Source organism: Mustela lutreola, chromosome 9 (assembly GCF_030435805.1).
Source record: "Mustela lutreola isolate mMusLut2 chromosome 9, mMusLut2.pri, whole genome shotgun sequence".
In the NCBI taxonomy this organism is placed as follows: domain Eukaryota; kingdom Metazoa; phylum Chordata; class Mammalia; order Carnivora; family Mustelidae; genus Mustela; species Mustela lutreola.
The window spans coordinates 9,869,505-10,156,425 of record NC_081298.1 but is presented as its reverse complement, the minus strand read 5'-3'; the positions used below and the strand labels follow the sequence as shown (position 1 = coordinate 10,156,425).

General features: G+C 51.2%; 1 protein-coding gene across 7 annotated transcripts; it reads right to left on the bottom strand.

Annotated features, from left to right (window-relative positions):
• Positions 1 to 105,549: 105,549 nt before the first annotated feature.
• On the bottom strand, positions 105,550 to 260,308 carry NFATC2 (nuclear factor of activated T cells 2). Of its 7 annotated transcripts, none has more exons than XM_059132749.1 (11): positions 243,664 to 244,085; positions 224,033 to 225,050; positions 219,961 to 220,132; positions 181,420 to 181,622; positions 180,242 to 180,414; positions 165,318 to 165,458; positions 148,126 to 148,181; positions 147,599 to 147,725; positions 144,963 to 145,652; positions 115,464 to 115,551; positions 105,550 to 108,547 (listed from the first exon to the last, which is right to left on the bottom strand). In XM_059132749.1, exons 1-10 carry the CDS (start codon positions 243,791 to 243,793, stop codon positions 115,508 to 115,510), a joined length of 2,754 nt encoding a protein of 917 aa, XP_058988732.1. In that variant the 5' UTR covers positions 243,794 to 244,085; the 3' UTR covers positions 105,550 to 108,547; positions 115,464 to 115,507. The 7 variants fall into 7 exon arrangements, with proteins under 7 accessions (XP_058988732.1, XP_058988733.1, XP_058988735.1 ...); XM_059132750.1 differs by having other exon boundaries at positions 105,550 to 108,087; XM_059132752.1 differs by lacking the exons at positions 115,464 to 115,551; positions 243,664 to 244,085 and adding an exon at positions 259,966 to 260,308.
• Between the last annotated feature and the right edge of the window lie 26,613 nt (positions 260,309 to 286,921).

The window sequence follows — 286,921 nt, the reverse complement described above, 5'->3', positions numbered from 1 at the left end:
CACTGAGCCCATTCCATTTTTGAGGGCTGTCCCTCCACCCACATGAAACAACACTCAATACCCAGAGTATTTGGAGAAGGTAATTTCCTCCTGCTGTGAGGGTCCCAGCCTTTCTCAAGAGTATTAAGGCTGGATTCCCTCCTTCCCTCTCCTTCCCCCGCCCCCAAACCAATAAATCACCATCACTTCCTGCATCTATTAACATTTATTAACATTTGTGAAGACATAGCCTTTTGGCAACTTAGATCCCATTTTTTTTTTTTTTAATGTACCTAAGGGAGCCTGCCATTTAAAGAACCCCCGTGGGGAGCACTTCTGCAAAGTAAATAATCACCAACTAATTCATCTATTTTACAGAATGCAAATTTGGCATATGATGATTTCAGAACAAAGCAGGTTGAACTACTGGGATTTCTAGTTCTTAATTAGCAGTATTCAGGAAAAAATATATATTTTTTTCTTTTATGAGTGACTTAGGTCTCTTTTCCCAGACTAAGTGGGTCTTTGGGATCACCTGTAGAATTTTATGCTTTCATATTTTTGAACTATATAAATTAAAATGCATGGCTTGATGATTTTACATGTGTATACACCTGTGCAGACAAGATGTGGAACAGTTTACCACCCCTGTTCCTGGTCTGGAATTTCATATGATGAAATTGAGGCAGGAGGGAAGGGGGACTAGGGAGACACATTGACCAAAGTAAAGCCACTCTAGTTTTAGGCTGACCCTTAACCTGAAAGTCAGCAGGTCATAAAAAGAGTTATAAGATCTATGGGGCACCTGAGTGGCTCAGTGGGTTAAAGCCTCTGCCTTCAGCTCAGGTCATATTCCCAGGGTCCTGGGATAGAGTCCAGCATCAGGCTCTCTGCTCGGTGGGGAGCCTGCTTCCTCCTCTCTCTCTGCCTGCCTCTCTGCCTACTTGTGATCTCATATGTCAAATAAATAAATAAAATCTTTAAGAAAAAAAAAGAGTTATAAGGTCTAATTCATGGGAAATCACAAGACCCCCTCCCTCCTACCACAAAAGTAACATAGGCTGGACATTCTTGAGAGTCGCTCCCTGTTGGTAACTCCACACCCCTAAGACAATGGAAAAGCTAAGCAGCCAATGTAAATGTTAAGCCCAAAGTTAAAGAGTAAGCCCCTCTCTTGACTGAGCTAATTAAAAAAAAAAAAATTTCTTATAAAACCCTTGGTTAGAGGCAAAGGAAAGTCCTCTTCCTCACCTAGGAGAGACCACTGCTTTGTCTATGAAGTAGCTCATTTCTTCTATACTTACTAAATCTTTGTCCTTTTCTCTAAATGGCTTTGATGAAGTCCCAGAACCTAAGTCAGGTTCGGTGGGGTGAGGTTCGGAGCTGATGACTAAAGAAAGAATTCTTAAGACATCTTTGGTGCAAAATGGTGGTTTATTAAAGCACGGGGACAGGACCCGTGGGCAGAAGAGCTGCTGCTGCCCCGGGTTGTGAGGGGTGGTTGGTTATATACACAGGAGTTGGGTAGGTGAGGACAAAGGGGTGTCCAGAAGGGCTATTGGGGCAAAGAATACTATCAGGATATTGAAGGCTTAGTTGCTATCAAGTAAAGACAATTGGAAGTCTGGTGGAATGTTACATTCCTGCTATCAAGCATCCTTGTTAATGAGATTTAGGTTTAGAAGAAATTTAACTTTATTTACTTTTCCTTCTACCTCCGCCTCCTTCCGTTTTTCATGGAGGGGAGGGTGACATTAGGGCTTGAGGAACTGAGTTCTGTGTCCCTGGAAATTGGGCTATTGATAAGGTAACTTCTTTGTTGTAATCTCAAGGACATTTGCAAACCAAGGGAGACTCCTGTCTTGTAGGATTGTGATCTCAGCAAGTTAACTATTTATCATTTTATGGCAGTCAGGGGTGCCTGAGGAATGCTACACCTATGGAGGGGAGCGGATGAAAGGGGGGGTGCAAGGCGCCAGCTCTTGCTTTGTCCTCAGCCAGCCTCCTGCTCCCTCATCAGCTTGCTCTTGAATTCTTTCTGGCTGCATATGGTAGATGTGCCTCTGATGCCGGAATTTGGATTTGTAAGGTTGGTGAGACCGGGACAGGATTTTCTTTGGTTATTCTCCTTCTCCCAAGTGGCCACCAAGAAGACAGTGGTTTCTAGATGCATCTTTGAGGTCCTAACTTCTGGTTTCCCATTAGGAATGAGGTCTGTGAATTCAAGGACACTAGCACCCTTTCCTTCAAATTCTCCTTTTTCCATAATGATGCAATTCCATCTGAACTATAAGGCATAGTGAGTCCTAATTATTATATTTATAAAAATTATATACAATTAGAGCAGAGTTTCAGGAACCAAGCCAGTTCTCTGGGGTGGGCTGGGGTGGTGGCGAGAATTGAATACATTGAAATGCACATTTTAAAAGGGCAAAAAACGTTTTGGGGCAAAGCTGTATTGTGGCATCTTCCAGGCCCATTTTGGTCATTGGTTTTTAGGGGCAGAATACAGGTTCTTCCTCAGCTCTTGACTCCAGCTTTGATGCAAACCATTCATAAGACATCAGAATTCATTTTGGAGATTATACGGGGAATGGCTGTATTTTCTGAACCAAAGGTAGAGCATGTGGTTAGTTGAAGATCTTGATGCCCTTTATACATGTGAATGGCAGAGTGATGTCAGAGACAAAGATGGATTTAGAAATCAGAGAGAGATGGGACTGATGCATAGTGGTAGGAGGTCCCGGATCCCTTCCAGGCATGGGACCAAGCCCTGCTAATGGAAGGGTCAGGTGATTTAGCCTCCAATCCTCTGATAACCAAGGCTGGAACCAGGGAGACCAAATCCACATTTTTGGCCTCCAACCAAAATCCCAGAGCTCACTAGTTTTCCATGCACAGCAGAGGCCATAGAATTTTCACACAGGCTAGAGAAGCCCAAGCTAGAAGGAACATTTCCCCTGAGCATGCTGGTCCCCCAACCCCGAGATCATGACCTGAGCTGAAACCAAGAGTCTGGTGCTCAATCAACTGGGCCACCCAGGTGCCCCCAGGCCTCTCTCTCTTACTGCTGACACTGAACAGCAAACTCCACAGTCTCTGGGGAGGGAGATACCCCTCACAGGAACTGCAAGCATTTCATGTTCTGGGTGTGGTAATATGTGTACATGCCCTTTAGAAAATATCAAGAGTCTGCAGTATTACTTAAGGGTAATCCTCAATGTGAACTAATTTTGTTTCCCATCTGATAAGAAAAATCATTCACTGCTACACACAAAGTAGGAGACTTCAATTCAACATTGGGGAAATTCCTTGAGGACTTGGCCCAAACACCTTCTGTAATGCTGTACGTCAGAGGATTTTCCATGTCAGTTCATAGAGGACGCCCCTGCGTTTTTCATGGCTGCATAGTATTCCACAATGTGTTGAGAACACATTTTATCTAAGAGGTATTGATGTGCATTTCGCTTTTCAACCAAGAGACATTAAGGGAGGTCAACTGAGAGCTTTTGGTTTCAAATCCAGGCTCCAGTACATACTAGCTGTGTGATCTTAGACAAGTCGCTCAACCTTTCTGTGCCTCCATTCCCTCATCTTTAAAGGGTGGATAGTTATCACATCTATCTCATTGGGGATTAAAAGAGGTAATTCATGCAAAGGATGGAGAACAGCATCTGGGACATAGTGCTTGGTAAGTATTAACTGCATTAGTATGGTGCATTTCTTACTGTTAACTAGAAAAAATTCACAGTGCAACAATTTGTGCATGCTTTCTTGTCTTCATGTCTCCTCTAGTAGTGTCTAAAAGCAGGTTTGGGGCGCCTGGGTGGCTCAGTGGGTTAAAGCCTCTGCTTTCGGCTCGGGTCATGGTCCCGGGGTCCTGGGATCGAGCCCCACATCGGGCTCAGCAGGAGCCTGCTTCCTCCTCTCTCTGCCTGCCTCTCTGCCTACTTGTGATCTCTGTCTGTCAAATAAATAAATAAAATCTTTAAAAAAAAAAAATAAAAATAAAAGCAGGTTTTAAGAAACAGGTTAACTAGTAAAGCTAGGAAATACCTGATAGTAATAGGCATTTTAGAAGTAGAAAGAAGAAAATTATCAGTATAATTACTGCTACTATCTTTGGACTGTTTCATTCTAATGCTGGTTCTCTTTTCCCCCCTGTTTGTTTGTTTTGCCAATATTTAGAGATGAGTTTTGTCAGCCTATTTCTATGTGTGTATAATGAGGGTCATACTAAACTGAGTTTGTATCCTGACTTTTCTTTTCCTATTTTATTTTTAGGGCTTTTCTACAGCTTTATTGAGGAATGACTGACAAATAAAACTGTACATATTTAGGATGTACAATGTGATATTTGGGTATACATATATGCTGTGAGGGGATGACCTTAATAGTTAGTTAACTTGCTTAGGTACCATGTTTTCATGTGTGTAATAAGAAGATTTGAGATTTTTCTCTCTTAGCAAATTTTAAGCATACATTATTAATAATAGAGTTTTTATGCTATACATTAGGTTTCTAGAACTTACTTATAACTAAAAGTTTGTTCCCTTTGACCAGCATCTCTTTTGTTTTGTTTTACTCCCCTCTGTTTTACATTTTTTTTTTTTTTTGGGAGAGAGAGTGCATGCAAGCTGGCGGGGAGGGGCAGAGCAAGAGGGAGAGAGAGAATCTTAAGCAGCCTCCATGCTCAGTGCAGAGCCCGACACGGAACTCGATCCCACAGCCCTATGATCATAACCTGAGCCAAAATCGAGAGTCAGATGCTTAACCAGCTGAGCCTCCCAGACGCCCCTATTCCCTTCTGGTTTAGAGCAGGCTTAGGTGAATAAGGAAAAGGGAGGGACGAGTGTGTGAACGAATGCGCTTAGCACAGAACAGAAGCTTCAGCCTTGCAGTTCACCTGAAAAGGGGCTGCTTATCTACAGGTTTCACATCACCCCCCATTCTCTCCCGAAACTCAAGACGTCCCATGATGTTCGGGGTGGCCCCTTTCCCAGCACACATGTTGTGCCTATTCGTACTGGGGTGGGGGGGTACATGCCTGCCTGTGCATTTTACTTTTCAAGCATGTGTCCGTCGAGAACTTTGTCCAACCGGTCCCTTCCAAGAGCCAGGCCCAGGAACCTCTCCAAGTTCAGAGGCGGGCTTTGATTTCTGAGAGCACATTACAGAGCTGTTTTTGATAGAAGAGTGATTCTCAGCTACTGAATAAGAAATGGTCCTCATCCATAACGCATAGCCCTTTAGAAGAAAGGGAGAAAGGGAAGTCTAAATCTAGCACAGGCTGGAAAAAGATGGTGAGTGATTGAGAATGCCATTCAGAACAGACTGGGTGCTTTTCTCAGCTAATTCATGCTTCCCTCCCGCTCGCTGAGGAGGCTCCCACGTGGGGGCTGGCCTGGCTGGGGGGCCCTGGGGTCGGCTGGGGAGGGGGGAGGCTGCACAGGAAACTCCTAGGAAGCAAGGAACAGGTAACGAGACACAGAGACCAAACGCTGAAAGGGGATGCTTTCCAACTCAAAGATGACTTTACTCGAATATTCTAGATCCTTATAAAATTCTTATTTTGGGATCCTCGTTTTGGCTGTAGTGTTCAACAACCGAAACACAACTACAGAAACCGGGGGAGGGGAACATATGGGTTCGGGGGGCCTTCGCTGAATTACATTCCCACTGGCCTAAATATACCACCCAGACACAGGAAGGAGCCTGTTTCACATTTCAAGTGACATTTCTAGAGCCTGTCACCATCCATACACTGTTGCTTCTTGTTTGTTCAATCTTGGTGACGGTGTGGGACTTCCCAGGGCCCGTAGCTTCTAGAAAGGTTAGTCTTGGAAACATTGTGGGGGATTGAATAGTATCCCCCAACTCCTAACCCCCCTGCTCCTGTGAATGTGACCTAAATGGACAGTGTCTTTGCAGATATCATGGAGTCAAGGCCCGAGATAATGTTTTTCTGGATCTATCTTCCTGGGTTAGACCCTAAATCCAAGGACTGGTATCTTTACAAGGAAAGAATAGCTCACCCAGGGAGGATGGCCATGTGAGGACAGAGCCGGGGGTGATGTGGCCACAAGCCAAGGATTGCGAGGACCCCCCAGAAACTGGAAGAGGCAGGGAATGGTCTTCCCCAAAATCCTTCAGTGGGAGAGTGGTCCTGGCAGCACACTGATTGAGGATTTCTGGCCTCCAGAACTACTGTTTTCAGTCACGCAGTCTGTGGTGACCCATGACAGCAGCCCCAGGAGACAGCTGCAATGTTCCAGGCCTGAGTCCCTCTGGGCCTCGTGCCCCACCCACCTGTCACTTAAATGCTCCAACCACACCACCTCTCCAGTACTTGCCAGTGCTGCTGATTTTCTCCCCCCAACTGCCTTCTCCCGTGCTGTCTCCCGACTACCTACTTGCTCCTAACCCTGAGGCAACCCTCACCCCTGAGTATATTCTGTCCCCCAGATGGGACCTCAGCTTCACAGGGCTGGGAACGATCATTGACTTGTGAAATCAACCCGCCTCTCTCCAGGCTATCGCACTCACTCGTTCATTCAGCAAACGTGCGGGACCCTGGCCCTGTCTGGCCGGGGGGGTGGCCGAGAAGGGAGCTGTGGGAGAGGTTTTCTTTGTGAAGAAATACTGACGTTCTATTAGATAGTCACAGCCAATCACGGAGACAGTGGCCTTAAGAATTAAACGGGAGGGGTGCCTGGGGGCTCAGTGGGTTGGGCCTCTGACTTGGTTTCCTCTCAGGTCATGATCTCAGGGTCCAGGATCGAGCCCTGCATTGGGCACTGTGTTGCGCATGGAGGCCGCCTGAGGATTGTCTCTCTCCCTTTCCTTCGGCCCTGTCTCCCACTCGCGTGCTCTCTCTTTAACAAAAAAAAAAAAGAAAAGAAAAGAAAAAAATTTTTTAAGAATTAAATGGGAAAACAGCTAGAAAGCTTAGAACAGTGCCTAGTCCACAGTTAGAAGTCAGTAGATTTTAGTTGTTGTTAGGGTTCCTATTATTAAGAAGTTATAATTGGGAAGAAACAGCATGTAGCCCAACAGAACGTGGCTGGGAGCCAGATCCTGCCTGTGGGCCCACTATTCTCTGGCAAAGCAAGGGCAGGGGCAGGGAGCCTAGATTGGGGGGTGTGGTGGGGGGGTGGACCGCACACAACTCCTTGCTGCTGCCCCTGATTCTCTGGTTCAGGCACTGAGTGTCACTCTCTGTCACACACACACACACACACACACACACACACACACGGCAGCCCCCGGTCTGCCACGTCACCCCACATAATTGGCATGGCAGCCAGCTTTCCCAGCGGCTCTGAGGCCACAGGGGAATTTCTCAGAATCTCTTTCCGTTCCAGTGAGCCGCCAGGAGCCGCGGGCCGGCCTCCTAGTGCCGCTCTGACGAGTTCCCACAAACTTGGTGACTTAACACAAATCCGTTATCTTCCAGTCCAGAAGTTCAGAACCTGAAATGGATCACCCATGGTGTGTTCCTTCCGGAGGCTCCAAGGAACAATCCATTTCCCTGCCTTTTCCAGCTTCTGGAGGCCCCCGGCGTCCTGGCTCTGTGGCCCCGCATCACTCCGACCTCGGCTTCCACCATCACACCTGCTTCTCTGACTGACCCGCCTGCCCCCTCCCTCTGACCACCCAGGCAATCCAGGGTCATCTCCCGATCTCGAGACTTAATCCCATCTACAGAGACCCTTTTGCCCAGTGAGGTGTTAACAGAGTGGCAGGTTTCGGGGATTAGGACATGGACCTTTTGTGTGGGGTTATCATTCTGCCCGCCACACCCCACAGGACTGGTCGTGGCAGCCAGCTTTCCCAGCAGATCTGGGGCTTCAGGGGAACTTCCCAGAACCTGCTTCCTTCCAGACGTGAGCCAGGCGGTCTGCACTACAGACCTCCATGAGGCAGCCACAGCCTGTTTGCTCAGATGCTGGTGGAGTTCATCCCCCTTGGACTGGGCCCCTCCCCCGACCAGGGTGAGGTCATCCTCACCTCCTAGCCCTGTGAGCGGGGCAGGGAGGGCCCCTTTGATCCCCCCTCCCTTTCCCCATTCCCTGCGGCATCCATGCCCCTCTCTAAAACCATATGTGGGAATACATTTGGGGTCCACGCAGGTAATCCAGGACAGGTGCCTTGGCTGGAGAGCCTTAATTCATTCACACTTTATGCCACAAAAGGCAGTTCTCACTCTTGTATCATATAAAGCAACATTCACAGCTTTTAAAGATTAGGATGTGGGCATGCCTTTTGGGAGCCACCATTCAGCCCACTCAAGGCAGCCCTCGGGACACAGTCGGGCTTGGAGTCCAGTCCAGGTTCTGCTGATCCCTGGCTGCGTGCGCTGGGGCAAGCTACCTCACCCTACTAAATCTTCAGCAGTCCCATGGGATTCATAATCCAGTTCACAGACCTGTGGCCGTGGTTCAGCCTGCTAATGTGTAGAAGGCACGGGGTGCCGTGCCAGGCACTTCGAGGGCATTGGGCATGCACGAACAGAAAGCACACTATGCACAGACCCCAGCTGCTGCACGTTGTAGCTGTGTCTTATGCCTCTGTATCTTATGTGAGATAAGCAAATCAGCTGCCTTCCTCGGACATGGGCATTTTCCACATTCCGGGGGAAAAGTGGGGAGAGCGAGCAGGAAATAAACACACGGGTTCCTCTTCCCCGATGTGTCACAGGGCCTGGTGCTTCTCAGATGTGATTCCGAGTTCCATCGTTGCTCTGACTTTCCGCAGCCGATGGGTAGGTTTGGCCGCACCTGTCTCCCGGAAGCAGGGAGGTCAGGTGGCTGGCCCCATCTCACCCAGCCAGTTAGTGAGGAAGCCAGGAGGAGGCGCCCCTACCCTCCATCTCTGGACTTTGCCCCCAGTGGGATGTTTGCACTCAGCAGCGTCTGGAAATTACTTCCATCTTCTCCTGTTGTTTTACAGGCAATTTGGGGAGAGTGAACGGAGTCTAAAATGTTACCCACCTCCTGCCTATAATGAAACCAGCTGGAGAGAGGCACATGTGTTGCTTGGAGCCCCCTGGGCACATTAAACCATGTTCTTACTAATAGGAACCAGCACCCCATTGAAACACCAATGGAACATTTTCTCCCCTGAGGGCACCTGAGCAGTGGAGGGTGGGGCTGTTGCTGTTGGCTTCTGGTAGCTGTGGTTCCTAATGAGCCTCGAGGCTCTTTAGGAATGGGATCTACCTAATTCTCCCAGGATAGGCCATGGAGGAGGGCATGTTGACCAAAGAACGCCAACAACATCGTCACCAGAACTTCTATATGTTTCTCACTAAGACTGTCAAGTTTCTGAACAGGGGGAAGGAGACTCGACAATCAACAGGGTCCTTTGCTATCGGCAACAGAAGGAGACTGTGCGTAAGGATAGAACATTATGGAGATGCTCAGAGGGTGGAAGGAAAGAGTAGAAAATGAGGTTTGGGGGAAAAAATCAAGTTGTGCAGATCCGGGGGAGGGGGAGGGGGGTGTCTCAGTAGCAAAACCCACCTGACAGTCTCATCTGGGAACCGGAGCTGAAATGAATTACCTCTGCCTTCCCTCAGGGCTCTTTTCATCAGATCCCGCCATTTGGAACACTTTCTCAGTTTTTGCCCAGCTAACTGTGTCGCGCTCACCTTGTCCTTTTCCTGTCCTGACCCTAGATTCGGCCATTTCTCAAGGAGCTCTGGTTGCTTTTTGTGGGGAATGGTGTTTGGACCCCAAGACGGAGAGTAAGATGCACGCTGTGCTGCCAGGCTGTCCCCGCTTCTTGGCCTCTCGGTGGACAGAGCATCCATGTGTGCCTGCGCGCATGCGTGTGTGTGTGTGTGTGTCCCCCCGTGTATAATCTAATGGGACTCTGTACCGATGTCTTCATGCCAGCCTGATGCCACAGGGCTCCCCGTTGCCATTCTGCATCCCGTGTTGGTGTCTCCCCCTTCTCCCGCAGTGGGAACCCAGGCTTTCAGCACAGCCAAATATTTACTCATTTGTTTAATCCTGCAACACACACAAAATCATTTCAGAACTGTCATCTCCAAACCACTACAACAGCCTCTCTACAAAACAGAATTCAGGATTCATCTGTGGTCCTTTCGGGTCATCGAACTGAGGGTCCCTAGTCCAGGTGCTAGGTTCAGAAGGTATGTGGTTTGGCAACCTCAGCTTGGCTGTATAATTCCTTGAAACGCAGCGTGTTTCCTTTGTTTTTTGTTTTTATTCCATTTTAGGGATTTTCCCCATTATTGTTGATATCATACTTTTTTCAACAATAAGTTATTTTATGTTAATCTTGTTAATGCTCATGCAGATTCCGAAAGACTGACTGTATGAAAACAGTATTTTCAGTAGAAGGCCCATGCTCTCCAGTCGCTTCCACCAGGACCCCCACCCCCACCCCACCAGGGCCATTAGTCTTTGGTCATCAGACCTGTACATCTTTTTTCCAAAATAAGCAGGTACGTATAAAACCATAACAACACTCATCTAGGGAGGAGGGCAGAAACTGATTGTTCTATGACTTTAAAGGAGAATGGACTAATGCGGCAGCTACCGAAATGTTAATTTTTAAAATAAATAAAGCGCCTGCCGCTGGTGGTCTTCACAGCTCAGACTAGACTAGCCCCATTCCTGCAGCTCTCAGACTGTCCTTTCCAGCCTCCAAAATCATTTTCTGGTCCCTAGGACAGATGACGCTAAAAATACCCATGAGTGTCCTCACTGACAGACCCTAGTTCCAGGAGGCCCTGGGGCCCTCTGCCTCAGTGACTCACCAGCTGATCTGGGGAAGCGGCACTGCCCGGAAGCGCCTGGCTTGCAGCAGTGTTGGCGGACTCTGAGTGGAGAGTGCCAGCAGTGGAGTCCAGACCTTCACAAGGCATCGCTTAGAGGAGAGAATATTGCTTAGAGGAGGCCTGAAGCAAAGGGAGGTTCACTATATCGCACTTGGAGCAGACAGCTGGTTGCCCAGACCCCAGCTACCGGCACCCCACCTCCCACGTGGCCCCACCTCGCCAAGAGCCAGCTGCAGAGGCCTCTGTCTGCCTGTTCCCCTCAGGCGTCTGCACCTACTGTTTCCTGCACCTAGAATAATCCTCCCAGAGGTGTCCTGAGGTTGGGTCACTCTTGTCAGTCAACTCCAATGCCATGTCTTGGGAAAGGCTCTTCCTGACTTTCTCTGCTCAGAAATTTGTCTGCTCAAGTTCCCGGGACAAGATGCCACAGACGGGGGTCTGAGCCCAGAAATTTCTTGCTTGTGGTTCTGGAGACTAGAAGTCTGAGATCAGGAGCCCCACAGGATGTGTCTCTGCCGTGTGTGTGTGTGTGTGTGTGTGTATGTGTGTGTGTCTGTCTGTCTGTCTTCATCTCCTCTTCTTAGAAGGACACCATCATTTTGAATTAGGGCCCACTCGAGTGACTCACTGGAATTCAGTATCTCTTTTAAGACTTCAAATAGGGGTGTCTGGGTGGCTCAGTCGTTAAACGCCTGTTTTCAGTTCAGGCTCTGGTCATGGATCTAGCCCCGCAATGGGCTCTCTGCTCCGTGGGAAGCGTGCTTCTACCTCTCCCTCTCCCTCGGCCTGTGTTCCCTCTCTCACTGTGTCTCACTCTGTCAAATACATAAAATCTTTAAAAATAAATAAATAAAGACCTCACATATATTCCTGACTACAAATATGGTCATATTCTAAAATAGTACAGGTCAGGACTGCAGCGGGTGGTGGGGACACAGTTCAGCCCATAACCCTGACCATCCCATTTCAATGCCCTCATTCTGCCCCACCACCCTTTATCCCATATCCTACTCTGCCTTCTTCAGAGTATTCATCATTTCCAAGATCACCTGAAACGATATTTGCTTACCTATTTATGGTTCATCAGCTACTGCCTAATGGTTCGTTACTGTCCAGTGGAAATACAATGCAGGTGCAAATGTAGCCGTACACATAATTTTAAATTTTCTAATAGCCACACTGAAAAAAACGAGATGGGTGGAATTAATCTCACTAATGTATTTGATTAAGCCAATATGTTAAAAATATTATCATTTCAATATACAAGCAATAGAAGTGTTACTAATGATCCGTTTTATGGGGTTTTTTTGTACTAAGTCTTTAACACGTGGTGTATATTTTACACTTAATAGCACATCTTAAATGGCCACATTTTAAGGGTTTCAGAGCCGTATGTGACCTGTGGCTCCACACTGGGCAACACAGCTTTAGATTGTTAGTTCCTGCAGACCAGACCCTCATTTCCTTTGTGTGACGCAGTTTCCCTCGTGCCCAGCACGTGGTAGGCGTTCAGTATTTGCTGAGCGACTGGAAGGACAGGTAATGTGCTGGGCGTGATCGGCTCCCCTTGCCATACCCGAGGCCAACTTGTTAATCAGAATCGCCTTTCCTTAGTGTTGGGAGGAGAGCCTGTCGTTTTGCAATAGATGCTTCCAGAAGAATGCATGTGTCCTGCGAGCTGACCCTGCTGGCGGCCTCCGTTCTCACCAGTACCCGAGTTGCACACCCTTGTTTTGCCTCAAGTAGTCACGGTTGTTTGCCTTGAAGCTTTGCTGCTTGTTTGGGATGTGTGTGTTACCTGCATGAAAGCCAGAGCCAGACGCTCGGGTTGCAAGAGCTCCCCTGGCCCAGAGGGGTGGTGGAGGTAGCGGGTCCAGTGCCGGTTTAGTCGGGCTGGTAGGAAGTTTGACTTGGGGTGGTTTTCTTGCCTCCTCAGTAGAAATCCTGGAGTAAGAAACAATGACAGGTGTATTTATGTATGTGCCTCGGAGGGCCCACCAGACTTCATTCTGCTTGATTTTTCTTATTCCCCTCATTGAGCACTGCTGAACTTTATGTTCTGCTGGAATCATGATTCTGCTCTAAACCACGCTTCTAGAATCCTATTCCCTGCCTAGTATGGGCAGACCCAAACCAGCATGTTATTTATTAGAATATTGTAGCTCCTGAGCAGGATGGCATTTTTGCTGGGGCTGCCAGCCAGCGTGGCTTTGACCTTGCTTGTGGTCGTTTGCCCACAGAGCTGTTCATGTGTCTAATAGCCCAGAGAGTGCCCGGAGTGCGATGGTCCCCGATGGTGCTATTTCATCTCTCCTGGGCTCTGTGGGAGCTCTTGGAAGGCCCTGGTGAGGAGCTGGGTTTTACTCCAAGTGTACTGGGAAGCCAGTGGAGGGCTTTGAGCTGAGGAGTAATGTGACCTGACTCAGGTTCTACGGGGTCCCTCTGGCTGAGAGATGGGAACAGGGGACCGGGGAGGTGGGAGGGCCCCAAAACGGTTCAGGCGGGAGAGAATACAGCCTCTCTAGCATGTAAGTTCAATGGCTTCTCTCTCCTTCATCCCCTTCCCATCCCCTTCCCCCAGAGGGGAGAGGAGCTCATCATTGCAATGTTGGGAACTTCTTGAAGAGTTTGGTGGCACTCTGAGTGATCTTCCTGCCCGGTTTTTCTTGCATAATAAGAATGAATGAGATGCCTGCTTGAAATTTGGCAGTGTGGGAAGTGGGTTCTTTTCTACTGTTCTGTAATTCAAGGGAGTATTATATTATCTAAATTTGATAGATGTCTAAAGATTGGGCCAAATCCTTCAAAGGAGCGTGCTTACTCCCCAGTCAGTTAGACTGGGAAGTAAAGGAATGTTCCAGAACACTTCGAGCTCCCAAGTCAGTGTCCCACTGCTGCCTGAAATGTCACCACTATACTCTTGGGGCCAACCATTGCCCTTGTCCTGCTCCTTATCTGCCCCGCGAGCCTGGATTCTTGGTGCAGACACTGTCCGGTGTGGTGTGTGTGCTTTCTGCTGTCTTCCAGCTGCAGTGATGGAAGCATCTCTATGTAGACAGCTGCAGAATCTTCCGGATTTTCTCTGCTTCCCTTCTTACTCTCCTGCATGTGCCTCAAATTAGCCTTATAAAGTATAAGTCTGTTCATGGAATTCTCTAGCTTGAAACCCTCCAGAATCTCAGAGCACTTAGAATAGAACCCAGACTGCTTTCTGTGCCCTGCATGGCCAAGCTTGATCCGCCCCCATAGCCTCCTGCCATCTTCCTCTGGTTCATTCTCTCCAGCCACGCTACCTTCCTTCCATTATGTTGAACATGCCAAGATGGTTCCCACCTCAGGGCCTTCGCCCTTGCTGTTCCCTCTGCCTAGAACACTGTTCCATCCTCTGTCTGCGTGCCAGGCTCATTCTGTTCTTTCAAGTCTTAATTCAAACAACCTTTCTTCAGAGACATTTGCCCCGATCATCAGATTACAAGTGACCACTCAGGTCACCCATCATTGTTTTAGTCCCTTTAGAGCAGTCCCTGCTGATGGGAAGGATTTTTGTTTATTTTTTATTTGCTCATTTATCAGCCGTCACGTCTGCGCTGCATGCTGTAGAGACAAGGATCTGGTCTGTCTTATCTGTCACCGTGAACCGGTGCTTAGATGAGTGTCTGGCACATAGTAAGTGCTCAGTAAGTATTTGCTGAGCGAATAAACAAACTTACAGCTTCAACACTCCAAACGGAGTTGAGTATCTCCTAGTATAGATCTTGGATGAGAGCAGCTGCGTAGTTCTCTCTTAGGCACGGTGTGTTCTGGTTCCTTGGCACTGATGTGGCTTCCTTAGATGGGCAGAGCCTTCTCGATGGGGTGAGAGGAACGCCTGAGGTGGGCTCTGTCACTCCCTTAGCCAGGGCCCCAAGTCACCTCCCGTCACCCACAGCGTTGAGCCTATGAAGTCTTTATCTTGATCCTGGCGGCCCCTGGAGGCCAGCCCTTTGCTGCCTGCCTACCCTCGTCTCTGCAGTTCAAGCTCATCTTTCACCTAGCCCCCCACTGTCCCCACCTGATACCCGGCACCTCTCAGCCACATTCAGTAAGCTTGGAACTCTCCACGTGTCTAAGTCTTCGAAGGACTTGTAAGAGTCAGGAATGAACTCTTCCTTAAATGTTCCATAGATTTCATTGCCAAAACATCAGGGATCTTGTTCCCCTGGCTCCTGGATGCCTTGGCAGCTCAGACCTCCAACCTGGGGTTCTCAGTTCCATGAGATTGCTGAACACAATCCCTGTCTCTATATCCTGTCTGTCTCTAGCTCTCTCTAGCTCTACCTCTGTCTCTTTGTCTCTATCTCTGTCTCTATCTCTCTCTTTCTCAGAGGCCACAGAGGTCCTAGCAAGAAGGCAGCCACCTGTAAGCCAGGAGGAGAGATCTCCCTAGAAGCTGAATTGGTGGGAACATTGATCTCAGACTCCCAGCCCCCAGAACTATGAGAAATGAGTGTCTGTCGTTTAAGACACCCGTCTGCGGCTGTCTGTTAGAGCAGCCCGAGCTGACTGAGACGAATGCCTTACTCTATACTGAACACTTTCTGTTCACTGCCTCTCATTTTCTCTAACCCGGAACTTGGCCACAGTGTCCGCATGTCACAGGAGAGGCAAGCGAGTAGAGCTTGGTCAGATGAGTCCCTCATGTCCGAGAGGCAGGTCATAGCCTTGTTCGAGAGAGGGGAGGCTGGGTGGCCCCTGAGCTATGCCATGCCAATTTTTTTTTCTTGTTAAACATTTTTTAAAAAGCTTCTAATGGTTATAAATTTTAAAAGCTTCTAATAGTTATAAAATAGACATGTTTGGCTTCTTTTGAGTTTGTGTTTCCCTGGACAATGAGTAAGAACTGTTATGTCTGATGTCGGTCTGAGGGCCTTGCTGAAAACAGTAGGAAATGGACGGACCAGCCAACCCTGCTAACGCCTCTCCTTCCCTGAGGGAGGGAGGAGGCACAGCATTTTGAGGCCATGGCCCTGGAGACTCTGGGCATCCACCCACCACAGGCCTTACGTCTTTTCCTGGATCAAGGCAGTCTGTCCGGGGAGGGTCTGCCTTGTCACAGAGAAACCCAGAAGCCCAGGGCAGGTGCTTTGTGAAAAACAGAGATACTGATTCCGGGAAGACTGTGGGAAGGGGGAAGGTAGGCTCCCACCTGCAGCCCGTGCTAAGACTTTCACTGGAGCGCCCCTCTACCTGATGACACCCCTGCACCCCTACTGCCCGGTGAGCTAAGTGGGTGGGCCCTGGAGCCGGGAGGGCTGTGTGGGAGACCTGGCTGAGGTACTTCCCAACCCCGCCACTCTGGGCGAGCTCTGAGACCTCCAGCCTCTTGCCCATGTGGTCCCCCCTCTGGAAGACAGAAGGGCACCAGGTGTGACAGGGAGAGGTAACTCCACTGGTGTCCGGGAGCAGTCACTCCAGGGCGCTTCTTCCCCTGTTGGTGATATGCTCGCCCTCATCAGCCACTCCCAGCAGCACATGAGCCCTGGGGATGAGCCCACATTTTCGCACTTTCTAGGTGGAGTTTCATATCCTGCCATAGCTGTCAAAGCCCAATGTCAAAATGTGACGGCAAAGGTTTACTGACATCGTTTCAAGCTTTGTCGTTCAGACGAGACTTGTCAATCAAGCGAGAGCCTGCTTTCTCTATCCTCCTGCAGCTGCATTTTTACAATGCGGTGGGACTCTTTTAGGGCGGAGTTGACCTGGTCCAGCTGTTCTGCAGAGTGCTTAGATGTTAAGGGTGTTGTGGGCAGACCCCGCACCCACCCGACTTTTTAAACACACGTCACTGTCCTTACCGTGCTGCTCGTCTCCAAAGCCTTCTGTGTTCGGAGTGTTTGCACACACAGTCTCTTGCTTGAGCCCCACAACAGATCTTGAAACACAGCACAGCAGTGAGCCCAGCTTTAGCTGGGGAGGAAACAGAGGCAAAGACGTTGAGACTGAGCCCCAGGACAGACCGGTCACCGCAGAACAAAGTCTTTGCTCCTGGCATTAATTTGGATGCCCCCCAAAGGGGGTCTGATTTTTCAAACCACACATTCTGGCCTGCCAAAAAAAAAGGCTTTTTTTTTAAACAGCTGTACTCAACCTCTCATTCTGCCCAATGGAGTACATTTTAATCAAGTCCAAGAAGTCATTTCCAGGTTTTTCCCCCACGGGCATTTCAGATTTATTTATTTATTTATTTAAGAATGGAAGAAAACTTATGCTAGAATTGAATGAAATTTATAAGGTCATGGATGACTTTTTATTTTTGTTTCTTTCTTTATTTTTTAAAAGATTTTATTTATTTATTTGACAGAGAGAGATCACAAGTAGGCAGAGAGGCAGGCAGAGAAAGAGAGGAGGAAGCAGGCTCCCTGCTGAGCAGGGAGCATGATGGGGGGCTCAACCCCAGGATCCTGAGATCATGACCTGAGCCGAAGGCAGAGGCGTAACCCCCTGAGCCACCCAGGCACCCTGGGGGCATTTCAGATTTAAACCCAACTGTTTGGGATGCCTTCACCTCCACGCCAGGGTGGCACCCATCTTTGGTCGCACCTGTCATTGGAAAGACAAGCCCAATGCTATCACCTGTTTTGGAAGGTACCCACTTCCATAGTCATGTCGTCTTTTCCCCAAGAGGCTGTTCTTATCCGGGTCTTCTGGGTAACTCGGAGAGACTTGACCAAGGCCCCACCTAGAGGAAGTGGACGAGTCTGGATTCAACCCAGGTCTTGGGAGCTGGGCTGGTCCCTGCCTCAGACTTGGGGCCTCCCTCCTTGAACTTCCAAGACACGTGGGCCCTGGAACTCTTTCCAGTTGTCTCTATCACAAAGGAGTGAGCGTTTTACTCCCTTGTATGGGAACTGCTGAATGTTATCACACTCTCAAGGCGAAAAAAGCATCTGAGGCCTTTAAGTGCCTCTGTTTTTTCCTTTTTTAAATTAATCTTCTTGAAAAAGTAAAGTGAGGAATGTGCAGATCTCTTACCAGCACCGGCCGCCTCACCCCTTCTTCGCAGGCGGTGGTGGGAGCAACAGGAGAGACATGGGAAGTGGAAAAGAAGGAACCAGCAGTGCAATTTCCAGGGCAGATTTTCAGGACCCCAAGAGGTTCTCGAGCCTTCGGGACACATGGAAAGTTTATGGAAGTTGCCAGTAGTCGGACCTCACCCCACAGCCCTCTGTTCTATAGCTCTGGGGTGAGTGAGAAATTTGGTTTTTTTTTTTTTTTGGTGCTTTTTGGGGACTTCATTTTATTTTTTAGAGAGGAGAGGGGCAGAGAGAGATGGAGAGAGAGCATCTTAAGTAGGCATCACACTCAGTGTGGCAAGACTCAATCTCATGACCCGAGATCATGACCTGAGCTAAAATCAAGAGCGAGTCACTTAACCAACAGAGTCCCCCAGGCGCCCCCACAGAAGTCAGGGTTTTCACATGCTGCCCACCGGCACCTTGGCACAGGAGGTCCGCAGACCCTGCTTTGTGTAATTCTATCTCAAACCTGCCATCCCTACTGAGCTTCAGGGCGACTCTAAGACTGAGCCATCTTCAAAGCAGCTTGGTATCTTGGGCTCCAGAGGCCTTTGGTCAAGTTCAAGCCTCATTCTAAGCAGTCTGTGTAACTCTGAGCCTCAGGGAGTAACCAGTATGAGCACCTGCGTGGAGGAAACTCACAGAAGAAATTTTACCTAGCTCACTGTGGCTCAGAGTGGCAAGAGATTATGCTTCCAGAGTGGGTGGGGCCTTGTCAACCTCCAGGAGTCTGAACTTCTTGCTCTTTGGCAGTGGGGATCCCCGAGAAGATCTGGAGCAAGGAATGATGGGAGCAGGGGGCAGGAAGATGGGTCAAGAGGCTGGGGTAAGAGACCAAGCAGTGATGGACAGTGGCCTGACCTAAACAGATAGCACCACAGATGGAAAGCCGCAGGCTGGTGAGGTCACAGGGAGAGGATGAAGTCCAGGTCTTAGAGACTGGTCCAGTGTAGGAGAAATCGACGCACCCCTCCGTGCTTAACATCCAAAGCGGTGTCTGGCATATGGTAGACACACAAAAATAATTACTAGATGGGTGAACAAAGGAATGAGTTATCTTAGTTCTAGACCCCATCTGGTTGTGAGGAACAGATGAAATCTTCATATGAAAACACTAGAAACAGGCATACATTCAGAAAGTAGCTCAGCTACTAAAACAAATCCCAAAATGGTAATGGTTACAACATAATAGAAGATTCTCTTTCTCTATCATGCAACAGGCTGCCTGAGCATATGGGGTTCATAGGGCAGCTTCATGATCATCTGAAACCCAGGCCCCTTCTTTCTTGTTTTTCCATTATCTTTTTTTTTTTTTAATTAATCTTCTTGAAGCTACAGTCCCAATACTGTCTTTCATGGCCCATGAAATGGGCTCTAGCTCCTGCCATCACATCCACACTCCAACGGTCCTCATTTTCCCTGTGTGTGAGTCAGTGGTAAAGGAGAAAGGGCATGGACTTCCTTTGAGGACATGACCCAAATGTTGCAAACATCACTGCTTGTCATTTACTATCAGCCAATATTCGGTTATGTGGCCACACTCAGGTGCGGGAGAGGCTGGGAACCGTAGTCTTATTCCGACAATTGTCTTCCCAGCAAGAACACGAAGGTTCAATTTCTAAAGTGAAGAGGAGTACAAATACTGGGAGGCAGGCAGTCAGCTGTAGCTTTCAGCATGTGAAGCCCCTTCAGCAGATGTTAACACTTGCTAAATCTGGATGGAGAATCCACGGGCGATCATTAGATCGTCATCTGCACTTCATGTCGCTCCATAATGACACAGAGTGCGACACTGATGGGAGCACCCCGCACTGCTTTTCTCTGTCCCAGCAAGTCACCCAGGATGATGCCGAGGCTCAGTTTCCCCACTTCCATCACTGGTTCATGGCGAGTGGTCAATGAATGCAAAGCAGTGCCTGTCCATGGGGATTTGTGGACTTGGGCTAAAATGGGGACCTCACAGTATTGGGACTGTAAATAACAGAGCCTCTGATACAGAACAACTTATAAAAAGAGGCATTCGTGTTGTTTAACCGAAGCCTGAAGAAGGGTCCTCCCGGGATTATGCTAGCAGCTCATTCATGTTGGGGCCTCTGTCAACTCTGTGACTCTCTAGAACTCTCCCCATGGTCCCAGAATAGTTGTCACAGCCCCGAATGTCATCTGTTCATATGGCTGTACCCACCTTGGCACTCTGAACACGGGGAGCAGCTAATTCTCTGCTGGGGTGGTGGGGGGCGGTGTGGTGTCCTGGTAGGATGTCTCACAGCACTACCCACTCGGGGCCACCAGCAGCCCCCACCACCAATTTGCAACCACCAAAAATGTCACCAGACATGGTCCTATGTCCCTTGTGGGACGCAATCACCCCCAGGCAAGAAGCACTGGTCCAAAGCAGGAATGAAACTATTCTCTTACTGCAGCTTACTCTGTCTTCGGTGAGGAAAGGACCCCCTCACTTTGCACTGGCCAGGGCGGGTCACCTGCCAGAGCCCTGAAACGGAGCACCTATCATCTCTGCTCTTCTCGGAAGAGGCAGCTCTGCCACTGGGGAGGCGGGAGGGCGGTCATGGTGGTCCTGGTTGTGCCCAGCAGCATCTGCATGGGGGGTTCTTTTGAGGGGGGTCCAGGTGTCTTTCCAGAGCTCTTTACCCTGGAAGTAAAAGTGTCTCCCTGGGTCGCCCTGGCTGGCAGGACCCACTGCAGACATCTGTGGGGCACTCTGCCTATGTTAGGCGCTGTATTAAGTCTTTTACACACGGGGACATGATGAATGGCCGCCTCACCTCTGTGGAGACAGGCTATTTTTGTCCCTTCTGTGGAGATGAAGACATGGTGACTGAGAAGGCTTAAGCCACTTGCTGCGGGTCCCCCAGTCCCTGATGGGCGAGGTGGGCACTGAAGGCCATGCATGTTGCTCAGTGCCCCATCAGGGACAGAAACCACAGCAGCTGCTTTCCTAGCGAGAGTGCACGAAAAGGACTGTGGCCTGGGAATGAAGGAACTGCAGGGGTAGCTGAGACTAGGAAGGCACTACGGGGGGAGCATGTTCTGGGAGCTTCCACCACGCCAGGGCTGGGGGATCCAGGGAAGGCCAGACCTGCCAAGACCTGGAAGCTTGGAGAAAGGTCCGAAGCAGGGCTCCCGCAGCTGAGAACCCTGGGGAGGCTGGCTCTGGGCCCGCTGGAGAAACAGCCCCTGCTGTGGTTGGACACGCTGGCTAGAGGCTGACAGCGTCAGGAAGCTGGCACTGGACGGACCAACGGACAGAGAGAGCCCGAGAGAGCATGCTTCCCCCATCCTTTGGCCCCTCCCAGCTGGCAGAGAGGAAAGGTGGTTTTCGGAGTCCCAGTCCAGCATCGTGAAACAGCAGAGAGGGGGCTGGTTTGGGGCTTGGGGACAGTCCCTAATAACTAGCAGGTCTCCCAGCCTCCTTCTCGCCCTGCCAGATGTCGGGAACCAGGAGGGCTTCATGGAGAGGTTAGATGATTGACTATCTGTTAGGACTGGCGTGAGAGATGGACCAGATGCCTTCGGGATCCTTCAGTGAAGGCTTCTTGCGTCCGGGATCACAGCTTTCGCTGTGTGCTCATGAAGCTGGCAGCTCTGGGGGCAGCCTCTAGCTCTTTGCTCTCCTGATGGAGGCAGATGGGCCAGCTCCCTTGGTGGGCTGGTCCTGCCGTGTTTTCCATGGAGACTCAGCCCAGGACGGCTCTGTGTGACCTCTTAATGGTTTTTGTAGGCCCCTAATGCCCCGCCGCAATTTCTCTGAAATAGACAGAATGGTTCTGCTGTTGAACACTGACTACTTCAGTCATGCCTGTAGTCTTCATGACACTGATTCCATTTTACAGATGAGAAAGCGGAGGCCCGCAGTGGTTCGGCATCCTGCTTGAGGCCACAGTCCATAGTCAGTGGCAGTGGCAGAACCACAGTGTGAAGCCTGGTCTTCTACCCCCTGACACTCTCCCTTCCCACCTAACCCCGGGAGGGTGTGACTTTTCAACTGAAGCAAGGATGTGGTCTGAAGTTACATTTAACTTACAAATCACCAAATGTGTTCCACTTTAATGCTGAATTCATCTGAGCCTTGATTCTTGTTTGTTTCAATTGTCTGATTAAGGAAAGCATCATGATTCTCCTCTCAGGTCGAGTGGCTGTGATTGACAGGGCCCCGCACACAGCCAGCAGCTCCACGGTGGCTGCGGCATGGGGGCCTGTGCTCCTGACCCTCATCGCCGACCCCTGGATATGATGCGAGGACAGGACAGTATAGAGGGGTCCAGCTTTTATCAGGCACGCACCCAGTGCCAGGTGCTCAGCCCCAGGGTGGTACCTATGGTCCTTGCGATGTCCTTCCGTAATGAGGACAGCCACGCACTTGTACAGATCAAGAAACCTTACAGGTCATGATTATTAAGTAGTTGCAGGGTGTGGCTGTGGTTCTGAATTGCTCAGCCTCCCACCCCACCCCACTGGTAACAGCGCCTCTGTTTTCCTTTGTGGGGGCGCTGGTCCCTCCCCCACCCTCATGCCAGGCAGGGTTTGGTTGGCACTGACTCTTCTCATCTCCAGCTGCAAAGGGAATTCCTGACTTCCCCCTTTCATCCTCAGATTACGAGGATTCAGCTAGCGAGGGGCTAGCTAGCGAGTCACCCAAACAAGACAAAGAGACTTGGTCCTGCCACCACTCTTGAATTATTGAGAATGAAAAACTGGTTCTTTCTGCTTCAATACGTATACATGGAGCAGCTGGGGTTTCAGGAAGACACAGGAAGACAACCTGTCAAGTATGAAACCCAGGAGGTGGGAGCAGGGAGAAAGGGAGAGCCGAAAGAGACAGGGAGAGAGGAGGCAGATTCTTGATGACATCATTTATAATGCTGGATCCAACCCTACCTGAAACCATCCCTTCATACCCTAGGTTTCTCGGTTATGCAAGACAATAAATTATTCACCTTTCTTAAGCCAATCAGGGTTGGCCTCATACTTAACTTGAACTTCAGTGTCTCCTGACTGCTAACCAGATCTTTTTTCCAAGCACATCCCATGTTCTTTCCACCAAACTAACCCCCTCTCCCCCAACTCTAGATGAGTCAAGCTTGGACTGGCCTAAACTGCAAACTACTGAACTTTTTTAGGGTTGCCAGCCTGACCTCTCATGTGACCAACACTCGAGATTCAACCAGTCCCACTTCTTTGATTCTCTGAAAATAACTTAAGATTACCTTCAGATGCCACCTCCCAAATTACCCAGAAACCCAGTGTCACCGGCTGGGCTCGCTCTCTCTCTCCCTCCTTCCCTGGATTGTCTGTGAGTGCTGGAACACAGAAGGAAAGCATCCTGCAGGAGGGGGCCGCTGAACTGAGTTTTGAAGAGTGTGTGTGTGTTATTCTATCGAAGGGGGCAGAAGGAGTGCTTGCCGGGGGAACCATCTGGCTGTGTGAAGGCAAACACTGAGAGAGAGCAGGCGAAGGGCTTGGAGCTTTATGGGACTCCGATGTTTGTAAAAAATGTTCCACTGAAACATCATGTAGAGAGAAGTGTACATACACCTGCATGCCTGGACAAATGTCACCCGGATGGACACATCCATGTCCCCTGTGTATGGATCCAGAAACAGAGCACAGTCACTACCCCTAAAGTTTTCTAGGTCTCTATGCGTCCCAAAGGTAAGTTCTCTCCTGACTTCTCCTATCCTCATCATGGCTTAGATTTTCCTACTTTCAAATGTATAAAAATAGGATCACATCTGTCTTCTGTTGTCACTGATCTCTTTAATTCGACATTGTGAGGTACATCCTTATTATTGTATGTATTTATGTGTTGTTTACTCTCAATGCTGTTGGGCAGAGCTCAGCAAACTTTCTAGAAAGGGCTAGAGATAGTAAATACATGAGGCTTCTCATGCCATTTGAGCTCTAGCACAGTGACTCAACACTACTGTCGTTGTTTGGAAGCAGCCGTAGACTGTATTTAAAACAAGGCATGTCTGTGTTCTAATAAAACTTTATTTACGAAAATGGCAGCCTGGATTACAAACACAGAGCTGTAGTTTTTCGACCCCTACTATAGAACATTCCAGTGTGTGAATATACCACAGTTCATTCATCTGTTCTGTGGATGAGCTTTTGGGTGGGTTTGAGACTATTTTATGCCTAGCACTGTGATGAACATTCTTCTAGATGTGTTTGGTGAACAGATGTTTGCATTTCTGTTAGGTATGTTCCAAGGAGTGAAATTGTGAGGTTGAAAGTATACATATGTTCAGCCCCGTAGCTTTGCGAAGTGGTTGTCCCCAATTTATTTCCCCTCCTGTCTGCAAAAAGCAATGCCTGGGCTTTCCAGTTGCCCGACCTCTCTGCCAACGCTTGGTATTCCCATGTGTACCTTTCCAGTGGGTGAGTCCTACTATTGCTATATGGTCTCCATGTGCATTTCCCTGAGAAGTAAGAAGCTCAGCCCCTTTTTGTATGTCTAGATGGGGTAGTTTTGCGAGGTGCCTGTTCCGGTAACACTTGTACTTTTTTTATTGATAAATCTGGAAGCCTCCTGTGAAGAGTTTGGTTCTCTTTTTCTCCTCTAAACTCGGGAGTCTTCAGGGGCCTGTGTTCTGCATATGTTACTAATTTGTCTTTAATTCCAGAATCTACTGTGAGATGGTAGCCCACTAGGAGTTTGTTGAAGTTTTCTTGCCTGAAGGAATTTTGCTCCTGTGTCTTGTACATGTAACTACTGTTTTGAAATGCGAAGCCAAAGGAGCCTAAACTGTCAGAGATTGGGACCTAAAAGAATTTAGATAGTGGGACCCTTTCCGGGCTCAGGCGAGGGGCTGTGATGGTGTGCACAGGGTCCATCACTGAACCAGCCCAGGTACCCGAGTGTAGGTGTGAGTGGTACTTGATGCCTCTATCCGCTCCTGTCTTTTTGCTCAGGACCCTGAAGATCCTCCATGAGAAACTATAAATTCTAAGAGTCCCAGGGGAGAAAAACTTTGAAATGGGGCAGGATGAGCAATAAATCTGTCTGAGGAGGGAAGATTAGTGGTAGTGATTATCATATTGTTGATTCCGAAATAGACTACCATGTGTGTGTAACAGAGAGAGAGATAAAGAGAATATGACTGTTGGCTATGGCTTACGTAACCCACATAAACCTAGCTGCATTGAGGTCCAGCACGGCCAATAGTCCTTATAAAAACAAAAAGTGTAGCAACCTCAAATTCACTAAGAGTCATCTGAAATCTGAATATATATTGGAGCCTTTCTAATAGCACACCAAAGAGGGGACCTGTGGATAATATGTATCAAAACTTTTTACAATCCTTCTTTCTACAGTATACAACAGCTGCCATGAAGCTATTTTCTCCTCTTTTATCTCCCACATTTAAGCAAAGTGAAACAAACCAAAAAAACTCTGTCTAATGCAACTTTCTCCGGCTTTGCGATTTTGATCCTTCCCTAATTTCCCAAGTCTGTTAGAAGTCATCAGCTGAAGTTCTCACAGTTCCCACTGGAGCCCCCACTAGGCCCTCCTCAGCTTATCTCCCTTATTATTTTATTTGAAAGTTTTCGTTTATTTATTTGTGAGAGAAGGCACACAAGCAGGGGAAGCAGCAGGCAGGGGGAGATGCAGGCTCCCCGCTGAGCAAGGAGCCTTATGTGGAACTTGATCCCAGCACCCTGGGACCATGACCTGCGCTGAAGGCACATGCTTACCTGACTAAGCCACCCAGGCATCCCTCCCTTATTGATTATCGCATTCAATTAAGAAAAGGCTCCGTAGCCAATCAGACAAGATTCCTTCCCAGAGCTGGGAGGAAGAGAGCAAAGACAAAGCTGATAGAATTTTCTTTAGGGTTTAAGATAAAAGAGGCCACGAATACCTCATGAGTTCATATTTCTGTCCTTGCGACCCTTGATTCTTGGTCCATGCAAGTATGTATCTTTTGAACCTTAAAAAAATAGAATAAAACAAACAACAGCAGAAACCCCAACCAGTTACTTTTAGGGAAAACTCTGATCTGGTTCTTGCCAGTAAGGACATTGAGCCCATGACTGTGATGGGAACTCATTATCTGAGGCTTCTACTTCTGAAGACTAATCATGGAGCAGGTATAAGTGCCTGAAGGTCTTTACTGGGGCTGGCCATCCAGTCACTCTCTGCCCGGCATGTGCCAAATCTCACAGGAGGGAAGCAGGTGTTCTGCAGAAGCCGCACTATGGGTGCCCGTTGTGGGCAATGTGAGCCCTCCTCAGCAGGGAATGATGGGGACCCTCCTGAACCCCACTTTCTCAGATGCTCTCCTTTGAAAGGCCTGCTTTCAGAGCTGCCAGGCCTCCTATGGTAACTGCCTGTGCACAGTGAGAAAGAACCCTCCCAGCATACCCTAGGAGGCTGTCCGATCCTTCTCCCCTGTTGGAGGAGAAACTGAGGCTCAGAGAGGGAGAGAACTTTTCTACTAAGATCTAATAAGTGCTAAAAGCTGGAAGGAGACTCTACTTTCACCATGCCCCACTGCCTCTCAATTATTTATTTCAATTTGTAACTATTTAAGAGCCAACATCTACTGAGTTTTTTCTGTGAGCCTGGCCCTGAGTTAACAGCTCGTTTACACCTCCCTTTATGTGCTCTTCTGGTAACCATTATCTCCATTTTACAGATAAGGAGGCTGTCTGATCCTTCTCCCCTGTTGGAGGAGAAACTGAGGCACAGAGATACAGAAAATTGGACAATGGGTCATAATAATCATGGCCATGTGTTGGGTGCTTTTTAGGGCCAGACTCTGCAGGAAGCATTTTATGTGCTCATTAAGTCTTCATAATATCTTTATAAAATGACCTATGGCAGCCCCAAGAGTCAGGGGTGGAAGGGAGTAGGGATGGCAGTCTGATTGGGAGGAAGTTTAAGGTTTTTTTTTTTTTTTTTTTAAGATTTTATTTATTTGGCAGAGAGAGATCATAAGCAGAGGGAGCCTCAGGCAGGGGAGAGGGAGAAGCAGGCTCCCCACCAACCCAAGAGGACCCTGGGATCATGACCCAAGCCAAAGGCAGACGCTTAATTGACTAAGCCACCTAGGTGCCCCAGAAGTTTGAGGTGTTCTGTCCCTTCACCTAAGGCTGAGGAGATCTGATTGTCCACATCAAGAAGGGGGGCCCCTCCAGGGGACTAGGTGTCACAGTTGTTTCCAGTTTATGGCTGAAGCGTAGGAGTATTAAGTAACAAGTGTAGGGCCACACTACTCCTGGGGGCCCCCTGGTTTGATTCCAGGGTCCCAAGGCATGTTCCTCCTGTGTGTCTCTATCAGCTTTGCCGAGTGTCTTCTCCATGGTGACCCCCGTAGAGCAGAGCTGAATTGGAGGTGACTTTTCATGGAGGAAAGCTGGCCTGAGAAGGAAATCAAAAGTTCCAGGAGCCAAGGCTGATGCAGGGCTCCAGTTCAGTGGAACTGAGTAGAATGCCTCCAGGAGAAGAGAAAGCAACCCATTTACCCCGTCAGGAAACGGAAGACCAAGTGGAAACTTCCAGTCTCTGGGCTTGGATGAGTTCTCAATGCAAAGTGTCCTGTTCTGTTAGGTGGAGACCGCCCCATATAACTTCTCCTCATTCTCTTGCCCACACATACCTTTGCCCCACCCTGGTGCCCACCCAGAGAAGGGGGCTTATGTAGGGACTGGGGGGGGGGGGGGGGTCCTTGGAATCCTTGTCCGGAGAGAAGAAGGTGTGCACCCAGCGAAGAAGAGAAGCTGAGAATTTATCCGAGCCCAGAGTGGCAAACTGGTGCCTCTAGCCGACTTGACAGGTGCAGACGGCAGAGAAGAGAGCGAGTTGTTAGAAGGCCAGGAGGCCGACCAGAGAGCTGCTGAGTCATTGCCATGGTCTGGCCCTGCTTTTCTGCCTGCCCAGCCCAGCACACACCACACCTGCCCTGAAGTGATACAATTTATGAAACACGCCCTTCCCAGCCCTCTGGAGAAAGTCAACAACTGATGTTGATTTTAAGAATTTTAAAAACTAAGGGTTACTGCTATTCTGCTAATAATACAATGTAATGTGATGTTGAGCTTGTTTTTATAGCAGAGTTCATACTGATCCAGAGCATCCTAAGATCTGAAGGGGACACTTCCGTCACATTTTCCTGCAATTTAGAGTGAAATTAAATTCGGCAGCAGGGATTGCCAACTCAGGAATTTACCAAGAACTGCTGGAGGGAACCCTTGTAAAGCACGTGGGATTGTTTCAAATGCAAAGATGATGCTCAGCCTAGAGGCTTGGCTTCGGGTGTAATGTCTACCTTGAAGCCCCACCCACCCAGCCGAGCACAAGGAGGTGACTAATACTTTGCCTACATTAGGAATCTGAGGACAACCGCTTGCCCCTTTGACTATTTTTTGTTTTGTTTTGTTGTCCCCCCCCCCCCCCCAAGATTTTATGTATTTGACAAGATCACAAGCAGGCAGAGAGGCAGTCAGAGAGAGCGGGGGAAGCAGGCTCCCTGCCAAGCAGAGAGCCCAATGTGGGACTCGATTCCACGACCCTGAGATCATGGCCTGAGCAGAAGGCAGAAGCTTTAACCGACTGAGCCACCCAGGTGCCCTCCCCTTTGACTTTTAAGTTCAGGCCAATAGCCCTGGGCAGGTCGATCCAGCTCTCCAAGCTTCAGTGTCCTATCCGCACGCAAAAAGGAAATGACCACGTTCCTAACACTGGTAAAATGAGACCGCGGACGGCAAACGCGGGGTCTGCCGCTAGGAGGTACTTCACACACGCTAGGTGCTGCGGCTACTGCTGCTGGTCAAGGTACCGCAACCAGTAAGGCACACTGAGCACAGGATGCAGGCACGAGGCAGGGCTTCTGCATTCGCTCAGCGGAGTCTGCGTGCACTCTCGTCTGTGAGAGCAGCCAGGGGCGATCTGGCCCCACCGCATCTTTCCCTTCCTCCTTCCTCAAGCTTCTAGAATTTCCTTGACGCTCGTGTGCCCCACCTCCACGCAGCCCACGCTTTGGGGAAAGAGGACTCCAGCCCCTTGCTCCAGCGGTCGCCGTGATTGGTTTATAAGGAGCCGCGTCCCTTTCCACACGGACCAGTCATTGGTTCGCAGGCGAGCATGGGACTCAGGGGGCCCAATCAGGGTGCACCTTCCTTGGCCCTGGGCGCTTGCGGACCTGGAGAACGTGTCTATGGGATCGTGGACCCGCTGGGGATGCAGACGTGTTGCTGAGAGCAGGGCTGGGCAGAGAAAACCCCTGCGGCAGTGGCGTTGTGAAGCCAGTGGATCATCTACCCGGAGGCTTGAGCTTACCCGCACTTTCTCTTGGCACGAGACAGATCCCCTCGACCGCACCAGCCAGTTCAAGCTGCCTCTCTCCGTTCCTCCCATCTAGGAACACCCACCTGCGCTGCGCGCGTATAGAGGCAACGATCTGCTTTCACGTCTGCCCTGGAGAAGCCGGTAGCGTCTCTATTATTTTCTGCGTTCACAGCTTCTCCCGGGCGTCGAGGACACCTCAGGCACTTAGTCATTGTCTGTTGAATCCATTGGACACGACTTAGCCGTGGAACTTGCAGTCTGTTTGAAAAATGAGACACATGGCTTTGAATCCGAATAAGATGTGAGACAAGCTGTGACCAAATCCCAGCGCTAGTCCTACAGGCTGTCAACGTTGTCATACTTAATCCTCCTTGAAGTGACCGTATAATGCTGTTGTGAATGAATGACAAGCCCATGCCAACTAGCGAACTAGTGGGGCTAGAGAGGAGGGTTTTTCTTTAAAAGGTAAGTTGGAATTGTTATTGAAAGTAGGAGACAGGCCCCAAACAAGGTGTCTGTTAGAATTCTTTTGGTTCAAATGGTACAGAAAATTGTTTGCAAAATGGCTTAAGCAAAAGAGACCAAGAGAGGCAGAGGGAATTTATTGATTCCTTCGAAAGAACAGCCCAGGGCCAGGTCGATCCTCAGGAATGTAAATGTGAGCAGAATCCATCCCCAAGATCTGTCTTCTTCTGTGCTGGCTTCCGTCTCCGGCTCTGCCTGGGAGCAAGATGGTGACAGCAACTGTCACCAGTACTCCTCATGGGTTCACAGGAGGCGGGAAAGAGCCGGGGGCTCCTACCTCATTGTGTCTGTCCGGAAGCTAGTGGCTGCGGCTGGGAGGTGTTATGCTTTGATAATTTGAGGCTTCAGCAGGATGCTTCGCCCCTTTGGTGCAGTCCCGTTGTCAGTCCCTGAGACACTGGGGCGCTATTGCCAGAAGGCCTGGGGTGCTGGGGACAAAAACAAGAGCTGTCTGCTGCACACAGCAATGACAGGAAGAGTGGACACAGAGAGGTGCGCACAGTCTCCCGGCTCACTCAGCGAAACGCCTCCGCCTCATCAGACCCTGGGCTGGGAATACAGGGATACGTGAAATACAGGGCCTGGCTTTGAGGAGCTCACAGCCCAGATGACAGGTGGGAGTTTTATTCTTGTGCGGCTTGGAATAAGGATGAGGCACAGAGCTGAGCAGGACCTCTGGCATCTTCCCACCCCTTATCCCTTATCTTTCCATTTGGTGTCAAATCCCCAGGTCCCATCAAGGAGATGGAGGGATCCAGAGCTCTGGAGGGACCCAGGGTAAATTCAGCTTCTGTCTTCCTGAGGAGGAAATGTAGCACCGAGGACAGGACATCAAGAAAATTAGCACTTGAGAGGAAATTGTTTCTCTAGGGAATGGCTTTTTTTTTTTTAAGGTGGAGCTTGTTTGTTAATACCTGCAGACAATCCTAGAGCCCGTATGACGCCTGGCACGTCAGGTTGAACAAGTAGTTTCTTGGAGTTCTGCCCCTACCCACCAGCTTCTTTAGACCTCTAAGACTTGGTCTCAGGGGGTGACTATTGCCTTATGATTTATTTTGGTCACTCTACAGTGTGAAGCCCAGTGCCTGGCACATAGTAGGTGGTCAGCTGTTTGGGTTCCTGACATCTCCGTGAATGTGTGGTGCAGCCCACAGAAAAGGAGGATCTGTATCCTTATAAACCTTCCTGTGGAGTCAGGGCTGATGGCTCCTTAGACATGAAGAAAAAGAGAATAATGATAATGGAGTTAATGATCACCGACTGGGCCCCTGCTGTGCGTTAGACTCTCTGCGGGAAACTTGACAGGTTGTTTCAAGTCCTCCACCAACACTTCAGTCTGGGTATTATCCCCATTTTCTACACAAGGCAGCTGAGATGTAGAGATGGCATGAGATTAGCTCATTCTTTTAGAGCAGGGATTCACACACTGGCCGGTGGCTCAAATCTGGCCCACCACCTGTTTCTGCAAATAAAGTTTTATTGGCACTGGCCTCAGCCATTCATTTACATAATGTCTTCAGCTGCTTTCGCACTACAACAGCGCAGTTGAGTAGTTGCGACAGAGACCATATGGCCCACAAAGCCTAAAATATTTACTATCTGGCCCTTTACTGAAAAGGTTTGCCTGGTTTAGAGGAAACGTTTGAATATTTCTCTTTACTGGGCTGGAAATCAGATGTGGGAAGGGATGTAAGGAAAGGAGATTTGCTGGGCTGGCAGGGATTACCACTGCAGGGGTTGGACCAGGAGAGGGACAGGACTGCATTTGTGTTCCAGGACAACCAGGCTGGTGGCTGAGTGGGGAATTGTCAGCAGCAAGCCAGAGCGCAGGCAGCGAAACCTGTTAGAAGTCTCTTGAAATAATCCAGGCAACAGGAGGCTAGGCTGGAAAGTCCCAGTGGGATGAGGGATTTAGGAGGGAGAATCAACAGGAGTTGGTAACTAATTTTCAGTGTGGGGAGGGGGAGTGCAGTAGTGGAGAGAGGGAATCAGGGAAATAACCTCCCATTCAGGGAGGGGATTAGAGGACTCATTTACTGAGGAGCACGGAGAGGGGAGCAAGAGGAGGAGCTCCTGGTGCTGGAGTCAGAAGTTGAGTCTGAGAGGGGTGGAGTTTGAGGTGCCTGTTGGATGTCCCCGCCCAGATGTCCAGCTGGAGCTTGGCCTGGTGGGTCTGGAGCTCAGAAGGGACGGACTGGCTTGCACCAACGGTGGTGACATGGAGACGTCCACAGCAGGAAGAATGAGCTGAACAGCAGGGCTCCGTTCAGACCTGGGGCTGAGTTCTTGAAAACCCCTATTCTTGTAGCCGCAGCACAGGGCTTCTCCTCACGTCCTCCCGAGACCATTTCTTGAGCCTCAGGTACAGCTTTAGCCCGTGAGGGGAGTCCAGAGCCCAGCAAAGCCCAGCCCAACCCGCACATGGCCAGATCCTACTCCAGGCCACAGAAGCAGGGAGACAACAGTCTACCTAGAGGCAGAGATCCAGAGAGAGACAGAGGCTGTCACTCTTCCTGAGAAGTTGACACCTGTCACACAGACAAGGCCTTTTCTGGTGCCTCACACCCGCAGCTGTGTTTCTGCTCCAAAGTGTAGCCCCGGGGCAGGGGCGGGGGGGGGGGGCTGTGTCCCCACATGGCCATTTTGCTGGAGTTGTTTGCTTCTGTGGGCTCAGGTGAGTACTGGCTGGTCCGGGAAGCTGGAACAGGACCCATCTGGCCCTCAGGTACCATCTTGAATGCACAGAGCGTGGAGGATGCGTGCTTCGTCCGGGCCTGGGAGCCGATGGCAAGTGGGAGGCATATTGCACGCTGGAAATGTTTTTCACCTTAAAGAAGGCTGAGGAAGTCTTTTTCCTCTCAAGATAGGACTGGTGCCTCGGATTTATTTTTTGCCTTGAAAGATTTCAAGGCTCCCTGAAACCCTGAGAGGGATGAGAAGAAGCAGGGCCCTCAAAGAGGCTGGGTGCCCGGCAGAGAGCAGCTCAGGAATCCCTCCGTCTGGGAAGATGCTAGTTTTCCTGCTCAAAGCCTCATTTGACCTCTGGTCTAGTCTGCCTTGGGGTTTTGTCTGCCTTTTCCCGTTTCTGGTGAAAAACGTTGCCCCCTGTGTGCCGCAAAGAAAGCAGTGTGGGGCAGCAGTGTGGCGGTGGGGCTGGCACCGGCTCTCGCCTCTGTAGTTTGGACAGTGGGGAAGAGGTGGCCCTCTCCCCGCAACTGGCACTTTCTGCCCCTGCCCGCTCTCACCCCCCTGCTGCCGCCTCACGTCTCTACTAACCAGCTAGGACGAGTGCTTGCTCTGCGAATCAGAGCAGTTGTAGCAGCAAGTGACAAATTCAAGTCCAGCCAGCTTAAGCACAAAAGGGAGCTCATTGGCTTGCAGCACTCGGAATTGCGGGAGTGGCCGCGCTTCAGGTGAATCCGGGTGCAGGTGCGCGCAGGGTGTCGTCTGAGTGGCCTGTCTCCGAGCTCTGCCACCCTCTGTGCTGGCTTTTTCGCAAGGCAGGCTGTTCTCACGCTGCCGCGGGAAGATGGCTGTCGGCTCCGGGCGTTCATCCACGTAGCTTGGCATCCCCGACACCGCGGCGCCTCCTTGCTAATTCCCACGTGCTGAAGGTCCCAGAATTCAGGGCCTGTGGGACTGGCTGGAGTCCCGTGACCACTCCTAGCCAATCACGGGAGAGGGTAGGACAGCGCTGTGCTCTCATTGGCCAGGCCTGAGCCACGTGTTCTGCCTTGAAGCTGGGGGTGGGCTCGGTCTGGGCCCTGGGGCCTGAGGGAGGGTGAGCCCTGGTTGGGTAGGGACAGCGTTAGGGTTGCTGCCCCAGGGGGAGCGCAGGGCGGGCAGGCGAAATAACGGAGGAGTGTTATGCTTGGTGCTTCTGAGTCCAGTGATGTGAACTGGACCGGCCCTCATGACCGGAAGGAATACTAATGACGGAATGTTCTACGGCAGGCAGCCGTCTACACGGGGTTAGACCGGGTGCTGGAGTCCAGTGGGGGTGGGGGGGTAGGTCTTGTGCGTGAGGGGGCCAGGTGGGGGTGGGGGTGGGGGCGTGAGGAGACCCGGCACCGCGGGATGCGGGGGGAATGGACACTCCAGAATGGGGGAGGGGGAGGGCCTCCAACTTCCTCCTCCTCGCCCTCTGGTCTCCCCCTCCCTCGCGGCAGCCCCAGGACCGCAGAGATGGACGAGACGGAAGCGTTCCCTATCTCTCAGTGCTTATACTCTCCCTGGGGGGGGGGAGAGTTAATAGATACACGAGATCACTTCCCAGGGATGCGTTAGAGCATCTCGGAGGAGGGGACATATGGGCAGAGGCCAAATGATGAGAAGGAGCTGAGCCTGGGAAGAATAGGGGTGGGAGAGGAAAGGCAGCGAGCGTGATGGCCTTGAGGTAGCAAAGAGCCCCAGGTCCTGGAGAAATAGGCAGCAGCCCATGTGGGTGGAGCCCGAGGATGGAGTATGTGCTAGAGGTCAGAGTAGGGCTAGGCGGGAGCAGAAGGGGCAGTCCGGGAAGGCCAGGCAAGATGTCTGGATTTCGGGGCCATTGGAAGGGAATTGAGCGTGGCTGCCTCCTGGTCTAGATGGGGGTTGGGGGGATGATGGAGCCGTGCTGTGGCTTGGGCCCAACCTTCTAGAAAAAATGAGAAGAAAGAAGGATCAGTGTCCTTCAGAGCCAGTTCTGTGCCAGCTGACAGCCATCTGTATTCCTTAACCTTCAGAAAGACCCCGTGAAAGGTATGATGCCCATTTTACAGATGATGAAAAATGAGGCTCAGCAAGACAGGCGGCCCCGGGCTTCTTGTCATATTTTGTGGAGCTAGAATTTGAACTCTGGTCTTTTCAGCTCCCAAATTCTTCCTCCTACATGAACCTGCCTCTAGCCACACGCATTCAAATGAGGCAGCGGTCCAGAGTGATTCATTGCTTCTCTTTCCTTCCCGCCGCCTCTCGTTTCCTTTCTTAATTTCCACATTTCGGCGCTGAAACAGGCTGGTATTTAAATTTGCCAGTAGCAGAGTAGCAGATGGGGGTGGGGGTGGGGCAGCATTGGCCCCTCAGAGCACGAGGAATGGGAAGCTGAGCCCCACCTGGCCACCAAGACGGGCGGGACCCTCCCTGCAAGCCAGATGCTCCCCACAGCTCTCGCCAACGCCCCCCCTTGCCCAGTTCCTGAAATGGTTTCAGAGTAAGACCGAAGATCTGCTTCTCCTAGCACGTAAATGTCACTTTACTTCATGTCTTCCTTTTTTATCAGTGCACTGGGAAAGTGCCTGCTATCTCCAAAGAAACGGCTTTGGTTTCGTCTTCCAAATGCCACCACAGTTGGTGCCTGCACAGGGCTTAATAGCGGATTATTTTTACAGCTTGTACTCTTCCCTGTCTCTGAGTCCCGATACCATCTTGGGCAGACACGTGAGAGGCTAAGTGGAAGATTGCCATCACAAACGCCCCATATGTCCTGCATTATCGGGACTTACAGAGCCCTTCCTCGGAAACCCTAATTCTGGGACTGGACACAGGGTCCCTGACAAGGGCTCAGGCTTGAGAAATTTGCTGCAGAGGAAAGAGTTGCTATTTCATGTAGACATTTTGCATGCCTGTCTGCTGATTTTTCCTGCCCAGTCATTTCTGAAAATGGGACCCTTAGTTCATATATTTGGATGGAGATGAAATTATTTTTAGGGTCAATCACATTATCCAGGCCTGGCCAGTGGACATATTTTCTCCCTGATCTACCTTGGTGATTCAGACGTGAACAGGAAACCCAAGCCAGGCCAGTGAGTTTTGCTCTGGGGACTTATAAGGGAAAAGAGTAGTTGTCCTGCTAGGAACTGGCTGAATGGGTAAGATGGAAACCAGAGGTTGCTGGCAGCCAGAGAATTCAGGGAGAGACTCTCCTTGATGATGAGGCCAACACAGGAAAGCAAAAGCTATAACTTGTATGTGAGAGAGGGAAAGATGGAGTTCTAATGACATTACTTGGACATCTGGATCCCACCATTCCTGAAGCTAATTGGTTTTGGAGTTGATAGCTATACACGCTCATAAATTCAGTTTGATGGCAGGATTACCAACTAATAGCTGTTGGTATGATCTTAGCTGCACAAGGCAGCCTTGTCTCTGAGTTCCCCACACTGACAAGTCACTGCAAGGGACAGCTCATAGCGAGAAGAATGGGTAGGAGCAAGGCATAGCTACCATAGCTCTTTCTCACCTCTGTGGACACCTTGAGGGCCCTCTCTTGAAGGTTCGCCTGTTCTCTGGGGATCCCTGAGAGGGGTGTTCAGAGTATAAAGGGCAGGGCTACCTGCTAGGACAAAGTTAGCAGTTAGGGGGAAAAGGCAGGGGTCACAGTGTGAAGAGACCTCCCATGGCCCCATCCTTGCTTTAACACGGGGGGTGAGGGGGTTTTGTCCTCCAGTTTGCACTCAGCAAGGGGCTCTTATAAGTACTTTCATTCTGCTTATTTCCTCCCAGAATTGCACTTAGACTCAGCAGGTAGTTACCAAGGACAGGCAATTGACAGACTTGGGTCTGGGTTCTTCCATCCTTGTCCCTTGGTAACTTGTGGTGTTGAACAGTGTCCCTGACCTCCTGGAGCTTTCTGTTCCTTATCTGTAGATCAGGGATAACAGCATGAATTGCTTCAGAGGGTGATCAGGAGAACTTCATATTTAGCCCTGGGTCTGGCACACAGCTAACTAGTAAGCATTCTCTAGGGTTACTGTTCTAGAGATGATAATGTCCTAGGCACTGTGTGTGTTTTGGGGGGTGGGTGGGTAAAGGTGGCTTGTTTTAGAGACTTAGATAAATGGATTATTTCTATGTTATAGTGAATGATAAGATGGACTTAATCCACTTATACAGGCAGCTCCTGGAGTCCAGAAGGAGAAGTGTCTGAACAATAGGTGGGATTCAGGGAAGGCTTCCTGGAGGAGGTGACCACTGAGCGGAGCCTTGGGAATTGAATAGGAGTTGGACCAGAGAAAAGCAGGGGCAGATACTTAGAGGCATAATGTGAGCAGGAAGTGTGCCCAGTTTGAGTAAGAAGACAGTGGAATGTGATGGAACACGAGACTCAGAGGGTAAGATTGGGGAGACCACTAGAAAGAACATAGCAAGAGTGCAGGGTAGATCCTATGGGCAGCCAGGAACCTTGGAGGGTTTACGGAGGGAGAAGAATGATCAGATTTGAGTTTTAGGTGGTTCCCCCATTTGCAGTGGGGGGATCAGAGGGAGAAGTGTCCACTGAGCAGGGAGGTGGTTGGTGGCATCCGGACCAAGTTAATGAGGCTCACCATCAAGCAGAGGTAACGGTCTGCAGGGAGGGGCAGAGCCAAGACAGATGGGAGGGTCAGAGAGCTCAGCTGGACGAAGCACCCAAGCACCCGGCGTCCCTCTGATCCGTGATTTGAAAACACGTCACGTGTGCCTTACGGAATGATGGATTGTTTACCAGGATCTCTCCATGCTGACATCATCTCTCCCCAGAAGCACGTCATTTTTTTCGGCCCATCTGCCATATCTGGACATATTTTGCCTCGATCAACAGTTGCCTGTTTTCATTTTTTCCCATCCTGAATGCCCGTGCTGACTCTCCTAGCTGTAGATCTGATTCTCTCCTTTCTCTGTACATCAGAGCCCTTGACCACTTACCAAATGCCCTTCCCTTGTGTCATCACACTTAATTTACATAGAAGCCTCACGTAGCAGCGTGCAGTGGATATTGTGTCCCTTTCAGACACAGAAGAACAGAGGAGCTGGGAATTTAACTGACTTGCCTGAGTGTCTGTTAGAGTTGCCCTGTGTGTTTGAGGATTTTCATTTCTGTTTTAAGGGCATGTGCTAGATACTTAAGCATGAAATCACATTTTAAAAGATTTTTGAAATTCAAGGATGCCCCTCTTTAGCTGGGTGGTACATGTAGCGAACTGGCATTCAGCATCCATGTTGACCTTCTGCACTTGCCCAACTACTTTTCCCAGAGTCCCTTGCAGCAGGCATTCTAGATGTTCTTTAGGTCGGGCCAGTCAGTGTCATGCCCAGGGGATATGCTCTTCCCCTGAGACCCTTTGCCGTGTCCTGTCTTTTTTTTTTTTTTTTTTTAAGAATTATTTATTTATTTGACAGAGAAATCACAAGTAGGCAGAGAGGTAGGAAAGGCAGGCTCCCTGCTGAGCAGAGAGTCCAATGCGGGGCCTCGATCCCAGGACCCTGAGATCATGACCTGAGCCGAAGGCAGAGGCTTGACCCACTGAGCCACCCAGGCGCCCTGCCGTGTCCTGTAATATGAAGCTCTGTGATCTCAGCACATGCTTGTGGCCACATGTGTTGAGCAGAGTACCAGAGATGTGTGTGGTCTCATGGCAGAAGGGTATTTGTTTCAAAAGTCGGTCTGCACATTAAATGCATATGCAGACACGTTCTCGTGGGCTGATGACCAGACACTGCCCCCAGACAAAACTTTGCTTGAGTAACCGGCTTCTACCCAGTGCAGGAGGCTGACCGCTAGCTCTGTCAGGGAGAGCTGTGTTGGCTGTGCACAGGGCAGGAACCCGACCAGCAGTGGCTCAAACAAATAGGTTGGGGGGTGGGGTGGGACTTTGTTCTTTCACCACAAGATCCCCAAGGTAGGGAACTGCTGACACTGATTCAGCTGCCCAAAAGGGACACGAGCCTGAGCTCAGTCTTTGTCCTATCCTTCTACTTTGCTCTCCTACACTTTTTTGTTTTTTAAAGATTTTATTTATTTTATTTTTAACAGACAGAGATCACAAGTAGGCAGAGAAGCAGGCAGGGAGAGAGGGAGGAAGCAGGCTTCCTGCTGAGCAGAGCCTGATGTGGAGCTCCATCCCAGGACCCTGGGATCATGACCTGAGCCGAAGGCAGAGGCTTAACCCACTGAGCCACCCAGGCGCCCCCTCCTTCACGTTTTGACTGCCCTTGCCTCATGGTCACAAAGGGGCTCCCTCAGATAAGCGGTCATTTGTCCTTCCTGCAGCTTCTCCTCATTGTCAAGAGAGGCTTTGTTCTGTTCCTCTGCTCTCGTGCGGCCAGGATGGCCTCACGCTCCCATGTCCCATGTGCACTGAGTGCTGGCAGCATCGGACCCCACGGCACTTGGCCCCTGGAGCAGCCCGGGGGGCCACAGCGGGTGCAGCTTGTGTAAGTGACCAAGGCCAGCGATTTTAATATCGTTTCCGTCGTAAAAGCTGATCCAAAGCTGCACTAAGTGATGAAAGTTCACAAGCCTCAAAATATGGCGATGAGGACTGTCGATCAGCCTGGCTGAGCTCTGGAGTCTGGATGTCAGGCCTGATACTCACCGTTTCTTCCCTCTGGCCCTGACAGAGGTGTGTAATCCAATGCCTTCTGCCCAGACCTAAGAGTCCCTGCTGAGTGCCCTGTGTGTGCCTGTCACCTCATCTGAGAAACTGGCGTACCTCGAACCACAGGATTTATTTCCTGTGGTCCAGATCTCTGGGGGCCGTGGTGAGGCTTTGGTGGGATTACGCAGGTTCATCCTTTAGCCCCGGGCTGATCCCCTTCACCTTTGCGGGGGTGCTGGATATTCAGCCAGAAGATCTCTTATGTTCAGGGGATCACTGTTTACGAGAAGCATTTACATACATCATTTATCGAAGCCAGCCCCGGGGGTGTTGTCCCCCTGTTCCACAGGTGGGTTCACCAGGGCTCAGAAAAGCCAAGCGACTTGCTCCAGGTCACATCGGCCGGCAAGTAGCAGAACCAGGACTGGAATGCTGGCCCTCCCACGGCAAGCACCAGGGCCATGAAGAAGATGAGGGAGGCGAGGCACTATTTTTAAAAACTGAAATCCATACAGAAAGAAGCCAAGGCAAATATCCACGTGGCAAACTATCACCATTGTAAACACAGACAGAATCTGTCTGATGGATTTTTTTCCTTTTGCTTAGATGCCAGCAGGGCTTGGCATGGCTGTACTGACTCTGTCCCCTTTGCTGGTGGCTGAGGTGGCCCCGGCACCCTTGGGCGTGCTTCCTTCTGCATGAGATGCACACGGAGGCTGTGGACAGTTCCGTCCTCGACTCCGGCTCGCCTCCAGCACTGGGAGGAAAACCAGCCCCACCCAACCGCACGGTGACCGTTGGGAAGGGGCAGCACTCAGAAGTGGTGCGGTGCGATTTCGATTCTGAAAAGAGGCTTGGGTGTGAAACATGCAGACATTGCAGGTTCTAGTACCAGGGGGCAGTGCCTGATCCAAAGGACCGTCACTGCCACAGTGGAAGATGGGATTGGGACAGAGCCAGTCTTGGGCCAGGGGTCCCTCCTGGTGTCCCTAGATGGGCGCAGGTCTTGGAGGCAGCTGGCACCTGGGTCCTTGTCGGGCCAGGGGTCCCTCCTGGTGTCCCTAGATGGGCGCAGGTCTTGGAGGCAGCTGGCACCTGGGTCCTTGTCCAGCCCTGACTCTCGAGTCTCATCCTTCTGCTCAAGGCTGCTTAATCTGTACTGATGTTTTCCTCTCCCTCCTCCTCTCCGTCCAACAAGGCAATCTTGCAGAATGTTTAGGGCACTTAGATATAATTCTAATCTCTTTTGATCAACCATGTCTATTTTTGCACCATTAATGACTGGGTTTGCGCCTTGGTCCTGCCCACAGTGAGGAGTTCCGGGGGAGGAGAGCAGCAGGGTGAACACATCCTCATTTCCCCGGGAAGGAGCCCAGCACGGCGGGATGAGGGGCTCAGGTAGACCTCTGGCAGTGCTCAGAGTGTCTCTGTATGCAATACAACACAAGAACAGCGGCAAGTTTGTTCTAGAATGTTCCCTTCTTGGGGGTTCACCTTTCCTGTGATGGCAGGTTGACGATGGCATCCCGCAATGGTGCTGTGGGCACTCGGGAGCCAGGGCCAAGCTGGCAGAGACGGCAGGAGTCGGTGGAGAGGTTGCACACCCATGGGCAGTCTGCCGGAGCCGAGGAGCCGCTGAGGGCAGCCCGTGCTCTCCCTTTGTCATAGTTCCCACCACTCCCTGGTGTTACACCTGTGCTGCTCTCCTCATGTCTGTTGCCTGCCTTGCTATTGCAGAATCAGAGACTCTCTTCTCCCCTCATTGAGACTAAGCCTTTTGCATCCAGTATCAGGGCATCTGCCAACAGGACGGGGGAGGGTGTCCATCAGCTCTCAGATCCGCAGGCCAACCTTTAGATGATTGTTTAGCAAACGTTCAGTCTCTTCCTACTTCCCAAAGCCTCTGTTCAAGGACTTTATTCCCTGCTCCACTGAAGTTGGGCTTGACCTTGTGATTTGTTTTGATCAGTGGAGTGAGGGTCCAAGTGACAGAGTGCCAGTTTTGAGTCTAGACCTTAAAAGGAGTCACATGGTCCACTTGCCCTTCTGGTAGGTGCAGATTTTACCCACGAGAATGAATAACAAACTCCTTGGTAGCCGCTGTCTTTCTACCCTCGACCCCAGAACAAACGCACGGAGAAAACCACTACAGCTTTCCTGCATACCTTTGAGCACGAGAGTAAATTCGTACGGTATAGTGCTGAGTTCTGGCATGGTTTGTGACGCAGCAAGAGCGGCCAGATACAGAGCCCAGGGCTTTTGGAGGTTCAAGAAAATTGCAGTAGCAGTGAGCATCGGTGGTGCTGACTTGGGGCCAACTAGGCCTTGGTTGGACGCTAGTAGGATCTTGTACTTTTCCCCTGTTGAGCTGAGGCATGTTTCCTAGCCTCTCCTTCAGGAACGTCCCCGTGTGACTAATGGGTACAGTGCCCCCTCCTTCATGGGGCTGTTGTGAGAATTAACATAGCTTGTATCTAAAGTACTGGATATATAGTGGGTCTTCCCGTGCCTTGATTTCCTTTTTTTCCCTTTGCAAGTACAGCCAAACTCTTCAGTTTTTTGTTTTTTGTTTTTTGTTTTTTTTGAAGATTGTATTTACTTATTTGACAGAGCGAGAGAGCACAAGCAGGGGGAGCAGGACAGGGAGAGGGAGAAGCAGACTCCCCGCCAAGCAGGGAGCCCAGTGTGGGACTCAATCCCAGGACCTGAAATCATGACCTGAGCCAAAGGCAGACATTTAACCAATGGAGCCACCCAGGTGCCCCCCAAACTGTTAAGTTTTCAGTAGGGCTTTGTGAATCGCCGTGTCACCGGAAGCCACTTGATCTAAGCTTTAGATGATATCTATATCCAGTCTGTGGAGTGAGGCTGTCTTGCTCTAGGTCTGCCCCCACCCTTGCTGGGTGACTCTGGGTCAGCTTCTCAGTCCCCCCACGCCTCAGCAGTCAGTGGGCGCGGTGGCATTTCCCAGCTCAGGGCTGCTGGAGGGGAAGGATGTTCTGAGACGGGGGAGTGGCAGGAAGGTAGGAGGATTATTTAGTTACTATATTTTGAATTTCATCAATAAAAAAAAATGCGTGGAGATTTTTTTATCTTGTAAATATAAACACGTACATAATTCAGTTTTGCCTCTTGACCCACAGTCTAAAATATTGGCTCTCTGGCCCTTGATAGAAAAGGTTTGGTATTTCTGGTCTGCACGCGCCCTCCCCACCCCGAGTGGTCTCACTAACCCCTTGGCCACTCGCCTCCCCCCATTGCCTGGAGGTTGGAGTTTCCCATGGCAGAAGGAACAGAGGGAGCATTATTTAGTGATGTAGCTCAAGGCAGAAAGGGGGCGGAGGATGGGCGCTGTGGGCGTCCTAAGGCGTTATCCCCACTGCTCCCAACTGCCGGACCATCCCCCTGTCAGAGAACGGGCCGCCGCCTAGACTCATCTGCCCTTGGTCGTGACCATCAGGTGGGGCTTTTCCCTCCTTCCTTTTCTCCACCTTCAGAATTGGCAGCTGCCCGTGGCCTTCCCCCATGCCAGGACAAAAAGCAGGGAGCCAGCCACCCCCAGTGCCAGCCCGGGAAAGAGGAAGTGGAAGCCAGAGCAGGGGAGAAAGGGGAGGCATTGAAAGCCCTGAGGAGGAAGAGGGACACAGGGCAGAGAGTCCACGGGGTGGCCCTGTGGGCCCCTGAGGTCCTGGAGGCCCAAGCCCCGCGCCAGCAAATCCCCCACCGCTCCCCAACCCGAGTCCCTACAGCACTGGTGGGCTCAGATTCAGAGCCTGTCATTTGACTCAGAGCTTTTTGTTGGGGCTCCAGGCCCGCCCGCTTCCAGGCGGGGGCAGATCCTGGAGGAGACCGGACAGCTGTGTATGCGTCTGACCCCACGGCGGGTCACCAGGCTGCTTTGTGTCATGATGAAGCCCTCCTCTGCGTCTCCCAGAAAGGGCGTGGAGCCCAGAGAGCAGGAACTTAAGCAACAGTTTATAAATGCGCTGAGTACAGTTTTTCATAAAAGTTAAAAGGAATCATGTCATGTTATTGTCCTAAAATTTGCTTTTCTCACCTCTCTCCAGTCTCCCGGTGAGTTTCGCCTCTTGCATTTAACTGCTATATGCTTCCCCAGTGTTCCGTTGGTGCCAGAATCTACATAACCCACTGCTCTGTTGAGCGATGTGGAGGTTGTTGCATGAACGGGCGTGTACACATCACCTCCTGTTGCACGCGATGTTCTCTGAACATTCTGGAACATAAATCTTACTCAGGCCTAGATTCCTGCTAGGAACGTTTTGGAGTAAAAGGGGGATCGTGTCTCTCACTGAAATGGATTCTGCCAAACCACACTCCAGAAAAAGCCTGGACTGCTTTGTCCACCAAGAAGCTCCAACTCGGATGTCCACTTACAGATGGGGAAACCGAGGCACAGAGCAGTTCAGGGATCCTCCGACCAGTTTCCCTGTCCCGGGGTCACGGGACTGCTGGGCCGGACCTCTCGGCCACAGGGCGGCACGGGCACGACGGCTGTCATCCGCCGCCCGCTGGTGCTTCCGGATGTGACGGCTGGCTTGAGTTTTCTCGGGAACCCTCATGAACAAACCCAGAATTCACAAAACTGTGTCAGGGGCGCTGTGATTCACATCTCCTCCGCAAACCTTCCCTTTTATAAGCACGCCCTGGGATGCATCTCAGCGTTGGTTCTGCAGAAGTCGGCTGTTGGTAGAGTTTTCCAGGAACCCTCTGCCGGAGAAGTCCAGGTTCACCTGTAAGCTCAGGGGACACCGCGGGCGGCGCCTGCCTTCATCGGTCTCGTTGATGAACATCCAAAGCAAAGATGCGGATGCGGCCCAATGCACTAGAAGGCTCTTTGCCGGGGGGCAACGTGTTAATGCCAGAAATGGCCTCGGAGCGAGCCGGGCGGGCGATGTCTCGGGCTGGGGCGTGGGGAGGGAGAGAAGGTGACCCCGTGTACCTACTCGGTGCCCCACACTACGGAAGGTCAGTGAGCCACGTGCCAAAGAGAGAGACAAGGTCCTTCAGCAGGTCTGGCTGCCGTGAGGAGACTGAGAAGTGTAGACAGGGTGGGTAGAGCGGGAGGTCCTGGGGGAAAAGCACCTCCGAGGAGGGAGTGTCTGAGCCGAGGCCCAAATGATGAGCCGGTATTGGAAATTTGGGTGAAGAGCCGTCCAGACACAGGGAATAGCAAGTGCAAATGCCCTGAGGCAGGAGTGGACTTCACTGAGTAGAGCAGCCGAGAAGAAGGCCTGTGTGTCAGGATGGCTGGAGGGGAGGGAGGGAGGGAAGGTGGGTGAGGAGAGGAGGCCCTCAGGGGTCTCGGCTTGGATTTTCTCCTCAGAGCAAAGGGCAGGGCAGCTGTGGGAGGCTCCGAAGGGGCGTGAGCGTTAGCGTGTACCCGGGAGGGAAAGGAAGTTCAGAGGTGGGCCCAGCTTGTCTTTCTGCTGTCCGTCTGTCTGTGGCTTGTCACCTCACAGTGTCACAATGGCCTCCAGAGCTGCCACCGTCCGAGACAGGAAGGCAGGGCTGGTAGGATGCCTGCTGCGTCTGTGAGGCAGACAGGAATAAGGCATCTTCTGGAAGCCCCAGGAAGCGCCCGCTTTCCAGCCGTTGGCTAGAATTGCATCTGGGGGCCCGCAGGGAGGGAGGCTGGGCGATGAAGCATCTGCCCCTGGGAGATCCGTTGGAATTCTTCCCCCAGGCTGGACCGGCCCCACAAACCGAGGTTCTCAGAGCAGGAAGGAGGTGGGGACCAGCCCTGGCATCTAGTGCAGAAGAGGAAATCTCAGGCCAAGTAAATCAGAAACTGTCAGTTAGAGGCCTGTCCAAAGTGCAGGGCCTCTGCGCACCCTACCCTGGCTGTTGCTGGGGGAAGGTGGGAGGTCAGGCTCCTCCGTGTGGGATCTTGTTCTTAGCAAAGGTCTGGCCCGAGCGAACCTGTGTTAGGAAGGGCAAGTGCTCCCTCTAGTGGCTGCACAGAGGCGAGCCGGGCAGGCTTGATCCATCACTGAGCCTGGCCCGGGGAGGGCACCAAGGTATGCTGGGACGGGCGGACACTCCCTGGGGACCTACAGTACGCCAGGGACCCTTCCATGCGACTGACACGAACTCCCATCCTCTTGACAGCTCTGCGAGCTTGGTCCCTTTCACGTTTCCATTTCAATGATGGGGTCCTTTGCCCAATATCACAGGGACAGGATTGGACCTGTGTGGGTCCCTGTAAGGACTGTGCTTCCAGCCAGTGGATTCGGGGTCTGGAGAACACACCCTTAAGTGTTACACCTGGAGGACAGTCGCCCTGATCATGATTACGAATTAATGGGCGTGCTGGGGACTAAGGGACTCATGGAAGTCTCCAGATTTGGATGCGAAGTGCCATAGGCAGCTCTGACACTTCCCCGGACAGGGTCCCAAGCAGCCATCAGATGGGCAAAGGGATTGGGACCTGAAGAAGTCGAAGAGCCTCTGTTTCTTATTATTTGGATGTCATGCTTCCTCCACAGACTTGGGAGGGGGGCAGGGATGGAACCTATTAGAGGATGTTTGTCACAAAGGCGTGACTGAGCCCAGCTGACTTGTGATGATTTAGATTTTGCATAAATTCTGCTTTTGTTTAGCTCTGGAAACCTCTTGACGTTGACATCTAATCAGGGCCCCTCGAGGGTTGAGGAAGGCCAAAGCCAACTCCCTATTTAAAATTAAAATGTTGCTTTTAAAAGTCAAAAGGGAATGTGGAAATGATGGTAGATTTTCAGTGTCGGGTCTAATAAAATAGCACTTTCCACGTAAAGTTCAATGATTACTCCTCTAAGTTTAGAGGGCCTCACGAGTCTCAGTTGGAGAATGTGTGAATGAACGGTGGGGGGGGCCGGACTGACCTCCTGTCCTTTTCCTACTCTAGAATGGGCCCCGGGGAGCTGGATTACACGGACACTGGCGCTAGATTCGAGCAGAGATAGCAAAACATCTCCCTTCCTTCCGGTTCCTGGAGAAGGCGGCAGAAACACGCCTGCCTCTACTCCAAGTAAGTAGGTTCTTCTGCCCGGAGCTGGGGCACATCCAGGGCCTGGGCAGGGGAGGGAGAAGGAGATTAAGGAAATCCCTCACCCAAGCTGAATCCTTGACCATCTGGGGTCAGGGATTGGGGTGAGGTTGATCCCGAACACCCAGCCCCTATTCAAAGGATGCAGCGAGGTCATTCCAGAAACAGAAGAAACGATTTTGAATTCCCAGCCATTGGGTAATAAAGGGAAGAGTATGGACTTTGGATTTGGTTTCAGCTCCTACCCCTTTGGGGCTGTGTGGCTGAGGGTTAACCTCTTTGAACGTCTGATTCTTCACCTCTCAGCTCAGCTTGGTAATTACCCCTTCCCCGAAGCCATAGGAGAAAGTGGGGTTCATGGGGTAGACATTGAGGGTGGGCGCCTGGGCACTGGGGGTCTGCCGGGCACTTAGGATACAGGGGACTTGAGGGCCCCCGTGCTAACCTCAGGGTCATGGTGTGGCACGTGGGAGACAAGGTGTTGGGATTTCTGGAGAGATCAGTGCAGGGGTTGGGGAGCACAGGGCAGGACTGCCTGTGGCTCAGAGAGAGCGTCTTGGGAACTAGCAGTGTGGTGATGACAGCTGCGGTAGCCAACGCCTGGGGAGCGGGTACCATTGGCCATTTCATCTTTGCAACAGCCCTGTGATAGAGGTGCTGTAGCCCCGTTCTGCAGGATGCTGAGGCACATGCTAGCTCAGATCATGCCAGGAGCCTTGTTGACAGCCAGTGGCAGAGTGGGGTCTCATGCTTGACCCCACATACCTCAGGATTGACTCTGCCAGAGCAGGAAAAAGAGCTCAAGAACAGGGGACCAGGAGAGGGAGAAGCAGACTCCCCATCGAGCGGGGAGCCTGACGTGGGGCTCAGTCCCAGGACCCTGAAATCATGACCCGAGCCAAAGGCAGACTCTCAACCCACTGAGCCACCCAGGTGTCCCAAGTTTAACTCCACTCTGAACAGCCTCTAGAAAGCCTATTTTTCTAGCCCTACTGCCCAGCTCCTGGAGATGCTCTGGGCTACCTCAACATTTTGATGACCTCCTGAGGCTCGTGCTCCTGGGGCACCGCTCAGCCTGCACCCCGGCTCCCATGGACCTCACTGCGCTGAGAGCTGTCCTCCTGCCCCGATGGCCAGTGTTCCCTGTTGGATCTGTCACATGAGGAGCACAGAGGTTTGGGGTAACTTTCACACGTGCACACAAGACCCTCTAGGAAGGCTTTTGGGCACAGAGAAGGTTTGGATCAGTGAAAGTACTTACAGCTCAGTAACTAAGCCCTGAGCACTTCGGCAGATCTCTCTGCCGGCCTGACCTTCAGTGTCCCCATTCTGCCTCCAGAGGCCGTGTGGGCCCAGGACTGCCAGGCTTTTCAATTTTTCACAAAAAAAGCTTCAAGTCTAAATTTTGGGTGAAATCGGCCCACCTGTGGGCATTAACATTCATTATTCCAATATTACGTAGACTTCTCCAGCTCTCTACCCTGACGGCTTGTAACTTTTGGAGAGAAACTCAATGATACTCTCCCCAGGTTACATTTGTGACTCTGACGCAGCCCCCAGGGAGAGCAAAATCGAATCCACACGTATCCTGTGACACACCCGTTCAGCCCTCAGATTAGGTCCCCTGGAGGAAGCCTCAGTCCCGTGTGCGAGAGCCAAGCTAAAGGGTGCTCGGCCCAGCGTCGTGTGTGCACGTGCGTAACCGGGAAGCGGGGGCAGCCGTCGGGTGTCCCTTGCCCGGCTAATGGAGCAGCACTTGTGACATACTCACCGTGAGAAGGACCCGCGGCTACATTTATTCTTATGGACGAATCTGAAAGCATCACTTTAGAATGAGGGAAATGTAGTATTTTATTGATGTAAAGCATTTGGGCAGACAAGTAATAAGGTGATGGTTTGCGTGTACGTGTCAGTGTTCTGTCACCATGAGGACCGGTCAGGGAGTGACAAGTGGCGTATTCAGGACAATGGCACCGGGGTAAGAGAGAGATATAGTTGGTTGGGGTGGGGGGTAGTTCCCCATGAGGCTTTAACTTGAACTGCTGCAAATAGATAGGCTTTGTTTCTTACAAACCATGGGCACAGAAAGGGTTTCCTGGGACACTGCTAATAGATTTCTTCATCTGGATGCTGGCTTCACTCTGTGAAAACGTATCCAGCTGATCACATCGTGCATGTGCATTTTTCTACACGTATGTGATTTTTCAATAAAAATTGAAGAACTTAAGTCACAAAGCAGATCTGATCCAAGCTGGGCTGTGGGTCCACGCCGTTCTCAGATGTTCGCCTGTGTTCTCTGTCATAGGCTTGAAATCCTTACTCATGAAATTCTGTGAGCCCGTAAATGCTTGGCAATGACCCTGCAAATTGAGATCACAAAGGTTTAGTCTTCGCAGCTGCGTGGCTGGAGGGTTGGCCTGTGTCTGTGACACACAGACATGGAAATAAGATCGATCCGCCCCCTTGGGCTCCTCCCCTGCCAATGGGGGACGTGGTAAGGCCAGCCATACAGCTCTGTGGGGCGGCCCTCCAAGGCCGGGGGACCCCTGTGGGGCCCTCAAGGACACGTAGCTCCAGGCCTTTGCACTGAGCAGGACAGGAAATGACAATGAGGGGAAGCCGGTCTGCAGGAGGCGTTCGCTGCTGAGTCAGCTCTGTTGGACATTTGCGGGGTGGCTTGTTCGGGGACAAGATTCGTCCTTCACAGGCCTAGCCCCATCTCTGGGACTTCCTTTCCTCTGATGGGAGTGGCACAGCCTGAACATAGTAAACCTAACTCACTCTCTCTCTCTCTCTCTCTCTCACACACACACACACACACACACACACACGTGCATGCACACACACGTGGCCAGTGTGTTAATTGGAAGATGATGGTTCATCAGCACGAGGATGATGTCTGTTCTCTGAGCTCATCAGGATGAAAAATAGCAAGGAGATCAAGAGAGGCCCCCTAGGTGTCACTTTGTCCCACTGGAGGTCATTTGGCAAAGTCTGGTGATACTTTGTTAAGAGGCAGGGATCTGGTGGCTGCCTGTGAGGAATGCAGGCGAACGTCCTTCCGCGCCCAGGACACCCCCACAGCGAAGGATCTGGTCCAAGTGTCTGTAGTGCCCGGGGTCCGGCTTCCCCGGGGTGTTGGGGGGGGCGTGGATAACTACGGGAAAAGCTGCCGCATCCCATACAGGCTGCGGGAATGGGCTCTCGCAGACTGGGGCACCTTCTGAAGGCTTCTCTGGCACTCCTCCTGCGGAGAGCCCTCCCGCCCCCACCGCTCTTGTTCCCGGGGCCGCCATCTGCATGAGGCTGTGTGAAGGGAGGGCCTCTCCCCCTGCCTGGACTGGCTGCCACGGGGTCGGAGCTGGTCCCTGGGCCTAATCTGGGGCCCTTTGGAGGGCACAGGTGGACACATTCCCGCATTGGCTCCCCCACTTGGTGATTGACTTGAGGGCCCCGAGAGAAATAGTGCATCTGAGAGCAGCTGAGGGAGGCAGACCCAGAGCTCGAAGGGAGAAAAGAACCAGGAGAAGATACCATCGGCTCACTTTGGTCTGGGACTCTGGAGTCACCGGCTTTGCCTCACTTAATACCCCCAGCAGCTCTACAGGGGGAGCACTACCTGCGTCCAGGCGGCAGATGAGGAGTCGGGCCCAGGGAGGCAGCGTGTGGCCGCAGATCCCACCACTAGTAACAGACGTGAACCTGGGCCTGGGACCCCAGAGCTCAGAGCCGTCTCTGCGTTCACCAGCTCTGCAGGGCTGGACTTCGGGACAGTGAGCTCTGAGCCGCCGGGCCCCTAGAGGAGGGAGCGGCAGGGTGGAGACGCTGTGGGGGTCAGCTCCCGTGAGACACTCGTCACTGCTCCGCCTCCCCGGGCCCCTTCCGCACACGGCATCACCGGGTCCTCCCAGAAGCATTTGGCAAGAGGCTGAAGGTCATTAGCTCCTTTTTCCAGAAGGACATGAAATGAAGCCTACCCAGCGTCCCCCAAACAGAGAGGCGCAGAGGCAGGATTCGAACTCCGGTCTCTGATCCTCTAACCGGTTGCTCCCCCACCACCCAAGACAGTCTTCGGGTCTACACTGCTTCTAGCCGCTGTCGCCACGAGTTCTGGCCTGTTAGGAAGCGAAAGGCCTGGCTAATTCCCCTCAGGCCCTCGGAAACGGAAGTGCCCCGCAGATCTACCCTCAGACCTCAGGCTCGGGGCCCTCGCCTTTGTGCCTCTGCGGGAAGCTCGCTGGTTTTAGACGAACTGTCTGTGTGAGTGTTTAAAGAACAGAGTCAAAACTGTTTGCTCAGAGGGGTGTGGAAATTTCTCCAGCGTTTCCTTCGTTACGTGTTTTTCTAAGGTGCTAGGGGCGACTCCAACAAGTCATTTTAGCAGTATTTTATCCACTTCTAAATCTTTAACCTCGAACCCCCTCCACTCAAAAAGCTGTGGCATGGGAAATCGATCTTTATTTTGGGCGAGCCCGTTACCAGCTAATTCCCCTCCGCAGCCACCGTATTCATCTCCGCGTGCTGCCAGGAATAGAAGCGCCCGGGGTTCGGGTGCCCATGGAGGGGGAACCTCCCACAGACACACCGGGTCCGGGTCCGGGTCCGGCCTCCCCGGGACTCGTCCCCACGTCACGTCTCGGACACCAGCCGTGGTGATGTCACCCGATGCCACGGTGCAGAACGCCCCTCCGTGGTGTCTGTGGTCAGGCCAGGGCCCAGAAGTGTCTCGCTTCCTGGGCTTCGGTGTCCTGATGAAGTCACAGTTCCTGGGCTGTGGATTCGGTTACCGATAATTGCCTTGTGAACTGGCAGATGCAAGACAAACATTTCTGGAGCCTGGAACACACGGAGGTCTGGCAGCGGCCCCCCACGATGGCTGGGGGGCCGCCCGGGCCCCTTAGATACTTGCTGGCAAGGCCCCGTGCTCTGCCCTAGAGACACGCATACTGTGAGGACCCCTGGCATGGCTGTGGAACCTGACCTTTGGCTTGAGGGGCAGGGAGAGATGAGTGTGTGTGACCGGGGCCGGGCTGAGGGCCCTTGTGGGAACGTGGGTTTCCGGACTCACACAGAAAGTAGATAGGGCAACGAGAGGGTCCTCCCTGCCAGGCCCAGCCATGAGTCACTTTTTCCACCAGCCCCTGTGTCCTCTCCAACTCTGCTGTCTCACACTGTGGTTGTTCTGTGGAAGGTAGAGCAGAGCCTGGAAAGGGCAGATCTAGGCCAGGATCGAAGGGACTCGCACCTGGCCAGGGTGCGAGTAAGGTTGTGGGATTTCCCCAAAAAAGAGCTATCACTGAGGAGGAATAGACCTCCCTTCCCAAAGAGAATAAAATCCGAATTCTGACAAGGCCCTACATAATATAGACCTTACCTTGCACCCCCCCCCCCCACACACACCTTCTGGATGATTCAGCCTCAAGATCTCCCCCTGCTGTTTCTCAGCTACTTTGGGGCACCTACCCACATCTGACCTCAGGGCATTTGCACTGGTTGTGCCCTCTGCCTATAGTGTTGATCTCAGTCTTCTACCCATTGTCACCTCCTCAAGGAAGCCCTCCATGATAACTCTATCTAAAATACTATCTCCTAACTTTATTTTCTCACTCTTATAGGCTTTTCCTCATCCTACAGCCTTTATAATTACCTGGCATGAAGTCACATATTTGGTTACTTACCAATTGTCCCCCTCACTAAAACACCCCTCAAGGGTGGGGATTTTTGCCTGTCTTGCTCACTAAGTCTGTTTCGGCATCTGGAAACTAGAGCTAATAATAATACTCACAAGAGATTTGGGGTGGGTCTAATGAGATAACACAGCCAACAAATTTAGCTCCATGCCTGGCACTTGACACCCTTGCAAGAAATGTTAGCTTTAAAAAGATTTGGTTGCTGGGGCGCCTGGGTGGCTCAGTGGGTTAAAGCCTCTGCCTTCGGCTCAGGTCGTGATCCCAGGGTCCTGGGATCGAGCCCTACATCAGGCTCTCTGCTCAGTGGGGAGCCTGCTTCCCTTTCTCTCTCTTTCTGCCCGCCTCTCTGCCTACTTGTGATCTCTGTCTGCCAAATAAATAAATTAAAAAAAAAAAGATTTGGTTGCTCAAGGGATCACCTTAGTCCATCCAGGCTGCTAAGACCCCGAGTACTATACACTGGGTGGCTCACAGCAACAGAAATTCATTCCTCATCGTTCTGGAAGCTGAGAAGTTCAAGATTAAGGCACCAGCAGATGTGGGGTCTAGTGAGAGCCCACTTTCTTGTTCGTAGAAAGCCATCTCCTCGCTGTGCCTCACGTGGCAGATGGGGCAAGGGAGCTCTCTGGGGTCTCTTTTATAAATGGTACTAATCCCAGTCTTGGGGGCTCCATGCTTGTGACCGAATCACCTCCTTAAGGCCCCACCTCCAAATACCATCACATTGGGAGTTAGGATTTCAACATGTGAATTTGGGGGTGGAGGTGGGTGGACACAAAAGTTCAGTCCGTAATACCTCCCAATGCCTGGACCCAGGGACGACAAGTGTCACTCTGCTTAGGTTTTCACAGTCTGTCCAAATACTCAACTGTTTAGGTCAGACTTTTTACTTGTCTGAAAAGTATTTTAATTTGCATGCCACTCACTGTAGGAAGACCTAGATGCCTTAAGAGGTCGATACAGTTATGATACTTAACAACTTTTCATGCTCGGTGCGTGTGTGGTCTAGAAACAGGTGTATTAGTTACTGCTGCGTAACAAATGACCCCAAGCCCAGTGGCTTGGAACAACACACTGAAAATAGTTTCTGTGGGTCTGGCGTGGCTTGGCCAGTCTGCTGCTTTGTCATCTCCCAGGGCTGCAAACGAGGTGTCTGCCAGGGCTGGGATCTCAACTGAAGGCTTGACTGCGGACGGATCTACATCCAAGCTTGCTCACATGGTTGTGTGCCAGATTTGGGGCCTTGTCAGTTGTTGGATGGAGGGCCTCCATGGCCCCTTGGCTGTTGGGGAACCCTCTCAGTTCCTCACTGCCTCGGCCCTCCCCATGGTACAGCCAAAGGTGGAGGTGGCTGTTGGCCCGTGAGGTTGACAACCGGTAGTGGGGGAGATTCTGCTGGCAAGACTGAAGTTAGAACCCATGAACACAGAAAGGTTCTCTTGGTTAGACACAGGTTACTCAAGGGGACAGGGGAGGTTATCCAGGACACAATGGGCAGGCAGTCGAGGTCATTGACGTCAGATATCTCAGATGCTGCTGATAACAGGGGAGAACCTGTAAGGTATAAGCAGAGGCTTAGCCCAGTGGGCCCAAGGGTATCGCCTCCTTTAGATTTAGTAATAAGGTCCCTGAAACTGCCCATAGTTCTGCTCAAGTCATCTCATAGTCAACCTTTGATCAGGAGGCAACTGGTCTCTCTTAGCTCATGTTACAGGGGACAGGAAGCACCATTGCTCAAAGCTGGGGGTAAAGAACTTGTGTGACCCAACAAAGGTGGGTCTCTCACCATAAAGACCTAGCTGGGGTTGGGGCAGAGGGAGATTGGATCATGGAGCCAGGATCTCTAGAGAAGGAAGGGGCTCAGACATCTGACCTCTGCTCCTTAAGATGGGAAGTCAGGAAAACCTATCAGAGTGGATCCAAAGCTCCTACCTAACACACCGGCAGAGGAGGACAAGGGAACTTGTCCGGGACCTCACCTGAGAACTCATCAGGAGGGTAGGGGCACCTGGCCAAAGATGGAGAGTCCCAAGGAGCTTTGTGGGCTGCTTCTGACAGGGCAAGCGGATGAGCTCGAACCCCTTCAGGTCCCCATGACCTCCTACTACTGGGTCTGGGATCAGTGCAGATTGTGTACTAGGCTATCTGGGAGAACTGCTTGAAGCCTGTGTTCCACAGTGACCCCTAGTGGCAACAAGACCCTGTGCATGGTCCAGACACCCAATTCTGTCTTTGGGATGCTCCTCCCTCCCCCTTGGGACCAAGGAAATGCCCTGGTTCTTGGGCAGTAGGTGTGGTGAGGAAGTCAGAGGCTCAAGAGGAGGTGTCAGACTTTTCAATGAGGCATGATTTATTTATTGAAGACATGAAAGCTATAGGGAAGTCGTTGACTACTTCACAGTAGTCGCAGAGATTAGAGAATAAACCAGAGGTCTGCAAACTTTTATCAGACGATCACATCATAAATACTTTTAGGCTTGCAGGCCATAGGTCTCTGTCCCAGCTAATGAACTCTGTCCTTGTCACATGAAAGCAGCCACAGGCAATAAGTAAAAGAATGAGCCCAGTTGTGTTCCAATAAAAGTTTATTTACAAAAACAGCCAAGCTTGCCACAGGCCCTGGTTTGCCGCCCCCTGGAATAAACAGTTAAAAAGTCAGTCTTTCCATCTTCAAAAAACAGAAGATCATTTACATTTTTGTAGAATGTCCTTCCCTCCCTTGGACAAATGAAGCCTCAGCCATGGGTTTGCTAATTGCCTTTTTCTCCTTTATACAGACAGAGGCTCACTCGTGGATTTACTTTATTTTTTCCTCCTTCGGATAAACGGAGCCTCATCAACAGACTTTCTAGTCGCTATTCCCTTCTTTCTAGAAGAGGAAAGTTACTGATAATTATCATCTTCTGCTTTAGGCTAATAGAAGCTCCATCAGAGGCTTGCTCTTACTGTTCTTTCATTGTGAGTTACGCTTGATTTGGTCATTTTAACGCACTGACATACACATACACGTACAAGCTTAAGAATGTACTACTTGTGGTTGTAAAAAGTGAAGCTGTTAATCTTCTGCTGTGAGAGTCTGGAAAAGCTTATGCATCTCGAACAGTATCTGCCGGGATTGCCCAAGGGGACACATCACTGCCTAGCATGCGGGCACTTCTGTCCTGTCTAGCCGCATGCTTGCGACATAGCTCAAGCTGGCATCAGGATTTTCCACTAGACAGTCCACATTCTCCAGCATCCAGCTTGGAGCTGTTCCTGCCCTCAAGGCCACAGCCAAGTCCAAGGCCTTGGGGGCAGGCAGGTCTGGGGAAAAAACCACCAAGTGATTTGAAAGTACCAGGGAGTCTGGGTCAAAGACTTAGGGATTTCCTCCTGCCTCAGCAACTCTCCAGACATACCATTCATCCCGAGCGTGGTTTTTCCAAACTTCAAACAGAGCTTCTAGCCATGGTGTGTGACACCTGTAGGTATTCCTTACGTGCTCCTGGGTATTTGATGTACTTATTTGAAAGCAGTGGAGCTGTGAGTGTAGTCTTGGTTTATTATATTTTAAAGTACATCAAATGAGAATTAGCCTTCAATTATTGCCTAAGGGTTTGATCGGAGAAACAACTGGAGGGATTTATCGTAGGGATTTGACATTATGCAGAAGTGGAAGGTAGCTAGACGGCCTTTGTGAGCTTATTTATCTGGAATCTGGTGCCAGAGCCTCAAGTCAGCAGGGCACGCACCAAGAAGGCAGAATGAATGAGACATGGAGGGGATGCGGACAGCCCTGCCCCAGGGATCCACTGGCAATGGTGGCATCCTTTACAACGAACTAAACAGGCACCTGTGCGGGATTCGGAGGAGCTGGTAGCTGTGGGCTATTTCCTGGCCCTGTGCCAGGCAGGTGAGACAGAAGAAGAGTCTGTGTAAGTGACCATAGCCAGGCCCCCACGCTCTACCTCCCAGCAAAGAAATGGAAGAAGCATTTGCTTCTTCGGGCTTCCCAGTCTTACCTACAGTGTCTCGAGTGGTGCATGCCAGCCAGAAGCTCTACAGGGGAAGGAATTCTGGGAATTCGAACTCAGCCTACACACCCAAACTGACCACAGTTGATACATTCAAAAGCAAATAGCACTAAGTGAATTGATTTGGGCTTTTGTTAGAAACTGCCCACTGTCAGTTTAGACATTTAAACACACATATGAAAAAGTTCTGTTGTAGAAAAGGCTCATGGGTCAGAAAACCTAGATTCCCAATACTACTTGTGTGGCCTAGGACATGTTCCTCAACCTTTCCGAGACTGCGTTGCCTCACTTGTTAAAATGGGGATTAAAAACACCAACTCATCTAGATAATATACACAAGATGCAGCTTGGTGCCTGCATACAGTAGATGCTCAATAAATAAAGAAGGAATTCATCAAGGCACCTAACAATAGCCTGTCCTATTGTGCGGTGCTGTTTTCAGACTAGATCAGTCTGTCTGAGTCTCTCACTAAACTGTGAATCCGTGGTGTCAGGGATTATGATTAAAGGACCAACATAAAGGAACAAATGAGCTCTGTCCGTGGGTGCTGGGCAGAATGCTAGGTCACTCCCATTGAAATATAACAAATGCAACTTCAGTAGTTGATCAATCAAATGGCCAAACCAGGACAAGATACCGACCTTCTGATATCTAACCTAGTGCCTTTAACCACACATCCTTACGTCTCCTCTGCATGTCAGAATGTTCCAGGAGTATGGTGAGGAGTGGCTTTGTGTTCAGAGCTGTTGCTTTTTCTTTTATGTCCCCATGATTCTGAAGCTGTCGTACATGGTTGGCTTCACAGGCTGCCCAGGAGAAAGCCTTGCTGGAGAGGCCATGCCCCATCTGTTCTCAGCTGTCATTCTGCTTTGGCTAGCTGAGTTCCACCTGTACTAGACCTTCACAAAGTCGGTCGGTTATCCCACAAAAGTGGGTTAAGAATCTGTTAGGTGCCAAGCATTGTTCTAGAAACTGAAGACAAGTATGAACAAAATGGACATGGTCCTGCTCTCATGAGATTTGTGTTCTAGTAGACTATGGTAGCCAGCCTCTAAGGTGACCTCAGGGATGACTTCTCTCTCTCTCATACACACACAGGAATGATGGAGGTGACTTCTGAGGTAAAGTTGTAAAGACATTGTGTCATCTGTCGTGCTCTCTCTTGAATCCTTCATTCCAAGGGAATCCAGCTGCCATGTTGTACACACATCAAGTAGCCTTATGACAGGGTCCACATAGTGAGGAACTAAGGCCTCCAGCCAACAGCCATGTGTGGGCGCCATCTTAGAAACACAACTTCCAGTGTCAGTCTGGCCTTCAGATGAGACTGTAGTGCCAGCTGACATTTTGACTGCAACCTCACAAGAGCCCCTGAGCCAGAACCACCCAGTTAAGCTGCCCTCAAATTTCTGACTCACAAGAAATGTAAGATAAGATTTCTTCCTGTTAGACTAATTTAGTTATTACTGTGTAACAAATCATGCCCAAAATGATGGCAGATGAAGGATAAGTGCTATGGAGACAAATAAATCAGGGAAGTGTGAGGTGGAGGGACTTGAAGTCTTAAGTAAGGTAGTCATTAAGGCCTCACTGAGAAGGTGACAGTTGGCTAAAGACCAAAAGTAGTTGAGGGAATGAACCATAGGGAGGAGTCTCTCAGGCAATGAGATCAGCAGGTGCAAAGGCCCTGAGGCAGGAGGTTGAGTGTGTCTTCAACAAAGAGCCTGATGTGGCTGGACCAGGTGAGAGGAGGAAGGTGGTAGAAGATGAGGTCAGAAAGATGAGAAGGGGCCCAACTGTGAGGCACAGAAAGCTCCATGATGAGAAAATCATTGTGGCTGATGACCCTGGGCGTGTCTCAGGGACAGGTATAGCCTTTCCCATGCATAGCTTCCTCAGTTCTCACCAAATGGGGTAGACACTGTCACTGTCCCCACCTGCCATACAAGGAAACTGAGGCCCAAAGAGGTTATCTAACTTACTTGAGGCCACACCATCAAGTAGGGGTTCGAATCCAGGTCTGAGGTCCTCAAGCCCGTGGTTTTCATAGCCAACTGGAATTTGGGTGCGGGAGGAAGAAAAAGGGGCTTCGTCTGTTTTCCTGAGGAATCACTACAGTCTGTGACACTTTGTCGGGGTTGCGATCTATTGACCCTGTGTTGTAGGAGGTAAGTAAGCAGACTTCGGGCCCTGGGTAGAGCACAGACCATAAGTGACCCAAAGGGCTGGCATTTAGGATGGGTCCAAGGTTCTGAGGACCAGCAGAGTAGCTTGGGGGAGCTCCAGCCCCAGGGCAAAGTGGGACCAGCTGAGGCCCACTTGGCAGTGGAGCGCGTCGGCTCTGGTACTGGCTCCCCACAGACGTGCATGAATCACCACGGGCAGCCCCGCGCGGTCTGCCCAGGACGCGCCGTTCTGCGGGGACCACGGCTCCCACGGGAAGCTCGGGCCAAGCAGGCAGAGTCTGTGGAAAAAGGCTGTGGTGGGGTCCACCCTGGCACTCTGCTATGTTCTCTGCTGCCCTAGATTTGCCTGTGGCCTCCTGCCAGCCCAGTGGGATACGGTGCATTGGTTTAAAAAAAAAAAAAAAAAAAGCCAGTAGAGCAGTTTTTGAGAAGCTAGAGGCCCAGATGTTAGGTTTTGCTGCTTTCCCTGTCTAAGGTTATCACAACATCCCACAGCGTCAGACGACGCTTACTTCATGGGGACTGTGTGCCAGTGACCGCACCAATATGTACATTGTTCTCTCGCGGTCTTTGGAGGCGATGCCTGTGTTATTCCCATTTCCAAGGGACGAACCTGAGGCACAGACAGGTTAGGTAACTTGACCAAGGTGAAGAGGGAGTTTTCCTACTCTAGGGACCTCTCAGGTTAGTTCAGGGTCATGCTAAGGGGCACAGAGGGTATCCCATTCTTTGGTGTGGGGCTTCAGGTTAATAAATGTTAGTTTGAAATTAAACTAGTTTTCTTTTGCTTTTTTTTTTTTTTAAAGATTTTATTTATTTATTTGGCAGAGAGAAATCACAAGTACACTGAGAGGCAGGCAGAGAGAGAGAGAAGGAAGCAGGCTCCCTGCTGAGCAGAGAGCCCGACGCGGGACTCGATCCCAGGACCCCGAGATCATGACCCGAGCCGAAGGCAGTGGCCCAACCCACTGAGCCACCCAGGCGCCCCTTCTTTTGCTTTTTGATGTTAACAGTGCAGTCTACCAGGCAGGGACTCTTGGTTGTCTTCTCAATATCTGTTCTTCCCTTCCTCACTAACTAAGCCCCGGTTTTATTTATTTTATTTTTTTATTCACTAACAAAACTCCTTGGTCTAGCTAAAAGACCCCGGTCCCACCCTTGCTTACAATAGAAGCAGCCAGGAAAATAGAGGCCAAAGTCACCAGATGAGGCTTTTAAAAAGACTCTTAATGAAGAGTTTACTCACTCACTGGAAGGTGAGTCCTTTTGGTCCTTCTCTTTGCCTCCTTTTTCCTACTCAGAACTTCAAAGTAATGGCTGGAGCCCTGGCAGCCACTTTGGGCCATGATTCATCATTGAACATGGATGTTGTGTGCTGACGATGGCTGAGCAGGAGACTGGGCTATTCCTGGCATCATGGCCCCACCATACCAGCCTCGTGCTGCCTGCAACATAAAGAGAAAAGGAGCTCTACTTTTTTTTAAACTGTATTTAGATTTCTGTTCTGTTCAGCTGGAGTTAAACTTACGCAGTCATGTTCATTGAGCATTTCCACATGCTGGGCACTGAGCTCAAATTGTACACATAATCTCATTTAACCCTTACAGTAACCCTGTGAGTTAGGTGGGTTCTGGAGCCATGCAGTCTGGACTCAAATTCTTGCTTCTTTCAACTTAGGGAAGTAATTCCATCTCCATGTGCCCTGTTCTCCTTCTTTCTAAAATGGAACCAGCAGCAGTGGTTCTCATCAGGTGGCCCAGAGGATTATTTAATAGAATCCTAGCACAAAGTGCTAATAGTAACACATGGCACGTGGTAGGCGCCCGTGAATGCCAGCCCTCGTCCCTGTGCCCCAGTGAGGACGTCTGGGTGGTTGGGAATGACACTCTGCAGCCAGGGGAGGGGGAGAGCAGGAATTTGAAGTCAGGATTCTGTCACTAAAAGCAAACAGATTAGCTGCTCGCTATTCGATGATCTGTAAGGATTATTCTTATTTTGAATTCTGTACAGTCTATTGCTGTATGTGTCTGTGATAATAAATGTGGAACTAACAAGTGTCACTCCTTTTCAACTAGTAAAGAAAAGCTCAGTTTAAACAAAAACACGGGGGACGCCTGGGTGGCTCAGTGGGTAAAAGCCTCTGTCTTCAGCTCAGGTCATGATCCCAGGATCCTGGGATCGAGCCCCGCATTGGGCTCTCTGCTCGACAGGGAGCCTGCTTCCTCCTCTCTCTCTCTCTGCCTGCCTCTCTGCCTACTTGTGATCTCTGTCTGTCAAATGAATAAATAATATCTTAAAAAAAAAAAAAAAAAAAACCACGGAGCCCAACTGTGTGCCCAGGACGGGCAGAGGCCAGAAATACAATGAAAGGTAAGCTGGTAAGTCAGAACGGGTGTCCTTCGGGAGCCCCCAGTCTGAGGAGGCGGGGCGAGGGGGCTCATCTGTGCTGCTGACACCCAGTAACGTAATAAGCATCAGAAGGCCATCTCTGGGTTGTGGAAGCTCAAAGAAGGGGCTCCTAGTCCAGGAGTCAGGGAGGGCTTCCTGGAGGAGGAGACATTAAAATTTAATGCTGGAAGAGGTGTGGTAGGTTGCTTTTGCCACAGCCCCTAGTGATCCCTGCCGGCCTCACATAGTCACATCCTTGTGTCAGCTTTCCCCTTGTGTGGGCACTGGAGCTCCACCTGCTTCCGGGGATTAAAATGTGGCGGAATGATGGGATGTCACTTCCAGGATGGCCTCCATCTCCCCCGCACCCCTTCTCGCTCACTCTGCCAGCCACCGTGTTCCCTGCGCTGTGGAGAGGCCCTGCAAGGGGAGGAACCAAGAAGGCCTTGCCCCAGCTGCCTGTGAAGATGGGGTCCTCAGGCCAACAGCTCAGGAGGAACGGAATCTGCCAACAGCCCGTGGCTGGGCCGAGGCCTTGTCGGTCAGGCTTTGGGATAACTGCCACTCTGGAGGGACCCGGAGCCAGAGGCTCCAGCTATCAGCGTCTGGATTCCTGACCCATAGGAACCACGGGATAAAAAATGCTATCTGAATTGGTTTTGAGGAAGTGTGTTATGCAACAATAGATAACCAAAACAGAAGAGTAGGAATTAGCCATATGTTGGGAGGGAAGCGGAGAGCGGGAGGCCATGGTGGGCGTGGGGACCAGCTGAGCAGGGGTCTGGAAGGAAGAGAGAACCCGGCTTTAGCAGAGCAACCTGGTTGGGGCAGAGCTCAGGCTGCAAATGTCCGGCCCATGAGGGCACGAGCTTCACCTCACTGACTGACCACCCCTGCCTAGAGAGTGAAGGGCAGCAAACAGCAGGTACTCAACATGTGTGTATGGGCACACAGCAGGTACTCAATACATGTGTATGGGAGGTGTGATCAAGGGAGGGAGATGGTCGAAGAGGATCTTGGAAGGAGAGCTCAGGGCAGGTAGCTGAAGCTTGCCGGCCTGCTTCTGGAACCTGGACAAGTCCTCAAGGCCCCTGGGGCCCTAGCTCACATTTCAGCAGGACAATAGCTGAGCCTTGAGAATGGCCCAGGGATGAAGAAGAGACCGGCACAGGCCTGCCGGTGAAAGATGGCCTGGACCAGGCTGGGCCTTGGGGAGGGGAGACCAGGGCCCGGTCTTGGGGCATTGTTGGAAGGAGAAGCCCTAGACCTGCCCGTGGACAGGATGTGTGGGCAGAGGGAAGTGGGGCATCAAGGGACACCTACTGTGATGGTCCCAGTGGCCAGGAGGGGGAGCAGTGGTGCTGTGTTTGGCGATAGAAAACACTGGAGGCGTGACCTTGGGTAGGTCGCTTGGCCTCTCGTGCCTCCGTCCGAGTCATCAGTACAGCTGAGGCCGTAAATCCACCTAGTGGGGCTGCTGCAAAAATTAAATGTAACCGATGAAGACCCTGGAACGAGGGGAAAAAAACAAGATTTAGACACACACACGCGCACGTGTGATTCATGTGTGATGTATGATTTGTATATTACCTCCGTGGTTTCTCCATCTCTGAGTCTTACATTCGAGCTCTGTAACGTGACCACACCGGAGAAGGAGTGGCCCGGGCTACTCGCAGGGGTGCCGGGAGAGATGGGCCCTCCGGGAGGTCTTTCCTCAGTTTCTGTCCCTGGGCAGAAACAAGCCACTCAAAGGAAATGAGAACCCTCTGGATGAAAGCTCACGTCTGCCAGTTGTGGCAGAGACGAATTGCATCACGCATTTTTGCTGCTCACTGCAAACAGCACCCTCCTGAGAAGTGCCCCCCCCCCCAGCCCTGGGCACCCTCCTGAGAAGGGCCCCCCCGCCCCCCCCTGCGGAACATCTGAAGTAGGGCGTGACCAGAATGATCAAGGGCAGGCCAATGGCGTCTTGACCTCACTCGGGGCCTCGGGGCTCCTGTCACCACAACAGACGCTTGGATTTCAGGGCAGCAAGTGCCGGTGAGGCGAGCTGCGGCCCGCTTCGAGGCCCGGTTGTGCCTGCCCCCACGATGGTATCACGGGGTCCTGACGAAGGGACGGACCCTTCATGTGTCAGACGTGGTGGGGGCCGGAGGCTGGTGTTTCCGACACGCCCCTGGGGTCGCGGTGTTCGAGAACGTTTTTGGTGCTTCCAGCTGCAGGGGACGGAGTGAGTTGGGGTGCTGCTGGTCTCTGGTGGGTGGAAACCAGGGATGCCGCTAAAGCCCCTGCAGTGTCCCCCTCCCCCACAGACACCAGCAGTGCTGAGGACAAGAGACTCTGCTCAGGACTGACTCACACACTGAATGACTTCCCAGTGCCTGCAGGGCCCTGTTCAGCCCCGGCGGTGAGTCTGGGAACGAGACTGCTGAGTTTCTTCCTCCCATGGAACTGCCCCCCGCTCCAGGGGAGTGGATGGGTAGGAACAGGTACACAATGAAGAGTATTTCCGAAAGTGGTGTCAGATCATGGAAAATGCTGTGAGAACAGACTTGTGTGTGTGTGTGTGTGTGTGCATATATGCACGTGCACAGCTGTGTCCCAGACAGTGTGTGTGTGTGCATATATGCACGTGCACAGCTGTGTCCCAGACAGTGTGCCCAGCACGGACGCTCACTGGGGTAGCGGCGGTTAAGAGTCCTCAGCTCTGCAGTCGGCCAGTTTTGTGCTCTTGGGCAAAGTCGTTTCTCTGTGCCTCCACTTCTTCATCTGTAAAATGGGGTTTGTCACAGGTCCCAGCTGGTAGAATTGTGGGGACCAAGGGAGGGGAGATGTACGGAGCACTTCGAACACACCTGGTCCGCCGTAAGTGCTCCATAAATGTCGGTGATGCACATTCATTCATTCCCCACCACCTTCTCGTGGACCAACAGAAGGTTTTTGCTCTGACTCCTTGGTTCCATCTCTGCCCTTGAACTTTGCCAGCCGTGATGGGTAAAAAGTGCCAAGCACAGAGTGATCGACCTTCCAGAAAGTATGAGAAGGAAGGTCACAAAAGGACATGATGGGGAATGGCCATGACGGAGAGTAGCCCACACCATGCTGAGGAGGGTACAGCATAGCTCTGTGTCCCCAGACGGCCCTTTGGGGTCACCATGAACCTGAGAGGTCAGCACATTTCTTGTGCCGTCCTTGGTGGCTCACAGAGATCCTTAGTTGGCTTCTGACCCCTGGTAAGTTCTTCCTCCTGTCTGTGGCCAATTCCCAGAGGGGCTGGTATCTAAGAACTCAGTCTTCTTGGGTGAGTTAGGAGCCTCTGGTCCCAAGTAAGAGAAGACCACCCCCTGGTGCCGTGGACAGCCCCCCTCCACCTGCTCACTTCCTTCCGGAAAGACCCTGCGGGCTTTCCATAGAGCAAAAGTTCCATTGGATCCCCTTTCTTTATGTAAAACTCCCTGAAAGTTGGAGGCAAACTCGTGAAACCAGTTGAGTTATAAAGCATACTCAGGATGAAACCCGACCCTGAACCTATTTCTTGTGTAAAGGAGAGCTTTGGATATGCCTGCAGCTGTTTCGCTGAGTTTGAAAACTTTCAATCGATTTTATTTGGTTTTTCAACTTCCAATGGCATCTGCTTGGCTTAAATAAGAACAGGAGGTGGAAATGCCGCTCTGAACGTTTTCCTTGTTTAATTTTTAATGGAATAAGTATAATAACGTACAAATTAAACATGCAGTAAAAAACAACGTGGGAGGAGTAACTTCAAATAGAAACGCCACCGTACAGCTCGCAGCAGTCGTGGTGAGAGAAGCTCATCCCTGTGACCCTTCTCCTGCGAACCCGGTGTTGCTCAAAGTGCTTTCTCAGGACGCACCAGATGCTCACACTGTCCCCACTTCATAGATGGGGACAGTGAGGCACAGAGCGGTGAAGTGAGTGGGGTAGGGTAACGTGGCTGGTGAATGATAGAGCAGGGATCTGAAGCTGTCGCACCCCGATGCAGAGTCTAGGTGCAGAGTCTGGGCCTGGGTCAGCCTGGGTCCCAGCCATTATGTCGCAGGATGACATCACTCATTCTAGATGGCTGAAAAGGGAGGCCACCCCACTTGAACCTGTTTCCAGGTTCGTTCAGCAAAGGCTGCGTTTCGTGACAGCTCAAGGTCTTTGTCGTTAAGCTGGGGAGCCATATTGGTAGATGGATTCCTTCAGAGTTTCTCCCTCCGCCAAAGTTCTCTTGGGCTGCAGTCCTCAAAGGCACTTTGCATATATGGACTTCAAAGCCAATGACATCCGGCCTGACGTGACTGGAGGGGACCTCCCAAGGCCCTGGCAGAGATGACAACTGGTGATGGAGCTGTTTTTAATGATGCTTCATTTTGATCAAGCCAGAAAAAAATGTGCAAATGCTCAAAAGATTGTTTACAAACTCCAGCTGTGGCCACTGACCCGCATCTAATTCTGCTAATCACACAGACACGAGTTTTATCCCCCCCCCCACGGAATCCATTTCCAGCTGTCCCCACCTTTCACCCTGCCCCCATTCCCATTCCCACTGCTGTCCCCACCCCGAGCCAAGAAACCACTTTTCTTTGTGACTGCAGTGGCTGTAATTAGCATTGTCTACACGGCAATACCAGGCCTGTTCCCTTTCTTTTCCCATCCTAAGTTGTGCCATTAAAACAGAGAGCTTTGAGGTTTTGTAAAATCCAAACATTCCAAATGTGTAGGGCTGCATTTGTAAAAAAATTTCAGAGGAAGAGTCCCACTTCAGATTTCCATTTATAACCAATTATATCTGTTAGGATTAGGTTTCACTAAATATAACAGGGGGGAAAAAAAAACACCCACCCCAAATATGTTATGCCTTTAAAAAAAAAAAACAATGGTTATTCTTCTTTCATAAAAAATTAAGAGACCTAGACTGTCTTCCTCCTCCATCACCCTCAGCATGTGCCCTCTGTCCTCAAGGTCATCTCGTGATTCTGAATGGCTGCTCTAGCTCCAGCCATCATGTCTACGTTCTAAGCCAGCAGCCAGGGGAAACTGAGGAGCCAAGGGTCCTCCCTCACACACTCCCATGTCCAGAGCCTTCTTGGCAACAACCCACCAGATTTCCTTTTATGCCTCCTGAGCCAAATCAAGGTCATGTGGTCATATCTAGCTTCAGTAGACGCCGAGAAATGTAGTCTTTGGACATTGGCTGACAAAGAAGTCTTTGTCACCACAGAGATGCAGCATGAGTGGATCAGCCCAGAAGAATTGAAGTTCTGACCACCCGGCACAGTGCTGGGGACCAAGGAGTCCCTTGGCACTTCTCCCACTTCACTGACCCTGAATCTTTATTTCTTGGGGCAAACTATCCTCTTCCAGAGGAGCTGTGATCTGGGGATAGACGTGACTTATCGTTTAAGGTACATTTGGCGCAGCAAAACCAAAGGAGCTATGTTTGGGATCTCTGGGGTGTACCTCCATCCCCCTCCCCAGAGGCAGCACAGCCCTCTGATAACTCAGTAGAGAATCTGTCCCCCTCATTCACAGTCTGCTGGCCTCTACCCCACCTGTCTCCGTAGAAAAGCATCCCAGTGCTGTTCCCTGGGTGTCCTTGTCTCCCTCAAGGTGGCATTGTCAACATGTCGGCCCTTCTGCCATCACTTGACTCTTACCTCATCCCTTACCTCCCATCAGCCCTTTCTGGAATGTCTGAGTTGGCTCTGGGGCAGGGGCCTCAGGAGAAGTGGGGTCTCCTTCAAGGGAGGGCACTTCGGGACTTAAAGCCCAGAGGGGAGAACTTGAGTTGAAACTGGGGCTTTCAACCAGGGAGGATTTTGGCCCCCGGGGAAGTTTGGCAATACCTGGTTTTGGTTGGCAAAGTGTTGGGAGGTTGGGAAGTGTTGCAGGCATCGAGTGGGGAGAAGCCAAGGAAGGGGGGCTAGACATCTGCCAGCAGGGAGCACAAGCCCCCACAAATAGGCATCTGGCCCCAGATGCCAAGAGTGTTAAGGCTTAAAGGGAGCAGAGATGATGTAACTTCGTAGTCGAGAGCATGTGTCTGACATTGAAAGACCTGGTCAGATTCCAGCTCTGCCACGTGGCAATGTCGTTGACTCTGGGCAGCCCCCTGGCCTCTCTGACCCATCCGTGTGTCCACAGTCTTCGTACCTCTCTCTGGGGTCGTCTGAGGGGCGAAGGAGATGATCCCATGGAGTGGTCTGGAGAACACCCGGCACGTGGCGCTCTCCCAGGTTTGCAGAGCAGGATCGAGGAAGGAAGTACAGACACCGGGACGCCTCCCAGCGTCCGCTTCCTGTCCCGCCGCTGAAAGCAAAGCAAAGGTTGATTCTGGAGTTGAGAAAAAGAACCAGAAATCTGGTGTGATGAGGCGAATACTGTTTCCTGTGGAACCGGGGAGAACGAAACGCGGGTGCACGCGGCTGAACCCGAGCCCTGCGGAGGAGGATGGTCGGAACAGCCGGACGGACGGACAGACAGACGGAGATGGTCAGCACGACCAGCCAGCTGGGTCCTCTCCTCGGATGTTCCCTTGCAGCTCACCACACTGCCCCGCTTCAGGCTGTGCCTTTCCTCATCTAGATTTCTTGCTTCTGTTGGTCTCGCTAAGAAGAGGCTGTGCAAGCAAAAACTTGAAGATGAAGAGAGAAGAAGTTCCAGAGAGAGCAAACCAGGCAGAGGGAGCAGCCAGAAGGCCCCGGAGCAGAAGCAGGTCTGATGTCCTGAGGAGCAGCGAGGGTCCCGTGCGGCTGCCGCAGGATGACAAAGGAGAGGTCGCAGGAGGAGACCCGCGCGCTGGGCCGAGCTGGGCTTTTGTTTTCTGCCTTTGAGATGAGAAGCCACTGAAAGGCCTTGAGCAGAGGAGGGGCGGGACTTGCTTGGTCTTAGCAGGACCCCGTGATGTTGTTCCAACAGCGGGCAATGGGGCACCAGGGAAGCGGCGGGGAGGAGATGGTGATGGGATCAGAGTGTGGTTGGCCGAGGAAGATACCAGCATATACTTTGAAGCTGGGACCAGTAGGATTTGCAGGTGGGCTGGAAGCGGGCTGTCAGGGAGAGTCACATCACTGTCAGGCTTGTCTCCACGGGTTCTGGCCTGAGTAACTGTGCTGGGTTAGATAATGCCCCCTCCCCACCAAAAGATACGCCCAAGGCCCAACGCCCTGGAACCAGTGAAAGTGACTTTATTTGGGAAGGGGGTCTTTGCAGATGTAATGAAGGATCTCAACGGGGGATCATCCCAGATTTCGGTGGGCCTTAAATCCAATGACAGGTGTCCTTAGAAAGGTTGGAGGGGACACGCACACACACACAGAGGAGAAGGGTTCCTGAAGACGGGGCCGGAAATTGGGTGGTGCGTCTTCAAGGAGCACGGGCAGCCAACTCTCCTGCCGGGAGCTGGCGGATGGGGAGGGTGCGGCACGGGACGGACCCCCAGCAGAGCCCCCCAGAAGGAACACAACCTGCCATCGCCTTGATACTGGTCCTCCAGCCTCCAACCTTGTGAGAGGACAGCCGTCTGTCGTTTCAGCCCGCAGGTGCACGCCGCCTTCCAGCAGCCCCAGCAAACCGGAAGGATGGCGTTGGCGCTATTTGAGGTGCAGGAAGTTAGGTGATGGGGGGCGGAGGGTGGGGTTCCTAACCCTGTGCGTGGATGCTGTGAGGGCCCACTGAGGCAGTGTAGGCGAAGTGGCCAGCACACCCGACCCTAGCTGTCTCACCTAGAACCTTGTCCCCCAACTTCCCGTGCCTGGTCTCGCGGCTCAGGTCTTTTCACCCCCCACAAGATAGGCCTTCCTCCCCCACCGTCTAAAACAGTCCTCTGTCCTCCCACTGGGCCCTACCATCCCATCTCTCTTCCCTCCCAGCACGTGGTACTTTCTGGAATAATCTCATTCTCTGTCTGCTTTTTGCCATCTGTTAGCCCCACACCCGGACACTCGCGTGCTCTAAACTGAAATGAGCCTGTGGGTGGTGCTTTTCCTCTTTCTATTTCATTTTCTGTGTTGTTCCTTTGTTTTACATTTTACGTGTCACTTTTCTATTATGCATCCCCCCGGGGCCGGGGCCGTGCCTGGCCCAGAGCAGGCCCCGGATGAGCCGGCATGAAAGATCTTAGCGGCTGCTGGGCGTCCGCGTGCAGCGTCCAGCCCCCGGCCCTGCAGGCCCTGAGCCTTGCAAAGACTCCTTGCACGACTGTGAGTCACTGGGTCTGGTTAGGACTCGGAAGTCTGCATGTGTAACCAGAGCCCCATGGGATCCCAGTGTGCGTGTCCTGGGGCAGGGGGCGCACGCTGTGTCAAACACCGTCATCCAGGCTGCTCCGGGAGTCGTATGGGCCCCGGCCTGCTGTCAAAACGCCGACTGCCTGGGAGGCTCTTGCAGTCAGGGCCTCGGCAGTTTTTTGATTGGCAGGAGCTTAAACTCACACACAGCTTCAGGCCCTTCCCCTGTGGCCTGTTCTTTGGGGCGGGGCTTCCAACACACAGGATGTTTGTGCACATATGTGTGTGTCTGACTCACACGACACTCTATCGGGCCAGGAAGGAGCCTCCCAGCAGGACACCCACTTCGATGCCAGCCCTGGGATAATGTCACTCCCGCCGCCTTGTGACTGACCCGCGGCCCCAAGGGCACCCCGGGGTGGAGAAGGGATGAGATCCGGCCTCTACAGAGTTTAAAACCAACCGTCTCAGGATGATTTCTTAAAGCATCGACTCTGTTCAGGGAAAATTCCGATAAAGGCCAGAGCTTGAGGGATGGAGGCAAGGAATGGTAGCCAAGAGGTCGACTTGCAAGCGTGACCAATTCAGGGCAGGACTTCCAGCGCCTTAGGCATAGCCGACCTTTAGAATGATCCTTGACCTTGGGAAAGCAGTGAGTCACAAGGCTCTAGCGCCTGGTTCCTGACGGCGGAGCTTCCAACTTCTGTGAGCCTCGGGGCCTTTCTGTCCTGACAGTGTCTGCTTGGCCCAGGTCAGCCGATTCTGCCAGAAGAATGAGGCCTCTTGCCCTGGAAGCTGACCTCTCTGGGGAGGCCCCTGGGCTGATCGAGACCTAGGATCTCAAGTGAGTCTCAGCTGGTCCCAGGTTTGGGGTGACCAGTAGGCCCTGGAGACACGCAGGAGGATAAATCTTGCTGACATGCGGAGAGGAGACCCAGAAAGCGGACGGCAGGCAGCAGGTGGGGTGGGCTCTGTCCTCGCTGTGTCCAGGTATACGGATCGACAGCAGAAGCCAAGGTTGACGGTGCAGCCTCGCAGGCCGGACGGAGCAGGAAAAAAATCCTGTTCTCTGTTTGTTTTCTCACGCGCTGCTTGTGGTGCTTCTGAAAGGAGGTGTGTGGGGTCCCCCCCCGCCCCAGGCGACACCACAGCACCAGCCGTGGGTCCGCGACTCACTCCGATTCTGACCCTCCCCGAATCGGCGCAGACCCCACGGGCTACGGGGTCAGTCCCACGAGACTGCGCCGATGACTTCAACACTGACCAGGAGTCCAAATGGTCACCTGTGCTCCTGGCCCACCATAGCCTCTTCCTTGGGTTGGATCATTTGCTAGTGGGCTCCGAGAGCCCGGGGAAACACTTCACTTCCTGTTGCTGATTTGCTACAAAAGCTATTTCTAAGGCTGTGAATGAACAGTCAGCCGAAAAGAGATTCATAAGGGCAAGGTCCAGGGGGGTCCTGAAGGCAGGGGTTGGGATGGGCCCCCCTCCTGGCCTGTGGGTATGTTCGCCAGGTCTGAAGCTCTCTGTATCCCATACTTGGGGATTTTTGTGGGGTCTTCATCCCATAGACACGGTCAGTTATGGACTCACCTTTTGACCCCTCTCTTTCCTCTGAAGGACGGGGGTGGGGCTGAAATTTCCCAACTTCTCATCACAGCCTGATCTCTCTAGGGACCAGCCCCCACCCAGGAGCCCACCACCATGAGAACAAAAGACACTGCTGTCACCCGGGATATCCCAAGAGATTTTGGAACTCTGTGTCAGAAAGTGTGGTCAAAGACCAAACATGAAAACAAAAGATGCCTCTCGCATCCCTATTTACAAGGGTTTGAGGAGCTCTGGGTCAGGAACCAGAGGCAGAGACCTGAGTATGTGTATTTTGTAGGATTTCACACGTGCCCACCCTAAGTGCTCTGCAAACATCTCACCTCTCTGTTCAGAGGTGGTGTGGGAGGGAAAATCACTAGGCGAAGCAGCAGGGGACCAGAGCTGAAGACAAAATGATTTCTAAATTGTTGGGAGGCCTTGGGTCACTTAGGGCAGTGGTAATGGTAACAGTGATGATGGATGGCCCTGGTCCTCGAGGGTTTCCCGTGTGCCCTGGGCTGGTCTAAGGCCTTTTCATGGAGTCGAATGGGACAGGGGCAGCGGGTGGCATGTGTGTGAGCAGAGGAGACGGGCTCAGTCCACTCGTCTGCTGCTCCATCTGGGGTTCACGATGACCCGGGAGCCAGGACACCCTCCACGCTGGAGTTGGTGAGACTCAGAGCGACTCCAAGGTGTGCATGTTACGCTTAGGACTGAGCCATCACTGGGGGGGCACTGACAGCCCCGAGAGGCCAGGCTTTCTGTCAAAACCCAAACCTGCTTTGTAAGTAGAAACAAGGCAAATCCAGAAGGCAACCAATCAAGGAGCCCTCGCTCACCCGTGGGACTTGCCCATTCTGGTTGGCCCCTGACTCTGAGAATAAGGACTCGAAAGGAGAGGAAGGAGCGCAGAACCCAGAATTCCTTCTCCTTGCTCTCTGTCCTCACCTCACCTTGCGGTGAGCAGAAGGTGGAGGGGGCTGCTAGGATGTGCACCTGCAGAAGAGAAGGTTCTGGGCAGCGTTTCCACTGCACTGGTGAGGATGGAGCGTGTGTGTGTGTGTGTGTGTGTGCGCGCGCGTGCTGCAAAATACCAGTCACGTATCTGGGTGAATCTGCAGATGGACCAAGTGCCCTTAATACTTGAATTTGGAATTGGGGTTCTGCAGTATACAGCTGGGCAGCAAAAATTCACGCTAATAATTTCAAATTTTAAATGTTTCCACACTTAGAGCAAAGAAATGCCATGAGCCGTCCAGAAAGGAAAATACTTGGTGTTTTCGTCCTTTGAGTACCTTTAGCCGCACTTTCATCCTGCTTTTTGGACAAGGGCCCAGCGTTCTCATTCTGCCCTGGGCTCCCCACTTGCGCCCCAGGCCCATGTACTGTGCAGAAAGAAGGGCAGGAGGCAGCAAGGACCCAGAGCGGTGTGTGGCGAGCAGGACTTGGCTCGGGGCCCAGCGCCAGCCTCCCCCGACCCAGATTTGCAGAGAGGAAGGAGCTGGGAGACTTGTTTGCACTCGGTTCAGTTAATCAAGAGGCCGGGCAGGCATCAGCAGTAACTTAGACTTTATCACAATATTTGCTTTGGCTCCTGGCTTCACCTTGAAGGTGAAGTTTGGTGAGGGCAGTGGCTGCTGTGAGCTCACTCCCCTGGGTCCTTCTGGAGGCGTGTGAGCACAAAGAAAGCTCATTCTTCTGCTCTTAAAAACAATCAGGCCCTTTCCCTCTTTTATTTATTTTTTCATCTTAAGTCCAATTTAGAAAGGGCCGGGGGCCGTGACTCAGTCCTACGTCGTGTCCCTTGGAGAAGCCGAGGACGAGGAAGGAGCGTGGGGCCCAGTCACCTCCGGGAGCGACATTTACGACCCGCCAGGAGGCGGAAGGCGCACGCCGGCTGGTGTTCCTGTCCTGTCGCAGGGACTGGGAGCTGTGGCATGGGGGGACCTTCCACCGGATGGCCGGCGGTGGGGGCGGCGTCCTCCTGGAGGGACAGCCTTGTCGTCACCAGCTTAGCTGCTCTGAAAGGCTCGACAGCTTCTGGGGCTAGCAGGAGTGAGGAGCCGGGGAGAGGGGAGACCCACTCCGGGGTCTGAGTTGGGGGTAGTGTCGCCTTCTGGGGTCCCCAGGCCGAGGACCACATAGACAAAGCGTGTGCCTTGGGCCCTCAGTGATCAGGAGGGGAGGAACTGAGCGAGGGGACACTGCCTGCGCAGATGGTGGGATGATGATGGCACTCTCGGGAGGGGACTGGGGGCAGGGCGGTTTGTGGAACTGACTCGCCGGGCCCTTCCAAAGCAGCTTTCTCTCGCAGGCACCCAGCAGGATACGGGAAGGGGCTTGCCGTCGCCTCACTTGGGGGTGAGTGGGACTGCCAGCTCGCGCTCTCAGACGGATGCTGTCACATGGCCAGAGCAAGGAGCGCAGAGAGGTGCTTGGTGCCTGTGAGTTCTACTTATAATAGGGATGCCGCAGAGTCTAAAATTCCCCCATTTTGAAACATCAGTGGGTTTTGTCACCCAAATTGATGTTCTCCTTTTCCTTTGATGACAGCACCTCTGAATTTCTGTCAGGCTCCTGACCATCCCAAATACAGCAGCCACACGCGGGCCGAATGACAAAGGTCAGGCCCAGGGTTGATAGCAGAAGTGATATGGGCAACTGCCAGGCCGAACCCCAAAGGAAGGGGGTGGCCTCCCCCGCCCTTCCGCCGCCGACTCGGTGCAGACTCAGACCACGTGACGGTGAGCCACCGCGGGCCTTCTGGGGGTAGCACTTGGGAAAGGAGGCAGAGTAGAGGGAGGGGGCCTGAGTCCCCAGCCCCATGGAGCCTCTGTGTCCACGTGCTTGACCTCAGATTGTTCTGGAGAGAGAGAGAAAACTGTGTCTTCCTTAAGCCACCATTATTTGAGGTCTCCAGGTCAGCCGCTGAACCTGTACCCTCACTCATTCCTTGGGCAGCCATCTCGGGTTCTGAAACCACCGTACGGTCCCAGACCCGGCGTGCCGAACAGGACACATCCCAGGCTGGGCACAACTTGTGGGACCCTGGTTTACAAGCTCGGCCTTTGATTTGGAAACCTGACCAGGGAATAAGACAGGAAAAAACCAGTTTTATTAGAATCAGTGTGTAATAGTAATCATAATTAAAATCTCAATCTTTGGGGCACCTGGTTAGCTCAGTCGGTTAGGCATTCAACTTTTGATTTCAGCTCAGGTTATGATCTCAGGGTCGTGAGACTGAGTCCTGTGTTGGACTACACATGGGCCATGAAGCTTGCTGGGGATTCTCTCTCTCTCCCTCTGCCCCTCTCCCACCTCTCATGCTCTCTCTCTCATGGATAGATGAAGGCTCCCTAAGTATCCTGAGCTGTCTATGTCCAGACTGTGCTCAGTCCTTTTCCTGCATTATCTAGTTGAATTCTCAAATGATCCTGTAAGGTAGGTCCCTTTACAGATGAGGGTGTGAGGGCTTATGACATCATACGTGGACCAAAACACGTTGTGCCTGCGGTCAGTGATAGCTTCTAGGCACCTGGGGCCAGCAGGAGGCCGCAGGGACCATGGACGTGATGCACTCTGATCACACGCTCACCATGGCAGAGATGAGACCGTGGCTAGGATGGGGCCTGGCTGGGGGGGGTTCGGGAGGGGTTGCCCCCTGCAGACCCCCAGGTGGCAGCAGCATCAGGCCTCAGGAGAGGGGTGACTGCAGTAGAGAAGCAGAAAGAACAAGGGTGTGAGGGACCGGGGATCCCCTCCCGCACGGCTGGGTGTCACAACTCCCTCAGCTCCTTCGTAAGCGGCCTGGCTGGGGGGGGCTCCTGGATGGTCCCGAGAGGGTGTTGAGATGGGGAGGGCCTCCCAGGTTTGGCTGAGGCCCTGGCCCTGTGGTTTCCTGAGCACGGCTGCTCTCGGGAGTACCCTCGCCCTAGGTCCCCAGCAGCACCCCTGACTCATGCTTCTGTCGTCACAGGAGAACTGTTCCCCCAAACAAAGGGAGGAGGCCTGTGGTGTGCTTCTGGGCAGCCGCAAATGAGGGGTCTCTGAGCCGCCAGACGGCAATAAAGCAAGGGTTCTTCTAAACCAGAAGAGAGAGGCTTGGGGGATTAGAAGCATATCCTGACAAGTTGGAAAAACTAAGGCATTACTTCCCAGGTTGATTCATAGGCCATGGGTTTCATGCCACACTCTTGCCCTTCTGAACCTTCTTAAGGTTTTTCTTTTTCTTTCTTTCTTTCCTTTCCTTTTCTTTTCTTTTTTTTTTTTTTTTTAAGCCGAAGGCAGAAGAGCGACATGTTAGGAACACAGCCTGGCTCTGCCGCTTACCAGCTGTGTGATCCCAGACAATTTACATAACCTCTCTGAGTCTCCGCTGCTTCTGTGAAGTGGGGGTGACGGGGGGAGTCCCCTGGTCGGGGTGTGAGGATTGAGGTGGAATCGTTGGGTCACAAATGGGCATTATGCATGTTGGATGAAACACTCTACAAGCAGCTACTTGTATTTTCTCGGGGACAGCATCCCTAGCTAGCGTCGTGGTTTCCTACTGCTGCTGTAACAAATTACTACGAACTTAAAAGAACACACATTTAGTGCCTCACGGTTCTGGAGTTCAGAAATCCTGAACTGTAGGTGTCAGAAAGGCGGAGCTCCTCTGACAGGTTCTGAGAGAGGATCCTTTCCCTTGCTTTGTCTAGCTTCCAGAAGCTGCATTCTTGGGTTGTGGCTCTTACCGTCGTCTTCAAAGCCAGCAGCATCTTTTTTTTTTTTTTTTTTAATATTTATTTATTTATTTTGGAGAGGGAGGGGGGAGGGGGGAGAGGCAGAGGGAGAGGAAGAGAGAGAAGCTCCAGCAGACCCCCCACCACATACACACACTGAGCGTGGAGCCAGAAGCAGGGCTTCATCTCACCACCCTGAGATCAGGGAATCAAGAGTCAGATGCCCAACTGACCAAGCCCCCCAGGCACCCCACAGCAGCATCTTTAAACCTCTGTCTCTGACCCCGACTTCTATCACCACATCTCCCCCTCTGACTCTGACCGGCGTGTTCCCGTCTTTTACAGACCCTTGTGATGATGTTTGGCTGCCCCAGGTTGCCCAGGGTGATCTTCCCATCCCTGAATCCTCGATCACATCTGTGAAGCCCCTTTTGCCACTTAAGGGAACATATTCATTGGTTCTGGGGATTGGGACGTGGCTATCTTGGGCTATTATTCTGTCTACAGCTGGTGATGGTGATTTTTTTTTTTTTTAATGGGACTGAGAGGAAATCTTTTTTTTTTTTAAAGATTTTATTTATTTGAGAGAGAGAGACAGAAATAGTGACAGAGATGGGGGAGAGAGCGCGAGCAGGGAGGAAAGGAAGAAGCAGACTCCCCACTGAGCAGGGAACCCGAAATGGGGCTCCATCCCAGGACCCCAGAATATGACCTGAGTCAAAGGCGGATGCTTAACTGACTGAGCCACCCGGGCACCTCTGAGAAGGCATCTGGAAGGTGGCTTTTTGGACTCAGCATTTGCCACAGAGACCCTGAGGAGGTGTCCATCATCTCAGGTCCTTGCTCTCTCTGCCTTGATGTTTTACCATCCCCAGGCATGTTCCAGAAAAGCCTCCATCACAACTGCAGCCTAGCCAATGGAAGGAGTGAACGGGAGAGGACACCCCCGCTCCCCTTTTATGAGCACACCCAAAAGTGGGATCCTTCCCTTGTGCCACCACTCTGTTGGCTGGGACTTGGTCACCCAGGCACACCAGATGCACAGAAGGTTGGGAGTGTGGCTCTTCTCGGTGGCCAGGTGCTCAGTAGAAATGGGAGTTCTAGTACTAAAAAGTGGGGCAAGAATCAATATTGGGGGACAAAGAGCAGTCTCCACTACTGGGCTAAGAGAGGAGAGAAAATCGAGATCTTTCTCGCAGACATGGGGCTGGTAGGGGAGGAATAAGCAGCTCCCAGGAGTGGTAGGGGAAGGATTTGGAAGCATCCATCCCACACACACTTGGTCACTTACCCAGCATCTGGTTTCCTTCTTCCTTCCTAAGAGGAACCCTGGTTTGCTCAAGATCACAAAGCATTTGGCTAAAAAGTTCTATCTCCCAATCTCCCTTGAGATCACGAGTGTGAGCGGAAATCTGTTGGGGATTTCTGGAGTGGCTTTCCGTCTCCCGATGTAAATGCCCTGCCTTCTTGCTTCCCTGGTCTTCCTTCTTACCAGAAGCTCAGGAGCGAAGCTTCAAGGTGCAGCAACCATGTAAGTGTCACACATGAGAAGTGGGCATCTCAGAGGAGCCTTGATGGACGATGGATGATGGATGGATGGATGGATGGATGGATGGTTGGACAATGGATGATGGCGATAGATGGACGATGGATGATGGATGGATGGTTGGACGATGGATGATGGATGATGGATGGTATTGCCGAGCCACCTTAACACCTGTGGATTTCCTGCCCTCTGACTTCCTTCCTCTGGAGAAAAATGAACGCCTCATTTGTTTGATCCTCTTTGGCGATTTGGAATCTCCTTGGCCTGCCAGTTTGCTCTCTGCTCTTGTACCTTAGGGAGCCTTGCTCGTGGGTATGCCCTGCCCATGGCCCATCTCATCCGTCCAAGGAGAGGTCCACTGGGGGAAGGAAACCATTTGGAGTTGCAGAGGAAGACCACGCCTCTCACAGACATTGACCAGCTTGATCCTGTGTTTGTCAGTGCAAAACAACATTCAGGGGATCTCAAGGTGCTTGGAGAAAACAAATACCACAAAAGGGAAGGACCACTGTGGATACACTGACTACTTCACTCTGGAAGAAGCACAGATAATCCAGGGAGGAGGAGAAAAGTGATTTTGTTCTAGTTTGCATCTTCAAAAGGATTTGAGAGACTTTTGCATCAACAAGAGTAGGTTGGTGTGAAAATGTAGTCATCCGAGAAGAAGAAAATGAAAGAAATATGATCGCATTCGAAGATTTCAGTGAGTGGGCTGAAAAAAAAAATGTCCAGTGAGTGGGCATCACCCAGCTGGCAATAGAGTTAGTATCTCAAGAATGGAACAGAAGAAATAGCCCCAAATGTAAAGAGCAAACCCTAGAGAATATGAGGAAGTTGAGACAGAGGAGATAAATCCAGGAGTTCTAACCCCTGGAAAATGGGAATTCCCAAGGAAGAAAGAGAATGGATGGGGGGTGGGGGCACAGGTAATTAAAGAAATGAGAAGAATATTTCATTGCACTCCAGGAGAGACTTAAGGTCTGCAGATTACATGTTCCACTGACTTTCATTCCTGATGCCTGCCTCCAGACATCAGGGGCAGTTTTTAAAACTTTGAGAATGAAGAGGCTACCCTCAGCCTTCAGAACATAATCATTTTAAAGAATCAGAACTACACAAGACAGACTCAGATCCACACCAGATTTGTCGTCTGCTTGGATGGCGGAAGATAATAAAGCTTAGTCTTCCACAGTCTGAGGGTAAATGATTCTCAATCCAGAGTTCCTTGGATGTAGCTATACAAAATAAAGATATTCCCAGACATTCCGGAACTCAAACATTTACAGTCCTCGTACTCTATATGAGAAAATGGCTCAAAGGTCTATGTCAACCTCCTGGAAAAGAATCTAAGAGCAGAGCATGCACATTTTTTTTTTAAGTGGCAGTAGACTGTTCTACCAAAGAGGCAAGTTATACCAGAAAGAAATGAAGGCAATGTATTAGACTTGATGCTTAGAAGATTCTCCTTTAAGTGGTAAAGGTCCAGTGACCCAGGATCACATCTCCTTCTCCTTGGGTCCATTCACTTGTAGCAAATACTATTATTTATTGGTCTTGGTTTTCAATGTTTAATAGGTCAGCCTATTGACAATTCAAAGAAGACTTAGTTCCAAATTCTACAGCAGAATAATGGGAAATCATTTAAGTAATAAAAACACATTAATGGTAATTTATCAAAAAATTCCACAGCAGGCACTGTTTTAAGCACTTCGCATGAATTAGCACATTTAATCTTCATGACAACTTTATGAAGCAAAAATTAGCATTATCTACATTTTTACCAATGAGGACACTGGAACACAGAGAGGTTAAGCAACTTGCCCAAAGTTACACAGCAAGAAGTGGGAGAGGTGGGATTTGAATTCAGACAGATTGACCTCAGGGTCCACAAAGTAAACTCACATAACAAACATGCATGGGAAAGAAGGGGGGCAGAGAACAAAAATCAGAGTAACTGCATTAATTCCCTCATCTCTCAATGGAAGAAATCGTTCAGTACCATTCAACATTGGTAAGTAGAAATAAACGTATCATTCAGGGTAAACATTACCATCAGAAAAACAAGAAGAGCCAAGGACTCCTGAGGACCGTGGAGGAAGAAGAATTTTCATGTTGTACTTTTTCCGTGTCCATGTTAATGTCCTCATACTAACTGTGTCTTCATGTTCACTGCTAATTCTTATTATTGAAAAGAGTGTTCTCATGTGCATATGTGATTGCTGTCATTCTAGAAACAACTTCAATTTTCAAAAAACTTGATTCTCTAAGTGCAGCAAACCATCCTGACAGTCCTGAGTGGAAGTTACATGTTTTGGAAGAACAGCAGCCTGCTCGGCCTGATCCCTCTGCTCTGTCCAGTTAGGGCTCTCTCCAACTCTGGAGAAGTCAGTCTGGCAAAGCCTTCCGAGTTCAGAACCTTGGCAAACTCAGCATTTTAAGGGGAGCCCCAAGGGTGTCTAGGTCAGTTAGGCCTCTGACTCTTGGTTTTGGCTCAGGTCATGATCTCGGGGTCATGGGATCAAGCCCCATGTTGGGCTCTGTGCTCAGTGCAGTCTGCTTGGGATTCTCTTTCCCTCTCCCTCTGCCCCTTCCCCACTCACGCTCATGCACATGTGCGCTCTCTCTCTCACTCTCAAAATAAACAAATCTTACAAATTAAGGGAGCCCCAGCATTCCTGGGAAATGGCTGCTAGTTCTTCCCCAGAGAGAGGGGTGTTGGATGGGGCAGCCCAGGGACAATCTGGAGCAAATAGAATCACCAGTCAGGGCATTATGGACATTTGTAAAACCCCATCTTGGTCTAGCAGGATCTTCCAGCTCCCCGGAAGTAGTGTAGGGTGGAGTCAGCCCAACTTTGGGGTCTCTCCATGGTCCTCCTGGGTCTGCAGTCTGTTGGCCTCCTGGCTCCGCCACGCACTGGTGTGGGCTTCCCAGGGCCTTCTCGGGAGCCGCAGCCCTTGCTGCTGGCCCCTCCGTACCCCCGTGTTTCTTGCCGTGAATTGTGCGGGTCGGCTCTGCGGTCCCCACTATCTCGGGGGGCCGGAGAGCCCCCATTAATTCCCTCCAGCTGCCTCTCTGCAGGACTGAGGTCATCCGTTCTGGCGCAGGAGGAAAGCAGAGTTTGTTGTGTCTTTGTTTCATTCAAATGGTTTGGATGATGACTCACTTAATTTCTTCTTTCTTTCTTTTTAAACCAGGGCACCGTCTGGGAGTCGTTTTTGATTAGGAGTTGACCTCAGAAATATGCTCGCATCATTTTGAAAACATCTCTCAGCACCACAGAAACCAGCTCAGAAGGAGAAAGGACACTGAGTGGACGAGAGCCAGGCCTGGGCGTATGCTTGGGACCAGGACCTTCCCGCGGCTCCCGGGGCGTGCGGGCCTGAAGGGAAGTGGGGCTGCATCCCGGTCATACCCCGGAAGCGTGCTGGCCTGGCTGCGCTGGGAGTGACAATGATGATTGCCATCGTCATCACCACGCACGACACCAGCCGTCTCACTGTGGTAGGCTTACCTACCACAGACTGTCCGTCCGGCTTCCGGGGGGTCCCACGGGTGACCTCATCGTGTGCTCACATCTCCTCTCAGGCAGGCCACTCTGGAGTCTGAGGTCCGAGTGGCATTGTCAGGTACCCCCTGCTCAGGGGCTGGCAGGGTCAGGGTGGAAGGTCAGTGCCCTTGACCCACTGGGTCAAGGCTGTCATAGGGGTCCAGTGATTAGGAGCACAGAGCCAAGAGGCAGAAAGCATGAGCCCAGGCTGGGTATGGGAGAGGGCGGTCACAGGCAGCGAGCAGGGCGTGCGTGCTGTCGGAGGTTAGTGTTGGAAGCGGAGAGCAGGTGGGCAGCTGGGTGCATAGGGTCGGGGGCAGCGGAGAGCTATGGTTGACCAAGGATGAGGCTGCTGTTTCCATCTCTTGCTGTGTATGCCTCTGGGATCTGCCAGATGGCTTCATGGAGGGAGACTGGCGAGGTGGGAGGTGTTCATTCCCCCAGGAGTCCACAGCCTGTAGGAGAACCAGGGAGAAATCCCCTCTGAGCCCGGGATTCAGAAAAGCTCCCCCTGGGAGGCGGCTTTGGATTCCGGTGTCTCCGTCTCCAGGGCAGCAGCGGGAGCCGGGAAGGAGGGCCCAGTTGGCTTTGTCTCTTGCCAGAACAGCGTCTCCGGTGCGGGTCCTGGGAGTGCTTCTGTGGGATGTTTGCGTGGTTGGGCAACGCATCAGTCTCCCAGGGCCACGCGGCAGCAAAGTGCCACAGACTGAGTGGCCTAAAACAACAATATGGGTTTGCAAAAAACATTTACTGTCTTACTGATCTGAATGCGGAAGTCCACGGTCAAGGTGTTGGCCCTCCTCCCTCCAGAGGCTTCTGGGAGGAGTCCTGCATTGCTTCCTGTGGCTTCCCCGCGGCCCCGGGTGCTCCTTGGCTTGGGGCCGTGCCCCCTCCTGCATCTCCATGGCCTGCTGCCACTTCGCACTGGGTCTTGCCCTCTTGGGTGGACACTTATCCTTGGATTCAGGGCCTACCCAGGTGGCCCAGGATGATCTTCTCTTGAGATCATGACCCTAATTACATCCCCCCAAGACCCTTTTTCCAAATAAGGTAGCACTCATGGGCTCCTGGTGGGCGTTTCGGGGTGGGGGGGCACCATTTAACTTCCTACAGTCAGTAAGATCGATTTTCCCCCATCCAGTGGGAGCTTCTTGAGAATACAAACTGTACGTCTTCACCCGTTTCTTCAGTCATTCGTTCATCCCACAAACATCAAGCGATGGCTGCCATGTTCCAGGCCCAGGCACAGGCTACTAAAGCAACCCCAGCAGATCCCAGAGCTGACCTTGCGGCGGGGGAGGCTGACCTCGCAAGACCGGAAACACGAATGCTGTTGGAGGGGGAGTCGCCCAGGGAATGAGGGAGAGGCAAGGCCGATACGGGTGGGGTGGGGTGGGCCAGCTCTAACCAGGGAGGGCAGAGGACATGACCCACAGGCTGGCCCCGGATGCTGAGAAGGACCCGGTGGTTCTTTCCCCGTCACTGTGTCCCTGTGTGATCTTGGGCAAGTCGCCTACTCTCTCTGTGCCTCAGTGTCCTCCTGCGTAAAGTGCCGATGGTGACAACACAGCCGGGGAGAGCCATCCTGCGGACCAGGTGAGGGAGCCAGGAGGAGCCTTCAGACGGCTGTAGTACTCCAAGAGCAGTAGCCAGTCCTCACGAAAGAAGACTTCAGTATTAGCGTTATTAGTGCAGAGCAAAGTGATGCACCAAACCCTTTTTGTTAACACTTTGGGGTATTTATTCTAAAAAAATGAAAAAGACTTCAACGTAGTCATCACACAACACTCGGAAACGTCTTGGACTTCCTTGTTTTACAGTCTACTGTTGGGTTTTGTTTGAGTTCGAGTAGGCGGTGTGAGACGTTATACTCTGCTCAGGGCTCGGGAATGTACAACCAATACTTGGAGCGGCCTGGCAGAGGTGCCTGTGGACGCTGGTCCCTACTCTGGGCAGAGCAAGCAGAGTCCCTGGGATTCAGCCCACGAGCCAGGGACCTGCCTGGGCTGGCAGGGCTCCGGGCCTCCTACACGTCGTGCCTCAGCAGATGGACTGAGGTCAGGCTGACATTGTCCTGGGGAGAGGACCAGAGGAGCGACAAAGCTCCCCCCCCCAGGAGCTGCTCTGGTGGGCACAGGGAGGGCCCTAGACCCCTAGGCTCTGGGCCTGCGTGTCCCCAGCGGAGCCTCCAGAATCTGTCCCTCTAGGGGGCAGTAGGGCTCCACTGAGAGACCCCCATCTCCGCTCCCAGAGGCCAGGAAATGCTTCTGGGCCTAGAATCGGCCTCCGTGTGGAGCGTTAAGGGGGATGGCTGCACGCACTTTGCCTTGTCTGGGCCCACAGCTTCGATCTTTGCACATTCGGGTGTTGGGAGGTGGGGACGCTCACGGGGAAGGCAGTCGTTCCTGTTTCTAAAGACAAGCCCGAGCTGCATCCACTTAGGGAAGGATTAGGGGCTCCAGCCAGCAGGCAGAGGTCACCTCCAATGGCTGGGGGAGGTGGGTGGGTATCTCAGGCTCCGGACATTCACGTGGAGAAGGTGTGCGTTTCCACGTGCATGTTTATGGCCAGACTCAGGTTTTTAGACTAAAAACAAGCCTCCGTGGCGCGTTCTCCTCCACCCACCCTGAGGAGCACCTTCTCCTCCTCCTCTTCCTCGGCAACCGAGGACAGCCCCAGGCACACTTTGGTGGAGCACTTCGACCCCAGACCTGAGACTTGTGAGCAGCACCTCCGATGGCCCCGTGGTTCTCCGGGGACAAGTGTGGGGGTTGTGAGCGCTCCTGCCTTGGGCGCACACAGCCCCAGGTTCGGATCCTAACTTTGCCACTTCACGCTGGGTGGTCGTCAGCAGGGATCCTCTCTGACCCTCCCACCTCACCTGGGAGACGAGGGGAGACCTGCCTTGCAAGGTGGCTGTGATTCCTGGACCCCCTTCTAAGGACAGGATTCCTGGAACGGGCTCAGCGTGGTGCCAGGCACATAGTAAATGCGACCCATGACTCTGCCGGCTACCCCTCCCTGCCGCCACCCACCCGCCTGCGAGAGCCCTCCTACCCTGACCTACATTCCTGTGTGGAAAAGTTGCTCTTCTCTGCGTCCTGATTACAGTCTGTCTCCCCTGCTGGGCACGTAGTCAGTATCCGTATCTATCAGTTGATTACGTGAATGAATAATGGGAGCTCGTAAGACAGCTCTCTGGGCCTCCGTTTCCCCAGCTGTGCAAGAGGATGATGGTATTATGACTCGTCTCCGAGAGTGCTGGGGATGGATTAACGCCAGCAAGCCTGTGTGAGCGCACCTGGCCCAGGCACTCAGTAGATGCAAATTTGCTTCCTGGTTCAGATTTCAGGTGTTGTCCGAGGCTTTATAATGCCAGCAAGAGACTCGCCAGCCCACCCCGCAGCCCCCAGGGGCAGCTCAGACCTGTAGGCCTTGGGCTCAGACAGGTGGGGCACTTGCCTGTGTAAGTGGCTGCTTTGAGCCCAGGAATGGTCTCAGCCGTTCCTCTGTGTGAAACAACCAGAGGCTGTAGTCTTCAGGGGACGGGGTGGCCCATGGTGGGGGGACAGACCTCCCGTAGTGGCCAAGAGCAAGGACTCCTGAGGCATGAGTCCCAGCAAGGCAGCGTTCCCCACCCAGGCCCTCTGGGCAGGTGGATTCACACCTGTGAGGCCCAGCTTCCTGTGAAGGTGGGGCTGATGCTGGCCCCTCCCTTCAAGAGCATAGTGAGAATATAACCAGCACCATAAATGGGAGGCGTTACTGCTGAGTTCACTGTAGAGAAAGGAGGAATAGCCTCTAAGGATGTGCCAATCCTGGTCCCCAGAACCTCCGTATTTGTACTATGTGGGGGGAGGAGGGATTAAGTTTGCTGATGCACTGGTCTTCTGGTAGGGAGGGTGGCCTGGAGTAGATCCAGTGTAACCACAGGACCCTTAGCAGTGGAAGGGGGAGGCAGGGGCGTCGGTGTCCAGGGGATATGGCAAGAAAGGCTCTACCTGGCATTGCCAGCTTTGAAGATGGGGGAGGGGGCCACGAGCCAAGGCATGCCGGTGGCCTCCAGAGACTGGAAATGGCAGGGAACTCTTAGAGCCTCCAGAGGGAACACAGCCCTGGCAACAGCTTGCTTTTAGCCCAGAGAGGCTTCCGCCCTCACAGACTGTAAGCTCATCACGATTGCTTTCAGCTACATGTTTGTGGCGGTTGGTCACAGCAGCCCCAGGGACATCACAGGGAGGACTCCCTCTCAGGAAGAGGCTCTCACACCTGCTCACAGGGGGCTGAAATGAGAATCCTGTCCTTCATACATGAACGGAGAACTTTAGGATCACGTAGCTCAGCCCTTCAGAGTGATATGCCCCCAGAATCCGTCCAGGGCAGTGGTCTGCTCCACAGGACCTCTTCGGTCGGTTAGGAAATGCCAAACACGTGATCCACCTTTTAGACAGTCATAATGTTCTGAGCTCTTCAAGGCCTTGACCGCCCCAAAGGCCCCGCGTCAAGACATGCTCACGGTGGGGGTTCCCCCACGCAGGAGTTCCCACTCCGTGCAAGGATCCGATGCAGGGGCTGGCACGAGCCTGGTAGTCAGGAAAGAGTAAATATTACCATCTGTATGTGTTTCCTATTGTTGACATAACAAATCATCACGGACTGAATGGCTTCAAACAAAAATGTGTTATCTTGCGTTTCTCGGGGTCAGCAGCCCTAAAATCAAGAGGTCGGCATAGCCGATTGCTTCTGGAGGCTCCGAGAAGAATCTTTCTTTGCCTTTTCCAGGTTCTAGAAGCTGCCCACGTTCCTTGGTGCACATGCCTATGTCCTCTGCTTCCTGTCCCTTCTTGGAGCCTGACCCTTCTGCCTCCCTCCTTTAAGGCCCCTTGTGGTTCTGTGAGGTCCACCTAGATAATCCAGGACCATCTCGGGATCTCATGGTTCCTCCGCACAGCTGCACAGTCACTTTTACCGTGGAAGGTGACATCTTCATAGGATCCAGGATGGAGGATGTGGACATCATGGGTGCCATCCTTGAGCTGACCACACGACTCCTCTGATGCCTCCTTTCCTGGGTCTCCCTCCTCCTGCTGCCGTGGGTTTGCTCTCTTCCGCGCCAGCCTGGACACCGAAGGAGTGACTGAGTTCGGATTTAGGGTTCCAGTTGGTCAAGGGGAATATATATACTCCTTCTCACCCCCAGACCATGTAGGTTGTCCTACAGGGTCTTCTCAGAAGGCTACAGCCAAGGATTCTAGAGAAAACAGCAAACATACCCGCGCCGTTGTTGGATACAGGAGCCCCTGCTGCATGCCTGGCCTGTCTTATGCCTGTGGGCACAGACAGACGGGCCTTGCTCTCAAGGACTGACTTCCTTATGGGGAAGACAGCGGAGAGATCAGATGACAGGCCCTAGACCAAAACATGGAGGACCATGGACCATGGAGATGGAGGGAGGCAGAGGGGTGGCAGGTAGCCAGTCTGGCCTGGGGAGCTGGGAGGAGCTGAAGCTGAAGCCTGGGGTTCTAGGTTCAGCAACAGGACAGATGGTGGGGTCATTTTCTGGGAGGGGTTCACAGGAGAAGCCCATCTTGCAGGCATGGCAGAGATGTTGAATTCCATTCTGGCCGTGACAAAATGACAGTGTGAAGGGCCAAAGCGATGTCCACATGGGGCATCAGTAGTAAGGGACGATTCGAGCTGGAGCAAATGGATACAGACATTGCTGGTCTCAGGATGGGACTCAAAACTGTGGGGTCCCTCTGGCGGGAAGATAAGGACCTGGGGTTGGAGCCTGGGGAGCCCCTGTTTTAGCTGTAGAGGAAGAGGGGTCGGAGGGCAGGACCCGGGGAAATGCCTGGGTGGGGCATGGGGGTCCTGAAAACCCGGGGGAAAGGGACAGGTTCACCTGGCGGAGAGAACTCAATAGTGTGAAATGCGGCAGAGAAGTCCAGGAAGAGAAGGCTCGAGAAGACTCCATTTGATTCAGCCCGAGAAGGGTGCCGGTCACCTTGGTCGCAGCAGAGTGGTGGGGGCAGCAGCTGAGGAGAGAGCAGAAGAGGAAACAGGAACAGGACACACCAAACACTTCTTAGACGCTTGGCTGGGAAGGGTGTGAGAGAGCCAGGCCCATGGCTGGAGGCAGCAGCGAGGTTAGTGGTGTTTCTGTTCTTGTTTCTGGTTTGACAGGGGACACTTCGCCTGTGTAGAGGTGGCCTGCTGGAAGCCAGAAGGGAGAGCATGAAGCTAAAGGGATGGGGTTGTGCCCAGGGGAGTGGGGGGTGGAACCGGGACCGGGGCAGCCCTCCTGGAAGGAAGGACCCAGGTGGGGACAGGGAAGCCCCCAGGGCTTGTGGGGTTGGGGGAGGGGAATCCTTGGGCTGGTCCTGTGTGCAGCAAACACAGCCCCCCTGCCCCGGACTCCAGGTGGGACAGGAGTGGGCAGGACCTCATCATGGCAGCCCCAAGAGCCCCATCAATGGGTCATGCCAGGGCTTCAATTCCCAGAGTGACTGGGTCTGATCCGAGCCTTCAAACCAGTTCCGGCCGCTGAATAATGGGTGGAGGACGCTTGAGGATCAGTCCGGAGGCACATGTGCAGGCCCAGCAGCCTCACACCCATCTGCTTTGTGGGGATGCTGGTGGAAATGCCCCTCATAACACGGAATATTCTGGGAACTGGTATGTTTCAACGATATAAAGCACAACTTCCAGAGGATAAACCGGGCTTGGACCCTGACTCCCTTCCAACAAGCTCTGTGACTTCAGGCTGGTGACTAGACCTCTCTGTGTGTGTTATTCATTGCCGTATAAGAAATTGCCTCAAAACTTAGCAGTTTAGGGCCACCTGGGGGCTCAGTCAGTTGAATGTCCACCTTTGGCTCAGGTCATGATCTCAGGGTCCTGGGATGGAGCCCCACATCAGGCTTCCTGCTTGGCGGGAGCCTGCTTCCCCCGCTCCCTCAGCCCTCCTCATACTTCCCCCTCCCCCCGTGCTGCCGCGCTCTTTCCCTCAAATAAATAAATTAATAAATAAGATAAAAACAAAAACAAAAAGCAGCTTAGAACAGCATGTTTATCATCTTAGAGTTTCTGAGAGTTGGGAACCCGGGAGCAGCTTAGCTGGGTCCCCTACTCAGGATTTGTCATGGAGCTGGGCTCCAGGTCCCATGGAGCCCAGTTCCAGGTCCCATGTCGTGGAGCTGGCCAGGGCCAGAGTCCCCTCCAGGTCCCATGGGGCACCATCAGCTGCTGTTGGCAGGGTTCGGTTCTTCATGGGGCTGTTGACTGAGGGCCTCAGTTTCTCTCTGTGGGGTTCCAAGGAGGCTTCGTCCAAGCAGGCAGGTGGGTCGTCGAACCTGGAATCCAGGCAGGTATATAAATCTGAGAGTCTTGTGCACTTAAGTAGTATTTAAAACTATGAAATTGGATGAGGTCACTAAGGAAATGAGTGCAGATGGAAAAGGGAGGTATTCAAATGTTGGGGACATGAGAAGGAACCAGCAACAGAAGGGAGGAGTGGGGGGGGGCTCAGGGGGGCACAAGGGAAACAGCAAGACAGGAGTGCTCAGCTGGCCAGCGAGGCTAGCCCATCCAGGGGGATGGTGCTGGGCAGGTGGCCACTGGGTTTAATGGTGACCTTCGAGTCGCTGGTGGCTTGGACCAGGTGGTGTCAGGGATGTCAAAGCTGGTGGGAGTGAGCAGGAGAGAGGCTGGTGGGGAGGGTGTGGGAGTAAGTGGACATGCCCTGCGTTTCAGGAGTTCGGCTGCGAAGGAAATCAGAAGGCAAGAGCTGAACGGGATTGGGAAGCCAACCATTATTTTTAAAGGAGGAGAAATGAGTGCTCGTGTGTATTTTGGTCAGACTTCTCTGGGGTGCAGGGAAGGATGGGCCCGACGACGGTGGGAGAGGGCTGGGTGGTGTCCTGGGAGGGCGGGAGGAAGGAGACTCAGACCGCGGGGGCAGGGCAGTTCCCGGGAGTGTCACTGAGCAGGGCTCCCAGCAGCTTCTGCCGGCTGCTCCTATCCCCCTCATGAGATAGGGTCCCGGGGAGACGGGGAGGGTGGGGGAGGTGCTGACGGTTGACGTGGGGGGAGGTCGGGAAGGTGCGAAGGCTCCTCCAGCAGAGCTGACAGCTTCGGATGAGGAGCAAGGGACTCGGGGGTCCCAGCCCTGGTAGAGGTCACTGGCCGGCACGCGTGGACAGTACGTTTGTGCTTTGCTGTAGCATGTTCATGGGCACAGAGCAAACAGCGCTGGGTTTAACCAGCACAGGTGAGATGATGACGCTTGGCCTTGAGATTGAAGCTGGGAAAGGGGAGGAGGAGGCAGATCAAGGGGAAGGCCACGGGGAGAGGTTGTAGGGGCAGAGGATTGCCGGGGACAGGTGGGACGTAGGGTTACTGGAGTCAGGAGCTAGAGAGGGAGGGGTCAGGGTCAGAGTGAGGGGCTGGAAACTGGAGGGCGGAGCCACCGTGACTGGTGATCTCAGGGTCAGCGTGATGGTTCTGCTTCTGCGTGACATCCCAGGACCCTGATTGAAATGCAGGTTCTCTGGCCCACCCCAGACCTGCCTCCTCAGAATCTCTGGGGATGGACCGGCCGTCTGTGTTTGAACAAGTCCCAGGGTTCTCGGATAAACACGAAAATTTGAGAACCTCAGCTCTAGGGTATGATGGCCGAAGAGGGGGACAGATCACAGGACAGAAGAATTTAAGAAACTGAGAAGTCGGGATGAGAAAAGGATCCTTCAACAGATGCTACAATTGCCCAAAAAATTAAGCCAAGAGGAGAAGCAGAAGAAAGTTCTCTGACCCCGGAGCTAAAGTCACCAGGAAATGAGGACATTGCCTGGGGGTAGAGTAAGGAAGGTGACTGCATGCCAATCCCGGTCCCGGGGATGGAAAGGCTGCCGGCCAGACAGCAGTCCCCCTGACGTCCACCTCGCAGTCCCCAGCACCTGGGGGGACGCCGTGTGCGCACCTCGCAGTCCCCAGCACCTGGGGTGACGCCGTGCGCGCTGCAGGTGTGAGTACTGCTCTCGGGCTGGGGAGAGTGGCTTCTTGCACTTTCCAGGTGAGCCCAGTGTAATCATCAGGGTCCTTAAAGAGGGAGGCTGGGGTCAGGGGTGAGGGTATGTGATCTCCGGCGTGGAAGTTGGAACGGGCCCCAGGCCAGGACGCGGATTCTCCCCTCGAGCCTCCAGAAAGAACAAGGCTCCGTGGACACCTTGGTTTTAGCCCAGGGAGACCATTTGGGATTTCTGACTCCAGAACCCTAAGTTAATTTGAGTTGTGTCAAGCCACTCTGGTTTGTGATCATTTGTCACGGGTCGCTGAGGGGAAGGGGGCCTCGGCCGTGGGGCACCTTCAGTTAGAGCAGAAACACCAGGCACGCGTGCGCCGAGAGACGGAGGATGTGGGGGTTTTGTTTGGGGCTGGCCGTGAGATGCCGAGGGCGAGGCAGCAGCAGTGTTTCGGGAGCTGGGGGCAAAAGGTGGGGTGTGCAGGGCCTCGTGGGGGCAGAGAGTGGGACACGGAGGGGGCAGGCTTGCCTCTGACGTCAACAGGGACGCAGGACCAAAGAGATGAGTGCTGAGGATGAGGCCGTGGGGGGTGGGGTGGGAGAGGGGCTCTGGGCCCCGTCGCCACAATGCTGCGAGGGGGCCTGGACCCACTCAGGGCAGTGCTGGTCCCCGTCAGGGCCCCTGGGGTTGTCCAGGACGTTGGCTTGAGAAGGACTTTCTGCAAGGCCTGTTGTGCCCAGAGGGACCCTGTCCCCTCTGCCCCCTTCGGGGGAAGGGACAAGATGTCGGACAGGGCGCGGCCCGGCGCAGGTGTTTCTGCACCACAGCCTCTCATGTTTGCACAATCTAAGGTAGCAAGCGTCTCGCCTGCCTCAGACCCTCCCGTGACTCACCTTGTCCGACAGACGCCCCGGCGAAGTTGTGTTTCACATTTGGCTGGTAAATGGCAGGGGGCCAGCCGCCCTGCTCTTACCTGTCCCTGAGGAGCTGTCGAGCCCAGCAGCAAGCCCTTTACAGGCAAGAAGGCGGCTGGTGGCTGCAGAATGCCAGAAGGCAGATCCCAGCCTGGCAGGCTCCAGGATTCTAGGGAATAATGGTCTTTATTGGCGTCCGCAGCCAGGAGAACTGGTTCTTTCTAGAAGATGGGCTGGAACACACTGGTGTGTAATTAGAAGTGAACACACCGAGCCATGTGGGACAGAAGAAAGGTCTCTCTCTTGAGTCAGAGGTTTGGCTTTTAAAAATTATTAATTAATAGGAAACAATTAATTTTTCATGCATTCCAGACAAGTCTGATGTTATCAATGTCCCCTGCATATGTGAAATTCAGACATGTTTATTCATTCAGTACGCCATTCCGGAGGGCCTGTCGAATGCAGGGTCTAGGTGTGTGGCATCACACAAAGACTGTCCTTGCGCTTGTGGAATTGATGCGTGTACAAGACAGACTGAAAGCAAACAAGGAAGTGGTTGTGCCAACAGGAGCATGCCGGGGGTGGTGGTGTGGGTCAATCCCACATTATCCGGGGGTCAGGGAAGTCCTCTGAAGAGGAGAGATTTGCTCAGAGACCTGAAGAATGAGGGAGAGCCTGGGTCCCTGAACCTCTGGGGGTCAGAACATTGGAGATCCTGGAAGAGCAGAGGAGGCTGGACAAAAGTTTTTGTGTATGCAAGCATCAGCAGAGAGTCGGAGGGTTTAGCCAGAGGGGTCTGGAGAAGTGGTTAGCAGGGAAGATCCCTGGAAGTCTTACCTGCAATCTAGATCATTCTAAATGCACAGGAGAGAGTTTGGTCCTGTGACTGGCAGGACACCAGGGCTCTTGCAGTGTCTCAGACCCAAGCGGTCGAGTTGTCTGTTTCAGGTTTGAAATTAAAATAAGGAAGTGGTGTCAGCAAAATGGCACATAGGAGCTTTTTCTTTCTTTCTTTCTTTCTTTTTTAAAGATTTTATTTATTTATTTGACAGAAATCACAAGTAGGCAGAGAGGCAAGCAGAGAGGTGGGGGCGGGGAGAGAAGCAGTCTCCCTGCTGAACAGAGAGCCCGATGTGGGGCTCAATCCCAGGACCCTGAGATCATGACCCAAGCTGAAGGCAGTGGCTTAACCCACTGAGCCACCCAGGCGCCCTGGCACATAAGAGCTTTTTACCCTACTTCTCCCACAGAGCCTTGATTCTTTCCCCCCCAGCTTTATCTAAGTGTAACTGACAAATAAAATTATAACCTAAAGTTATAAGGTATATACATTATAAAAGATACCCCCTTCTAGTTAATTAACACACCCATCACTTCACATACTGACCTTTTCCTGTGTGGGAGAACATCTGGGTTGTCCTCTTGGTACATTTCAGTTCTACAGCAGTGTTCCCAACCACCACACGGTTGTACGTTAGACCCTCCGAACGTACTCCCCTCACAGCTGAAAGTCTGTACCCTTTGACCAGCCTCTCCCTATTTTCCCAGGCCCTTGGTAACCACTTTTCTATTGTCTCTTTGAGCTGGACTCTTCTAGATTCCACATAGAAGTGAAACCATGTAGTCGTCTTTTCATGTCTTTCCATGTGTGCCTACCTTCACTTAACATCCTGCCGTCCAGGTCCACGTTGCTGCACCAGCACCATAGCTTTCCTTCTCGTGGCAGAATAATCTTCCACTATGTGTAGACCCCCCTCCCCTTTGTCCATTCATCCACGAACCGATGCTCCGGTGGTTTCTGTATCGTAGCTACTGGGGAAATTGCTGCAGTGAATGTGGGAGTGTAGGTCTTTCATTTCCTTTGGATCTATACCAGAAGGGGGTTGGCTGGATCACCTGGTAGTTCTATCTCTAAGTTATCGAGCAAACTCTGTACTGTTTTCCGCGGTGGGTGACCAGCTTCCATCAACAGGGTGTGAGGGTCCCCTCACTTCCTCACCAGGGCTTCTCTCTTGGCTCTTCCATCACTGCCATCCGAACAGGTAGGTATGAAGTGAGGTCCCCCCGTGGTTATGACTTGCATTTCCCTGATGGCGTGAGGAGTTCTTTGTGTATTTTGAATACTAACCCCTTATTAGATTTCCAAATATTTTCTCCCATTCTGGAAGTTGCCTTTTCATTTTCTTGATGGTTTCCTTTGCTGTGTGGGAGCACTTTTAGTTTGATGTAGCCCCATTTGGTGCTTCTTTTCTTTCTTCTTCTTTTTCTCCCTTTGCGTTTGTTCCTTGCACTTCTGGTGTCAAAATAAAAAAAATCCTCACCAAGACTGACATCAAGGAGCTTATATTATATCAAGGAGCTTATATTATATCAAGGAGCCTATATTTTATTCTACGAGTTCCATGTTTTCAGTTCTTATGTTAAGGCTCTAATCCATTTTTTAAATTTTTTTAAAATTAAAAAAAAAATTTAAAGATTTTATTTATCTGACAGTGCCAAGTAGGCAGAGCGGCAGGCAGAGGGAAAGGGGGAAGCAGGCTCCTGGCTGAGCAGAAAGCCCCATGCAGGGCTTAATCCCAGGACCCTGGGATCATGACCTGAGCTGAAGGCAGCCATTTAATGACTGAGCCACCCAGGCGCCCCTCTAATCCTCTTCTGAATTGATTTTTGTGTGTAAAATCGGGTCCAGTTTCATTCTTTTGCATGTGCCTGTCCAGTTTCTCCAGCACCAGTTATTAGAGGGACTATCCTTTTCCTGTTGTCTATTCTTGGCTCCTTTGTTGTAAATTAGACAGCCATGTATGCATGGCTTTTGTTCTGGACTTTCTCTCTTCTCTTTTACTGATCTTAGGTCTGTTTTACGCCAGTACCACACTGTTTTAATTACTACAGCTTTGTGATGTAAGTTAAATCAGAAAGTGTGATGCCTACAGCTTTGTTCGTCTTGCTCAAGATTGCTGGGGCTAACTGGGGTCTTTTGTGGCTCCACATAAATCTTAGGACTCTTTTTTATTTCTGTGGAAACTACCATTGGAATGTTGAGAGGGTTTAAGTCTGTAGATCGCTTTAGGTAGAATAGACTTGGGATATTGTTCTATTTATTTTTGTCCTCTTCAAATTCTTTCCCCAGTAATTTCTAGTTTTTGGTATACAGATCTTTTACCTCTTTGGTTAAATTTATTACTAGGTATTTTATTCTTTTAGGATGAATTTCTCTTTCAGACAGTTTGTTAGTGTATAGAAATGTGACTGCCTTTTGTATAATGAATTTTGTATCCTGTAACTTCACTGAATTTATTCTAACAGTTTTTTGGTGGAATCTTTAAGATGTTCTATATATGAAATATCCTCTGCAACCAGAAACATTATATCTGATAATGAAATACAAAGGATCATAAGGGACTACTGTCCACAAATATACATCAATATATTGGGTAATCTAGAAGACATGGATGAATTTCCAGAAACATACAATCTGCCAGTACTGAGTCCTGAAGAAAAAGGAAATCTGAAAAGACCAATTACTGATTCAGTCTCCTTACTAGTAATTAAAAATCTCCCAACAAAGAAAAACCCAGGACTAGATGGCATTACTGCTGAATTCTTTCAAACATTTAAAGAGGAACTAGTGTCAGTCCTTCTCAAGGTCTTCAAAAAAAATTGTAGAGTAAGGAGTATTTCCAAATTCATTTTATTTTTTTTAAAGAATTTATTTATTTATTTGACAGAGATCACAATTAGGCAGAGAGGCAGCAGAGAGAGAGAGAGAGGAGGAGGCAGGCTCCTGCTGAGCAGAGCTCAATGCCAGACTCAATCCCAGGACCCTGCGATCATGACCTGAACTGAAGGCAGAGGCTTAACCCACTGAGCCACCCAGGCACCCCCAAATTCATTTTATGAGGCCTGCATTACTCTGCCACAAAAGCCAGACCAAGGACCCTGCAAGAAAAGGCAACTATGGGCTAATATCTCTCATGGACATAGATGTAAAAATCCTCAACAAAATACTACCAAACTGAATTCAATAGCACATCCAAAGAATTCTACACCATCATCAAATGGGATTTTTCCCTGGGATGAAGGGTATTTCAGTATTCACAAATATATAAACATGATATATCCTTTAACAAAATGAAGGATAAGAATTAAATTCTCCATCTCCACAAATGCACAAAAAGCATTTGACAAAATTATCCTAATGAAACAAACTCCCAACAAATTAGGCAGAGAAGGAATGTACTTCTCATTCAGCTTGTTAAAGGCTCTATGTGACAAGCCTACAGCTAACCTCATACTCCACAATGAAAAGATGAAGGCTTTTCCTCTTAAATTAGGAAAGGGACAAGGATGTGCAATCTGATCTTCTATTTACCACAGAACTAGAATTCCTTGCCAGAGCTATTAGGCAAGGAAAAAAAAAAAAAAGAGAGAGAGATAAAAGCCATCCAAATTAGAAAGGGAGAGTAAAATTTTCTGTGTGCAGATGACTCCACCAAAAAAAAGGTGTAAGAATAAATGAATTCAGCAAAACTGCAGGATACAAAATTAACAAAAATCAGTTATGTTTCTATACATGAACAATGAACTATCCAAGAAAGAAACTAAGAGAATGATAACCTCAAAAAGAATAAAACACTTAGGAGTAAATTGAACCAGGAAGGTTAAAGAGCTGTACACTGGAAACTAGAAAACATTGAGACACTGAAGACGACCCAAATAAATGGACAGATACGCCGTGAACATGAATTAGAAGAATTGATAAATTCTCCGTACTATGTAAAGCAATCTACAGATCCAAAGTGAGCCCTAAGTGTCCACCAGTGGACAAATGTTTACGGAAGATGTGGCACATGTACACAAGAGATCATGATTCCTCCACAGAAAGGGCATCCTGCCATTTGAGACCATGTGAATGAAACTGGAGGACCTAATGCTAAGTAAAATAAGTCAGACAAAGACACATAGTGCATGATCCCACTTATATGTGGAATCTAAAAAAATTTAAACTCCAAGCAACATGATAGAATGGTGATTATCAGTGCTGGGGGCTAAGGAAAATAGGGAGACATTAGAGGGTACAGACTTTCAGTTATGAGATCAGTAAGTTCTAATAAGCCAATGTACATCATCATAACTAGAGTTAATAATTACGTTTGAAGCTTGGTAAGAGAGTAGATCTCAAGTGTCCTCACCACACACACACACACACACACACACACACAGGCAACTATGAGGTGATGTGTGTGTGTTAAATGGCTTGATTTTGGGGGAATAACTTCAGTGTTTGCCTATATCAAGATACCATGTTGTAGACCTTAAATACATAGAATTCTTATTTGTCAACCATACCTCTAGACACTTGGCAAAAACCTGAAACACAAGGGAATCCCTTAGAAGGCTTTAAGCGAGGGTGGGACACCTGAATTTTCTTTTAGCTGAGTCTGGCTGTTTTGTGGTCCCTGAGGGCAGGAGTGGGCCCAGGCAGCACTCAGGCAGGCAGAAATAATGGTGGTCCAGAGGGCGTGAAACCACGAGTAATTGCAGAGATGGACGAACCACAACTTGCTGATGTGTGAGCCTTGGGGACAGGGAGGGATTCAGGATCACTCCTGGGGTTTGGACTGCAGAATGCTTGGGTAGTTGCCGCAAATGAATGGGGAAGCCTGGGTGTACTTAGAAGGCCTAGGAGTGGGGAGAGAGGAGACTGGGAACTGGGAAGGTCCGGAGGCACTTTGAACTAGAAATGGCTCATGGCTAGCGAAGTGGAGAAGTCACAAGGGCCATTGCGGAGGAGTCTGGGGAGGGCATAGGCGAGGGCAAACTCTGGTGCCGAGGCTGTCCTGTGAATGCCTTCCCTCAAGAGCTGTCCTGAGCGTATCAACTGCAGATCAACTGCAGCTACCCTCTGACACTTTGAGCACCAGCAGCAATGGTTGTCGGGGTGTTCGCTGGGAAGTCCTAGCAGGAACTTGTGGAAGGCCACCATCTCCCAGCCCCTAGAGAATGGTCATGACCAGGTTGTCCTTGTACTTCCTGTCTGAAGCTCATCGTACTTTGTGTGCAGAGTTTCAGGGTTTGGAATTTTAGTGGACCAAGAAATCCTGGGCTAAGGCAAAGGTTTCCATGTCTTTGGTGATAACTCCACATTGGGCCATTTACCAAGTTCGACTTCTAAGTTCTACCAGGATTGGCGGGATGAAGGAAGAGACTGTGTACAATATTAGAGTGGATAGCCCTTTTTGGAGAAAGTTTGGTCCAACCTTTTTCAGCAAATGGGCCTCCTGTAGTTCAATCAGCTACCCAGTCTCCTCAAACAAAAATGACTTTGTTTTCATTTCTTTTTTTCCTTTTTAAAATTTTTAAACTTAATTCCCACAAAGTTAACACACCATGTTTATATTAGTTTCAGGTATATAATGTAGTGACTCAACAGTTCCGCACGATACTCAGTGCTCTAACCGTACTCTTAATCCCCTTCACCTGTTTCATCCATTCCTCCACCCACCTCCCCTCTAGTGACTGATTTCACTTAGCAGTACATTCTCCAGATCTATCCATGTTGTTACAAATGGCAAGATTTCATTATTTTTTTATGGCTGAGTAATCGTCCATTGTGTATGTACATGACATCTTTAGCCATTCATCTGTCGATGGACACTTGGGCTGCTTCCATAATCTGGCTATTGTAGATAATGCTACAATAAATATAGGGGTTCAAATATCTTTTTGAATAAGCGTTTTCACTGTCTTTGGGTAAATACCCAGTAGTGTGATTATTGGGTTGTAAGGTAGTTCTATTTTTTATATTTTGAGGAACCTCCATACTGTTTTCTGGAGTGACTGTACCAGTTTGCATTCCCACCAACAGGACACAAGGGTTCCTATTTCTGCACATCCACCCCGACTTTTGTTGTTTCCTGTCTTTTTTAATTTTAGCCATTCTGACAGGTGTGAGGTGATAGCTCATTGTAGTTTTGATCTGCATTTTCCTGATGATTTATTAATGATGTTGAACATCTTGTTATGTGTCTTTTGGCCATCTGTATGTCTTCGGAGAAATGGCTGTTCATATCTTCTGCCCATTTTTAATTGGATTATTTGGTTTTTTTGGTGTGGTGGTGTATAAGTTCTTCATATATTTTGGATACTAATCCTTTCTTGGCTGTGTCCTTTGCAAATATGTCCTCCCATTCAATAGGTTGTCTGTTAGTTTTATTGATAGTTTCCATTGCTGTACAGAAGCTTTTTATTTTGATGGAGTCCCAATAGTTTATTTTTGCTTTGGTTTCCCCTGCCTTGGGAGACATATCTAGAAAAACATTCCTACAGTCAATGTCAGGAAAATCACTAGCTGTGGTGGTTTCAGGTTTCACATTTAGGTCCTTGATCCCATTTTGAGTTTATTTTTGTGTATGATGTGAGAAAGTGGTCCAGTTTCAGTCTTTTGCATGGAGCTGTCCAGTTTCCCAGCACCATTTGTTGAAGAGCCTGTCTTTTCCCCATGACATATTTGTACCTCCTTTGCCAAGGATTAATTGACCATATAAACATGGGTATATTTCTGGACTCTATTCTGTTCCATTCATCTATATGTCTCTTTTTCTGCCAGTACCATACTGTTTTGGTTACTACAGCTTTGTAGCATATCTTGAAACCTAGGATTTTGATACCTAGTTTTGTTCTTTTTCAAGATTGCTTTGGCTATTTGGGGTCTTTTGTGGTTCCATACAAATTTTAGGATTACTTGTGCTAGTTCTGTGGGAAAATGGTCTTGGTATTTTGATAGGGATCTCATTAAATCTATAGACTGCTTTGGGTAGTATGGACATGTTAACAATATTTTTTCTTCCAATCCCTGAGCATGGAATCTCATTCCATTTGTGTCATCAATTTCTTTCACTCGTGTTTTATACCTGTCAGAGTACAAATATTTCACCTCTTGGTTAAATTTATTCCTAGGTATTTTATTATGTTTGGTGCAATTATAAGTGGGATTGTTCTCTGAATTTCTCTGTGTTACTTCATCATTAGTGTGTAGAAATGCAGTGGATTTATGTATATTGGTTTTGTATCCTACAGCCTTACTGGACTCATTTATCAGTTCTAGTAGTTTTTTGGTAACTTTTAGGGTTTTCTCTATAGTATCATGTCGTCTTCAAACAGTGAAAGTTTGACTTTTTTACAAGTTTGGGTGTCTTATCTCTTTCTGTTGTCCAGTTGCTGTGGCTAAGACTTCCAATATTACGTTGAATAAAAGTGGTGAGAGTGGACATCTCTTTGTCTTCTGATCTTAGAGGAAAAACTATTTTTCACCATTGAGGATGAAGTTCACTGTGGGTTTTTCATATAAGGCCTTTATTATATTGAGATATGTTCCCTTTAAACCTACTTGTTGAGGGTTTTTATCATGAATTGATGTTGTATTTTGTCAAATGCTTTTTCTGCATCTAATAAAATGATCATATGTTTTTTTATCCTTTCTCTTGCTGGTGTGATGTACCACATTGATTTACAAATATTGAACTACACTTGCATCCCAGGAATAAATACCATGTGATTATAGTGAATGCTTTTTTTTTTTTTTTTTAATGTATTGTTGGATTTGGTTTGCCAACATTTTGTTGCGGATTTTTGCATTTATGTTCATTAGAGATATTGACCTATAGTTCTCTTTTTCTGTAGTGTCTTTCTGGTTTGTGTATCTGGGTGATCCTGGTCTCAGAATGAATTTAGAAGCTTTCCTTCCTTTTCTGTTTTTTTCGGAATAGTTTGAGAATAGGAGTATTTTTGGAATAGTTGTGAGAATAAATAGTTCTTTAACTCTTGGGTAGAATTCACCTGTGAAGCCATCTGGTCCTGGGCTTTTGTTTGTTGAAAGTTTGTTGTTGTTGTTTATTTGTGGATCTTTGGGTTTGTTTTAGAGTGAGAGCGAGTGAGAACACAAGAGAGAGCAAGAACAGGGAGAGGCATAGGCAGAGGGAGAGAGAGAATCTTAAGCAGGTTCCACACTGAGCATGGAACCCCACTTGAGGCTCAATTTCATGACCTTGAGATCATGACCTGAACCAAAATCAAGAGTCTGAGCCCCCCAGGTGCCCCTTGTTGGGAATTTTTGATTACTGATTCAATTTCATTGCTGGTAACTGGTCTGTTCAAATTTTCTATTTCTTCCTGCTTTAGTTTTGGGAAGTTATATGTTTCTAGGAAGTTATTGATTTCTTCTAGGTTATCCAAGTTGTGGGCCTATAATTTCTCATCATTTTCTCATATAATTTTCTCTGTATATGTATAGTATTGGTGGTTCTTTCTCCTCATTCACTTCTGCTTTTGTTTGAGTCCTCCCTCTCTCTCTTTTAAATGAGTCTGGCTAAAGTTTCTACTTTATTAATCTTTTCAAAGAATGAGCTGGTTTCATTGATTGTTTTAGTTTCTATTTTGTTTATTTCTGCTCTAATCTTTATTATTTTCTTCTACTGGTTTTGGGTTTTGTTTTGGTTTGGTTTTTGTTTTTCTAGCTTCTTTACGTGTAAGGCTAGGTTGTGTATTTGAGATTTTTCTTCCTTCTTGAAGTAGACTTGTAGCAAGTAGACTTGCTATAAACTTCTTTCTTAGAACAGCTTTTGCTGTACTCCAAAGATATTGGCCCATTGTGTTTTCATTTTTATTTGTCTCCATGTATTCTTTGATTTCCTCTTTTGATATCTTGGTTGATCCATTCATCGTTTAATAGCCTGTTACCTAATCTCCATGTCTTTGTGTTTTTTCCCAGATTTTTTCTTATGGTTGGTTTCTAGTTTCATAGCATTGTGGTGAGAAAGGATGCTTGGTATTGCTTTGATCTTTTTGAATTTGTTGAGACTTGTTTTGTGGCCTAGTATGTGATCTATTCTGGAGAACACTTGAAAAGAACGTGTACTCTGCTGTTTTAGGATGAAACGTTCTGAATATATCTGTTAGAGCCATCTGTCCAATATGTCATTCAAAATCACTATTTCCTTACTGATTTTCTGTTTGGATGATCTATCCATTTTTGTAAGTGGGGTGTTAAAGTCCCCTACCATTATTGTATTACTATCGATTACTTCCTTTGTTTGTAATTAACTGCTTTATGTAATTGGGTGGTCCCATGTTGAGTGGATAAATATTTACAATTGTTATATCTTCTTGTTGGTTTGTCCCCTATATGATTATATAGTATCTTTCTTTATCTCTTGTTACAGTCTTTGTTTTAAAGTCATTTTGTCCAATATAAGCATTGCTTCCTTGGTTTTCCACTTCCATTTGCATGATACATACTTTTCCATTTCTTCGATTTCAATCTGCAGATGTCATTAGGTCTGCAATGAGTCTCTTGCAGGCAACATACAAATGAGTCTTGTTTTTGTTTTTGTTTTTTTAATCCATTCGGTGACCCGAAGTGTTTATATTGGAACATTTATTTCATTAGTGTTCAAAGTAATTATTGACAGATACGTATTTATTGCCATTTTGTTATATGTTTTATGATTGTTTTTAATAGTTCTTCTCTGTTCCTTCTATAGCTCTCTTGTCTCACAGTTTGCTGGTTTTCTTTACTGGTATACTTGGGTTCTTTCTCTTTGTTCTTTACATGTCTATTACTAGTTCTTGATTTATGGTCACCATTAAGTTTGTATCTACCATCTTCTGCATATAGCAGTGTCTGTTAAGTTGGTTGCTTAAATTTAAGTAATTTAAGATGGTTACTTAAATTAGAACCCATTCTTTACTCCACTCCCCTCGATATTTTAGGTTTATGGTGTCATACTTGGTGTCCTTTTCTTTTGCGAATTCCCTGGTTTTTATAGATATACTTGATTTTACTGCTTCTGTGTTTCCTACTGTTCTTCTACTAATGGTTTCTCCTTTCCACTCAAAGAGTCCCCTTTAACATTTCTTGTAGGACTGGTTTAGTGGTCATGAATTCCTTTATGTTTGTTTGTCTGGGAAACTCTTTATCTCTCCTTCTATTCTGAATGGTAGCCTTGCTGGATAGAATACTCTTGGCTGCCAATTTTTCCCTTTCAGTACTTGAATATATCCTGCCATTCCCTTCTGCCCTGCAGAGTTTCTGCTCAAAAATCAGCTGATACCCTCATGGGGTTCCCCTTGTATGTGACTGCTGTCTTTTCTCTTCCTGCTTTTAAAATTCTCTCTTTATCTCTACTTTTTGCCATTTTAATTACTGTGTGTCGTTATGTGGAAATCCTGAGGTTGATTTTGTTGGAGGATCTCTCTGCCTCCTGGTTTCCTCCCCCAGATTTGGGGAAATTTCAACTATTATTTCTTCAAATAAATTTTATGCCCCCTTTCCTCTTTTCTCCTTCTGGGATCCCTATAATGTGAATGTTATTACACTTGATGGTGTTGCCAAATTTCCCAAGTCTCTTTTCACCTATTTTTCTCTCTCCTGTTCAGCTTGATTGCTTCCCATTAATCTGTCCTCTAGGTCCCTGATTCATCCTTCTGCTTCCTCTAGTGTACTGTTTATTCCCTCTAGTGTATTTTCAGTCTAGTTATTCATCTCTGAATCCACTTCTTCATCTCTGATTGGTTCTTTGTTTTCTGCCTCCTTGTTAGGAGTCTCATTGATACCCCTAACACTGTTTGCATAAGTCTGCTTGCACAAGTCTGCCCGGAGAACTGGGGTGGAGGCTGGTAGAGGGGATGTGTCCACAGAATATGGGGGCAGGGCATGCTGTTAGCAAGGTAGGTAGGGATTGTTGTGGCCTTGCTGTTTCCCATGGGTGTGTAGGCTGGGGGGCAAGGGCAGGGAAATGACACCCACCAGCTCCTTTGTTCCTGGAGAAGTGTCTCTTGTCTCTCCAGCACCAGCTCTGAGATTAGTAAACAGATCCCCTCCCACAGACCACAGGCAATTTGCAACCTGCCGCTTCTCTGCTTTATGTCCACGGGCTGGTTTGTTGTGCTGTTCTCTTTAAGGGCAAGGACTCGGCCTCCTCTCTCCTCCCAGCTCTCCCAGAGCCTGTTGATTTTTTAAAATTCTAGGTTTTAAGCCCTGCAGATTGTAAGAACTCCTGAAATTTGGCCCCTCGAGTTTTCAAAGCCAGATGATATGGGGTTTTGTCTCTCCCATGCAGGCTTCCTAGTCTAAGAGTCTGTTTCTCTTCCCTCTATGCACCTGTGGCATCCTGTGGGCAGTGCTGTGGTCCGTTTACGTCCCAGCTGTGTCTCTGCCCTTCCTACCCTCTTTGATTTGGCCTCTTCTCTACCTTTACTGCGGAGAGTCTGTTCTGTCCTTTGTTTGATTTTCTGGGTTATTGACCCTGATGTGGCTGTTGCCTATGGGGCAAGCTTATGGTCCTTCTACTCTGCCATCTTCCCCAGAAGTCTGGTTTCTTAATGGTCCCTGTGGTTATGCATGCTTCCCAGGATTATTTCCTATTCAACCTGCTCCTGCCAAGAAATCCATTTCCTTCCAACTTGTGCACCTGAAAATGTTGTAGTTAGCATTTTGCTTGCTCTTGTAAGTCTAACTGCTTCTTAATGTTCCCACTTGTTACTAAACCAGTGTTGTGTTTTTATTCCTCAGTACAAAACTACATCCTGCTCTTGCATGTAGCAAGATCAATTCACAGATTTGCCAACCTGCCCTGATTCAGAGAACTTAGATGCCCCCATGAGCTTCCCTTTTGTTTCAGGATTTGAAAATTGGATAAGCTCAAGTTTTTGGCTTTAATAATTTCATGTGAGAAGTTCAGGATCTATTATCCGTGCTCTGAATGCTTCCTTCCTGATGCCAGAAAAGTGAGGTCCAGCTTTAGGTGAATCTCAAATTTGCCAGATGATGGGGTATTGTATCAACAGCTAATTATTGTTACATTAACAATGCCCGCGATGCAGGGACCATTCTTATCTTCATTTTACATGTAGGGAAACCGAGGCACAGGTTCACTTGTGTTTACTAAATGTGAGTCAGAAATAAACACAGAACACAGACTTATTTTTCCAAATGGCTGTATAGTTTTATCCTTGTCCTCTGCCTAAGGTGATTGAGTTTCTATTCAGGAAGAGCAGCATAAAATTTTCAGAAAGTTCATTTAAAAATAACCAGTGTACACAGCTACAGCAAAAACTGTAAGGGGGCAGAATTGCCCAGAGAGTGTGTGGACCTGGAGAAATTGTTTTTATGGGGATCCTGTCTACATAAGCAATTTGGGACTTCCTCAGATCAATGTTTCAGCACCATTTTGGTGACCCAATACTACACGATCCCACAAAAAAATTAAACTCTTTACCACAAAGCTCTTCTGGAGACCAGGTTGGACCCCCAGGTGGGTGGGTGCTAGAACTCTTCGGGGCATCTGGTTGACCTCCTGCTGCAAGTGGAAAGAGGAACCAGCAGGTCTCAGCCACCAGAGGGGACCATGGGCTCCAGTATCCAGAACCCATACAGGGCCCTGTGTGTGCTTGGAACACCCTACCCACAGGGCACTGTTGCTTCCAGGCCCTAGAAGCGGGGCTTGAAAAATCCCCAAGAAGGCATTCCCGAGGCAGGGCCATGGTGTGGGAGAGTGGTCTGCAGAAGAGGGCCCAAGGCAGGGATCCAGCTTCCCAGGGGCTTCAGGGAAGCACTGACCAGTGGATGAAGTTTGAACAATATTAGGACTTAAACAGTGATTATTTGCGAACCTCTTGATAGCTAAAGTACCCAAAGTGGGGAAAGAAAGCTGTTGTAAGGAGGAAGCCAGCTGGAAAGTTCTAGTATTTATAATATCTAATTCTGTTTGTGGGTTTGGTAAAAGAGACTTTTTTTTTTTTTTTTTTTTTTTTTTGTAATTGTGTAAAATGTTCAAGGAAAGAACTGCTTTTCCTTTCCAGTGACCAGCTCAGCCTGGCTGGCTGGGAATGTTCTGCTGGCCTCTTGAGCTGGCCCAAAGGGGACATTCAATCTTCTTTACGTAGATGCTAGTTCTAAACAGGTGTAGAGACCCATTAGCACAGAGCTGCTATGGTGGGCGCAGGGAGAGAAATGGACGAACCCAGGATGACCTCATGGCTCCGTCACTTGGGGTACGTGGCTCCCGAGCCCTACCTAGGATTAGATATAAAACGGATCGTGTCTACCACCTAGAACTGAGCCGAGGACCGGATGTAGTCAGGGTATCTGTACACACGGCAAAGTTCTTTGCAGGAACTCCAACTGGAAGGGGTAAATTTGAGCAGCCTCTCTAGCGAAGAAAAGATCCACCAATGCAGCCATTGCTTTCAACCATTTTATTGCTAAACTATCATGATACAAGCCGTATAAAAATACTTTACATATAGCAAAAATAAACTACATTAAACTGGAGATTAAAAACGTTTTGCATAGGAATGTGATGTATTCAAACTTCTTTAACAGTCGAGATTTCTAAAAAACCTAAGCCTTCCAGCACCGCCTGTTGCAGAGAATTCTGTTTGTCGGAGAACTAACAGAGCACTGTCAACATTTTCTCCCCTCTGAGGGCTGTAGAGGCAATGAGGGTAAGGAAGTTTCTTCGACAAGATGCTCTGGAGGCGAAGTTTGTCCCAACCCCAGCCTCTGTCTGCTTACACGGCCGCCGTGCTGAAAACACCTCTCTACAGGGAACGGCTTCGTATCCAGTGCACCCAACCCCCTGAGCCAGGAAGCTCGCAGGTGTTTGGTCCGCTAACAGGTGCATCAAGGCAAAATGCTCAGTGTTCCCAGCACCCCATCTCCTTTTCAGGGTGACTTGCTCAGGGACCATCTCCAAGGGAGGTTAGGATGTGCTGGATACCTGCCAGGGTTATCCCTCCAAAAGCTGAGTGCAGGAAGGTTTATCCCAGCTCGTCAAGAATGTCACAACCCCCAGACGAATGTCACAACCCCCAGGCCTCTTGTAAATGTGAGCAAAATTGTTCGCGTTTACAAAAAGCGGACCTCTGACAGCCTTTCGATTCTGAATGACAGAAAGCACTTGGAAAGTGTTTGACATGAAAATAAACACATTCAGTGACAACTAGAACACATCAGCTTCCAATCTGTCTACAAGGGACCGCTCCCACACTGGCCAAGGCTGGCTTCCTGAGAACGACGTCTTGGCTACTGGATGTAAACAAGAAAGGCCACATCAGTGCTTCCCAGCTTCTAGAAGAAATCAACCTGATTCATCTAGGGTGTGTCCCTGCTGGAAAATTCTGCAGGTCCTTTGGATAATGCATGGGGGAGGGGGGCTTATCTACCCAGATTTGGTTAGCTTTGTAAACAGGAGCCCGCACTTGGGATTCTGGGATTCTCGTTCACAGAACCCTATTACAATACAGGCAGTTTTGTTTTTAATTCAGAATCACCTACTAGGCACTGCTGTGGGGGAATCTCAACACTTTACAATTCTCCTCCATGACCAGATGAAGGCTCAGAGCTGAACTCTACATCCTCCTAAGCAAGCATCAGAGTGTTCCTTCTTCAGCAAAGCCATCCCCCGTCTTCAGGGACGCTTTCTTCTAAGACTCTGGTGACTGACAGGCTCGGAGCTGGGTTTTTGGCTTTTGTTTGCTTTGCCAGCATGAATCACACAGTTTCAAGAATACATCATTTCCCTTAGGGGGAAAAAAAAAATCAACATATGCAAAAAGAAACACCTGAAAAAGATTTCAACCATTTATAAATATTTTCTAATTCCAACAGAGGGTGTGTGTGATATTTTCAGGACAGATAAAAAGCATAAACATACAGATAAGAAAATAAAATTTAATAACCTACTAATTTGGATCGCTCTTATATATTATGAAGCAGCAGTATTTTTGTACAATACCAGAAGACTTGCAGACTTTGGAAATCTACTACATTCAGCAACACGGTAGATTTCTGTTGGTGGCGCTACCCATTTACCTTGGATGTAGCAAGTGCAAACCTCGACCTGAGATCCTTTCTATCACGTGCAACACACACATCTTTACCACTTAGACATCCTTATTTTTCTCCTTCTCTTAGAGGATCATATTGCCTCTTCCCAGACTGAAAATATTTCATGAGTGATTCCTCTTGGCAAAATTTCCTCCCGGCGCTTGTTACCGACCAAACTTTCTTGATGGCTGTCAGTTCTTAATACCCATTCTCTCGCCTGTTTAAGTCTCAAAACTAATGCTTTGGTTTCTCTGTCTTTTGTTATTTGGTATAGTTGTTTATGGACACGCTTCCGCTAATATCCAGCTAGGAGGTCTTAGAAAAAGCTGGCGTGTGCCTTAGATGCGTGCGCACTCACACACACCCCCACATATGTGTGTTAAAGACTCTCAACTAGCGGGACCCCCTTTTCACGGACAGAGTTGGAAGATCGATGGAAATACACGTTAGTCCTTCTCCGTCCTATCCAGGCACAACGAAGCAGGGAGACTTTGCTACAATAGCCGGAAGGCACTTGGGTAAAACATTCAGATAACCGAGGAAAGGCCAAATTCCCTCATGTGCAAAAAAAAAAAAAAAAAAAAAAAAGAAAGAAAAAAAGAAAAAGGTTAAGGTTCCCAGCCAGGTCAAGGGAGAACAGATCACTCAACAAACACTTTAACGCTTCCCCAGGGAAGTCAGTATTGCTGGAGAGAAACTGCTTTATGTGAAGCTGCTGGTGTAAGGAACCCTTTTATTAATTAGGAAGAATTTCACATCCCAGAAGTTCTGCAACAGCGGTTAAGCTCTTACTGGCATTTTGTATAAAAGAAGGATTTTGCCAAACTTTGGGCTTGAAGAGCGGCCCCTGCCCCGTTGTTGGGGAAGATAAATGCTAGGTCTCCACTGAAAGGTGGAATGTTCTCATCTACTGGGTGTTCTCATCCACTCTCCGCAGCACCAGACCCTCCGGGCTGTAGTCCTCAAGCCTCATGCTCCTGGCCACACCATGGGGAAGGTTTCATCTCTGCGTCACCTTGACAAGGAAGCCGGGACTCCAAAAACCCACAGCAAGCCCTTAAAGGCTGTGATTCTCCTCCTAGGCTTCTACCTAGCCCAGCTGACCGAGATCCCCGAGGAGAGCCTTTGGAAGAGTGGCAGGAATATTTATGTTCTGCGTGGATAAGTGGGGAGGAAGGAGAGTGGCTGAAAACGAAGTCCTGGCTTGTCCCAGGGTGTCCCCAGGAAGGTAAACAGGAACACATCTGTGCGATGAGAAACTCCCCTGCCGAGAACTTTGAGAGTTTTAGGTGTTTGCAAAAACTGCACCAAAGGGGGAAGACTCTAGAAGACTCAGTGTGTGTGCAGGAGAGACAACGGGGGAGAAAAATCCCCCCATACACCCCTTCGGGCACGCTCCTTCGGATTGAGGGAGGCACGCAGGTTGATTCTCGTCGGTGCAGATAAAGCGGCTAATGCAGACAGGTGTCTTGGGATGGAGGGGTGCTGGAGATGGGCTTGGGTAAAAAAAAAAACAAAAAAACAAAGCCAGTGAACTTGGGGCCAAAGCCCGTTGCTGTCCTACTCGGAGGCTAGGCCCGAGAGGAAGTTCCACCCTGGTCATGGGGGAACCCAATTCCAGAAATACTCAGGCCTGCCCGCCGCTTGCCTCGGTCCATACTTCACAAAATTCCCTGCACCATTTCCGTGGTTTTTTTGGTTTGGGTTTTTTTTTTTTTTTCCCCCTTTGGTTGCTATAGCTCTTCTGGGATTCTTTCTCACAATTCAACGCACATGCTTGAGATCTTCTTCACCAGTTCATGGAAAAGCGCTCTGGCCACCAGGGAGAAAGCAAGCGAGGCTAGCAGAAAGCCCCCGGCCTGCAGGCCTGCGGAGGCCGGTGCTCACGCCGCGGGCTGGGGTCCCTGCTCCAGGCCCGCCGCTCTCTGCAAGGTTGAGGAGCAGCGGGCCCAGAGAGCTCCCCCAATCCAGCCACCTCGGGCTGGCTCTTGGAAGCGGAGACAAAAGTAACAAACGTGGACACGTCTCATAACTTAAGGCTGAGTTTTAACCGGTCATCTGGTGTGCGCCAGACAGTCTTGCTTCAGAATGAGGAAACTGACCAATAAGGGTTCAGCCGTGGCCCGACCGTGGCCGGGACCAGGCGGTCCCTAAGGAGGACAGTCCGGCTTCTGGTTTTTTCTTCAGCCCGGAAGCCAGGCCCGCTCGGGTCACGTTCCTTGGGTGGCTCTGTTTGAAAACTCCTTTCCTTCAAAAGGTACAGGAGCTGTATCTGTGACCTGGAAAAATGAACGCAGGGCTGGGGTTTAATCACGGGGGCCCACATCTTCCATCCCCCAGCCCAGCCCACACCCCAGGCTCCGGTCACTCCGTTCTCGGGCCGGTCCGGCGTGCTGTCTTGTGTGTTTGCTCAGCAGGCACTTAAGGTTTTTGGATGGGACACCAGGAAAGTCAACCGAGATGCTCTCTGGGATTTAAACCCCAAATCAAAAGGCAGAGTGTTCTCTCTGGTGTTTTACACAGAGAGGTGGCGAGCTCCTTAATCGAGAGTCAGCTTTCTGCCAGGACCTCGTCCCGCGCATGGCCTCCGGGCCAGGAGATGTACAGTAAAGGAAACAGAAGGTGAGGGCAGTGGAAGGCTCCCAGGGGTCAGATACGGAAGGTGTCTTGCTAATGGCATCTTCTACGTCTGATTTCTGGCAGGAGGTCCTGAAAACTCCTTCCTGATAATTTCATTAACTACAAAAGAACAGAGAGAGAGAAAGAGAGAGAGAAGCGGCGAGTGAGCGGGCACCAACAACACTGATCAGCTTAGCTTTTCTAGAACCGGAACAAGGGGAAGGCTTTTTAAGACACACTTTTGTTCTGATAATGCACCTGACGGCTTTTAACCTAAGAAATGCTTTCCTCGGCTCTTTTTTCTGGAGGATGATATTTTGTGCTAGAGGGGTTTGTGAAGGTAACTTTAAACATCCTGGCAGAGATGGTGCTGGGCCGGAGGGCGGGTGCTAAGTGTGTCCCGTCTCTCTGTTGACTCCCAAACCCCTTCCGCTATTACAGCATCTAGAAAAGCCCTACGACGTGACTCAACTCTAGTTGACCCCCAGAGCATACGGTTCTCAGAAGAGGGGCCTTTCCACAGACAGCAGATGGGAATACCACAACGACCAGCCATTGTGTAGACAAAATCTCTCTCCGCACAACCAGGAATTCCTCCCCACAACACACACACGAGCGAAGGATCACACCGTGAGTCTTCCGAAGGGGAAAATGTCCTCTGAGGGGTCTGGAAAATTCGGCTACCCCCTCCCCCTCGCAGGGACCCAGGAATGGGATGCCAGCCCCTGGCATCAAGAAAGCTGGCTATCTTCTCCCATCTTGGTACCTTATCCAGGGCTGTGGTCCTGGAAGAAAGGCAGTAAGGTCTTAGACGGGGGGGCAGCTGGCAAAAAGGCTTCCTTCGACTTTCTTGGTAAAAGTTGTGGTCAGTGGCATCCCAGACCCAAGGCAGAGGTGTGTGTCCACCGCGGCTTGTGCAGTGGGATGGGCTGACTGGTCCCAGGGGCAGGACAGGAGGGAGGGAGGGAGACCCCTTTTGGGTGCCATGGAAGGTCTCTCAAGTTGTCCTGCAGCCCCTCCCCAGCCTCCTCAACCTGCAGGTTTCATCTTTGCTTTTGTCTCTAACCGTTGAGATGTGCTCAAACTCTCCCCATGTTCAAGCTGAGCCCTGAAAGGTCCAGTGTCCTTTCCCAGAAACCCCCACGTGGATGAGCCCACAGGCCCCAGGCCCCAAGGAGGAGGCATGTGCAAACGCTAGAGGCAGTGGCGCTGAGGGGCAGCAGCGCGTCTGAACCTTGGCTCCTGAGCTCTGAGGACCGTGACTTGACCTCTCTGGGCTCGTGCCTTGCACCTCCCAGGGGAGCAAACCCATGTGCGCCGTTCAGTCCCCGTGAGGCATGGAGGTCCGTGCTAGCTCCTCGCGTCCACCTGGTCAGTGGTGTTCGGCTGCTGTTGCCTACGATCGGGTTAGGCCCAGGCTCTGGGTCGGACTCTGAATGAGTACTTTGCCCCGCAGGCCTCAGCTTGTGCTAGAAACTAGTCAAGCACACGCTCTGTTGTTCAGATACAAGGTGGGAGTCTGGGCTCTGGAGCCCGCTAGCCAGGGTTCGCATCTCACCTCTACCGCCTCCTCGCTTGCTGAACCTTGCCTCAGTCTCCCCATCTGTAAACCATGTACAAAACCATCCCCCCTTCCTTCCAGGGGTGTGGAGGAGCTCGGATAAGCTAATGCAAGTGCGGAAATGATCACCGTGCCTAGTATGGCGGGTGTTCATAGTATGGTGTGCATTAGATCTGCGCCTTCGACGTGCTGTTTTTGTGTCTACAAACTGCAAACTGTGGAAGTGGATTCCTTAGTAGCAACTCCAAGGATGAATTCATAGACAGCAAACCAACATTCAGTGGGCACTTACTGTATACCAGGCAGCAGCCTAGCTGACTCCCAGGGGCCCTCAGGCAGGAACCCCACGAAGGAACCCGCCCTCGGGCGCACCCCACCAGGGCCTGGGCTGCCCAGAGGCCTTTGTGCAGCGGGGCAGGGAGGAGGTGGCAGTGAAAGCAGAAGGGGGGGGGCAGGGTGGCTTCACGCGGAGCTTTTCAAAGCCCGGATTCTGAAGGGCTTCCTGTTTTCTCAATCTAGGAAACCAGAGGAGTCAATCCCTCATGGAAACTTTCCATCGCCCTGGCTTTCTAAAAATAGCTGGGAGGCAGCCGTGTTGGCACCGCGACCCTCACTAAAGGGTCGTTTCCCTCCTCAGAAGGCAGAGGCCGGGGCCCGGGCCCAGGAGAGCACGGAAGGCAGGAGACGCGGCCAGCAGGCCCACGCGTGCCTTCTGAAAGCCACTTCCTGCCTTCTGAAAGCCACTTCCAGGTAGAAGCTCATAGCGGCGTCTGGAAAAGCTATGGACACGGTGTACTCAGACCTCCATGGGGTTGGGTGGGGGGCAGGGAGGCGGCTGTGCACTCCAGCCCCGAAGGGAGGCCTCGAACCCCACAGAAACCTCTCTGGGTAGAGGAACCTTCGCTTGCTGAAACCTCAGAGGGTGCTCCCCTGGCTGTGAACAAGGAGAGAAAGTTCCACGGCAGAAGAACCTGCTGGGCTCACCACCACGGCGGCGGCAGCGCAGCCCCTTGGGTCCCGGAACCTGAAGGGTTTCTACTCTGCCGCTTCCTCCAGAGCCTGGCGTCCCACCTGTAGGAGGTCTCCCCTTCACAGCCAAGGGTAGAGTGAGTGAGGCCACCCTGCCCTTTGAATGGATTCCCCGGTGCCCACCGTGAAACCCCTCCTTGGTCTTTCCCCAGCTTCTGGCCTTTGAAGAGGGACTCCAGGCTCAGCCCTGTAGCACATCATGCTCGGGCTTTGATCTCACTCCCTTGCTCTGTCCCCTTAAGGTCTCCCTCATGCAAAAACCCTGCACGGGGCCCCACCTGCTCTCCTAGGGGCCCTGCAACGCCAGCTCCCTGCACCCTGGCTGGCCATTGGGTTTTCACCTGCGCCCACTAGGCCTCTGCCCTGGCTGTCTCCCTTGCCACCTCTAAGGCCTTTCTCCACACTCCTTCATTCAAGGCTCTGCTCCCTCTCCTCCAGGAAGGCTGCCTGGGCACTCTGCAGTGCACACCCAGAGTCCCGCCCAGTTTCACTCTCCCTCTATCTTCTGTGTCATTGGTTCCTACAATTCACCAGCTAGTGCTTTGGCCATGGTCTTGCACTGAGTCTTCAGCTTTTAAGCAGGACGCCAGGACAGAGGAAGTGCTCATTGACACTTCATGAGAAAGAGGAAGCTCAGGGGCATTAAGTAGCCTCAGGTCCTACTGACAGCTCTGGGCTGGGCCCCAGCTCTGACTGAGGTCTGAGTGCCAGACTGTGGGTCAGCGCTCTGCATTTCTTTCCTCTGGTAAACGTTTGGAGCAACTCTTCTAGGCCAGCCTCTGTATCTTTCCTCCCAATTCTTCTCAAACTGGGCCATGTGCATTTCTGCAACTAGCGCCTATCCTTGTGCCAGCCCTGACTTCCCTCCTGCCCCTGTTCTGACGCCACCTTTTCATGGGAGCCATCTCCTGCTCCCACCCTCGGGCCCTCACTCCCTCCAAAAGCAAATACTGAATTCTCCAAATGCCTTGCTTGCAAACTCCTGGGCCAGGTTATCTGAGTTCCCTATAACTCCACGGTGCTCTGGATAGTACCATGCACACAGCAGGCACCTAATGCATGCATCTCATTTTTCCCCCCTGCCCCACCCCCAGGGATCCCACATCATCAGCCTAGGTCACTTGGTTTGGGGAAGCACATTTTCCTCTGTCACCTAATTGCCAAATGGGTTGCCTGTCTATTACTTCTCTGGAGCCTTTTCTCTACAAAAGAATATAAGCCATTCATATTTACTGGAAGCTAACCATGTGGCAAGCACTGTAATAAATGCCAAGTTTTTCTTATACCAAACCCCGTAATCCTATCCTTGTTCTACAGATGGAGAGAGGCAGTCACCAGCCATGCTAAGTGACAGCATCGGAATTTGAACTCGGGACCCATGTATTAACCGCAACGCTGTACAGCTACACAACTGATGAAGATGCTGTGCTATTAAGTTCAGGAGTCATCACCTTCGTCTTTCCTCTGTGGCCCTGGGGTCCTCTGTGTCCAGAAAAGGTAAAGGCAGCCTCTGTTAAGTTAACAGCCGCGAAGGCCAAGTGCCGGGTGGTTAAGGTGGTCACGGAGTATCACTTTCTCAGAACACGATTGAGGCCAATGGTGCTGACTCTACCACAAGCTCCCCTGACCTTTTATCATTATCTGAGTGAGGGCTGTGCTGCAAACCCTGATGCCTGTGCACCCCACCTCAGGATGATTTCTAAGCCTGACACCTGAGGCTAAAACCAGAACGGAAAAGATGGACAGATGTATAATTGTAACAATACTTATAGCTTTCTCTTTAAAACTCAAAAAAAAAAAAAAAAAAACTTGGTAGCATAATAAGAAAAACATAACTATTCTAATAACATGGCTGTAGGCAAAAAAAAGTAGACGAGGGACCACCAAGCCTTGTCTATCAAGGGCCAGATAAAACCGTTCTCCGAGCCCTGGGCCAGGCGGCCCCTTGCTCAACTGCTCAGCTCTGCCACTGTGGTGTGAAAGCCACCACAGACAGCATTTGTGAGCAAATGGCTGTGGCCGTGTGCTGATAAAACTTTATTAAACCGTAATAGGCCGGGGGGCCAAATTTTGAACAGACTAATTACCACCTGGCCAGAGACATCACGTACCAGCCCCTTGTCCATACCCACGGCAGAGAAGAACAGGGAAGTGGTGTTTCCTTCACCTGCTTTTGGGGAGTGGCAGCTGAAGAAGTCGATGCCTCCTACTGGTGAGGCTCATCCAACCATTCTAGGTGTTTATTTCTAAAAGCCTGGGCTTCTGTTAGCATCCCACTCTGCCCTAGGAATTTTCTGGTTCACTTGAAGGGGTCACTTGCACACCGACTTGCTTCTCTCAGCTGAGGGCAGAGGTGCTCAAGCATCACCTTCCAGAAGAATGACTGCTCAGACTTGCATACGGAAAACCATGCCGATCTACAGTGGGTCTAATTTAAAAGGCCGTGAGGAGTCCTTTTGACTAGGCCTTGCCCCCTTAATTGCTGAGTTTGGAAGTTCATCCCCTGAGAAAGCAGCAACAGGAAGGAGTGGACAGACCCCATCCTGCTTCTCTCCCAAACCTCAAGCATGTGTTCTAAAATCTGGTTAGATCACGTGAGTGCCCACGAGATTCTGGGGCCGGCCACAAAGGCCACAGCCAGAAAGACGCTCCTGGGGCTTGGATGGGAACGGGGTGAGGCCGCGTCCTCCAAGGCCAAAGAGGCTGAGAGCCCCAACAGGTACAGCCCCGCCCCCCACCCGCATCGCTTCTCGGTCTTCACTCCCCAGACCCAGGCTTGGGGCGAGAAGGCAGGAGCAGAAAGCACAGGAGTTGTGCCCTGTCTTGTCCCAGCTGCTGGCGGGAAAGGCGGCTCGGACAGCCGAGCGTGAGCTCCAGGCCTGTTTTCCCCACTAGCGTGTGGAAAGGGGCTCGGAAGGAAAGGCGGCTGGTGGCCTTGCCCTGGGACTTCAGTATCAAAACGGATGATCAGTCCTCTGAGAACAAAACTCTCCCCAGGCTCTGTGTTTTGCTTGCTAAGCAACTTTCCAGCCACCGAGGCCTGCTCTGTGGGCACTTGGGAACAGTGAAGAACTTTCTGCAGGGGCCAGGTGACGTTAGAGGCTCAGTGACAAAGACCAAAAAGAAAAAAAAAAAAACAACCCTTGACAGGCCTGAAGCCCAAAGCTGTGGGTGGGGTGCACGGTGGTAAAGCCCCCTGGGGCCCTGACCATGGGAGCCAGCCTGCGGCAGTTCCGAGGCCCCTGTAAGGTCAGAAGCATCACCAGGTGCTAATACCAGGGAGGGGAGAAGCACACACAAAGGGCCCTTGAAGGACTTTGGTTAAGTGGCTTGTGACGGTGTCTAACAGTCCCTGCTGGAGAACGTGCCAGGGCTACACCCCCTGCCCCCTTTCATGCTGCTCCTGGGAAGGGCTAGGATCTATCTCTGCAGAGCCAACCCTCTGGGCAACAGGATTCTGGGGACCCCCCCCCCCCCCAGCCCCGCTCCAAGGCCTCTGTAAACGTGGTAAAATTCACCAGTGTGCTGCTGCTCATTGGAGCCTTGATGGCAGGAGCCCACTTTCTCTGACAAACAGGCCGTTCAATAAGCCACAGCCCAGGGAGCCAGGGAGAGGTCAGGAGGCCTGTAACCTCCGCCCCCCCCCCGGGCCCACGGGCTGACTTCTGGGGAGGGCTCACCACACGCGGGCCGCTGGGTGTGCGGGTTCTACCCAGAATGTCAGAGGCTCCAGTCGTAGCAGTGACATGCCCACAGCAGAGGGGCAGAAAGTGGAGCATCGGGCCTCACTGACCCGCGGAGGCCTCCTGGGCCCTGGGCCATGGAGTCTGCAGTGGCTCCCAGGCTCTTCTCTGCAGGCCCAGAATCCCGACTCCCTGGAGGGAGGTTGAATGCGGGAGGCTAACTCAGGGGCGCTGCTGGGTTCTGCTGGGGTTGGTGGGAAAACCCCCTCCACCTCGGACCAAGCACAGCAGCCGTGGAGAGCAGCTTGCCGGCTCCTCTGCCCTGCCTGGCTTCCCTCGGTCCCCAGCGCAGAACGCCCCTCCTCTGACACACAGTCTGACTTAACCGGACCCACCGGGCAAAGCTGCATAAAACCAAAACAGAGCTGGTCCCCCACAGAGCATGACCAACCGTTCAAATGTAGGAGCAGGACCTGGCTGTGCGCTTCCTGGCAGAGGCGGAGGTGACCCCTGGGAGAACATGCGAATTCCCAGAGCCTCCTCCCCACCCCCCCACCCCAACCTGGACACCCCAACCTCCCAGAGAGTCTCAGGGAAGTCCCCCCAGGGGTGTCCCCTTACGGGGCGGGGGAGGGTGTCCAGCCCTTAAGAGCAGGAAGTGTGGTGTCTAGGAGGATGGTTGGAAAAGTTTTCTTCTACAAGTATTTCGAGTTAAGGAAACACACAGCTGGAAGACAAAAGGAGAAGCAGAAATGTCGATTACCTTTAACTTTGATTTCTTGGATCAAAGATCACAGTCATTCTGTTTCATAATATGTTTTGTATCCAGCTAAGGTGTGTGTCTATCAGCTCTGAAAAAGATTTGCAAAACCATTTTTGAGAAGAAAAAAAAAAAAATCACCTTTGACCTCTATCATGCTTCTAACGCATGTTAATATCATCTATGTCATGAGGAGCAACCCTTGGCCGAGGGCCCCGCAGAACCCAGGACAGAACGGAACCCCCTGGCTGTAGTTTAAGCCCACATTCTGCATCATCTTAACAACTGTGCCAGGATTAACCCCAAATCAGTGTTCAGAGGCCCTGAGAGGAGGACTTGGTGCACGGAAAGGAAGATCTCTGAGATCAACGGGCATCAGCAAGGGTTTTGCGGGTTTTCTTTTTTCTATGCTACACGAAACAGCCCTGGTGCCTCCCTAGCCGAGCATTGCAAATCAGGGTCAACCAAAGAGGTAACGTTTTAAAACTCTAGCTTCTGCGGTCAAAGGAAAATCAGCATTTCATGAAAAATCTACTCAAAAGTAATCGTCCTTCAGGCTTTTCTATATGCTAAACTGGAATCCTGGTTCCTTCCTACAAGTGATCTAACCTCAGTGTGCATGCAAATTCATCAGACTGCACATTTTCTTCCTTTTTTTTGGTTGATGATGAGAAAAAGTTACTATTTTTACTGCTCCTCCCCAGTCCGAGCGCTGAAGGCCCTTACAAAGGGCTCGCGAGCTATCTACATTTCAAGCCATTCTCTTAGATTTTCTCTTCAATGTCAATAAGCCATACACTCCCTTCTACGATCCCCTTTAAATGGACAAAGTCCAAGGCCAGGGTCTGTTTTGAGTGCCTACAGTTAGAAACCTTTCCTGGGATTAATTTCTTACAGAGAGTGACCCAGCCTTCCCTAGACAGAGCTTCGTCGGCATCAGGAGGTAAACCAGGATGCTCTTTGGATCTCCACGAAATGCCCCTTCAAAGCCGATCTCACTGAATCAGGAGAGCCTTCCAGTGGTGCTGGGCTCCAGCAGGGTCTGGTGGGGGTTAGGCACAGGACCACCAACCAGCTCCCCTCTCCTCTGTAAACACGGCTTGCACCCTGCATTTCAGGCTATCTCCTGAAGCCAAAAGGCCCACTCCCCTAATTGCGGGTGCTTGAGGCCCTACTGCAGCTTCTTCACTGCACTTTCCTCTCTCTACTCCACAGTGCTTATACCAAATCCAAGAGCTGAAGGCACTGTCAGGGTATTCCCCTGGGGCCTTAAAATACCACCTGTATCCTGACAAATCAATGTTTTCAGCCCCAGACCTCACCCTTGAACTTCAGGCTCAAACCTCTAACTGCCCACCAGGCAGCTCAAACTGAACATGGCCAAAGCCAATCTCCTGCTCCCATCCCCCCACCCCCACCCCCCAGCCCCCACCCCGTAACCCTATACCACTTGTTCCCACCATAGGAAACCTTCTCCCTTCTTCCGGTTGTTCAGACCAATCTTGGTCACAACCCACATCCCTCCATATGCAAATGCTTCTGGATTTACCCTTGAAATCTATCCGGAAACCAGCAGCCTCTACCACCTCCTGTCTCGATTGCTCCATCGGCCCCTCCCCTGCCTCCCTGAGCCTGGCTGGGACTCCTGGTCTCTGCCCACAGTGGGTGGGCCTGTTGGCCGTCAAGGGAGAGCAACAGGCTCTGTTGTTACTCCCGGAAAAACCAGCTCCAGGGTGCTACTGGGGCCAAGATGTGTTCACTCCGTCCGTCTGCACCCACTCAGCACGGAGGAGGCATCAGGGCCATGCACAAGTCCAAAGTCACATGCCTGGAGCCATAAGCCAAATCTGGGGAGAACCCCGGGGACCAAAGTCACATGCCTGGAGCCATAAGCCAAATCTGGGGAGAACCCCGGGGACCATGCCCTTAAGACCAGCCAGCTGGTACCCAAGAAGCCAGCCCTGCGCTCTCTCCTCCCCACTCCTCATCAAAAGTGTTCAGAGAATTTGTAAAACATCAAACTAGTTTGCGGCCTTTTGAGGTGCAGCTTCCTGTTTAGTCATGAAGTTTCACTCTTTAATGGTCTGTTTCTTGGTGGAAGACAGAAGCGCCAAGAGGAGAGGAAGGGCCTGTTTCCATTCAACTAAGACCCCCAGACTCCACTCAAGACCCAGATGCCCCCAACCCCTGGCCAGCTGTTCTCTCCTTCAGGCAGCTCTCCAGGTGCTTGTTTTACCTCTCCTGGCCCTCTCTGGGGAGTGCTGGTGGGATGCCCATGGCTCAGGTCAGGTTACTGAGGCACAGAAAGAAGGAGTGACTTGGCCAGGACCAGTGCCCTGCACTGGGCAGAACTCGATAAGGCCTCTGCTTCAGGGACAAAAGTCCCAGGCTCCCTGCATTTGGAAGACCGTCTGGCTGCCCTGGGAGCGGGGCAAAAATGCAGACTGGCGTCGGTCGCCCTCAGAACCAAAGCGCTCTTCTGGCAGGGACATCCACGTCAGTCTCGTGGCCTCTCGCTGAGCCACATGCAGGCATAAGAATGCCTCCCTGGCAAGGTTGCTGTGTGGATTAAGGGATACGTTCTGTCTGACTTCTGCACAGGTATTTATAAACTCCATAATAGGGTCTCCCAAAGAAGAAAGATGGGAGAGGGAGAGGAGAGTATATGGAAGGAGATGGAGACCTGGCCTAACCATTCTCGCAGATAACCAAGAAGGTGACTCTTATTTCCCTACATGGTTCAAGAGGAAGTAGGTTCTTTTGATCAGCATGACTGCTCTGGCCAGTTGTTAGTAATATGGAGGAGGACCGCAAGAGAGAAGGCCATGTTTAGAATTCCCTGGCAAACATCAACAAACCCTCCCAAAGCCAAGGAGACGGCCCTCTGGTCCTTGAATCATTACTCCATTTTGTGGTCTTTCATGAGGCTACAGATAAAGACCGACACAGTGATGATGCATTTTTACAACACTAGGCACAAATCGGTAAACCATTCCGCTGGTGCTGTGGGTTAGATGATCATTGAGGCTAGGGACTGGAAGTGCTTCACTGATTAATCAACGCTGATAATTAACATGCAAGCCCATGGTATCAACAGATAAAATGCAAAATCAGATCCAAGAATCTGTCACCTTGACAAATCCTACAACTAGCATCTAGTCTCCTAAAAACACAGGTGTGCTTCTGTAAGTGCAGTGGAATCAGATGGGGAAAACCTGTGTGCATCTGTGTCAGGGAGCTGACAAGAATTAGAGACTGGTCTAAGGTGCATTCAGTTTGACGGTTCCACAATGAAAACACCAATGTCCCTCCCAACTGCAGTAGAAATGAATACCGTCCTACCCATTTTCTACTTTTTCCAGGGTTCCACATGAACTTACAGTCTAGAGAAAAACAACTTAGACTTTCTCTCGGCTAAACTGCCCTACAAGGAAGGACTCACTGACTATAGAAATTGAGACCTGAGCTGGGTTTGCCCCTTCTGACCAGTCCATTTCTCCATTCAGCAAAACTGTTTCTGAGTTCAGGCTGCTACGTTGCACCTCTACTGGCAAGCAACCACACAGCTTCTAAGGTAGCAACCACAGGCAGGAAAGCATTCTAAACAAACCGCCACTTGCTTCCTTGTCCTTCTGCCATTTCATCACGGCCTTGACCCCAAACCTCTGCTGCGAGGCATCAGCCGCAAAGCAAGCATTGCAAAATAAGTTGTTGGCCAAACAGAAGCAAAAGAAAAGCACTTATTACTACATCCAGTTGAGATTTGGGAAAGGAACAGCCGTCCAAACCCACAAATCAGCCTGGGACCGCAAATGAGATGATAAAATAAATACCTAATTGTTTGGGAAGCCATTTTTCTCTTTGGGGGTGGAAGGAATGAACCAAACACTTCCACGAAGACACTGGAGTGTATTTTCTCCTTGTCCCGTGAGACACGGGACAGAGGCTGGGGAGGGGGGTTAACAGGTGGAAGCCTGGTGCACTAAGAAGCACACCCCTCCCAGGCCACTTTCCTCATGTCACAGAATGGCCCCAGACTTCCTCACGGCCTCTCCGGAGCTGGCCAGAAATCCTGTCCTGGCTCATGAGACCCTGCCTTCAAAGACCAGCATGGTCCTGGACGCTTGGAAAGGACTCCCTGGCTTTTTAGTTGACTCCTGCAACTCTGTCTCCATCTCACCTTTCCAGATCCTTCTGTATCCTCCCATATCTACCCTGATCAGCTCAGAGCACAATCCACCCCCAGAAGGACACCCCCGCACACACATCCACAGTCCAACAAGACCGTGTCCTGTGAGGAGGCCTCCTACCACTTTGCACTCCCTTCCACTATACCTTCCTCGTCTTGAGCATCTTGTCTTGAAATCCCCCCGAAAGAGTTCAGCTTGGGTTGGCATAAGACTTGCCTCCTGAGGGTGTAGGCCTGACCCCTGGTTCTCTTGGCAAGCCCTCCCTCTGGGGCGCAGCCCTGAGCAAGCCCACCTGCCCCAGGAGGGAGAGGGCAAGTGCAGGGCCAAGAACTTTCCACCTTCCTGGTTCAGCCAAGGGCCTGTGGGTGGGTGAGAGCAAGATAAATCAGGGACCGCCTGGGCCACCCAGCCCACTCCTTCTAGGCTCAAAAAAGCTACTAGCTTCTTGCAAAGAAATGTTACCAGACCTGAGCAGGGACCAAACCCAGTCCTAAAGGTCTCCAGTGAGATTCATGGTCCTGGACCAGCCACCTGTTGCTCTTAACTCAAAGGCCAGCCAAGGGACCGGCAAGGGCTGTGTGTGTGACTTTACACCAGGTGTCCCTACGACACATGCAGACAGAGCCCCAACTCCTGACTCACCCCTCCATCAAACACTTCACCTCCAGGCCCAGCTGTGAGCTACACTGTGCCCCCGCAGTGGCTACGTTGGAGCTCTATGCCCTGATGTGATGATGTCGGGAGATGGGGCCTTCAGGGGGCTGATCAGAGTCGATGAGGTCGTCAGGGTGGAACCCCATGATGGGATCAGTGCCTTCATCCAAAGCTCATACACTCTCTCTCCCTACCATGTGCCAACACAGCAAGGAGGTGCCCATCGCGAGAGGGCTCTCACCAGAACCCAAGGGCGCAGGCACCCTGATCTCGGACCTCCAGCCTCCAACAGTGGGAGAAAAGGCAGCCTGAGCTAAGATGGGCCCGTAAGAAGTCTCCAGCCAGAGCACCTTCCCCTCTCTCTCTCTCTCTCTCTCTATCTCATGGCAGGCACATGCAGCAAAGCAGCCCTGGTTAAAGGACTGTCCGAGGTCACAGGGCTGGTGTGGCAGGATCTGAACAAGGAACAGAGCTTCTGCAGTGCTCCCACTGCTCCCACTGCCTGCGGTCTTGGCTCCGGGCCCGGAAAGCCCCCTCTCCTGGCTCGATGTCACAGCGTGCCACTCTGTCCACACCCGGCCTCAAAGGCTGCCTGGCTCTTCCAGCCCAGAGCCGCTTCTCCCCGCTCTGCCCTCCACCGACGGCGCGTGCAGCCTTGCTGGGTCCGGTAAGGCTGGACAAGCCTCGGAGGGTGAGGTGGGAGGGAGTGCACAGACCGCTCAGGGCCGGGGCTGAGCGCCACAGGGAGGGGCTCGCACCCCACGGCAGACTCACAGGGAGACACGCTGCTGGGGGCCAGAATCGTGGCTCCAGGACCCATCCCGACACGTCCTGCCCCGGACTGGCGGCGGGTCCCCGGCACTTCCCGCACCTGCCCCGGGGAAGGTGGGTGGGGGCTGGTCCCGGCCGCGGCGAGGGGAATCAAGGCGTCGGCACAGGACACGGGCTTCTGATGGCATGTGTGACCCATGACGAGCGCTCTGCAGACCCTGAGGGCACGGGACCAAGCAGGTCCCTCCCCAGGGCTCCGCTGCCTAACCCACAGAATGGGCAGCAGCCCGTGTTACCCAGCAGGGCCCTGCGTTCGGCCTCCAGCGGGCACGATGCCACGCTCGCGGAAAGCGTGTAACTCTGGCTACTCGTATGGACTCGCCCACTGCGCAGACAGCGTTTAGTTAAAGACCAAGCGGATCGGACAGCCGCCCTCGGTCACCAAAGCACTTTCACCCCAGCAGCTATTTCTGCATTTTCAGAGTGGGTGGGTCTGAGGTCGGCGGTGCTCTCAGAAATGTGTTTTCACATCCTGCCGAGAGGGGCCCCTCCAGGGCCACCCTGCACCGTGTGGGCCAGCGACATGCAGAACAGCCCTCTGAGTCACCCACGCTCTGCAAACCAGAGGCCTCCGGAAGCCAGCGCAGGCATCGGGCCCGCACAGCACCCAGCCGCCCAGACATCTTACCAGCAAGATCTCGGAGCTTACGAGAAAAACGCCACACGGCACCAAGCTGTCCCGAGCTTTCGGGATGAGTAAACATGGCAGTTGTGAGGCTCGGGTTCTGGGTGGGAAGCCAAGGTGCTAACTGGGAGGAGGCCCTGTCACCAGCAAATGGGGCAGACGGCTCAGCCCGCAGCCACCATGGGAATTCTCCTGCAGTTACCATCCGGCCCCTGGGGCCTGCTTCTCCGAAGGCAATGCCGAGCACAGGCGGGTCCCTGGAATCCCTTGACTTTTAACATTCTCACCCAGTAAAAATCAGTCGTGTAGTATTTGAGGGAAAATGGCGTGAGCTAATCATGTTCACTCTAGCTGAGCTGGAGGGGATGAGATTTAAGAAGCAAAGAGGCGCCTGGCAATGTCGAGTGGTGGGTGCGTGTCTTAAAAGGGACAGGGTACAAGGCCCTCACAAGACTGAAGACAGAGCTGAGACCCAGGGCTCAGAGGAAGTTGGGGGCTTCCCCAGGAAGGCCAGGAGGCATCCCAGCCAGCCCTTGCCAATAACAATCTCCAGCATCCTGCAAAACCACCAGCGACCTGTGTTTCTAGACTCATGGAACCCACTCCTTCCCATGCTTTTGATGTTATTCTAGCTTTGGAATCTAGTGACCATCTGCAGACCATACAAGGCACTCCTTCTCCAAAGAAAGTTTAACCATCTTAGCCTCCATGGTCAGGGGCCTGATGGGGAAATCCAGGTGACCCTAGAAGATGATGGGTGAGCGGCTGCCAGACAGCAACCATCTACAGCTGGAGCCTGGGTCCTGTGGATAGCCACTGGATTCCACTTTGATGGACTTTCTCCAGCTACCACTAACCCATTCCTCACACACAGGGAGCCCCTTGGCCCTGGGAAAGTCCACACCTTTAAGATCAAAGAGAGTACACTTCTCTTTCTCACATTCCTCTGACCACCCTCTCACCCCAGCCCACCTTCCCACACTCTAAGCACAGCAAGCAAACTTACACCGCAGGGCCTTTGCACTTGCTGTTCTCTTCTTCCTTCAGTACTTATAAGGCTCTCTCCTTGGGCTCTCTGCCAAATGTCTCCTCCTCTGGGATACTTCCCCTTACTAGAACAGCAGGCCTCTGTGCTGCCTACAACTCTCTGTTCCTGCTTCCCTTCTTCTGCCTTTTTTCCCAGCACTTAGGTCTACTTGGTTCTATCATTTAGACTGGGCTCAGGGAGGGCAGGGCCTTTGAACTTTTCATTCATGCAGCATCCCCAGTAGTGACAATAAACATCTGTTGGGGAACTGAGTGATTAAAGAAACAAGGAAACAAATGGGTGGATAAACTCTGGCTCTGGGTATCAGCAAACCCAGTGCCGATGTCATCATGGCAAAACAGAGGAATCTAATGCATGTCCCTTAGAGCAGATCCCAGGAGAAGCAGTGACACATCATGTGTTGCTGTCATAAGGGAGAATGCAAGGGTGTCATGATATCACCCAGCTGGCTCCTGTAACTAGTGACATCCTGGCTCAGAAGCTTCATGGGGCCCCCTTCCCCTTCTGAGGACCGAGTATGGACACAGAGAGCCTCCTACAGCGCGTGAAGATAAGGACTGTGGGACCTGGAACCCCAAACCTTGGTTTTCCACTAAGTCTGACTCAAAGACCTCTCTATCCTGGGCCCGTTTCCTGTGGTGGCCAGGATGGGGCTAGAAACGGCCCATGAAAAGACCTTCGCAGGAGGAAGGTTTTAAGAGTCGCGCATCTGCCAGAAACCAGAGACTCTTAGGCATGAGACAGTCAGCCTTCCCAACCGAAGCCCCCCTGTGTTCCTGACCCTGAGCACGCGTCCATGGAGGCCGCCATGCTCCGAGGGGGGAGGCAGGGGAGGGGGCAGGGCCATCGCGAGCTCAGGAGGCGTATCCCAGCCCATGTGGCAGGCTCAAAGGCCCAGGATGACTGTGAACCCTCATGGGAGGTGGCTCTAACTTTCCTCCTGTTCTGAAGGATGACCTTGAACAGGTTCTAGAAAAACTCCACAAAAATGCAGTACTGTACAAGGTTTTGTTTTGTTTTGTTTTTGTTTTGTTTTGTTTTCCTGCCTGAGCTAGAGATCCAGCGATCTAAAGTCAACGGAAAGACTCCGTGTCAGTCTGCGCAGCCCAACAAGCCAGTTCCACCACGTCCAAGGACAGGCACGAGTCCCCAGATGGCCGAGACATTTCTGGAGAACAACGAGCTGGGGACGGACCCTCCCAGGAACCAAGACCACCTCCAAAGCAGCCATAATGAAGAACCGTCACCGGGGACAGAAAGCCCATTGTATGGAAGGAAACCGAGAGGCCAGGAATGAGATTCACACACGGCAGGATCACAGGCCCGTGGGGACGGCACGGACTGCTCAACAGTCGGGTCTAGGCCCACGACTTATCCGTATGGAAAACAATAAAACGCAAACCTTACCTTGCACTGGATGCAAAATCAGTTCCAGCATGATTACAATCTCCAGGGTGAAAAATCAGACTACCACCTATCGGGACGCGATACGTGGAGGCTCTTCAAGGCAGCAGGGCGGAAAAACGTGTCCTGCACCTGTCCTCCAGACGTGGGGAGCATCGGGCTCACCTGGAGGGCCTGTAAGGAGCCGAATGCTGGGCCCCACCCTGGGGTTTCTGATTTACCAGGTCTGGAATTTGCATTTCTAATAAGCCCCCAGTCCAAGGACACATTTTGGGTAGCACCACCCAAACTACGCGCAAAAAAAGTTCAAACCTTGCGGAAAATGAATTTACCTTAAAAGTTTCTGTTTGTAAGAAGTACCCTTTCACACATACCAGCTATGCAAAACCACTTACAGATCGTCCCCGTACCCAGTGCTGGGAGGCTGTGGCGCTGGGCCATCCCTTCGGTGCTGCTGGTGGGAGGGCAAACTGGTACATCCACTTGGAAAGACAATTTGGTATTGTCTCCTAACAGCCGTGTACGCCCAGTGCCCAGGCAATTCCAGCTGGCGGCATAACGCTACAGAAACTCCCATGCGTGTGTGTGTGTATGTGTGTGTATGCCAGGAGACAGAGAAAGATTATTCCAGAAGGCACTGTCTGTCACAAACAAAGGGGAGAAATCTGGAAACGGCCAGAGGTCTCCTGGTAGGATGGATCCAAGAGTTCTAATGATGGAATACTACACAGCAGAGAAAAGGAAAGCACGGTAGCTACCAAAATGACAACATCCAAATCTTCTTAGAGAACGATCCCGTTTACGTACCCTCCACAAGCACACAAAACTAAACATACTACTGTGTGGAGAATCAAGCAGGTGGAAACGTTAGAAAGAAAAGGAAGTGCCAGACACAGAACTGAGGACAGCGTGACTCGAAGGCAGGGTGTGAAGAGGACACATCCCTGACCGTGAGCCCTGCGGGAAAGACGCAGCTGCACCCCAGGTCCCTCCTGACGCGGGAGCACACCGCCTCTCATGAGGTGGTCGCCCCCGAAACACGAAGCAGAATTGATCCGGCCCCTTGGCTCACTACTGATTTGCAGGAAATACTGGGGACAGAGCAACCCGTCAGAGGCCTGTGGGGCTTCAATCTGCAGAACCAGCCTTTGTGTGAACCACCTGGCTTCTTGAAGACAGCAGAGGGGAGAAAGATGACAGGGACAGGAGCAGAGGAAAGAAACAAAAACACACACCCAACAACCACAACGTGTGGGCCCTGCCTTGGATCCAGAGTCAAACAAGCTGTAGAAAAACAGAGAGAGAGAGAGAGAATAGGGCACTCAGGAGACAAGTGAAAATTTGAGCACCGGGTTCAATATCAAAGAATTACATTTTTAGCTGTGACAGTGAAAAATCAGAGAAAAGTTTTTTAAAGAGCCATCTTGTAGAGAAACCTAACTGAAAGGTTTGCAAATTATAAAATTTTCAAAGACAGAAGAGCTACAAGGCACAGATTATGTTCTTTTTCTTTACGCTCAGGAGAGGGACACAGTATTGGTATTGTTACGTTTGTATCTTACGTATATATGTAATAAAAGCAGTTTGGTACTGGACAGAAGGGAGGCAGGGAGGGAAAGGGGGTGGGGCAGAGAAGGAAGAGGTGGGGGAGGGGGACGGGAGGAAGGGGGCGCAGGGAGGGAACAAGGGAGACAGATGAGCCCCACCCCCTGCTGCCTCCCACAGGAGCTAATGCTTGGAGAGCAGCAGGAAAGCAGCGCCCCTTCAGGGGATGGGGAAGGGCCTGGAGCACACCTGGGGCAGGAGAATGCCTCCTCCTCCAAGAAGCCTTCCCTCCTGACTCTGTCTCACAGCGCCTGTTCCTTCGTGGCCTGCCTCCCCATCTGCAACGCATTTCTGTTGTACACACTATCCCCACTCTCCCTTAGGCTGCAAGATCCACGGCCCGGGGACCTGCCCTCACTCGCCCGGCACCTGTCCGTGTACCTGGCAGGTCACAGGCGTCAACGTACAGTGTTGGGGGGCTGCCAGGTCCTGTCCTAAGACACCTACACGCGCTGACCAGGCAGGGTTCACGAGGCTCCCCCAGGAGATGTTGCTCTCTTCCCATTCTGTAGGTCCGTCAACCCAGGCTCTTGCTAAGAGTTACAGAGCCTGAGCAGGTAGCTGCTCCAGGATCTGAATGTAGGCGGTGACGCCCGGGCGCAGACTCAAAACCCCCCTACCCTGCGCGCCTGCCCCGCCCGTAAACCTGGGTTTAATGGTAAAGACAGAGCTTTCTGTTTGGGCCTAAAATGATCGGAGTTAACCCCGATCGTCCAAGGAGAACCTGCCTGGCCAAGTGCTTTCTCGTGCCCATACTAGCTCCGGGGCTGTTCCTTGGCAGGCGTCATTGGGGGCCCACGCACACCCGTGTGCACACTCGCCTTACTACACACCACAGGGCAAGGTACGAAGCCGACCCCCTCTGACTTGTTTTCTGCTTGGTACACAGTAGGCACTCAGCAGATGTGTTGAGTGGAACAGACTCAAGGGCAAACAGTTTGGGCCAGGACGTCCAGCTTTCCAAAATAGAAACTTTCGAGCCAAGCTCCACAGGAAAACACGCCGTCCCGTTTCTCCTTAAGAGACCCACTGGCATGAATGAGCCCCTCCTGGAAATGCGAGGCCCCCACAGGAGGGGGCCTGGATCGTCTCAGGATTCCCGCCTCCGCAAGAGTGACTTGAGACAGAGGGCTCTACTTCTGTCCCTCTGCCAGCACCAGCCACACAGAGGGGTCCCCACAAGGCTAAGAGTGAGAGCTCAGAGCACCAGCGCCCCAGGGCTGTGATCTGGAGTGGGAACTTAGGAAGCTCTTTCCAGGGCAGTCCTGGCCACAGTCAAGTGCCAAGAGGCCATCTTGGGGTGAGCACCCAAAAGCAGGCGAGTCAAGGGACAGCGACTGCAGAGAGGACAGGAGACCATCCTAGGACCTTCTCTCTGATCAGAGCAAAATGGGGGGCCAGCCAGAGTGAAGGAGCTTGGACCAGTCTCTGCAAGGGGCCAGGGGTCGGCAGGAGAAAGAAGTTCCAGTTCCTGGACCGAGACAGGAATTTCTCAGAAGCTTGGCAGCCTGGAGAACACAGGGCTGGTTTCTGTTTTCCACCCCCAGAAACGCCTGGAACCACAGCAGGAGGGAGGCCCCGCTGGCCGCACCAGGCCCGGCCAGGAGAGCCCTGGCCAGCCCCAGGATGCAAACACCGTGCTGTTTACAGAGGGAAGCCCCGGCCAGCTCGGATGCCCATTCCGGGCGTCCCCGGCCACCTCGCTCTCGGCCAGCCGGGCCCGGGGACGCTATCTGCGGGAGGAGCCGGGGGCGGGCAGGCAGCCCCGGCGGAGAGAGGAGGGGCGCATGTGCCAGCCAGGCAGCCTCCTGGCGCGGACAGGGAAGGGGCTCACGGGTCTCCCTGCAGAAGAGTTGCCGTGGAGCCTTGCGCCAGCCCTGCGCCAGCCCCGGCCAAGCCCAGCAGAGGACCAGGGCTACCGCGCACACGCTCTCCCGGGCAGCCTGCTCAGGGCTTGCACAACCGTTTCCATGGCACCAGGTTTTGCTGTCACAACAACCACAGGATGGCCAGGCGCTGGGCAGTGCGGCCGGCTGCAGGCGAGAAATCGATTTTCTCGGGGGCCCCGGGGCCAGCGCATTTTTGAAGGCCTGCCCCCAGCTGGGCCCACTGGACAGTGGGGGGCCCACGGAGCAGGGGGCTGGGAGGGAACCCAGGGCCTGGCTGCTGCCTCTCCGTGCCATGCACTGGCCCGGCAGGACCATCAAGACCAAGGCACGGCTACTTTTGGAAATGCTAGGCCCTGGCATGCCAGACCACTGAGACACCCCCATCATTTGCACTGGATGTCGTGAAACTATTGCTACGAAGGCTAAAGGTGGCCACGGACATGTGACATCCGTCACTTCTGTTTTGCAGCTCTGTCATGGGATTTAGAGGGTTAGTCCTCTACTTCCACTACCACCCCCAACCCTGGGACTCTCTCAGGCCTTTTGAAAAGCTCACAGCTCTAGGCTCCAAAGCTGTCCTGATGAGACCTGCTTCTGGGACCGGGACACAGGCTGTCGCCCACTTTCATGCATTCTCAAACCCTGCTAGCGGGTGTCACAAGGCTGTGCATTTCCACTCCTGAACTTCCACGGGAGGAGGTAGCATCTTGCCTCAAGAACACATAGAGAAAGTAGAGAAAGAACAACTACACATTTACTTGCAGGCTGTGTGACCTTAGTCAGTCGCCTAACCTCTCTGGGCTAGAGTTTCCTTACCTCTAAAATGGGAGTAATAGCAGTACTTGCCTCAGGGGCTGTTGTGAGGGTTAACCTGTGAAGGTTAAATGAGTTAGCACGGGTAAGTCTTAGCAGAGTGCCTGGCACACAGTGAGTACCATCAAAGTATCCGCTACTATCATTCTTATTAAAAATAAGTATTACTGTTGTTTCAGGATGAACAGTCTCGCATCATTTAAGAGCCAGATGGCGTACGGTGTCTGTTCTGTTCTCAGACATTCACTCAGGGCCCTACGTCTCACCTGCGGGGAGTGGGCGAGGCTGGGAACAAACGGGCAAGAGCGGATGTTGCCGACGACCTACTGTGTGCAGAGCCATTGCAGGGGCAGTTGTGGGTACCGAGTCAGAGATGGTAGTCCTTCCTACCCAGAGACTTGGACTTGAGCCAGGAGGGGAAAAAAAAAAAAAAAACCCAGAAACACCTGAGAGGTCCAGGGATGGACAGCAGCTGCCAGGGGCCGTGTGTGTCTCCGGGACTCGGAGGAGGAGAGCCCCGCCCCGCTCCAGGGAGCTGGGCAGAGCCTCCAAACGCGGGCTGGACTCCCGAAGGCACAACAGGGAGGGATGGCATTCCAGGCGGAGGTTATGGTATGGGCACAAGTTCAGAGGCAAGAACGTCTCAGCACAGCCACATGGCATCCTCCACTCAAAGCCGAGAGGCGCGGACAAGAGGCCCAATGTCGCGTCCAAACAGTGAGAGGAACCCGAAAGCAGAACTAACAGCTTTCCATTTTGAAAACCCCATTTTTCATGCAAGCCTGTAGGATCATTTCTCAGACCTGAAGTGTGTTCCTTTTATTTTTTTCTTCGCAATTTTCTTAAGGAATACGTGCATATAGCCAAGAAGAAAAAGAAATCAGTAAATTTAAAAACACCAACAGCAAGAGGTCTCCTCTTGGCTCCTGTCTCAGTTGCTCGACACCCTCTTTGGGGACTGTATCTTATTAATAGGCAGGTAGGTTGCTTCGGGTCATCTGCTCGTGAGGACAAGAGGGCAGTCCACGCCCGCGCCCCTCACTCGGGGAAAGCGGGGCTCTGGTCGACGGGCCAGGGGCGCTGAGATGAGGTTCACTGTGGTGTCTGAGCAGATGGCTTCAACCCAAAACAGACAAGAGGACATTAGCAAAGGGCTGGCACATCCCAGATGTATGGATGGGACATTCCTTGGCTCTGGACAGAGAGGACGGTGACAGGGGACATGACGAGCTGCCAGTTACTCCCTGCCAAGTGCCTCCCATGGCTGCTGTTACAGGCATCGGCCACGTGTCAGTCATTTCAACCCAGAGCACCATTATGATCCCCCTTTTACAAACAGGGAAGTTGGGGTCACAGGTATTTAGTAACTTGCTTAAGGCCACACCCCTACATTCACTAGGCAGCCAGCCAGACAGGGGAGCCAGGCACAGATTCGGGGGCGGGGGGGACACTGGATTCCCAGGGCGGCATCCACGGTGGGGTGTCCAGGGGGCAGACAGACTGGCGGGTCTGCCGTGAAAGCCCATGTTCTAGAGGCCCGTCAGACGGAGGGAGTGCAAAGGCCCAAGATGAATGTCCCGTTCAACTCGTGAATTATATCTGGATGACTCTGAGGCCATCGATACACACGTGCCTCTGACGGCTTCTCCTCTGGGCTCCAGCTCTGTGACCTGAGACAAATCCTTCCCTTGTCCCTCGGCCTGGACTCACAGCTGCGATGGGAGATGGTAATTAGTCTCTGCCTTCCAAAGGTGCTCATTAAGTGCGAGAGACTGTTGTTATAATTATTTCCTGTACTTGCCAGCCTGGCAAACACACCCTCCCCCAGCCATCTGCCAGCAGCTTCCCCTCCCTCCTGGGATCAAAACCAGACCTCTCGCTGTGGCCTCTGAGGCCCTCTGTGCTCGGGTCTACCCCCAAAACCTCCGTCTCACTCACCTCCTGGCCACGGCTGTCAACGACACGAGACCCCTCTCTGCCCTCCACACCAATCGGGCTTCCTCCCAGCTCTGGCCCTTTGCACGTGCTGTTCCACCTGCCTGGAATTCCCTTCCCCCCACCTCCTCCTCCGGGTCTCAGGTCCAGGCCACCCCCTCAAGCAAGCTGTCCCTGGCTGTCCCCATCTGAAGTCCCTCCCTCCTTGACCATCCCCTTGTTGGTTTTATTCAGGGCCCTGAGCTCCAGCTGAAAGCCTCCTTATTTATTGGTGGATTTTTGACCAACATTTTCTCCCCTAGAGACTGTCAGAAGAGGGGCCTCATGCACTGGGTTGGCTGGTGTGTTCCAGCCCCCAGCACAAAGTCCAGCACGCAGTCGGTGCCCATCGGTTATCTTTTCAAGGTAGGAATGGGTGAATGGGCAAGCAGTCGCTTAGAAGCAAACAAGAAGGCAAATGCCCCAAAGATGGCTCCCGGACGCGCCCCGAGGCAGCCAGCCTACCCCGCCACAGGCTACCGGAGGCCAAACCCACACTGCCAGCCCTCCCCATTTTTTGTGGGGCACTTTTCACACATGCCTCACCCAAGGCCACAAAGCAGGCTCCGAGTCAAGCTGCCTTAGACTTCAGCTACTTGTCAACATCTGGCCCCGAAGCCAGTGTCCTGGGCTTTCACCAGGAAATCCACTGTGCACAGCGAGAAACTGCTTCCTGGTGGCTTTACACACCCAGTGAGATCTAAGAATTCTCCAGTCAACAAAACAGGCCTTTTCTAGAGTAGACCCCCAGGTACCAAAAGTACATGAGAGTCTGGTCAACATTCCACGTTATAAAGGCGTTGTTTCCACCAGAATCGGCACTAAATCCGTCAGACTGCTGGTTCTTAGCAGCAGTGTTCCACGCTGAGGGGTCACCTGGCTGTCACAAGTGGGGAGGCAGGTGGGCTGCTGGAATCCGGTGGCCGGGGACCAGGGGTGCTGCTAACCGTCCTACCATGCTCAGGGCACCTCCCCACAAAGAATCATCCAGCCCCAGATGTCTGTAGTCTAGAGGTTGAGAAACTTGATTCAGGCAAAAAGATAAGAAAATGTTCTGGTGGTTCTTGGACTGAAGAGAAGTAGTCCCTAAATTTGGGGAGAATCAGCAACTATATCCTTGAGGCCTCATTCTGTTTTAGATTTTCCTCCTAGTGCTATGACCACTGGACATGATCATATCTATTTGTTTAACTGTTTGCTTTGTTCTCCAACCAGGAGGTAAGTCCCATGAAGGCAGGGACTCCCTCTGCTTCGTGCACGACTGTGTCTGCAGAACCTACAAACTTCGCTTGGCACATGGGAGGCATTCAATACGCACTCATGGAAAAGATGAAGAAACTCCTAAGAACATTAAAGATTACAAAATATCCAACCTCCTTTTGGAGCTATTTTCCCATTACGATCACACTTCATGTGCGGAAACCCCGAATCTGTTCTCCTGTCACCCAGAATCACAGGTTTTGTGATTGGGAAATGTACATCCTTAAAACTACATTTCCCAGCCTCCCTTGCAGCTCAGTGTGGTCACATGACAAGGCTCTGGCCAATGAGGTGTCAGATGAAGGGCCATATGAGATTATCAGGCCACCCTGCTGAGAGGAAGGAGCATGCCTTTCCTCCTCCTCCTCCCCACCCTCTCCTCCATCCAAGAGCCATCTTGGACAATGCAGATGGGGCACCACCCTGAGAATGGTGGAATGATAGACAGAAGGAGCCTCATCTTGGCACTTCGTGGCCAGTATTGCAGCCCTGGACTGTTTATGCCCGTGCTGTTTTATCGGAAAGCAAGCCAAGCATCTATCTTGTTTAAGCCGCTGTTAATTGGGTTCTGGTTACAGCAGCCCTGTAGACGTAATCAATGCATAACTTTCTCCTGCCCTGCAAACTCCAACTGCTTTGAAGCTGAAGACTCCGCAGTGCTTTGAGGAATACCTCCGCCAGCCCGCGCACAGGTGCTGTCTTATGATGTCCCCTTCACCCGTGCAGGGATCATAACCCTGAGTCTACACACAGGATTCGTTCCTCCCTAACACCTCAGAAGAAGCATGTTGCTAAGCCAGAGAAAGAAAGGAGAGGAAGTCATAATACTGAGACCCATCGAATGATGAAGACAAAAGGAAATACCCAAAAAAGGTCTATTAAAATCCAAAAAAAAAAAAAAATATATGTTTAAATCTATGAATTCATAATGGCACACACACAAAAAAAAAAACCCACAAAACCCTAATTGATTGCCTCTGGAGGATGTTAAGGAACCAACCCATTATTTTAAAAACTTCATAAATAAAGGAAAAGAATCAAGCATTCATCCTTCTTTTCCTATATGAATTCTACCATTGTTGATGAAGGGACATTTCTCTTTATAGAAGTTTTCCAACTAACAGAAGAGGAAGGGAAGACAGAATTAGAACAGAATACCACCATTTTGCCATTAACACACCACTGAGTCCCCGGAGAGGAGCACTAGGACGGTTACGAACGTCACCTCTGAGAGAAGCAACCTGACACCATGTGCTTCCTGACGAAAGGACCCACCGCCAGCTGTGAGGGCATCTTGGCCTCTGAATCAACTGAGCTTCTAGAATCAACTGCCAATTTATAGGAAATAGAGAAGATGGGAGGGACACCCAGGACTAGAACCGCCAAAAGCCAGACTGTAAGAAATGTCATGGGATAAAGAAGCCGGTTTTTTAACAAATAAATGGCAAAATAATAATAATAAAAATAGTTCTGTAGGGGAAACTTTAGATTAAAGCAGACTTAGAGAAACCAAGGTATCCCACCTTAGAAGGTATGGGCCTGGTCTGAATCCCAATTCAGACAAACTATAAAGTCATGAAAACAAAACAAAGAAAAAAAAAGAATACTTTACGATAGGTATGAGACAACAGGAAGTTTAAACACTGGACATTTCATGATAGTAGAGCATTTTCATGAAATTTCATATGTGCTAAGAGTATTAGGAGTGTTTTCTTTTCCTCTGAGGCACACAGAGCACATATGTACACATGCAATGATACGGTTCTGCTCTCTAGAATTTCTGATGTCTAGGATTTGCTACAATGGGAGTGGGAAATGGTGGAGTTATGGAAGAAACGGCATCAGCCGGGAGTTGAAAACAATCGATGCTGAGTGGTGGGTCTGTGGGTACACTGTGTTACTCTACATTTGGGTATATGCAAAACATTTCATAATAAAAGCTTTTTTTTTTTTTTTTAAACTCTTACCCCCCCCCCCCCCCAGCTACAAAGAAGGAGAAAGAAGAAAGATGGAGGGAGCTAATACATCTTGAGTGTGGCGGTCTACCAAGTGCTGAGTTAGGCAGCCACGGATGGAAATGGCCCTTCCAGAAGATGGGTCACCAATTCAGATCCTTAACAGATCAGAAAGAAACCCTGACAGAGTGAGGTCAGCCAAGTATGAGAAGAACAACAGCACAAGCATGATGGCAAAATACAACGGCCTTCCGTCCATCTTCAGGAGCAGGGAAGGGTGGGGGGCTGCAGACGACACAGGTATGTGCTCTAACGGAGGTGGTCTCGACAGTAGGCCAGCCTTGACTTTGATTCCAGGTAGCCAGCATGCAGAGCGTGGGGCCCAGGGCAGTCGATTCTTGGATTTTCCAAGGAAAGCCTGAAATCTGTATTTTTATGTGCAATCTCCCGGTTTTTAAATGTTGGCATCTAATCCAAATATTTTTTAAAATACTGTGTGGGCCAAACAAAATATCTTCAGGCTAAATGGAGCCCATGGAACAGCAGTTGGCCGCCCCTAGTCCAAGTACTGAAGCAGACCACAACTCGATCCATCTGCGAGAAGTGGAAAGGGTGCATTAATCAACTTTGGGTCAATTCTTTTTTAGGCATCCAGGAAAGCTGAAAATTCAAAAAGACACCACCAACTTCCAGAAATCTATAAGAACCGGCTGCGGAACATTTCGAAGGCGGCGTCCACATAAGTCAGCTTATGCAACAGAACCTCCACTCTGTCCAGAGTTTTGGAAACTAGCAACCAGGGAGTGTCCTTTCAACTTTCCTGGGATGGTGTGGAACTAACAGGCTTCAGATGCAACCCATTTGCTGGTTTGCAGAACGCCTGGGACTTAAGTCCAAACCACTTGCAACAGATGATCCCATCATAAAATCAAGTCAGGGTGCTCAGCGTCCATGGTAAAATGACCAGGAAGCGCTCCGTTTTGGTTTGCCAGAGATCCTGCTTCATGGCCACTGAAAGAGAAGAGGCAGATGGCATCCCGAAGCCTTAAAGTGCCAGGACTGGTTGCTGAGGACCTGAACAGACTTCGTTCTGGAATCTCAAGCCTCGGTTTGCTGGTGACTTTGCCCAAGGCAAGACTCCTGACATCCTGGATGGACAAAACAGGCCACAGCCTTGCCTTTATAGGCCCAGGCTCAGCTTCACCAGATCCTCAGGTTTAACCAATTAAAGAGGTGTCAAGAATGTGGTGGAGAAGAGCCAGAGACATGGTTTCATCATTCCCCGAGAACAAAGCCCCTCTTTTTTCCTGAGAGCGTGAAAAGTAAAAGAAAATTCATGCTGAAATAAAGCTGAACGGGCCCAGGGCACGAAAAGAGTCCAGAATTATGCCCAAAGGCCACAAAAACAACATGTACCCGGATCTTAGCTCTACAGAATGGAGTGAAACCAGGGCTTCTTCATAAAAGATTTTTTTTTTTCGGGGTAAATAAAGCTTTACTATTTATCTGAAATGGGTTTCTTGATGGGGAAGAGGGTAGGGAGTACAGAGAAAGAGGCAGCATTAAAAGAAGATCTGATATGCAGCCACGCATTAACTCATGGCCTCCAACAACTAAATTGCTTTTCAAGTTCTACTTTTCTAGAGAGAGACAAGTGACACGGCTAGAGCAGATACTGAGAAGTTTCGTATTTTTTAATGCAAAAATTCAGGACTGTGTTGGTTTGTGGCCTGGGACCACTGAAGGGCCATGACAACCACGGCCCTCCACGTAAGGGTGCTCACAGCAGTCCCTGTGCCGTCCTGCAAGGAGCAGAGCTTTGGGCATGCCCAGCGCACTGGCTAGGGAGGAAGTGAGCTTCAGCACTTCTGCACTGTCTGCCAGTAAGCCTGAAAACAGAGACGAGCTTTTCAAAGCAGGTTTGGGTGCTGATCTACCCATAAATCTTGTCTTACTGATCACTTATTCCTGCACAAGGATATTTACTTGTTACCACAAGACAATAACCTCACTTGGAGGTAGAAACAAGAGCTGCGCAAATGACTCAGAACAGTTAAAAGCGTGGGTTTGGGTGGGGTGACGGTGGGGCCATCGGACGACACCAAGTGACGTGTCTCTTGGTCCTCTTTACTGGGCCCGGTCTGCTCGCTATGGGTCAGACGCTGCCCCGGAATGCAGGCTGAGTGGACAGCAAGTCTGAGAATGGACTTTCTTGTGGTTTGGTAGCTCTTGACCTTGAAACGCAAGAGCACATTCCTTCGGAAACATCTGCACTGCAGAATTTTAAAAAGATGTCTAAGCATCTCCGGGTCTGGGCTCTGCTGGACGGTGGCTCCTTGTTACTTACACGAGCTAGCCATGCAAAGGACACATCACCGGGGATCAAAGGACACCTAAGGGGCCCAGCGAGAGAAATCTGAGGTTCTTAGAAGGTGGGGGAATAGCAAGAGGGGCAAAATAAAGTCGCCTCTAGGAAAGTACCTCCGAGATGCTCCCTCTCCTGGAAGAGAGGGTCGCAGACCTGCTGTGGGCTCCGTCAGCTCACCTTCCGGCAGCGGCTCTCGCAAACGTTGAGGGCTCTTCTCTAGACAAACAGTTTCCTGGACTTTGGAATTTTCTAGTAAGACTCTTAAATCTCCTTTGCTGAATTCACAAGAAGTAGCCTAGCAAGGTCGCAAGGACACAGGCTGAGTCAGCCTCTGGGTTCTTCTTCAAAGCCCAGCCCGGCGCGGACCACCTGCGCGGCTGTCTTAGTCTGTTCCGGCTGCTGAAACAGACGAGCCGCTGGGCGGTTCAGAAACAACAAGGATTTATGTCTCACGATTCTGGAGGTCAAGAAGTTCCAAGATCGAGGCACCACCTGTTGCGGGGCCCTTCCTCATAGACAGCCTCCTTCCCCTGTAAGCTCACACGGCAGAGGGAACTAGGGACTTCTGGGGGGTCTCGCATAGGACACCAGTCCCTCTCAGGAGGCTCTGCTCTCGTGCCCTAAGCCCCTCCCAGGGGCCACACCTCCTAACACCATCCCCTTGGGGGTTAGGCCTCAGCATGTGGATGTTGTGGGGACCCACGTATTTCAGACCATAGTGATGGCCGGACCTGATGATGAGGATAATGACGGCGGGGCTGGGGGGAGCCTCCGGTTCACTCCGGTTCACCGTGTGCTCACCAGGTCCTGGCCAAAGTGCTTTCCTTCCGAGGAGGCTCCTTTATTCCATTCTGGGGCCATGAAGGAGTAAGGAGGTGAGGCCAGAATGAAAGAAAGCCTAGAACTCTCCACCCCACAGGTCCCCCCAGATCCATGCTGGACCCTCAGACCAGCCTTCCCATTCCCAAAAACCAGTCCCTGGCACAGCAGTCCCCTCAGCGGGTGACAGATTTGCAGGTGATGCTTGTACAGGAGACGCCCAACTCCCCATCCATGGTGGGGGGACCTGGGAACCCATCCGCGGCATTTTGTAGAAGGAGGAGGAAAACAGAAAGATGTATTTGCCCCTGCCTGTGAGTATATGAACTCTAGAGCCTGTATTTCCAAGCGGGTGAAGACCGGATCTTACAGAGTGAAGAAACCTTATACATTACAAGTGTGTGGCCCTGCGAAGGGCCACGGTACATAACCAGACAGACGGTGTGTCTGTGGGACTGACAGTCATGCTGGCACTGACAGGAAAGAGCTGCCAGAGCAGCCTGGCCGGAGAGAGTGGTGGCGAAGCAAGTTTGAGAAAGGCAAATGTTCCAGAAGGCAGGAGAGGGGGCAGGGCAGACAAGGGAGCAAGACTGCGCTGCATAGATCTTTTTATATGGTTTTTTTTTTTAAAAGCATGTGAACACATTGCCTAAATAAAGTATAAACATCTTCAGATGAACTTTAAAAAAGAACGCTGACCAAAGACCTCAGCAGGGGCAGGACGCTGTGGGCACCTACTAAGGGCGGCTGTGTGAATTAAACTTGGCTTTGGTTTCTGGTGAACAGCAGCGCCCTGATCCACGGCACCGGCACCTCTCGAGGCATCCCTGTGGCCTCATCAGAAGGCACTATCCCCATGTTGCACCCAGCCCTCCTGGGGCCAATGCAGTGCCCGGGCCCCAGGTCCGCTCTTGGTAGCACCAGGCTGACCGTGGGCTGTGCACACCCCTCCCCTCTCCCTCCAGGGGCTGCTTTGTCACAGGCTTGCCGTGGGCACCGGGCAATCCCTGGGAAGATTCCTGACCTGCTGAACAAAGCTGTGCTAGTCCCCCTCTGCACATCCCTCTGCCTACTCCTCCCAGGCCAGTTTCTCACGCGCTGGTGCGTCCAGCTTCCAACTCCCTTGGCCCCTCTGCCAGTGACACAACTAGCGAAACTTGGGCCACTGGGCCACACTCTGCCAGGGGATGAGAGCAGGGGCCATGCTCACCGGCCTTTCCAGCAGTCCCTGGGCAGATGGCATCATCCCCTCACGCAGGCACACATCCCGAGGTCCCCAGAAGGTAGCCTGGGAAGGGCCCCCTGAGCCCGGGCCATGCAGGGGGACAGGGCCCAAGGGTCCTAAGAGCCAATTTTTTATTCTCCTGTGCAAATACACTTTTATAAAAATGTAAGCCCTGTTAACTCCTGAACAAAAACGGCAGCTAACATTTATGGAGAGTTACTTTGTGCCAAACATCGTTCTAGCACGAATCCATTCGTTTCCTTCTAAAGGCAGCCCCAGGAGGGAGGAGGGAGGAGGGACGAGGGACGAGGGACGGGGGTCTGCATGGGATAGAGAGGGAGATGGGGGCACAGCCAGGCAGTAACTTGCCCCCCAAGGTCACAAGTCAAACGTGGTGTCTCATGTCGTCAGGAGTCACGCTGAGTAAACACGGACAGCTGGCACAAGGCAAGAGGAGAATGGAAGAAAGACCAAACGCAGAACACAGACGGCATGAGGGCAGGCCACCAGCTTGCCTGGTTTCTGGAAGGGGGCTGACCCTCCGGTTCCGTGCTGCCTGCCAGCCCAAACTCTCCTCCATGGAGAATTCCGTGGGCTGCCCTTCCCACTGTGCCCGAGTGGCTCTCCCAAAGGGAGAAAGGGAGCTATCCACCGCCACCTAACCTCCCTGGGTCAGCCCGCAGTGCTCACTTTCCCTGCCAGGTCTTTCCCTGGGTGGGGAGGGAGCCTGGGACCGTGGAACGTGGGACTGTGTTGGCCCCTGAGACGAACAGAACAGCTATACCGTGTCTTTGCTCTGGGAAAGCCGGTCACATACCAGAGCTTCCACCGGGGCTTTTCCTACTTGCTTCTTGCATCAGGTATTCTTGTCAAACAAAAAAAGGCCACAGTGGCCAAGATACAGGTAAGCCTGGAGAACGAGCCAGGAGAAACTTGAAGCAGAGCTACTGTGATCGTCACGATTATTATTAATGGAGCCCAGAGGAAATGATGGACGTCCTTCAGGAGTCTTATGTCCTTGGCCAGCAACTCCCAACTTCCGATCTTCATGAATCTTTGGCACTCGACTTTTCAGGAGAGAGAAAACAGAGGCTGGGGTCTGTGGCCTGGAACCCCCACCACCAGGCAGTTCATCAGCCGTGAGGACAGATCCCAAGGTCAGGAGATATGGAATGAACCACACCCTCATGGGCCACCCGTGCCCCACTGAGGGCAGATAAATGGGTTCACCCACTTAGGAAGGGTGTCTGGCAAGGGTCTCCTCCTGACCTTGTGGGTGGGCACCCGAAGAAGAGATCATAGGAATTTGATTCATAAAACTGGAAACGAGCTGAAGGTCTGTCAACAGAAACACGGGTACAGAGCCTACAGGCGATTCCCTGGATGGAATGATCCACAGCAATGAGGGAGCGAACCCCAGCTATGCCCAGCAGCATCTCCAGTGGCCCGGGCCCGTGGCTGATGCGAGCAGCCAACACACGTGAGCACCACTGTATGACTTCCTTCTCTACAGAAAGGCAAAACGAATCCCTGGGGTCAGAGGGCAGGAGAGTAGCCATGCTGGGGGATGGGACAGAGGAGGGGGGACCCATAGGGACTTCTGGGATGCTGGGCAGGGTCCAGGTGGTAATCCCGTGGGTGGCCCAGCTGGTGACATTCGGAGTATGCGACTCATTTCTGAACGTGCATAGGTCTCGACATTTAAATACGTAGCGAGAGATTCAGATTCATTCGATGTATTTCAATAAATGATTTCTTAAGTAGTTCACACGAAGACCACAGAAGCAGATCCAAAACCGGACTGGTCTGAGCTCTTGGCGCCTGGAGGGACACTCACCGACATGCACACATGCACACGCCATCCGCCGTCCTCCCCAGCCGCTGGCGGAGGCTCAAGCATCACCGCGACCGCATCCTTTCTCCCCGACATCTCCAGGATGGGATCGAGGAATTCCTTGGCGTCCCAAGTCTCCCATTGTCCCTGAGTCCTCTCATCTGTGGCTGAATCCCGAGGTGGATGGCAGAGGCCACCACCCAGAGCCTGCAGTGAGATGGCCTGGGGACCTGAGAGACCCCGGTTCCGCAGAGACTGTGCCCACGGTGGCGCCCAGCCAGAGCCCGTCCACGCCTCTCCCCTGCCTGGGTCTACGCGGCGCACACTCTCCCTACCTGCCGGATCCAAGTGCCCAGGGCTGATGGGGCTCAGTGACCCCCGCATCCCCCCCAACGCCGTCGGTCCAGGCCGGCAAAGCAAGCGCTACTTTGGAACTAATCCCGTCTTGACAATTTCAGTCACATTTTAAATAATCGCACTAATGAGAGGACACATAAGGCAACCTTTCATAAAATGCGTCTCCCCTCCATAACCTGCCACTGCGAGACTGCCACTGTATGTATCTGGCTTCGTCCAAAACAAAGCAAGGCCCCTGTTGGCCGACTCCTGCCTCCCTGTGGTCCATTTTCCAAACACAGCCAGAGTCACCTTTTCAAAAGGTAAATCAAATCATACGGCACTGCGAAAAACCCGGCCAATGCTGGCCCATTCCTCGGCCCTCTTAGCTGCCGGCACCTGCTGTCCTCAGCCCGACCTGCTGTCCCCACCCCCACAGGCTGTCCCCATCCCCACCTGCTGTCTCCGCCTCCCCACATCAACCTTTCTGCCCACGGAGTCTCAGGGGCCAACACCACCCCCATCCGTCCACACGCTCACTCCTATCCTTGTGCAATGGCCTTTTATCACCATCTGAAATATGCTTATTACCTTACATACGAATGTCTGTCTTCTTTACTGAAAATTTACCCCACGAGCAAGGACTTCATCTGACTTGTTCGCCTGTGTACCCAAGTCCCAGAACAGCGCCGGGCACAGAGTCAGTAACCAGTCACTACCTAAGGGTGGGAGAGAGGTGCAGGGGGAGGGTAGGAGGGTCAGGATGGAGGAGACAGAGGGACGGAGGGGAGCCTTCCAGCAGGGAAGGTCAGCAGGAAAGAGGCTGGAGGCTGGAAGGGAAGGAGGGAAGGATTTATTCACTGCTGGTGTTTCCAGGTAAAATCAGGGACTTCAGAACAAGGAAGTTCTAGGGACAAGAAGACAGAGAAAAGGGGCGCCTGGGTGGCTCAGTGGGTTAAAGCCTTTGCCCTTCGGCTCGGGTCATGGTCCCAGGGTCCTGGGATCGAGCCCCACATCGGGCTCTCTGCTCCATGGGGAGCCTGCTTCCTCCTCTCTGTCTCTCTGCCTGCCTCTCTGCCTACTTGTGATCTCCGTCTGTCAAATAAATAAATAAAATCTTTAAAAAAAAAAAAGAAGAAGAAGAAGAAGACGACGACAGAGAAAAGACAAGGGAGTGCGTGGGCAAAGCCTACCTTCCGAAGAGCTAGGTTAAGAGCCTGCTGGGGGACGAGGAAAGGGACAGGGACAAGTGGGGGCGCACGTGGCTCTGGAAACCCACTTCCGTTGCCAGTTCAAAATGAGACTTTTTGAAAATGTCTCAAGTCCTTAGAGGAGGGAAAGCAGAAGCTGCCTTTCGGAGTTCCAAGAAAAAGGGGGGCCCAGTCAGACAGTCTGCGTGCAGGAATGCAACATGACGGCGTCAGGGGGAACGCCCGTGCGGGACACTCTGGACCATGCGTGAAGGGTCAGGGGGACATCCAAACGTGGGGGCTCCCAGGGATCACAGCCGAGTGGCACTTTCCACTTCGAAGATGATTTGTTTGTGTTTGGACCCGGGTCTGCGGGTGACCCCTTCCTTTTCCAGCTCAAGGAACCTTCCCTTGACCCTTGAAACACTCCAGCGTGCTCTTGCGAAGGACATATGAGAAATCCCTGCACATTGAAAGCACATCCTGATTCCTGGCTGGGCTGCCAGATGTGGCCTTCGTGGGCAAGGCCCCCCGGTGTAATCTGAGAAAGGGGGCTTCTCAACCTGGGATGTCTCCCAACCAGGCTAGAGAAATGACCCAGGGATTTCCGGTTTGTCTGTCAGAAATCAATGCAAAATCAACTGAGAAGTTGGAATCCCACATCCATGAAGCCAACGGTGAAATTTGAGAGTGTTCCAAGGGAGGGGTCTGAAATCCCAGCAGTTGTAAAACCAAGGGCATACCCCCTTTCTGGGAGCTGCCATGGTGGTGCTGTATGGGGCCCACAGGGGGCACAATTGGCCATACTGGCCCATCCTGCGTTGCTCAGAGTCTTGGGGGACCCTCCTGGACATACCCAGCAGCCACCTTGCTGCCTTTTGGAAGCCACACAGGTAGAAATTATTCTCTTGCCCTGTCCTGCTCTGGCCCCACATGAAACCAAAGAACTCAGAAGCATGAACACAGGTGTATGGGATGGGGGCAGTGCTGGGCTTCTGAACTCCAAAATTCCCTCAAGGTTATTTCCCCAGAATGCTGGGGAACAGGGGTTCCAGGCCTGCCCTGTGGAACCATCCCAGGATTCCATTCACAGACAGAATAATAAAATGCAGTGTGAACAGCACCCCTGGAGTTGCACTTCTCTTGCGTATGGCTGAGTAATCCTGGGAAGCACTACATCCTTTGTTTTAGAGATTGATAATGTCCATAGGTGCAGTAATTACTAGGCACTGAGAAGTCCTGCAGTAAACAATTTCAAAAAAAAACCCTTGGTTTTATAGAATTTTTTTCACCTTTTAAAGCCACAGAACTTTCATTTCAGAGCGTATCTCCTAAAATCCCATGGAATTGGGCTTGTGCAGAAAGTATTTAAGAAAAGGCTCCAACTGGAGAAGCAATTTCACCACATGCAGTTCTCCGAAACATCCTTAGGGCCGACTCATGTTACTGATCTGCCAAGAGCTCACTTTCACCATGACTTTGAACCTGCCTGTGTTCAGAGAGGCATTTAGGAGGCCCTAAAGGGTTGTCATCATCTGTTGCTTTGTCCGAAACTCAGACTTCTATGAAAACAGGAAGCACCTCTATGAGTCTGGGGCCATGATGGACCCTTGAAGGAGAGTCATGACCACCTGGATACTGATGGATCCCTAAGAGCCAGGGCACGGACTGAGTCGCCATCTCCAAAGGGGACCCTTATCATTTGTCTTTAAGGTGGACAGACAGACAGGTGGGAGGCACCAGCACCTGTGCAGCTCTGGGAGACCAAACCAACCACCAGACACACAGTCGGTGGGGGACGTTACCTGGGCCTGCTCAGGCATCAGTTACTTAGAAAGCACCTCATCCCTGATACACCCTCCAAGCGCGTGCATGGAGAGAGGTCTGGTTACAGCCACATCTCACTTATCCGCTCGCATTAGGCATTCTGCATGAAATGGATTTTCTGCAAGACAGCCCCCTTTCAAATAAGCAACCAAAATTTTATCTCCACCCTCTGGAGTGTAAGATGTTCAAGGATAGATTGCACGTGGGTCTCCCTTTCACAAACGAGCACAGTGACCCTCCCCCAACCTGTGTCTGGAACATTCAGGATGAGACGGATCAATTATTAACGTGGCTACACCCAGCGCTCGGCCTGGCAAGGGCAGTTTGACCCTCTAAGTGGCCCAAGCCATCTTTGCTTGATGCGCTTGGGGGAAGTCTGTGATCGCTAGTTTTACTAGTGAGAGCATGTAGAAACTACCAGAAGTCCCGGAACCCAGAGATCACCCAGATTGTCAAAATTTTGCAAAAAAAGGAAAAGTCTTTGAGCGAGTACCAGAGGATGCCTGACGCCAAAGTGATACTCAGTGTCTGGTTTTTAAAAGAACCATCGTGGCCTTTCTGAAGTTTTTGGCCTTACTTCCTATCACTTGGCTGGGTTCCCGAGAGTATATTTTCCACAATAATTGACGTTTTGGGGTATACCAGATGCTGCCGCCTGTAAAAGGTGAAGCCCAGGCTGCCGGTGGTGTAGGTTTTCATTCTACTAAGAAACTCACACCACCTGTTTTCCTGACTCTGGTGCTCCCGGGGAAGGGGGTGGGGGCGGGGGGGGGGCGCAGGGGGTTACTCTGCTGGCCCCACCCTCTTGGCACCTGGCAGATCCCAAGGGAGTCCTCCAGCAGAGCTGGCCCCTCCTCCCTGACATCCCAGACCAGGGTCACTGCCCAATGACAGACACAGCCACTCTGCCAAGACTGACCCTCCAGCGGGTCCCCCACTCCGCCCCCACCCCGACCCGCTGCCCTCTGCCTGCAAACTCAGCCACCTACAGACTCACACAAAGCCTCCCTAAGTCTTTTCCTTTGGCCCATCCACCCCAGCAGCCGGGCTCACCACAACGGAAGCCCGCTGTTCCCCACCTCTCAATGCGTCTCTGTTCCACGGGCTCACGGCTCAGATATGCCCGGAGCCTGCCTGCGAGCCCCCCATTCAGGCTCGGCTTTGCAGCAAGCCTGCTCCTTCCCTTTCTACGCTCCCCTCCCCCAAATGCACAAAAGGGAGCTATCAAGAAGCAGGACTTTTTTCCTCTATGGGAATAAAAGTTTCGCCTTCCTTCCTCTCCGTTGGTCTATTCTTGGTGTCCACTTGGCAATGCAAAGACAGTGGTGGCGGTTAAACCAACCCAGTTCATGACCCGGGGGACACTCCTTCAGCCAGAACTGCCCTCATCTGCTCTTTCTATTGCACTGGTTGTAGCAAAACCCTAAATCTCTTACCAGCTGCCCCAAAAGTCCTGCAGGGCAAATGATTTGTGCCTAGGGTCGGGTGAGGCATTAAAGGTTCTCTTCTTCAACCCCCTTAAATTAAAGAGGGGGACACAGAGGTCCAAAGTTGGGTAGGAAGATACCCAGGCTCCCAGTGAACCCGCTGGGGCAAGGGGGGATGCTTTGGGGTCCCCATCCTTACAGGCAACTAGAAAGAAACAAGCATCTTACCGTCATCCAAGTAGGTCTGGTCCAAGTTCTGCTCCTGTTTAATTGTCACTCCTGTGGGTAATACTTCCTTTTGGTCACTGACTGGGGGTCCGTTTTTGGCGGCTCTTTGGCTGGTGGCGCTCTGCTGCTGAATGACCGTGGGGTAGGAGCCCGGGCTCAGCCTCTGGCCTTGACTGGCGGGGGGTGGGCCAGGCCTGGTGGGGCCGGGCGCGAAGTTCTCGCAGTACAGGATGTGCTGGAATTCCTGGTGGTTGCCGCAGCGCAGCGGCTGGTTGGTGGGCGAGTAGTGGATCACCGGCGAGGCCTGCTGGTTGGCTGGGGAGGTGTGGAGCAGCGGGGCGCCCTGGCCCTGGGAGCCGGCGTGCACCAGCACGGAGCGGTGGGCGTCCGCCAGGGACAGGGGCGCGGCCATGAGGGCCGGCTGCTGGTAGCCCAGCAGGCTGGGGCTCAGGCTCTTGCTCCGCTGGTAGAGAACAGCCGCCGGGTTCTGCTGCTGGTAGCGGGCATCGGGGGACGGGAGCCCTGAGCGGAATTGCTGGCAGGGCGCCATGGTGGCCACGAGGCAGGAGGGGGATTCGGCCACCACCGGGTGCTGTGGGTAGTAAGGCTGGCTGCCCAGGCCCCCGTGCGCGGGGCTGCAGATCAAGGTGGGGTCGTACTCATCGGTGGGCTCCGTCTTGATGGCTGGGACTGGGAGAGAGAGAGAAGCACATGGGGAGTACCCTTCTTAGTGAGCTGTGGGGGTGCACACGGGATCAGTGGGCTGCGGCGGGGAACGTGGCCTTGGGGATCCCAGTAGATGGGAGCAGAAACTTGGGCTCAGTCGCATCTTAGCCTTGGACCAGAGCCTCCCTGTGTAATAGTCTTAGGGAAAAATTGGACCCCAGACGATGATCGGGAACCACAGGTCTTTCCAGAAGCAGAAAGGCCGTTGGTAGGTCTCAGCTCTATCTCAGCTCTGGGATGTTCTCAGGCTTTTCCCGGGGGCAGAGCTCAGACAGGAAGGCTTGACTGAAAATTATATCCCCCTTGTCCTTCTGCCCTAGTGGTTCACACCCACCGTCCGGGCTTGCTGTCCGTGGTAATGTTTATCACCACCAGAAATACTCTGTATCTTTCTTGTGCTTACTTATTATCTGAACAGCCCGCCCCCGCTAGACTGTCGGCTCCTGAAAGGGAGGATTTTTCCAGTCTGTTCTGTTCAATGCTGTGTCCCTAAGCACCTAAAACAGCACTTATCATTCAACTGACACTCAGATGTTTTCGGGAAAAAGAAAATGACCAAATGGTGGTGGATCGATCCCTCGAGTCCTGTAGTATTGTGGGGGAAAGGAGACCTGCTGGCCAGGGCCTCAGTTTCCCCATCGGTTACCTGGCAATAACAACCCCACTGCCTGTCTCCATGGGGTTGCTGGGAAGATGAAATGAGATGTGTGAAAGGTACTTAGCACAGAGACTGGCATACAGTAAGCGCTCAATGCTTGCTGCTGTTACCATTATCATCTTCCCACTATCAGCACTGGTGCCGTTGCTGCTTCTCTCCCCAGCTAGGACAGTCTCCAGAACTTGTCCTCCTCCAGCATCTTTTCCTAAGACACTGCCAGCCCCAGGAGCTGAGGACCCTATCTCCTCACTGAACTGACGCTAATCAAGTTCGTTTCTCGAGATGCCCTTCAAAGACCATCATCTCAGTCCCTGGTTGACCTGGGGGATGAATTCTCACTCAGGCCACGCTCAGAAGAGCAGGGGCCAACGCCAGGCCCAGGGAAGCCTCCTAACCACAAGCACGAGGTGAAAGTGCCGTGGAACACAATAGAAAACCTCTATATTTAAAAGGACCATTGATCCGCAGTCTAGAACCTTCCCAGAGTTTGTCCCCCATAGTCTTGGGCCCCTGCAGACGCCTGACAGTCACAGCATGGCACATCAGTCCTGGGATGGTGGACGGCCAGAGCGACCAGACAAACCCCTGGACACCCTCCACCCAAGCCAAACCCCGCCAAGCCTGGGCTCCCAGGAAAGTCCCCTCGGTCTCCTGCTTCCGGCAGCCCAGAGGCTCCACATGACGCCGTCACAGGATGGCAATTATATGCTGGGTGATTGCCTCGCTTTATAGGTTTCCAGTCCTGGAAGGGTGGCTAGTAGTCCTGTGTCAGCCTTGGGAAGCTGTAGTGCTTTGTGGAAATGAGAACCCCCCCGGGCCTGGCTGTCTACCCAGGAATCCACAGGGTCCACTGTGGGGTCTACTAAGGACCCTGCAGGTTTCGGGGAATGTTCAATCCCTCGATCAGGAGTAAATCTAAGGCACAGACAGGCGTCATCAGCCTTGCAACCTTCTGTTGTTATCAAGTCCAAGCATGCCCCCCTCCTCGTCTGCGACACCCCCAAAGAAAAACGTAGACACAAGTCAGTACCGTCCATACCTCCTTACCATGCGCTGTGCTAAGAACTTCACATGCATGTGATTTCTGTACGTCTTCGAAGGAAGGTGCCATTCGACAGATGAGGAAATGGAGGCTCAGAGAGGTTGAGTCACCTGCCCAAGGTCACCCAGCTGGGAGCAGACCTCGGGTGTCCTCACCACATGCCTGGGCTGCCTCTCAACACCAAAGGGGCCTCCAGAGAAGACTCCTTACCTGGGTGGTAGGTAAAGTGCTGAGGCTGACTTCGTTTCCTTTTCCCATTGATGACATAGAAGTTCACCTTCACCGATGCACGGATGTGCTTGTTTCGATACTCGGGGATCTCAACAAAAAGCATGTTCTGGAAGGAAGGAGCTATCATCAACTTAACTGCAACAGTGCCCACATTCCTACGCAAGGCCCCAAGCACATCAGGCCAGCTCCTCTCAAAGGAGTCAAGACATGTTCTGTACATTTACAGGCGAGATTCTATCTAGGGGGAACTTGACCTTCCAGCTGCAGGCGAAGAAAGGATCGCCACTTACTCTACCAGAGTCTGTTACGATGCCCCGGTTACAAATCAGAGGGCCTGGTGCTCAAGAAATGTTCAGCTGATGTGTCCATTTAATACCTACTGAGGGCCTGTTAGCTCCAAAGCACTGGGACTTGGATGAAGGAGGGAAAAAAAGAAGGAAAGAGAGCCCGAGGGAGGTGAGAAGGGAACGCGACGGGGCGCTCCGTCATCTCGTCCAGGTGCTTACGGGCTGGCTCTTGTCTTTATCCACCGTAGCTTCCATCTCCCAAATTTGCTGCCCATCTGGAAAGATTGAAAAAGGACATACTTTGAAGGAACAATGAGAAACCAAAGATTGAAGACCCAAACTCACCGACTTACATTTATCTTGGTTTATGCATTCTATCATCTCAGCAAGATGTATACATGTTTTTTATATGTGTCTGTTTGAACACACAAGTATTTTTATTTACATATGTGTATATTTCTTTTTCCAAAGGGAACGTACGTCGACAATAGAAAACTGGGCACCAGTAGGTCACTAGGAAATGGAACAGAACAGAAATTGTCCCTCCTCCCGCTGCTCTCACGTCTGGATGTGTCTTACATCTTTCTTTAAAAAAAAAAAAAAAAAAAGCAAAACTGTTATACATGATACTTCACTCTATGCTTTGTTCAACCAAAGTACTATTTCCAAAGTGTCCTGCCCATGCCAGGACGGTCACAAGGGCCTATTACAGATCCCTGGCTGCCCGAGACATGGCTTCTGGATTGTCTGAGAATACAGGCGGTTTGCATATTCTGTCCAAAGAGCCTGAAATAATGTCCTGACTCCTGAGTCCTTGGAGAGGGTGGAAATGTAGGAGCCTGCCCCCCACCTTTCAGTCAATAGTTTGGAGTTCACATGACTCACTGCAAGAATTGATGAGAGGTTCTGCTCAGGAGCGAACTCTCCTTCCTTGGAGAAGAGCACTAGTTCCTCAGTTTGGGGCCAACAAGTTGGGCCAAACAAAACTCTGTATTTGCAAATAACAGATTTCTTCTTCTGACCACCTACATCGGCCATTGGGCCATTTTCGGCTAAAACAAATCATTTCCACAAGTGTTTCCAGGGTTTTTTGTTTTGTGGAACGCTGGCTCTGAGGAATATTAAATGGGTTTATGAGGATGGGAAACAAATTCTAAAACTATTAAGCATCTGGAAAATGCTGAGTCAATGTCAAATGGGTTTCTTTGCTGCAGGACTTCTCAGAGCCTTTAGTCTACTCACACACAGTATAACTCTCCAAAGTGAGCTGGGGTAAGTATCATGTTCCAGCATCTGGCCAGAGAACCCTTCTCCCCTGTTTTAAGCATAACTATTAACATCTTCTGTGCTAGGTTAGATATAAATCTAGATGGTCTTGGCTCTTAAGGTTCACCCAAAGAAATCTGGTTTCCAAGCATTATTTGGACTTCTTAGTATAGAACACATTTCCCCAAATAATAATTAATAAAGTCCTATGATTGCTACCAAAGCTGATGCGGTATAGACGAACTAAACGACACACAGGCAATGAGCTAGTTGGAGTCCAGAGTAACGAGAGTGTCTGCAAGTCACAGCCTTAGAATTTTATTAGTCTCCTAAAATGACTAAGGGAGACCAGGGTTTCTGTCGAAAAGGAAGAGGGAAAATGTGATCAAAGTACCAACTCTCATCATGATGACAGGGACCAAGCTCGAGTCACCACCATCTCCCTAACACCCAACACACTCCAGGTGTCTAGAAACATCTCCTGTCTAAGCACGCATTCCAGAGTGTCGGCAGCTCCAAGGGACAATGTCAGCCGCTGCTCTGAAGAAGGCAAGAAAGGACAGATGGACGGACATCAAGGAATTTGAAATTAGGTCATCAAGACACGGTACTTTCCATGTGAAAGGCCTTGGACAGAACCAGTCAGAGAAAATTCTCACCCCTTTTCAAAGATGGGTCAAAAGTCATCCACCAGGAGCATACGCCCGTCTTCCAGGTGGAGGTTATGAGCCAGGCGTGGGTCCATGTCAAAAAGGGCATTTTTACTCACTAACTGCAACTCGAGCTCGACGTCAGAAGATCAAGTAAGAAATTAGCCAACGGACAGTGAACAATAATGCGTTGGTAGCTGGTGGGCCACGCCTCCCCAGCTTCTCGTTGGCTGAACTGAGTTCTGTCTCCAGTAATATCTTGGTTCCTTCAGTTCAGCTCATTCCCCCAGAGGACTCTGACCCACTCTGGAACGAAAGGACCTTTGCCAGCAGTCTCATAATTGGGAGGGAAGGGAGAAGCAGCTGGAGAAGTGATCGGGACGCATCAGGCTGGGTCCACAGTCCCCATCCATCCCCAGTTCTCTGCCCGACTCCCGCCAGCAAGAGAGATGCAAAGCACCAAATGCAGGAGGAGGGCTCTCATGGGTCTCCTCTCCTGGTCCAGGGACCCCAGAGAAATGAGAGGGAGCCCTTCTCCTTCGCTATCCCCTTTTTTTTCATCTCCGGTGTGTGTCCATGAGTAAAACGCCACCCCGCCACCCTCCAGGAGCCCCAGAATCCCAGTGCACAGGGGCCTGGGACTACCCTTAGGAATTAGCCAGCCCAACACCTTCGGATGGGGAAACTGAGGCCCAGCAAAGGCACAGGGGTTTGTCCAAAGGCGGGAAGTGGACAGTGACGAAATCACAGCCCTTAAGCAACAATGGGCACAGGCCAATAACAAAAGAGATGCTTTCGAGGAGAAAAGCTCAAGGTCATTAAGCAGAGACAGCATGACCTGCTTCCCGCAAGCCTGAGGGAAAGTCCTAGCCGGTAAGATGTCCTCCAGGTCACACCAGCCACAAAGGTTCAAGCGCTTCTTCTCAAACCCATCCCTGGTCCCCCCATGCCTCCAGATACCATGTGAGCAAGTGCAGCCGCCTGAAGGCCCTGCAGGACCTGTTCCAGCCTCCACAGGCCCCATGTGCACGCCCCCGCCCCCGGGAGGAGTGACAGCTATTGTTTCCAACACTGTCTGCACGCAGGGCACGGCTCACAGCGCCTCGAGGGTTTGGACCCATCGAATCCGGAAGCCTCTGCCACAGATCTGATCATCACCCCCGTTTGATAGGCGAGGACACGCAGGCCCCAGCCGGGGGGAGGCAGAGCTGTAGGTGGGGAAGCCAGATCGGAGCCCAGCCAAGCCTGGAACCGTGCTCCTTCTCCCATGGACATTGAGTGGTTTCAGATGCCCTTGTAGCTCCTCTGCGGAGCGAATGGAGGACACATGGCAGGCATTCCAGGTGGCTCAACCCTCAAGACTGAGCTGCATCTCTCCCGGGGAAGCCAAGGCACAGAGGCTCACAGCACCCGTGGCACCCCAGGCAACCCCCGACCGCCACCGGACTCCCCGCAAAAGCCTATGTCTGGCTCCCCTGCTATGACCTTTTTTTCCTTACTCCGTTCCCTAGTGCTCAGCCACTGGTCTGCACGTTTGGAGTTAAGATCATTGCAATAAACGATGGCCAACATCTAAGCACTTGCTGGGCCAGAATGCTTCTTCGGAGAAGGCGAGGCCCGTCAGCAGATGATCGGACATATGCAAGGTTGTCAGCTCAGACATACCAGGGACCAGCCTCCAATGGAAAGCGAATTCTGACCCACGCCATAAGGCGGATTGACCTTGAACACACACGCTGAGTGAAACAGGCCCGACACGGGACACTATTCCGTAATCCAATTTTAGGTATCCCCCCTTTTAGGGAGCATGTGGAAGGCATACTCAAGGGAACTGGTCTCCGTGAGAAGTGTGTGGTTTGCAAAATACCTCAAGACCATTTCCCTGGGCATGTCTTCCCTACCCTCACCCTGGCTGCCGCAGCGCACAAGTCCAAAGTACACAGAACTGGCAAATTCAGACACAGAGAGAAGAACACAGGTTACCAGAGGCCGTGGGAGAGCACGGTGGGCAGGAGGGGGTTACTATTCAATGAGGACACAGCCTCTGTTTTGAAAAATAAAAATATCCAGAAAAGTGATAGTGGTAACAATGATGGTACCCCGCGGAGAGATTTAATGCCACTGAAGGGTTCGCTTACAAATGGTTATAGGGATCAATATTGTAATTTGTATATTTCACCACGATTTTTTTTTTTTTTTTTTTAAAGCTATTGGCCTCTCCCTAGAGACCAGGCCTGTTTTGTGGCCTGTAGGGTGGGGTGGCTTTTTTGGAGGTTTTTTTTTTTTTAATTAGCTGCCACCATTTCAAAATGAGATTTCACCTAAAAATGCAGACTGGGCTCTTAGAGGAAAAAAAACCAAATTCATGTGATCTGACCATTCCGGACACCCACACAAGACCCTGGCCTCTTCAGACGGCACTGTGCTCCCCATTCAACCACAGCACCGCCTCCCCAGCCCCCACATCTCTCCTTTACTTCCCATGCCCCACCCCCCAGGGGCCTCCGAGAGAGGCAGGTGCCGCCTTGCACAACGGGGGGAGGAGGGGTCAGGTTTCTGCAGATCCTCCTCTACTGGGATGCGTCTGAGGCCTTCCCCAAGGATGCTTGACATTTTGGCCAGAAAACACCACCATCCAGTATTCTCCTGGTCAGAGACCTTCTCTGCTACTGCATCCCGTGGGCCCACAGCAAGGACCCCCTGCTGTCAGGATGCGAAAACAACTAGCTTTCCTTCCTCCGGGACCCTAGGCCCTCCCTTTGCTCTGAGGACTTGACCTTTCTTTTCTTCAGAATCAGGACCACGTGCCCAGGACGTGGCCCCCAGGGTGTCCACAGGGTTTTCCCCAGATTCAGGTGCAGAAGGATGTCCCCATAACGTTAAGCCACTCACCTAAAAACTCTCCCTCCCTCCTGCCCCCTTCCTGTGGGCTTCAGGAGGAGCAAACAGGACCCACCAGGCAGGACCTCCCCAGAGGCCCATGCAGCAAGACGGCCTGTGCCCTCACCCCTGGCCTGGGGGGCCTCCATGCAGCGTGGTCCCTAGAGCTCTGGACAGCAGGTCAAGGAAGAAAAAGCCCGTGGGGTCGAGGGGGCAATGCCTGTTCACTCCAGGGCTCCCTGTGGGGCCTTCAGCTACATGGTTACTGTAACCCCAGCCGTCTCCAGCATGTTCTGCGGCCAGAACAGACTTGCCCTCTGCAGCACCACAGCACTATTTCGTTCCTGTGAACCCCAAACCCCAGAGCAGACAGACCCAGCTTGGAAACCCTGCATTTTTAGTGAAATCTCATTTTGAATGGCCGCACTGCATTACAAAACCTCTAAGCCCCCCTACAGGCCATACTACAGGCCATTCAGGGTGAAAGCTCAGAAAAGGCACGTTCCTTCTCTCAGCCTCTTATCCAAACTACGGGGACAATCATAGAACCTGTACCCCTACAGATGTGTTCCCAACAGACACACAGCATAGGAGAAATGTGTGGCAGATGGTGGTGAGCAGCATTATTATGGATCATGGCAACACGTTCTTTCCAATACTGTCTTATCATTTTTTGCATATATTCCACAATGCGTCACTATTGAAAAAAACCACAAGCATATTTTAATCAGAAAATAATACACATTTCTCTGATTATAATTATAAATTATAAATACCCTGGCCTGCGGGCATGAGTGGAGGGAATTCACAAAGGGACAGCGTCTGTTAGAGGAGGCGGGTGGACATGGTGTCTGACTCCTTTCCTTTAGGATGGGCCTTTTCACCATGACCTCAACTTTAAAGAAGAGAGACAGCTCACAGAAATGAAAAATCAAAACCTAAATCATGGGTGCCTAGGTCAGTTAAGGCTCAGTCAGTTAAGCATCTGACTCTTGGTTTCAGCTCAGGTCTTGATCTCAAGGGTTTTTGAGATGGACCCCTGCATCAGGCTCTGCGCACAGTGGGGAATCTGCTTAGGATTCTCTCTCTCTCTCCCTCTGCCTCTCCCCATGCACATCTTCTCTCTCTCTCTCTCTAAAATAAATATATAAATCTTAAAAACAAACAAACAAAAAAAAAAAAACCCTAAATCATGAGCCAAACCCAGGGGCCCAGTTTCTTCCTTTTGTCTTTAAGCCTCAGAAGCCCAGATAGCAGCTTTAAAAGTCTAGCCTTGTTGTTCCCAACAAATAAGTCCCCAAGAGGAATTGAAAGCTGACACTGCCATCCCCAATTTTAGGTAGCATGTGGAAGGCATACTCAAGGAACTGGTCTCCATGGGAAGTGTGTGGTTTGCAAAATACCTCAAGACCATTTCCCTGGGCATGTCTTCCCTTCCCCCACCCTGCCTGCCGTGTGCGCACAAGTCCTGGGGTTTCACCGAGAGAACACACTAATCCCATCCTCTGAATTGAGCTTCCAGGAGGCTGAGGAACTTACCATAAATGCTGGCAGGTTTCTCTGCCTGAACCACCTCCCTCTATGTTCAAGCTCAATCATTGCTCTTTACTCGCTGTGTGGCCTTTGAGTAGTAGCATAACCTCTCTGTGCCTTAATTTCCTCATAAGCAAAATGGTCGAGTTCATTCACTGATTTCAGAGAGTTGGCACAAATTCAAGTAGATTATATGTAAGATGCTTAGTAAAATGCTCAGCCCATAGTGAGTACTGCTGTGATTATTTGAGAATTTGGTGTTGCATAGGTCTAACTCTGGGGGGAATGAACTGGCTGGTCGTCTTGACCCAAGTGTTCTGGTGGGTGTCTTCATTCTTCATTTCATTACATTGCAACACCTCTCTCACTCTGAACGGATAAAATGGCCACAGAAAGTGTTCACTGACAGGGGGCTACGGTAATGACACGCCCGTCATCTTATGTATGGAAAATCGGGCACATCAGGTCTAAGAATGCTGGGCAGCACTTACAATGAGAATGATCTTATTCTTTGTGCTAGAAACGTATCCCCTTCCTATTAAAAAGCAGGAACTGGTAAGTAACACAGCCCAGTGTGTATGGAGCAGACTCAAGGAACACATGCCCCTGCAGCCAGACTGGACAGACTAGCCCAGGAACCCACATCTTCTATAACGCTGTTCTAGAACCTGGCTGGAAGTACATTGCATGCATTTTTTTTTTTTAAGATTTATTTTATTTATTTTAAAGTAAGAGAGCGCAGGGTGTCGGGGCAGAGGGAGAGGGAGAGAGAGTCTCAGGCAGATTCCGGACTGAGCACAGAGCCCGACACGGGACTAGATCTCAGGGCCCTGAGATCACAACCTGAGCAGAAACAAGTCGCACACTTAAACTGAATGCACCACCCAGAGGTTCCCACATGGCGTGCATTTTTTAGTGTTATTTATTTATTTATAAGAGAAAGCTTTTTTCCTGAGGAAAAAGTATATTACAACTGCTTGTTGATCTGCCCATCTCCCAGGGCCCCTCTGGGGCTGCCGTCTTGGATGGAAGCCAGGTGTAGACCAGAAACACTGACCAAGCTCCCACTGCACAGCGGGCCCTGTGCAGGTTGCTAGACCATGGTACAAGCCCCACATGCCTTCCCGGCTCTAGCCAGGCCCACCAGAGCTCCCAAGTGCGAACCCGAGGTTCTTCACCTCTCCTGGGACGGGAACTCTGCCTCCTGCCTCAGTTTCCCTCCAGCCACACGGGCCGTCTCCATCTCCCCAACAACCACACTTGCTCTTCTGCAGACCTCACTCAGACCATGGCCTTCCCAGTCCCCCTTGATCTGCCCCCCATCCGCTCCCATCCTCTGATCTCATTTTCTCTGCCCACTGGCTTTCCATCTCCTTCCCCTGCTAGAGCAGCGCCACGCGCCTGTCTGGTTCTCTGCTTCATCCCAGCAGAACTGTTGTCTGGCACGTAACGAGTGCTCCGTAAATACCAGTGGACTAAAGGAATGAGGGGACCTCAGGATTTCCCAGGGCTTGGCCCACAGCCAGACACTGGCCTCGCCAGCATAAAGACCTTGCAAGGAGAGACTGCAGAACCCTTTGTGAAGAATCCTCTCTGGGACCTGCGTGACGGGGAACGCACCTGGAGTGACGCTGCGGACATTGACTCACGGGCAACCCAAGCAACGGAGCCGAGTTGTCTGCAACCCACCCCCTGGCCCAACCTCCAGGTCCGGGACTCTGGGAAAACCTGCCCAGAGCAGAAGAGGCCCCAAGATGACCAAGTCTGCTTCTGCTGCTCTGCGCCGAGATGAGATGAAGGACTCCAGTCCCTTGAGCAGATGTTTGGGCAAATTTCCTCTGTCCTAAATTAACAGGGACTGGCAGCCAGCATGGAAAGGGCCCTTCCAAGTCTTACTCAGAGGGGAAGAGAAAAGAGCCAGGTTCTTTGGGCAAAGGGGCTGGGTCTCGAAAAGACTTAGCAAGACTTTGCAAGAATGAAAAAACACAGGATGGAGGGTGGGCATGGTTCAAAGAACATTCGAGGCTTGGTGGCAACCTGGCCACGGCGCCGAAGGAACGCACCCCAGGAACCAGCGCGTCTGCGGACTCACGGCCCCTACCCGACCGTTGCTTTATGTCCGCTTTTGGACGCTCCTGAACCCAACGCGTCAGGAAGTGGGAGGCTGCGCGCTGGCTCCGGGCTGGGGTCTTAGCAGTCGGCCTGGATGGGCTCCTGCCAGCCCTCGAAGGAGGAATAAGGGAGCTTTCAGAAGGAGGAGAGCAAACCCAACCTCACGCAGGCCGTGAGCACGCCCCGGGCTCCAGGCAAACGGGGAGGAAATCAAAGTGTCAGTTTGCGTTAGGAAATCATGTGTGATGCTTCCCAGTCCTGGCCCTGCTTTTAAAATTAGCTAAATGAAGATGGCTGCAGTCCTTCCAGTCCGCCCTTACGACTGCTGACTAGCAGAAAAATGCATACTCCCTGGGTGTAGGGGCTTAATGAGCCGAGCAGATGGGGGTGGGGGCTGGGGGGGAGGGGTGGGCAGGAGGGTCCCGGAGCTGAGGACTTCACCCCCTGCCATGGTACAGCTGCCCACATGTCCTCGCTGGGCGGGGGAGAGGAAATGCCCTGATTCCCAACACCCCACTTCTCTCCCGATGCCCCAGCACCCCCTTGGTGGGCTCAGTAGCGCCTCCCCCCCCCCCCCCCGTCCCTGCCATCCCCACCCGGAGGACTGCAGTGGAGGCTCACAGCACCTTCCACTAGTCCCCCCGCTACCCTTGAGGCCATCCTTCATCCAGATTGCAGCCACAGTCTTACAAATTAGATACAAATTAGATCATGTCACTCCCCGTTTAGGACAAGAGCTCCCAGTTACTTTTGCAACAAAATCCAAACTCTTCTCTGTGTCTACAAACCGGGGCATGACCTGAGCCCCACGCGCCTCCGCTCCACCCCAGAGACCTCTTCAGGCTTGATTGGTGCCATCTGCCCCACACTCTCGCACTGCCCCCACGGCCTGGACCTGCTTTCATTTCCTCAAACACCCCAGGCTCGTCCCCATACTGGGACTGAGGCACCAGGCAGTTACTTCTGCCTGAGACCCTCTTCCCACAATCTGTGCAGCTCCTTTTTTTCTGCCTTTAGGCTTCTGTGCAAAGCCACCTCCTCAGGGAAGCCCTCCCTGATCCCACTCTCCAGGGTTGCTAGATTTATTAAATAAAAATATAGGACATCCAGTTAAATATGATTTTCAGAAATCAGGGACTTCTTTTTTACTACAAGTATGTCCCAAATCCCGTGCCATTGCATGGGACATACTCATACCACAGACCCATGTTGTCTGAGATCTGAATTTCACCGAGCCTCCTATATTATATCCCCTCACCTCCAAGCCCTTTGTCTAGCTCCTCTGACCTGGCTTCACTGTCTTCAGAGCACGTTCCCCATCTCGGAGTGGCCTGCTCACCAGCAGGCCTGAGGCTGACCACCTGCTGAGCACAGGGACTTCCTCTGTAATGGGTCCCCAGTGCCTGGTGCCATACCTGCACATAGTAGGTGTTCAGTCAATACCCGGGGAGTGTTATGGAAGCTGAGGAGGCTAAAAGAGCATCACTGGGTTGTTTTCCACAAATGCTGGACTTCTGCCCATCTTTCTGCCCCTCCCTCCGGAGGGGCAACACTTCTCAGTCACCTTCGGATGGCCCCCAACCACTGCGTCCCAGCCCATGGCTCTGGGAACCAGGAAGTGGGGGTTTGGGACCCAGCCCTCCACCCACAAGCTCTACCACCTCAAGGAAGTCTGTCAACCTCACCATGTGAGTCAGCTTCCCCACCTGTAAGATGGGGGCAGGGAGCGGCCATCAGTCAAGCTCCCTCCAGCTCCTGGGGGAGGCCATGGCAGCGGGTGTGGGATGGCATGAAGGAGAAGAAGAGAAACTCCCCTGAGCCCAGAGACTCTTCTCTCGGACATGAAACCAACACAGCCCCACCCCCCCTGCCTCCACGTCAGCAAACTGAGCTCCCAGGGCACGTGGAAGGTCAGCTGATATCTTCTGAGCACCTACTATGTGCCCGACACTTTTAGATCCCTGATCTCCTTTCATTGCTGAAACACCAGGAAGCCCACATCTCTAGATGGGGAAACTGAATCCCGAAGCACATTATATGGGACCTATCCAGACTTTGAGCCAAGTCTGCTAGATGATCCAAACTCTAGCCTGCTTATACCTTAAATATGTACAATGTTTATCTTTTAAAAGGAGCATGGCACCAAAAATGTAGAAAAAATACAAAAGGGTGTTTATTAATAAAAGAGATTATGATTTTCTTGTGGGTGTGGTGGCAGGGTGGGGGTGGCACTTCACCCTGCTAATTGCAATTTACATCAGACACTGGCATCAAGAATGATGTCTGATGGTGGAAATGCCTGAACCCAAGTTAGCTAGAAAACTCATTTCTCTGTGTCTTCTTTCAAAGGCTTCCAAACAGAATGAACTATAGGATTCTTTCACCCAGCAGCCTGTCCTTACAAGCAAGGGACTGAAAATGAGATCCTTTGCTCGATCTCCAGCAGGGCTTTGGGGCAACGACCTGGCCTCTAGCCTTGGAGGCCAGCTTTGCATCCCAGCCAGCTGTGTGTAAGGGGCTTCAGCCCAGGGGGCCGATGACACTGTGGACGTGAGTCACCAAGGGCAAAGGTCTGCAGGGCCTTAGTCATGCCCCAGCCCAGCCTGGAGTCTGACCTTTCCCAGAGGGAAGCCCAGTCTAGAGAGACTCCCTCACCAGGTCTATTGTTTTAAAAGAAAACGCCACATTGGGCAAAACCAAACCCGCGGAGGAAAAACAGGTGGCAGGAGCAGATGCCTTCTTTCAGGTGGTTCCAAGGTTTCTAGGATACTAATTCGTGGAAAGATACTTAATTTAGCAAAAAAATTTTATTTTAAGCATGTGCATTTATATTTATTAAACAAAGCTCAAAATACAACCTTTGGGAACCTCCAAGTAATAAAATGACTCATATTAGGATGTGATGACTCAGTGGGAAAGAGGGAATGCCGCCACCCACGCCTCCTTTCTAAAAAATCAATTTGCCCTCTCAACAGGTGATGGGAGCCTCTGCCATCAGACTGTTCCAAGAAAATCGTCCAGCAAAACAAAACACAAATTCTCTTCAAACAATTTAAGTTTCAAAGCTGAGTAATCCGAGGCAGGCAGGTTTCCAACCTACACCCCCGCAGGACACCGAGAGCCAGGGAGCTACTTGGCTGGGGCCGGGGGCCTGAATTAAGAAAGATTTACCAGCTGAAAAATTCCAAAACCCTGTGTCATGTGGAGGAACCTTCCAAAACATTGGATCCCACCCAGAAGCGGCGAGTCGCTCAGAGCCATGGCAACCCTGTTTCCGCTGCCACATCACTTTTATTTTTGTGTCCTTAGATTTTTTCCTGTTTTGCAATGTTTTGCTGGGACCCCCAACTCCGCCTGAGGCCTGGGTGGCCGGGGGCCAGGGTTACCAGCTGAAGTCAGGAACGGCCTGGACTTTGCCTGAACTTTGCCTGGAAGGTTACACATTTTTTAAATTTCAGAGAATATATGAAGGCTTTTAGGCAATTACGGAGGATGGTAAATAGAGAAGATCCTGATTATCCTGTTTGGTTTTTCTTTGTCCTTGTGGATATGAGTAGAGTACTTCCCTGGGGGCTGTGTGTGTGTGTGGGGGTTGTTGATGATAAATGCCATTTGGGGTTTCCAGCTCTGTCATCAGCTACGGGCTGACCTGGGGCCTGTGGCTTATAGTCAGTTACCTAGACTATAAATGAGGATCATGTCACCTGCCTCTCGGGGCCGATGTGACATTTCAAGAAGACACCCATTCAACAGTATGAATGCCGGGGATTATTCTAGATGCTGCGGATACAGCAGCCAACACCGAGTCCCCACACTTGAGGAACGAAGAGTCTAGTGTGGGAGACCAGATAAACCAACAGGCAAGATAATTTCAGCTGTGCGAGGTGCCACCGAGAAAACAGAGCAGGACAATGGGACAGAAGGTGACAGTATTCAGGGGGTGGGGTGGGGGGGGGATGCTGAACAACTTCTAAGCAGATGGGCAAGAAGGGGCTCGTTGAGAAAGTCACCTCTGTGCTGAGCCTTGAAGACACAGGAGGATGCAGCCTTGTAAGGAAATGGAGAAAAGGCATTCTAAGAGGAAGACAGCAAAAGCAAAGATCCTGAGGCAGAAACCAGCATGGGGTGCTTGAGGGCAGAGTGAATACAGGTGTACCTACAGCCAAGTGAGCGAGGTAACAGCCCAAAAAGCTGAATTCAGAGGGATGGGCAATGGCCAGATCCTACCGGCTCCTGGAAGTCATGAAAATGATTAAAAATAGCAATAAAAATAATATAATAGTCATTATTATTCCTGCTGCTATAAATAAAACGCCATTTTCCAAAACACCAGGCTTTTCTAACTTAAGAAACACCATGCTGCCCCTCTCCTACTGTTTTTCCATCCTTCTCCAATATGTCATCCTGCTGGAGTGCAAGCTGCCAATCCCATTTCGGCCGAAGGCTATAAAAAGAACGTTGGAGCCGGTGGTGCCGATGACCCAACTTGGGGGCTAAGATTAGCCCAGGAGGCTGTCACCTTTCCTTAATGTGAGAACCAGCTGGGGTTCCCCTTCCTTGGAAAACTTCAACCCGTTCCATTCCGCCCCGCCCCGCGGGGCCCTCGCCAGCCCAACTATCCATGGAGATGGGAACGGAGACGCGTTTTGGAAAAACGAAGTTGAGCAACAGGGATTCCCCCTGCAGAAGGCTGTCCCCGGGCTGGGAGGCGAGTGCTTGGGGTCAAGGGAGCAGGAACAACTCCCTGCGAATGCAAGATGCACCCCCTGTCTGTTGGGGCCCTGAGGAGCCAGACATCCCCTGAGGGAGGGAAGCCCACCACTTGGCGGGGGGAGGGGAGCACAGGCACATCTCTGAGACCCTTGCTTTTCTGCAGCCACCAATCCAGAAACCCTGTTCGTCCTGGATTCCTTAAGCTAGGTATGAAAGAGCTCTGCACGGGTCCTCTCGAACCCGGTGACCCCCCTGCAAAATCCAAGGGTCTGTGTCATCACAAAACGATTCACCTCAGTGGCTCAAAACAGCTGAAGGGACTTTGGGCAAATTAACCTGGTTTTGAGCTTCCTTAGACAGAAGAGTTCACATCAAGGGTGCAGATTCTAGAACCAGTCTGCCTGGGGTCGAATCCCACGCTGCCAGTTAGCAGCTGTGTGATCTTCAGGAAGTGACTTAACCTCTCTGTGCTCAGTCTCTCCTTAGGAAAGTTAGAAGAAGAGCTCTCTGGTAGGGTTGTCATGAGGGACCCAGTGACTTAGTACACACCAAGTACCTGAACAAGGCCGGGCGCAGGGCTCATCATTATTATTGTTTTTCAATGTCCTCCTGGTTCCATGAGGTAAAATCTGACTCATCTTTGTTATTCCATAGCCTAAGTATAATGATAATAAAGACTAATGTTTCATTAGCATCTATAATGTGCCAGGATCTGTACCCCCAACTCCTGTCATCTGCTCTTCTCTCGTGAGAAGCAAGTCCCCTGTATTTTACCTGAGGAGACGCGGGCTCGGAGAGGGGACAGGACTTACCAAGACGCCAAATGTCTGTTTAGTAAAACGCATATCATGGATTAGCCCCCAGGCCTCCTGAGCTCAAAACCTGTGCTTGCCACCATGGCCTGAGCCATTCTGACCAGAAGGACAACAGCAAACATTCAGTGAGCAGCTCCCCGCTCCCTAAGGACATACTGCCTGTGTGCGCCCTCCACTTAACTCCCAGCGGGGGTGGGGGTGGCAGCATTAGTACCTCATTTCAGAGAAAGGGAAACTGAGGCCCGGGGAGGTTAGACATGAGGACAATGCTGGCTGTGCCCTGTGGGTGAGCCGCCTCTCTTCTCCACGCTTGGCTGGCTGCCCCCCACGGGTCTCGGCTTAGAGGAGACAGTCCGTGGCAAGCGACCGTCAGAGAGCACAGACAGCCGCTAGTAGGCTTCCTTAGAGATCCCTCAGTTACTAATTAATTCCTTAATTACTCCTTATTCCTTATTGATACACAACTTTTCCGAGCTGAAGCAGACTGTTTTCCTCCCCCCAAGAGGTAAACTGTGAAATTTCTCCTGAAACCAAGAGAAAGCAAGCTGGAGAGGAAATGCCTTTGTTCAGTCACTCGACAAACAGGCGACGCCCCCACGCAGCGTCCCAAGTACCTGAGCTCCTGGGACCATGAAAGCTGGTTCCTAACTCTGTGAGGGACATGGTAGGACCCGGCCTCTCTCCAAGCCACCCCAATCCCAGTTCCATCGGTGGCCCACCTGCCCCCGAGGGTACCTGCCAACCTGGGTGTGGGTAACAAGACACCTGTTTATTGCCCGCATTTCCCCTCTGCTAACAAGGGGTCATGAGCCCAGAGGCTTCTTGAGGGGCTCCACGGAACGCGCTCAGCGGTGTCCTCACACAGGAGGCCATCAGAGCTGGAGCAGCTAACGTGGGCTCCGTCATTTACACCCCACGCCTCCAGCCGGAGAGCTCGCCGTGACTCCCTATCACCTTACCCACGTGCTGGCCAAACCAAGGCCATGTCTCTACCTGGCACTGGGAAACCTCTCTGTTCTGGCCTCTGCCTGCTTATCTCAGCGTGCCAGCCACATCGGTTGGCTCTCTGATTTACAACAGCCCAGACAATTCTCGCAGCAGACACTGCCTTACATTGTTCCACCATCTGAAAAGTAAGCCTCTGACCAAGATGCTTAAAACTGGGCATGCCTCCATGAAGCCACCACACCAGGAAGCCCTTAAGTCTAGGAAATAATACCAAATAGCATTAGTTAATGTATACTGAGCACTAGGTACCAAGCGTTTTTTAAGTACTGAACGTGTAGGAATTCTTAATCCTATGACCATCTTATGACGTAGGATGGTCTTCATCCTCATCACACAGAAAAGAAAACTATTGCCCAGAGAGGTTAAGTAAGCTGCCTGTGGTCACACAGCTAGAAAACAGTGGTGCTGGATTTTGGCTGAAGGGCATGAGCTCTTACCTAGCTGACAAAAGGGATGGAGAGAATGTTGATCACTGTGTTACTTATAATAGCACAGAGCTGGGAGCAGCCATAGGCATAATAAATGAGTAACGGCTAACTGAAGTATTAGATAAACCTAGGATAGAATGCAATGTATCTGTTTAAATGTCTGCATCCCTAACCCCTCACTATACCACCTTGGCCCCTCAAACCCACGGTGACTGAGCACATACCCTTTAAACCACTTCCAAATCCACCCAAGGGCCACAGCCTTCCTTAATGTCATGCCTAGTCACAGAGCCAGCCCAACCCAACAGGAGGCATTGTGTGAATTGAGAAGAAACACCCCTTCCCCAGGACACCCTGCTTCCTCCTGCCAGTGGCTGTCTTAGTAATATACAGATTGATGACATACTCGTTTGAGTGGCAGTCCCTAGAGGAGACGCCCTTGTGCAGTGCACAGCCCTCACAACTGAACAACCTGCCTAGAGTAGTCTCTGTATCATCCTAAGGACAGTAAACAAACAAATATGAATATCACCTTAGAATGAACCTACTGAAATCACGTCCATTAAAGAAAAAAGTTAGGCTAGCATCCGTAACTATTAAATAAGTGCTTAACTTGAAATTTATCCTACTTCCTGGGGTGCCTGGGTGGCTCAGTCAGTGAAGCGTCTGCCTTCAGCTCAGGTCATAATCTCAGTGTCCTGGGATCGAGTCCCACATGGGGCTCCCCACTCAAGGGGAGTCTGCTTCTTCCTCTGCCCCTCCACCCACTTGTGCTTACTCTCTCTCTTTCAAATAAATAAATAAAATCTTAAAAAAAAAAAAAGAAATTTATCCTGCTTTAGATGATTCTCTTTTTACTATGTCTTCATTGGCAGAAGCTATTAATACCCAGCATATGGAACAAAGAATATACACAGCCAATAAGCAAAAACATCAAACCTCTCATAGCAAAGGAGTGTATTGTAAAGAGAAGCATCATTTTGGCAAATGTTTTTTAATTTAAAAAAAAATTGGTGGGTGCCTCGGTGGCTCAGTGGGTTAAGCCTCTGCCTTCAGCTCAGGTCATGATCCTGGGGTCCTGGGATCAAGCCCTGCAGGGAGCCTGCTCCCCCCTCCCCCACCACCTGCCTCTCTGTCTACTTGGGATCTCTGTCAAATAAATAAAAATAAAATCTTTTAAAAAATTAAATAAATAACAATAAAAATAAAATGGTACTTCTGCAATGGGATGAAACCATTCCTGACATGGTGGTGAAGGAAGTTCGAATGCGTAGATTTCCGGAAGGGAACTAAAGCTCTCAAAATGACTACACAGAAATCCCACTTTAGGAACAAACCCTGAGTACACAGCGACCGGCGCTCACATATACAAGATTAGTTCGTTAATCCTAACGGTGTAGAAGCTTCACTGCGGCACTATTTGTCATAAAAATACAAGTAGCTCGTGCTTACTGGCCCACAAGAAGCCCGGCACTCTTACGATGACTCAACAGGTATTAACCTAGTTAGCCTTCCCGACAACACTGTGGGGCAAGAACCTTTGTTATTATCATTCTGTGTATAAGGAACTGAAGAAACAGAAGGGGAGGTAACGTGCCTATGATCACAGAACAAGCCAGTGGCAAACTCGGCATCTGCACCCAGGAGATCCAGGGCCAGGACAAACTTACTCGCCATGTTGAATGGCCACCCCTTTGGATAATAGTAAAAAGTTGTAAAGTTTTGTCTATGTTAAAAAAATAGTTGAAAAAAAAAATATGGGAATTTGGGGTGGGGGTTCAACCTCATCATCCAATGGAACACCCAGGACCAGTGAGGACACATGGTCTACCATCTAGCATGGTCGATTCCCCCACCGGGAACCGTAGGGACATCTCGAGCTGAGAAGACTAGAAAGCCCTGCCCAGCAGAACCGATCCCCTCAGGCGATGCTGTTTGCAAGAAAAGAAGACGGTGCTTTGATCTGGTGCTGGCACACAAAGGAAGAGCTCAAAAAGCCCCCTGACCTGTGGTCTTCTCAGTAAACACGACTTTGGATTCTGCCGTGAAGTTCTGTCCGGTGAGGATCATCTGTTGGCCCCCGTAAACCAGGCAGCTGTCGATGTCCTGTCTCTCCACCATTGGCAGCTCGTGGGCAGATCGCTGGGCTGAGGGCCAGAGAAAGAGAAGTCACTGGGACAGCAGGAGAAGTCCGCTCAACAGAGGCTTTCTGCTTTCACGGCCACCAAACACGCTCTGCACCCCCCCCCCCACTTTGTCACCTGTTGTCATGGCAAACATGGAACCATTGGCCCCAGCAACTGTGGGCTCTGGAAGTGCCATGTTCCTGCGAAAGGGCCCTCAGTCACTTGGGCTAGCTTGCTTTGAACCACACGGGGTTTTTTGTGAATCAAGGGATAGATGCCTGTTCACCTTATAGGAAGGTAAGGTGAATGAGATTTGATCTTTATTTCATAAAAGGGAAAGTCAACTTTTCCATAAGAGAGTCCCTTTGCCGGAGCGTACTCTCTCCTCATGCACTTGAGGTCAACAAATGCTTGAATGGATCATATGTGCTAAATGCTAGGGCCCAGTTCCTGCAGGGTTTAGACATACTTGCTCAGGAATTCACTGGGAATCCTAAACTGGGTCTGTGAAACAGCATGACGTTTTCCCATCACCTCTCTGACCTCACTTTCTAGGACCCCCCCACCCCCACCCCACTGCCTCAGTTGTGTTCCAGCCAGTCTTCTAGAATGTTCTCAAAGTCTCTCAAACATACCCAGCATACTCCGATCTGCGAGCGCTTGCATTTCCTAGTCCCCCTCTCTGGAAAGTTCTTCCTGATTACCTGGGTGGCTCCGTTTCTCACTTCTTGTAGGTTTCTCCTCCGACATCCCCTTCTCTGAGATGTCTCCTTACCCCGTACCCCTCTAACCTCCCGCCTTGAGGTTTAAAACAGCAGTCCCTGCTCTCTCTCTCTCTCTCTCTTTCCTTCTCTCCCCTTTATCTTGCATTATTAGTTCACCTGTCTTTCAAAATCTCTCTCTACTAGAATGTAAGCCCAGGAGGGAGCTTTGGGTACTGCTGTAAGCCGGGGACCAGGAACGGTGCCTTGGACTTAGTAGGGGGTACTCAGGATAGACGGACTGATGGTAGGATTGATAGAAGGAGGCAGATACGGATACATCTCAATATATCTTTTTTTTTTTTTTTAAGATTTTATTTTTTTATTTGACAGACAGAGATCACAAGTAGGCAGAGAGGCAGGCAGGCAGAGAGAGGGGGAAAGCAGGCTCCCCGCTAAGCAGAGAGCCTGATGTGGGGCTCGATCCTGGGATCATGACCTGAGCCAAAGGCAGAGGCTTTAACCCACTGAGCCACCCAGGCACCCCCTCAATATATCTTCATACATACAAGCACATACCTATCAATCTCTCTGCATACACCTATATCCTCACCTGTGTCTATGATGAATGAAAGACAGAGAAACAGGACAGGCTTATGCTAAGCATGGGGCTATGATGATATACTTGAATGCTCCCAGCAACTTTTAGAGGAAGGAAGCATTAAAATTATTCACATTTGCCTAGGGAGAAAACTCCGGCTAAGCGAAGTCAGGTGACCCCTGAGCCAAGGGTGTGTGGTGGAACTTAGATCTGAATCCTTCTGGCTTGTCCAGCTCCAGAGCCCCACCCCTTGGTCACTCTATCTAGACCCTGATTTTTCTGGAGGGCTGGCTGCGGGAAAGAATGGAGACGCTCTCCAGCCACCCTTCCTAGGCAGGGGGACAGGCATGTCCCTGTCAGCAAGAGCAACCCGTGGGCTCAGGCCTCGCCTTAGCAGCGTGGGCTGCAGAGGCCGGCCCTCCCCTTGTGAGTCAGCCCAAGCTCCTGGCATTCCTCCCAAGCCTGAGAACTGGGCCGAGGGCCAGGCCTTTCCGTGCCAGGGGCCCGAGGACCTCCCCATCCGGGAGCTGTGGCAGGCAGCAGCCGCGTGAGGCTGGAGGCTCAAAGCGAACCCTTCCCTGCCGGCCGGGCCACACCTCCAGGAAGCCGAGCATCCCCTCCATCTCACCTGAAACTGTCTCCTTCAGGAGCAACCACGCCCTTGGCAACATTTCAGGAGTCTGTTGTGGACCAGCCGGATGCTCCCGGCCACTTCACCTTGAAAGTGCAACCCAATGACTCATGGTGATCCCTGGCTGGTTTTACCGCCTGCCAGGCTCAGCCCAGGGACCAGCCAGCCAGTGCTGTTCCAAGGGGCTGCCAGTTAAGAGTACATATTAAAAAGGCCTCACTGCAGAAGCTGCTAATTTCTCCCACATGGGCCAGGTTATTAATCCCTTCTTTCAATAGAAGAGTTTTGTATGACTTCCTAATTGAGCTGCCACAAATGGAGATTTATTAGCAGTGAAAACAGCAGTTGCATTGCCTGGAAAAGCAGGTCCTGACTTTTAAGATCTGCCTTTGATGAGTCTAGGGGACCGCTGGGGGCTTCTGGCCCCAGGCATGGGTGGGGAGGCGGCAAGAGCCGTCCCTCCCATTCTGCAGGTGGAAAGCCTGAGTCATCACTACTGGGCAAGCCAGCCATGGGCTCTCAGCCAGCCAGGCCGGGGACCAGCTGTGGCCGTGACTCTCGGCGCTGGGTGGGAGACTGGCCCCGACAGCTGGTCTGTGAATCACTGTGCATTGCTGTGAACCCGGCGGGCTCCTTCCCGGAGCAGCCTCATGGTGTCCCCCTGCAAAGCCTCGCAGTTTCAAGCCACCCCCTTTTTCTTCCTCGGCTGCATTTGCATTTCCCACCCCTTCTCCTCATCGGCAGGAAAACATTCTTTTTTTAAACAATAGTTTAAAGAGAGAGAACAAGGGTCCAGCCCAGCTAACTGTACTTTCTCCGTTCCCCAGTCCTGAACGTGAGGCGAGAGCTGGGAGCACCAGCACCCCGGGGAGCTTATCAGAAAGACAGAGCCTCGGACGCCCCCCTCCCCAGACCCAGGAAACCCAAGCTGCGGTGCAACAAGGAAAGGGGAATCCACGTGGTTATTATCCACTAGCGAGTCTGAGAGGCGCTCCTGGCCCTGACGGCACATGAGAATGGGACCGGAAACTTACAGAACACTGACACCCAGGCCCTAACCCTAGAGCAGGGGCTCTCAGCCTGGGCGCTCCTGATGCGGGTACCGTCGGTGTGAAGATCAGCAGCAGCCCTGGTCTTCCCCACACTGGCTGCCAGCCGTACCCCTCCCCTGTGGACAACCAGCACTGTCCCTAGTCATAAAACTGGATGGCCCTGGGGAGGAGGGGGCCAAAATTGTCCCTGGTTGAGAACACTGTTCTACACATTCTGACTTCAATGCTCCGAGGGGACCCCAACAGAAATTTTTTTTTTTCGTTTTTTTAAATGACCTCTAAGAATTCCAGTGGGTCCCACCAGGTATGATCTGCCAGAGACCATCAATGGTAGGATAACGCAGGACCTGGGAGCCAGAGGAGAGTCCCTGGTTCACTGCTGCTTGGGCTCTGGGGTCAGAAAGACACGATTTCTAAGTCTTGTGTTGGCCACCTCCCTGCTGTGTGACCCTAAGCAAGTCACTTCACCTCTCTGGATCACAGATGCCTCCTCGGGAAAATGCTGTCCGCTCCTGCCCTCGTAGGTCTGGTACCAACATTTTGGGAGAACATACTGCGTGTAAACGCGGGCTCAGGCAGTACAGAGTTGGCGAAATAGCAGATACCGATCACCCAGACATCCACCGACGCCCGGACGGACGGACCCGTTGAGAAACACGATTCAGCCGCGAGAAGGAACGAAGCATGCTACGGGCCACACCATGGAGGAACCTTGAACACGTGATGCTAAACACAAGGCCAGACACCAAGAGACAACTCTTCTGGGACCCGCGGATACAAACCGCTCGGAACGGGGCGAATCCGCCAAGACGGAACACAGACAGGTGGTCGCCAAGGGCCAGGGAGTACAGGGCTCCTTTCCTTGGGGGTGGGGGCGGACAAGCTCTGGAACTAGAGGGTGGCGGTGGCACACCACGAGTGTCCTCTGTGCCATGGGTTTATACCCATTCAAGCGGGTCAAGCGGCGCAGTCTGTTATGCGTATTTTATCACAATAAGAAAAGTGTCTTATGTAAGACAAAAGCACTGAGGCAGCGCAGGGCCCACGGTAACCGTTCGAGAAATGACTTTCTCACTGTCGACTTTCAAAATGCCACGCTTTCTTGCTTAGCCCTTTCCAAAACATTTTCTCATTTGTTCTCTTTTTTAACCCTTCAGGGACAGCCCTACTGGAGCACAGACCAAGACACTTAATGTCTCTTAGGCCAGAGAGGAACAGACACCCAGCTCCGGTGCCCTCAAGGGGCAGCCCCGCACAGGTCACACCCTGGTCCTAGTTCGGGGGGTCCTCGCGTGGGGGTCCTCTAAGCTTGGTTCCCCCTCTGGGCGTCGCGACTGTTCACAGACCCACCTCATGGGCTGTTCCAAGACTCCCATAAGAGAACCCACAGGAAAGGTATGTGGCTCAGTCAATTCCAGCCAGCAAGGCTACGGATACGAGACCCTGTAGTAGAGTCTCCAGCAGTTTCCATGTGCCAGGCGCAGGCTAAGCATAGCTGCCTCAGATGCTGCATTTCACCCAGCCTGCGCCCCCCACGTCCACCTGCCGATGCACGCTACTGAGCGGGTCACTGTTGCTCTTGGTGGATCCCGACCCAGAAACTGGATTGCTCAACCTCGACTGGCGGAGTTGCTCAAGAGAAGGCTCCCGGGTCCCCTGCCGCTGGGCCCCCTGGTTGGAGGAGGCGCCTGATAATCATACAGGTGCTCAAACCACACCCTCCATCCCCGGCACCCAGACCGCCTAGAATTTGCAATGGTAACAACCCTTCCAGGCGACTTGTTACACACATCTGTTTGAGCGCCAACTCTGACACTTATAGAGGCCACCTGAGGACGAGGGGACCTTCTCCAGGGGATCCCCCAGCATCCTCAGAGAGCCCGGAGGTAAAGCAAACAAATCCAATTAGCCTCTGAAAGAGGAACTGAAGAGAGGCAAACAGCAACCAAAATTACCCTCCTGGGGTCCACTTCCTCCTCTCTCTCTCTGATGCAACCTCTCACACCGATGGCTGCTAATTGGACCATCCAAGACCTGCGAGAGGGCTCACAGGAAGCCCAGGTGTGCACACCAACCCCCATCAGTCCCCACTGACTCTCAATGGGCCTCTCAACCACTAGAAATTCCGGACCATCCAAACCATCCGCCTTGCACTGTTCTACCCAAACCAAGAGCCGCCATGTCAAAGCCATCCTGAGGGCTGGGCTCTCCCTGTGGGTGAAGTCGAGAACGTTCTGCTCCAGCGCAAGCTTCTAGGTGGCCCCACCAAGAAACCCCCAGGCTTCCCTCCTGCCCCCAGATCCCGGCAGGTCATAAAGGGGTTCAGGGCTCCTGGGTTTTATGGGCTCTGAATCAACAGGGCACTGCTGGTTTTAACCAGTTCGGGTGTTTGCTTTTCTGCAAAGGTGGCTGGTGGGGAGCAGAGCAGGCAGCGGCTGGGGGAGATTCGCACCAGCTCAGGCTGGTGCGGGTCTTGCCTGCGTCAGCCTGGAAACGGGACGTTACTGCTCGCCTGTCTACAATTCACCCGTCATCAGGGTAAGTGGCCAAGAATTACGATCTACCCGAAAAACCTCAAGAGACAGGCGGGAGAGGCTGGTCCAGGCAATCTGATTCTGCAGAGTGGCTGGATTCGGCTAATAATAGCAAGTAATTACAGCTGACAGAGAGTGCCTTGGATTCTAAGCACTTTACACGCATGTATTTGTTGATACCATAAAACACACATGAGGAGGCAATTTAGGGTTGTGGATAAAAGGATGCTGCCACGTCAGTGCTGGAGCTCAAAGCCCAGCTTGGTGGCTTCCGAGCTTTGGGACCTGGGGCAAGTCACTTCTCTCTGTCCCCTTTCTCGTCTCTAAAATGAAAATAATCATAGTACCAACCCCATAGGGCTATTTGCAAATTAAATGTATCAGTGCGTGGGAAGCGTGTAGCATTTTGACAGGCTCACTGAACCTTAGTTACATTTATTTTTACTGCTGAGCTTCAAGGGACCACTAAGCAAGAATCATTCCCATTTTGTAGCTGGGAGCACTGGGTCTCCCAGGGGAGAAGGGGTATGCCTGAGAGCTCACAGCTAAATAAGGCAGACAGACAGACCATGGGATTCTACTACCCGGAGGGGACCCTTTTCAGTAAAGGCTTTCCCGCTGGGAAAGCCACCAGCCAGCCTAGGCAAGAGGGGACAGCGGGAGGGGGGCAAGGGAGGGGCCCCCATCAGTCTCATTCCGGGCAAGCACTGGCCACCCCTGGCCGCAGTGCACCAGCTGCTGTCCACCCTTCTTGTCCCTACAGCAGGCTGCCGTCCTTGGCTGTGAGCCCAGCCCAGCTCAGAATACAGTGCTGACGCAGGACTCCCCTGAGACTGGCCCCTTAGGTCCCTCAGCCCCTGCCGTGACGATTCCGGGGTCTTCCCTGGAAAGTGGGAGGCGGGACAGCAAATCTCCCTGAGTGTGGGGTTCAACTCTGCGCGAGACCTGTCGGCACTCACCCCGTGGGAGTGAGGTGTAGAGTGCACAGACACGTGGGGCCCGTGGCACACACGACCATCTTCTCACTCCGGACCTCGGGCGGCCTCAGCTTTCCCATATGGAATACGGAGCAGTAACGTAGTTCCCTGCAGGGCTGGTGGGTTTCATCTCCCCGAACTCACAAAGCAGGAGGGCCACGGTGGATGCTGTGACCTCTCCTTGCTCAGAAAATCACGCTCCCATTCCAAAGTGCTAAGAGGCGGCCCCATCAGATGATTCCCTCCCTGAGGGCCACATGACCCTCCATCTGACTGCCGGATGAGCTTTCTGATCGCTGCGGGCCTCAGCCAGCCTGCACGGACAGAAGGACACAGGTGTCACCCCTGGCTCGGCCCCTCGCCTTGCCAGGCACAGCTGCAGCAAATCACAAAATGCTTCCACACTTCCGCCCACGTGAAAAGCAGCTCCGAGAGGACAGCATTTCACGCCTCCAACGCTCACTGGCACTGGTCAATGTTTCTGAATGAATGGATGGAGCAAGTCTTTCGGGTGAGCCTAGCGAGGCCATGAGGAGGCTGGAAACAAGTTAATACACGTGAGAGCCGTGGGCACATGGCAGACTTTGAATCAGGGCGGTTTTGCCTTCCCTGCCCTTGCGTGACTAGCTCCGTGAGGGGCCATAACCTTCCATCAGATAACCATAGGGATCAGCAGGGTAGCCTCCCAATCTTGGCCCCCTCCCCACTAAACCTGGCCACCTGACACTACTCGCCACCCAGCCCACGCACTCCATAGGCCAGAAAACCACCCAGGTCCCTTCTCAGCAGCAGGGGGTGCTGCTTGGTGCCCACTCCCCAAACCCGTGTTTGTTAAACTCCCACACCTGTCTGCTGCTCCCTCGGCTGTGGTCTCTTGGCAGCGACAGAGTGGCAGGCAGAGGTGTATGCAAAGCTGCTGTGCAAAACCACGGGAAGGGTGGCCAACCAGCAAGTGTGGGGCATACCACGGGAGAGGCACTCGGTTATCCTGCTGGGGTTTCAGCTGGCACCTACTGTAGGACACACACACACACACGCATTTAACCCCCAAGAAATAGGTATGGCTACCATCCCCATTTTACAGATGAGAAAACTGAGGCATGGAGTGTTAAGGAACTTCCTGTGACTACCTAGCCACTAAGGAGCAGAGGCAGGCTTCAAACCCAGGCCCAGACCTCATCACTGCCCGAAACTGCTTCCCCCCATCCTATACGTTTCTGGTGTTTCTGAAATGTGGTTTCTCGGTCCTTGCTTAAAAGTCTCCCTGGGCAGCAGGGGCTGAAAAAGGCCTGGCCTAGCCACCTTCTGTCCGATGCTCAAATTCCCTCCCAGATTTATGGCTATAGCAGCTCGGGAATAATCTACTGCCGTGGGTAGCTGGGCACCCACAGGCCTCTGAAGGTTGCTGAGCTGGTCTCCTGGGTATATGAGAGGATGCCAGTTTGGGGGTTCTGGCCTAAATTAATCTGTCACCCATGCTGTCATTCCACGTCCAGCACGATGTGAATGTCATCTCTGGTTTGGCCCCCTACTAGTTGTGTGACCATAGGCAATTTATTCAGCTTCTCTGTGTTTCTGTTTTCCCAGCTGTGAAATGGGAACAGATACTGAGTACTGAGTTCCCCGTGTTTTTGATGATTCAGCAGCAACATGGAAAGTGCTGGACTCACAGCAGGTGTCTGGTAATTGTTCTTCTTCCTTTACCTCTTCCCTGCCAGGTCCCTGTTGTCGCTTTTTAAGTATTTATGAACATCTATGTGTACCAAACAAGTTTGAAAATACAGATCCCATCATGTTAGTCCCCTACGTGGACCTCAAGGCTTCCCACTTCACTTGGAATAAAATCTGAGACCCCAGCTTCATCTCCAGAGCGCTCCTGACCTCTAGTCACTCCATACAGCCTCCCCAGCTGCCCTTCTGTTCCCTGAAGACCTGGAACTTACCCTGCCCCAGGGCCCTTGCACTTACTGTATTCTTCAGCTGGGCCATGCTCCCCCACCACTCAGGCCCAGCTTAATGTGTCACCTCTTCCAAGAGGGTCTCCCCTGATCGGGCATACCCAAGTGTGCTGGTCCCCCACCCCTAAGTCACCAACACATCGTCCTTGTTATTTCCATCACCACACTTAGCTGTTTGAAATGATGGCTTTCATTACTTGTTTATTGTTGGATTCCCTGCTAGAGTGTGTCTTCCACAAGGGCCAAGACTTTCTTTCGATCACTGTTTTATCCCTAGTGCCTAGAACAGTGTATCATGCACTCCAAACATATTTCTAAGTGGTAAAATCCACATTAAGAAGCCCATATGAATTAGGTGGGTCCTCTCGGCTTCTGGCAGAAGCAGGTGGACACGTTAAGCATCTTTGCTTTCTGAAGCAAATGAGGGAATATGCCAGGCTGGTCCCACTGATTCTAAGGACATTCACGAGGCAATCCTGCGCGATCACCCATCTCCCAAGCCAGACCTAGGGGAGTGAGGGGGAGCAGCAAAGGCCTACTAAAGAGGGAAGGAACACAGTTGGGTGTTCCAAGCTCTTGCTTGCAGAAAAGGGCATATAAAACAAGCAGACTTCCAGACGGTGAATGATGGACCCCGACCCTACCTCACACCATACAAAAAATTAGCCTGAGAGGAGTGTATCCCTAGACCTAAAAGCCATAATCAAAAAGCTTCTAGAAGAAAACACAAGAGAGTATCTTTGTTCCCTTCAGACAGGTAGAGGGATTTGTTGGGGGGGCTGCAAAGAGCACTAACCCCAAAGGAAAAGAAAATGGTAAATCAGGACTTCATCAAAATTTATCAATGCCCGTGAGAAGACACAAATAAAAAAATAAATAGGCAAACCACGGACTGGGGAAAATATTCATAGTACATACATCTGACAAAAGACTCCTATCCAAAACAATTGCTATCCAAACAATTGGTGCATATTAACAACAAAAGTCTGAGATTTTTGCCAATAAAAAAATGGGCAAAAGCTTTGAATGGACACTTCATCAAAGAAGACATGGAAACAGCCCAGAGGCACACCACCGGCACTCAGCACCCTGACTCATTAAGGAAATGCAAATTGTGCCCAAGGGGGTAGACTTCAGGCTCCCGGAATTATAAAATGATTTAGGAAACACTTAAATTGGAACACACCCTTTCCCCCATGAAGGGGTAATTCCATTTCTAGACATCCACCTGGGAGAAGTTGGAAGCACTTGTCCACAAAAGACCCAGAACGAGAAGGTTCATGGCAGCCTTCTCCACAGCACCCGAACCTGCCAACAAGCCCAGCGTCTATCAATGGAAAATAATCGTTAGAGTCGCACAACTGAATAGTGCTCGGCGAGAAAAAGGATACACTATTGAGTCATGCCATAAGCGCAACGGATCTCAAAATCACGGTGCCGAGCAGAAGCGGCCAGCCCCAGGAGCCCACGCTGCAGAATTCCATCAAGTAAGTACCAGAACCAGCAAAGCCAATCTACGGTGACGGGAATCAGAAGAGAGGTGGCCTGGGTGTGTGGGAGTGGGGAGAAGGCGCTGGCAGGCGGGGAATGAGGGCCCTTCCAGGAGGCAAGGAAATGTCCTGTGTCCCGTTTTGAGTCGTGGTCACACAGGTGCTGGGAATTGTCAGAAATCATTCAGCTGAAGACGTGCGGTTGTGTAACTGATTGTATCTTCACTAGACCTCGGGGACACCCAGTTACGTCACGAAAAGGGAGAGACTGGAAAGAGCTTGTGAGAAAATCCACCTGCCGCTCCCCATCATACACCCGCCCCCCAGGTCCTGTGTAAAGAGCAGAGCGAACGTCCATTCTGCGCTGGGAGTGGGCAGGACTTGGTGGAAAACCGGTTTTGGTGTTTTCTGAAACTCTATGAACAGAGACAGGCCCCTCTGCAGGGCAGGAAGTGAACTCACGGGCAGGTTCTCAAGGGAGAAGACCTCTGCACCCGGGGACAGTCTCCCCCACCCCACCTATCTCCTCATGGCCTTTCTCTCCCGCCGGGCAGCTCGGAGATGCTTGTTTTCACTATTTTTTTTTTTTTTTTAAACAACCATTCTAGAGATAGTTGCTCTGTGGCAGGCCCTGGCTGACACCCTCTGGTTTCTGTCCTTACCGGAGAGAGAATGACAAGTGAATTGGGTTGTCAGCACACAGCGGAGGCCCCAGTACCCTGTGGGGTCAGGACAAGAGACTTCCTTGAGGGGCCATGTGAACGGCAGCCTCGGGCGAGGAAGGGGCCCAGGGACTGGAGGGAGGGAGGAATGGGGGGGGGGGGCGAGGTCGGGAGGGCTCCAAGCTTCGCAGCACAGCAGAATCACCAGGCGACCTCGGAAATGTGTCCACGCACAGACCCCACCCCTGACCGACAGACTCGCCGTCTCTGGGGTGGGACTCAGGCCTCATCCTGTCTTCGAAGAACTCCCCGGGTGATTCCAACGGGCAGCCAAGTTTGAGAACCTGTGTTCTGGATGGAGGGGACAGCAAGGGCAAAAGCCAAGAGAGAGACGTCCCAGAAAGATGCCCGGTGGATTTGGGGACCGAGGAGCAGAGACGTATGTGAAGTCAAGAAACGCAGCGGAGGAGGCGTCCTGGGCTGACCGGAGCGCCCGCCGGCTAGAACTCCGCAGCCAGCCAGAAGCTCACACCTGACTAGATATGGAAATATGGTCTTTGAAGGTGCAAGCAAGCTCAGGATAGAGAGCAGATCAGGCAGGATCAGCGTGGGCCCCCACCCCAATGACCATGTCCTTGGATGAGACCGAGGAGAGGGTCTCATGAGAAGGCGGCAGAGACTGGAGTGATGCCCCCAAGAGCCGAGGCGTGCAAGACCACTGGCCAGCACCTGCAGCCAGTGGAAGAGGGGTCTGGAACATCCTCCCATAGAGCCTCCAGAAGGAACCACCTGGCTGAGCCCTGGATTCTGGGCTCTGGCCTCTTGAACCATGAGACAACAGATGTTTGTCATTCTGAGGCTCCCCGTCGGGGGCACCCAGTCCGTGCTCACCTTGGGAAAGTCCTACAAGATGGACCCAGGGGTGCAACCACCCCGAGAAAGTCACACTGGTGCTGAGAACACAGAGGAGCCTCGAGGAAAGGAGAGCTGTCCCATGGCAAGGCTCTGGAGGAGGAAAGGCACCGCAGCTACATGTGGGTGTGTGGTTGGGGAAGACAGGGGTGTGCCCTCCTGCCCTCGGCTGTGTTCCCTATTCCCAGAGGAGCGGGAGTCGTGGCTGTCGGTTGTCATCTGCAGTGGGAAGGGAGTGGCGCCACCACCCGGAGCCGGCAGGACCAGGGAAGCTGCAAGGTCAGCTCGGCTGACAGTCAAGGGAGGGAACTGGAAGCACCTCCTTGGCCATATGGAAGGCTCTGGTGGGAAGGGGGAAGTAGCATGGAGTGCCCGTCTCCGCAAAGGGGAGCTCTGACCTCTTGCGAGCTGACCTGTGAAGGAATGTGAGCAGTGGACGGTTCTAGCAAATTAGTCCACTTTCCAAAGAGTGGCCTCCAGTAATCTGCTCAAGTTGTTTGATTTTGTTTTGTTTTGTTTTGCTTTGTTTTCACTAGAATCTGAGAACGTACCCTTGACCTCCAAGATGGTATAGAAGCAGCAAGCCCAAAGTGTAAGTAAGCGAGCCTTGCAAATAAGTAGCAGTCCACTGAGTGCTTTTTCTGCCAACTCACCCTCCCCATGGGGTCCATCCTAAGTCAACCCGTCAACAAACACTTACTGGACACATACTGTGTCTGCATAGGCCACAGACTAAGTGTCAATAAATAGTTACTGAATATCTCTGTAGGAACCCTAGAGTAAGGCCATTCGTCAATAAGTATGTTCAGAACCATCAGGTAGTGGTCAAAGAAGGGAATAAAAATGACAGAGGATTCTGGGTGAGAGAGAGAGACCAACTGGTGGTTCAGTGTGGTATTGCAAGGAACCATGGTGTTCTAGAAACCTCAAGAAGTTATTTCACAGAAGTGGAAAGTTGGAGACTCCGGCTCTGCTGCCTACTGAGTAAAAATGAGTGAATCACTTTACCAAGAAAGTCTGTTTCCTTATCTGTCAAAAGGAGGTGGTTGAATCAGCCAAATACAGAAAAAAGCCTACGTCTGAGGTTCAAACAAGTTTGTAACACCCCAGAGATCTTGCTGGAGGTGCTCATGGTTCACCATGTGATCCTTAAAGGGGTGATCCTTAAAGTCTCAGATCAATAGGAGATACGCTGACACAGACACAGAGAGAAACAGGGTACTCTGGCATGTGCCTCTCCTGAGGCCACCTGCTCCCCACCTTGCTACAAACCACAGCCCCATCCTGTAGTGTGAGTCATTGCCAGAAAGAGGAGAGTTTATCTTCTCAAAATCCCCCAAATTACTGAGGAAGAGCCCGAGTTTCCTTCCCAAAAACATCTCGAGATGTTCAAAACCAACATCGGAGCAGGGCAGCCTCCGTGGCTAGCACTCAGGGGACAGGGGTGGGGTCTGCTGGGTAGGGGAGGGGAATTCCAATGTTTCTGAGATGATGTTTTTCAACACTTGTTTTCCTTTGTTGTCTGCTGTTGGGTCTTTCTCTTCTAACATCAGAGGATAGACTCACCACCACGTTCAGCCTGATCCACACACATCGTGACTCGTAAGGCTGGAAGAAATCATAGGGCCCCTTCATCTTTTTCCAAAGACCAACCAAGACCAAGTTCTGGCTTCTCTCCCAATGAGAGCCCAGGCTCTTTCCTCATTGGCTTTCAATCCTGAGAGTCAGGCTTCCTCAACCTTCTCTGCATAAAGATATTCATGCATTTGCTTTACTCATTAATGTCTGATTAAGATTATCTCTGATTAATCAAAGCCACATGAAGATTTCCTCTGATCCACACAGTATTTTGAACTTGCTGCTGTGTTTTTTTATTTTGTTTTTAATCAGGAGAGTTTTGGTTTGTCTTAGAAAGTCAGAGGATTTGGCCACCCCCAGCCTACAGGCCCACATGGAAATACTGGCTGGGGTGACAAAAAGGCAGTCTCTTTAGGTGGGGAACATGTCCTCCTGCTCCCTGGTCTCCACCACTCCCTACTGCCTCCCACCAAGCCACTCTACTCCTCCATGGGACCTCCCTGGCCTCCATAGACAACAGATTTTTGCGACACAGAATTATGGTAAAATGTCCAGTAGAAAGGAAAAAGATCCCTGAAACCAGAACATGACTGTAACAACATAAAAAATGCTCTCAGAAGAAACTAAAAAATATATAAACAGTTTCGATTTCTGCAACAATGTTTACTTTTTTCTCCTTCATGCTCTGACAAACCATTTGTGAACTCTCAAAGCCAGGGTAGACAATAAGCTTTGCCATGTCAAAAAGCAAAAAACCAACTACAAACCCTGCCTCAAGTACCCAGGAATGAGCTCAAGGCAGCTGCTTCTTTCAAAGCCTCGTGAGAACCGCGCCGGCTCCTACTCAGGGCCCGTGCACATGGCAGGTCTCGGCCACCGCATACTGGATCATTCTAAGATTCCTCTGGATCTTTGTCTGGGCATCTTTCCCTGTCCACATCGCAGCTCTGCCGGCACAAATTAGCCAATCTCTCAGCTCCTGCCACCTCCCCCCTACAAAATGGGCTTCATGGCACCAGCCATCACCAAAGACCACTGTGAAGATTCTACAAGCTTTTGAGTACTGAGCACTCGGCACTGAGACCAGCAGAATCACCGCTCCAGAGGCGAGAGCCACTGGGATACTCTTCTAGTAGAAAGGAGAGGTGAACAGGTGCCTGGGTGGCTCAGTGGGTTAAAGCCTCTGCCTGCAGCTCAGCTCATGATCCCAGGGTCTTGGAATCGAGCCCCGCATCGGGCTCTCCGCTCAGCAGGGAGCCTGCTTCCTCCTCTCTCTCTGCCTCCCTCTCTGCCTATTTGTGATCTCTGTCAAATAAATAAATAAAATTCTTAAAAAAAAAAAAAAAAGAAAGAAAAAAGGAGAGGCAAGGAAAAGAAAAAGAGTACAGAGCGTACAGTAAACCCACTCCAACGGCATCTACCCTCTTTAAGACCAAAACATTTACGCATTTCAAATGTTCTGAACAAAGCGGTAGGCTACTCATTAGCTGTATTATTTTTTAATGTCCTGTGAGACCACGAAACCTTCCACCAGTAAATAGAAGCAGAGAGAAACTGCTACATGGGCTCTGTCTCTGGGCCCTTGGGTCCTCTCGGAGCCCCGATGAACCCTGCGAGTCCAGCGTCTTCTCGCTGGGCACCTTGCCACGGTCCAAAGGTCACATACGTACACTTTGCAGAGGCCGACCCTGCCCGAAGCCCAACTTACAGCACTCGATGGGGTTAGACGCCGTCTGCAGGGAGACGATCCTGCCGCTGGACTCTGGAATGTGCACGCGGAACACCAGGCGCACCCGGGTGTTCTTCCTGCCGATGTCCGTCTCGCCTTTGCGCAGCTCGATGTCGGCGTTCCGAAGCTTCAGGATCCCGGCGCAATCAATGCTGCGGGGAGGTGGAAAACCCTGGTTAGAACTGAGCATCTCAGCGAAAACGGAAAGATCGCCCACAAGACCACCTTCCTCAGGTAACCGAAATCATTCCACCGCCAGCTACGGCGGTGGGAGGAGGCGGGGAGGATCGCAATCCCCGGGAAACACTCCCGCCAGGACCTGATGCCCAGCCGGAGGTCAGACGCGCGCAAAGTCAGGAGAGACACCCCCAGGGGAAATGACTTCTCTAGGGAGGTTTTCTCTTCATGCCAACTTTTCTACTCCCAAAGGTATCTAAAAAGCTCAAATATGCAATGGGAAAAATTGATTATAGACGGCTCAGTAGGTGAGAGGGATGTATCACAGTAACTATCTGTAATTTGATAAATGTACTGTGGTCACCGAAGAACGCATTCTTGTTCTGAGGGAATGCACACTCACGCATCTAAAAGTAAAAAAAAAGTCACTCTGTCTGCAGCTAAGTCTCAAACAGCTCAGGAAAGGGCAAAGAGTGAGGGGGGAGCAGTGACGCATGTGTGGGGCCTGTTCACCATCGGCAGACCTGAGTGAACAGCAGTCGGGAGTTCTTTGTAAGATTCTCGAGGCTTGGAAGTTTGAGATTATTTTCTAACATGGAGTTTGTTTTAATGCCAACCCATGGGTGCAACATCTCCCCAACTTTAGCTATAGGCCTATTGCTTGGTGAATTTTGACCTTTCTGCATCCTTATTTAATCATTTTCTTTATGCCAAATAAATGTTGAAATGTACATACATTAAGCCTCATCCCAAGTAACATAATCCACAGATGCGCTGGTATTCTTCCTCCTGACACCCATGACAAGGACTTAGGTAGAGAACTCTGAAAATAGAAACTTTCTCAACAAATCTTGAAGGGTCCATCAGAGAGTGGGAACCACCATCCATGGTTCCTTCTGCCAACATCAGAGTCTCCTGTCCCAACTCCCTACCACTCGCTTCCCCATAAAGACCCACCACCCTTGGGCCCCAGCCCTTACGTTGCCCTCATGTTGTTTTTTGGCTCGAGAGGGATCTCCAGGACTTTGGTGTTGCCCACGATCTTCTCGTAGCTGGTGGTAGTGACGGTTTTGCCTGTGATTCGGTGCACCTGGTAGAAGGCGTGGGGCTTAAGGATCCGCTCATCAGCTGTCCCAATGAAGATCTGAAGTCCCAGGGGCTTGTTTTCCATGTAGCCATGGAGCTGTGGGCGAGAACACAAAATCAAATTATTATAACACCTTTAGTACACAAGGCACTGGTGGGCGTCGTCCCACAAAAATCTGAGAAGATCCCAGGGGGCGGAAAGAGCACAGGATTGCTGTACCATCTGGAGGAATAGAGAACTGGAAGGGACCTTGACGTCCGACCAGAAGGGCTGCTTCAGTAAAATACAGACATCCTCTCTAAAACGGAGTATTAAACAACCATGAGAAAGAATGTAGGAGATCAGAATTGCATTTACAAGGAAACAGCCAGAAACTGCCAGTGTTCAGTGTTGTCGGGAGGGGTATGGGGAGAGTGTCACATGGTGGTGAGGACAGAAAATAATCGGGAAAGATAAACCAGGGCTCTGGACAGTGGTTGCCTGGGAAGATCAGAAGGAACTTACACTTTTTATATGAATAGATTCCAACTAACGTGTTATATTTTTTAATTAAAAAAAAGAAAGAAAGAAACAGCTAGGCAAAAGTACCATCATCTGAGTTCAAAGAAGATTAAAGACTGGAGAAAAATGTGTGCAACATAGAACAGGCAAAGGATTAGTACCTAGAATATATAAAGAATGCCTATAAAATTCCCGGCCATCTTATTTAAAATTGAGTCTTTCCCCCAGTGGGTAGGACGACCTCCTTCCTTCTTCTCTAGCTCCTTTTCCTTCTTTTTATTCATCTAATATTATTATATATTTCCTCAATTCCTTTTGGTTACATCTTTCTTTCTTTCTTCTTTTTTTTTTTTTTTTTTTTTTTTGCGAAAGAGAGTGTGGGTGTGAGTGTGTGTGTACAGATACATGTGAGAGGGAGAGGAAGGGCATAAGGAGGGGAAGAGAGAGGGAATCTTAAGCAGGTTCCATGCCCAGCATGGAGCCCAACATGGGGCTCGATCTCACAACCCCGAGATCACGACCTGAGCCAAAATCAAGAGTTGGGCACTTAACCAACTGAAATACCCAGGTGCCCCAGGTCTTTCTCCTACAATTAGACCATCACCTCTTTGAGGGCAGGCATGTCTATTTATTTTACTTGTCACAACATCCCTAGCCTAGAATACAGCTTGGTGCATTGTGGGCATGCTGGTACACGTATGCTGAATGCATTAACAAAATTATCCAACAGAAAAATACACAAGAGACATCAATAGGCAAGTCACAGAAAAACAAATGGCCACTGGCATGGAAAAGATGTTCAATCTGACTTATAAACAGTAAAATGCAAATTACATAAAGATAGGAAACCATTTTTCACCTGTTCGATTGCCATGCATGTTGGTATTTGATAAAATCACATGTTTTAATGACTTCGGGCACAGAGGCATGCTCACACAGTTCACAAGAACATACCCTGGTATAACTGTTTTGTTCATTTTTTTTTTTTTAAGATTTTATTTATTTGTTTGACAGAGAGAGAGCGCACAAGTAGTCAGAGCAGCAGGCAGAGGGAGAGAGAGAAGCAGGCTCTCAGTCTAGCCTGGAGCCTGATATGGGGCTCGATCCCAGGACCCTGGGATTATGACCTGAGCCACCCAGGCACCCCTGTTCATATTTTTTTAAAGATTTTATTTTTGAGTGATATATACCCAGCATGGGGCTGGAACTCTCAATCCCGAGATCAAGAGCTGCGTGCTCTACCAACCAAGTCAGCCAGGCGCCCCTTAAAGAGAATTGTATAGCAGCTATTAAAATTAAAAAATACATATTCCCTCTGACCTGGTAATTCCATTCCTCACTATGTGCCCTAAAAGAAATACTGTCCATTCAGGAAACATGCACAAAAATATTCATTAAAACAAATAGAATAATAAACAATTACAGCAATAGGCTTCTGAGTGATGTGAAATGTCCAGGCTATGAAACACTACATCAATTCAAAAACAAACAAACAAACAAAAAGTAGAGATCAATGAATTGACCCAGAAAGATCTAAGACTCACTACTGAAAGAGAAGACAACTTGCAGGAAAACATGTATTGCATGATACGACTCATTTTTTTTAATGCTGGATGTTCGGGATCTCTCCATGGATAGATATAAATACAACAGGAAAAGATGGAGAAGGGCGCACTCCACAGGGACCACAGCACGGTCACGTCTAGGGTTGGAGGAGGAGATCAGGGTTAAGAAGGTGCTCACATGAGACTCCTCCCACTTGACTCACAATGAATGAAGGATCTATGCCTAGACACTTGCGAGATGTAACACTGGTTTTATATCTATGAGAACAAAAGAAAGAGAGGACCAGGCTGAGACTCTGAAGACGGGGTCCTGTCTCGCCACTCCCCGGCTGAGAAACACTGTTCCTTCCCCCGCAAATTGCAAGGGGCTATGACAGGGGACAGCTCCCTAAATCCTACCCTTCTCTGCAAGTCTCCAGAACTAGGATCTCCAGCCAACTGCTGGAAAGCAAAGGCCCTCCGGCCATGGAGGATGACGCAGGGTCTGGAAACTCTGTGGGCCGCCACCATCAGTACAAAAACTAAAGAAAAGGGAAAATCGAGTTTCTCAGACACACTGGCCACATTTCAAGTGCTCAGAAGCGACACAGGGCGAGTGGCCACTGTCACAGATAGCACAGACACAGAACACCTCCAACATCAAATTCCATTAGACAGCCCAGGTCTGGAGAGATGCTGGTCTCTCCGCCCTTCCTGTGCAGAGCCAGGCAGGGAGGGAAGCTGAGCAAGGCGACACCTTTTTTTTTAAAAACCTGCAGGGCTGACACCCACAGCATTTACATGTCTGGGACACACCCAAGAGACGCCCTGAGGCAAAGATGGAAATCCCAGTCAGAGCCGCTTATCTTTCTCCCCCAGGCAAAGTGAGGAACCAGGCCAGGTTCTCGGTTCTCTTGCAAAAATCCAGGGGGGAAGGTCAGAGTCACGATACTGTTTTTGCCCGGTTGCTTTGCATGGGGACCCAAGATAATCAGAAGTCCATCCCTCCCGTCCTGGAAGTCTGGCAGGTAGTAAACAGAGTTACCACATAGTGAAGAGAAAAGTAGGCCGGAGAGATAGTGAGCAGGGATGGTCTCAGGTTCCCTCCTCTGCCCCAGGACCAAGAGCAGAAATCGCAGCTGGGTGTGCTCACGGTCAACAGCCAGGGGACACCTGAAGACGAAACTTGTCGCATCCCGACAGCTCGACCTGAATCCAGTCATTTCTGCGTCTTCCCCTGCGGGCACACGCACCCCAACATCAGTGCCCCCTCGTTGGCCTCTTGCTGGCCTTCCACGAAAAAGCTCCCAATAACTTTTTTTTTTTTTTTAAGTGCAAATGAGACTCAGACATGCCCCTGCTTACAACTCTCCCGAGACTTCCTGTGGCCTCAGACTTGGTCCCAGTGTCGCTGAGGCTTCCACCAGCCCAGCAGCTCACTTCTCCCTCCACCCCCATTAGGTCCCTGCCAAGACCAACCAGTCTTCTGTTCCCTGAGCCCACAGAGCTCTCTCCAACCACAGGGCATTTGCACAGCCCCCCTCTCTGCCTAGAACGCTCTCCCACTGGTACATTTTGTTTTCAGATACCTTCAGGTCTTTCCCAACCACACCCAGGGCTGGAGCCAACTTTTTCGGCCTTGCAAGAGCCACTTGTTGAAGGTTTTAGAAATTTTAAGAGCCAGTTGGTGCCACTTTGGTAACTGGAAGTCAGCCACAGTGGGGATATTTATACCACAGAAATTGGCAAATGCTACACATTGGGGCTCTCCCCCACCCCAAAGAATCAGACAATGCACATTCTCAAGCACACCCCGGGCATGGTGTCTTCATTACCATCTGAAATGTTCTTGCTTCGTTAGTTGTTTGCTTAGCACCTCTCCCTCCTGCCTGAACTTGAGGTCCAGGAACCTTGGTAGCAGGAACCTTGTTGACTTTGTTCCTCACGTATTTTGTTCACCGTCACAGACAACAACAACGCCCCAGCAAAGCACATGCTTCCCACAGGTCCAGCACTGCGCCCCGGCTCCCTGCAGGACGGGCCCACTGAGGCTTGCAAAGGGCAGGGGACCCGTCCAGCTAACTTGACTAGGATAGGGCCCAGTTAGCAATGTGCAGCCAGGCTCTCGGGCCACCCTGCTCCCCCTAACGGACACACGCTCTGTGACCTGGGGGGTCCACAGCTGCTCTGGGCTCGAAGACTAAGGTCAGAAAGGCAGATCAGGTCCTCCGAGGAGACACAGGTCAGTGTTCCATTGCGAGATCCAGCATGTTCGTCCTGCTCCACGAGGGATGGGGTCAGAGGGAGTACGTAGGGGCAGGATGGAGGGAAAGACAGGCACCGGAAATCAACACAAGTAATAGTGCTGAGAGAGAGACCCACTCCTTGAAGAAGGACCCCTCTGCATTCCAAAGCAGCCCCCCAGGTAAGCCAAACTGGCCGCTGCCGTGTGAACGGACAGAGCCCACCTCCCCAAGGGGGCGTCCCCTCTGTATGGCAGAGAGAGGGGAGTGGGATGGTGGACAGAAGAAAGGGTTTCACTCTCGGTCAGACAGCTGGATTTCAGCCCTGGCTCTGCCGCTTAGAAGCTGTGACTCTGGAGCGGGGACTCCACCTTCCTGGGTTTCAAATGCTCCCGTGAAACGGAGGTGTCACCTCCCACTCCCCGGGGCTCTTTCAAAGGCTTTATTTAATAAGACGCCTTTTGTGGGGCCCCAAAGGAGAGCTCCCAGTAAGTGCCGGTGAGCAGAGGCTTTTCCTTGTCATCTGAGGATGACGTGAATCAGAACACGAAGGTGATACTACAGAACTGAACGGAAAGGTGCAGAACGAATGTGAAAGACTAGCAAAGTGAAAAACGACCCGAAACAGGCTTGTGGGAGGTAAACCCGGCACTAATTCCAGTCTTCTCTGTGGGCTGGCTGACAGCCACTCCGTCATGGAGGGCTGGAAGGAGGCGGGGCCCAGCGAAGAAACCTCACCATTTTGCAAGAAAAGCAAAGAATACTTCCCCTCCACCCTCCCCGCCCCGGGAAGGTCGTAGAAGGGGCCCAGAGCCCTGACTGCGTGGCCTGCTCGCTCTGGAGAGCCTTGCCAGGCAGCTGGAGATTTGGTAAGGAGAGCATGGACCCATTTCCTTGATTCTCCAAAAGCCGAGTGATTTGGGCCTAATGAAAAGAAATTCGGGTCCCACGATGGCCTCATTGGCCGCTGAGGTCCCCTGGGCCCTGTCATCCCCGTTTTAGGGAGACTTTGGTCATGAGGCCTTCTTCTAGGATCCTCCAAAGGTAACGTCTCACCAGGGGCCTGGGGAAGCAGAGTCACCTTCCCACCTCCGCAGATACACCTGCTGCCAACCTAGAGAAGTTCAAGGTCAGCTGGTCTCCCAGGCACAAGAGGGTCCGCTTCGGGCAGCCGAGGTGAGAGCAAAAGTTCTGCTTCTTGTCACTGGCCAGGCGGCTGACCGGGTTCCAGGAAGAAGGGGGGTTTCTAGCGCACACTGAGGCTTGATACCCAAGTGGGCAGTGGCAGGCTGATTTAATCTGTGCGGCAGGACAGCATGGTTTCTCCTTTTTTGGAGGAGAAAGCTGAGGCTCAGGAGGACCCCCAGCTTCGAAGCCCCCCAGCATGGAACCCCAAGGACGTGGCCTTTTTGGCTGCCTCATGTCACCCCTGCCTTGGAAAAAGGCCACCTCTCCTGGCATCTAGAGGAGACATCTTAAGACAGGCAAGAGCATCCTGGCAGCTCGGCTAACAGAACCCAGAGGTGAACATGGTCTTCACGCCCTAGAGACCCAGGGTTTCACGGGGACGGCTGAACACCAGAAGCCCCATCCCCAGACTCGGGCTCCGCCCACTCGCCGTCTAACCGCGCTGATGTGCAGATAAAAGGATCATCGACCTTTGTTGGTATTAACTGTGTAACAAGACAAAGGAAAAGTAAGCAAAGGTTCATTCACTGTAGAACAAATAGACGGCACCCCGGAAAAGTATAAAATTATAAAGAAAATACTCTCTCGGGCACCTGGGTGGCTCAGTGGGTTAAGCCGCTGCCTTTGGCTCAGGTCATGATCTCAGGGTCCTGGGATCGAGTCCCGCATCGGGCTCCTGCTCAGCAGGCAGCCTGCTTCTCTCTCTCTCTCTCTCTCTGCCTGCCTCTCTGCCTACTTGTAATCTCCCTCTGTCAAATAAATAAATAAAATCGTAAAAAAAAAAAAAAAAAGAAAAAAGAAAATACTCTCTCAAAATAAGCAAGCATTTTAGTGTACTCCTTCTAGACTTTCCTTCTAAGCACACACAGATTTGGGATTCTAGGTTACACAGTGTTTCCACTTAACAATACAGTGCGGCCATTGCCCCTTGTCACTGAACCTTGTTTCATGACACAATCTCTGATGACAGGGACAGCATCCGGGGCTCAGACTAGTGAGGCCAGTACAGTGCCTGAGCACCTGACACGGGATTTAAGCAGGCGCTGGTTGTCGGGGTCATCGAAATGCGAGGCAGGCACCGGGAGAGAGTGCTGCCTCACCCTCTGCCCCACCCTGGCCTCTCTGGCCTCCTGCTGGCTCCTAGCCCTGGCATTCCCATCCTCTGCCTGGGTCCAGATTTAACCCCTACAGTGGGGTACTTAAGTTGTTCAAACCTCCCCCCATGATAAACACCGCAAGGAGAACTCATAAATGACATTTCCTTAAAAATGATTTTTCTATCAACTCTGCTCAGAGCTTTTTAAATACTCTCAGATGGACGAGACTGCCACCGAGTCCAAAATGTGCGACTGATTTTCACTGTGGCGACCAGCCAAAGAAACTGTTTTGAATTTTACTAAAATCAAACTTGAACAATGTTAAGTAGCATTTTTTTGTTGTTCTTGAATTTGGAATATTAGGAAATTGGTATTGTCCTAAAGACTTCACTCAGAAAGAAAGAAAAGCCTGTAAGGGTGTTTTCTTGTGATTCCCAATGGCCACATCGCGTGTGGGGGGAAGATTTCTACAAATATGCACAGATCCCAAATTCTGCCTTTATTTCTGGATGCAAAACCTGCAGAACATACCTGCCAGCCCAGGCCCCCAACACACAGACACAGACACACACACACACACATGCACAGACTCATACAGACACATTCGCAAACACACACAGACTCACACACACAGAGACACATGCACAAACACACACAAGCATACAGTCACACATACAGATACACACACAGACTCACACACACATGCACACACACAGACACATGCACACACAGACCCATACAGACACATGCACAAACGCACATAAGCATACAGACACACGTACACACACACCTACACACACAGACACAGACATCCACACACACAGACTCACACACAGAGAGACAGGCACAAACACACACAAGCATACAGACACATGTATACACAGACACACATACAGATACACACAGACTCACACAGATACATACAGACACACACACTCACACACAGACACACACACCAGGGAAACGAGAGCATGATTTACTCTCATTTCGGGCATCCCAATAAGCATTACGTAACCATCTGGTGAGCACATACTAATGATTTCACTAGAAATCCTGATTCTCGAGACCTCCTCTGCCTCACCTGCATACTGACTCCATCTCCAAGTCCTGTCAATTCCATTTCCTAACGCCCACTCGGCCCCGCACCCTCCGTCCCCCAATGCCTCCCCACTCATCCAAAGCACCACCCTCCCCTCCAGCCCTCCCTCCCCACTCCCCACCCTGCTGCGGGATGACCTTTGATGACCTTTGAAACGGGTCAGCCATCCCTCCCTCCCAGTCCCTCTGGCTGCAGTGCCAAGCATCGTCTGGCCCCGCCCCAGGGTGCACACCTGCCCCCCCCACCCCTTATGAGGTCTTCCCTGCCTCTGAGGATCAGCAAAAATCTCCCCCCATCCCCCACCTATGCCCTCATTAACTCCTGGTCACACTACAGAGCTGGGCTCAAATCTTACTTTCCACTGAAGACTTTCCTTGCTCCCCCGGTGGGGGCAGGGCCCCTCAGTTATACTCTTCTTTGTTGCCTTTACCACCATTACCAGATCTAATTCGTTGCCCAACTAATTGGGGCATGTCTGCCCCCTTCCATTCCCATAAAGTTCTGTGAACTGTTCAGCTACCCTTTTACAGAAGAGGAAGCAAAGCTCAGAGGCGTGAGGTCCCCGGCAAGCAAGCAGCAGAGCAGGGATTGGAATCCAGGTCTGACCTCCTTCTTCTGCTCTGCATGGACTGACAAAAGACAGGACAAGGTGCCACCCATGTAGAGTGGTTAAAATACGTAAACCTACGAGCAGAGCCTGTGCAAACAAATCCGTGTGTAATTCTGCAGTTATCTTTCAAAATTAAAAATGTACACCCCCTTTGATGAGATAATTCTACTACTAGTGAGTGGGCTGTCCTAGGGATGTCTTGGCACACGTGCAGAAAAAACTGAGGATGAGGTTATTCAGTGCAGCACTCTTTAAAATAGCAAAAGATGCGGCCCATCAAGAGTACTGGTTAAGTCAGTAGTGACATATTATGCAGCCTAATGCTATCGCAGAGAAGAATACATATTCTAGGAACCAGCACGGCAGTTACTACGAATGGCGTCCCTTGGCATTATGCAGTGCACAACCTAGGCAATCCTAAGGAAGCTTTTAATATATGGATATGTCATAATCTCCAAAATACACCACAATGGTGAGAACAAATATATCTGTTTTTGTTATGAAGCTGTGAGGGTACAGAGTGTGTGGGTATCCAAAGTAAAATTTAAAATAAAATTAGAAATCAGACCCTATTTTTTTTTTTCAGACCCTATTATTTTTAAATGTCCCCTGGATTTAGATCATTCCCAGAGAAAAGCTCTGTTGTCCTGGGAGCCCCAGGTTGTAGCTCCCCTGACCGATTATATTGATTACAATTCAATACAAAAATTATTTTCTGAATGTATCATGTAAAAACTAAGGCCAAAACATTCACTCAAAGAAAGAGGTTCCTCCCCCCACCACCTTGGCGACTTTTCTCTTTGTGAATCTTAATATTTCTTTTCTTTTTTTTAAGATTTTTTATTTCTTTATTTGACAAATAGAGATCACAAGTAGGCAGAGAGGCAGGCAGAGAGAGAGGAAGGGAAGCAGGCTCCCTGCTGAGCAGAGAGCCCAATGCGGGGCTCGATCCCAGGACCCTGAGATCACGACCTGAGCTGAAGGCAGAGGCTCAACCCACTGAGCCATCCAGGTGCCCCTTAACATTTCTTTTAAAGGCCACAGGGAAGAAAAACTAAAGCAAGGAAGGTACCAAGAGATGAACAATGTGCCATTCCATCCTGCAAGAAAAGTAAAATCCCAGGACCCACCTGAGGAAACCTCAAGAGTAGGGGGTCCAAGGTAGAAGCAAAGGAAGAGGCAAGCAAAAGTGCTCCCTCGAGTTCAGGGTCTGGGGCTTACAACCAAGAGAGAAGCAAACCACACACCGCAGCCAGTTGCACAGCAAGTCTTGGTGACTCAACGTTCAAAATCATCCAAAAATCTAACTGCTTGTCACGAGCCCTATTACCACCACTCTGGTCTGAGCTCCCACCGTCTCCTGCCTGGACTAGTGCAGTAGACTCCTTCCTGGTCTCCCTGTTTCTATCCTCCCTCTTCCTCTCCACACAGTCTTCACATAGCAGCTAGAATGATCTTGAAATTTTGAAGTTAGAGATCCTCTGCTCAACCTGCCCCTGTCCCCCGATCTCCACAGCAAACATCTTACTCAGATCAGAAGATCCTACAAATCTGATCTGGTCCCCTCTTCACCATCTCCAGCGCACCCTCCTCACTCCCTCTGCTCCAGCCACACTGGCCTTGTTATCCTCAGACGGCCCGACACCCTCCTGACTCAGGGTCTCAATGCTTATTGTTCTCTCTGCGTGGAATGTTCTTCCCCCAAATCCACAGGGCTCACCCCTCTCCTTAGTCAAACCTCTCCTCAGACAACTCCTCATCAGAGCATCTTTCCCCAACCACCCACCCCTGGGGGGGCCCCCATATCCTTCCCACTTTTCACGAGCCCGCCCTCCTTTACGACAGAGCAGCCACGCATCGCTACCTGACGTCGCACGATATATTTATTTGCTGGTTTCTGCCTCCTCACCCACCTGTCTTGGTCACCGAGGCATCCACAGTGCCCACGGGGCCATGCGGTGCTCGATGCGTGAGCAACATTCGAAGGAAGGAGAGCCCTATGGGAGGGGCTTGAGCAGCTGCAACCCCCCCCAGAGCCTCCCCTTCCCCTCTGCTGCCCACACAGCCTCCTCTCCAGCTCAAATCATCTTCCTGCCCCAGAGCGACTGTTGCATCCTGCTCAGTGTGGATAGGACTCGGCTAGCTGGACGGCTGGTCCCTGGGCCACCCTGTCTCAAACAGAGGTGACAGCACCCCCAGGGTGTGATAGGAAAGGAGGGCCACATCTGCTTTCCACCCCCTCCGGCACACTCCCTTGCAGGACCTGTCTTAGGCAGCAGGAGCCCCCTGGGACCAGCAAACTCCAGAGGCCCACAGAGTGGGCCAGGTTCTGAAATCACACGGTGAGCCAGAGAAGGAGAATTAGACATTCTGCACAGTCTTGAAAACAAAATAAGACAGTCCTCTCAGGATTCTAAATTAAGAATCAAGTCATTCTATATTTCTCACATCACTGGAAATTAAAAACAGACCCATCTACCGCACAGCAAGCACGCTGCCTGAAGAGAGGCCTGATGGCCTGGAACACGCTAAATTTGTTTCCAATTACCATGTCCACATCGGAAACCCCGAGGAAGCCATAGAGAGATCCGAGGCGAGGCGCGATAGAGGCCGGGATTCCGGACCAAACGTATGTCTCCCCCCAGCACCTCCAGGGGTCTCTGAGCAAAGGCACCAGACCCTTTGGCCCCATCCCCTCTCAAAGGCTAGAGACACCTGCTTTCCCTCCTCGGGTCTCTTCCTTCTCAACCCCCGGTCGGTTCCGCCCGGCCTCTGGTCCGCCCGACACACCCGTCAGCTGGCCCGTGGCTCCCCACCAGCCCCCCATCCTGACCAACTATCTCTCTGGGCCAAGGAGTGACTGAGTCATAGAGGAGATGAGTCTGGAAGGCCTGGATGAAAATATGCGAGCCTTCTTTGAGTCAACCTTTGGATGGAGTTCGGGGGTTTTCTGTTTTTTTGTTTTTTTAAGAAACCAAACAAGAACTTTTCAGGTCTTCTTTCTGTGCTACCGCTTGAGCGGGGCCGCTACACCGTGAAGGGCCGTGAGTCCTGGGGCCAGACTGTCTGGGGTCACATCCCAGCACAGGCACTTCCTCTGTCATGGGAAACAGACTTCTCCGGGTCTCAGCATCTTCATCTGTCAGCGGGCCTAAGGGCGCGATGCCCCTCCCCGGGCTGCTGGCAGGATCACATGACTTACATCTAAAGCCTGCAGCAAGATTTCAATAAATACCCATTTTTATTAATATTTTTCCACCAATAATGGCTGGGTGACTGTTGGTAAATTCCTCTTTTCTAGTTTCAGTTCTTGGAAAAAAATCATCTCAGAGGTTGTCTCTCAGCTCTTAAGTGTAATGATCCTCAGCTATGTTTAGAATAAAATCCAAATGCCTCGTCACTGCCTATAAAACCCTGCCTGATCTGACTGGCCTTTGCCCAGGTCACCAACTTCATGTCCCCAACTCTGGTCCAGCCACGTGAACCTCCTTGATGCTCCTTAAACAGGCTGAGCATGCTCCTACCTCAGGGCCTTTGCACTTGCTGTTTCCTCAGCCTAGAACACCCACTTCACCTCCCCTCCCACCACCAACATCATCCTTTCTCCCCCTGCCAAGATCTTCCCATGGCTGGTTCTTCCCAATTCTTCAGGTGTCAGCCTAAATCCAAGGCCTTCTCGGAGCAGCCTGGCTATAGCCAAGCCCCAGCCCTCACCCCACTGTCAGTCCACCATAGCTTCCTGTTAATTTCCTTCCTGGCAGTGATAAGTGTCACCTCATGCTTCTGCTTATTGTCTGCCCCCCCCCCAGCCCCAGCTGGTAGAATGAAAGTTTGTTCATTGCTGTGGTCCAGCCCCTTGAGCAGTGCCTGGCATATAGTAGACATTCAATAAATATTTGCTGAGTAAATAACTGAATAGATTGATTCTCAGGTTCCTATGTGGCTCAACATATTGCCAGGTGATTCATCCTCCAGTGACCCTGAAAGAGGAGGCTTATTCATGTCTGGAAGAGAATCTCCACATTTGGAGTCTGCCTAAATTCACTACCGTTTGAGCCAGTCTGCAGGAATGTGTCTCACCGTGAAAGAGACATACTGTACCAGGCCAAGTCCACTGGAAGTCAAAGGGGAGACAAACTCGGGCTGGAAAAATAAGGTTTACAATCTCTTCTCCAGGCAGCGTTCAGGGATCAACCCAGGGAGAGACTGAGTCGAAAGTGCAGTGACTTGGCAGCCCCGTAGAGATGATGAGGGAAGAGTGAGGTCCAGGCAGTGGCCCCTGCCACCCGAGTGTTCACCCAAAGACCAAACAAAAAGGGACAGCATACTTCAAAAAGGTTTCTCCGGGAGTCTCTCATTCCAGGCACCAGCCTGGTCTTGAGGAATAGGACACCTACTCCGTGTGGGGGACCTGGGCCCTGGGAGAAGGAGGAAGAGATTGGAGTCCCCTTGCAGGGGGCAATCGGGGACCCAAGGCAGCTCATGGCCATTCTGGTCATTCTGTGAACCCATCTGAACCTGACCAGTGGAACCCGACGCAGCAGCATGGGTGAAAATCCCACCATGACGGCAGCCCCCAAGAACACTCCGATAAAACGCCTCAAAGAGACTGCAGTCCAGCTCTGCATAAATGTTCCACCAAAGACAGGGACATCTGGGGGAAGCGTCCACCTTGGCTTCTCCTTCGTCACAGCAGCCAAAAGTGGAGAGAGAGCCTGGGGACGGTGGGGTGAGGAAAGGCAGACTCCAGAAATGCAAGAGAGCCCTCAGAGAGGGGAGCCGCCCCCCATCCAATCACCCCCGCCCCAGCCCAAAGGCCGCGCAGGTCTCCCTGGATCCAGACCAAGAGCTCTGAGTCACTTTTGCCACCAGGGGGAAAAGGGGAAGGCAGACGTGATGTGTACCTTTCCGTACTCTATTTTGGGATTTTAAGATCCAATTTCTTTCGTTTCAAAGGGTGGGTTTTTGGAGGGGCCCCCGCACAGCTCTGCTGCCCCGAGCGCGGCGAGACAGCGGGGAGACTGCTGCCGGTGACCTGGGGAGAGGCGGGGCTCTTTGGCAGATCAACAAATCACATCATACAGGAACAAGGAGCCCCTTCTTGTGTGCAGCCGCAAGGGGCCCGGCTTTCGTAACACGGTGGGAGACTGTGGGCCGACCCACTCTGACTCATCTTTTTGGAGGCAGCTCCTGCGCCGGCTCATTCATTCGTGCGCCGGGGAAAGGGCTGCCGACTGCGAGCCATCCTGCTGAACAGTGACCACACACCCCTCTGGCTGAGGAATCCCAACATGTGGGATTATCACTGTCCCATAATTTATTTACGATAAATTAAAAGAAAAGAAAAAGTAAAACAGAACAGCAGCCAATGAATCAGGGTTTCTCAGCCTGGGCCGAATGACCAAGGCTGACCGTTGATTTGGGAGCCCAGTAATTACCTGACCTGTGCATCAGAGGAGGCTGGGGAGCATCTCTGGGCTCCACACCTGAGATGCCAATAACCTACACCCCCACCCACCCACCCAGCTGTGATGGCCAAAACGTCTCTGGATGTGGTCAAATGTCCCCGAGGGACAAAATCATCCCATTGAGAACCACTCTTCCATGGCACGGACACTCGTGGAGAGAGGGCTTTCCTGCAGGAAACCGGTACTGGAGTCCTATCCCTTGTCCGTCAGAGAGTACGCCCGGCAGAGCCTCCGCCCTTCACTTCGAACCTTGTCCCCCACCTCCCCTGGGTCCCGCAACTACTGCCCCATATCTAGACCTCAGCACCCACCCCGCTGATTGTCTCCCTGCTTTTCTCTTCCTCTGCTCTCTCTACCTCCCACATCCTAGATAACCTATAGAAAGCCCCCAGAGGGATCTTTTAAAAGCAAATCAGGTAACATCACTCCTCTTCTTGAAACCCACCGACGGCTTTCCAGTGCATAAAAAAAATTAAATTCAAATTCCATACTCTGCAAAGTCCTGCATGATCAGACCCCTTATTCTCTCCCTAGTCTATGTCCTACTGTCCCTTGTTTTGTGCACTGTCCACCCCAGGCAGCCAGTTAGACCTCTTGATCATTCCTGAAACGCCTGAGCTCTCCTGCCTCAGGGCCTTTGTGCTTACTGTTCCCTTTACCTGGAATGTTCTTCCACTGATTCTCACTTGCCCCATTCCTTATGGTCTTTCAAATACCAACTTAAATGAACTCATCCCTGGAGAGGAACCCCCCAACGACCTCCAACATAACATAAAGTAAGCCACCTCCCCAGGCATTCTCACCTACTACCTACTTTTTCTCTTAAATCTCTTCACCACAATCTGAAATGATCCTACTGATGGGTTTAACCTGTTCAGTGTCCATTTCCTCACTGGAATGAACACTTCATTTTCCTTCTTCACCTGGACTGAGCCTGACACACATTAGGGACAAAATAATTAATAAGTGAGTAATCTGTATATTCTAAACATTCCACAATGGGTATATATTACCTTAGTTCACAAGGGAAAAAAAACTTATTAAAAAGTAATAGCTGTACCTTGTCCAGCATTTGGAGCACTGACTTTATTATTATTTTTTTTATTTAGACTTTAGTTAGTTAACATACAGTGCAATATTGGTTTCAGGAGTAGAATTCAGTGATTCATCGCTTACATACAACACCCAAGGTTGAGCACTGACTTAAAAGTCCTCTGGCACCTCCTATTTCCAGGGCTCCATAGGACGTGCTCTAGGTATAAAGCCCAGATGGACATGGGCACTCGTCTGGGTTTTGCAGATGAGGAAACAAGGCTCAGATTCACTTACTCTCTCACTGACTATAGAGAAAGTGCCAACAGTGGGCCTCGCACAGTTCTAGATGCTGGAAACCCAGCACAGGAAAAGATAAGATTAGCAGGAGGGAGGCCTTTGGAAAGTTTCTGACTTCTGCACACAGGTTCTTGAAAGAGAATCCCCAAAGTCCCCAGGGACCGTCCATCACAGGAGACCCTCCTTGTGCTCCTCTCTAGTGGCATCCCATATGGCCCTCTCCCAAATCCCCATCACATCTATGAATTAAGCATTCACCTCCCTGGACCACAGGCAACAGAAAAACCACACTAGAAAAAAATGAAAAATCACATCTCTCGAAACTTTAAAATTCTATTATAAAAATGGTGTTACAGTATCTCTTCTTCAAGGTCATCTGTTGTGATGGAGACCGCTGGCCCTCTCTCTGGTGCTCATTTTCCCTGCCTTCGTAACAGGATCCCAGTTATCTCTGGTGACAAGGAGCCCGGCTAAGATCAACACTTCCCAGCCTCCTTTGCAGAGGAATGTGGTCACGTTACTAGGTTGGAGTTAATGAGATGAAAGCAGAAGTGTGGGGAGAATGTGTAGAAACGTTCCCAAGAGGAAGCTAACTCAGCTGGAAGCAAGCCCCTTTTGCCCTGTCTTCTTTCTTCCTGGGAATTTAACAGCATGGAACACAGATGTGATGGTGGCATCTCCTGCAACCATTTTGGACCACGAGGGGACCTTGAGCAGAACAGGAAGAGAGAAGGAGCCTGATCCTCATGATTCCTGATGGCTTCACAGTACTTTAAACCACTCACCTCTAGACTTAACACATAAGACAATAAATTTGTGACTGTTTAAGCAACTGTAACTTGAGTCTTCTGTGAGATCCCCCTAAGGCTGCCCGAGAGGCTTACCACTCCACCACCATAACATCATCTACCTCCACACCTCCAGCTTCTCCTCACCTACCTCTCAGTGGGAGTAAGACAGTCGTGCTTACTTAGGTGAGCCTCAATTGAGACAGACAGACAAACAAACCTCAAGGTGCAAGCAGCAGATATCTGTATCAGAGCACAGACCTGCTTTACAGAAAGCTTCACAAAAAATGATGTCTCTTAAGAGCCGGTAGTGAAAGTGAATCAGAAAGAAACTGCCATACACAAAAAGTCAAATGATCCAACTGCTCAGAAATCTGGTGTAACGACACCCAAGTCAGTCTGGGAGACTCCCAGCCCCTCCCCGGCACAATCCGGGTGAGCGTCTAGGAAGGTATCCCCCAGGGGAGCGGCGGGATGAGGGAAGAGACGGCTGTCTGACGCACACAGCAGGGACAGTGGGGCTCGCTAGAAATAAAATTGCTGCTTACTTTCTGTCTGGTTTCCCAATTGCTTTTTCCTGGTTGAAAGGTGCCAGGCCTGGCAGCTTTCTAAAAATCTAAAATTCAATTCAAGTCAACAAATATTTGTTGAACACTGTCTATTCACTCTATTCACAAAAAAAAAAAAAAAAAAAGCCATGCTAGGGAAAATCTGTATAACGGGGGGGTACTATAATTAATCCTAATAACAACAACCATAATGACAGTAGCAGCAGTTAGTACTGTCGTGAGTGTTTGCTAAATACCGGGCATTGTTCTAGGTGGTGGTATCTATCAACTCATCCAATCCTCAGGCCCACCTCATGAGGCAGGTGCCACCATTTTACAGAAGAGGACACTGAGGCACAGAGAGGGCAGGCAATTTGCTCAAGGTCACACAGCCAGGAAGGGAGAAGCCAGGGTTCCATCCCTGGCAGCCCCAGCTCCAAGGCCCATTCTCTTGCCCACTCTCTGATATGCTGTCCCTACTGTGTTAGAAGGGGGGGCAGGGAAGCACACCCACAGGGGGCCACAACCCTCATTCTCCAGCGATGTTCCTGAGCCTTTGTGGAACTAGGAGTTCCTGACTCTTTCTCCTTAAAATTTAACACATATATTTAGCTACAAAAATTTACTGAGGGGCACCTGTGTGGCTCAGTGGGTTAAGGCCTCTGCCTTCAGCTCGGGTCGTGATCCCAGGGTCTTGGAATCGAGCCCCACATCGGGCTCTCTGCTCCATGGGGAGCCTGCTTCCTCTGCTCTCTCTGCCTGCCTTTCTGCCTACTTGTGATCTCTGTCAAATAAATAAATAAAATATTTTTAAAAATTTATTGACACATAATCTTTAGGTCATCACCATAAACAGGAAACCAGGAGCGCCAGTCAGAAATCAAAGGCGCACATAAATACACAGCAAAACAAAAGTTCCAATAAATAAAACTATAAATGTTTTCTAAAATGCTGATTAAGTACCATGGAGTTCATCCATCCGGAACCCCGGTTTGCAGAATACTCGCTGAAGGACAAAGTATATTACAGGGGGTGCCAGGGTAAAGCATAACCAAGTCTGGCTGATCCTGGGGCGGTGGGAACCGGTAGATCATCCAGGAACTAGTTAAGAAAACCACCTGGGTCAGTGCCCAGACATAGGAGAGGCTCAGCAAACCTTTCTTTGCTCAAGGGGCCAAGAAGCTTTGCTAAAGACTCCACTGCAAAAGGAAAAAAACACCACGGCCCTGCCTGGGGGCGAGAAGGGGCCTGTGTGCAGAGAAGGGAGTGGGAAAGAAAATCAACTGATCTATAAAGTTGGATACATTTTCCTAAAACAAAAAGTGGCATCTGTTCAGGTGGCTGCCGGCCTGTCTCCCTGTGGGCCTGCCTTGTTCTGGCTGTGTGTGCCTGCGGTGTACACAGCAGAGGGCTGGCGCATTTAATAACCGTTCTCCCAGGGAAAGGCCTTGATTGGTAGTGTTCACTCATTTCCAGCATGTAAATCCTCCATCGATTTCAAGCTACCAGCATGTTGTCCGTGAACATGGAGTTGGGAGTAGAGGGTAGGAAGCAAGTAGGCCATTCTATCCCTCTCCTGCCCTGGGGATCCGAGGACGTAAATGAGCCCAGATTACCGGAAAACGTACTGTACAGAATTCCTGAAAACGGCACCAGCGGCTGCCACGAGCCAGCACCGCCTGGCTTGAGCACAGGCCCGGGAGGGTGGAGGTCTCTGTGCGCATCTGCTTATGTGGCGATCCACCCGAGGATTCCAGGGTCCGCTTCTCAAGCTCTGAGAGCCCGCGCGCCCAAGGATGCCCCCAACCCCACTCCCCGTGAGAAGAGAAGCGTAAGGGTCCTGCTGCAGCCGGTCCTCCTCCTCCCCCCCCCCCCCCACCGACATTGCCCACCCTTGGATCGTGTCTGCCCCTGCCTCCACCAGCCTGGGTTCCCCTGGGGGGCGGGGGGAAGCAGGGCTCCAGGCGGCTTCTCCCCCCAGCCTGCTCTTTGAATCCGATCACACACATCTTCCTGTCTAGACAAGGCCACTGGCTGCCAGGGCCCCGGAGTGAATGAATTCACAGCCCTGCACAGCCTGGCACGGCAGCGCTCCACCGGAGCGGCCCTGGGGGCCGGGGGACCCCGCTCAGACTTGGCGCGGCGCTCGGCGGGTCTGGGAGCCGCGGCGCAGGGCGCGCATCCGCTAGGTGTGAGCGTGCGTGAGCGTGGCATGGCGTGTGGCCTGCCACCCCCCCCCCCCGGGGGCCATCCATCATCCTGGCGCTGAAAAGTGGGAAAGCAAACAACAAAAACCCTGCCGGCCTCATTTAATGCGAACCAAACACAAAAGCCGCAGGAGAAAGCCTTTCCTCTTTGTGCTTCCCTTTTCCGGCCCAGAAACAACCAGGGGCCGAGATAAGGGCCTCGTGGGGCCCTCTGGAGGGTTTCAAAGGCTTGGCACCCACCCACCCCAGCCCCACTCCTACCCACTAATGGCCTGCGCGCAGCTCGGGCGACAGAGGCTCCAAGCCAAGGAGCTGGAAGGGGTTTAAGGCTCCAGCCACAGAGGGGAGGAAGCAGGGCCTGTCAAGGGGCGTGATAAAGCGTCTCCTTATCGGGAGCTTTCCTTTCAACTGTCTCCAGAAGCTGGCGGCTGGGCCCCCCTCAAGGCCGAGCATGTTCCTTTCATGTACCCCCCCCCCCCCCCGTGGCCCCGGTCATCGGCGTGTGCGCATGTGCAGGGAACCGGGTTCGCGGCTTGGGGCCAGCGGCTCGGATGCAACCGTGAACCTCCAAGCCTGGGCCTCCCCTGAGCCATGTGGCATCTGCCCAGTCACAGAAGCCACCCAGGTCCTGGTTTTGCCATCAGGAAACCTGAAGAAGAGATTTCGGTGTAAGCCAGCCATGAAGGCCCAGGGGCTTGGGCGTTGGCGGACTCCAGCTCAGGTCCCAGTGGCTGACCTTGCTGGCTGCTGACCTTGGGCAAGTCACTTACTCACCCCCGTGACCCCCCCCCCCCCCGCCGATGCTTACACACAGATTAAACGGAAAGGGCACCCACCTATTTCCCGGACTGAGAAGGATGATTGGAGTCGTTACAGCACAGCTTTTAGAACAGAGATGGCACACAGTAGGTGCTCAGTAAACATTAGCCATCATCTCTGTTGCTATAATTCTTATCGTTGGAAGGAGATTTCAGTGGCTCGTCACATTTGGCGATATGAAATCAAGGACAGACCAGAGAAATCGTTTTGGTCTTACAGGTGACCCTGCTCACCTCTCCCCTTCAGGTTAGCGTCCCAGATGGACCCCATGAACCCGCTGTCCTCTAGAGCATCTTTCAGCCCCAAATGTGAGTCTCATTCATCAGGCCCTGGACTGGGGGCTATCTCCATTCACAGAGGAGATTGGGGGCAGCTCGGTTCATGCTACGCCCCCAACTTCCACATGGACAGGGGCACCAGGTCCCGAAGCATTAGGCTCTCCCACCAGGATGGATAGAAAACACCAGCAAAGAGCCTGGCCCAGGACATGGTGGCTCTGACCACCAGATTTCTCAGACCTCATCTGCATCCCAGAGCTAACATTCATTGGGGCCATGCAACACTGGACCCCATCTGTACAAGAGGGGTAATAAGAGGTATGCTCCTGGGTGGCAGTGAACGATAAATGATATAATACACATCAAGAGCTTAGATCAGTGCCCGGCATACAGTCAGTGCTCAATAAGTGCCAGCATCATCACCATCATTATTAATTTCAAACCTTTCCTTAAGGCAGCTCCCTGGCATCATTAGTGCCTTCATTCTAAGGAGGCACAGAGGAGGTTTGGGGCCTGTGAGGCCCAGCTCCCTGCCGAGCCCTGCACTAGACACGGTATATTAGCTCAGAGAGGCTGAGTGAGCCGCCTGAGGTCCCCAGCGCAGGAGGGGTGCAACTGGGAATCAGAGGCAAATCCAGAGGCTTCCCCGGCCTGTCGCGTCTCTGCTGCACCTGCTCCTCCTGTTTCTGCAAAGCGGAAACATTTTTCTTTTACCTTCCAGTGGAAATGCAGCACATCAGTGGTTGGCTCAAACTTCGCTGGAGAGGCCCGGGTTCTTCCCCGCACCTCCTCCACCCCTGCCCTTAATTAAGGCCCCAAAGCCCTCTCCCTTTGCTACTGCTCAGATCCTTTCCGTTCTCTCTGCAACTGACCCCGGCCAAGAGCTTCAGGCAGCTCCATCTGAGTCCTGAGACTTGGGACCTGCGAGGTTTGAGGGGCTGGGATTCAGCTGCCCTGAATGAGGCCCCCCGCCGGGTTGCTCCCCAGCAAGCGGGATGTTCTCACCTCCCACGGCAGGGGCAGCAGGGGCGGAGGAACCACAGTTTGCCAAGAAGAACTTTCTGAAGGAAAGGGAAATGAAGTCTGTTGTAAAAAGGAAAAGCTCACTCTAACTCCTTAAGGATTACTGAGGCCTGGGCTGCCCAAACTTGGACGCCCTCTGTGAACGGGGGGAAGGTGGCTTCGGAGAGGACGGCCGCGTACTGGACCGAATGTGACTGCACACGGGTATACCCACCTCCGAGTCATCCACACTTGGGAAGCGGGCCAGCATGGGACCTCAATGGACACCCAGTCACTCACCGGACATTGGGCTATTAGCCATGACCTTCAGGTGAGCAAAATAAGAACCCACCCATCTCCGTGGGGCAAGCCCCAAAACCTCCTTTCTTATGGGGATTTGAGTGTGACCCTAACATTCAGCTCAGAGAGAATGCGGCTTCTCCCTTAATTCAAGGGGGGAGTGGAGAAACAGATGCCAGCCTCCGGGGTGGGGCTTGGAGCCACCCACAGGGCAGGACGCAGGCCCAGGTCCCCCACAAGTCCCAGCACCCCAAAGCCCACCTCCCACCTGACCACGTACTTCCCAAGATGAGCTCCTGCCTGGGGAAAGGGCAGCAAGGTGCCAACGACATCAGCATCCTGGGGCATCCCTGATCCCCTGGCAAGGAAAAGAACAGCCACAGACAATAAACACAAAGAAGAAGCGCGTGGGAGAGCGGGGCAGCAGGCGTGTGCCAGCGCGCAGGAGCCCCCCGGCCGCAGGACCAGCACGCACTCTCTGAGCGCCATATGACCCCATTTTGCACAACCCTTTTCTGCGCTGTTTTCCTCCCTGACAGCGCTTGGTAGAGACCCCTGGTGAAGCACTACACCGCCTCTGCTCTGCCACCGCCCGGGAGCCACTTTCTGTGTCCCCACAGTAAGGACACTCCCTCGGGGTCCAGTGGGTACTGCCCCTGCCGTCCACCGCTCGGTGCCTCCCCTCGGCCCCCGGGGCCGGATGGGGCTGAGAGGGGCAATCCAGAACAGGACGGAGATGGGGTAAGATATGGACACAATAAACAAGCCCGTTGCCTTGTTCCGAGACGGACCCCAGGACCCCCATCTGAGCACAGCCCTAAAAGCCCGAGTTCAAAGTTAAAGTTAGACACATGCAAAGCTGAAGCCCCAGGGGGAACTCAGAGCTCAACAACAATCCTCCCTTTGACTCAAAAACCACAAGGGAACACCCACAGCATACTTACTGATTAAAAAAGGAAAGTGAAAAATAAGGGTGTGTTTTTTTCTTCTTCTTCTTAATCATTATAAAACTAACTTATGCCTATTCCATCAAGTCACGCTTCTGGGCGCCTCAGGCGAGCCCAAGTCACGCTGGGCAAAGAGACAAGGAGCAGAGGAAGCCTGGGCTTGTCCCACTGAACTGAATTGGTCCTTCTTAATTGTTGTCACTTCCTTCCTCCACTTCCGTTAGCACAGGAAAGCCACCAAGGAGCCGCCTGTGTCAGCACACTCATCACCCGACCCCCCGGGGCATCGCTCCTCCGAGAGGTGGAGGCAAAGTGGGCCTCACTGGTGCCAGCAGGGACAGGGGTTTGAGCAGCAGATGACGTGCCCGCTGTGTGTCAGGCACCGTGCTGGGGACTGGGGCTGGAGCAGTGGCACGGGGGTGAGGATGGGTAGGAGAGACGGAGGGGAGAAGGGGAAGAAAGGAATACATCAGGTTATGAATCAAAACATCGCAAGTACAGGGACAGAGGACGGCAGAGGAGGGGCTGTTTTGACAGAGTAATCAGGGAGAGGTGACCGTTGAAGTGAGACCTGAGTGAAGGGGAGAAGAGAGTCAGGGGACTATTCGGGAGAGGTGAATAGCAAATACAATGGCCCTAAGGCAGGAGCCTCCTCGGAATGGGTGAGGAACAGCAAGAGGCCAGTAGGGCGGGAGTGGAGTGAGGAAGAGCAGAGAGGGGGGCAGGGAGCAGGTGACATCAGATCTTGTAGTCCATGGCAAGGAGCTGGTGTGTACTGAGTGGGGAGGCACAGGATTCAGAACAGAGAGGTGTGGCCTGATTGCCATCCAGAACAGAGAGAGGCCTCTGGCTGCTGTGGAGAGCAGACTGGACAAGGGACACGAATGGAGACAGGGAAACTGGTTCAGAGGCTATAGGTGTCACCCAGATAAGGGATGACAATGCTTGCCCCCAGGGAGCAGAGGGACGGTAGTAACAAATGAGCCAGTGGCCACCAAAGTACCAGCATCCCCCCCCCCCTCCAATCCTGGCACAGACACAAAGACTGGGCATACAAAGATGCTAACAGGTAAACAGGATGCACTCAAAGTTCATAGAGCAAAGAGAAGTGCACAAGAAGGAGAAAAAGATCAGAAACTTGAAATGGTCCTGCTCACTACCTGCATAAGCTTTCCCCTAGGTAAGTCACATATTTATTTGGGGCTTGGTTTTCTCCTTTGTAAAATTACATGACCTATTTCATAGGGTTAAAACGGGTAAGGCAAACTGGTACTTAGATAAGGTCTGGCATACTGTACATGCTCAAGAACTAAGACCATCCTAACCTCTACTTCTAACAATCTGAGTGGTGGCTCTGTCCCCTTTGTCTCTATGCAACTTTTATAATTCACATCATCTCTCTGAGCCTCGATTGGGTCATTTGCAAACTGATGCCGATGGTACCTAGCTCAGGTACTCAGTGTGAGACTGAATGACACAATGTTAGTGTACACAAGGGCCTGACATGCCAGAAGCCCTCAGTGAAATGGTAGCTGTAGCCCTCAGTGAAATGGTAGCTGTAGCCCTCGGCAAAATGGCACATGAATCAGACACACCAGGCTTTCAGCTAAATGATTTCTAATTCTCCTTCTAATTCATCATCCCTAAATTCTAAACAAACAAACAACTCCAGCTTCAGGTCCCTAAATGAGTCAACTTTGGAGCTACAAAAGCACAGGCTAAGGCAGGCCAGGTTGAAGAGAGGCTGGAACTCCCAGCTCTAAGTGAACAAGAGTAAATGCAGGCACTTTTTCTCAGTTGATCCCTATCAAGAGGAGTCGTAGAGTCCTGGGAGTTGAGAGGTAGGAGGAAGTGTACAGCGCTCCCCTCCACCCTTTTTACAACCGGAGTTCCCACAGCTCAGAGAGGAGAAGTGTGTGAGTGGAAGCTGCACAGCAAACACAAGCAGAGGTGAGGATGACAAGACTCCCCACCCGCAGTCCCAGGCTGTCTGGTCTGACGGCAAGTGGGAAAAAGAAAGCAAGGAAAGCCACGGAAACCCCATCTGGAAAAATAAAGTCATGGAGTTGGGATGTCTTTTCAACCAGCAGAAATGCCTTTCCTGCTGTCAAGAGTTCAATTCAAATGCTTTAAGGGGCCATGCAGGGAATGTAGCTGAGCAGAGTAAGCAGCGCAAAGACAGAGGAATGCCCCAAACCTAAAGACAAGTACACTCAGATTTTCTTCTCTTTTTAGGAATCACATCACCAGGGCCACTGCCAAAGCGTCTGACACTTTTATGCAGATCAGCGAAAGAAACCTCATCATTGGCACCCTTTGCAGGAGTGTGTCAGAACACTGTCTTAGTTAATATGCAAATGTGAAAGGTACCCTCATGGGCAACTGCATCCAGGGACATACCGAAAACTTCCCTGTGCTGGGAGATGGGCACCTCTGCCTACATTCCGTGGTCTCATAAAAGGCGCTAAAGTGCCATAGCAAGGGTCATGTGAAAAACCAAAAACCAAAACCTGTGATTGCTGTCAACACTTAATTTCTAAATCCAACCCAGCTAGCTCCCACTCCATACTGATGTACAAGGTGGACATCAAGAAAGTGCCTGCCTCAGGCCCTTTGCACTGGCTGTTTGTTCCCTCTCTTACATTGCTTCCCCCAAGATTGCCACAGAGCTTACTCTATTACAATGTAACTCCTCAGACAGTTCTTCCCTAAATATAGCGTCCTCACCACCTCACAATCATCTTCCCACCCACTCTCCTGACTTATTTTTCTTTCTTTTTTTTTTTTTTACTACCCAGTAGAGTAGATTTTTTTGGTTTGTCGATCTCCAGCAGAATGTGTCAGCTCCACAACAGCTGGAGTTCTTTCTGCTCCCTGCTCTATCTCCAGCTCCGAGCTGCAACATCTTCTGTAAAGGACAGGACAGTAAACGTATTAGGCTCTGTGGGCCATATGTTCTCTGTGGCCAAGACTCCACTCTACTCTTGCAGGGTAAATACACGTATGTAAATGAATGGGCCTGACTATGTTCCAATAAAACTTTATTTAGAAAGAGGTGCCCCGCCAGACTGGATGGTATAGCTTGAGGTCTCCTGTCCTAGAATAACATGCTTCAGACTCTAATACACAAACGAATCCCCTGAGGATCTCGTGAAAAGGCAGAATCTGACTCAGCAGGCTGGGGGGCAGCATAAAATTCTGCATTGTTAGCAAGCTTCCAGGGGATGTCTGTGCTGCCGGCCCGGGATCAAACAGCAGGAAGCACCTAGCCCAGTGCCCAATAAGGGGTAGAAAACCCATCATTATTTGCTGAATAAATAAAAGATAAATAGAAAAACACTCATAACCTCATTCAACACTTTTCTTGCTACTTTTTCTTTTAAGATTTATTTATTTGAGAGAGAGAGAGAGAGCATGCTAGCACAGGGGGGAAGGGGAAGAGGGAGAGAGAGCCCCAAGCAGACTCCACACTGAGCACTGAGCCCAAAGCAGGGCTCGATCTCAAGACCCTAAGATCATGACCTGAGCCAAAACCAAGAGTCTGGTACTTAACCAGCTGCCCGACTGTGCCACCCAGTTGCACCTTTTCTTGCTGCTTTTTCTCATGGATTACATCTTTGCTGATCATATCCATTGCGTTTGTCTTCAATGTATCATTTTCTGACAGAGAGCAAAAGGACCCATGCACACAGAGGTGTCACGCAGCCAGTGTGTACGCATACAAGCCTGGCATCGGGGTAAGCCAACACTTACATTAAACTACATTCATGAGAATGGTATTTACAGCTTGATGATAAATGTCAAATTGGGACCATGGGAGTTCCTTAAAAGAAACCCAAGTTTCATGGGGAAAGGTCTATCCAGTTAGATACACGATGCCAAAAAGATTGACTCAGCTTCACTTCCTATTTGGGGAACTCAAATGCGGAGCCATCTGGAGCTCCTCAGGAGTAGCCCTGATCACGGATTAGGGATTTAAAATGCACAAAACAGGAACACCTGGGTGGTGCAGTTGGTTAAGCATCTGCCTTTGGCTCGGGTCATGATCCCAGGGTCCTCGGATGGAGCCCCACATCGGGCTCCCTGCTCAGTGGGGAGTCTGCTCCCCGCTCTGATTGTGCTCTCTCTATCCAATAAATAAAATCAAGAAAGAAAGAAACAAACGAAGGAAGGAAGGCGCACAGAACATTCTGCCAAGTCCTAAGTGAATATGCCACTGTTGATGAGGACCGTGACAGCAATGGCTACAAGCACAAAGACACAGACTCCCTCTGGAAGGATATTCAAGAAGCCATAATACCTGGGACTTAGGGAAGAGGAGGCGACTGCTCAGGTATAGGGTGGGAGGGAGTACCTTCCCCAAAACTAATATATAAAGGAAACCAGGGAGGTCGACACTTGGTGCTGTGCTAATTGCCTTAGAGAAATCTTCCTACAGAAATCCTATATGCAACATTTAGTCCGATTTGCCAGCAGGGAAGCGGAGGCCTTGGGAGGTTAGGGTTATTCTTCTGCCCATCCCAGCACCGGTACAGTGAGACGAACTCAGGCTGAGCACCAGGGTGGACAGGGAGGTCCCGCGACCAGCTACCCCAGTTCTGATCATCAAGGTTTGCACACTGGAGCTAGCCCCCCGCCCCCACCACCCCGAGGTGCTAAGTCTCAAATCCCAGGTGCAGGCTACCCCATCTGGAAAAAGAATGTCATGGAGTGGAGATGTCTTTCAAACCAGCAGAAATGCCTCCTGCTATCAAGAGGTAAGCTCAAATGCCTGACCCGCAGGCCTGCCAGGCTCCCCGCCCTGACACCAGGACAGGTGGGCGTGTCCACTGAAGGCCACACCCCCGGAGGCCGCACCTCCCATAAACAGGCTGTTGTTCTGCACCTGGGAAGGGCTTGTTGGCCAAAACAGGGAGGGCAGAAGCCAGACACCATAGAAGGCAGGAGCATGAGCCACCTGACAAGAGAAAAATTTGCCTCGATGCTCAACCAAACTATATTTATTTCCTGAATTTTTAATACTTAAGTAACAATAAGAGCCCCTGGGAATGACCTCGAAAAGTACCTCAGGGGTAGACCACCGAGGTTCAGCTTGGGCCTTGCTCACTTACTGTGTGACCTTAGGCAGGTTCCTTAACCTCTCTGTCTCCAAGTACTGCCTAGGAATAATGGTGGCATTGTAACTATTTATAGATGGAAAGTAATTTATCGATGGAAAGTAATTCTCCTTAACTCTGACTTTGGTAGGTACTCTTTTGCCCCGGGGTCATCATAATAACCTGATATGAAGTCAACCATATCAACCTGCTCCAGGGAAGGAGCAGGGGGCAGGCACAGCGGGAGGTGACCGAAAGGAAATACAGCAAAGCCAAGCCAGTAGGTCTCCAGGTGACAAAGCCTGCTGTTTGATTTTTTTTTTCCTGTATTTTTTAAACAACAAATACCTATTCAAACAAGAAAAAATGGGGGTGCCTGCCTGGGTGACTCAGTCAGTCAAGCATCTGACTCTTAATTTTGGCTCAGGTCATGATCTCAGGGTGGTGATCCCAAGCCCCGTGCCAGGTTCCTCACTGAGCATGGAGCCTGCTTAGAATTCTCTCTCTACCCCCACTCTGCCTCCTCTTCCCATCCACACTGCTCATGCTCTCTCTCTTAAAAAACAAAACAAGGGCGCCCGGGTGGCTCAGTGGGTTAAGCCGCTGCCTTCGGCTCAGGTCATGATCTCAGGGTCCTGGGATCGAGTCCCGCATCGGGCTCTCTGCTCAGCAGGGAGCCTGCTTCCCCCTCTCTCTCTCTGCCTGCCTCTCTGTCTACTTGTAATCTCTGTCTGTCAAATAAACAAATAAAAATCTTTAAAAATAAAAAAAAAATTAAAAAAGCAAAAAAAAAAATAATTAAATTAAAATATGTATATATGTGTGTATCTGATACACACATATATATGTACAATGTCTATATATACGTATGTATGTGTATATATTTAATTTATATATTTTACTATCTATATTACATATTTATTCACTATTAATGAATATAAATTAACATATAGGTATTACATAGTATATAATACATAAATAATATAAACTGATATTAATATAAATATTATATTTAATATATTATTTGATTTATATATTAAATATATAACATATTTAATGCCTGTGTGGATATGTATACACACACACACAGACGTTTTTAAACCTGTGTCAGAACGCTCAGAAGGACCTAACCCTAAACCCTGAGCCTGAGGACGATGGGGACCAGTGGGAATGGTGCAGCCAAGTGGCTCCACAGATGTGCGTTATAATTCTGTCCTGCTGGGGCAACTGGGTGGCTCAGTGGGTTAAAGCCTCTGCCTTTGGCTCAGGTCATGATCTCCGGGTCCTGGGATTGAGCCCCGCATCGGGCTCTCTGCTCAGTGGGGAGCCTGCTTCCCCCTCTCTCTCTGCCTGCCTCTCTGCCTACTTGTGATCTCTCTCTGTCAAATAAACAAAATCTTAAAAAAAAAATTCTATCCTGCCACATGCAGACCCCATGACCCCAAGCCAGTCCCCTGACCTCGCGCAGAGCCCAGGCTCAGTACATGATAGGCATTGACGTCTCCCGTGTGGCGGCGTTTAACTCCTGTCCATCCTGACTCCGGGGCTGTGGCATGAAATCAAAACTTCCACGTAAGAACAAATGCTCCCTTTTTCACCCTAACAGGATGGTGCGGAGAAAAAGAAACAATAATAGGAAACAGGGACAGGGAGTGCACACTGAGTGCCCGCGGGCCGCTAGGCCCGCTCCGTGCACTTCACCTTGTCAGGTCATTGACTCTTTGCAAAGCCCCGAGGAGGCAGGCACCGGGATCGTCCCACTGGGTGAGTGGTGGGACTTGGGGCCTCAGTTTCCTCCTCTGGGCCTGAGGTTAGTAACAGCACCACAACTCCTGCACCTGGCACGTAGAGAGAGCTCAGTCAAGGGTCGCTAATGACCACGTGTTCCTTGGAGAAGGCCCCCGACGCCTCTGAGCCTGCTTCCCCGTTCACCCAGCAATGGGACAGCATTCCTGCCCGAGCCCGCACACGGGGCATGCTTGTCATACAGCAAGTGCTCGATAAACAGACACGGGTGTGGGCAGAGCCAGCCCACAGTCTGCCAGGAGGCTCCGAACGAGTGGCCTGAAAGTCCCCCACTGTCTCCCAGGGTCTGGGGAATGGCTTCGCGGCTGCTGCAGAGGAAGGAGGGCTCCTTCGAGAAGCCATCACCGCCCCTCCCCCATCGTGGCATGGTTAAGCCGACAGGTGCTTGAAAACCGGCCTCCAGCAGATGCCTCCTTTCTCCCAGGACCAGAGAATATCTTCGTTTCACTTGGGGTCACTCAGTGCAGAAAGTAGAGACAAGGGTGGGACCAGGATGCCCAGCACTGGCCCGGTGCTCCTACCCTCGCAGGACCCCCAGCTGCAGGGCTCTGTGCTGGGACCCAGGGCAGGGCTGGCTGCGAGCAGGTGACGGATGGATGAAGGGCAAGTGGGAGGGTCAGAACCCAAAAGCTAAGAGCCAAGGCGAGGGCGGTAAGCTAGTCGCCTTTAGGCAATTGATGTGAGTTCCCGTCCCCTGAGCCTCTCTCTTCCCCTATGAACGGAATCACAGCCCTGCCTTCCTATGTGGTTGCAACGGTGAAGTAAGGTCATATCCATAACACACAATGGGTACGTAAACAACCCTCAGACCCTCCCAGTGCCCTCCGTGAGTCTCAGATTTGCTTCACTCCACCAGAAAAAGCCTGAACGGACACCAGTGTCTAATTTTAGGCTAGCGGAGCTCTGAAGAGCCCAGATCCAAGTTGATCGCTCTATTTCTCAACAAAAAGAACAGCAGATTAAACGCCCGCTTTAGGCCAAAGATCATGCTGGACACCCGTGTTTGCCGTCCTCATGACTCTTGACACAACGAAACAAATAATCCAAAAGACGCAGCCTTCATAGCTTTATCGCTTTACAACTGAAGAAACTACAGCCTAGCCAGGGCCACAGAGTCCCAGAGCTAATGAATGCTAGGACTGCCTTGCTCCAAACCACCAGCTTCCCAGAGGCAGTGCACACCAGTGGTTAAAGGTAGGCGCTGGCTTCAGGCCTCCTGTGTCCCAATCATCGCCACCGCTCACCAGCTGGGTGACATCAGGCACGTTGCTTAACCTCTCTGTGTCCCAGTTTCCTTGTCTGTAAAAGGAGGGTAGTGATTCTACCACCTACACTCCACGGCGTCACCGCAAAGATGAAGTAGGTCACTCCAAGGAAAGTATACAGTAAGTGCTCCGTAAGTGCAGCTCTCCTCATTACAACAGAGCACCCGACCCATAGGAGGGACCCAAAAAGTTGTTCCAGGAACACATCAAGTTCCCTCTATATGGCCCCACTGCCTGCCAGACATATTGGCAAGCCTCAGACTTAATCAGTCTTTTGGAAACAACTCTTTCTCCAAGATTCTGGAAGCTTTCTGTCTTCTCCCTGTGCGGGAGCAATGTCCCACTGAGTCTTGACTGTTTATCTTGTAACGTGACCTAGAAGCACTGCCTACCATCGGCGTGCCTTTGGCACACAATGTGTGCACACCGTATCACCCAATCCCACACCTGCTCGGCACCCACACCTCTGCCGGCCCCGCCCCGGACACCCCCCTCTCCTCCACCCGGCTCACCCCTGGAAGCCAGCACCCGTCTCTGTTCCTTCACAAAGCCTCTTTGGCCACTCGAGGTCACACACGGGAGGCCACATCTGGCCCACAGAGGGCTTGGACTGCCCTCTCCGGAATTTTTAAATGAACGGCCAGTGTTATGACCGAGAGACTGATATAACCAAGGGGAGGCTGGGGAGGACGGATCCTGCAAAGACGGGCGGCAGCATCTCCACCCTGCCCCACGCCCATCTCCACCTGAGAAGGCTGGGTCAGGCCACCCCTGGAAGGGATCTTCCCTCTGAAAGTCGGTGAAATCTCTGTGGAGACCCTCAGGGTCGCTCAGGACTGGGGACTCCAGGCTTTCCCAAGACTCCAACCACACCTGCGCCTCTCGACCAGAGCCAATCTCTCAAACCAGTTAGCCCGGCTCTCCAAAGATACCCACAAGCCAAGCACTGCTCCTGCCCTCCGCCCCCAAGCCTGGGCAGCCACCCTCCCCTCTTCCCTGGCCTACAGCAGCAGCCCCACCCCCTCCCTGCCTCTTCCCTGGTCCTCCTGCAGACTGGTCCCACCAGCACGGCAGCTGGAGGGACGTTGCTGGGACCTAAGTCAGATCTCATCCCTCCGGGCTCCCACCTCCCTGGGAATGAAAGTCCTCAGCATCCAAAGCCCGAATGTGCTCATGCTCGTTCCTCTGGGCCTCCGTCTCCTCCGCACCCCTGCCAGCTCACCCCCTACCTTGGCCACCTCTGTGTTGCCAGCCCCTGCCCCGGCTGGGCCCAGGGAGCCCCTCAGTCCGGAGCACTCCTCCCCAGATCCCCGCACGTATTCCTCCCTCCTCTCCTCCTTTGCTCCAAGGCCACCTGCTCAGAAAGGCCTCTCAGCCCCTCCCAACTCCCCTGGGCCTGGCCGCCTTTCCCACCACACTTATCACCTTCCAGCATACAATTTAACTTTTCCTACTCTGCAGATTTCTTATCTCGCCGCAGCCAGAACAGAAGCTCCGCAGGGGCCAGAGGACCCTTGTCTGTTTGGTTCAAAGCCACATCCCTAGCGCCTGGAACGGTGCCTGGCACAGAGAAGGGGCTTGGTAAATTTCAGAGGAAGGGATGAAGGAGCAGAGGGACCTCTGGGGATCTCGGAACACAGTCTCCTCCTCGGAAGCTCGAGCCACCCCTCTGTGCTTTCCCTCTGGAGAAGCCAACACGGCAGCTCCTGGACACATCAGCATCTGCAGGACCTGCTTCATGTTTCGCGACTAAGGAGCAGAGAGGGTTGGGCGGGAGCCTCCCTGAGCACCACATTTGGTTAGTCAAATGGAAGCGGATATGTGCAGCCCATTGCCAAAGGTGCGCTGCTCAATGTCATGACTGCGGCTTCGCCTGGGAAGGGGAAAACTCTGCCAGGCTTCTCTCTGCCCTTTCCGAGATTTAAGTGAAAGTGAGTTGCAAAGAGGACGGAGGCTAAAATCCAACAGGATGAAGATCACAGCCTCTCAGTCCGTTCTGGGGAGATGAACGCTTGGAGACTTAACCAGACTCCTTTGGATGGGGGCGGGGTGGCCAGGAGGGGACATGGCGGGGAGGAGGGAGGCCGGGGTGCGCCCCCGGCCTCTGGCTCCCCGTCCTGCGAAGCTTGCCACAAGCTTGCCACTCTTACCTGGCGTGAAACATAGATCAGGTTTCTGCATCTGTAAGGAATTTCTCCGAAGGAACTAGCTCTGTTTTTTCCATATGTCTGAACATCTGTTGGAAGGAATTGTCTTCGGAGGTGTGTACTATGGTTACGGATTCTCATTTTGGTCCCTGTCTAACTGAAAGGCTGCCTTTCTGAGCATTCTTTCCGCTGAAAACCAGTCCTAGAGAGGGGCAAGAAGAATGTGTTTTGAGAGCACCAGGATGGATAAAAAAGGTGATGGATAAGGAAAGTGTCCTCTACTAGGAAATTTCTAGGCAGGAATATGCTTCCAGGGTCTGGAAGCAGACAGGGAAAGCATCCCACGACAATGGCATTAGGAGCCCAAAGCCAGCTGGGAGTATGAGGAGATTCCGTAGCTGAAGAGCTGTGGAAATGCTTAAAGCCCAGCTTTGCAAAGCAGCCTGGGCATGGACGTCTGGTCCAACGCAAGATCCCCGGCATCTTCCCTTGAACCAGAATGAGGAAGTGATGACTGGGTTCTGCCACAGGGCACGTGGCTCTTTGAAGGCGAGTCAAGCGGTTCCCTTTCCCATCTGCTCCTTACCGATCAAAGTCAGGCCAGGGAATTAAGACTCCTTGGCTCCTGGGGAAGAACTATAAGCTTGTTCTATTTCAATGGGATTTAAAGGTTTTATAAAAACAAACAACGTGGGCCTGGCTGCTCACAGCCCTCCTCCCCCAACCAGACAATTCTTAGAAATCGTATAAATATAGCCTCTCCTCTTATCTCCCTTTCTATTTGATAAAGCTTCAAGTAGCACAGACCTTAGTTACCCCCAGACGATATGAACTGGAGGATATTTGCCTGGAGCCGAATTGAACCCAGAGGTGGATTTAGGGGTCAACACTTAAGAACCAGAAATTTCACATGAATATTCAGATTCCTGGCTTCTCCTGAAGAAAACCTCTAGAACCCGGCGATGCTGGACCCACATTCCCACGTGGTACAACCAAGGGGGACTGAACAGTGGCTGCCTGCTGGAGAAGAGGCACACACTCTGCCATGCCCTACTCCCCACCACTCCCTAAGTGCTTCCTGACCTTTGGCCAATTCGGCCATTTCTTTTCACTGTCTGGCCTCCACCAGCTTGTCAGTTTGTGACCTTGTTTCTCCAATATCTTCTTAGATTCTCTCTTTAGTTCATCACTTCTGGAGGGTGCAGGTTCTTATTAGGGTGTAGGAAATAACCCCTTCCAAGTGGATTTGTGCTAAGACTTCTAGGGACGGCACACGTGATTCTGTGGCATTCCACAGGCCTGAGAGGTAGAAAGCCCATACTTTGCTTCTGAGCTCCTGGCTCCTAAGTCCAACTGCCTGCTGGCATCTTTACTTGGATACCTCACAAGCCTTTCCAACTTCCTACACCCCGAACTGAAGCCATCATCTGCCCTTAAGAAAACGATCCTTTCCCCCAGTCTCCCCACATGGCCCGTGACACCATCCTGAGCCAGGTGCCCTTCCACTACCATGTGGAGGCCAGCACGGGGTCCCGAAGGTCACATCATAGAGTCCCTCCCTGCTCTTCTCCTCGCACTGCCGCCTCGTCCGCAGCAGCTGTACCTGGCACCTCCCCCAGCCCATCAAATTCATCACCCTGCTTCCTCCCTTACCCCTTCTAACCCACTCCCTAGAAAGAAGCCCAAATGATCGTAGAAATAGTAAATCAGAATCACTTTCCTCCTCTACTCAAAATCTGTCACTCCCTTTCCCTTCCCTGGAATAAAACCCAAGCTCCTCCCCTTGGCTTTTGTGTCCCGCACAGCGTGGTCCTGCCAACCCCTCACCCCCAAGCTAAACTCAAGGGACACTGGCCCTCCTTCAGCAAATCAGACACACCAAGTTCCTCCCTGCCTCAGGACTTCTGCACACACCATACCCTGTGCAAGGAACGTTCGCCCACTCCCACCCAGAGAGCTAGAGAAACAGAGACAGGGAGGGCATCACTCCTCTCCATGCTGGCTCTGTCACTTGCTCTAGGTCCCAGCTGGTAAGTCCACATCCTCAGCAAGACCCCTTTCTACAGCAGGTGGTCCAAGTACTCTCCTGGCATGCTTGGTTTTGTGAAGTAGTTACCCGCCCCCCATTGTAAATCCAACAGCTGGCCTCCTCATCAGTCATCGTGTCTTGTCCTAGAGTCCAGGTGTCATTCCAGATTGCCCTCCCCTGCCTCCCAGACTCACCCACATCTCAGCAATGGTCGCACCAAACCATTCTGGTCGACTGGGTACCTCGAGCGGCCCCTGGGCTCCCCCAGGGCAGAAACTGTACTCCTCTCCCCCATCACGGTATCATCAGCACCGAGCACAGTGCCTGGCACACAGTAGGTCCTCAACAAAGTATCTGCCAAGTGAAGGAGTCAGGAGATCTGAAAGCATTTAAGGTTTGGAGCCAACTTTCCTCCAAGGCCAAGGGACATTCAAAAACAAAACAAAACCAGCTAAATGTGGCCCACATTTAAGGTTTTTAATTTTATATGTAAAGAAAGAATGAAATGATCTTGTACTCATTTTATTTTCATCTAAAGAGGAGCATAAAACCACGAGGTATGTAAAAAAAAAAAATAAAGTTTTATAGTGTGGTAAATAAAAAAGAAAAGGGTGGGGACCAGTCATTGAGGGGGGGAAGGAGCCGTGGTAGAGTACAGAAATAGAAACAGATGTAGAGATAGAGACAGATCAAGAGAGAAACCGGCAGAGGCATCTAGGCAAGGTACAAAACAGGGCTTCACTACTCTTCTGGGAACCAAAGGGCAACCCTCCAGATTTCGAAAGGGGTTTTAAGTCCCCTCTTCACTTCATTTTTCAAAGAAGATTTCTAAAAACTGATTTACTGTGCTAAAAATCAGTGGTTAGCACATTGCATTTTGAAGAGAACATAATCTATTCAAATGATTTTTTTTTAATACTTTACTTTGTATCTTTAGAGAAAGTGGCTACAAACTTTTCAGTGAGCCACTGGGTTTTCAAAGTTACAAGCACGAAGAGGGAGGGATCCTTGGGGGCTGTCAGAAGGAGGGGCATGAGCGTCAAGCACAGTTCAGTACATCCCACCCATTCCCTTCTCTGGAACTTTCCATGGCCCAGGCCCTAGATGAAAGGGGGAGCAGAGCCTAGCACTGCACATGGTCTGACCTCTCTGGCTACACCAACTGGACCAGAAGATCTTCCCAACCAGGGCCAATTACAGTCTCCCTGAGAAATCACAATTTTGGCCCCAGTGAGCCGGTGCAGGGACAGCACATAAAATTGATAGGCAGGAGGTGTGGGCAATTTTCTCCCAGGCTTTCTGAGCCTGGTAAGAGTGTGGAGTCAGGGAGAGATGGTCTGCAGAGGGACGTGAAAAATCAGTAACATCGTGTAGCGGGTAGAACCAGCCCCAGGGGACCAAACCCCAGGCCCCCTTGACAGCTAGGACACTGAACAAGTGCCTTGACATCTCTTTGACCTAATTGTAACCTGCTTCCTTGGGGCCCTTTGGGAATTGAATAAATGAACACGTACAGCACTCTGAAGAGGGTCTGGCACACAGTAAAGCATGCTGAATGTCAATGGCTACGGTTTCCATTTTGCTCAACTGTAAGCCCATGAGGCTGAGGCTCTCTCACTGGTTTGCTCATAACATATCCCAGAGTCTAGAACCGTGCCTGCAACACAGCAGCGCTCAGCCCACCTTCGATGAGTGATCAGAGAATGGAGATACCACACAGCCCTAACGACAGAGACCATGGACCGAGCCTGCTGACTCTCTCCTCATTCAGCTCCTACTCCAGTGGAACAATCAGAGCTGGGTCTTATCAAAGCCTAAATCAGATCATGTTTCTTTCCTGCTTCTCCTGTCTCAGGATGAAGCCAAACTCTCCATCCCCCTTGGCTACCCAGGCCCTGCCAGCTCTCTCCCCCTCCCTCTGGCTTCCTGCTCCAGTTCTGACCCTTTAGTCAATGACACTGTCCCTCCTAGACCGTGAGCTCCATGAAGAAACAGACCGTGACTTCTCTCTTATTCTTCATTGTATTTTAATATCAAGCACAGTGTATGGTGGAAAGAAGGTGCTCGACAAACCCCGGTAGAATGAATCCACTTGTGGAATGAGTTGACAGAACAAAGAAGCACATTTGGGGCCATTCTCAAGTCCAGCTTCTTCCCAAGTCTCCTGGCCTGGTTTTGCAACAGTAGTCTCCTTAGACAAGCCCCGAATCCCCCCTTCTAATCTACCTTAAGTGAGTTTCTCTATTGCTACCAAAGGCTTTAACTCCAACCCACAGACTAACGCCACCTTCCGAGCTGGAAGTCCCCAGCCTAGAATTGATAATCCTAAATCAGGAAGGATATAAAGACTTCCTTTCCCAAAAAAGGCAATTTTCATGCATGACAAAGTAAACAGTATCAGACCAGCCCTCCCACCGTCAACAACCAGTAAGTCAGGACAAACACATGTAAGTCAACTTCTGTCAGGCGTTAGACAGCGGGCAGCACATGACTGTGGCCACTGAGGAAAAGGAAACACAGGAGGTGAGCCCACGTTCGCTCCAGCTCTCCACCCGAGGACAGCTTCTATACCACTGGCATGGACTCACCCCCCCACCCCACCAAACATCCAAAAAGGTTGTGCCTTAGAAATAAGGGTAAGCCTTCGAGAAAGACTTCCCGAAAGCAGCCCTCACAGAGTCTAAAACCAAGCATCACACAAGTTCAGTGATCAGCTTGTTACTGATCTGCCTTCAGCAGAAGATAACAAAATCCAGCCTCGATAATGTCCAGTCCGTGGATGGTCCTCTCAACCTCAGGAGATAATCGATAATTATGAGGCATGCAAAGAAAGGACAAAATGCAGCTCCTGGTCAAGGAAAAGAATCAAGGAAGAGACACAAATACCAAAATAGCTATGATGGTGGCTCTAGAAAAAGCAAACTGGTCAGGATTTCTAAGTTCCTGATATTTTCACAGAAGTCCTTAACCACGTGCATACACCGAAAGCCTCTGTGGAGATCTCAGGGTTGGGGGATTTGTGTTTTTTGTTTCAGGGGATGCTGAGGAATCTGCATTGTTAACCTCTCTAGAGGGTTCTAAACGCATCATAGAATTCTTATCATAGAATACATCACTTTAAGGCAAATACAAGTAAGAGGTAAACTGATAGGTCCTGAAGGTTCTGCTTGCTCGAGCGGTGGCTGAACACCAATCAGCAATCTCAGTTGAACAGATTACACAATTACGAAAGATCATTTCAGCTTAAATTATTTTGCAGAAAAATGCACACGTCTCTATTATTTTGAAAAAAAAAAAAAGTCTGAGGTTAAATCAAAAGCCACAGACATAAAAGATAATGATTAAGAAAAAACAGAAGGAAATGCTCATGGTATAATTTAAAAAAATATCAGAGTGCCAGCTACTGTAACATCAAGCATATAAATGTACATTAATAGACATTGCTGGGACACCTGAGTAGCTCAGTCAAACAAATGCCTTCGGCTCAGGTCACAATCCCAGGGTCCTGGGATTTGGCCCCACAATGGGCTCCCTGCTCAGCAGGGAGCCTGCTTCTCCCTTGCCTGCTCTGCCTGCCACTCCCCTGCTTTGCTGTCTCTCTCTGACAAATAAATAAAATCTTTAAAAAAATTTATATAAACATTGCCATGTTTGTGAATAGAACAAAAGGCAACAAGAAATATACAAAATGCTAAGAATAGTTATTTTATGTGTAATTTTAATTTTCTAAATTTTAGTTTTCTATATTTTACAAGAGTGTATGGAATTTCCTCAGTGGACATGCATCTGAAATTTAACCACAAAATAATGACTTCAAAAACCCTCTGCCAAGACACAAACCTCTGCAAAATCTAGCAATTTTTCCATCAGAAAGAGAAGGGAAGAAGTAGCTTGAGCTATTTCCTTCCTTATCCAGCTCAGGAAGACTTTCTTCTCTGTCCTCTGAGTAACTGGGCCAGCCTTGGACACTAATTCCACCTCGAATGTTCTCATCCATCAGACAAGTAGGAGGCTGAGACACACACCACAACCCAACAAGCAAGAGGCAGTGGCTGAGCAAAAGTAGCCCACCTACTGGTAAATGAAGGACACAGAAAAGGAAAAGAATTCAAACTCATACCTGAACAACCGGGTGGCCACCAGTTGGAGCTTTGACAGCCCCTCGGCTGCCTTCGGTCTCATAGTGGGCACGGTGATGTGGCTTGGGCTGCACCTCTATCCGCAGCTCATAGGAGCCCGACTGGTGGGAGAGAGGCCACTCAAGCGGAGGGAGAGATGCAGTCACTGGAATGCTGAAGAAGGAAACAAGCGTCAGTCATGTGTCCAAGAAATCAGAACCAGCCAACCTGTACAATAAAAGTAAATGGTCCCTTTTCTGAAAACTCATGTCCAGTGGGTGTATGAGTAAAATACTGGCTGTTGGAAAGCACGTATTTCTCAGGATAGGTCGGACTCTTCACAAAGTAGAGATCTTTTTCTTGGTTTTTCTCTTCCATCTTTGATGACAACCGTGTGACGGACATCTCCATTTAGGAAGCTAACTTCAGGACATGTGAGTTCTAGAGTATTTTTAATTACTACAACTTCTTTTCCTCTGGGAATTTAAAGAGTACCACCTCCTACCTCTAAAAATCACCTTTTTCCCAGAATGTTCTCCCTTTCCAAAGGAACAAGTGTGCAAGAAAATACACTGAAGTGGAAATCAGGGACCCACGCGTGTCATGAATGTGCCATGTTACTTTAGGCAAGTAACCTCACCTCATTTACCTTCAGTGTCTTATAATAACATAACAAATGGACCAGATGGCACCTGAGGGTTATTTTGGCTCTTATTTCCAAGTCTGATGCTTTTAATTAATAGCAAATTCTAGGGAGAGATCATTTCCAGTTACAGCCATTGCTTATCAGGGCAAGTATAGAACATCTAACCAGAGAGGTGGCTAAATTTAGAGACCCCTAAATTTAAAGGAAGAGTAAAGGTCAAAAACATGACTGGAGTCGCCCACCCAAGTTCAATTCCAAGATCCACCTCTAACTACTTTGGGCAAATGCCTGACTCTACCTCCCTAGGCCTTAGTTTCCTTGACTGAGAAATGGGGATACTGAGATCATATGAAGACCTTAGCGCAATATCTCCTCAATAAATAAATATTAGGTTATAATTATAATTAGGTTATAATTATGTTATAATTATGTTTCCTTATATACAGTGCATATTTCAAATAAATAGTTATCTCCCATAGACAATCTAATTAACTTATGGTTATGGTATTAGATATAGATAGATAGATAGATAGATGCCTTTACATCTGAAGTTGTAATGATATGCATTGTTTTATTTTCCTATAGAATCTTAAACCTACGCAGCCCACTCAATGGGCACTTGATATATGGTAAAAATGATGTCATTTAAGAACTGATTGAGGCCTTAACGATCTATCTGGACCATCCCTTCAGAGCCTCAGAGAACACAGAAATTTCCTTAAGATCACAAAGCAAGACATGCCAAGGTGGCAACTTACGTGTCTTGATTCTTGGTCCAGTGCTCCATGCATATCTCTACACTACCTCTTATCTTATTAATTTATTTAAAATAGGGCCAAGAAAATCTCTCACTTATAGAATGACTCTAGAGCATATCTGACATTTAATAGGTTCTCAGTGACTATTCAGTGGGTGGGTAGATGGCTGGATGGAGGGAAACATGAATGAATGAATGAGCAAACAGTTTTATTTCAAAGAAGCCCCGTATATTTAAAGTAGTTTCAGGGCCACGTGGGTGGCTCAGCTGGTTAAGCAACTGCCTTTGGCTCAGGTCATGATCCAGGAGGCCCAGGACTGAGCCCTGAGTCAGGCTCCCTGTTCCATGCGGAGTCTGCTTCCCCCTCGCACCTCCCTTATGCTCTCTCTCTCTCATACACTCTCTCTCAAATAAATAAAATCTTCCAAAAAAAAAGTCAAAGTAGCTTTAAAGTTGCAAATACATGGATTTGTGTCACTGTGTCCTGATTTTGCACACAGGGCACCAATCATTAATCCCATCAGCATCTTCTTTGCCACTAAGCCCTGAGCTGTTAAAAGTTGACATTATCATCCGGACTTAGTTCAGCATTTGCAGTGAAACCAATTCCATCCCTTCTCCATCACAGCAGTACCAAGGGGAGATGTGGGGGGGGGGGGTGGCGCCCCATAAACTCCATCAGTGCTGGAGCTCAACGTGAATATACAATCCAATTTAAACTTACATTCTCACTCTGCAAGCAGATCTCCAGCTCCTCTTTGTAACTAGCTGCCTCCTGATGTTACCTGCCTGAAGCACCCCCTTACCCTGAAGTCTGGTGTCCACCTTAATTTCAGAGGCAACATGCCTTCTGCTTCTGCCTGCAGCTAAGGTGCCAGGTGTGTCAAATACCTGTACTCTCATTATGTAGGCAAGTTATGCTTTTTTAAGTGTACAAATTGAAGTTCATAAAAGATCACTTCACCCCTGCATTATCTTTTGAAGTATCAAGGAAAAAAAATATCCAGGAGTAGAAGATCCAGTGGGATATCTCTAAGTATCAACTTCAAATTTTCCTTGGTTCCAGAATAAGTCTTTGATGACCATGATACAATCTTAAGAATTAGACCATCAGAGCCAATGTAAAATGCTGCATGTGAATTTCAGCCCTGCTCTGCATACCCTGAGACAAATACTATCAGGAGACCTTCCTGAACACCCTATCCTCTTGATCTTAGAGAAAATTCTTACAGCATTCAGAACCATTTGGATCCAGCCACAGAATGGAGATGGAAGGAGAAATGATAAAGTCCTTATAAACAGAAAAATGCAGCATGATCTGATTTTATATCAATGTTCTTCCCCAGTCTCAATCATTATATGAATCACATTCTGGAGATAATCTGTAGCAGAGAGAACAAAGAGTTGAGAACCCGAGGTTCTTCATTTTTCAATGCAGTCATTAACTAGCTGGGCAAGCCTCGGCGTGTCCACTCGCCTCACCAGAAAACGGCTGCCCCTTTCTCTGCACTCTTCCTTAGTGCAGGCTCCATGCCAAGGACTTGATATATATCCTCTCACCCAATCCTTGCAAAAAAAAACAAAAACCAAAAAAACCATGCTGATGGGAGACTATTATTATCCTCATCTCATAGGGAATGAGCTAAGGTTTAGTATGGTGCTCAGTGAGAAAGGGAGTTCCTGATTCATTAGCAATGCCTCCCCTGGGAACGGCATCGATAAGGTGCTCAATGAAAAAGAGGCTCTGCATGATTAGTGATGCCTGCTGTGGGCACAGCAAGGAGGGCAGCACCAGACATGCCCATGACCACACAGCCGGTGAGTGGCAGAACCAGGACTCAAATCCAGTCTGGACAGACCCTGAGGCTCTGGTGCCACCATCTATCTGCATCTCCTCCGTGTACCGCTATTTGAAACTCCTTGAGGATTATGGCTCCCACTTTCTTTTTGTAGGAGGTCCAGAGCGCTGACTGCAGTCCTGGGGCACAGAGCCGGTACCCACAAACAGCAAGGCCTCTTATAAGAGGACAATAAATTCCACACATGAAGACTGGCTCTGTGCTTCCCAGAATGTCAGCTCTCTGAAGACAGAAATTTCTGCCCATTTTTTTTTTTTTTTAAGATTTTATTTATTTGACAGAGATTACAAGTAGGCAGAGAGGCAGGCAGAGAGAGAGAAGGAGGAAGCAGGCTCCCTGCCAAGCAGAGAGCCCAACGCGGGGCTCGATCCCAGGACCCTAGGATCACGACCTGAGCCGAAGGCAGAGGCTTTAACCCACTGAGCCACCCAGGTGCCCCTCTGCCCATTTTTTTCACCGCGGGCTTCTCAACCCCCATAACGGTGGCTGCCTGGCCCAGAGCAGGTATCTGAAAAACACCCGTTTGGGGAATACACGAGCCAGCCAGGTGCCCTCTGAGCCATGGCAGGCATCCCTGTGCCCACCGCCTGGTGAGTTAGGTGCCTATACCTCCCTGGGTACCCAAAGGTCTCTCTTCCAGATGAGGAAACCACAGCTCAGAGAATTGAACTTCCTTGCCAAGATCCCACAGGCAGTAAGCGCAGAGCCAGGACCTGAACCCTGTCTAGAGGCCTCTAAACCACATGCCCCCGACCCAGAAAAAGCCCCCCGGAAGTAACCCGCGGACCAGACCGTCTCCCGAGCCGGCTCACCTGCAGATGGGAATGGCAGGCACCAGCTGCTTGGGCCAGGTGGGCGGCACCAGCAAGATGGACTCGGGGGCCGCGCTCCTCCCCTCCTCCTGCTCGCAGGGCCCCAGGAACTCCACGGCCGGGTAGATGTGGCGGGGCAGGCCGGCCTTGGGCGGGGCGGCGGCGGACACCGGCGAAGGGTCGGGGCTCGTCTTCCACATCTTGGGGGGGATGCCACAAGGCGAGTCCGCGGCGAGGCTGTTCAGGGCATCCATGAGGACGGCAGAGCCAGCCGTGGGGGGGTACCCAGCGGGGGCGCCGTCGTCCCGGGGCTGCGGCGAGGGGCTCCGGGAGCGCTGGGGTGAGGCTCCGGGCAGCGGGGCAACCAAGGCCCCGGCACACGAATGCCTCCGCTTGGCACCAGGCGACGAGGAGCGGGAGGCCGGACGGGGCACGGGCGAGTGGCGGCCCAGGCAGCTGTCCTCAGCGAGGCTGGTTCGAGGTGACATTATTGGCGAGGTTCTGGGGGAATAATGAGCAGGGATGTGTTGAAACTGCGGACACAGGTCGTCGGGCCCGCCGTTATTGGGCGAGACGCAGGGCGAGGTGTAGGGGGAGAAGGTGTCGGAAATGAAGCTCGCAGAGGAGCCGCTGCTAGCGGGGCTCAAGCAAAGCGGCTCGCGGTAGCCCTCGAAGCCGGGCACGGGCAGGGTGAACCGCGGGCTGGCGGCCACGCCGGCCAGGGGCGGTTGCTCCCCCAGCAGGCCAGTGTCTCTGCCGCGGAGGGGGCCCCCTGCCTGCATCAGTTCGTGAGATGGAGTGATCTCGATCCGAGGGCTCAGGCCCGAGGCCCCCGCTGGCTTGGCCGCCGGGCTCAGAAAGTTCTGCGGCCCTACCCTATCCGGCTCTCCGAATCCGCCGGGGGGTTCGCCAGGGAGACTGGGGAGGGGGCTGTATGGCTTGAGGCCATAGTCCAGGACTTCATCGGGGTATGCGAGTCTGGAGGGTGGGCTGGCGACCTTATGTGCATTCGGTTCTTCTGGAAAGAGAAGGGGGGAGGGGGGTCTTTTTAAGCCTCTAAAACAGAATTCCCGTGCAGATAAATCGCAGGCTGGGTTTCGTCTCCTGCTTTTTTGTTTTTGTTCGTTCTAATCCCCGCCACACCAAACCCCAAGCTGGAGCTTCCTCCCCTCAGCGGAGGAAAGGGAGGCCATTTCATCCCAGGTTCCTTGAAGAGGAAGGCAAGGTTTTGGCGCAGGTGCACAGAGCACAGCTCGTCTGAGTCCTGCAGGATGCCCTGGGCCCGTGGTCTCCGAACGTGTGGTTCCGTGGAACCCCTGGCAGAGATGCACCGTATTTCACAACTCAGGTCACATCGTATGTACTGGAGACTGAAACGAAAGCTTCGCGAAACAATACTTACCCTGCTACATACAGTGCACTCTTATCTTTCCTCTCAGATGGGGTTATTTGGTTTAAATGCTGGTCGTAACTCATTCAACAGACTTCTGGCCCACCAGTGGGTCACAAACCACGGTTTAGAAGCCACACACCTAGGCTTATCTCGTCATTCTGCATGTGTGACACAGCCATGGGATGGAGGGGGAGACCACACAGCTCTGGAGTCCGAGGGGCTCTGGGTTCAAATCCCAGCCCTTCATGCTCCAGTGTACCTACTGGCTTAGTTTAGAATGAGGGCTTCTGCATCATGTCTCAACTTGTGCCATTTTATAGATGGGGAAGCTGGGGCCCAGGGAGGGGAAGAGATTCACCCAAATTTGCAGGATGAGAAATCCCACAGACTAGCCCCTTGCCCTCAAAAGGCAGAGCCATGACTCTAGAGTCTCCCAAGCTATTAAAAATAGTCCAGAAGGATCTCATTTTTCTCTAGTAGCAGCGTTCTGCTGCCACTGCGAAAGGACCCACATCTGAGAGCAGACCGAGTGAAGGAAGGCGCTGTTCCTCCCGGCCACCCTGACCCGCATCAAGCTCCCCCACTCAGCAGAGGCCCATCCACCCTCCCTGCCAGGGCTTGGGTCAGCCGGACTCCTCTCTCTCACATGCCTTCTGTCCAATCCATAGCGAATCCTGATGGCTCTCCTGTCAAAACATAAGCCACAGGCACACCCATCTCCCTCTCCACAATGCTCCAGCCCTAAGCTGCCAGCCATCCTCTCTCACCTGGACTCTAGGCACCTCCTCCCTGGGCTCCCCACTCTACCTTCGCCCCTCCAGTCTGTTCACCCCGCAGCAGCCTCTTGAAACGCCCCCAGGCATTTCAAAGCTTCCCCCGATGTAATCTGAAATCCTTAACACACTTGTCCCTGAGCCGGGGCCCACCCGGCCACTCGTACCTCACCCTGACTCACCAACAGCCCCGCTAACCCCTTCGCTGTTCTTTAAGTAGCTCCCACCTTAAAGCTCTCGAGTGCTGTTCATTCTGCTGGAAACTCTACCCGCCGAGATCTTCTCATGGCTGCTTCCCTTAACTTCTTCCTGTATCTATTCACTCTCCACTCTTTACCCCTGCCATCTTTCCTCTGCTAACCCGTTAACCAGCTCACACCATGTCAGGTATGATCTGTAAAGGGACTCTCACGCCCATAGATATGGGGCAGGCAAGCGGCAGCTCCTGGGCCAGATCCGGCCCACAGACTGTGTTTCTAAATAAAGTTTTATTGGAATGCACCCATGTACCTATCTGTTTACATATGGTCTATGGCTTGGATTTGCACTACAACAGTAGAGTTGATCATTACGACAGATACTCTATGGCCCACAAAACCTAAAATATCAGTTATCTGGCCCTTTACGGAAGCTGGCAACCAGCACACAAGACTATGTAGGCTACACCAGACTTGGAGCCATTATCTGCTGAGGTTCGGCACTGTGCCAGGCACCTAGCACAGGCTGTCCATAAACATTTGCTGAGTGACTGGGCAAACAGCAGAAGAAGCATGCCCAAGGTCCATCAAGCCTGAAATGGGGTCTCTTCCTAAAGTTACCCTTGCCTTGGGGAGCCAAGGTGCCTGCGCAGGTGATCCTCAACCTCCTGGTGCCCTTTTTGGACCATCCTGGACTAAATGCTGCCTGGTCTAGCTGTGCTGATCTCAAGGGGTCCAGATGGTGTCCCCACCCCTGGGGAGAGCCCAGAAATGGCTTCCCACAGCTCTTAGGGTAAAGATAAACAACCTCAACTAGGCCAGCCTGGCCAAGCCCTGCCTGCTACCTCTGGCCTCAACTTGCTCTGCTCTCCCACTTCTCTCTCAGGACTCCAACCAAACTGGCTGTCTTTCTGTTCTTATAAAGCACCTACCACCTTTCTGCCTCAGGACCTTTGCACTTGCTGTTCCCTTTGCCACAACAGCTGTTCCCTCTGCCACAACAGGTCCTCCCTGCCACCACCACCACACCCAGGCCCCTTCTCTACATAGCTAAAGCTACTCATTCCTTCCAGCTGAAATGCCATGTGCTGGGGAAGGCTCCCTGGTCTCCATGGCTAGGTCAGAGCCCACTCATGCTTCTCTGTTCTGCTCCATACACTTCCCCAAATCCCAATTAAATAATTCTGAAGTTAGCTGTTTATTGCCTGCCTCTCTCCCAGCCTCCAGCTTCACCCCTACCAACAGCAAATTCTATGAGGACTCTTTTACCACCTAATGTATTCCTAGCACTGGGACAGGACCCATATGTGTTGGTTGGCTGAATGAATTTTTTTTTATTTAATTTTACTTATTTATTTGAGAGAGGGACAGAGTGACAGAGCATTAGAAGGGAGGTTAGAGAGAGAAGCAGACTCCCCATGGAGCTGGGAATCTAATGTGGGACTTGATCCCAGGACTCCAGGATCATGACCTGAGCTGAAGGCAGTCGCCCAACCCACTGAGCCACCCGGATGCCCCTGGCTGAATGAATTTTTTAAACGTGAGTTCACGAAAGTCTATATGAAATATTTAAACTGCTACTCAAAGATGCTAATATCCAAATCAAAAGGAAGAAAGATATAACCTCCAGAGAGTAATTTGGTAATAATCTATCAAAATTCCAACATACATATCTTTAGAACCAAACGATCTTGCCTTAGAAATTTATCCTGCAGCTAAACCCTCTTATGTGCAAAATGAAGTATGCATAGATTAGTTAATAGTGGCCTGTTTGGGGGACACCTGGATGGCTCAGTCAGTTAAGCGTCTGCCTCTGGCTCAGGTGGTAATCTCAGGGACCTGGGATCAAGCCCCGCATCAGGCTCCCTGCTCAGAGGCGAGTCTGAGTTCTCCCTCTTCCTTTACCTCTTCTCCTGCTCATGCTTGCTCCCTCACTCTCTCTCAAATAAAATCTTAAAAAAAAAAAATACTGCCCTGTTTGTATTCCAGAAAGACTGGAAACATCCTAAGGTCCGTCAGTTGGGGGTGGGTTGAATTCTTGTTTATTCACACAATGGGATACAGCACTGCTAGAAAAGGGTTGGAAAAGTTCTTTCTGCATTGATCTGGAATGACCACAAGATACAGTCAAAGGAGAAAAGCAAGGTACATACAGATACAGCACACACAGCATAAAAACAGAGGCTAAAAGAATGTGTGCACAGGGACACACACACAGACACACACAGCTGCTGCCTACACAGGCTGCCTCTAGAAGCTACAGGTAACAGTGACTTCCTCCGGGGAGGGGAACTAAGTAATCGGGCCCCAGAGGCATGGCAGAAAGGAGACTGATTTCTGTATGACCTTGAGAAAAGAAATACAATTCCCCAAAGAAACATGTTTTTATTTTATTTTAAAGGTGGCAGGGCACAGAGGTGACATGACAGGATATACAGGATAAACAGAAGCAGGAAATGGAGATCTAGTCCTACCGTGCCACTAACTAGCTTTGTGACCTTGGAAAAGTCCCTCACCGGCTCTATGTCTCAACCTTCCCATTCATAGGACAGCACTAGACTAGATCGGTTTCCTTGGTTACTTCCAGCTGTGAAATCTTTTGGTTTTTGTAGCTGCGGTGTGTAGGGTCTTGAGTTCTTACCAAGAGGCAGTGGATCACAACTTGTATCAATGTGTGCATGCACACACACACGCACATGCACACGCACACACGCACACCTTCCCGGCAGGTTAACAGAGGGCAGATTTTTAGTCTAGCGAGAGATCAACATCAAATCCATGTCCGACAACATTCTGATAATCCACTACCCTGTGAACCAGCCCAACAAACCACAAAAAGTCTCTTAGCAAAAATTCCGGCCTTATCAGATGAACGGCATCGTGTCTCATCAGGAACACCCCCTCAGGCCTGACGTGAGCAGTCGCTGAAACTCAGCCACGAAAACACACAGCACTCACACTCGCTGGCAGCCACACAAAACAGAAAGGACCGTTTGCTCAGCAAAAGCATCCAGAGCATTTACGCTGGTTTTAATTAATCCAAGCAGCAGAGGTTTTTCCGTTCCCGTTTTCCTCTCGAGATTCTGCAAGTTTCACACCAAGCAGGGAATGTGAAGGTAATTTATCATCGTTCCGTTCTCGGCCCTCTGGGTGCCTGATGGTCAATATCCCGGGCTCATCGTGAACACCCTTGTGTGAGCAGCTAGGATTCTCAGCTCACCCTCCTTGCACAGTAATTCTGCCCCCCTCACAGCCAGCCCCTCAGGGTCACGGCCATGCCCACAGAGCCACGGGGCAACGTGAGTTTCATCCTAGAACCACTGGATTTTCAGGAGGGTTCCCAAAAACCTCACTCTTTTTACCATTTGCATGATCTTTGTGATACCCCTATACCACTGGTTAATATTATTTAATATTTCTATATTTAAATTCACTCACATAGTACTTTAATTTTTTTTTTAAAGGAAAATTTATACCACTACCACAAATGGAAAATCTGCGTCACCTCCATAAATAGAAGGTAGGGTTCAAAACACAATAAAAATAAAAGTTACTAAATTCAAGGTTCAAGACACTGTGGCTGGCCAAAGGCTCTACCGGGAGGCCCACCCGTTTTCTGGCCCTGAATGCTCTCTTTTTATGGAGGTAGAACTTACATATACAGATTTTGACTATGGAGAGTTTGATGAGTTTTGCCAAATGTTATACACCCTTGTAACCACAACCACAATAAAGATGTAGAATATTTCCACAACCCCAGTAAGCCTGCCTTTTCGGAGGCTGGAGCTGGGGGGAAGGGAATGGTAAGTGCTAGAAAGAAAGGTGTTAAAGACACAGCCGCATCTAACTGAGACCCTACCTTGGGCTCATTCAAAGCAAAGTAGCACTGCAAAAAAAAAAAAAAAATGGCACCAGTTACATGCAACGTACTCCTCAGTGGGCCACATAAAATCGCATCTGCCATGGGAGATGCCCAACCCTTATGTAAGGCAGCAGTACCCAGGGAGAGGAAGAAGGTAGAAGCCATGACAGGGGACTCAGTGGCTGCTGTTCTATGTCCTCTGTGCCTCCATGTCTTTGTACCTGCTGTTCCCCTTGCCAGGAGCCCCCTTTCAAACCTCTTATCCTCACTTCTAGCCAGACATTATTTGTTGATCAAGATTACACTTGGGCCACCTCCTCCTAAAGGCCCTCCTTGATTCCCTAGTCTGGATTAGACTAGATCCTACAGAACCTACAGAATCCTGTCATGAAGTCTATCAATTACAGCTTACTTGTCTGTCGCCCTACTAGCCTGAACTTTCTGAAGGCAGATAGGGGTCATAAATCATTAATAATAATAAACCTCGAAATACCTCATTAATAATAATCATAAACCTCAAAAGCAGCTGGAGAACTTACATGCCAGGCATGCAGTGAATTATTCCATGCTCACAACCACCTACGAGGTGGGCTCTGTGTACCCCCATTACAGATAAGGAAACAGACACAATAAGGTGAATGGACTTGCCTGAGGTCCCACCGCCTGAACCCCGGCAGGCCAAGAGCACCATCAAACACCAGGCCAGGGAGTCTCAACCTTGGAACCAGCAGCATTCAGGGCGAGATAATACTCTTATTTCAGGCTATGGGGTGTTAACAGCACCTCCGAATTCTAATCATTCAATGTCAGTAATAGCCCCACCTTTCTCCTGTCCTAAAAATGTCCCCAGACATTGCCAAATGTCTCCCGCCAGGCAGAACACCCCACACCAGCTGAGAACACCCGTTCTATGCTGCACAGCCCTGGGGCCACACTCAGGGCCTGCACACAGCAGAGGTCCCAAAACGGATGGAAGCATTCATCCGGGCCCTCCAACCCAAAATGCTTCAGCAAGGGGCCGTCTGCCCACTGTCAGCCCCAGCAGGTGCATTATTTCTGCAGCAGACATTGGAAGTCCCAATTCTCAGCACTCTCCCCTTTCTCGGCTTTCCGGGGGGCTCCCCCCAGTATCCGGGCCCTGTGCATGTGTAGGGAGGCCTCTGACCACTGTCAAGGAGACTGCAGGATGAGATCGCCAGGGAGACCACCCCTGGCCCCACGTCAGCAAGGTGCCCCCACTGAGATCCACGTCTCACCTAGCACAGAGTTAGGGGACCCCGGCACCACTGCCCTATCCTTCGGCTGTGTGCCCAGAGGAACCCTTAGTCCTCACAGTGATGAGGTCAGTGACAATGCACCAAGTCCACATGGAGCTTGAAACACACAGAATAAGCACCGAAGGAATGAGATCTATCAGCGTGGTGCTGTCGGTGGTGGTGGTGGTGGCGTTATTACTGTCACTGGCAGAGAGCTTTTGTAAATGCAAGCTTCACCATTTCTGGGCTCCCGCTGCTTTATTTCCCGACTCGCCAGCATGACACACACTAGCCCCCGTGCCTCCAAATGCATTAGAAGAAAGAAGGGTGGGGAGCCCAGCTGGCTCAGTCAGTGGAGCATGTGACTCTTGATCTCGGGGTCTTAAGTTTGAGCACCACCTTGGCATAGGGCCTACTTAAAAGAAAAAAGGAAGAACGGTTTATAAAAATAAGTTGGGGGCACCCCGGTGGCTCAGTCAGTTGGGTGTCCGCCTTCAGCTCAGGTCCAGAGTTTCGGGATCAGGCCCCATGTTGGGGGCCTCCTGCTCAGCAGGGGTTCTGCTTCTCCCTCTGCCCCTCACCTTGCCCATGCTCGCTCGCTCGCTCTCATGTAAATAAATAAAATCTTAAAAAAATAAAAAATAAAAATAAGATGGATTAATCAGTACTTTGGGAAAACTTTTTCAGCTAGCCTTCAAAAAATATGGGGAGTATGTCAAGAAGGCCTCCAATACCCCTTCCATTTTATGCTTTTACTCTTTCCCCTCGGTCATCTGGGAGCTGATCAACTAAATCTGACTAAAGTGTGAGTGACTCGGTAAGCTACTCGCCATTATAAAAACGGATGATAGCTAACATGTCTATACCACTTACTTTATACCAAGAACCACTGAGTACATAGTAAAGGCTTGTCTCTTAAGAACCCTGTGAAGCAGGTGATAGTTTCCACATTTTACCACTGGGGAAAATGAGGCTCAGAGAGGGTGACTAATTTTCCTGAGGTCACACAGCTTCTAAGGGGTTGTCTGGCTCCTCCGCCCTCACCTCCTAACCGTCATTCTAGCTTGCTATTCACGAAAGGGACTATGTCTTGGACGGTGACCCCTTAACCCCAAGCTTGGGATTATGAGGTACCTCAAAAGTTAGATCTGCTCTGGGAGCTCCATCAGAAGGCAACCGACAGCTAAGGACATAGATTCCTTTCTTCTGAAATATTCACAGTCCCTCCATTTGCCCCGGAATTGAGTCAACAATTTATTTTAAAATCCCACTGAGGCCACACGGTGGTCTCTGCCAGCGCCTCTCCTCCTGGAGCCTCTCGCAGGCCTGTTGCTCACCCCCGGGGACACACGGCCAAGTCTGAGGCGGCCTTTCGGTGCCAACCCACCAGCCAACAGATCGCTCCTGAAAAAAAGGAACAGCAAGAGAACATCTTCTCTGCCTAGAGCTTTGGGGGGGTGAGGGGGAGGGGGTGGAATTTTCAGGAAGCAGAATAGAATGACCGAAATAGAAACCCCGGTAGGGAACCACCGCAGGGCTGTCCTTGGGGGGAGGGGAGGGCACCAGGAGAACCAGTGCCTTCTGGCCTGAAGGACCTGGAGGCAGGAGCCAGGTCATAGCCCAGAAGCCAGACGCCCCTCGGCCTGGCAGCAAGGCCCTGGGGCTGCGGGCCGTTCCCTGTCTGAGGTGGTGGACCCACCGCCTGATGAGCTCACGCCCCAAGGTGGTGCGAGTCCCAGGCCTGGGGTCTGAGTCATCACAGTCTGTTGCCACGACAGCACCGAGGATGCCACAGCCTGGCCCCACAGAGTGCGGCCGGAGGAGAGGGGAGAAGCCCCCGTGCGTTGGGGGCTGAGAGGGGTCACCCAAGGAGCGCCTGGTGGGCCGCACCACCCAGAGCAAAGCCCTTCCTCGCGAAGCTACCTCAAGCTTTGCCCCCCAGTACTGAGTTCAGTGCTCAGTGAACTTTCCCCAAAGCCCGGTCCCCCCAGGTCCCTGCGGCCCCCACCGTGCGCACCCACAGAACAGCCGTTGGGTTCCCCATCTGTGAGGTGTGTGTGTGTGTGTGTGTGTGTGTGTGTGATGACGGGGAATCTGGCTGTCACACTCGTCCCTCGGAGATGACATACCCAGACGCAGGGCATGAAAGGTGAGAAATTCCATCCAGATAAGTCAGGTCCAGAAATTCCAGAACGGGAAGCAAGGCAGTTTACCATCCTGTCTCGCCCATGTGGAACCGCTGGAAAAAGCCACCTTGAACGCTCTGCTCTTTGCTGACCGTGTCCCAGCGAAGACAGCTGTCTGCCTTCACCAGACAGGACAGAAAAGAAGGCCCGGTCCCGCTTCCCAGGCAGCCTGCCATGAGGCCGGGCGCCCGGGACACGAGACCCAGGACGGTTTGCAAGCCATCGGCCTCACAGACGGGCTCCTGGCACGGCTGTGTGCGAAGTCACACGCACCCGCCGGCGGACACACACTCCTTTCGGAGAGGGATGGAGAAGCGGACAGAATCCGCAGCCCACCAGGCCTGGAGGTCAGCTTTTGGATGGAGGCGGCAGGGCCCAGGCGGCGGGCAGACAGCAGGCGTCATCTCCACCCTCGCACTGGGGTGGGAAGACCCACCTCTTGCGGTGCAGTCATTCCAAGGGCCCCTCCTGTTTCAAGAAGTTCGAGACCGTCCTCTGTCTACCTCGCGCCGGCTGCCTCTGTCTCCGCAGCTCATACGCCCCCCGCACCGGGAGGCGGGTGTCATCAAGTCCTTCGTGTTACAGAGAGAGAAACGGAGGCTTAAGGGTGCAGAGATTCACCCAAAATCCCAAAACAATCAGGGCCAGAGCTGGTGTTCAAACTGAGACGTCCCGTGCGCAGTAAAATACACAAATGTGAGATGTACCTCTCGTGCCTTCTTACATAGGCATGTACCCGGTCACCCACCATTCAAGATAGAGACAATTTTCTCCATCCCGCCCGAGGGTCTTCTTGTGCCCCCCACCCCCAACCCGCCCCAGCCAGGCACACTCACCCGGCCTGACTTCTCGCACCACAGACCGGGTTTGCCTGTTCTCGAACGTCACATCTCCAGCATGGACAGATTGTGTCTTTCGTCCAACATTCTAACATTCATCCGTCTGGTGTGCGGCCACATTTTATTTTATTTTATTTTATTTTTATTTATTTTTTTTTTTTTATCACCTTGTCGTACCTCCCCATAGGATGAACCCGTCATTTATCTGTCCGGTCACCAGACGACATGGCCCCTCTTTCTAAGGACAGCCGTGCGAGACCAAAAGGAACTGAGCAAGGCCCATTTCCAACAGGAGAGACCGTCCCTCTACACGGGCCATGTGGTGCGTGACAGAGAACACAGCTCCGACAGCTTCCTCACCAAAAGGAGAAGGAAAGGTCTGGTCAGAACTAACAGAAATAGACTCCAGATAATCCTCCCTCAGAAACAGCGCTGGCCACGGCTAACCCAGCTCTCCGTCACAGGCCTGCGCGAGGGGACTCGGGTGGGCACCCACTTTCCAGCCAGCTCAGCGAAGACCCCTCGGCCTCATGCCAGCCCCTCAAAGCTGCCCCCCTTCAGTCCCACAACCCCTGGCACAGCTGTGAAAAGCTCACTGCTCCCCCCATTTTTTTTTTAGCCAACTTGAACTCCAAGTGGAAACTTCCCCCTTGAGAACAGTGGGGGCCCCTGAACTCCTGGCCAGGGGCAGAGATTTAAAATTAATACCAGATTGATGGACAGGTTCTTTATTTACACTTCTCCCCCTCCCCAGGGGCAGTTTTCATTGTGGTGACCTGCTCCCAGGGGCGGGCACGCTTAATCAGTGGCCCTGCCAACCCCGGTCATTAATGGCATTCCTCCTTTGTCCCCGGCAACAGAGGTGACGTCACCCTCTGGGGATCGCAGACCACGGCCCACCTTCTCAGCAGCGTGCAGGTGAGCAGCCCCTCCCTGCCTGTAGTCTTTACGGCCACGGTTACAGGCACCGCAGACCACGTGTTTCCCCTCCTCATTTAACACTGCCCCCCTCCTGCAGGCGTGCCCAAGCAGGTTTGTTTTGATAAGGGCCTTTATGAATCCCGAGCTTTGCAGGCGGCTTTCTTCCCTTCAGAAAGCTCACCCAGGCATGGCTCAATTAAAATTCACATGGGAAGGGCTGGCTTCTAGAAATGCATCTTAACGAAAATAGGTCCAGTGGAGAAAATGTGCTTTTCCTCCAAAGCCCAGATTAGGAGGCAAGGAGGGTCCCAAAGGCCACCTCAGGAAAAGTCATCTCTCTGCTTGGCCTGCCTTTGGGTATATATCCCCTCCCCCATAATGGAAGCTGTTGAGGGGGAAGCAATAAAAATCCAAGCCATGGAGCTTTTCATCTAAATGCCAGTTTATAAGAAATGTAAAGGACAGAGGAACATGTTCAAAGACACCCCAGGAACGCCACCAGCCAAATCCAGCCCATGATGAACAGTGCAGGAAAACTGGCCTGGTTTCTTCGGCAAAGAAACAGCAAGAAAGCAGACCAATGGGGACCTTTCTAGAAGGAGACACAGTGGTTCCATCCACCAAATACAATATGAAGCTCCGTTTGGCTCTTGATCCTGACTAACTGTAAAAAAGATCCTTGTGAGGCAAGCGGGGAATTTGCAACTAGACATTCGAAATTAAGTCATTATGGTTCTGTTTTCAGTTCAATAACGGCATTTGGTTTTTCTCGAGTCCTTATCTTGGAGAGCTACAGACTACTCCGGTTATTAACGAAAACAGTGTATCATCTGGAATTTGATTTAAAGTAACTGGGGGCAGGAGTGTCGAGAGTAAGTGAGGGGTAATTAGAGCTAGGCGGTGGGAATGTGAAGTTCTATCAATTCTCTACGTCTCCATATTTTGGGTAAAGTTCACTGCAAAAATTCAGGAAAAAGTCAAAGGCAGTCGTTCTTGCTTTGGGGGTGGGGGGCCGTACTGGGCTCTGCTCCAGGTAAGGAAGCGCGCAGCCCCTGACCCATCCCGGGAAGAGCCCCAGGGTCGAGTCTCGCCTTCTTCCCTGAGCTCAGTTTGAACAGTCAGCAGAAAAAACAAACCTCACACCAGCCTGGGGAAGCCAAGTTTGGCTGGAGCTCTGCGGAGCCTGTGGCCGTTTCCTGTGCTGGGGAGGAAGGAGGAGGAAGTCCCTCCATGGGGGGAAGCCACAAGGCTTCCATCCCACTGCACTTTCCAGGGCTGCTCCTTCCTGGCCCTGGTTCAAGGGTCCCATGGGGCCAGGGCAGGACACCTGGGGAAACCCTGCCTCCCCAGGAAAGGCAGCCACAGGGGAATCTCCGAGCCCCGGAGTCTGGCCAGCTGAGAAAGGTTTTGCAGCCGGCCCCGTTCTGGGGCTGAGGCAGGAGCCTCAGTATTTCAGTCAGTACGGAAGGTGCGTTAAGGTAGAGAGCACTTGGGGCACCTGGGTAGCTCAGTGGGTTAAAGCCTCTGCCTTCGGCTTAGGCCATGATCCCAGAGTCCTGGGATGGAGCCCCGCATCGGGCTCTCTGCTCGGCAGGGAGCCTGCCTCCTCCCTCTCTCTCAGCCTCTCTGCCTACTTGTGATCTCTGCCTCAAATAAATAAATTAAAAAAAAAAAAAGAAAGGTAGAAAGCACCCACCCCAGCCCGGCAGCCAGATGCTCCTCCCCAAGGACCAGTATCTTCTTTATTCTGGGCAGGTCTTCTCTTAAAGCTCAGAATTCATCCAAGGCAGGAAGTCAGGAGACCTGGAAGCTCTCCCAGAGCCCACAGCCACGGCCACCCAATCTCTGCTCGCACTGCATCCCGGTAACCTCACATCTGCCCCAGCAGGTGAGCACTGCTATCACCATCCCCATGGCACAGGCAAGAAAACACAAGCCCAGAGAAGCAAAATCTCATGTCCCTAGGCATACCACTAATAATTTTCCTCCATCCATTTAGCAATAACTTAGTATGTGCTTGCTAATGCCGGGGACTTTTGCTTGGCTAAGGTCATGTAGGTAGGAGGCATCCAAATCAGAATTTCAAACCAGAGCTCTCTGACTTGAGACCTGGTGCTCCGACCCACTAAGCCAATGACCTCTGGGGCTGGGGGAACACGTGGGCCAGGAGGCATGCACATCAATCCCCTGGGAAGCAGAAAAAAATATAAAAATGGCAAAACTCCCATTGATTCCCTGTCCTTTATCATTGCTACTTTTGCTGTAGGAATATAATCCCCTGAGGACAGCAGAAAATCTGAAGTTCATGATTCCGTAAATATCCAATATAAGGGGTACAGTCAGCCCAGGCTCCAGTACCTGGGACGCCCCCAAAGCTGAGTTGTAGTACTGACATCAGGGACTCAGGACCCCAGCTGCCTGGGCTCGAGACCCGCCCTGCCATCTACCACCGCATGACTCCGCAAAGGTAACGCACCCGCAAAGGGTCTGACTTCCCTGGCTCCAAATGCGGCTAAACGATTCTAACGCACAGCCAGGACTGAGAACCACCGGCCACAACACTGCGTTTTTCAAATATATTCAGCCCGCGCCCCTCCACCTTACAGGATTAGGACACCTCGGGAACCAACCCAAATTGGCTCTAAGGTTTTAAGGGCCTCCCTCCCAGTCGCCTCCAGAACAAAGGACCTTGAATTTGGAAGCGCGCATGACGTGTTCGGTAGTGACGAATGCTTAGGGCAACTTTCTCCCCACTTCCTTCGCCTCCTGGACAAGGCAGCGGCTCAACCCTAGCCCTCATTTCACCCTCCCGGCTGCACCTGGAGACGCTGTTTGTACAAAGCAGGCTTAACAAGGCCCGTCCTTAACTCCACACACAGACAGCAATGTCTCTGAATGTCACATGTGTTTAGCGAACCTGCTTGCTTAGGGTAGAACTCTATTTTTAGCAAGCACCGAAAAAAACCCATGATACTCTATCCCAGCACCTCCTTGGTCCCTATTTGTTTACCAGGCTGTGTCCTACACTGGCCTGGGGGCCAGGCAAGGGGAGGACCACATCTAATTGTCTCTACACACCGCCCCCCTCCACCTCCGGAGGCTGGCACCAAACCAGCACTTAGCGAGTGTTTGCTGAAAGAATGAAGTTTTAATTGTCCCCGGAATGGGTTGAGAGCAGGTGTTCCTGAGTGGGAGTGCAGGTGACAAGAGGGGATGGGCTCCAGTGGGGTCTGTGAGTCCACCTGAAAACGGTATGAAAGGCACGGGGAGGGCAGAGGGGAAGTGGAGGGGGGCGTGCACGGGTTATGCACACGCGCCGCATGTACGTGCCTGATAGGTGTGTACACGTGCTCCTACAGTGTGTGTGCATGTGGGATCTGTGGCTTTCATTAGCTTTGCAAAGGGCCTGAGACCCAAACGTTTTAAGGACCACCAGGATTGACTCTGTAAGACCAGGAGGTCTGAAAGGTCAAGGTTGGCGCCATGTGCATTAGCTTATCAGGGGGAACACACCAGACCCACTGAGGCCTACCAGCAGGGATCACTCCCAGTGGGTCAGTCCCTAACACAGTCCAGAGGGGATGGGGCACTTCCGGAGGTGATAGGGACTCCCAGGGCCAGCCATCTCTCCCAGTGTTTTAGACATTAGGAGAAGTACTAATTCATTTCATTCGATTCTTGAGCACACACAAAGGAATAAAACTTCTAATCTGTCCCCTGACAGCCAGCACACCTCTCTTCCCTCCACGATGAGGCTAGGAGCACTGGTCGAGACTCCCCCAGCTCTGTCCTCATTCTTTCTGTTACTTTTTTCAGCTGAGGCAGACAGCTAAGTATGGTAATGGTCATACTTTGCATGCCTCTAAGCAAATAAATTTGAAAACCTAGATAAATAAAATGGATAATTTCTTAGAAAGGTATGGCTTACCAAAATTGACTCCAGTAGACACAGAAAGTGCAAAGCAGACCAATCCCCATAGACAACAGAGAACGGAAGAGAAATAGCAACCAGAGAACAACCCCATAAAAAGGCACCAGGTCCGGATGGCTTCACAGGGGAATTCTATCACACCTTTAGAAACGGGATACACACATTGTTCCTGAGCATGGAAAAGGAAAGAAATCCGAACCTAGTAACATACCAAAAAGGACCTAACAGATTAATATCACTCATGAATACTGCCAAGAGGAACCTTAAATATTATCAGACACCAGCCCACCACCATAAGTGACCAAGTGGGGTTTAAACCAGGAATTGGGGACGCCTGAGTGGCTCAGTTGGTTGGACGACTGCCTTCGGCTCAGGTCATGATCCTGGAGTCCCGGGATCGAGTCCCGCATCGGACTCCCAGCTCCATGGGGAGTCTGCTTCTCTCTCTGACCTTCTCCTCGTTCATGCTCTCTCTCACTGTCTCTCTCTCAAGTAAATAAATAAAATCTTTAAAAAATAAAAATAAAAATAAAAATAAACCAGGAATTGTTCAATATTTGGAAATCGATTAGTGTAAGTCGGCATGCGAATAGATCTAAGAAGAATAAAATCATTTTTCCATAGACCCAAGACATCTATGACATAATTCAACTCTCATTCCTAAGCAAAACCCTCAAGAAAATAGTGACGGGTAGGTACTTCCTTGACATAATAAAATCCGTACACTTCAGTCCTAAAGTAGACACCTAAGGTATTCCTGCCCAGATCAGAAACAAGGCAAGGGTGCCTACCATTCCCACTACTATGTAGCAGATGGCTGAAGGTATTACTAGTGAAGGGCAGTAGACAAGAGAAAATGAGAGAAGCATAATTAGAGGCTCTAGCTCGGTGAGGGCAGGGCCTGGGTCTTACTCCCTATTAGCTCCAGGAGCTAACATAATAGATGCTCGACAAATAGCCAGATGAGTAAATGAGTAATGGCTCACATTAACTGAGCACCTCTATTAAAAGCCAAGGGTTTAATAAAATGCTAGTAACAAATCACACTCTGTATTGACTTAAATAGGTCAGGGGCATCTGAGTGGCTCAGTCAGCTGAGTGTCTGACTCCTGATTTCGGCTCAAATCATGATCTCAGGGTCATGAGATCAAGCCCCATGTCGGGCTCCGCGCTGGGCATGGAGCCTGCTGGAGATTCTCTCCCTCCCTCTGCACCTCCCACTTCCTCCCTCCCTCTCTCTCTCTCTAAAATAAATAAATAAATCTTAAGTAAATAAATGGGTCAAGCCATTCAAGGCAAACAACCCACTAAGATAAATACTATTATTTCAGCCATTTGATAGATAAGCAAACCAAGGTCCCAAGAGGTTAAATGACTCACCCAAGATCACTCTGTCGGTAAATGTTTTAAACTCCAGTCTTGCCAGAGCCCCAGGCCCCTTACAAGCTGCTTTGCATCTTGCAAAATGAACCTGCACACAGTGGACACACACATGAACAACCAAGTTCATGTTTCAGCTCTGCCATTTACCAGGCCTGCTCTCTTGGGAAAATTCCTTCACCTTTCCACTCCTCACCCTCTCCTCTTAAATAAGGGCGACAATAGAGCCCGCCTGCTAGGGTCGGAGGGTCACTGCACGAGCTAATACGCATCTGTTATGATGTTCCAGTTCCATAAAATGAGCATCTGACTTCCCCCAAATTCCTAAGCCCCATCACCAAGTTCTGACCATCACCAACAGACGGACCTCCACTGGACCTCTCCTTCCTTGACTCTTGCCAAGCTCAGGCACAGAGCTGAGAGTAGCCGTCACACGCATCACTCATGTACTGTCACCTGGGACAAAGCCCAACAGCAAGCTAAAGGCTAGTGTCAGTCCTTGGGGAGTTCCACCATTCACAAGCAGAGAGGTGACCCCATTAACATCTGGGTAAGCCAGAGCCAGTCCCACATCTGGAAGAGCTCGCTCTGCCTCCCAAGGCTCACAACAGCCCTTCTCTTCCTCAGCCATGATGCCGCCTACTTTCCAGCAAGGAAACTTCATCTTCAGATTCCAGAGCAAAGCCCCCACCAGGCAGGAACTCCTTTCCAAAGAGCACCGTTTGGAAAGGAGGGCCTTTACAATAGAGAAGCCCGACAAAGACTACTTTGGCCAAGCTGGTCAAGGTCAGCATCAGTGGTGATCAATCAAGTTGATAACAGGTACCCTTGATAGGATGTGATGGACACAGTCCCTTCAGCTGTGTGGCCTTTGTCCTCCAAACACACAGCCCTAGTCTTTCCATGAGGGAGACACCAGAAAGACCCTAACTGAGGCACTCTCTACAGTTGACCTAACCAGCGCTCCTCCGAAATGTCACACTCATAACAAGCAGGACAGCATGGACTCTAGCTCATTATAATGCATCGGTATTGGTTCATGAATGGGAACAAATGTCATGTAAATAAAATGGGGACTTGGGTGCTCGGGGTACAGCTCGGGGTACAGCAACTCCCTCTGTTTTCTTTAACACTGTTCTCTGACTCTCAAACTGTTCCAAAAAATAGTTTGCAGTTTGTTTGGGGTTTTTTGTTTTTGGGTTTTTTTTGTTTTGTTTTAATGGTTCCAGGGTTTTTCACTGTGGCCATTTAGATACCCATCTGGTGGCCACCAAGCACCACTTGCCAAGAAAAACTATAAAAAGCACCTCCCATCAGATCTGGCTTGGAAACTATTTCCCCGGAAAACTCCCCTGTGCAAAAAAAGGGGGGGGGGAAGTTAGCTGATTGTGAATCTGGGAGGGGTGTGAGTATTAGTTCCCTGCAAAACATGACTTTAATCTTAACAAACAAAGACCACAGATGTTAAAGGAACCTTAAAGGGATCCTTTGCAGATTCTTAATTGTATCTTTTCAAAGCAAAGGATGGCCTCCAGATTGCAACTCGAGAAGACTGGTCTCTTTTGCTAACTAATTATTTCCATCTCCAGCCAAAATACAGAATAATTTACTAATTGCCATCTTGACTTGGCATCCAAGCCAAAGCAAGCCCCTCACCTAACGTGGCCAGGGAAGATCAGGAGAGAAGGAAAGGTAAAACCTCTCATTCACCTGCCTGACATAGCATCTCTGGGAGGCACTGAGCCCCCAGATACCCGTGAAAAGGACTCCTACACAAAGCAGCCCGCGCAACCCCTTCCTGCACTCCGGATGCGGCCAAGCCCGAATGCATCTGGAAGTTACCAACAGGCCTGCCCCTGAGGCTTCAGCAAGCACTAGCTGGGCTGGGCTGTTAAAATCAGGAAGCCTGGTTGGGGTTGGGTTATTTTTTTATGTGTGTGTGTGTGTGTGTGTTGTGTTTTCTTTTCTTTTTTGCTGTTTTTTCCAAGACAACCTGCTAACCAGAAAAATACAGTGAGGTTGGGCATACGACCTCCTCCTTCCGACAAATGCTCCTGCTAGACCACGTGAAGTGATGGCCCAGCCTGGGGAAGTCCCCAGCCACATCGGGGACCTACGAGCGGAGACTGACAGGTCGCTGAGGCAAGAATAGGCTTCTTCCTCCTGAGTCCACATGCCAGCCTTCCCCCTCAAACCCTACATCCACAACAGCGATGGGAGGTGGCTAGGGGATCACCAGTAACAAAGCTCAGACTGATCCATTCCTGCTCATTCACAAAGGCAGCCGCGGAACTCAGGGAGGAGATGGGCGGGCTCCCTCACCCTGAAGCCAAACCACCCTCCAGCATCAGGTTTAGACAAACTCTTCAGGAGTTTCAACACCGAGTCCCTGACAAAGTCAGCCACCTGGCTGTCCGGGAGAGGAGGGTCCGCGTCCCAGGCCCCGGGAGTTGGGCTCAGCAGCACCTCTTTGGGCACGTCCCCTCCCTACTGACTCCATTCTTTGGCCTCCTCGACTCCTTCCTCCAGAGGCAAATCAACCACTTCCTTTCCCCTCCGAAGACCCTGCAGCAGGCCAGAGCCAGCTGAGGCCTCTGCCACCTCCAGCTTTGCTGCCGGCGACCCTCCCGGAGAAGCCACCAAGTAGCTGGAGACTGACGCCCTACTGGGCAAGAGTGAGCCTACCGCCCCCTAAGGGTGGCAACAGTCCCAGACGCCTCATGCCCTCCCTCTCACCTGGGGAGACGCACTCTCCCTCCTTCCCTCCAGGCGCCCCCCCCCCGCGCCCCGGAAAGTGTGACATGGGGACCAAAGCGGGGCCCCGTGCCCACTCCGCAGGCCCAAGCCCCCGCCCGCGCTCGGGGGGGCCAGGCCGGGGGGAGCCTCCACCGACCTTCGATAGGATTCAAATACTCATAGTCGAAGAGGATGGAGAAGTCGAACTCGTCTTGGGGGCTGCCCCCGGGCTCGTGGCCCGGGGCGTCCCCGCCGTCGGGGTCGGGCTGCTGCTCCGGGGCGTCCATGGCGCGCAAAGCCGCGGGAGGGTGGTGGCGGGGCGGGGGGCGAGCGCGGGCTCGGCCCTCTCCTGGGCCCCTCGCCGTGGGGGGCCGGGGGCGGCGGGTAGCGGGAAAGGGGCAGGAAGCGGCGCGGAGAGGTGGCGGGGTCCCTGTCCTCGAGGGGACGCACGCGGGCCCGGGGATGGCGCGCTGGCGCAGCGGGTCCTGGACGCGCCCGGCGAGCTGAGCGGTGGCGGCGGCGGCGCGAGCTTCCTGCTCCGGGAGGCACCTGTTGCAGCCCGCGGAGGGGGAGGCGGGGACAGGGCGGCCGGGCCGGCGGGGGCGGGGCCGCCAGCCGGGCCCCAGGGGAGGGAGCGCGGGAGGGGGAGGCGGGCGGGCCGGCGCCCGGGAGGAAGAAGGCCGCCCGCCGGCCGGGGCCGCACCACCCGGGCCCCGCGCCGAGCAACAGGCCGGGACCACCGCCGGGCACTCCCGGGCGGCCGCGCTGCGACCTGCCGCCTCCCACCGTCCCTCCCCGCGGGGAGGCAGCGGCCCCGCCGGACCGGGGACCTAGACGGGAAAGCGCCTGCCACTTGTAGTTGTGCCCTAAGTGATCAGCTGATCCATTCTTTTCCTTCCTTTCTTCTCGCAGGCGCGGGGGGGGGGGGGGGGCATCCATTCCCTTCCGCTGCAGACTGCGCCTCCAGGGGTGGTCTCTGGGTGCCCACAGCTGTGGCATGACTTTCACCTACCGTTCAGTCACCTGTAGATCCCTGAATGCAGTTTTTTAGGACCCGGAAAAGTATCCCAGATACTCTGAGAGCGAAGCTCCGCCCTGACACCTGTACCTCTTAGACCCCCCTGTCAGATGTCTGGTGCCAGGGACCCAGCCTGAATCAGGTACTGACGCCCTGAGAAGCTCAGGTCAGGGGTAGGGGCAGACATGAAGGTGATACACCAGAGAAGAAAGATCATCTTGAACCGTGCTGGGAGGAATCACCAGGAGTATGAAGTAAGGGTTGGCACCTGGAGAGGCTTTCTTCTCTTGGATGGTGGGGGGGGGGGGGGGGCGGTTCTGGCAGTGGAACCAAAGGGAAGAAAAGCCGGAAGGGGCTCTGTGTGCCCTCCAAGCAAGGAGGGCAGTGCAGATGGAGAGGTTGGCTGGTAACAAGTACGTCTGGACACGTTAAAAACACAGCTTCCCAGGCTCTCACTGGAGTGTCCCACTCTGTAAGTCCGGAGTAGAGGCTCAGGAATGTGTATTTTGAAAGAAGCACCCAAGGTGAATGTTAAGAACAAGTACATTTGAGGCACACTGACTGCATAAGAACCCAGTACCACCTACCCCCCCCCCAATAAAACACTCCCAAGGGTCTCTGACCAAGTAGGCTGAAGTCAGAAAATAGACTCACAGAGGCAGACAAGGAGATGAGAACAGTGGTCTTCAACCCTAACAGCATGTCAGAAATCCCCTGGAACACTTTTTAAATGCCTGTGTCTAGGCTTCAGACCAACCCCCAGGGAACCAGAACATCCAAAGGTTGTTTGTTTTGTTTTCTAATGACCTCAGATGCATCTAAACTGTAGCCAGTGTTGAGACTCCCAGAAGATATGGTGGGAGAGGCTCTAGGATTCCCAGAGAACCACACCTTGACTTCACGTGGGGAATGACTCAAATCCTTCCCCACAGGCAAGGAAGGATGGGGAATGTGTATCCTTCACAAGGAGCCCTCTCTGCTCCATTAAGGGATTTGTGCCAAGCCAGGCATCATCATTCATTCCACAAATATTTGCTGAGCCCATGAAGTACCCTACATTGCGACCACTTTTGGAGATCCAGCCATCAACAGGACAGCATCTCTACCCTCACCATGCTCATATCCTGGGAGCAAAGAGACACAGCAATGAATAGGGTTTTCTAGATTGCACTTAGACTAGTGGTTCTTAACCCCAGTCATGCATTTGAATCACCTGGAGAGCTGTTTAAAAATTCAATGGCCCAGCCCCACCAGAGACCAGTTATAATCAGAATGTTTGAACGTGGGGCCTGGACCTCAGGGTTTTGTAAAACCTCCCCAGATGCTTCCAGTGTGTGGCCAGGGATGAGAAACACTGGTTTAGACTCTCACTTCCTTTCAAGAGACCCAGGCCTGGCCTCAGGACTCACCAACTTTCAGAGACCTAGGAAGTACTTTCTGGTTGTCCGAGCAGAAAATGATCCTCTTCTTTAATTCCTAATTATAATCACAGTGACACTGGGTGTAGCCAATAAACATCTTAGAGAGGCTGATAAATGTAGATGGAGGAGGAGGGAGTGATGACCCAGACTGGGACACTTAGACCCAAGTATCTAGAAGGAGATCAGTGCTCTTGGATCCTTATGATAGCACCCAAAGACCAAATCCTGAAATGTAGTCAGAGATAAACAAAGGAACAAGCCTGTCCTTATGGTGTAGAAAAAAAGAAGGGCTGGTGTCACCCTCTCACGTCCTTTGTCATCACCCACCCATAATGATTAAACCCCTCTAATCTAGTGAACATCTGTTGATTTGCCTACCTGGAATCATTCCCTGCTTCTGATAATAGCATCCCAGAGTGTTCCTTTGGGAAACTACTCTTGAGCTAATTTTGGCAAAACTATCAACCCAATTGTCCCCCCCACCCCCACACCTGGCAAAGAACTGAATGAATGACCCAGGCTTGAAAAGAGATTTCATCTTCTCTAGCCTATGAGACCTACTAAGGCAGTGGTCATGACTGCCTCACTCAGACACAACTTTATGTCCAGTGGATGTGAGGATGGATGGATAGACGGATGAGTGGAAGAGTGGGTGTTTGGAGGGATGCATGGGTGCAGGGGTGAATGGACGGATGGATGGTGGATGAATGGAGGGACAGATGACGGATGATGGATGGATGGATGGATGATGGATATGGATGGATGGTTGATGGATGGATGGATGATGGATGGATGGACGATGGATGGATGGATGGATGGATGAAAGGAAGAGTGAGTTGGTTGGATTCATCAGTGGATACATACCTAGATTAATTGATCACTTGGTGGAAGAAGAGATGTTTAGATAATAGCAGCTGGATCAATCAATGGCTCAATAGAAAAGTGGATGTTTGGATGGAGGGATGGATGGACAGCTGGAAAAAGGGTTGAACTCTCCTGTGTGTGTAAGTTCCTTAGATTTTAACAACCCCATCCAGCAGGGAGTCTGCTTGTCCCTCTCCCTCTGCTCCTCTCCATGCTCCCAAGCACTCACTCTCTAAAATAAATTAATTTAAAAAAAAATAAAAATAGAAAAAGATTCTAACTACCTTAGCTGTTCCTCTGAATAGTGGATATATTTTCAAAGCTTCTAAGTTTTGGGATCTGCGCCCTAATGATCAAAGGTTCTTTAAAGAAATAGGTTCAGACTAGGCCCTGACCCAAAACAATTTCTGCTGGAGCCATGGGAAGTGAGAAGCTTTTCTTCTTGGAGGGCCACCTTGAGGGTGGAGGTTTGGGTTGGGGGGAAGACATATTAAATAATTTGTGCTCTTAGGAGCAAGGATTAGGAGCAGAATGCATGACCTTTATGCATTCAGTGCCCCCACCCCCGGGGGACAGGGGTGGGATGGAGGCCTTTGACAGTGCAGCTCTGTCAACCTTCTCTCTGCCCTGTGCCTGACCTCCTTGCAGAAGCCCTGGCCTCTTCGTTTTTCTCCAGCCTTTCCAACAAAAGTGCAAGGGGAAGCCTGCAAAGCCCCTGAGAGCTTGAAACTTCTAGCACACCTTGGTACTGTCTGGCCCTGCTCCAGGAATTCAGCTTACTTTAACAAGCACTTACCCTAACGTATAGTTGCAAACCGAGGTAAGCACCATGAAGAAAAGAAGAAGGTGCTAGAGCTTGTAGCAAGGAAACCTAATGTAGATACACAGAGTTCAGGGAAGGCTTCTCCAGGAGCTGATGTTTCCACAGAGGCCCAAAAGTCGTCAAGAAGTTGGCCAGTAATAGTGAGAAGAAGAACTAGCAGCCAGATGCGGGAAAGTATGTGCAAAGGCCCTGAGGCAGGAGGAAGTATGAAGTGTTGGAGGCACGGAAGGAAGACTGGAGTGGCAGGTACTAAGGAACCTGAAGAAGGTATAAGGGAAGGCTGGGAAGTAAGTGGGGCCCTGGGACCATGCGGAGAATTCTGGACATAAGAGCAATGGGGAACAACCAAACAGTGTCTGGCAGTGTGTGACAAGATCGTATTCAAGTTTTTAAACAATTGCTTAGGTTCTATGTGGAGAAGAAACTGCAGGGTACAAGGGCTGAAGCGGGAAGACCAATTAGGAAGCGACCCGTAAGCCAAGGGGACAAGGAGCTCTGGGAGCGTAGCCTTTGAGTAGGATGTTCAAAACAGCAACAGCCCACAAAAGACACACATATGTACCCTTGTCCTTGGTCATGCTTGGGTGATCTCTTTTCCTCTTCTAGGCACGATTTGATTCCCCCTGAACACGAATATCAGAGGAGCATTGGTCTTGGGCTCTAAGTCATGAGGCCCATTCAGGTGGGTGCTGGAAGGACCCACTACCCACAGCTCTACGTTCCTTTCTGCCTTCTGGCAGGAAGCTCATCTTCAGCTGCGGCCCGGACCTCTCCCCTTACATCCGGGCAACGCGTCCAGCTGCCAACCCAACATTCTGTTCGGGTGTCCAACAGGCATCTCAAAGTGACCGGGTCCACAGCAAGCCCCGTGATGCTCTGAAACCTCTCTGCTCCCCGACCTCCCAGCTCAAATATCACTGCCACCCCCGCCCCATTTATCCAGTTCTCTGACCATAATCCAAGGAGTAGTCCTGTGATCCCTCTCGTTTTCTCACACGCATGGACAAACGTGCAGCAAATCTGGACATCTCTATCTCAAAATGTAACCTAGACCCAACTGTGTCTCACCAACCTCGCGCCCCAACGAGCCACTTCCCTGGACAACTGCACAACTGCAGCCACCTCCTCCCTGGTCTTGCTTCTTCCGCTTTGCCTTGACACAGAGCAGCCACAGGCATCTTCGCACAATATAGATCCCGTAAATGCCCCTGTGGCTTCCCATTAAGTTTAGAATTAAATACAAATACTCTGGCCTATGAAACCTTGGACAAGCTGCCTCCAGCCCCAGCTCTCTTAGACGACCATCTCTCACCATTCACCCCTTCTCTTACCCCCTTCTACCACCCTGCTCATCCACCCGTTCCTTGATAATGCCAAGTACAACCCCACCTCAGGGCCTTTGCACATCCTGCTCCCATGGGTGTTTGCCAGGCCAGCCCCTCACTGTTCATGCCTCAGCCCAAATGTTACTTCCTCAGAGACACCTTCTGTAACCACCCCAATAAAAATAGCGCCCCTGGCATTCTTTTTTCCCATGGTCAGCTTTGTGTTGTCATGGCCTTTTTCTCTACAGTATACTGTACTCATCAGTATATCCGTTCACCTGTTGATTACCTGTTCTCACTTGAATGGAAGCCCCACAGGGGCAAGACTGTGTGTCTGCTTTGGTCACTGGCATATCTGGGGCTTTAGTGGATAAAAATACAGGACACAAGTTAAATTTGGAGTTTAGACGAACAACACATTTTTTTAGTGTAAGTATGTTCCATACATTATGGGGGTATATTTAAGCTAAAAATGATTCATTTTGAAATTCAACGTTACCCAGGCACCTTGTATTTCTGTCTGGCAACTCTGGCTATATCCCCACATCCTAGAATAGGGTGGTAGGTAGTCCCTAAGAGGCAGCTTAAGGAATGAATGAAGGCACGGTGCCAAAAGAGTATCCCCCTGAGAGATCTATCTGGCAGAAGCTTGTACCAAGAGGAACTCTGGGGTCCCCACTTCCCTCAGTTTAATGGGACTCGTCAGGGATATCCTGAAATCTGGTGTTTTGCACAACTGCCGGCCCTGCCTCTAGCGTGCTTACGATACCTGTAATCATTTTTATATAAAAACATTGCATCTGACTCAGTAGCTCTAGGGAAATTCTGCCTGTACATGTTTTTTATTTAAGAAAGAAAGAAGAAGAAATACTTGTAGAATATACGTTGTGTTCCAGAAAATATTTGCGTGGTATTTTTTAATCCAGTCACCACTGCCCCCACCACTGGCCTCCCTGAAGGTCAATGGCACCCACAGGCGTGAAAACACAAATGTCTGGCCAAGGTTGGGGTGACCTAGGGGTGGAAGAAGAAACATCGCTGGGCCGGGAAGCCCAGGATCCAATCCAAGTTCTTCCTCTAACTCGTGCTGCAACCTTTAAGCAAGTCACCTGAGCTTTCTGTGCCTCAGTTTCTCCATCTGTAAAATCGGGGATGAACTGGGTCATACCTGAGCCCCCGTTCCGGCTCTAACAGTCAAGCATTCTTTGATGCTCACCCCAGTGCCCTCCAGGGCCATCTTCATGGGTGGACATGAGACCCTGTGCTCAGAAGGACCCCCACACTTGGTTTAAAGCTCCGCTGTCTTAAGATTCTTAATTTTTGGAATTGGGGCAGCACACGTTCACTGTGTGCCAGGCCCTACAAGTGACACAGCGAGGCACGATGGCAGACTACAACAAATAAGTCACCAGCTCTCGTCACGAACGCCACATGCTGACAACGCCCATTGTAATAAAAGCTTGACTACAAACTGTAGGCACTGAAACCTTCTGAAGTCTAATCCAAAAAGCAGGCACATCCTTTACTATGTTCCAGAAACAAACCCACCTCGACCTCAGACCATCCTGGGATGATCTCCCTACATGCTACTATTATAATTCAATATGCTAATATTATAATTTAGAGATATTCTAAATTAGAGGGAGGTGCGTTTGGCTCCCACAGGCCTGGAATGTGGATAGGCAAATGAAGCTAGACCCAGGACAGCGCCAAAATACTCAGCAACTGATGAAATGATATGTCCATGAAATGGTTCGAAAAAGGAAAACAAATGCAAAAATAAAAAGAAAAAAGCATCCACGGTGAGCAAACAATGACAATTCTAATGAAGACAGAATGAATACCAACAGGGCCCCGAAGAGCCACACCACAGCCTGAGGCAAAAAGGAAACATGAGTAATACTGGTCCTGTCTTTATTTAAAATTCTTATTTTCATTCTTGGTTCAGCATGGGTTTTTGACATCAATTTTGATTTTTAAAATATTACATTAAAGTGTTACTCATCTCGATTACGGAGTCTTTTGGCATGCCCTGCTAGTCTGCCTTCCCACCACAGCCATCTTCAGGAATGAGCTCCTTATGGATGGGGGAAATAAGACAGTCTGAGAGCTGACTTCTACTCCAATCAGACACCTACATGGTCTTTTAAAGCCTGCACAGGACTTCTCTGGTGTGAGAAAACAATTCTCCAGGCTGCAAAAGGCAGTGGGTTCAAGCCAGCCGCCCCCTCTTCCTCCCACTTCCACCTACACCCTCCCCCACCCCGCACCCCCCTGCAGACATTGACCTTGACCATGCAGGCTCTAAGAGGGCGACCTTCTATTAAAAGCCCAAACCCGAATCCAGGTATGGAATGTGAGAAGATGCTCCATCTGACAGCAGAAATCACAGGTTTGCTGTAGCTCAGCCAAATCCATCCTGCACGCACATTACGACTGGGCTGCTTGGTCATTCTTTTTAATCCAAACTAACATTTTTAAATTGGGAGATTTGGGGGTTCCTGTGTGGCTCAGTCGGTTAAGCATCTGTGTTCAGCTCAGGTCATGATCCCAGGGTCCCAGGATGGAGCCCCACATCGGGCTCCCTGCTCGATGGGGAGCCTGCTTCCCCCTCGCTCTCTCAACTTGCTCCTCCCTGGGCTTGTGCTCTCTTTCTCTCTCTGTCAAATAAATAAATAGAATCCTTAAAAGAAAATAAATTGGGAGATTTTACATAAAAACCCCAATTTCCGGTAGCTCCTAAGAACCAGGAAGATCTGGGACGGCACGTCCGTAGTCCCATGTGGACCAGCGGGCTGGAGCAGAGCAGAAGCTGCCTCCTTCAGATGATTCCATCGCTGTCAGGCCCCCACCCAGCCGGCCCTTGTCCCCTGGAGCACAGGAGCTTGAGACCCTGGCTTCCAGGCTCTTGATTCCTCCCATCTGGTTCCTGCTCACCCTTGATTCCTGGCTTCACAGCACATGCCCCTCTGCCTCCTGAAACTGGTCCTCAGTGGGGGAGCAGCAAATTTACCTTTCTCTTCAACTACTGTCCTTGCTTCTGATCAAGCACGAGGAGCCGCCATCACTCAGCCCGGGGAGCTTCATCTTCTACCAAAGCAGAGCCTTACAGGCAGGCAGCTGCTAGTTAGAGGACGGAGCGCTGGCTAGTCCCCACCCATTCCCATGACTACTTCTCAACCATCTGCCTTCTGCCCTGCTGCCACCCAGGCCATCCCCCTAGATGCCTGTGCCTCCAGTATTGCATTTCACATCTCCATTCTCTCCCTTGCTGTAGTCTTCAGAGACTAAAACATCAGGGCTGACTTCATACTCTTTGAAGTCAGGGAGTGAGGACAGCAAGCTGACTTCAGGGAGCTCACAGCGACCCTCCACCAGCCGTGCTTCCACATGACCACACCTTGGCCCCCCAATAAGACCACAAGGCATCTCTGTCTCTCTCTCTTGCATTCCTCTGTCAAAACCATCACTAGATTTTACTTACACCTTGAGTTACATAACATGTAAATGGCTTCCCATAGGACTGGGTCTCCCCAAATGTACAAAAAGAAAAATCTTGATCTGACTTTCAAATGCAAATAAGCACATCTTTCTATATCTTGGATTTTCTCCATAAGACCTAGCTGGTGCCTTGCCCCTAGTGGAACTTCCACACACACCTCTGGACTTACTGGTTCAATGACTGAAGGTCATCCAGAACCCACAGGAAAGACCCCAGAGATCTGTGGTGGACAATGGACAGACTTGAAGGTTATGAAGCTAAAGGAAAGTACTAACTTGAATTTAAAACAATAAAGTGGTCGCTAGCATGAACTCACTGCTTTCTCTGCGCTGAGGGTGTCACAGACAGGATCTTTAAACCTCCAAGCCCCCCCACCATGTGTAAGGATCACTATCACCCATGTTTCAGTTAAGGAAACTAGGCACAGAGTTTACTTCTAAAGTCACACATGCCACCACGGAAATGATTTTGTCCCACACAAGTCTGATACTCATTACTGAGTCACACTGTTCCTTGGTTATTAGCGAAGGGTGGATTTGCTAAGGGACATTTTGGACGAAGATGAAACGCTGAAAAGTGTCTCGTGACTCCCAGTGATAGGAGAGGGTGAAGGAGGGGCCCACGTGGGGCATCTAGGCTGGGCTGAGAGGATGTGTCTGAAGGGTCCCTATTGTTCACAAAATTAATGGCGTCTATCCCCGTGCCAGAGACAGGGACCATTCCTGCGGGACCCCTGGGCTCCGAGGAACACAGTATGGGAACCACAAAGGAGAGCACTCTGTGGACTAGAAACCAGCTCTCTCCACCTCCTCCGCCCCGCGCTGCTTCCAGGCATCATCATCTCCCACTCGCGCCCCGGCAACAGACACCCATCTGCATTCCGAGCACCTCTTCTTACGTGATACAGGCTGTTCTCCACTTAATGGCCAGTATGAGCCTTTGAAAAGATTAACAAGACCACACCCTGTGCACTTAAAATTCCCCTAGTGCCTCCCATTACCCTGAGAATGAACTTCAGACTGCTCCAGCCCTGACTTGCCTCCCGGATCGCATCCCGCTCCCCCAACCCCCCACGGCGCCCCACCCCACCCCCCCTCCAAATCTGGGTTCCAGCCTCCAGCCATACAGGCTTTCTTGCTGTTCCCTGAATGTTCCAAGCACATCTCTCTCCCTAGGGCCTCCTCCTTCTGCCTGGATGCTCTTTCCCCCAGACATTCTATAGGCAGACACCATGCCATTCAGAGCGCAGTGAAAAAGACATCTCTTTAAAGACAAAGGGGCCATTCAGTCTGAATCAGCAGACCCTACCGTGTGGGTTAAATTGTGTCTTTTCCCCAAAATACATTCAATTCCTAACCCCAGCTACCTGCAAATGTGATCTCGTTTGGAAAGAGAGCCTTTGTAGATGTCATCAGTTAGGATGAACTCATTCAAGCTGAAGGCTGGAATCCAGCAACTGGTATCCTTATAGGAAGAAGAGAGGACATACACACACACACACACACACACACACACACACACACACGAGGAAGAAGGCCCTGTGAGAGCAGATGCAGAGACCGGAGGGCTGCATCCACAAGCTAAGGATGGCCAGAAGCCACCGGAGGTTGGAAGAGATGATAGAGTATCCTCCCCTAGATCCTTCAGAGAGATCACGGCCCTGCTGACACCCTGAGTTCCGAAAAAGAGCGAAAATAGATTCCTCTTGTTTTCAACCACCCAGTTTGTGGTCACGTGTGACGGCAGCCATAGGAAATGAACACCCCCACCCACCACACAGGCATGCACACACACACATGCGTGCACGCGTGTGCATGTACACACGTGCACAATGCACACATGGGTGTGCATTCATGCACACGCACACATTTATATGCACACATGTGCACAGGTATACATGCATGCGCACATATATGCACACATACACATGTGTGCATATACATATACACACATACATACACATATACAAACATGCATGCAGGCACGCGTGCACACATACACACACACATGCAGATACATATACACACCACCGTACCGGTATACACATATGCACACGAATACACATGCATACACACATGCACATGCATGCACATATATGTGCACACACCTATACATGAGCATCTTCTGCATGCATACACTCACAAACCCACACATATATTTACGTATATGAACACATGCATGCACAGCTCGTGTACACACATGCACGCGTGTCCATGCGAGTGTGCATACACAAAGCCATTCCCAGCTCCGTTCTCTTATTTGAGTCTCTAGCATTGGATGCCCTTTGAAACTATCTTGGCTATTCCCAGGGTCACTTGCTTGGCTTTTGCCTCCCAAGGGCAAACTCTGTCTCATTCACTGCTCTGTCCCCAGCATCTGGGACAGTAACTCGCACACAGTGAGTGCCCTCACAGTGTTGACGAAAATGAACTAAATGGTCAAGGGAGCCTCTAAGCGGGGGTGAGAATGAGGTGGGCCGGGAGGAAAGGGGTGGCGAGGCTGGCACAGGCCGAGAGAAGGCCCAAATGGTGTGTGGGCAGAGAAGAGGAGTGGGGATACACTGGCTCGGGGAGCAGTGCCAGAGTCACCAAAGAAGCATCAGTGGAGCCTCAGCCTCCAAGAGGCTTTAAGGACATGGACCCAAGGCAGCCCCATCGTGTGGGAGAAAACCGGAAATGGTTGTTCAAGAAAGAGAAAACAGGTCCCCTTGGTGTCGATGATCATTCAGCCTCAGGGAGCGACAGGGCAGAGTGGGTTGTGTCCAAGCTCCGTGACTTAGCTGTGTTCCCCCGGGAGGGGGGGGAGTGACCGCACCTCCTTGTGCAAGATGGGCGTGGCAGCCGTCCGGCTGGCGTGAGGTTAACGAGGTGGTACAAGAGAGACCCTCAGGACAGGGCCTGGCACGTAGTTGGCGGCCACAAGTGGTGGCAGCCATCGTGGTCTTTGGGGCCAATGTTCTGCAGGCAGCATGAAAGCACGTGTCTGTTGGATGGCCCAGGAGGAATCCTGTTTGGGCCTGTAGCCTTTGGTGGGAAAACGTGGAAGTCAAAGGCCACCGTCATTGTGAAAAGGAGGCCAAACAGAGTGAACCAAAAAGATGGCACAGTGCTTCAGAGTTTTAAGTCTTAGTTCCACGACCTTCACAGATCAGATCACCCCCTTCTGCACATCACCCATTCATCCATTCATCTGTCCGGCCATCCACTGAACACAAAAAAGTACCAAGGACCTACTAAGGGCCAGGCACTGTTCAAGGCCCTGGGGCCACAGGAGTGAACAAGACAGCTGTGGTTTCTACTTCCTGGAGTTGAAGTCTGAAAAAAGACACAGACGAAGCATGGCCAGTTATCCCAGTGTGACCAGCACAGGATAGGGCAGCACAGGGCGGGGGCCTCCAGTCCAGTCTGGGTGGTCAGAGCTTCACATCCCTATTCTAACAAAGGAACAAAAATAGAAACCTGCCTGGCTTCTTCCGGTTGAGATGTGAAATACTCGGCCACTCGTGTAAGCAGTCAGGGAGATCAATCCAATGTGAAAATGCCAGAGAAAAGCACTTGGTAATTGGTTTTTTAGTCTGGATTTTTCGGGGGTTGGGGGTGGAGAGTAAATATTGAACTAATAAATTATACAGTAATAATGACATCAATTATTTATGAAGTGGGTACTTTGAGGGTCATACTGTTTATTAAAAGAGTGAAACTCTCCATAGATTAATAAATAATTGTCGTCCTCCCCTCCAAGGGTCTCTGCTGCCTTCGGACCTTCCCGGCCACTCAGCAAACAAAGGGTTAAAACCTGGCCCAGCAGGGGAGTCTGCTGGGACCCCCACTCCTGCTGTCCTGACTGGTGAACGCTCAGTTATGAACGATTACTCTGCATATTATGATGGTCATCCTTTTATATGTGAGGTCGCTGAGACATAGGAAAGCAAAGTTACCTGCCTACGGTCCTACAGCTAACAAGTGGCAGAGTGAAGATTTGAACTCAAATCACCAGATCTCAGGCTATTAGCTTCTCCACTGTAGAAGTGTCCTGGGCCCCATCCTAGACACAGAAGTCGACCTGGCGCTCTCCTCAGGGGGTGTACAATCCAGTTAAGGAAAGTTTGCCATAAAGGTAGTTGGAGGAGCTTCCGGGATAATGAGCGCTTCTCTCTGAAGTTCCAGGGAAAGAAGGAGAGACCCGGAGGTGTTGCTGGAGGTGCAATGATGTGGGAGCAACAGAAGGGCTTAGCCACGTGGCGGGGGGTGGGGTGGGGTGGGGGGGTGGGGCCTGGAAGGGTCTCTGACCAGTGCAGGCAGAAGGCAGTGCTGGCTTAAGAGCATCCCGGCTGCCCAGGAACTGTTCTTGTTCTAGTGGAAATGGAAACATCGCGCCTCCGTTCCCCTGAGCCAAGGCAAGAAGCCCTCCTTGATTCACTCTACTATTGAAACAAATCAGCTGCTGCCTCAGTTTCCCTGACTCTACGGATGATGCTTGTACCCTTCCCCTCCTTGCACACTTCTCTCTTTCCCTTCCAGGATACATCAGAGAACACCCTGCCAGAAGAGCGCAGAACCAGGGTCAGGTCTGCCTCCGCGCCCTCATCGGTCAAACGGTGTCAGAAAGAATTAAGAGTATATTAATGAGTTCCAGAGACAACAGAGCTTATGGTCAAGAGGCTTGGTTCAAAGTATGGCTGCACCGCTTCCCTGCTGGGCAGCACCTGGCCAGTTCCCGCACCTCTCTGTGCTTCGCTCCCCACCTCCGTGAAGGAGACGGTAATTGTCCTCAACACACACATTCGCATGCCAGGCATTGTAGGGCCAGCTTGCTGTGTGACTTCAGGCAAAGTAGCTCTCTTGGTCCTAAACTGTCAGGCAGTAATAACATTTAGCATGTTTTACCTCATGTTCAGCACAGAAGTGAGCGTTCCATGAGCGTGATTTCATGGGGCGCTCATAACACCCCCCCCCCGAGGCCCTCATCATCATATTCCCTGTTGCAGCCGAGGAAACGGGCTTTAGAAGACATGATCTTGTCCAACCTGTGCCATTGGAAAGCTCCAATAAGTTAAAAGTGTACCTCAAGAGATTTAAAGCACCGCATCTCTTCAAAGAATTTTAGCTGCGACATTCCATTTTTGTCACCATGTTGTCATTTAGCATCTTCAAAGCAACAGGAATCACAGCTAATATTTGCCAAGTGCTGATCTGTGAGCGTGAGACCATTGTAGGGGCTTTACCTCTGTTACCTCCCAGAATCTCACAGCAACTTGTGAGGGAGACATTATTACTGGTCCCATTTCACGGATGTGGAAACCGAGGCACAGAGACGTTAAGTCACTTGCCCAAGATCACGCAGTTGCAATGTGGCCAAGCAGGAACTCTAATCCAAGCAGAAGACTGGGAGTTTGGGTCTGGGAGTGAACAGAGCTCACCCTGGGTTTGTTAATTCCTAAAATACTTTCCATCATCCCACTTCAGATAAAACTGAACACACCTCTTTCAGATCTTCAGTTTTTCCCAGGACCTTGACCCGGAGCTGCACAGCAAGGTCAGTATTTTCTTACCATGCAAATATTTCTATTCACTATTGCTGACCCCGCCCATCTGCAGGCACACTTCAGGTCTGTTCCTAGGATCACGGCAGCGTTTGAATTTAAAGAGGCCCTTCGGTTGTTCCCCAGGGAGACCCTGATGCAGGACACAGCTGAAGCCACTCATGCTGTGAAGTGCTGTCTGTCATGCTGAAGCTGTCTGTGGTGTCTAGAATTGTATTCCGTGTGCCCGTTGCTTTGGCATGTCAAGTGTGGTTTGCTGGGAACAATGTGGTACCCTGTCTCCCACATGCGTACACACATTGGCACACTCATACTACAACCCCTGCACACACGAGCTTGGCTTGGGGAGGGTAGGCAATGCACGTGCACGTCCAAAATACACACACTTCAAAACCTGGAGGGACAAGCAAGTTCGTAAACCCAGAGGAGAGGTGTAGCCACACCAATAAAATGTGAGGCTTGTGTTAGATCACACTGTAAAACAGAAGCCCAGTTTCTCCTCCAAGCTCTCTCTCCCTTTCTGAATAGAGCTCAATGCTGCATTAGTCTGTCCCCACCCCCACTATCATAACATCAAACACCATTCTTCAGTACATGTGACAGTAAAAGCCAATTTGTGTCCATAAGACATCTGTCTGTCGGCTGGCTGAGAGCATCACTTTTACAGATGCTGCCGTGTCAGTAATGTCTTGTGACCAGTATTGTCATAGGCTTGACCCCTAGCAGAGGACAGGATAACCTGGTGCCCATAAAAATGTTCAAAGCATTGGCAGGGTCTTGCTTTCAAAAGTGCAACTCAGCTAAAAAAAAAAAATATAAGCCATTGAGGTTCACTGTGGCAAAGCACACCATTTACCTAACCCAAGGCAGTTGGCCTCACTTGGGTTTTCAAAAAAAAAAAAAAAGAAAAAAAAGAGCCCTTCAGGTTTATTTACTGAAATTGTCATTTCTTTTCCCCCAGAACTTTAATCAGCCACACAGAGCACAAAACCTACATTCAACTCCGATTTTATGACACGAGGCTAACTCCTCCTACGCATATTTATTTCACTTAACTCTTGCAGTCCTGCCAGCTGGGCAGTGCCCCCCGCCCCAAGCGGGGCTGGCCTCTGGAAAACACATCGCATTGCCTGGTTCCCACTCTTAAAGCCCGCTTCATTAGCGTGCAGCCTAAAGCCCTCTGCAATCCCAGCCAGATGGCTATTTTCATATCATATTCTTATACGTCAAGCCCCTCCCGTAAGATCCCAATAGTGTGATTCCGGCGCTAACTCCAAGAAGGGGGGGAAGACAGAGACATGGAAAGTAGAGTGTAATCAGATCGCCAAACAAACTGATGGTACATTGCACTTAAAAGAGGAGCCGGAGGACTGTATCCATTAGGCACATCAAAAAGGGGGAAAGAAAGTTGTTCAAATGCCCCAGGGCATCTGCTGCTCTAACTGTTAAAAAGCAAAAATCCTCATTACTGTATCCATTATATAGTAAAGTGTCAAGCGTGTTCCTCTAAAAAAAGAAAAAAGTCTAAATGATGATGACGATGACGATGATGGTGATGATGGTGCTGGTGATGATGGTGATAGAGCGGAATGGCATCTGCTGTCAGAAGCCCGGTGCTGGAATGGTTAAGCATCTGGCGGTGAGCAGCTCGAATCTCTCCCACCGTCCCACGGAGGGGACAGTCCTTACGACAGACCTGCCTAGGGAATCCCGCCTTGAGATGCCTCACTGCCCCCGCAAAGTGGCCTCAAGCCGACTCCCCCCCATGCCCAGGTCTCCCCTCCTTCGCCAGGGCGAGGGCACCCCGGCCCCTGCCCCCCCTACCTGCGCCCCTAGGAGCCGGCAGTCCCCGGGCCTCCTGCGCGACCTCAGCCAGGAGCTGAAAGCGCTGCCCGAAAGGAGCAGAAGGGACAGGGCTGGGAGGCGGTAGAGGAAAGGACTGAACCAGAAGGCGAGTCGCTTACCTTGGTCCACAGACCCCATGATGCGGAGGGGAAGGCAGTGCCCCGGTCTGAACGCAGCCTCTCTCTGCATCTGCAGGGGATGGGGGCTCGGCGCGCCGCGGGAGAGGGAGAGCCGCGGGCCCGTACTCCCTAAAGCATGCTCGCCGGCTGCCCTGGCCCTGGAGCCTGCAAGCAGCCCGGGAGCTGCGCGCCCGCTGCCTCCGGGCTCGGGCGCCCGGCTCCCCGCTCAGGCTCGGTCTCCGGTTCCCGGTTCCCAGCTCCCGGCTCCCGGCTCCCGCTCCCGGCTCCCGGCTCCCGGCTCCCGGCTCCCGGCTCCCGCTCCCGCTCCCGGCGCGGCTGGGCGCTCGGGCTTACTCGAGAGGGAACGCGACTTCCTTCCCCGCGCTCCGTGTTTATAGGCTTTCAATGCAGTAAAATAACGGGATTCCCTCACTGTTTCCTCCTGTTTATCCAGCGCCATGGAAACCGCTGGATCCCGGCCATCTCCAAAACTAAGGGCTTTCCTGCAAACTTCACACTCAGGAATCCATGACGTCGCCTCCTCCGCGGCCAGCCAGCTCCGTGGCTCCCTCGGCCGCCAGCACAAGTCCCTGATTGTTCGGGAGAGAAGTCGGGGAGAGGGAGCAGAGGCGGGCAGCGGCGAGCAGAAGTGGGGGGGGGGGGGTGCAGGAGCTCGGTGGCTGTCTGCAAGGATGGCCCGGCCACCCTTCCCCAGCCCGCGCAGCTCTTAGCAAACCGTGCCCCCACAACTCTAAAGCCCCCCCCCCCCATTTTGCAAGCGGGGCCTCTCCCAGAGCGGGTTGCCCAGGGCTCAGAGCTATAGCCCAGGTGGTCAAAACCCCTGGACACTGACCCAAGGGCCCTTGCAGGTCTCTTGGGACCTCTCTGGCTGCCCCGATTTTTTGTGTCCGGGGATGGTGGGGAAGGGGGAGAGCAGGAGGAGGGGGAGGGGAGGGGGGGAGGGAAGAGAAATAAATAACGGTGCCTTGTGTCAACTCTCCAACTCCAAGATTTTTTTCTCTCGAAGAGTTTATTTTTAGATTCATTTAGAAACCCAAGGTTTCCAGTGATGCTCAGAGGCTCCAGCAATAATGAAATGGCCAAAGAGACGCGGGAACCAGGCAACCCATGTGTTTACACATGCTCTGAATAAACAGGAAAATAAAGGGAAGGGATGTCATGAACTTTGCACACTCTCCAGAAGAAGGTCCGTGGGATGCCACGCGTGGCTCCCACCAATAGGCCACGCAGACCCCAGTAGGCCTGAAGGGGGGGGCGGAGGTGCCGCTGTCAAGATGCTCTTTCTCGGTACAGCCCAGCTAGGCTCTGTCACCTGCAACGCTGGGTGGGAGCCTCCGGGCCCACAGATTAAAAGTCAGCTCTGAAAGTGGCCACTGCCGATACTGTCAGTCCGACTGTGGGTAGCACCAAGGCTCGTGACTCATCAGCTCGCCCACCCCCTCACAGACAAACCACAACTTGAAGAGCAGAGAGGAGCTGGCTCCCTCCGTGGGACCACTCTGTTTTCTAGGCCTCACTGGACTCTCAGACATGACCACTTCTGCCGCAGGTGCCACTGGGGAAACCCCCCACCTCACCCTAGTGGCCTCCAGCCGTCAGACATATGGGCCACTGTGCCCCCCCAGGAGCAGCCACAGCTGCCCACCTCCTGGACTCCTGACCTTGAACTGCTTTACCTTGACCAGGGGGTCCTTCTCCCCAACCTTCCAAAAGGGAAACTGAGGCACACCAAGGGCAGAAAGACTTACCTCTTGCTTTATTTGTCAAATACTGGCGTGCAGCCTGTAAGGCCCAGGAGGAAATTCTTCTCAGTGAGCCTCTTGAGGAAGTCCCATTCCCTGAGGACTATGCACCCCTCATCAGAGGCAAAAACAGGGCGACCAACCATCCCGGTTTGCCAGGACTGAGCGGGTTCCCAGGACGCAGGTCTTTCAGTTTCAGAGCTGGAAGAGTCATAGGCAAGCTGACACAAGCGGGTCCTCCTCGGCATGAATGAAACTCAGCACTCGACTTCCTTTTGCTGCTATCCGGTCTTCGGGCAGACGGGGAGCCACTGTCTTCTGAGGACGATCACTCTGCTTAGAAATACTACAGAGAGCAAGCCCTAATTAGACACCTACTGTGTGCCGAGCCCTGAGCTAGAGTCCTCTAGAGATTCCTGCTCTGGACCTTCTGCAGAATAATACCCTGGCCCTGGGAGGGGTTGGCCCTACTCTGTCCGAGATGGTTGCCACTAGCCACATGCAGCTGTTAAAATGGAAAATAATTAATAAATAAAACATACACCTCAGTTCTTCAGTGCACACACCACATTTCAGGTGCTCCAATACCACACTATTGGCTACTGTTTGCACACTATGTGCTACCAAGTTGTACAGCGCAGCAGCATGGGTCTCCCTAACTGTAGAAAGTTCTGTCAGGCAGCACTAGGTCAGATGAGCTGAGAGACAGGATAAAGGACAGTCTCTAGAATCAGGCTCTTGGCTCAGCCACAGACCCTTACCCATTCTATAAAACGGGGACACCATCAGTGCCTAACTCAGAGTTGACATACGAATGTGATGCAAAGAACAGTAAACCATATGGTAAATGCTTGAAATGTATCCTAAAACAAAATAAGGGGCGCCTGGGTGGCCCGGTCGGTTAAGCAGCTGCCTTCGGCTCAGGTCATGATCTCAGGGTCCTGGGATCAAGTTCCCCATCGGGCTCACTGCTCAGCAAGGAGTCTGCTTCTCTCCCCCCCACCTCCCATTTTCCTCTTCCGCATGTGCTCTCTCTCTCTCTCAAATAAGTAAGTAAGTAAATAAATAAATAAATAAAAACTTAAAACGAAAAACAAAAACAAAACAAAACAAAAAAACCTGCCCATGGTCAAGTTGTGAACAATGCTTAAGCCAGGACTGAGGCTGTTCGACCCTGCAGTCTGAGCCCTTGACCTCCAAAAGCCTCCCTTTATTAAACAACTGCGCTGTCCAGGTCATGCAAGAGATTCTTTGCAGATTCCCATTGTTCCCCCCACCTTCCCAGCAGGCTTGATGCCGTATACCCCACTGACAGATGAGCAAACTGAGGCTCGGTGAGTCAACGTTCACATGACCAGCCTAGACTGGAACCCAACTCTGTTTGGCAGCAAAGCCCGCGTTCTTGGCACCACGGCCCCTGCTCCCAGAGGCCCCCCTGGGAACCGAGGTCTTAGAGGCCAGAAGCAAGGCAGGAAACTAGCGCGCTGGGTCCTCTTCTGCCAGACTCATCATCGGGGATAATTTTAGACTCCGTCTCACCCAGGCTCACGCCTCGGAGGCGAGTCCCCATCTCCGCAGGTGCCCAGCGCTGCTGAGAGGGGGCGCCTTTTGGAACTCCGCAGAAGTGGCATTAGCCACATTTTTATGGAACCCACTCTTTGTCACAGTTAAGCATTTTTCCCTTTTAAAGCACTTTCATACGGCAAGGATTGGAGCCGGGGGAGTCGAGGCTGAGTCACCTAATTTGCCCTTATGGGCTGCAGCTTTCGACTTCTTAGTTTAGCTGTTCGGTTCCTCAGACAATTTCTTTCCTCTCCCAGTGCCAGGGCAAGAAATATTTTGTCCTTTTGAACTGAACCACCCACTGTTTTTCACTTCTCTTGAGCACTCTCCCTTTTTTGAAGGGATGCTCCGAGGGGGGTGGGTGCGGAGCTTCCGCCCACTAAATTATCCACGAAAACTCCCAAAATAGAAGCTCTCAGCTGGGGTGGGAACCAGCCAGCATAGGAGGAAAAAGCGAAAAAGAAGCTGAATCAAAGCAAATAGAAGGAGTCCAGGTGGCCATGGGGAGAAAGGCCTGGGGAGACTACAAGACATCTGGGCTGCAGGAGACCTTGAATCACCGGGGAAGCCTTTTATTAGACTCTCTGCCCCCCCAACAGCTCTATAAATAAGACACGCAGGTATTTGGGCTGAAATACCACTTACTGGTGCAGCCCCAGTGACTGATTCAACACCAGGAATATTTAGAAGGATTTGGGCATTTTCCCTAAAAACAGCTCCCCGGCCCTCCAGCTGCAGTTGGAGCTCAGGTGTCATCTCCCTCTACCAGTCACCCTGACCCTGGCTGAAAGGTAGACATCAGGGGTGGGGGAGGGCACCTGGGCTGCACCGCCACAGGTCCCAGGCACTGTATCGGCGAGGTTTGCGGCTCTCTCCGCCTCCATGGCCATTTATCGGGCACTCACCCTACGGCAGGAATGAACTCACCAAATCGTCTCCGCACCCCAGCGATCGTCATTTCACAGAGGAGAGGGCTGCGGCGCAGAGAGGTTCTGCAGCCTGCTCCGGGCTGCACAGCCAGTAAGTGGCAGGAGGGAGATGTGAACCCCAAACCGCGCGGCTGGAGAGCCTGTGTTCCGACCCACCGGGCTGCCTCTCATGTTGTTCTGAGAAACTGCCTCCTTATCCCTATTCACCTACCAGCCGACGCCATGCACCTGGTGCTGGTGAGCGGTGGTGGGAATGGGGTGAGGATACAACTCCAGGGCAGGGGCTTTGCCTTGAACTTGACTAAGAAGGCCCCGGCCACGCCAAGGGAGCACTCACCAGGGACTGTCCGAGGGGACGGTGACTGCCGGAGGCCTCACGGATGGAGGTCAGGGGCACTGGTGAGCGGTGCCTGGGTGCGTCCACCTCCCAGCTCCCTCAGCCAGGACCCGGTGGCCTTCCTCCTTAACTCTGCGCCCCCCCCCCCCCCGCCCCGCCACACTTCCCACGCTTCTCCTCCTACGAAGCTCTTGCATCCGTCCACCTTGCCTCCTCCCCACACTCCCAAGCCTGCCAGGGCACCCCCTATCTCCCTCCTCACGGCTGCCCCTGCTTCTCTCCTATGCCTGCTCCCTACGTAAGTCCACGCTCCATAAAGTTTCTACACTCCAGAATCTAAACGGGGCACCCCATCCTGTCATTCTCCCTGCTTAAAACCCTCTGTGGGGTTATAATTCCCTTCTGAATCAAGTCCAGAATCCGATGTGTGGCTTAAACACCTAGAAAACCTTCTCCACTCCTTCCAGCCATGGTGCTCACCTCTGAGCCCCCTGAGCCCCGTGTTCCTGCCCCCAGGAAATACTCAAAGCCCCATTCTCCTTTGGTCCTGCCCCAAGGCCCGGCCTTCCAGCATGCCTCTCTTTCTGGGCTCCTGTCCCCTTTCCTCAATCCACTCAGGTCATTCCACTGGCCTCCCGGGCCTGCCTTGGAGCTGTACCTACCACTCCCAGGAACCGGGAGGGTCTGAGGACACGGCGTCTTCTAAGTGCAGGGCCCAGTAACGTAAGCACTTGGTCATTATATTAGAACTACTATCTTGCCACTACAGACAGCAGCTATAGGAGCTCCCAGATCCACCAAAAATGCCATTTCAGAGGCTCCCCAACCCCCACCGCAGAGGTCCAGGCCAGCCTCCCCGAAGGTCCCAGGGTGCCCGCCCTGGGGAAGGGTTCCTGCCCTCATGCAGTCCCCTCACGCCCTGTGCTGCTCTGGGATCTTGCCCAGATGGTGGTACGTGGGTGGCTTCCGTGGCCAGGTCATAGAGACATGCAGTTTCTGCCTTGCCTCCTGGGTCCCTCCGCTGGGGCAGCCCACTGCCATGCTGTGGGGACACTCACACAGCCCCTGGAGAGCCTCCTGCCAATGGCCATGTCTTCAGATGATGGGGCCACATCACCCACCTAGGAAACAGATATCACTGACACTCATTTTTTAAAGTTTAGAGGGAACAGCCGATAGCTAACACAATGGCCTCTAAGACCTGGTCCTACCCACCTGTCCAACCCAGCCTCCCAGCCCTTCCCTGGCCTGGCCCCACTGCGTGGCCCTTGTGCTGGCTTACCCCTCTGCCCAGAACCCTCTGTCCCCCAATCCCTCATGGCTAGCTTCTGGCATTCTGTTGGTCCCCTATGAATGTATTCTTCTAAGACCCTGATCTTAGAAGTAGGGTCTAGCTCAACCCCACCCCACAAATCTCAACCCCAACCTCCTCTTGAATTTCTGTACAGTATTCACCACTTACTGTACATTCATCCGAGTGGTGGACGTCTCCTCTGCCTCCCACCAAAAATAGCAATTCTACGAGGGCAGGAAATTCGCCTTATCCACTGCGATCTCCTCGGCACCCAGGATGATGCCCGGCATATGATTGGACCTCCCAAAGGTTTGTTGAGTGAATAATGTGCAATTATCTCTTCTGTTTGTTTGCTCTGTTGTGACTCATCTCCCCACTGGACTAGGAGGAGAGGGGCATGCCCAGCGTAAGTGGGGCTCAGAGTGACGTCTGGCACTGGTGGGGGCTCGGTAAACAGTCCCATCTCCTGTCTACAGAGTGAAGTCTACACACTCCCTCAGTGTCCTCACAGCACCCCTGGGGGGATGTAGACGACTATCCTCATTTTGCAGGGAAGGAAACTGAGGCACAGAGACTCCAGGCCACCAGCTAGTAAGCATCAGACCCTGTGTGAACTTGGACCACAGTGGACGACACCAGAGTCACGCCTCTAGATCCTCTCAGTGTTTGTTCAATGAATGGCAGGGAGGCCTGCCTGTCCGGCCACCTTCTCAGCTGGCTGAGGATCCCCTCACCCCATCACGCGGCCGAGGGGGTGGCTGAGATGCTCCGTCGGGGCTGGCAGGGGAGAAGGAACGAGGCGGTGGCTGGACAGCTGGAGAGGCTTTCCCCGTTTCCAAGGGATGGAAAGGTTCGCCTCATCTGGAAAGAACTCCCCGTTCTGTGGTCGTGGCAAAGAGCAAGGTGTCTCCCCTGCCTGGTTCATTTCAAAATACATTGTCTTGCTTTTAATAGCCTCTCTGATCTGCTCTTGGAGGCTCTCATGACTGACTGTTCCCAAAATAATACCCAGCTCCGCTTTTTCCAACTCAGAAGTGCTGAATCTTGCTACCTCCCGTCAGCCGCTGGCTGCCACTGAGAGTCCTGGTAATCCCAGGGTCCCCCAAGCCGGAATGTGACCCAACAGGGAGGTTTCCAAGACATTTGGAGAGAACCGTGGACATTCCCTGCCAGCTCATCGGCCTGCTGACAGCAAGTTTCCAGGGAGAGCCTGCCCCTCTGCGGGGCTCCCTCCACCGCTCCAAGATCACTGGCTGAGCCGGGATGTGGCAGGAGGCCAAAGGCGGCCCTCGGAATGCCCCGGGGGCCCTCAGGGATGGGGAAGATTTTCCTAGAAGCTGGAGAGCTGACGTGGAGTGAGAGGGAATCGGCTTGGCTTGCCTTTCTCCTTCTGCGGGCAGAAGAAAAAGAAAGGGGGAAAAGGAAAGGTTTATCTCGTTTGCATTTTTCTGAGAGCTAAGCTGGAAAGAGTCAGGCCTTCCATTTGTTCAGAGGACTGAGGTGCATACAACTCGAATTTTACTCCTCATCCTTCAAAAACCAAACGGGCTCTCTTGTCGATTTGCTTATTTATTCAACAGACATTGTCACATACCTGCAATCTTCTGGGCACTGGGGATGCAGCTGTGACAAAAGAGAGGCAGAGGCTACCTCTCCTGAGCGCACAGTCCAGGGGGGAGATGGAACGTGAACACGTGAATTCCGATGATACCGTTGCATGGCAATACGTGCCAAGAAAAAAACAAAGTCAAACAAGAAGCTAGAAAGGGATGGGGGAAGGGGATGATTTCAGCCAGGATGGTCAGGGAAGGCTTCACTGAAGAGCTGGCACTGAGCAGAGTGAAATGGCATAACTGGTTATGCAGATAGCTGGGGAAACACACTGACAACAGCAGAAACAGCATGTGCAAAGGCCCTGAGGCAGCATTCTCTATGGCAGGGAGCCTGCTAGCACTGGAAATATTCACTACTTCATGCATTTGACAGACTTTCTGGGCACCTGCCGTGTGATCGTGAACTTGCTGCTGGGGACACAGTGGGAAAAGAAGACAGAGAGTATGCCTCTTCAGGGAGCTCTCCATCCAGTGGGGGCAAGAGGGGTCAACACACATTACAAAGCAGGTTGCTAGTCCTGCTAAGGGAGAGGCTTGGGAGACACATGGGAGAGCCATACGACTCATGGGAGAGCCATATAACCTAGTCACGTCCGCCTTCACGATCAGTGTCATCTACATGGTGTCAATAACAGTTGCTAAAATTTAAGGTTTATTCTACACTTTGCCTTATCCCCAGTATTTGATATGTATTAACTCATCTAGTCTTTATAATCTCTGAAAGAAGTTCAAATATTTTCCCTTTCCAAAGATGATGAACAAGGTTAAATGACTTGACCTAAGTCACATGGTAGAAAGGCCTGGAATCAAACTCTTAAAGGGTAACTCTCTATTTCCCCCTTCTTCTCTTCCTGCTAAAATGGGTACTTGATGGTAGGTGCTCAAGCAGCCATTTTGGGGCCAAGAGGTAGAAACTGTGTTAAGGAAGACAAAGCTGCCAGCTAGAAGGAGCTCAGGTCCCTGAGGATTGTGGGGTCTCCATATCAACCCTAGATCTCCAAACTGGGTTCTCTTATAAGAGAAAAAAAAAATATTTAACTTGGTTAGGCCACTGTTATTTGGGGATCTTCAATATAACAACTAAACTTGTCCTAAGCAATGTGGATTCCATTTTAAGAATACAAAGATCTTGGGGCACCTGGTGGGGTAAGCCTCTGCCTTCGGCTCAGATCATAGTCTCAAGGTCCTGGGATCGAGCCCCCAATTGGGCTCTCTGCTCAGCAGGGAGCCTGCTTCCTCCCCCTCCCCCACCTGCTGCTCTGCCTACTTACGATCTCTCTGTCAAATAAATAAATAAATAAGAGTACAAAGACCTCAAGTACAGAGACACACCATAACGCGATCACATATGCACTTCAGAAAGATGGTCAGAAGTGGGGTTAAGAGTCAGGCTCCAGAACCAGCTGGCCTAGGTACCAATCCTAGCTCTGCCTCTCACTAACTCTGTGATCTTAGAGGAGTTATTTCACTGATTTGTACCTCAGTTTCCTCATCCACACAGTGGGGATAGTATTACCCAACTGGAGAGCTGCTGTGGGGCGTTAGCACATTTGACGGTATTTAAAATAGCACCTGGCATGGGTTGCCTGGGTGACTCAGTCAGGTAAGTGTCTGACGCTTGGTTTCCACTTAGGTCACGATCTCAGGGTTGTGGGATCGAGCCCCGTGTCGGGCTCTGCACTCAGCATTGGAGTCTACTTCAGATTCTCTCTCCCTCTTGCTCATTCTTTCTCTCTCAAATAAATAAAATCTTTTAAAATAAAATAACGCAAATTAACAGCTGGCACATATGAGAGAGAGCTCTCTCCAGGAGAGCTAGAAAAGCATGCTGGAACTTGCAGGCACTGGTAGGCACCTGGGAGCCCGGAGAGATGTCTGGAGCCAGCACTGAGCCTTCATTTGCAGTCAAGGGAAGCGGGGAGAGAACACTTGGATGGGGGCAGTCATCGGAACAAAGCCGCTGGGCTATGGGGAGCCGTACCTAGAGTGGGGTGCAGACCGGGCCCCGTTGCAGAAAGCTACCTCAGCATGACCCAGCCCAGGAAGCCATGCCTCGGAGCCTCTTCTGGAAACGGGGGCAGGCCCCACGCTGGGAGAAGCATGCTGCACGTTCCCCACAGTGGGCTCCGTGGAAGATAAGAAGCCCAAGCTTCCTGAGGATATGCTCTAAACCTTCCCGCTGACTCCTCTGGCCTTGTCAAAATATTTCTTTGTGGATCCATCCCTGTTTTTCCATTAATAAAAGTATTTTTGGGCTCCTGGCAACAATGAGTGAGTGTTACAAAAGAGGTCGGGCCTTCCAAGGTAAACACAGCTCATCCCAGGCCTGGTTGGTGGCTCTGGGCCACTGAGCAGAGGAGCCGCTGTTCGTGCTCTGGGGCTCCCTGCCTTCTGAGCCATGATTGGGTCCAGGGAGAGCAGACGCTGGGGCTGGCAGCCTCTGCAGGGAAGACAGAGTCTCATGCTAGAGCAGGGGCACAGGGCACTGAGGTTCAGGATCCCTGGCCTTTCCTAGTGCAAAGCACGCCCCGTCTACTTATATGAAATGCTGGCACCATCCAAACCAATCTGGAAGATGGCAGTCACATCAGCAGCTTGCTGGACACAGCATGGGGGGCGGGGGGCGGCGTCACTGTGAAAGGCAACAGAGACGTTCTGCATTGGCTGATTGAACTGTACACTTAAAACCTGTGTTTCATCACACACAAATTAAAATTTAGTAAAGCCGACATTAAAAAAAAATGCCAGCTTTCTGACTCAGGGTGCTAATTCTTCCTACAATTTCTTTGGTCTAAGCAGGGGTTGACAAATTATTACCAGATACAGCCCACTGCCTGGTTTTATAAATAAAGTTTTATTGGAACGCCTGCATTACTTTATGGACTGTCTATGGCCGTGTTTACGATAAAATGGCAGAGTGGTAGGACTGACTTGCAACACAGACCGTATGACCTATGAGATGAAAATGTCTGAAGTCTGGCCCTTCACAAAGTTTGCTGACCCAGCTCTAGAGAAAAACTAGGAGCTGAAGATTCCTTTAGATGCCTCTGTTTTCAGGATCGAATGCACCCAAACTCCCAACTTCTTTATCCCCAAACCGCTCCAGTCCCCAGCTCACGCGCGTGCCTGGCGACTTCTCCCAGGGGCAGGCAGATGTGGGGAGAGCCAAGTCCTCTGGAAGATCTCGCAGTTTGCCCCATTTGGGAACCATTTGACGTGTCTTTAGAAGCGCCTTCTGCAGCCCAGGCGTTAACGTCCGGGAGCCTGAGCGGGTGAACCAAGCATCAAGAGGACAGTCCTCCCACAGAACCCGGCCCGTGCGGCAGGAGAGGGCGGTGTGGAAGCACTCCCGGGGGAGGCTCTGTATTCCACGAATTACATTTCTCTCTGTCCTTCCTCCCTTTCCCTCCTTCCATCCCTCTCTCCCTCATTCCTTCCTTCTGCAAAGACACTGCCGTCGACCGAATTGTTTACATGGGCCAGAGTCTCTCAAAGTGACTCTTTTTCGTGGCAGTGACTCACCCTGGAGTCAGGAAGCTGTGTACTATTGTATTGTCCTCAGCTGCAAGAGTAAAAGCAAAATGAAAAAACAAAATGGGGACTGTGAGCAAAAGACTCCAGGGAGGGCATGCCTCCCACCGCCCTGTCTCCTCCAACCTGCAGTCAGAGCATGGAATGCAGGAGAAGACAATCTCAAGGTCCCCAATCCTGAACAGTCCTGAAGCCCTGACTCAGTCAGGTCCCTGGGGGCAAGAGGGACCTTATGCCATGGCCTGTGGGGGGATCCTTCTGCAGACAGGTCCTTCTAAATACTCACACCTTTGCCCCTAGCCCCCAATGTCCCTGCCCACTTCTGGAATAAGTACTCCAATTCTTACTGTGGGATCAGACCTTTTTGACTCTATTCCCAGCTCTCGGGGTAGGTAGAGGACCAGCGAATCAGCGTTCAGACCGTTGGCTCAAGTCAGTGAGAATCAGTCCCAGGACTTTAGTTTGAACTGTTAGAAAAGAGAATCCCACTCACACATACATTCTCTCTTCCCTCCTGATATGGAAGGATATTTGCCTGGAATCATCATCAGCTACCTTGATGTCCTGCATTCTATATAGTAAGATATCAGAGGATATAGGCAACATAGAGAAAGGCCAAGAGATTGAAAGAGATTAAGTGCTGCTGACAACATCTGAGCCCCTGGATCCAGCCATACCTGCAGCCACAAAAAACTTCATTAGCCTCTCATCTATATGAAGACATTTCTTTTTCACTTCAGCCACTTTGAGTTATGTTTTCTGTCATTTGCAACACCTTCTCTTTCATCTACAGAAGCTTGAAACCTGGGAATGGGGCCCCAGTTGCTTGCTACCAAGAAAGACTAGGGAAAACTAAGGAAAATGCAGAGAAATGGAACCAGAGCTTTGATCATGCAATTCCTGAAGCCCATCTTGATGATGAGATCACACGCTTCCTCTGAAGGCAGTCAGTTTAAGCCAGTTTGAGTCAGGTTTTGCATTACTTGTGGGCAAAAGTGTCCCAGGCAGCATACCCCGTTTTCTTATGTATAAGAAAGAGATGATCATACTTAACTAGCAGCTGTGAGGAAAGGGGACTCACACCAGGGCTCCAGCCCAGAGCCAACAGATGAAATAGAGGCTCTGTACATGGTTCCCCTCAGTTCCCTGACTTACTTCTTCCCGTCTCTCACAGCTGGCCGCATGCAAGGCACACTGGTGGTCACTGTCATTGCTGACTCTGGCGGGTAGGAGGGCACCCTTGGTGTGCAGCGGTCACGGGTTCCTCAGACGGACTCAAAGGCAACACTGCCGGGGTGGGCAGGAGACTTCTGGGAGACCCCGGGTCGTGCATGCCGTTCACCCGCCTGCTGACGAAACAGCCCCACACATCTCTCTCTGGCAGTCGCCCTTTTCCCTCCCTCATCTGGACACTCAAACGGGCTTCATCCCCAATTTAAAGCTGGGTCACATGCAGACAAGATGGCAGGCTCGCAGGGAGCCCCTGTCAAGGGCTGAGAACCGCTGTGCCTCGAAGCAGATCTGAAAAGCGGTTTTTTTTCAAAACCTCGTTTTCATATCACCCGATGAGCATCTCGATTCACCGCAGCAGGAGCGGCCGGGAAAGGGTGAAGTCAAAGAAAATCATCTTGAAACTTTTATCTCCAATCCCAAATGGGGCTTTCTCCTGTGTTTGTCGTAAATCTACATCATCTTCCCTTCGAGGTGCCTGTCCCTGCCAAGCAGAGCTTGCTTTGACATCTGCCAGGGGAGGGACACTGCCAGATCCTGGTGTGACAACACAGACGCACGTGACCACGAGCTGGAACCGGAATGAGATCGGGAACGCCTCGGGCAGGAACCCATCGCAGAACAAGCCCGCAGAACGCTCTTTCCTATTAAGCACTGGTGGCGTCCCGGGGGACAGCACCACCGACGTCGTCAGAAACTAGATCCTCCAAAAGACAGAGGAGATTAAGGTTCTCAGGAATCAGAGAAATGTGAACTCTAGCTTCCTGGGCCACTGGGGGGAAAAAATGCAATGGATGTCATCGCTATATAGTGAAATAATAATACGTCCTTCCAGGGGTGCCTGGGTGGCTCAGTCAGTTAAGCATCCAACTCTTGATTTCGGGACTCAGGTCAGGATCTCAGGGTCCTGGGATCGAGCCCTGCGTCGGCCTTTGCATGTCGTGCCCTCAGCACGGAGTCTGCTTATCCCTCTCCCTCCCCTGCTTGTGCGTGCCCTCTCATAAATAAATACATAAATAAGATCTTAAACAAAAACGAAAAACATCCTCTCATAGACAAACAAAAGAGAGAGGGAAGGAGGAGAGAGGGGCTGGGGACCAAGGCCTGAGCCCATCGGCACCCGGAATTCCCCTGACCATGGGGATTGGTTCAAGGACAAGCACGTGAGCCAGGCCAGGCTGGGGTTCCAGCAGAAGTCTTCAGCTGGGCTCTGCGCGGACTCACTCTTTCCTGCTGGAAAGGAAGGTGGAAGGATGTGGTCGCCATGGCAACCGGAGGGCCAAGCTGGGGTAGAGTCAGCCCAGCGAAAGCGGAGCCAAGACACAGAGAGAGGAGCCGAATCCCAGTCCCATTGTTGGAACCTCTTCATCCCACTAGGTCTGAAGTCTGCCCCAGACTCTTCAATAATAAACTCCCTCTTCTTACTTAGACTAGTTTGTAAAGTTGCTCAGGGCATAGGCGAACTTTGAATTTCAGGTAAACAATCATTTTTTAGCATATGTTATGCAATAGTGGGGACATACTTAGGCTAAAAATTTATTCCCTGCATCTCTGGAATTCAAATTTAATTGAGTATCCTGGGTTTTATCTGGCCACCCTCCCGAGTTGGACCAGGTTAGCTGAACCCAAGAGGTGAGCTGGGCTTTCACGGAGGCCCAATCTTTAGTAAGACCTCTGAGATGCCCTCAGGCTCTGCCTCCCTCCACACAGGCCAGCCCCAGGGCCCGACGGCAGGAGAGCGCAGGGCCCCAAAATTGATTTCCTCGGACTATGATATTCCGTGTGAGCAGGGACATGGCCGGTGAGGAGAAGGCGCATTGCCCGCTCGCATTTGGAAATGTCCACTACACGCTGAAGGTGAAGGCTGTCCCTGCCTTGTCTTGCCTCCTCCTTCCAGCGTGACTCTACGAGGTGGCAAAAGATAGTCCTCATTTCAGACATGAGTAAGCTGAGGCTCAGAGGTTTTTTTTGGTGTTGGTTTTTTTTTTTAAGATTTTATTTATGTATTTGACAGAGAGAGACACAGCGAGAGAGGGAACACAGGAGGGAGAGTGAGAGAGGGAGAAGCAGGCTCCCCGCTGGGCAGGAAGCCCGATGCGGGGCTCAATCCTAGGACCCTGGGATTATGACCTGAGCTGAAAGCAGAGGCCTTACCCCACTGAGCCACCGAGGCGCCCCAGGCTCAGAGTTTTGATGACTCTCACGGGGTCACACAGCTGGTAAGTGGTAGAGCCATGTTTCCCTCCCAGTCCGTGTTCCAGGAGCGATACCTCCAAGCAAGAGGGACCGGGGCACGAGCTGCTCCCCAAAACTCCTTCAGAGGAAGCCATGAGGCCGCCCTCTGGATGGACTATGGGGGCTGGGGAGGTCTGAGTCACTGGGGCTGGGCTCAGCAGAAAACCGAGAGAGCTCCTTTCCCTTTGGACTTCAGGGCCTGGGCACAGAGAAAGGGGAAGGACACTTAATAAACTGTCCTCACACGGGCAGGGGCGCGCAGGGTGCAGCGAGACACTGGGGGCAAACACCACACCTCCAACTTCTAGCATGTTCTGCCCAGGCTTTCTGGCCCTTCTCCTCAAGGGCTCCTAATGTTCAACTTTGGCTTTGCTTTTTTTTTTTTTCTCTCTCTCTCTGTTGTTACCTCTTTAAAAAAAAAAAAAAAAAAATGAGGAAAGCAAGCAAACCAACAAAGCAAACATCTGGAAAGCTTTGTGGAAAATGGCATCTCGGAGGACCCACCCTCCCCAGAGCTGGAGTGCAAATGCCCATGGGATGAGCAACTGGCCCCCAAATGCTCTCAGAGAAGAGACATAGGCCTCTCTGTTCTCCTCCCAAAGCCCTGTCTTCGCCTAGGGTCACATCCTTCCAAAATCACCACCACCTCCAAAGGGTAGCTCCCAACCCCCAGCCCCGACCAAGTGGCCAGCAGGCTGGTGGGCCTCCCTGTCCCTCGCCCGGCACACCCCACCCCAGCGACTTCCCTCCCACTCCACAGTCACTGCCTCGTCTAAGGCAGGTCTCAGGCCTCCTGCCCCACACAGAAGCCTCTTCCGCGTCACCTCACTTCTCTTTCCACTTCTGCTGACCCGTCTCTCACCACCACTGCCAAAGGGTTCTTCAGCCTGGATGGTGCTACTGTTCCCCTGCTCCACGACCTTCACTGGCTCCCACGGCCTCCAAAATAAGTACCAGCTTCCTCCCTGCAGGGCTCAACCCTCCTGTGACGCCCACGTTGCTTTGGTTTCCAACTTCTTCCTCTTCTTTTGGGAACTCTGCTCTCTATTTTCTTGGGGGACAGGGTATGAGTCACAATCTCCCCCTTTGCATCATGTGGTTTGGGACTGCCTTTGGTCCCAGGTCCGGCAGGGGAATGCACAGCCCAGGCTGGGATGATGAGTGTGCCACATTCCCCTGAACACAGGAGTTGGTTCAGACTGGCCATGTGGCCCAGGGCAGGCCTGTCATGCCACCCCCAGGGCCTGGCTCGAACTACTGAGGTCTCTCTCTCTCTACCTCTGTGTCTCTCCCTCTGTCTCTCTCTCAGTGTTACCAGCCTCAGGAGACACAGGCTGGGGCCCCCAGATGGCTCAGTGAAGCGTCCTACTCTTGGTTTAAGCTCAGGTCTTCATCCTGGGGGGGTCATGAGATTGAGTCCCACATCAGGCTCCACACTCTGTGTGGAGTCTGAGATTCTCGCTCTTCCTCTGCCCCTCCCTCTGATATCTCTCTCTCAAATAAATAAATAAATAAATAAATAAATAAATCTTTTTTTTTTTTTTTTTTTTGAAGGAGACGATGATGATGATGGTGGTGGTGGTGGTGCAGGCCAGGAGCTGCTAAGGACCATCTTGCCACCATAGGGGAGGACAGACCTGTGAGACCCAGAAATGAGTGATCTTTAAAATGTCTTTATGTCCCTGGATATAGCTGTGCCTGAAGCCAGTATAGCCATAGCCACTCAGTATATCTGTCTTTTTTTTAGATCTGAAATGGTTTGACGTAAGTTTCTGTCACCGGCAACTCAACAATATGGTTCCAACTTCCTTTGTTAGCTGTGCCGCCACTATTTTCCTGCACATCTCTATGCTTCTGAGAAAAGTCCCTCTTGAACAATTAGCAGAATACCCCATGCTCCAGCCCGTGTCCTCGGTCCTGCTCTTTCCTTGACCGGAAACGCCCTTGCCATTCCACTGCCGAGTGGGACACGGAGTCTCCCTCAGGCATCTCTCAGGCAGGGGGCATCTCTTCCATGAGAATCACACCTGTCACTCCCTGGCCTCTCAAAGGACCCCCACCCACCCTGGACTCCTGGTCACTTCCCTACCTCCTATCCCGTCTCAGAGAGACAGGGACTTAGATGACAAGAACTCAGCCTTGTTCAGCTCTTTCTGAGCACAATGAGTGACAAAGACCAGGAGCTTGGTGAGGCGTATTACACTTGTGATCACCTGGCAGGATACGCCAAGAGTCACTCCCTGAAGCCTGGACCTTGGGACAGACATTCTGCCTGCCAGGCATCCATTACCCTATCTACCAGTGTTCCTTTGGGGAGCCACTCTACCTCTACTCTTGTTTTGCAGCCTACACAGAACTCACCCCACCTTTTTGGCTTCAAGAACAGCACATGACCCAGAGCCAGCCCACCAGGGCATTCCCAAGCTCCCAGCCACAGAGATTGTCCCAAGTTGGTTGTGTGACCAACCAATGTGATTCAGACCTAGAAGTTCTGCTGGATTCATGAGAGGGAGATACTTTGTGGACTGGGATTGGAAACTAGTGGAATATGATCCTGGGCTGCTGGGGCCATTACGTAGAGAGGTTCTGCCTTAGAAAGAAGCAAAACAAAGTCAGGAGACAGAGGCAGACGCCTAGTATCATGTTCATCCTAGATCCAGCCATGCCTGAAGTCAGCCCTGGATTTTTAGGTACATGAACCATCAAGTTCCCAATTAATTGGGCTTCTGTCTCTTGCAACCATGAATCTCAGTTGATGCAGCTGTCCAGTTTTCTCTCCATCGTTAGGACTAACCCAGAGCACAAAAAAGTCCATAAATACTTAACCAATGACTAAGTGCAGGGCAGGCTCTCTACCCTGTCACAAGCCCGTCTCCATCCCTATCACATTCCCAGCTCTTAATCTAGCAAAGGTCCAACCATCCTTCAAATCTCTGCTTAACTATGACTCCCAGAAAGATTTTTCTTAATACTCCCACAAATTAATTAAGTCCCCTCGCGGCCTCAAAGCGCTTCTCACCTAGCACTTCTCAGGCCACTGCCTAACTGTTGGTGGGAGTAATTATTCTGTGACTGTCTCCCCCCGCCCCTCCCCGCAAAGCTACAAACTCCACCAGGTCAGACACCGTCTCACCTGCCACTGGGTCCTGGAAGCCAGCACAGAGCCTGGCACTGAGCAAGGGTTTAGTAAATCGACCCTCAACTAATGCCCTGGCACCACTTGGAATCAATGAAAAGAATACTTCCCACGTGCTTCTCAACTTCAATAAAGATGGTGGGACCACCTCGTCCGTGAGTCCCTTGTCCCTTGAAGAAGGGTTCCTAGGAGAACCGGGTTTGGGGAGGCTCGGAGAGAAATGGCCTCTTTGTGCAAGTCCACGGGGGTAGTTAGCATATTGAACTTGATCAGAGAGCCCAACACAATTTGTGATTCATTACTGCGGACCCTCGCCACGCCCCGAAGCAAACGTCAAATTTCACAGGTTTAATGAACTCCATACTTGAAATACATAGCCTGTAAAGTCTGATTTACACTGCTGTTAAAATCGCTGGTGCCTCAAAAGGAATGTGAAAAGTATATATTTGTGCACAGAGAAGGGGCTTTTTTCTTTTTTTAAAGACACTAATTCACTCCGAGGCATATAAACGTCCCCTAAAGCATTATTTCAATTGCAATATTTCTTTCAGCACCTCCAATTCAGTTACCAGCTTTGAGAAGAGTGGCTGCCTTAGGTCCCCGGGGAGTGGAAAAGTGCCACCATGTAACTGTCAGGTCTCTGGAAGGTAAGCGGAGCTGACAGCTGAGCGGGGGACAGCCCCCGAAAGGCAGGGCGGGGTTCACCTGCCACTATAATTAAACCTCCTTAAGTCAACACTACTGCCTGGCAAGATGACTCTTTTCTTTTTTCTTCTCTTCTCTTCTCTTCTCTTTTTTCTTTTCTCTTCTTTTCTTTCCCCCCAGTGCAGCCACAAGCCTTATTTCTCCCGTGCTCCCACCTGGTGTTTCTTTGCTCTCCAGGTCGGCCACTGGCTTTGGCCCTTGTAGGTACGTTCGATGCCCGCGGCCGCTGAGCTACCTGGTGGGTGACAGATGGCCTCCCCCGCAGGTGTTCCACGGCACAGGGGCGACACAACCAACCTTCACGGACACCTTCGGGGCCAAAAAGGACACCTGACCCTGTTTTCAAGCTTTTAGGGTCTCGGAGAATTCTGTGTGTGGGACAGAAGCCACGACCCCAGGGAGGGAAAACATGGAAGCCCACGCCGGGAGCCCACGCCGGGAGCCCACGCCGGGAGCCCACGCCGGGAGCCCACGCCGGGAGCCCACGCCGGGAGCCCACGCCGGGAGCCCACGCCGGGAGCCCACGCCGGGAGCCCACGCCGGGAGCCCACGCCGGGAGCCCACGCCGGGAGCCCACGCCGGGAGCCCACGCCGGGAGCCCACGCCGGGAGCCCACGCCGGGAGCCCACGCCGGGAGCCCACGCCGGGAGCCCACGCCGGGAGCCCGGATTTCCAGAAGAGGAGGAGTCAAATCCGATTGGTCTTGCTTCACCCCGCCTCTTGCCCGTGATTGGCTCCGGCGTGGGCGAGTGTCCAGTCCCGGCCAATGACAATGTAAGAGGGAAGGCCGGGGAAGGTTCTCCAAGCTCATCAAAGAGATGGCCCAAAAGGCAGGTCCTCATTTTGGTAAAACCCCACGGGAGAGTCTGAGAGCCGCGCTGGTGTGGAACTCCGCGCTTTCATTGGGCAGAGGAGGACCAGAAGCCTGGAGAGGTGAGGTCTTGAGCAGGAGTTCAGCCGCAAAGCCAACACGACTGCCACAGGGGACGTGAATTATCCTTTGACCACCCAGCGTGCATTCACCCTTGCTTCTTGGGAACACAGCAGCAATCCGTTTGGAGAATCACCTCTTGCCCGAGGCAGGCGGTCTGGAGAAACTGTTGGCCAAAATACCGTCGTGGGACCCAAGCTGAGCTCATGAGACTCTGACACCAGGACTTTGACTTTTGAGTGAGGCAAGATGGAGGGCTGGAGGGATGACAGTGCAGCTGGACGTGACCCGTCTGGAGGTGCATTAGCGCCTGAGACCACCTCCCCAGCACATCCTGCTTATTGTCCGTTCCAGGCTGAAGTTCCAGTCAGCCAGCCGCTCCTCATCCTGGCCTAATCCCCCCTCCCTCTTTCCTGCTTCATGTCTCCAGGACTGACGTCAGCTGGGTGCACGCACAGAGCTGTCCCTGATACAGGATGGCTTTGTATGTCAACGCACCCTGCCAGGCACTTCCCACTTGTCACCACATCTGTTTCTTCCAACAAGTATTATCAGGGACGGGTCATTCACACACACACAGACCCGTGCCCATTTCACAGATGTAAACCCTCAGGCTCAGAGTGCAACATCTGCCCGGCTTGCTGTGGTTAACGAGTTGCCGGGTCTGGCACTGAAGTTGTTTCTTGCTGTCCCTATCTGTTAGAGGAGTTTAATTTCCCTTCACCCACATGGTTACAATGAGGACTCAGTGAGATAACAGAAGTGGAAGTCACTATGCCATGGCATACATACCCCCATTTGGAAGCCATGTGGCTTGCCAGAGACTCTTTTTTGGGAGGTATTTCCTGAGCCCCGAGGGCGTTCTCTCAAGAATTAGGAGAGTTTTCTCATGGGTTGATCCAGCTACCAAAAGCCACAGCCCTGGACTGGGAGAAAGAATTCAGTCATAGTTGGGGCTGTGTGGTCTGGGGTATGAGCCACTTCCCTGACCCCTCTGGCTATGGGAATCCATGATCCCAGGATCTGCAGTCTCTCAACATGACACACAGTGGGTCCACTCTTGAAACTGGCCTGGAAAGGTCAGATGACAGTGAGCTCTGGTATAATGGAGACAGGCAGGGTGGGACGGGGTAGGTAGTAAGCAGATGCCTCCCTGCAGACAGTACTCACTTCCTGACACTTATAAGCCCCAGCTGCCATTGCTCTTCTTTCTATTTCTCAATACACTGAACCCTTTCTGCCACAGGGCATTTGCGCATGCTTTCCTCTGTCCTGAATGCTCCCTCCTCACATCTGTGAATGCTGGTTCCCTGTGTCTTTCAGATTCAAGCTTAAAATCCATCTGTTCAGGTGTCTGGGTGGTTCAGTTGGTTAAGCATCTGTCTTCTGCCCAAGTCATGATCCCAGCATCCTGGGATCAAGTCCTGCATCGGGTTCCCTGCTCATTGGGTTCCCTGCTCCCTCTTCCTCTGTGTGAGGGCTCTCTCTCTCTCTCAAATAAATAAGTAAATAAATCTTTTTAAAAATTCCACTTATTCAAGGATACCTGGCCTGACCACCAAGTCTAAAATAGTCACACACACCTCATTCTGGTCAGTCTCCCTAATGGCATCCTGATTTAAATTCATTATGATATTTATCACTATGAAATGCACTTACCCCACTCACTTAATTCCTTTGTTCATCCCACATTTAATGAACACCCACAATGTGCCGCCTTTTTTGAGGTTTCCCAAGCAGCAAATAAGTCCGAGCCCTGTCCTCACAGAGCGTACATATCCTCAGGTGGGGCTGGAAACGCTCTTAGAGTGCTAGGTGGCTGAGGACAAATACAGCTGGGTGAGGGGCTGGGGAGTGACGGGGCTGTCACATTAGATGGGGCGGTCAGCAAAGGGCTCTCTGAGAAGGGACACGTGAGCAGGGGCCATGAATGTTGCCTCCACAGTGCCTAGAAGCTGCCTGGCGCCTAAGAGGCACTTGATAAAATACACAAACCATGGATATCGAATGGGGCCGCCAAACTACTCAGGGGCTCTCTCCCTCCGGGTGATGACATCTCCACAATGACTCATAGCTCAAGGCCTCTGCCCCCTCCTGGGGCTGACTCTGCTCATAATTAGAAGGGGGGAACAGCCACAATGACAGCAGCTAGAGAATGTGGCAAACCCCTGGGAACTGCCATGTCAGGGATGGAGGGAAGGAGGGTCCTTGGGATGACGAGAGTCAAATCAAGGGAGCTTTCGTTCGTCATCTTTGTTGGCATTTCTCAACCTCTTGTGACATGCCATGAAGGCATGCAGCTGGCTGGGGAGACGTGAAGTGGTTGCTTTCACAGGCGCCTTGAAGCTGAGGGTTGGAGCGGACTGCCTCTCAAAAGAGGCAACTGCTTCTGAGACACCAGGGCAGGGCTCCAATCGGGACCCCACCCGTCACCTAGGAGCTGTGTTAGTTACGCATCTCTTAAAGCCTTGTTTGTACGAAAGATAACAGGTCTCCCTCTCTTCGAAAAGATTCTGAATGTAAAGCACTATGCATGTAGCAGAGATGCTGTTGACCCAAGACTCTGCGAGCCAGACTAAGAAGTGATGTAATACAAATTCGAGCCACAGTGAAATATCACCACGCACCGACCAGAGGGGCTAGAATTAGAAATACTGGCAATAAAGAGAAGGAAACGCCGAGCTACAGGTGGTGGCGGGCAGGGCAGGGAGAGTTTCAAATCACATATTCAACAGTATCTTTGTATCCAAAACATATAAAGAACTCTCAGAAATCAACAATAAGAAAGCGACATACTTTTAAAAAGAGGGCAAAAAACATGAACACCTCCCCAAAAAGGTATGTGGGTGGCAATATTGCACATGCAAAGACGTTCAATGTCATCAGCCACTAGGAACATACAACATACCTAGAAGAGGTAAATCTGCCAGAAAGCCCAAAGTAAAACCAGGGAAAATGCCAAGTGCTGACAGAGGTGTAGAGAGTCTGGGCCCCTCATGAGAGCTGGTACAAAATATTGGCAAGTTTGTTTGTTTTTTTTAAACAGTTGTTAAGATATAAGTTACATACTATACAACTCACTCATTTAAAATGTAATCTTTAGGCTCTCTGCTCAGCAGGGAGCCTGCTTCCCTCTCTCTCTCTCTCTCTCTCTGCCTGCCTCTCTGCCTACTTGTGATCTCTGTCAAATAAATAAATAAAATAAAATAAAAATGTACTGTTTAGGATGCCTGGTGGCTCAGTTGGTTAAGTATCTGCCTTCGGCTCAGGTCATGATCCCGGGGTCCCGGGATTGAGCCCCGCATTGGGTTCCCCACTCTGCACGGAGCCTGCTTCTCCCTCTCCCTCTGCCTGCCACTCCCCCTGCTTGTGCTCCTTCTCTCTCTGACAAATGAATAAAATCTTTTTAAAAAATAATAAAGTATTCTGTTTGATGGGTTTTAGTGTATTCTCTGTTGTGCACCTGTGTGTCTAATTTCAGAACGTTTTAATCACCAAAACAAGAAGCTCTCTGCCCATTAGCGGTCACCCCTCGCTCCCCCTTATCTTCCCCATCCCTAGGCAACCATGAATCTGCCTCCTGTCTCCATAGATGTGCCTCTTCCGGACATGTCACAGAAATGGAGCCAGCTGTATATACGTACAGCATGCAGCCGATGGCACCTGGCTTCTTGCACTGAGTGTCGTGTTTTCACCGTCCACCCACGCCGTGGCACGTGCACACGTCACTCCTTTATATGGTGGAACCATGTCTGTTGTAGGGCTAGGCCACATCTTGTTTATGTATCCAGCAACTGCTGGACATGTCCACTTCTTTGCCATTGTGAAGAGCACCATCGTGTGGGCATAATCCGATCTCAACCTCCTTGTGACGTTTTTCTCACCTCCCAAATGGGGATGACAACACCTGCCTCCCAGGATCATGAGGGGTCAGTAGGGAAAGCTCTGCACAACTCTAAACCACCACAGGAAGGCCAGACCCACTTTTTTCAGTCAGGTTCCTGAATCTTCCAGAACATTCTCTTAAAACTCAATGACTCAATATCCCTGGGTGAGACACTCCAAAACGGTTCAAATGGTCAATTTTATGTTGTGTATATTTTACCACGATAACAATTAAAAAACAACCTCAGTGTTTACTGGGCCCCAACCATGGGCCTGGCCCCGGGCTGGCTAAAGATAAAACCAGCTGTCCCTTAGATCCGTACAGAGGAGCCATGAAGGGGCACGGCCTGCCTGGGCACCAGCCATCCCTCCCCGCAACACATCGCCTAGGCCTGTGGTTTCTTTTTTACAACTCAAGCAAAATTTGCCTTCTCCTCTATTACGTTAATGAATTTGCTTTTGTGTTAAGAAAAAATATGTGTTAAATGACTGGCCAGTGACTGGCCAGCCTCCCAGACCAGAGTCAGTGGAGTCTTCAGGAAGTTTCCTTTCTCCCTTAGCTACATGGCTACCCCCAGCCGCAAAGGGGAGTGCGTGTCCCCAGGGAGGCCTAGGCCAGCCCCACGTGATGCAGGCAGGTTCGAGTCCCACGAAGGGCACTGCTGGGAGAATAGGACCCGGGGTGGGCATTCAAAGGCAGAGCACCCGCAAGGCCAGTAAAGGTTAGTGGAAGGACTCAGGGGGGGGACATTGCCTCTTTACCCAAGGTCTGAAATCCCCTGCAAACTCTCTCTCCAGTTGGGGGACCTCGCTGTTTGAAGAACACAGGCACACAAGTCTGGGAGTGAGGCCTCCCCCCACGTGCAGTCCGCCCTTGGCTCAGAGGTCCCCAGTGGAGGTACAGCGACGACTTCCTCCGCTTCCCCCCACTGCTGAGCTCTTGTTGCGGGTGAGGCACCCAGCTCAGAGAATTGTAAGAATCGGCACACACCCCCCCATCACTCAGTAAATACGGGAATTGGTACTCAAATCCGTCTCCTTTCCAGTTGGGTCCATAGCACATGTCCCTAAGCCGCCTGTCCCCCAATTCTGGCACCTCGCCTAAAGCGGCATTGCATTCATTTCTATTTCCCCCTCGCGTTAGGGCCCAGAGGAAAGGCTTCGGTTTTTCTTGGTGTCTTCTTCAAGCCTGAAGCCATTTCGGAGCAGAAGTCTCCACGTCTGCACAAGTCAGCCCAGCAAGCAGATTCGTCCTGGTCTGATTTTTGCTAATTCTGGCGGGTGATGAGCAGCCTGAGAAAATGAGGTTAAGTTATGTGCATAGAGAGTAGCATCTTACACTCTAATTATTGGCCCTGTCTCTGAAGAATTCCTGAGCAACTCACCTCTTTCTTTGGGTCTGATTAATCGGTGGGGCCCATGTAAGCCCCCACCCCTCGCCCCGCAGAATCAACAGGGCTCTGGATGTCATTAGCTACTCCAATTGCCTTTTTTAAAAATCTGTTTCACATAAAAGGACAAATGAGAATGAATATTTGCCCATCTTTAAGACACTAACTACATTCTTTTCCACAGCCTGTTCTCATTACTCCTCCCTTCTTCGGGAGGAATCTGAACACAGCCTGGGCTCCTGCACGCAGGCTTCCTCTCCCAAATCAGACCCAAGCGGGCATTTTCTGGAAATGTGGCAACTTCGGAGAATGTGACCCCATTCATTTCTCTCTACCTGTCCCCCCCCCCCCCAGCCCGACTCACCTCCCAATTCTGAGGTGGCCTGCTTTCCAGGACTCGGATGAACCACCGCCAACTGCACCCCAAGCAGAACAGAAGGGCCTTGGTAATATTTGCTGGAAAAGCAAGAACTTCATCCAAGGACCAGCTTCTTCTCCCCTTTATTTAATAGCATCGTTTATGCCAATAAAATCACAAGAAATACCAGGGTGGGAGGGGGTTGATTCCAGTGGGAGGGGTGGGTCTCCCCCGGAGCCCTCTTAGACCACAGAGGTGGAAATGAGAACAGGCAGGGATGGGTCAGTGGGGCATAGGAGATGGCAGGGAAACAGGGTCTCTCAGACACAGTTCAAGTGCAGCAGGCAAACTTGAATGATGCTTGCCCAGTTCTTGGGATAGGGCTCCTTGGTCTGAATACCATGGTCTGCAGGCCTTAACCTATGTCCCTGCCCTCATCTCCTCCATGCTTCCCCTTGGTCTTAGCACACCAGCCATATGCCCCTCTTTCTGCTCCTCCAAAATACCCAGCCCTTCCAACCCCAGATCCTTTGCACACCCTACTGCATGAATGCTGCTTCCCCCAGACCTTGCCATGACTCCCTCCTCTTCATCCTTCAGGCTTCTGCTTCAGCAGGCCCATTCCCAAAGGGTGCCTCTCTGACCCTATCACTTTCTCCAGTCTTTCTGCCAGAAAAATACCCTCTGCCCACCGCTCACCCTGTTTTTTTCTTAGGACCCTAGAATCTGTATGTCTTCTGTCTCTCGCACATCGCACAAAGATGTAATCACTGTGAAGGCAGGGACTGCCCATCTTCTTCTCCACTGTCTTCCAGCCCAGAGAACAGTACCCAATACATTCTAGGTGTTCAGTAAATATTTGATGAACAAAAAAACCTATTCCACATAACCCCTGTCCCCCTTTCTCCTTCAAGATTCTGCAATTTTCCTTGAAGAAAATTTAAAAACATTCCTGGGCTTATCTGGATTCAATAGAAGAAAAGAAAAGACTTTGCTCTTAAATCTCTTGAAAATGGACCACCGAGGCTTGGAACACCAAGTTCTTAGTGTGAGCAAAATAGAACCTGCAGGCTGAGTTCTAAGAAATGGGGCCTGCCTGGACGTCAGACACAGGTTGTCGAGTGAGTGACCTCACAATATGATTCAATTACCCCAGATCTTAATGGGAATGCACTTCAGAGTCCAAACCTCAACATGGAAGGCTGAGGGGTGGCTTGGCTTTGACGTTCCTAAGAGAAGGCAGGCTCCCTGAGAAGACGCTACGCCTTCCCATCCACCAAAGGGGGAGGGGGGGGAGGGAGAAACCCCAGCATCGGGCGTGTTTGTCTGCTAAGGCTTCGGATGGAAACTGATCCGGGCATGCGTGATCCCCCAAAAATCTGCCAGCCCCCAGAGCGCTGCAGTTACCCTCCGACCACAGCCACATGGAGAATGAAATTAAATCCCACGGAAAGAGTTGACTTTTTTTTTTTTAACATTATGCAATGTTTGGGTGAAGGAAAGGGGGAGCTATCAGGGGAAAAAAAACCTCCTCTTTTCCCCAGAGTTGAGCAAAGCTATTTCTAGCTTTTAATGATACATTTCACCATCACTGCATGGGGAGTTTTGAGAGGCACGAAGACGGGGCTGTTCTTGTTATGTAACCCGTTTCAAGTAGGAAATTAGCAAGTCCTGAATGAATTCTGTTACTGTGCTCGACTTCTGGAAAGTTTGGAGCGAACTACAGTTCTATTTTGAGGTGAGCAAATCCATCATTTATAGATCTCTTCACAAATACCGCCGGGCTTCATGTCACCCTGAAAAGTTTCATAACAAAAACAGTTAAAGTACTTGGGGTGTTGGAACATTTCATCTCAAAACCTTATTAGCCTGAATAAGGAGTAGGGCAAGGCCTCCCCGTTGCCAAATATTCAAGAATACAAATATCCAAGATCAAATAAATATTCATCTCCCACACACTCCCCGCCCCTTCAAACCCTAGTTTTTTTGTGCGTGGTTTTTTTTTTTTTTTTTTTTTTTTTTAAAGCGAAGCCCAGCAAAATAGTCTGGTCAACA

What these genes read in the sequence shown, in the direction of transcription:
- NFATC2 (XM_059132748.1), bottom strand. Translation starts at nt 243,793, where the DNA reads ATGGACGCCCCGGAGCAGCAGCCCGACCCCGACGGCGGGGACGCCCCG. An exon ending in GTGGCCACCCGGTTGTTCAG is followed by an intron (nt 181,623 to 219,960) that starts GTATGAGTTTGA and finishes TCTCGCCCACAG; the next exon opens with CTCCATGGCTACATGGAAAA. An exon ending in ATAAAGACAAGAGCCAGCCC is followed by an intron (nt 147,726 to 148,125) that starts GTAAGCACCTGG and finishes CCTTCCTTCCAG; the next exon opens with AACATGCTTTTTGTTGAGAT.